This window comes from Musa acuminata, chromosome BXJ3-4, assembly GCF_036884655.1.
Source record: "Musa acuminata AAA Group cultivar baxijiao chromosome BXJ3-4, Cavendish_Baxijiao_AAA, whole genome shotgun sequence".
Taxonomy (NCBI): Eukaryota; Viridiplantae; Streptophyta; class Magnoliopsida; order Zingiberales; family Musaceae; genus Musa; species Musa acuminata.
Window position 1 is genome coordinate 36,784,244 of NC_088352.1, and position 279,552 is coordinate 37,063,795.

The 279,552-nt window shown below is 39.3% G+C and overlaps 34 protein-coding genes and 2 long non-coding RNA genes across 75 annotated transcripts; 15 read left to right on the top strand and 21 right to left on the bottom strand.

The window, feature by feature from the left end:
- Positions 1 to 3,444: 3,444 nt before the first annotated feature.
- LOC103977019 (cytokinin dehydrogenase 3) lies at positions 3,445 to 6,536 on the top strand. The gene is made up of 5 exons (XM_009392407.3): positions 3,445 to 4,754; positions 4,859 to 4,986; positions 5,080 to 5,340; positions 5,412 to 5,674; positions 5,903 to 6,536. The coding sequence occupies exons 1-5, from the start codon at positions 4,175 to 4,177 to the stop codon at positions 6,267 to 6,269; spliced, it is 1,599 nt and encodes a 532-aa protein (XP_009390682.2). The 5' UTR covers positions 3,445 to 4,174; the 3' UTR covers positions 6,270 to 6,536.
- Positions 6,537 to 7,139: 603 nt separating this feature from the next.
- Positions 7,140 to 13,469, top strand: LOC135634882 (heterogeneous nuclear ribonucleoprotein Q-like). Of its 2 annotated transcripts, none has more exons than XM_065145587.1 (13): positions 7,140 to 7,277; positions 7,433 to 7,693; positions 7,781 to 8,463; positions 8,887 to 8,976; positions 9,093 to 9,335; positions 9,437 to 9,658; positions 11,723 to 11,837; positions 11,911 to 12,081; positions 12,520 to 12,710; positions 12,792 to 12,894; positions 12,967 to 13,016; positions 13,087 to 13,152; positions 13,251 to 13,469. In XM_065145587.1, exons 2-12 carry the CDS (start codon positions 7,453 to 7,455, stop codon positions 13,147 to 13,149), a joined length of 2,172 nt encoding a protein of 723 aa, XP_065001659.1. In that variant the 5' UTR covers positions 7,140 to 7,277; positions 7,433 to 7,452; the 3' UTR covers positions 13,150 to 13,152; positions 13,251 to 13,469. The 2 variants fall into 2 exon arrangements, with proteins under 2 accessions (XP_065001659.1, XP_065001660.1); XM_065145588.1 differs by having other exon boundaries at positions 12,792 to 12,882.
- A 6,716-nt stretch (positions 13,470 to 20,185) lies between these two features.
- LOC135581200 (DNA ligase 1-like) lies at positions 20,186 to 42,934 on the bottom strand. 6 transcript variants are annotated; one of them, XR_010496208.1, is made up of 19 exons: positions 42,131 to 42,931; positions 41,872 to 41,988; positions 38,878 to 38,979; positions 38,691 to 38,807; positions 37,755 to 37,985; positions 37,584 to 37,678; positions 33,907 to 33,994; positions 27,610 to 27,741; positions 26,392 to 26,504; positions 24,322 to 24,423; positions 23,789 to 23,850; positions 23,549 to 23,620; positions 23,390 to 23,463; positions 23,234 to 23,290; positions 22,446 to 22,523; positions 22,241 to 22,318; positions 22,036 to 22,144; positions 21,842 to 21,953; positions 20,186 to 20,429 (listed from the first exon to the last, which is right to left on the bottom strand). XR_010496208.1 is itself a non-coding variant. In XM_065149924.1 (18 exons), the coding sequence occupies exons 1-17, from the start codon at positions 42,794 to 42,796 to the stop codon at positions 22,076 to 22,078; spliced, it is 2,253 nt and encodes a 750-aa protein (XP_065005996.1). In that variant the 5' UTR covers positions 42,797 to 42,931; the 3' UTR covers positions 20,186 to 20,429; positions 22,036 to 22,075. The 6 variants fall into 6 exon arrangements, 4 of the variants coding, with proteins under 4 accessions (XP_065005996.1, XP_065005997.1, XP_065005995.1 ...); XR_010496209.1 differs by lacking the exon at positions 20,186 to 20,429 and adding an exon at positions 20,462 to 20,766; XM_065149924.1 differs by lacking the exon at positions 21,842 to 21,953.
- A 974-nt stretch (positions 42,935 to 43,908) lies between these two features.
- LOC135636164 (uncharacterized) lies at positions 43,909 to 48,857 on the bottom strand. Of its 6 annotated transcripts, none has more exons than XM_065147765.1 (6): positions 48,508 to 48,857; positions 48,249 to 48,416; positions 47,574 to 47,730; positions 46,471 to 46,711; positions 44,775 to 44,962; positions 43,909 to 44,334 (listed from the first exon to the last, which is right to left on the bottom strand). In XM_065147765.1, exons 2-6 carry the CDS (start codon positions 48,310 to 48,312, stop codon positions 44,223 to 44,225), a joined length of 762 nt encoding a protein of 253 aa, XP_065003837.1. In that variant the 5' UTR covers positions 48,313 to 48,416; positions 48,508 to 48,857; the 3' UTR covers positions 43,909 to 44,222. The 6 variants fall into 6 exon arrangements, with proteins under 6 accessions (XP_065003837.1, XP_065003836.1, XP_065003835.1 ...); XM_065147764.1 differs by having other exon boundaries at positions 48,489 to 48,857; XM_065147763.1 differs by having other exon boundaries at positions 48,479 to 48,857.
- LOC135636163 (pentatricopeptide repeat-containing protein At2g02980, chloroplastic-like) lies at positions 48,851 to 50,773 on the top strand. Its single transcript, XM_065147762.1, has one exon. It carries the CDS (start codon positions 48,866 to 48,868, stop codon positions 50,660 to 50,662), a length of 1,797 nt encoding a protein of 598 aa, XP_065003834.1. The 5' UTR covers positions 48,851 to 48,865; the 3' UTR covers positions 50,663 to 50,773.
- A 76-nt stretch (positions 50,774 to 50,849) lies between these two features.
- Positions 50,850 to 55,118, bottom strand: LOC135636165 (tetraspanin-19-like). 2 transcript variants are annotated; one of them, XM_065147769.1, is made up of 6 exons: positions 54,827 to 55,118; positions 53,899 to 53,998; positions 52,805 to 52,885; positions 52,614 to 52,718; positions 51,281 to 51,455; positions 50,850 to 51,108 (listed from the first exon to the last, which is right to left on the bottom strand). In XM_065147769.1, the coding sequence occupies exons 1-5, from the start codon at positions 54,976 to 54,978 to the stop codon at positions 51,291 to 51,293; spliced, it is 603 nt and encodes a 200-aa protein (XP_065003841.1). In that variant the 5' UTR covers positions 54,979 to 55,118; the 3' UTR covers positions 50,850 to 51,108; positions 51,281 to 51,290. The 2 variants fall into 2 exon arrangements, with proteins under 2 accessions (XP_065003841.1, XP_065003842.1); XM_065147770.1 differs by having other exon boundaries at positions 51,277 to 51,455.
- On the bottom strand, positions 52,018 to 52,607 carry LOC135636167 (uncharacterized). Its single transcript, XR_010495826.1, has 2 exons — positions 52,422 to 52,607; positions 52,018 to 52,230 (listed from the first exon to the last, which is right to left on the bottom strand). It is a non-coding gene; the product is annotated as an uncharacterized LOC135636167 (long non-coding RNA).
- Positions 55,119 to 55,891: 773 nt separating the features above from the next.
- On the bottom strand, positions 55,892 to 60,490 carry LOC135635898 (pentatricopeptide repeat-containing protein At4g21705, mitochondrial-like). 2 transcript variants are annotated; one of them, XM_065147353.1, is made up of 3 exons: positions 59,390 to 60,490; positions 56,645 to 57,938; positions 55,892 to 56,317 (listed from the first exon to the last, which is right to left on the bottom strand). In XM_065147353.1, the coding sequence occupies exons 1-2, from the start codon at positions 59,675 to 59,677 to the stop codon at positions 56,682 to 56,684; spliced, it is 1,545 nt and encodes a 514-aa protein (XP_065003425.1). In that variant the 5' UTR covers positions 59,678 to 60,490; the 3' UTR covers positions 55,892 to 56,317; positions 56,645 to 56,681. The 2 variants fall into 2 exon arrangements, with proteins under 2 accessions (XP_065003425.1, XP_065003424.1); XM_065147352.1 differs by lacking the exon at positions 55,892 to 56,317 and having other exon boundaries at positions 56,620 to 57,938.
- Positions 60,482 to 64,998, top strand: LOC103976910 (elicitor-responsive protein 3). Of its 3 annotated transcripts, none has more exons than XM_009392275.3 (6): positions 60,482 to 60,603; positions 60,747 to 60,834; positions 61,074 to 61,139; positions 61,579 to 61,705; positions 61,965 to 62,079; positions 64,550 to 64,998. In XM_009392275.3, the coding sequence occupies exons 2-6, from the start codon at positions 60,768 to 60,770 to the stop codon at positions 64,607 to 64,609; spliced, it is 435 nt and encodes a 144-aa protein (XP_009390550.1). In that variant the 5' UTR covers positions 60,482 to 60,603; positions 60,747 to 60,767; the 3' UTR covers positions 64,610 to 64,998. The 3 variants fall into 3 exon arrangements, with proteins under 3 accessions (XP_009390550.1, XP_065003426.1, XP_065003427.1); XM_065147354.1 differs by having other exon boundaries at positions 60,485 to 60,649; XM_065147355.1 differs by lacking the exon at positions 61,965 to 62,079 and having other exon boundaries at positions 60,485 to 60,649.
- A 437-nt stretch (positions 64,999 to 65,435) lies between these two features.
- LOC135635896 (uncharacterized) lies at positions 65,436 to 79,746 on the bottom strand. Of its 5 annotated transcripts, none has more exons than XM_065147348.1 (8): positions 79,539 to 79,746; positions 76,072 to 76,173; positions 75,019 to 75,216; positions 74,852 to 74,947; positions 71,490 to 71,636; positions 67,539 to 67,680; positions 65,797 to 66,839; positions 65,436 to 65,519 (listed from the first exon to the last, which is right to left on the bottom strand). In XM_065147348.1, the coding sequence occupies exons 1-7, from the start codon at positions 79,608 to 79,610 to the stop codon at positions 65,815 to 65,817; spliced, it is 1,782 nt and encodes a 593-aa protein (XP_065003420.1). In that variant the 5' UTR covers positions 79,611 to 79,746; the 3' UTR covers positions 65,436 to 65,519; positions 65,797 to 65,814. The 5 variants fall into 5 exon arrangements, with proteins under 5 accessions (XP_065003420.1, XP_065003422.1, XP_065003419.1 ...); XM_065147350.1 differs by lacking the exon at positions 65,436 to 65,519 and adding an exon at positions 76,500 to 76,588 and having other exon boundaries at positions 65,563 to 66,839; positions 79,539 to 79,679; XM_065147347.1 differs by lacking the exon at positions 65,436 to 65,519 and having other exon boundaries at positions 65,563 to 66,839; positions 79,539 to 79,745.
- Positions 79,747 to 82,987: 3,241 nt separating this feature from the next.
- LOC135636201 (receptor-like protein EIX2) lies at positions 82,988 to 85,280 on the bottom strand. The gene is made up of 2 exons (XM_065147822.1): positions 84,377 to 85,280; positions 82,988 to 84,280 (listed from the first exon to the last, which is right to left on the bottom strand). Exons 1-2 carry the CDS (start codon positions 85,278 to 85,280, stop codon positions 82,998 to 83,000), a joined length of 2,187 nt encoding a protein of 728 aa, XP_065003894.1. The 3' UTR covers positions 82,988 to 82,997.
- A 237-nt stretch (positions 85,281 to 85,517) lies between these two features.
- LOC103976883 (receptor-like protein EIX2) lies at positions 85,518 to 90,009 on the top strand. Of its 3 annotated transcripts, XM_065147821.1 has the most exons (3): positions 85,518 to 86,334; positions 86,498 to 86,563; positions 86,630 to 90,009. In XM_065147821.1, the coding sequence occupies exon 3, from the start codon at positions 86,877 to 86,879 to the stop codon at positions 89,700 to 89,702; it is 2,826 nt and encodes a 941-aa protein (XP_065003893.1). In that variant the 5' UTR covers positions 85,518 to 86,334; positions 86,498 to 86,563; positions 86,630 to 86,876; the 3' UTR covers positions 89,703 to 90,009. The 3 variants fall into 3 exon arrangements, with proteins under 3 accessions (XP_065003893.1, XP_065003892.1, XP_065003891.1); XM_065147820.1 differs by having other exon boundaries at positions 85,518 to 86,362; positions 86,498 to 90,009; XM_065147819.1 differs by having other exon boundaries at positions 86,498 to 90,009.
- A 646-nt stretch (positions 90,010 to 90,655) lies between these two features.
- LOC135636414 (LIM domain-containing protein WLIM2b-like) lies at positions 90,656 to 91,734 on the bottom strand. The gene is made up of 4 exons (XM_065148102.1): positions 91,537 to 91,734; positions 91,212 to 91,373; positions 90,925 to 91,014; positions 90,656 to 90,838 (listed from the first exon to the last, which is right to left on the bottom strand). Exons 1-4 carry the CDS (start codon positions 91,732 to 91,734, stop codon positions 90,656 to 90,658), a joined length of 633 nt encoding a protein of 210 aa, XP_065004174.1.
- An 895-nt stretch (positions 91,735 to 92,629) lies between these two features.
- Positions 92,630 to 95,667, bottom strand: LOC135634535 (remorin-like). The gene is made up of 5 exons (XM_065144896.1): positions 95,427 to 95,667; positions 94,857 to 94,904; positions 94,673 to 94,760; positions 93,831 to 93,912; positions 92,630 to 93,102 (listed from the first exon to the last, which is right to left on the bottom strand). Exons 1-5 carry the CDS (start codon positions 95,584 to 95,586, stop codon positions 92,908 to 92,910), a joined length of 573 nt encoding a protein of 190 aa, XP_065000968.1. The 5' UTR covers positions 95,587 to 95,667; the 3' UTR covers positions 92,630 to 92,907.
- An 8,106-nt stretch (positions 95,668 to 103,773) lies between these two features.
- LOC103976850 (uncharacterized) lies at positions 103,774 to 109,645 on the top strand. Of its 3 annotated transcripts, XM_009392191.3 has the most exons (9): positions 103,774 to 103,906; positions 104,023 to 104,155; positions 104,266 to 104,469; positions 104,558 to 104,680; positions 104,989 to 105,032; positions 105,133 to 105,256; positions 105,724 to 107,865; positions 108,892 to 109,031; positions 109,180 to 109,645. In XM_009392191.3, the coding sequence occupies exons 2-9, from the start codon at positions 104,078 to 104,080 to the stop codon at positions 109,409 to 109,411; spliced, it is 3,087 nt and encodes a 1,028-aa protein (XP_009390466.2). In that variant the 5' UTR covers positions 103,774 to 103,906; positions 104,023 to 104,077; the 3' UTR covers positions 109,412 to 109,645. The 3 variants fall into 3 exon arrangements, with proteins under 3 accessions (XP_009390466.2, XP_009390457.2, XP_018675683.2); XM_009392182.3 differs by having other exon boundaries at positions 103,865 to 104,155; XM_018820138.2 differs by having other exon boundaries at positions 103,865 to 104,155; positions 109,183 to 109,645.
- A 1,486-nt stretch (positions 109,646 to 111,131) lies between these two features.
- On the top strand, positions 111,132 to 114,820 carry LOC103976841 (anaphase-promoting complex subunit 10). Of its 3 annotated transcripts, none has more exons than XR_010495692.1 (7): positions 111,132 to 111,371; positions 111,790 to 111,850; positions 111,970 to 112,062; positions 112,320 to 112,390; positions 113,329 to 113,433; positions 113,517 to 113,778; positions 113,926 to 114,820. XR_010495692.1 is itself a non-coding variant. In XM_009392170.3 (6 exons), exons 1-6 carry the CDS (start codon positions 111,184 to 111,186, stop codon positions 113,584 to 113,586), a joined length of 588 nt encoding a protein of 195 aa, XP_009390445.1. In that variant the 5' UTR covers positions 111,132 to 111,183; the 3' UTR covers positions 113,587 to 113,892. The 3 variants fall into 3 exon arrangements, 1 of the variants encoding a protein (XP_009390445.1); XR_010495691.1 differs by having other exon boundaries at positions 114,004 to 114,820; XM_009392170.3 differs by lacking the exon at positions 113,926 to 114,820 and having other exon boundaries at positions 113,517 to 113,892.
- A 6,186-nt stretch (positions 114,821 to 121,006) lies between these two features.
- On the bottom strand, positions 121,007 to 121,993 carry LOC103977873 (jacalin-related lectin 19-like). The gene is made up of 3 exons (XM_009393523.3): positions 121,855 to 121,993; positions 121,513 to 121,704; positions 121,007 to 121,391 (listed from the first exon to the last, which is right to left on the bottom strand). The coding sequence occupies exons 1-3, from the start codon at positions 121,987 to 121,989 to the stop codon at positions 121,155 to 121,157; spliced, it is 564 nt and encodes a 187-aa protein (XP_009391798.3). The 5' UTR covers positions 121,990 to 121,993; the 3' UTR covers positions 121,007 to 121,154.
- A 3,613-nt stretch (positions 121,994 to 125,606) lies between these two features.
- On the bottom strand, positions 125,607 to 126,731 carry LOC135634871 (jacalin-related lectin 19-like). Of its 2 annotated transcripts, none has more exons than XM_065145553.1 (3): positions 126,374 to 126,731; positions 126,041 to 126,232; positions 125,607 to 125,934 (listed from the first exon to the last, which is right to left on the bottom strand). In XM_065145553.1, exons 1-3 carry the CDS (start codon positions 126,506 to 126,508, stop codon positions 125,698 to 125,700), a joined length of 564 nt encoding a protein of 187 aa, XP_065001625.1. In that variant the 5' UTR covers positions 126,509 to 126,731; the 3' UTR covers positions 125,607 to 125,697. The 2 variants fall into 2 exon arrangements, with proteins under 2 accessions (XP_065001625.1, XP_065001624.1); XM_065145552.1 differs by having other exon boundaries at positions 126,371 to 126,641.
- A 53-nt stretch (positions 126,732 to 126,784) lies between these two features.
- LOC103976823 (AT-hook motif nuclear-localized protein 9-like) lies at positions 126,785 to 131,614 on the bottom strand. Of its 2 annotated transcripts, XM_009392151.3 has the most exons (6): positions 131,218 to 131,614; positions 130,874 to 131,146; positions 129,916 to 129,983; positions 128,723 to 128,854; positions 127,861 to 128,022; positions 126,785 to 127,282 (listed from the first exon to the last, which is right to left on the bottom strand). In XM_009392151.3, exons 2-6 carry the CDS (start codon positions 131,142 to 131,144, stop codon positions 127,130 to 127,132), a joined length of 786 nt encoding a protein of 261 aa, XP_009390426.2. In that variant the 5' UTR covers positions 131,145 to 131,146; positions 131,218 to 131,614; the 3' UTR covers positions 126,785 to 127,129. The 2 variants fall into 2 exon arrangements, with proteins under 2 accessions (XP_009390426.2, XP_065001622.1); XM_065145550.1 differs by having other exon boundaries at positions 130,874 to 131,614.
- A 126-nt stretch (positions 131,615 to 131,740) lies between these two features.
- On the bottom strand, positions 131,741 to 133,441 carry LOC135634870 (cis-zeatin O-glucosyltransferase 2-like). Its single transcript, XM_065145549.1, has one exon. The coding sequence runs from the start codon at positions 133,383 to 133,385 to the stop codon at positions 131,979 to 131,981; it is 1,407 nt and encodes a 468-aa protein (XP_065001621.1). The 5' UTR covers positions 133,386 to 133,441; the 3' UTR covers positions 131,741 to 131,978.
- A 466-nt stretch (positions 133,442 to 133,907) lies between these two features.
- Positions 133,908 to 139,230, bottom strand: LOC135635977 (uncharacterized). Its single transcript, XM_065147463.1, has 3 exons — positions 139,050 to 139,230; positions 136,153 to 138,138; positions 133,908 to 134,649 (listed from the first exon to the last, which is right to left on the bottom strand). The coding sequence occupies exons 2-3, from the start codon at positions 138,121 to 138,123 to the stop codon at positions 134,341 to 134,343; spliced, it is 2,280 nt and encodes a 759-aa protein (XP_065003535.1). The 5' UTR covers positions 138,124 to 138,138; positions 139,050 to 139,230; the 3' UTR covers positions 133,908 to 134,340.
- Positions 139,231 to 141,779: 2,549 nt separating this feature from the next.
- On the top strand, positions 141,780 to 146,372 carry LOC135635736 (gibberellin 20-oxidase-like protein). Its single transcript, XM_065147025.1, has 2 exons — positions 141,780 to 145,357; positions 145,436 to 146,372. Exons 1-2 carry the CDS (start codon positions 144,996 to 144,998, stop codon positions 146,037 to 146,039), a joined length of 966 nt encoding a protein of 321 aa, XP_065003097.1. The 5' UTR covers positions 141,780 to 144,995; the 3' UTR covers positions 146,040 to 146,372.
- An 880-nt stretch (positions 146,373 to 147,252) lies between these two features.
- LOC135635834 (subtilisin-like protease 4) lies at positions 147,253 to 149,803 on the top strand. The gene has a single exon (XM_065147197.1). It carries the CDS (start codon positions 147,290 to 147,292, stop codon positions 149,717 to 149,719), a length of 2,430 nt encoding a protein of 809 aa, XP_065003269.1. The 5' UTR covers positions 147,253 to 147,289; the 3' UTR covers positions 149,720 to 149,803.
- Positions 149,804 to 149,919: 116 nt separating this feature from the next.
- On the bottom strand, positions 149,920 to 157,563 carry LOC135635832 (uncharacterized). The gene is made up of 7 exons (XM_065147196.1): positions 156,551 to 157,563; positions 155,343 to 155,560; positions 154,327 to 154,394; positions 151,357 to 152,950; positions 151,145 to 151,272; positions 150,880 to 151,066; positions 149,920 to 150,779 (listed from the first exon to the last, which is right to left on the bottom strand). Exons 2-7 carry the CDS (start codon positions 155,488 to 155,490, stop codon positions 150,235 to 150,237), a joined length of 2,670 nt encoding a protein of 889 aa, XP_065003268.1. The 5' UTR covers positions 155,491 to 155,560; positions 156,551 to 157,563; the 3' UTR covers positions 149,920 to 150,234.
- On the top strand, positions 157,459 to 157,970 carry LOC135635835 (uncharacterized). The gene is made up of 2 exons (XR_010495746.1): positions 157,459 to 157,598; positions 157,679 to 157,970. It is a non-coding gene; the product is annotated as an uncharacterized LOC135635835 (long non-coding RNA).
- A 5,838-nt stretch (positions 157,971 to 163,808) lies between these two features.
- On the top strand, positions 163,809 to 169,656 carry LOC103976778 (uncharacterized). Of its 6 annotated transcripts, none has more exons than XM_065145112.1 (12): positions 163,826 to 164,014; positions 164,605 to 164,736; positions 164,933 to 165,076; positions 165,158 to 165,294; positions 165,680 to 165,724; positions 165,931 to 165,984; positions 166,588 to 166,692; positions 166,783 to 166,989; positions 167,076 to 167,161; positions 167,897 to 168,639; positions 168,719 to 168,822; positions 169,193 to 169,656. In XM_065145112.1, the coding sequence occupies exons 3-11, from the start codon at positions 164,980 to 164,982 to the stop codon at positions 168,814 to 168,816; spliced, it is 1,572 nt and encodes a 523-aa protein (XP_065001184.1). In that variant the 5' UTR covers positions 163,826 to 164,014; positions 164,605 to 164,736; positions 164,933 to 164,979; the 3' UTR covers positions 168,817 to 168,822; positions 169,193 to 169,656. The 6 variants fall into 6 exon arrangements, with proteins under 6 accessions (XP_065001182.1, XP_065001184.1, XP_065001183.1 ...); XM_065145111.1 differs by having other exon boundaries at positions 168,766 to 168,822; XM_065145110.1 differs by having other exon boundaries at positions 163,809 to 164,014; positions 164,605 to 164,713; positions 165,161 to 165,294; positions 167,897 to 168,822.
- A 362-nt stretch (positions 169,657 to 170,018) lies between these two features.
- Positions 170,019 to 171,361, bottom strand: LOC135634650 (probable xyloglucan endotransglucosylase/hydrolase protein 32). Its single transcript, XM_065145113.1, has 4 exons — positions 171,130 to 171,361; positions 170,949 to 171,049; positions 170,650 to 170,867; positions 170,019 to 170,564 (listed from the first exon to the last, which is right to left on the bottom strand). Exons 1-4 carry the CDS (start codon positions 171,323 to 171,325, stop codon positions 170,207 to 170,209), a joined length of 873 nt encoding a protein of 290 aa, XP_065001185.1. The 5' UTR covers positions 171,326 to 171,361; the 3' UTR covers positions 170,019 to 170,206.
- A 7,445-nt stretch (positions 171,362 to 178,806) lies between these two features.
- Positions 178,807 to 180,660, bottom strand: LOC135634968 (transcription factor MYB4-like). The gene is made up of 3 exons (XM_065145744.1): positions 180,103 to 180,660; positions 179,889 to 180,018; positions 178,807 to 179,740 (listed from the first exon to the last, which is right to left on the bottom strand). Exons 1-3 carry the CDS (start codon positions 180,377 to 180,379, stop codon positions 179,143 to 179,145), a joined length of 1,005 nt encoding a protein of 334 aa, XP_065001816.1. The 5' UTR covers positions 180,380 to 180,660; the 3' UTR covers positions 178,807 to 179,142.
- Positions 180,661 to 181,879: 1,219 nt separating this feature from the next.
- On the top strand, positions 181,880 to 183,574 carry LOC135635181 (heavy metal-associated isoprenylated plant protein 3-like). Its single transcript, XM_065146074.1, has 5 exons — positions 181,880 to 182,056; positions 182,155 to 182,293; positions 182,414 to 182,625; positions 182,713 to 182,800; positions 182,996 to 183,574. Exons 1-5 carry the CDS (start codon positions 181,880 to 181,882, stop codon positions 183,460 to 183,462), a joined length of 1,083 nt encoding a protein of 360 aa, XP_065002146.1. The 3' UTR covers positions 183,463 to 183,574.
- Positions 183,575 to 187,457: 3,883 nt separating this feature from the next.
- Positions 187,458 to 195,200, top strand: LOC135635232 (ras-related protein RABF1-like). Its single transcript, XM_065146183.1, has 8 exons — positions 187,458 to 187,637; positions 189,715 to 189,791; positions 191,027 to 191,110; positions 191,937 to 192,031; positions 192,240 to 192,345; positions 194,246 to 194,335; positions 194,434 to 194,520; positions 194,936 to 195,200. Exons 1-8 carry the CDS (start codon positions 187,613 to 187,615, stop codon positions 194,969 to 194,971), a joined length of 600 nt encoding a protein of 199 aa, XP_065002255.1. The 5' UTR covers positions 187,458 to 187,612; the 3' UTR covers positions 194,972 to 195,200.
- A 7,524-nt stretch (positions 195,201 to 202,724) lies between these two features.
- LOC135634830 (amino acid transporter AVT1C-like) lies at positions 202,725 to 210,554 on the top strand. The gene is made up of 13 exons (XM_065145469.1): positions 202,725 to 202,838; positions 203,056 to 203,289; positions 205,424 to 205,749; positions 206,194 to 206,408; positions 206,515 to 206,538; positions 206,872 to 207,052; positions 207,622 to 207,841; positions 207,928 to 208,063; positions 208,643 to 208,662; positions 208,999 to 209,144; positions 209,366 to 209,409; positions 209,488 to 209,550; positions 210,276 to 210,554. Exons 2-13 carry the CDS (start codon positions 203,072 to 203,074, stop codon positions 210,372 to 210,374), a joined length of 1,692 nt encoding a protein of 563 aa, XP_065001541.1. The 5' UTR covers positions 202,725 to 202,838; positions 203,056 to 203,071; the 3' UTR covers positions 210,375 to 210,554.
- Positions 210,555 to 212,077: 1,523 nt separating this feature from the next.
- Positions 212,078 to 229,797, top strand: LOC103976734 (transcription factor efuD). Of its 8 annotated transcripts, XM_065145474.1 has the most exons (13): positions 212,078 to 212,234; positions 212,385 to 212,507; positions 216,216 to 216,336; positions 218,140 to 218,268; positions 220,890 to 220,999; positions 221,091 to 221,274; positions 221,889 to 222,089; positions 223,829 to 224,044; positions 224,134 to 224,344; positions 227,295 to 228,097; positions 228,190 to 228,307; positions 228,656 to 228,837; positions 229,244 to 229,797. In XM_065145474.1, exons 1-10 carry the CDS (start codon positions 212,212 to 212,214, stop codon positions 227,396 to 227,398), a joined length of 1,422 nt encoding a protein of 473 aa, XP_065001546.1. In that variant the 5' UTR covers positions 212,078 to 212,211; the 3' UTR covers positions 227,399 to 228,097; positions 228,190 to 228,307; positions 228,656 to 228,837; positions 229,244 to 229,797. The 8 variants fall into 8 exon arrangements, with proteins under 8 accessions (XP_065001546.1, XP_065001544.1, XP_065001545.1 ...); XM_065145472.1 differs by having other exon boundaries at positions 227,295 to 228,406; XM_065145473.1 differs by having other exon boundaries at positions 227,295 to 228,307.
- Positions 229,798 to 238,118: 8,321 nt separating this feature from the next.
- LOC135636415 (uncharacterized) lies at positions 238,119 to 239,069 on the bottom strand. The gene has a single exon (XM_065148103.1). It carries the CDS (start codon positions 239,067 to 239,069, stop codon positions 238,119 to 238,121), a length of 951 nt encoding a protein of 316 aa, XP_065004175.1.
- A 727-nt stretch (positions 239,070 to 239,796) lies between these two features.
- On the bottom strand, positions 239,797 to 259,017 carry LOC135636416 (anthocyanin 5-aromatic acyltransferase-like). The gene is made up of 3 exons (XM_065148104.1): positions 258,748 to 259,017; positions 240,375 to 241,016; positions 239,797 to 240,285 (listed from the first exon to the last, which is right to left on the bottom strand). Exons 1-3 carry the CDS (start codon positions 259,015 to 259,017, stop codon positions 239,797 to 239,799), a joined length of 1,401 nt encoding a protein of 466 aa, XP_065004176.1.
- A 769-nt stretch (positions 259,018 to 259,786) lies between these two features.
- On the bottom strand, positions 259,787 to 261,422 carry LOC135636281 (anthocyanin 5-aromatic acyltransferase-like). Its single transcript, XM_065147932.1, has one exon. The coding sequence runs from the start codon at positions 261,285 to 261,287 to the stop codon at positions 259,956 to 259,958; it is 1,332 nt and encodes a 443-aa protein (XP_065004004.1). The 5' UTR covers positions 261,288 to 261,422; the 3' UTR covers positions 259,787 to 259,955.
- Positions 261,423 to 271,154: 9,732 nt separating this feature from the next.
- On the bottom strand, positions 271,155 to 272,486 carry LOC135636417 (anthocyanin 5-aromatic acyltransferase-like). The gene has a single exon (XM_065148106.1). It carries the CDS (start codon positions 272,484 to 272,486, stop codon positions 271,155 to 271,157), a length of 1,332 nt encoding a protein of 443 aa, XP_065004178.1.
- Positions 272,487 to 279,552: the final 7,066 nt, after the last annotated feature.

A 279,552-nucleotide genomic window follows, 5' to 3' on the forward strand; every position in this document is an offset into this window, starting at 1 on the left:
AACGTCGCTGTAGTCACATTCCCGAGAGGCTCCACGGCCAATCCTCATCGGCCAGCGACCAACGTCGCTGTAGTCACATTCCTGAGAGGCTCCACGGCCAATCCTCATCTTCCTTACCGCGGTAGTCTTCGTTGATCTGCTAACAGTCGACGGACTTAAGGAGAACGAAGGACGGATGTAAGGAGAATGAATGGAACGCCTGTGCCCTCACAGCAACAGCAATAGCAATCTGCTCTTGCCCTACTCACGAAGCCTAGTATCATCTTGCGGCAGTTGAGGAAATCTCTAAGCAGTTGAGAAAAATCCTCCATGCTGAATGTGTATAACCTCCCTGCTGAGTGTGTATAAATAGCTATCAAGAACTCACTATCAGAATGAAATAGCTTTAACTTAAATATATTAACATGTTTCCTCTTCTATTTATATTCCCTCAATAGAATAAATAAAACAGAATAGAAAGATTTCCTCGTATAATTGAGAAAATCTTATCTTCTATCAAATTGGGGAAATATTATCTTCTGGACTTAGTGTTCCTCAAGTCTCGTTGCTTAGGAATCCGAAGTTCAAAGATGTAACAAGTTTGAGGATGAAGTGCCCACCCACAGGAGAGAAGAACAGTAACAACTGAGTGCGTAACGAAGTCAGCGAGATGAATTGTTTCTTTGTCCCTTCCGACAGTCAATAATGAAGCAACCTTTTCTCAGCTCAAAAAAAGTATTTCCCTTTAAACCAATTATCAATGTCAGATTGTGATCCAATCAACTAAACTTATGTTATATATAATGGTATTATGTTATCCTTAGTTTATTCCTAATTCTTCTCATGCTAAATTTTCTTCTAATTGTTACCATAATTTAATATTATACATTGCACACAGTGTTCACATGGATCTATTTGAATTAATATGACCAAACACTTGCAGTTCCTGAGAAGGCACACAAATAATGATTCATGACCTACTAAAAAGAATGCATTCAACCTTAGCTCAGACAGACAGACTAAATTATACTGAAAGGTTGGCTTATCAATCAAGGAGGAGAGGAGTATAAAATGATTGGCTTATAGATCGGTCCATGTCTTTGCACAAGGGAGGGCCTGGCCAAACTGGCAAACTAGGAAGACTCCAAAAGAGACCATGAAATAAAGAAAGAAGAAATCTAGACAACCAAGTCTGATACAAAGACACCAGTCAACCACAAGAGTAAAGCAATCCAGCATGAGATGACACCCGTGTCTAATGAAATGTTTGCCTTAGCTTTTTTCCCAAAGCAGGTGGGTCATGGCTGCGTCCTCTCCTCTCCCTTGGCCATGTAATCTTTCCTGAGAACTGTTCCACATGAATGTTATGCTTTTTCTCTGTGTATGTATGTGCAGTGGAATTCTCCATGACAGGAGAAGACAAACAATTAAAGAAGCCTTCATGAGATTCTGCAAGTCATGCTGGGCTCATCTTGTCTGTGGTTCCCTAAGATCAATTCTGATGCAGTTTATTTTTGTAAGATTGAACCCAGTATCTTTGTTACACCGTACTATTTGATCCCTAAAAGTCATTCTCCTTTTAGTCCATGTTGTGTGCTATAAACTAAAGAAACTTCATGAGATGGATATATATGTGTGTATATATATATATATACAGCATAACTCGAGCTAAAGAAGATAGATCAGTAGGAGAATAAACAGTTGGGATATTCTTATCTACTTGCTATATGACTGACATGACTGGCCAAACCTAAAGAGGTTACCTTCCTCCTTTAACCCATACATGTAATCTACTATGCAGCCAAATGATCTCATAAAGGCATAGGATTTGTACCTTTGGTGAGGCTTTTGGTAGTCCTACGAAATCTATATCTCAAAACAAGGATGTGATCGTTGACTAATTTGACACTGTGGGCATGTTCCTTGTGATAAAGTGAGAAGTCACAAAGGGGCAAAAAAGTGTCCTGGAAATGACTGATGAAATCTGCTTGATACAAACTCGTATCTCTCAAAGTCTACTGAGTCAATCTTGGAGCATGATCAGCACATGAGAAAAGTACCCTTTAACCTAAAAGTTGCTAGAATCAGTATCTATGCGATGGATTTGCTATACAACAATTTGACCCATTAGAGACTGTAACGGTGACTATATATCGTAGCTTGAAGGAAGAGGAAGAGGAAGAGGAAGAAGAGGACCACCGTTGGGACTCCTGCAAGTGCAAGTGGAGTGCGTTTTTGACGTGAGACTTTGAACGTCCGAAACTTCTTGGGTCCAACAAAAAGAAAAGTCTCCATCCTCCTCTCTCGAGTAGAACCAAAAGCAAAAAGGTCATGCCTGCTCTTTCTATTTCAGTGATGATTGTATGTGACAAAGAGGATTCCTTCTGGTCTCTCGATGCAGGCTTTGTGTGTGGTGGGGGGGAAAGAACTGATCTACGGTGATCTCCACAAGTTAACCAAGTTCGATTGCCATTAAGATAGATTTTGGGTCAGGCATCGGTGGGACAAGATTGACTGTGGATCCACTGAAGCTGGGTAAAGTGATGGGCAATAATTGTGTATTTGTCATCATTTAGAACAAGAAAAGCTCATGAGATTTGCAGTGTTCTGGCTCGCTAGTGTCGTCCATGCATGCATGGCTTTATCCCAGAACAATGTGTCGAGGACCCCAGGAAGGAAGTGCTCTAAGATCCTAAATCTTGTACTGACAATGACTGAATCAATGAAAATTCTTGTAGGCATAGCTTAGCCACCATAACCTCTGCTCCTTTAATAATCATTCCTCCACAGCACAAACCAGCTTTTTTCCCAGAGTTGGCTAAAAGATTGAATGCACAGTGACATCACCCCCTTCTCCTTCCGGTTCTGGACAAGCTTGAGCACAGAAATGGTGGTAACTGCAGTGCGGTGCAAGCAGGGGTTGGATGACCCCGCTGCAAGCAAAAATGTGGCTGCCAGTTTGCCAGTGACACACCAAGGCTCATGTAAACCAACCAACCACACAATCTGTGGGCAAATCCTCTTGGTAAGGTGGTGGCCGACCATTCACTGGGGCTTGGCGCATTGCCGCAGTAGCACAGTACATTCCAAAAGATTTGGTCCTGGTGTTTCGATGCCACCCTCCCCCTCTCTCTCTCCCTCTCTCTAAGCTACCCAAGCCATCCGAATAAATGGTATCTGGTCAAGGATTACTGAAGCATCACACAGGCCTGGTCCTCCTTAAATATCGTCAGCATCAGATACTAGTGACGACACAATCATGGTTGAAGAAGCCAGCATTCTCAGACACGATGCAGGTGGATGGAAAAAGGAAGAGGATTCATTTATGAGGCCATGTATGAATCCAAGCAGCAAGATTTTCTCTGGTTAGAAGAATGTCCTTATCACTACTACTTGGTTATTTGTGCAAGCCACAGGACGAACGAGTGAGAGGAGTGGAAAGGTGACGAGGGTGGAGGAGTTGGGGATGAAGAGGCTCACATGCATCACTTTTGTGTTCCCACTAGATTCTGGGCCACGAACTGGAATTATTTTGCCCTTCCATAAATGCATTGCCCATTGGAGTGAGATCTGTGCTTTTGCCCTTTTCATTGACAGAGGAATTCTGTTCCTGTCTCCTCCTCTCTCTCTCTCTCTCTTCTTGCGGGCTTGTTCCATCCCCATCTCTTCGTTGTGCTGGTCTCTGGATATGTGGATTTGTTTGGTACTTGTGAGAACATATAAAAGGAGGCCTTGGACATGTGTGTGACTCCACCAACCTTCTTAAGGACACTCAGTGAGTGGTGCTTCTTCTTTTCTACCCTGTTCTTCTTTGGTTCATTTCAAGTGTTCCCAAACACCATCCTTCTCTGTTTTCTGCTATCGCAGTCATGGTATTCTTTCTACACACCAAAAAGCTTAGCATATTCTGATCCTTCTCGAATTTGCCTTAATTTTTTTTTTTGTTGGGAGTCACAATTATTTTCTTGTGAAAAATCACTACACATTTATTTGTATTTGGAAGTAAAGGCTAACACAGGGGTAATCACTGCTTTTTTCTCTGTGGAAATTTCTCTATCTAAAGTTGCATGATAACTTGTTGTTTGTTGAATTCGATATGTAAAGTGGCTTCGAGTTTTCTTGTCCTGTCTCCAACCCTTAAAACGCAACCAGCGACAGTGCAAGAATTGTTTCGAGCTCATTTCTCCTCCCCTCAATGGTGATCTCCCTTTTCTGCGCCAGAGTCAATGTCCTTCTTCTGCTTCTAGCTCTCTGTTCTCCATGCAAGTTCATCCAGAGTCCCATGGACTTTGGTCCCTTGAGCTTCCTCCAGAAAACAAGCACAGCTTCTGTGGACTTCGGAAGAATTCTCTTCAACTCCCCCTCGGCAGTCCTTCGACCCCAGTCCTCTGAAGACATCTCTCTCCTCCTCAGCTTCCTCTCTTCCTCATCCTTCAGCAGAGTCACAGTTGCGGCAAGAGGAGCTGGGCACTCCATCCATGGCCAAGCCCAAGCACTCGATGGCATAGTCATCGAGATGGATGCTCTCCCCTCCAATATAGAAATCCACAAGAAAGGAGAAGGGGTGGCCGGTGTCTCGTATGCTGATGTTAGTGGCGGAGCACTGTGGATTGAGCTGCTACATGAGAGCTTGAAGCATGGGCTGGCTCCAAGGTCCTGGACTGATTACCTCTATCTCAGCGTTGGTGGCACTCTCTCCATTGGTGGCATCAGTGGCCAAACATTCAAATACGGGCCTCAGATCAGCAATGTCCTTCAACTGGATGTGGTGACAGGTAACGTGAAGCAGAAAAACACAGAAGACCCAAATTTCTCCTCCTCGCTCTCTTGTGATGTTAGTATCAGAGCTGACCATCGGTTCCAACTTCACTTGTTGAAGGTAAAGGAAAGCTGGTGACATGCACTCCCACCAAGAGTCCAGAGCTTTTCTTTGCAGTTCTTGGTGGGCTAGGCCAATTTGGCATCATAACGAGAGCAAGGATCCTGCTCCAAGATGCTCCAGAGAAGGTGAAAGTCCAAAATGCTCTTTGTTTTTCTCTACTTTGATCTGAGATCAATTTTGATGCTGGTAAATTTGATGTTGTTTTGAGACAATGTTAGGTCAAGTGGGTCAGAGCCTTTTATGATGATTTCGACACCTTTACCAGTGACCAGGAGCTGCTCATCTCGATGCCGGAGTTGGTGGACTATGTCGAAGGCTTCGTAGTCCTAAATGAGCAATTCCTCCACGGCTCCTCCACTGCCTTCCCCACTCATCTAGACTTCACCCCTGAGTTCCACAGCAATGGCAGCTCCAACGTCTTCTACTGCATTGAGTTTGCTGTCCATGACGACGGATCGAAGAACGCCAGCACAGAAGAGGTCAGCAGCGATTCCTCTCGTAGCTCCAAATGATCATGAACAAGCTGGGCACCAAGTTATTCTCGTTGCAGGTCGTGGAGGAGATTGCGAGGCGGATGAGTCACCTGACATCCCACTTGTACGGTGCGGAGGTCTCCTACTACGACTTCCTCAACAGGGTTAGGATGGAGGAGATGAGCCTGAGGAGTGTTGGCCTGTGGGAAGTCCCCCACCCTTGGCTCAACATGTTCGTGCCCAAGTCTGGAATCAAAGCTTTCAGGGACTTGCTGTTGGAGAACATCTCACCAGATGAGTTCGCGGGCCCTATCCTCCTTTACCCACTTCTAAGAGACAAGTAAGGATCAGCTTTTGACCTCCTCCATCGTTCTGTCTCTTCCTTCCATCAAGCCTGCCTTCACGAAGTGCAGTCACTTTGGCAACCTCATCATACATCCAATCACTTCACAAGATATCAGTATCTGTGCAACAGTTACTGGATCGAAACCATGTACTAAGGACTCCTCTAGGGTATGAGTTCATGTCCTTCACGTTGCATATGCGTTATGTATCATGGATGGTTCAGGTGGGACACAAACACATCGGTGGTGCTGCCGGACGCTGCCGGGGGAGCGGCGGAGGACGAGCGGGTGCTGTACATCGTGGGCGTGCTCCGGTCAGCGAGCCCAGCCAGCTGTTCCGCCGAGTGCCTCCGCGACCTCCTCCGTCTCAACCGCGGCATCGCCGACGCCGCCTCTGCCCCCGGCATCGGCGCCAAGCAGTACATACCGCACCACCCCTCGCCGAGCCACTGGCGGGAGCACTTCGGCCGGCGCTGGGAGCGGCTGGCGGCGCGCAAGGCCCGCTTCGACCCGCTCGGCATCCTCGCCCCCGGCCACGGCATATTCCCCAGGATCTCCTCCGCCTCCTCCTCCTCCTCCTCCTCCCTGTAGCACCATCGCATATGTTCTTCCACCGTCACACAGCAAGTTCAGTGCACGTGACAAGATTACTGGAGAGGAAAAGAAGAAGCATGGAACCTGTTCCCCATTCCTCGATCTTCCTTTTTCCTTCTTTTTGTTCTTTGATCTGATATGCAAGGATTTTGGAAGAGGATACCTTCGCACCCATTAAAATTTTGGTTGGTTTACTTTACTGCAACTTGGTTTTTCGTGTACTTTTTATTGGGAATATATTGGATGCACTCTCTGCCCTTTCTATCGTTAATATACTGCAACTTGGTTTGTGGGTTAGCTTTGTTTTAGATTTTGGTGCGTTCTTTGGGCTTTCCATCTCTGTCGGTGTCAGTGGGTGTGGGTTTCCAAGTAGATTCGGGATCATGCAGTGGGGAGCGGACAGAGAAGAAGACAAGAAACGAACATAACTAAGTCGTTGATAGACCGGACTCTGACTAACTACTACTGCGAAAGGAGGTCTCAATCAAACTGATGTTAAATGTTCGTAAATATTCTTAATTTATTATTTAATTCTAATAATTTTTTTAACTCCTTCCATACAACTTTTTTTCCTTCTAAAGGAAAAAAATATATTGTATAAAATAATAATAATTGAGGGGATATAAAAAATAAAATAATTGAGAGATTATATTTAGTAAACTTATATTTTATTATTTTTAAAAGCAGTTATATTAAGCAAGAGGTTGCCAATAACCATTCTTAATATTTATTTTTGAGAATTTTTAAATGATACATTTATTTTTATTTTTTGTTTAAGTCACGTGCCGCTCAATCGACTCACGTGCCTACTCGTAATAGGCCCATGGGCCTTCTGAAGCCCGAGACCGAAGAGGAGAATAAGCGAGGGCTCCATTCGCGTTCGCTACCGACTCCATCGATCGAATTCTTATAGCCTGCGTCGTTCTCAGAAACCCTAGACATCGCGTGAAGGGTGGCCGAAAGACACCGGAAAATTGAGGCGCTTCGTTTCTATTTTTCTTTAGGGTTCGTTCTCTCCTCCTCCTGTTATGCTCAAAGATTATTCTCTTTGCTTATTTTTTGTGTTCTTTTACTGCTTTCCTTGCACGGAAGATGGGATCTTGTTTCCCCTTTTTGGGTTCCGTGATGGTTATCTTCTCTTTTTGGCTGTTCACCTGTAGGATATTTGCCAGTTTGAAGTATGAGGACAAGAAATGCCGGTGCCGCGAAAGCTGGGGCCACCAAGAAGACGCCTACCCCGAAGAAAGATGCTGCTGCCGCCGCCGACGCCGCCGAGAGGACCCCGGAAGTGGCAACGAAATCTACCCCGAAATCAGGAGCCAAGACCGCGAAGGTGGCCGGAAAACAGTCCGCGAGCAGAGCCGCTGCCGCTGCCTCTGCCCCGGTCACCGTGACCCCTGATCCTAAGCAGGGTTCTGAAGGTGACATCTTGGGTTGGTTCTTTGTGTTCTTTAAACGTTAACTTTCATTTATGGAAAACTCTAAGCCCTGTTGTTTGGTTGGGACAGTTGAGGAGGCGGCTACTCCTGCAGTTGAGAAGAAACCAGCTGCAGCCTATGCAAAGAAGTCTGCCGGTGGAAAGGGGAAAACACCTCTGGCTCAGAAGGCTGCTGCAGCAGATCCTCCCAAGGTGGAGGTTGTGGAAGAGCCGGCCATAAAAGTTGAAGCCAAGGAGAGTGAGGATGAGGTGGAGGAGGAGAATGAGCTGAAGCATGACGTGGAAGTCGCAGATGTGAAGGACACTGGGGGTGACAATTCTGAAAAAATTGAAGAAGATCCTGCTGATGCGGGCCAGCAGATGGAGGAAGAGGTAGAGCCGGTGGAGTTTGAGGAGCCTGTTGAAGAGGAATTTATGGGTACGGAAGAGAACATAGGAGGTGTGGAAGGGGAGGAAGCTAGTGTCGGGATGGAAGAGGAGGAAGATCCTCGGGTTGAGGAGGACGAGCAGATTCTAATATCAGACATGGCTAAGAGGAGGAAGATGAAGAAGGAGCAGGAGATATTTGTCGGGGGACTAGATCGAGATGCTATGGAGGAGGATTTGAAAATGACCTTTGAGAAGGTTGGGGAAGTTGTTGAGGTCCGTCTCCACAAGGATTTTGTAACCAATAAGAACAAGGGATTTGCATTTGTAAAGTTTGCCAACAAGGAGCAGGCTGCTCGAGCACTCATTGAATTGAAAAATCCTATGGTAAGATATTTGGCTTTGATATCTTAGTTTTCTGCAACTTTTTAAATTGGATTGTCTATCACTTATTTGAAAATTTAATCTCACAATTGAAGTAGATAAAATGACCAGACTTCTGATGTTCACGTGTTGCTATTGTTCAACTTTGACAGCGATCTGGTTTCATAATATGTTTGTTTATATGTGTGTGTGTGTCTATATATATATATATATATATATATATATATATATATATATATATATATATATATGATTCTTGAACCACCCTTGTCTTTTGCTTATGCATTTGAGCTTTGGAACAAGATAATTTAGAACATGGCTTTCGTTCACTCGAGACTTTCATATATAGTTCATATAAAAGATACTTTCATAAGAAGTATCTTTTACATCTTCACTAGTTATTCTTTTGATTAATTTTTGTTACAGATTCGTGGAAAACGTTGTGGCATTGCACCAAGCGAGGACAATGACACATTATTCTTGGGGAACATTTGCAACACATGGACAAAAGAAGCTGTGTGCCTTCTTCACTTACTATGATTATGATAATTTAAGCAGAGTGATTGATGGGGCTTGGAAGTAGTAACTTTTTTTTCTCTTTTTCTTTTGCTTAATTGATCTTTGTGTGACAGATTAAGCAGAAGCTAAAGGATTATGACGTAGAGGGAGTTGAACATATTACTCTTGTTCTGGACACCCAGAATGACGGTCTAAGTCGTGGGTTTGCTTTCCTGGAATTCTCTTGCCATCAGGATGCTATGCTAGCTTATAAACGGCTCCAAAAGCCTGATGTTATATTTGGCCACCCCGAGAGGACAGCCAAAGTGGCTTTTGCAGAGCCACTGCGTGAGCCAGATCCCGAAGTCATGGCTCAGGTACTCTTGCAGATGCATCCTTCTGTGCCTGTTGTGTGCTCTTGCTCAGAGCTCACTTGCTCCTTTCCAAATGGTGATCCCTTTGATACTGGCTGATACAGGTTAAATCAGTCTTTGTTGATGGGTTGCCACCATTTTGGGATGAGGATAGGGTCAAAGAACAATTTAAAGGCTATGGAGAGATTGAGCGTGTTGTGCTGGCACGAAACATGTCAACTGCCAAAAGGAAGGATTTTGGATTTGTTAACTTTACAACTCATGAAGCAGCTGTTACTTGTGTTGAAGGTATAAATGACACCGAACTGGGTGATGGGAAGTCCAAGGTACCTTTTGTTCCTTGTTTGTATCTGCAGGCACTTCTTTTGTTTCTTTTTGGATTTACCTTAGGAGCCAAAGTTCTGATGCATCACTTATGCTGCAATGTTATGTATGTCTTTGACATTTTGTTACTTCCATGGATTGGCTGATTTCTGAGCCTTCTGGTTGATTTCAGCTGGAATTTGGCAGCTGACAGATGAATCTGCAGTGGAGAAAGGAAGAAGTGAAAATAAAACAGGAACATAGGAAGAAGATTAGATTATAAGGAACACTGGAGGGGAAGGTGAAGGCGGAGTTTGACTTACCAGAACATAGTAGTATATCTGATTCTGACATCGAAAACACTTATTCATTGTCATGTAGGATGGCTCTTGAGATCCAACTCCTCGCGAGAGGCTCAAGTCATATGCCCTTATCTAGAAATGTGTACCAAGAGATTCTTCCAGAACTCACATGCCTGCATGGCTCTCTAAAAATGAAGAGGACCCACATTATATTTGTTTATGAAAGCACCAAATAGGATGAAAATTTGTTGGGAAGAAATTGTGAGGCATGAAATGTTATCATTTTAGAATGTTTTATATATTAATGTTAATGTTTTAAGGATATTTTATCACAAAGTAATTTAGGATGAGTTATAATTTGCCAAAAATGGTAAAAATATTTTTATGATGATTACTTTAAGATGATTAAAATCCGTTTTAAACTTTTCATATTACTTTAAATAAATTCATAGTTGAATGATAAAAGAAATTATCATTAATGTGAAAAATACTTTTAACTGTTAAGTTTGTTTATAACTTTTGGTGAAATGCAAAATATATTTCATTTTAAAATATTTGTTTTCAATTTTTTGTTTTAATATTTTTTAGTTTTTATTTTCTTTCTCTTTGTTTTAATTGTGTCAATACAAATTGATGATTTGATTGATTCCATTCAAGCAGCTTGTGGCTGATCTTTGTTCTGACTTAATTCTTGCAAACTATACTTACTACAAAGAATTATCTTTGCATTCTTTTAATTGCAACTAACCTACAACCACCGACCTATTTGTTTATCATGAACATTTATGTTCTTAATCTTTTATTTGGAGTTTATGTATTGTGAATGTGGTTGCATGTGAAACACGAACTGAATACTCCAAACTAAGGTTCACTGTGCTGTGGTATACCGCTCGGTATGAGTGGTATGTAACGGTCTGATAGGGGACCGGTATGGGCGGTACATTGGTATGCCCTCATGTATCATTTATCGGTACACTCAATATGGCTCAATATAGCTCGATACGTATCATACCGATAGCTGGTCGGTATACGGGTACGGACCGGTAAGGTGAACCATGCTCTAAACTCTGGTTGAAGGGACACATTTGTTAATGCACATTCATGCTCCTAAGATCACCATGTACCTTTGAGTTCAATTTTTTAACCCCATGGCAAGTGTCTTACTTTTGTGTCCAATGTGTTGTTTGTTTTACAATTTATGTATCAGGAGAGTTGTCTTTGTTTATATCCATGTCCAACTCTCAAGATTTTATGTTGTTTGGGTATGTTATTTTAAGACTAGTAATATGAAGATACAGAATCTAGTGCTTAAGCCTTATAGATATTTGATTATGCTGCCAAATACTTGTATCTGTGTTTGTGCCCTTGGTCTTCCTTGTATCGAGTTCATAACACTGCTATCTATCATATGATAATTACGAGACAAGCCTACTTAATGTTGCAAATGATGCTTTAAGGTTTATTCCTCTGCGTTATAGAAAGCTTCCAAGTAAGCCTGGAGTGATCCATCTAGCTCGTGACACCATAACTTCTGGTTCTGTCACTCTTTTCTGAAAATCTATTGATCAGTTTGGCAGGCGTAGTCATATATTAAAAAAAATAGCACCTTTGTATGTGCTCTTATAAAATATGGGGTATCTTCATGTGCCTAGTTCTTTGTTTGTTGATGGTATTATGAAGAATAAAGGATTAAGCATATATCATCCAAGTAGATCATGGTTCATATTCTTCTTTGTACCAGTATATCTGTATATATTTGCAACTTACCTCTTTTGTTTATTATAGATGAAAGTACGAGCAAGGCTTGCAAATCCACTGCCCAAAACTCAAGCTGTAAAAGGTGGGATGAGCGGTGGTTACCGTATTGGATACACTGGTGTTGGAGTTTACTCTAGGTTTGGTAAGTCATTGCTAAAAAAAAAAACTTTCATCTGGTGCTTTCTAAATATTGATGATTTTTTTTGCTTCAACAGGTAGAGGTTTTGGTAGGGGTAGATTTCCTTCATTCAGAGCAGGGTTTCAGGGTGGAAGGGGTTTCAATTTTCGTGGACGTGGTAGAGGTGGAAGGTTTTCTTTTGCTGCTGATAGTGGCATGGAAGGCTCTTCTACTGAGTTTCAGTTCAGGAGGCCCTTTGGAGGTCGAGGTAGACTGTACATCTGTCACATGATCTCTAAAAGCTGATATGCTGTAGATTAATTAAGCCAAATTAATAATATAAATTTCATAAGGTGACTGTCATGGTGCAGGCTGCGGTCTGCATGAAATAGTTCAAGATCGACCCTTCTGTTTGGAAACATGAACTGCAATATTTATAAGAAGAAATTATTCTTTATCAACTTATTGGAGATAACCTATATTAATGGTGATGGAGAATTACCTACATTTGCTAGTATCTGGGATCAGTTAGTGATGTTTCTTTTATTAAAATTCTTTATTCTAGTGAATAAGTTCTAGGTACTCATAGTCTAATACAAGCTGGTTTGTAGGCGTAGGTGAAACCTTTCTCAATTAGGAGAATAAAGGCAAAATTTGCTGTTTTATTTTTTCTTTAGAATGACCAATGTTTATTTGCTTTCTGCAGGAGGTAGGGGGTTTTTTTTTCCAGGAAGACAAGGTGCTTTCAGAGGGCGAGGGCAACCCTTCTCATCTAGAAGACCACCGTTTCAACCGGAGGAGGAGTTTGGTAGACCTTTCAGTGGTCGGTATGTAGGTGAAGAACCTTATTTCTATGGGGATGCAGGACGTGGTATCAAACGACCATTCTCTATGATGGTAAATTTTTGTATTTATTTTTTGTTATGTCTGTCAGTGCGATTGTCTGTACAATGGTGGTTCTACATGCTTCAATTTCAGGATCATGATTCTGGATACATGGAACCTGGGAGTAGGGTTCGCCCTCGATATGATCATCCTGATCCACTGCCTGGTGCATCTCGTTATAGAGGTTCTTTCAGTGGTATATTTTGTTTCTAACAATTTGAAATTATGCTCTCTTCTAATGAAATGATCATTTGCTTTCACTTTCTAGATTCATTTGGAATGAGTGGCTTGTATTCACGTGATTATTATGGCTCGGATGTAAGTACAAGTCTCATGAGTTTAATTTAGTACAATCTGTTCAGCAGATCACCTGCTTCTCTTTATGCAGTACGGTGGTGGCACTTATTCATCGTACGGAGGTCCACACTCTGGGGGCAGCTATTACTACTAGATGGTAATCTTGTGTATGACCTATGCAGTTCTCTAGGTTCTTAAATTTTGTACCATCTTTCTTACCATAATATCTTATAATATCACTTTTTTTTTCTGCAGTAATTTGAAGATGCTGGTTTGATCATGGAAAGGCACTGTTTCTAAGATGGCAATCTTAGTTTAGTTGCTGCTTATTAACTTCATAAACTGTCTATTTTGGTTGCTGGCTAGAAATTTTACTGTTGTCTTGGCTTTGTTTGTTACCTTGGGAAACTATTAAGTAGATTTTTGGTTCTTATGCTAAGATCATAATGGATAGCCTTCTGATGAATTCGATCAGAGAGTATCATGTTTGCAATTGAATGGTCTAATAAGTAGTTGTGTTGAAGTCAACATCGAGATGGGATCTATGATTTCACAGATATAAGTTTGTCCGATTGGTGATTCATATTTTGATCTGTTATGTTGAATCCTGAAGAGATTTTTTGGGATAAACATCATTTTCAGATATCTTTTTGATTTTTACAAGAAGGCGTGGTTTTGATATTTGCTTCAATTGAGTATGAAGCTGATGTGGATAAGCATGTTTGGTTTATAAAATAACTTGCTACGAACCTGAGTTTAAGCTTTCAGATCCAACACCGCTTTTCTTCAATGAATATGAAATGGAGGGATAAATTGTTGATCTTGTCTTTTTGATTGGCCAAATTAATGAACATGATAGATCTATCAGGGATCCTAAGGTCGTCACCAATGTTGTTTATTTTGCATGGAAGTGGCTGAATTTCTACTCAGTGTTGTAAGGATCCTGTTAGCTTTTGAGGCAGTGAAACGTTTTGCTGATGAGAATCTTACTTGTGCCTTCCATGAAGTGACTTGATGGATATTTTTGGTTAAATTGGAAGATATTCATACTAGTTTGTAATTGGCTTTTCTGATAATCTAACTACCTTGTGGCAGTGAGTCTCAGAAAAATAAGAATGTTGTATGATGGAAATTTTCTTAATCAGGGGCCACTAGGATGCAGACCTTGTGGCAGTGAGTCTCAGAAAAATAAGAATGTTGTATGATGGAAATTTTCTTAATCAGGGGCCACTAGGATGCAGACCTTGTGGTGATTTTGGTATTTTTACCTGGTATTCACCCATTGATTTGGTTTATTTGATGGACATAATTATTGAATGTTGCAGATCTTTTTGACTTTTGTTGGGCTTGATGGCTGTTCATGAAATCGTGATTGCTCTCATGGCATACATTTAAGGGCTTAATTTTGTATATAATAAGATTAGCACATTTTGGCCATCATGACGTATGTTAAGGGCTTAATTTATAAGGGGAGTTGGTCAAATTGATTTGCTTAATGTCTCTGCTGATCTTTTAGCTGATGCCAGCAAAAGGAAAAGGTGGGAGGTTTCAGGGTTCTTGGTGACAGTGGAGATTAATATTACTAATGACCATAGGTTACTGCATAAATATTCTGAATTGTTTTTTTTTGTGTTTCAGTTTCACTTTTGCAGAACTTCTCTTGATTTTCAATATGTCATGTTCATAACAACTATTTTATTTAGGCTGATATTTTAGTTTATTTTGATTGTCAACATTTTGCGGTTTCCTAGAAAGTGCGGTTTCCTAGAAAGTTGATTAGTATGTGATTTACTTTTTTTATTAGAATGGTTGCTTTTTTATTTGCATGTTTAGACTAAAAGTTATAGGAGACTTTTGAATTTAATACACTGATAATCATGATAAGTTTAGGTGTCTTTGGGCTATTTAATGCTTAAAATATAAGAGACAAACTAATTCTCAATTTTCACTACCGGTCTCAATAGAAAATCAGGAAGAATCCTGAATGAAAATACTATAAGCAACTCAAGTTATAAATTGGTGACAATGGTAGTGGTCAAGGGTCATTTTTTCGGGTACTGAGCCTGTTTCAGTGATCTGGTTAGATCAGTATACCAGTCAATATCGGTGTACTGTGTGTTGGTACACTGGTACGCATCGATGTTTCGGAGAGGAAGAAAAAAAAAAAAGAAGAGGAAGGGTTGATGGAGGAAGAGGAAGAAGTGGTGGTGGAGGAGAAGGAAGAAGAGAAGAGGTGGGAGTATACCTAGGAAGAAAAAGGAATGTGGCAGTGTCGGCATTGGTAGTGGCATCGTGAAGTAGTGGCGATGGCAGTGGCATTGCAAAGTTGTGGCAGCAGCAGTGTTGAACGCGACACAAGCCCTAGTTTCTATTTTTAGGGTTTTTTTTTTCTTTTTTTAATACTGAGTTGGATGGACCCCATTGTTATTTTAATTCTTTTTATTTTTTGAGTTGGACCGGGCTGCCCGAAACATTGGTCTGCATACCGGTTCATGCTCGGATCAGTATGTATTGCCCAATTTTGTACCATTTCGGGCAGTACAACAATCCTTGATGGTGGTGCTGGCTACTATTGTCAGGTTGGACATTGTTGTATTTATGGCAATAGTTTAAAGGTATTGTGCTGAGTGTGTAGCTTTTGTGGTTGCAGTGACATGTTGAGATCTTAATGAACATTCGTTCAGATAAGAATGAGATGTTTTTGGGAGGTTATGAACCACTAAAATTTATATATTGTGGGAACTTGCATATAAAAAGGGTCTAGATAATATCTGTCCTACTGCATCGATTGTTCTCTTTTCAAAAGACAAGCCAAAATTGGTGGTTCTGCGAATATAGCTGTCAGCATATGCTGTGATGCATGATTACTTTTTCAACTGCTTAGAATTTTGACAAAGAAACCACAAAGCCATTGTGCAACAAAAATGAAACTTGACATTATCAAATTGTTGGAATCTGCTTCTGGACATTTTTTTTAGATATATAGATCATCATGTGATCAAAATTTGTTCCAAGTGGTTGTTAGTCTTGGAATATGTATATACTTGATAGACTGTTCTTTGAGCTGATCTTATTTTGATATACATACGTATAATGTTGTTATTTATGTTCTTAGAGGCCCTTTTGGTCTTTATTTTAAATCTAAACAAACTAGTCATATATGGTCAATAATAGGAGGTTTTATGCCAAGCATAGCTGAACAATCTATAAAGCCTTGCCTACAGATAAAGTAGGATTTACCTGTAAGAAGTTGAGTCTTAGAGATCAAGTTCGTGAGGTATTCATCTTCAATGAGTTGATAATGTCATGGATATTGCATCTACTAAGCTATTTATGATTGTGAACTTCGTGATGTATGACATTTGTGGTCTATAGTAGATCTAACCAGAAATTCAAGGTAGTTGCAAATGTGAAAGATGTTAGCTTTAATTAATTGAGTTTTCACATTTCCTATATGGAGCTGTTGGTGAACAAACAATAATGTAGGTTGATACTAATCAATTTTGACAGTTGATAGATGTTTTGATTTGTTTGTTGAACTTTTTTTGCTTCCTCTTTTTTCTTCTCTCCTTTGGGGTTGTACCCTGATATCAATCATGTCCCAGTTGTTTTATGCTTGAATAGTGTTAGTAATTCTTTGACACTAGAAATTATCCAAGTGTTCTGTGGTCTGTTAATTGATGCCACTTAAACTTTATATTTGATTTACATTGGGACCCACATAATAGAACACGAATCCAACACTTCAGAAGTTAAGCATATTTTATCTTCAAGTAGTCTGTTTGATCAAGTTTCTTTATAGACTAGTTATATGATGTTATGATGAAACATGTAAACAAAGTTTATGCTATTCGATTCTCATACCAAGACGGGATTCTGCATTATGTATTTTATAGAATTTCAATTTTATCTTTGTTGACATCAGCGAGTTCTTCGATCTTGAAAATTATGGTATAGCTGTCTTTGTTGTGTTCTTTTCTTCATAGGATTAATGGTTCTTTTTTTGGCCGATGAAAACTCCTCCAAGTAAATCATGGAACTTCTTTTACTTTCACTTAATGGCTTATATTCTGAAACCTCAAGCAGGTAGTATTTGAATTTTTCTATCTTGGGCAGAATAGCTTTGATTCTCTTCTTAATCTATTCCCATTCTTGTGTTTGGAGTCTTTGGACATCTATTTTACTTCTTTCTTGCAAGTAGTTATTGTACCAGGAATTCAGTGCCTGTTATTGTTTTACAGAAATTTATTGTTTAGAGAATAGCTCGAGCCTGACCTTTTTTTTGTCAATTTATTATGGAAGCTTTTTATTTAGACCATCGAAGACATGGAGGAAAGAGACATTATATCCTCTGTATCCTTTTTTTCCTTGATGAATATGACTTTCTATGTTCACATATATACATATGTTATACGCTTTTATCAATATATGTTTATATATCTTTGTAGCAGGAACCTTGTATAAGTCTTGTGGCACTCATCAGAAATGTCAACAGTTAATAGTTAAAGGATCTGTGATCCTTAATTCTGGTAGTTATTTTTTTTTATTGTTTGGAATGGAGATCATATCCATCTTGAGTACTATTCTTTATATTGGAAACCTCTTGCAAATAGAATCAGTATGCCTAATTTTATGTTACTGAAGAACACCTATCCTTTTGCTTGGCTGTATTGTTGAAATAGATGGAAGATGTTTTGCAAGTGAGTTTCAGAGATGTTGGATCAAATTTTCAACACAGATGATTTATAGAGCTGAAAGTGATGGTTAAAGTGGAGAAGGGCGTTGGAGTGTTGTGTTTGCCATATGTGCCCTTAGGTTAGGAAAAAAAAGTTCATAGTACATATTCAAGACCAGTTGTGCTGTATAAATAGATACTAATATATAGCCTGTAGGAAACAATATATACAATAAGCTGATAAAACTCAAGGTTTTAAGATGTATATGTTGATTTAGTAGTATGATAAATAGTATATGGATTTTTGAACAATCAGGGTAGTCTCGTGTGAGAAAAAAATGAAGGAAATATTAGAAGGTGGTATGGACTTGTCAAAGGGAATCTATTAGATGCATTGATGTAACAAGGTGAGTTAAATTAGGATTCATGGTCCGAGGAAATAGAGAAAACCTAAGAAAATTTGTTGGAAACAATGAGAAAAGATGTCCTTAACAGAGCTTAATGTCCAGAAAAGATGAACTTAGAAGTAAATATAACAAGCCATAGGGACTGAACTATTTAAGATGGCTAAGTTCATCTTTTCTGGACATTAAGCTCTGTTAAGGACATCTTTTCTCATTGTTTCCAATAAATTTTTTTAGGTTTTCTCATTGTTTCCAATAAATTTTCTTGGACAGTGAATCCTAATTTAACTCACCTTGTCACATCAATGCATGACGAAGAAAATGGTAGTAATTGAAAATATTTTGTACATATATTTTGAAGAAGATGTATGCCTGAGCTTATATGGTTACATTATTGTGCTCATATGTAGTTCTGAAAAATTGCTGGCATCTTTTGATGTCATATAAAAGTTCAATGCTGGGTTTCATTATAACAAGTTTAGTTTTTTACAGCATTTGATTTACAACTTTTGATTTGTTTCACTGACATAAACATCTGGAAGGTTTAGTTTTTCTTGTCATTCTATAGGAGGTCAAGAGTTAGGTGAGTTAAAACTTGATGAGTGAAGTAGACAGGTTGTAACTTCTGTTGCTGCTGAAAGTTGGTCAATATGAACTCTTGAAACAGATTGTTTTGTTTGACTAAATGTGTGTGTGTGTGTGTATATATATATATATATATATATATATATATATATATATTGTGCATGCAGGTTTGTTCATTTTTAGATGCCTTGTATATGTGTATATATATTGTGCATGCTGGTTTGTATTTGTGGATGCCATGTTGCTGTTATAACATGGCTCCCACCTGTGTGCTTCTTGTTTTGCTTCGAGTTTTGAGTTTTAATTTAGTCATTTGCTTCGAGTTTTGAGAAATTCTTGGATGGTCCTTTTCTCATGTCACAAATTGTTGTTCATGGTTCTTACATCATTTAAGGCAATAATGTAACTAATACATTTGCTCTCTGTCCACTATTTTTTTTGTTTTTGTCATGGAGGGCCATTAATGCCAAACATTTATGATTTTGATTGGGTCCACTGAGATTTTCTGCAGCAAACTTAGGTCAACAGCTGGAGGCTTTCATAAATGATGTAACTTCTCAAACATGGCTGTTGTATTATTATTTCCATATCTAGCACAAGAATAGGGATTCTTTCATGCCATGCTGTAGTTATGAAGAGACAATGACATGTATTCCAAATACATTAGCTCCTTGTGAATCACAGGGAGGGTTTGGACAAAAGTGGTAGATTTTACCTTGTAAGAGTTCCTACTTTGGTTCTTTATTTTTCTCTTTGAATATTCAAAAATGGTTGAATTATGTAGGATTTAGTTTGCAGACATCAGCTCTTTAATTTCAAAAGATCATCTAGGTTTTTGTTAGGTTTATAAACCATAACTATGTGAATTTTGCTGTCATATATGATGTAAGAGAGCCCAGCTACTGATGATTAAATTTTCTTTTGGTTTCGAAAGAATTTAGTACAAACACGACTTTTTTACTGGCTCAGACTGTTCTGAAATGACTTTTGACAATGGGAAATAGAAAGTAGAAAAACGATCCAACACGAGAGACTTGGAGAAAGAGAAGCAAGCAACAGGAAGGTCATAATAATTGATATTTATGCACTGTATGTTCGCGGGCGGCCTCTTGTCCCGATGATGCTAATAGTTGAAAGAAAGACTAAAATTTCATTTTATTGAAAAAGTCGAGATTAACACACTGCGCATGTCCGTCTCTCATGAAGGAATTCGTCGAGGGTGAATTCGTGGCTGAAATCCCAAGCCTCTTTTGGCTTAGGATAAAACATCAAGAAAAACAATTATTAGAAAAGTTTATTCACCATTTCTTGTCAAATGAAATGATTTAATTACTTCTAGTCAAGAAGGCATTCGATCACTTATCAAAGCTATTATTCACCATTTCTTGTATGAAAAAGACTGGATTTAATTAATATATTACAAATTACATGATTTAATTACTCTCCTGCCATCTGTTTTTTGTCTTTGGCAAAACTATATATATTATACTGAAAACAAAATTTCTCATTTGGCTTAGGATAAAACATCAAGAAAAACAAATAACAACATTATCATTCTTTATGAATAAAAAACAATATCATTTTATCGTTCATTAGAAAAGTTGCTGTCAACAGACATAGACATCAACAACAACACTATCATCATTCTTTCATGGATGCAGGGAACTGAATTGACAATAACAAAATTGTCAAACAATTTTACAAGCTGAAAGGCGCAGGCACTTGCAATACATGACCAGAGACGTGCATTAAAGGATGGACGTGCTAAATCTGCAAATGAAATATTGGGTGCTCAGAACAGCTAATGAACATCCTACGAATGCCAAATCACGTAACACCAGAAAAAAGGTATGAATGATAATATAATCACAGAAAAGGTACATCTAATAGTGTCAGTCAACAATGGGAGTGTCCTTGGGCTCCCAGCTAGCATCTATTGTGAAGTTCTGTACCGCCACTAATGCCACTACGAAGCTTGCTTTTGTGGCGCCTCAAAATTGAATGGTTTAGACGAATAGAGCACGCTTTTTAGTGGTGCAGAAGTAGTAGAGTACTTGGTTAAGGACTCCCAAGATAGATGCAGAGACTTGTATTCTTTGTGAGAAGACTACAACAGGTAGCATTTTCCATGCAAAGCACCATCAAATAGGAAACTTGAATGCATAAGATATTAGAGATAATGAAGAGGAAGATCATTAAGGAAATGTCAATGCTAGTGAGAAAAGAATATCTGATAGGAAAAGAAAGAAACTCGTAATTGCTAAAAAGGCTAAAACGAGACCGATGGATTTGTATATGTATCAAGAATCACAAAAGCAACATATTGAGACAAACAAATATAAACGATGCTTGAATTTGATGTAAAATTTTATTATTTAAATATTTTTGATATTAGAAGGATAATGTGATTTGATACTTTATATGATTTCAATTTGATATGATGATTTTATTTTTATAATCATATTTATCAATTATAATATTTTTTATATTTTAATATTCTAAAACATCTTGTTTCACTCGAGCAGGTGCTTAACACCTCAAGCGTTTTGAGACCTTAGCACCTAATACTTTAAAAAACATTGGTTAGGACACCCTCTACCCAGTGCTTGTAGGGGGGTGAAGTCCTAATTAAATTAGGACTTTCTTCATAGTACTTTTAATGATCAAGTCTTAACTAGGTTAGGACTCTCTTCCTAATGCTTTTAGGGATGAAGTCCTAATGAGGTAAGTTAGGATTGTCCCTTGCTGATATCAACACCCTCTTCCTCAATTTGGCCACCTACTTTTTTTTCCCAATCCGAGTCTGCTATAGGTTGGAGCTCATTCGATCAAACTTTTGGGCTTAGAATTGAGCTCAAGCAGGGTTCAATAGGATTGAGATTAAATCGGAGTTTCAAATCAAAGTTCAATTAAGTCAAATTGGAGTTCAACACAAACTCCGATAGAATCGAATTGGAGCACGACCCAAAATTCATAAGATCATCACAATCATTCAATGCTCAACCTACTGGCATGGGGAGAAGATCAAAGGTTATACAACACTAAAAATCTCAACTCAATGCGTTTGAAAGAAATTAATTATGCTTGACGTGGGAGCATAATTGATTTATGTCTTAGAATCATAAGCTTCGATTTTATTATGGCCAAGAAACCCAATATTCAAATCTTGGTATTAGTCTTACCATATGTAATTCAGTTTGACTTTTGAAGGATGGGGTACCACATATGCTCCACTCAAGTTAAAAATTGATTTTGACCATAAATTTCTACTTCATTGGCCTTCAAAACCCTTCCCTACAGCAGTGCAATTCGCATCAAGAACATAATAAGCCATGAAAAGAAGAAGCTTGAGTGAGGCACAAAGGGTAATGCTAACCTTCAAAGGTCCCATCAGAATTTGAAGAATTATACATTTCTTAATCGTCATCATCCTCATCTTGATTGTTTGTGTGGTTGATCTTCTGAGCACGATACATTTCAGCAACCTAAAGAATCATGATCAGACATCTTCAAACATACAGCAGCAACAAATGGATACATCAAAAGGCTTCAAGGCCTACAAACTGGAAGCCCCATGTTACCTGCTCGGATGTTGTAGCTTCTTCAGGGCTTTTGTCATCACGGACATGTAGTAAGCGAGGAAATCGAAGTGAAATTCCCTTTTGAAATATGGCACAAAATTTAATGCAACAGAATCCATGAGCCATTAAGACTACATATTTGCAGAAAGAATGACAAGAGATGAAAACACACACATTCTTAATCAGATTTTGTTATTACACTAACCTTGTTTGGATCGACTATACCATTAGCAGCACGGTGAACAGGACTGATGCTCAAATCTGCTGCTTTAACCTCCCAAACCTGTCATAGAATCAAAACCAGAAATGAGTAATTATTAAACGAATTTCATGTGAAATGCGAATAACTACTACCAGTGAACTTGCAGTTGTGTCCAAAGTAAACATTAGCATGCACAAGGATCCTTCAAAACTTATCATGTCGATAATAATAGTGCAGTCCAATTACAGTTGGCAAGCCCACCTTGAAAGACAGGAAAATAATAGGATACTCACTCTTCATTGATTAGTATAATTTATCAATTATTAACAGAATACAAAATTGACTTCCTAGACTAAGTGATTTTTAAGTGGTACAGTGGCCAACCATATATCTGATACATGTAAATCTTGTATGATTTAAAAAAATGTCCTATTATCATATATTTGACATATCTCCCTAAAATAATTTTGTCCATTTACTGAACATCACAAATAAATGATCACTGAAGCTACCTTCCTAACCTTTCTGTCTTTCAGAGCTCTAGCACTGGCCCACCAAAAACTGTCTAATTTATTTGTTTACTTCAATCCGATTATTGTAACCAAGGTTATTTGTTTAAGTAAACATGGTTCTGCTCAATATTTTCTAACAACAAGCCTCTAAGAACAAGAATTTCCTCATTATTGTAACCAAGAGCTAAGCTAGTGCATCAGATTTTAAAATAAAGTATGCAATCTAGCATTAGATAATCTCAGATAAAGAAGCACACAATATCATAGTATTGTAGTTACCTCTGATGGCTCAAACCATACATCTGGATCCATTGAATCTGAAAACCGATAATATGGCTGGAATTGAAAGGTTGAAAAGGTCATACAACAGATGAGGTGTGGGAATACACACCATTACAATTCACATATCAGTTTTATAAAATTCTTTAGAATCACCTTAGGCTTTGGAATTATTTTATTACGAAGACTTGTTGATCGTTCTTCAAGCTGTGATTCAGAGAAACCAGTACCTACAGAACGCCAGTAACAAATTCATACAGCATAATTAAATATTGCAGTTTTATAAGATTTTGCACCAAAATGTTGCTGGCTTACCTATGTTACAGATGCTTTGATATTCTTCATTATGTTCATCGTAGCAAGCAAGAAGAAATGAGCCATAAACACCTAACAAGAAATAAGTATCTTAAGTAACCCCAAATATGGCAAACTCGAGCACAAAATCATCTGTGTTGACAATAAATAAAAAAGGAAATAAACATGATATAGAACATAGCAATACTACAGCATAAGCATTGTTCAGTGTTGAGAGCTTATCACTAAGCAGCCAGTTACCTGTCCGCTTTCCCCGACCATGGAATGCAGCAATAGGAACCAAATCAAGTGAATCACCAATGCTGCATCAATTGCTAGTGTCAAAATCATAAGGGAAGCAAAAATCTCAAATCATGTTAGATGACATCTGCATGAATCGAATTTGACACCCAAGTGTTGCCTACAAACAAGATGGCAAAATGGATTGTCAGTCAGCACGAAAGCTAGTCGGTTAGCTAATGGAGACCTTAGAAATATGCCACTAGCGATCTGTGAAATTTCCTCTTCTTTCGATAGTTTTGTCATTACAAGTACGAGAAAATAAGAGATGGTCAAAACCAAAAATGCTCGAGTTTTATGTAGCATATCAAAGGTTTTCATTAATTACAGATCTCAATGACGGCAAAAGATTCATGTGGCCGATCCCAAATAGTTGGGACTTCCGATTTTGTTGTTGCTGTATCTATTTCCATGCATTACTCAGAGAAATTAACACGATAGACAGCCAAATACTAACAACAATTACATAGAAAAGGGAAAAAAAATGCAATCACCTTTCCATATAATCTTTCTTCAACTTCAACCAATTGTTTGACCGCTTTGAAGGCTCATATGTAGCATCCTTATCCAATGTCTTGATAATCAATCCTTCGCAACTTCATAAGCAAAAGCATTTTAGCTTTAGGAAAGCATGAAGATGGGTTCTTTGCTAAAACAAGAATAATAACACTGAGAACATTAGAAGACAACCAAATTAATACCATAAAGACTCAACAAAAGAATTTTAGATGATGCAAAGTGCAAACTCACATGCCTATTTATAAATAAATGCTGACCACAAACTTAAACAACAGACCATCACCACAGCATTTTGATATCCCCAACCTACAGAGTTATCTTATTTCACATCACCAAAAAGAATGTGAAATGCGCTGTAGCATAAAAATGCAACTGCAACTCCTTTTACTCACCTATGAAAGACATGCACAGACAGGTCAAATGCTGATGACAAACTTAAGAATCATACATTATCACGGAATTTTGCTACTTTCCATCATACTAAAACAAGATCTTTTTTCTACATCATGAAGAAGATGTGAAATGCAATGTAGCATAAAAAAAATGCATTTGTAACCCTTTTCGCTGGCATCTGAAAGGCATGCACATCTACCCATCTCCCTACGCACAGCTATAATACTTCAGAATGCCATCGAGTACATTCTAAAATCATAAAATCTGTCAACATCTTGGAACATGAGATATTAAATTTCACTCTTTGTTGCAATTTATTTGATAATGAAATTTCAGTCAGCACGGCAAGAAATTATTGGTGTTTACTGGTCCTATCTGCTGCTGATACGCGAAACAGGATCGAACCAGTTCAGGCCCAGTATAACATGTGGCGGCAGTACACCTTTGTATCACCAGATGCTGGCTGGTACAGGTTGGTAACAGATCAAAGATCAGTACCAACCCCTAACAACAAATTGACTTCAATTTGATTTGACTGTTGGGACTTCTTTGTTGCTTGTCTAAGCCCCTTTAGCTGTCTCCCTACCTCCTCTCTCACTCTCTGTCTCTTTCTCACTCAATACAGGGCATGGACAGAGGAGCAGTATTTTACATATGCTAAGACTAAAACCACAGGACTCGGGGCTCCACACAGCTCATCTATGGTTGCAAGGATAAAGGAAAGAAAAGGCTGTCGATGAATTTGAGCATATGCGACAGCCTCTATGATGTCAGGACCGATAGGAGTTAATCGTATTTGTAGTCTTCATGTTACAAAGGATTACGATCTCAGAGCCAAAAGATGAATAATAACAACTGGTCTTTTTCTAGACGTTAATTCAGGGTCAATAACTGCAGCTCTACTGTACTCTAACCTCTGTAGCCCTACAAGCTACGGTCATATTTCGATCCAAGGAAGCAAACCTATTCGATATAGGAACATGTGATAGAGTCCTTCGATGGATCCACAAAGATAAGAATTTTTAGTTTTAATGCTTAGCCACTATGCAATTTGGTTTCATATTAGCTTTGATTTACTTTATTGTTATTTAACTTGATCATATAAACCAAGAAAATATGAAAAATCATCTTGAAATATGGTTCTTTTCTAATTTTCTAATTTTAGGCCAAATATAAAAAAACACAACCGAATATCATTGCTGCTTGCAATAGCATCTAATGTGCTTTTCCCACCTAAGGCAGGTATAGACTTAATGCTCCTATTGACATCATGCTGGTGAACTTTCATCTGTTCATAGCTATGAGTCTACTTTCTTCATATCCCTACATTTACTGTCTCATTTCTATAAAACAAATGCTTTTGAAAACATCAGATTTAAACATATTCAGTAGTAAGTCTGTCGAGATTATAAAGTCAACAACGGCAACCTATTATCATTGGCACAACTATATGGAAAATAAGTGTTGGTGTTATCAACAATAAGACCATAAAGAGGCCAAAATTGAATTGAAGTCATAAGTAGCAAGAAAAAAATGTCCAGATGAAAATAAATTTATACTTGAGCAGCAATACCAAACCAAAAAAGACGTCTAAAGCTGAAAAAATGACTTAAAAATTTACAGTATATATTTCTTCCATACAGTCACAATACCTGGTGTTGACAGCAGTGTCAAGGAATTTCTGTATTTCCTCGAGATCATCTGATGTTATTGCAGTTGCAAACTGAAAGACTCCAGGTACTTCTTCAAAGGAACCATAAAGGTGCTGCAAAATGGCACACACATCACAAAGTACATTTAGATGTCAAGCCAAATTTGATTCTTAGTAACGACAATAATATTTTATTAGTAACAACAAATAACTACCTGTTTGCTGTGATGCAGTACAGAACAAAAAAATACAAAAGAACATGCTGCAACAACACGTTGAACAGGAGTACTTGATGCAAAAAGTTATCAAAGTGCAGATTAAGGATATCACTTAACTATCGCGCATATTATATCAACCTGAAAGTTAACATATGTGCATATTGCCAAATTGCATAGATAGGCTATGGAGCTCCAGCCTAAACTAACGCGCCTGCATTCTCCACAGACTCAACCAACCAATCCAACCTCCTCAACAGACTCAACCACTAGATTAACAGGACTGCTCAGTCCTTTTAGTCGAACAAAGATGTTCAACCCTTAAAACTGACTGGACCTTGGCCTAGGCCAAAATAAGCTCTAAAGCCCTTTCCTGTGCAGGACAGGCATTGGAAATAGATCCAGACCACATCTCTAGCTCCTGAAGGCATCCAGGACCATGGATACGTAAAGAGGCAAAAGCAAGAAGGGGGCAGAAGAGATCGTTCACTTTTAGTCTTGTCTGTTTTATTTAGACTATTTAGGACATAGTCATTGGAATACTACAAATACGAGGTCTATGTCCCAAATGACGTAAAACAGTTTTTTTTATTTTTCAGAATTTTATGAGCATTATTAGTTTCTTTAATTATCAATCTAGAACCCTTGAGACCTACTTTCTCAACATAAAAAAAATTCTAGTTAGGAAGGGCTGTTCTTTACCACATAACAGGAATTTTCATTGCTTATATTATAAGTGGTGCCTTTTGTCAGAAACTGTAATCCATGATTCATCTGCATTTATTATCATATAAAACAGCTGTCATACAAGATACTGAATCATAATTTTAAATAAAAAGCAGAAGTGCATCAACTGTAGTATAACACAATTTTTACTTTGTGAATGCAAATATTTCCACTTGAGAGGACTAAATTAACAATTATTTTTGAAGAACATACAGATGGAATATCAGTTAGTAGAAGCAAGAATCACACATGTAAATAAGCTAATTATAAATATCTACCTCTCGACGAACTTTCAGTTGCTCCTGAAGTAGAGGTTGGCCATTTACATACAGAATGTCAAAGGCAAAGGTGCAAACAGCTACTTTTATGTCACTTAAGATCACTCCCTTCCGAGCACGAGTGCTCAATATCTGCAAGGAGTCATGATGTGAATAGCTCATTAGACCTGCAGCTGAAGGTACTATGTTCTTTGAGTATGTTTGGTTGCAAATGGTATATATATGAAAAACAAATTTGTATTATGCATTAGCAAATACAATTTTTTATTGCATAATATGTACATTATAGCAATTATTTCAAAAAGAAGTGAGCACAGCCATTAACCAAAATTATCATATAGCCTGTATATTCTTCATACATGCAATAATACTTTAGATCACTTTAAGAGATTGGGACCGCTTGTTTTTTTAGGACAAACTACATCCAATCTTTGCTAAACGTTGGATCTGTCAAGTAAAGAAAACATTTGAAGCTATCGAATGCAAGGAAAATCAAACGGTGCCTTTTGCTTATTTCATTTTAGAAGGGATGGCAGACACTTGATGAACCTAAAAAAGGAGACGGTTGGAGGCAATGTGGTGGCTTGGGAACAATTTAAGAATGCATTCTATGAGCACTTCTTCCTTGATTCAATTCGCTTTGAGAAGCAACAAGAATTCCCTAACATCCACCAAGTAGGACTTTGATGGAATATGATCATTATTTCACTTAGCTGGTCCAGTTCTCTCCATATATTTAATAAACATAAAAAAGCTCATCACTTTGAGAGAAGACTTTGTCCGTCAATTAAAAAGTCCGTTGCTGTATTGATTTTACCATCATATGCTGAAGTGCTCAATCAAGCTCTGGTGGTGGAAAAATTGGATAATAAGTTACAACAGATAAAAGATCGAAAGCGACATCTTAGTGCTGCACCATCTGCGTATGGGGGATAACATTTAGGACCCTCAAAGAAAGGCAAGAGCAGATAGTTCAAACATCAATAGGCAGGAGCTCCCAATAATCAAGTTGTCAGAAGATGTTATTTCTATGAGAAGACTGATCATGTTTCCATCTCATGCCACGTGGGACTGAATGTATGCCTCTTTGTCAACAACCCGAGCACATGTTAAAGGACTGCCCACGGAAGCAATATCAACGTTGAGCTCCACACCAAACATTTGGACAACTAGAACTTAGAGGGGGAGGTCAGGCGAGGGTATATGTACTCACCCATTAAGATGCTAAAGCATCAGGATTTATCGTTCAAGGTATAATCACACTCTGTGATATGCCTGCTTCTGTGCTTATAGCAACTGCTTCTATAAGGGTGGTTGATTATGTTGAATGCCAATCCATACCCAAAATAGCATCAAAATCTCAAAACTCTAGTAGAATAAGATCTACTAGCAAATCGTGACTTTCAATAGTAATAACCCAATTTCTTAATATCTGATCAGCTATCAAAGAGTTTCCAACTGATGTTGCTATTGTTAACACATTCCTCATTGTCTTAGGATTCTTATGCAGTCACATAGCAAAATAAGATGATATAAAAGAATGCATAGAACAAGTTGCTATAAGCACAAAAATAGACATACCACAGAGTGTGATTATACATTGAATGATAGATCTTGATGCTTCAGAATCTTGATGGGTGACTGTACAGACCCTCGCCTAACCTCCCCCTCTTGGTCCTGGCCGTTATTGTCCAAATGTTTGGTGTGGAGCTCGATGTTGATGTTGCTTCTGTGGATTGTCCTTCGACATGTGCCCCGTATGTTGACAAAAAATACATACACAAAAATAACATCTTATAACGACTTGATTACCGAGAGCTCCTACTTGCTAGTGTCCGGATTATCTGCTCTTACCTTTCTCTGAGGGTCAAGAATATGATCCCCCATACGCAGATGGTGCAACACTAAAAGGCCGTTTTCGATCCTTCACTTGATGCAATTCATTATCCAAAATTTCTACCACCAGAGCTCAATTGAACACTTAAACATATGTCGGTAAAATCAATACAACAACAAACTTTCTAATTGACCGTCAAAGTCTCCCCTTAAAGTGACGAGTCCTTTGACGTTCATTAAAAGCAATATGTGGAGAGAACTAGGTCAGCTCAGTGAAATAATTATCATATTCCATCACAGTCCTTCCTTAGTGGATGCTAAGGAACTCTTGTTGCTTCTCAAAGCAAACTGAATCAAGAAAGAACTGCTCATAAAATGAATTCTTAAATTGCTCCCAAGTCACCACATTACCTCTTGCCTATAACATCCTCCTTTTTTAGGTCCACCAAGTATGTCTTTCCTTCCAAAATGAAAGAAGCGAAAAGCACCTTCTGATTTTCCCTGCATTCGATAGCTTCAATTGTTTTCTCCACTTGATGAATCCAACATTCAATAAAGATTAGATTTGGTTTGCCCTAAAAAACAAGTGGTCTCAATCTCTTAAAGTGATTCAAATTATTATTTCCACCTTGCAGAGCTCCATCTCGCTCCCCCTACTGCTCAAATAAGCCTCTAATAGCATTGAAGACTCTGTGTACATAATCTGGAACATTGATAGGTGATGGAGCATGAGGTGCATTCTACGATGTCGGGTAAGCTGGCACATAATCAATGATAGGTGTATGTGAGGACTGAGTTTGCTCTATGATGTGTAGAACTTCAAAATTATGGTTTGCTTGAACACCTCTCCGAGTGCGTAGGCCATTAACATTGCAACCATGAGCACCCCGAGCGGCAAGACCACTGTTCTCTTGAATTGGCTCCATTACTCTTATAATAGGTCAAAGACAATCATCGGTCAAAATCAATTAAAGGACACGAATACCTATAGGCCCTAGACCATGATATGATATGAATAATCTATGGGCTATGGGCTAGCCCAACTTGGTGTGGTGCATGCATAGTTATGAGCAATGCAAATGACCAATACATGAGCTGGCCCAACCAAACCCAATATTATACAACTTAGCCCATTGCTCTTATTTTATTTTATTTGGGCCCAAACATTGATTGAACCAAACTAGATTTGATCAGTTTAGATCGATCCAAGATGATTCCAAATTGGTTTGTTTAACCAAAATTAAACCCAATCTGATCCAAATTATACTAGTCTAGGATGGTTCCAGACCGATTAAATGAGGATTAAAGATCGACTTAGATAGGTTCTAGTTAAATCAAATTCAATTGGACTTGAGTGCCCATGTCAATTGAGTGCAATTTGATATTATTTGACATTAATGATGTTTAAATGAAATATTTTAATATATTATTTTATCCCAATATAGACATAACCAATATGAGATGATGTTGTTTCCCTACGAAGGGCGGATAGGATGATTCCCTTTGAGGATTAACGTGCCCCTAGACGTGATAATTGGATGGTTCCTCCCTTTGTTGTTAGGAGGAACGTGTTTTCACTTTAGCGAGTGAGGGACATCACTCCATCTTTTGTTGAAAATACGATATGAGTTTGTCTTCATTCGTTGTTGGGAGAACACAAACTAATCCCGTAAAATAAAATCTCTCCATCCGCTGTTAGGAGACTGCTCCTTCGGGTGTTTAATATATGTAAATTAATATATGCAAATGGGATGATTGACTTTTGATCATGTATTCATTTTACAGTTGACTAATAAAGGTTCTTACTTAGCGTTGATGAAATTTCTTTGTTTTTGATATTTAAAGCAGCCTCCCAGCAGCACTAGACCGAATTTCAATGGAGAGAAAACCTTCCTCTACCATTAGGAAGAGCTAGTTGGATTTATTTTCGAGCTAACATTACTATATTTCTCAATAAAGCCTATGACTACTTGTGGAAAGATTTACGAGTTATACATATTAAAAAAGTGACGTTCATTTATTTGGCTCTAGATGTACTTGTGGAAAGATGTTATGATCCTGTAAAAAGAAAATCCATGATGTGATAGCTTTTTATGGTATCGGAGCTTTGAGAGGCAATAAGAGTTCCTTAGCATCCATCAAGGAAGTAGGATTGTAATGGATTTTCCAGATGTTTTTCTTGAAGATATGCTTGGATTGTCACTTGTCAAGCAGATTGAATTTACAATCAATCTTCTAACCGGCACTGCACCTATTTCTAAACCCCTTTATTAGCACCGATTGAATTGTAGGAGTTAAAAAAAAAAAAATCCAAGAGCTTTTGAACAAGGGCTTTATTCGACCGAATGTATCACCTTGGGGTGCCCCTGTCTTGTTTGTGAAGAAGAAAGATGAATCCATGCGGTTATGCATCGATTATAGATAGCTCAATCAAGTGACCATAAAGAATAAGTATCCCCTTCCCCGAATAGATGATATATTTGATCAACTTCAAGGTACTCGAAGATTGATTTGAGGTTCGGGTATCAACAACTGAAGATAAGAGAATGAGATATATAGAAAACTGCTTTTAAAACAAGATATGGTCAATACAAGTTATATTTAGATTAAAAAATATTATATGAAATTCCAAAATATTATTTTATTCCTTTAAATGTCAAAATTGTATTGTTCGATTAAAACACGTTATATGAAGTTTCTAAAATCTTCACTTATCCCCTTAAAGGTTTAGAATTTTATTTTTAGATTAAAACATATTGAAATTATTCATATCATATGCATTTTTAAAATTTTTATCTTGAATGCATGATATTTGATATTTCCTTGTTATGCAATTTATCTTTTTAATCTATTGTTATTTATTATGTTTAGTGACTTATTGCCAATGAATATATGCTTGATTATAATTCAATGATGTTGCAATTCGAAATTGAGAGAATTGGTTAGGATTTGAATTGAAATCAAACAACGAACTAGACCCGACCCATAGGCTAGGCTAACCCACAAGCTAGGCCCAGTTAATAGGCCAAGCCCAACCCGTAGGTCAAGCCCCACCCCGCAGACTAGCTCAGCACAGCCCAACATGAGTAATCATGTTCGGTGCACATGGCCTATCATGACCCGAGCCTAATAAACTAACTGGCCCATCAACTTCAGTACACTCATTAGACCTTTATAAACTAATCTTAGTCTCATTCACTTCCAATGTGAGGCTAATCGAAGGTGTTACAATCTCCCCCACTCAAGGACTTGATATCCTCGTCAAGGTCTAGCATAGCCCAGATCAAACCTTAACATGATGCATGTAAGACATAGACTAGTGGTGGCTCCATACTGTGACAAGTCCTCTGACTCCATCAACGAGTAGCCCTATCCTACTCGAGCCCCCTCACCATACCCAAATACTAGGTCAGCGCTGATACTAAATATCATGATCGAGCCTGATAAGCTAAATGGCTTATCAACTTCGTTTGATTTAAATCACTGGTCAAAATGCTTAGGTTGAAATTGATAGTAGTACACTCATCAGACTCTTATAAGCTAATCTTAATTTTATTCACTTTCGATATGGAACTAATTGGGAGAGTTACATAAATGATCTCCTAACAATGCATAACATTTTTTTGCTTGTTATAGACCTTTTTCTAGTATAAAAGAATGAAGAAACTTCAGTTGTATTAAAAGAGGAATTAGCAAGTTCCATCCCCCATCTTGAGAAAATATTTATTCTTCATTTTATTCTTCACTTCAGTTCGTTTCAAAATACTTCAATTGGTTTGCACAAACTAGTTCTAACCGAACTTATAGTTAGCACTAAAAACTTTGCAATTCACTTCAACTTTTATAAACAATGGTCGAAAGTTGCCCAAAAATAGATTAAAAATTTGAAGAACATATACCTTTGGCCCACTTACAATGAAAGACTAGGCAAACCAAAAATTGACAAAAATTCCTTTGGGCTAGGCCGAAACATGGTCAAAGAAAAATTACAGCTAAAATCTTATGCTTGAGGGACATTAGTGTTAACCATCTAGAACAATTCATATCTTGCTAGACAAAAGACAGTTAACAAAGCAAAATAATAGGCCAATTTACTCACATTCATATGCAACTAGAAAAACACAATCAAATTAACTTCGGACCACTTACAATGAAAGACTTAGTGAACTAACAAATTAAAAAAATTCCTTTGGGTGAGGTAGGCACATGGTCAAAGTAAAATTGCAGCTAAAATATTATGCTTGGGTAACCATAGTGTCAACCACCAAAATTTTAAAGAAAAAAAAGACAAGTTACTAAACCAAAATAATTGGCCTATTTACTTGCAAACAACTAGAAAATCAAAATCAACACAAGACATAATGCTGCAAAAAAAAATCCTAGATACTGGAAGAGCATAGGAGATAAATTAGATGACAACACCGAAATTCAAGTTATAGTTCAATAAGCTAAACAACTAACCTGGAAAGGCAAGATCCTTTGCTTCTCACGGTCATAAGCAACAATTTCACAATCAAGCACAAATGACTTTACAGCAGGTTTTTTGAATCTGCATTTGGAAGCAGTGTTTCTTATCAATCAAAAACATATATTCATGTCAAATTACAACTCCAGAATAATGCCTAGTAAGTTTTCAATGTGCATATCAGAATAATTTCAACCTTCCTATCCACTCTGTCAACCAGCAAAAGGAACAAGGACAGAATTACAATTAATAAAAGACGTGCAGCCTAACTAATAAAGAAAATCACCTTACTGTAACTGTTCAGAACCATTAAAAGCCAACAGAATATGCATGTTTCAGGACACATAGGAGATGCAGAATTAACACTGATTCTTAAGCAAAAACAACGATCCTCATCAACTTTAAAATGTGTTCTTCTCTGGATACTTTCAGACATCTGCTTGAATGTTAAGTTACATATCAAGTCCCATTGCTGAGTGTTAGTTAAAGCTGTATTGACTGACGGTCTATTTTCCCAAAAGAAGAAAGCAACTGGACAGCACATTAATAAAACGAATGGGAAGTGAAATTCAAGTTCACTTCAGTAAGATGATAGCTTGATGAGGATCACTGATCACTATTAGTCATGTAAAAAGAGTGGATTTAGACCTGAATTGTTTGTATCTGGTATGATTAAGCCAGATAAGGATCATACAGTTCGTGAAGAAACCTGATTTCTCCAACCCAGTAGTCTGGTCATTGATCAGATCATCAAGAGATCAACTCCAATCTACAACAAGATCAGGACCATAATTAACTTTGGTGCACCAGCCAAAAAAAGGCTGGTGCACTTCTATCCTGTATTCACCGCTAGATTGAGATCTAACAGTGGCTAACAAAAACATAAAATGATAAATCTTGTCCTCTATGAACCGGCCAAACCCTATCTCACAATGAAAATTCCTTCTCAACTTTTCTAACCACCTCCAAATTCCACCATGTTCTTCACCCAGAAGATAAAATTACCACCACAAAAACACATCATTATTCCAAGCAATGATCTATAACCACCAATTGTTGACAAACTTGTTGGTGCCAACACTATCACCACTGTAGTTCCATTGGCATAACACAACGATGCAGCAAAAGATGAATGATTATACCCTAATAATGCTCACTGCCAGAATGAAACCAACCATGGTTGAGTTCAAGTGTTCACTCTTTCTATACTATCTGTGTCATCACATCCTCTATCCGTAAGCCCTGCTAGGCCTGTAAAACCTTTGCCTTCCCGATGAAGATGGGGAAACTTGTTTGGTCAAATTAGATTCCTGGACAGAGATCCTCTTCCTAGCCAAAGAAGATGATCAGCCTTTGCAAAAGGTTCCCGGATTAATGAAAGGTTTGGTTTCCAGAATCAGATATATCTACCTATAACCTATCCAGACCAGATCAGTTTGCTGTCCTAGTCATTATGAGACAAATCCACTTTTAAAATCCCCCTGTTGACCTATTTTGGCCTTAATCCACCTAAATCAAGTGATTCTGAAGATCAAAGTTGGGTCAGAATAGCAATTAAGTTTGTTCAGGTGATTGCTACTAAAATCATGGCAAGGTGTTGATGTCATCTTCAACCCAGATACCCAGAAGTGGACTCAACAGGGTTAAGCTTGATCTTATCACCATCAACATTAGCACCTAGGTGCTCAGCATCAGTCTTGCCAAGGCCAGCCTTACTAGGGCCTCGTTGAGCCACTCGGGAAAGCCCAGATACCATATCAATGCTTATCTCAGAAATGAACAACTTTCTTTATGCATGGACCAGCTTAGGCAGTGATCTGACAGGGATTGGCGCGACTTTCCTATGTGAAATTGGGGATAAATCTACAGTACAATAGACTGATAGAGTTTCAGCAAGACCACTAACAGAAAGACAAGCTGATTCAGCTTCAGTCCAAATCCACTTAGACTTGTTTGGAAGTCCAAAGAACCCTGGAGAAAGGCCAAGGTGAAAGTCTGGCACCTATCAGAACTGGAGAAGGGGGGATCCACGTCCAGTTTGGCTACAAATCCCTTGGGGTAGTATAATACATCACAAAAAGAAGCCCACTAGGGATCAGCCACAAGCAGAGAAGAGGGAGAAAAGCACCATTCCTAAGCTATAGTCTCCTTTTGAAGTAATAATCAAATAGATTTAGAAATTGGCATGGTAGCCTATAAATAAAGCCCTAGAAACCAACATGACATTGTTTCAAAATTGTTATTTTATTTTTACAGGAATGCAATTTCATCCATTTTGATACGACCAATATTTATCAGTTCGACCGCTGATCGGCTCTCAGCCCAATTTTGGGCCATTCAAGTGTAATAGAGGGCTTACCGCTCGATAAGCTTTGTGAACCGGGCGGTAAGGCCCGTGAACCAGGCTTACCCCTCATTCAGGCCTGATAATGGGCTTAGACTGAGCAATAAGCCCAGCCAGCCAGTTTTGATTTATTTTTTAAATCTTAAAAAATTTTAAAACTTAACTTACCCTCTCGTGCTTTGTCCCCCGTACCATCACTCACATCCCTTGCCTGGTATCACTTGTTGTTTGCACACTAGTCAGCGTCAAGCAGCCAGTATTCTTCTCCTTCTCTATCTCGTTTACTCGTTCACTGCCACTTGCTTCCCTCCTCTCTTGCCCCATTGCCTCTCCTCCTTTCATATCCCCCACCACCTTCCCTCTCCTCTCCTTTTATGTTGTGTCCTGCTCCTCCCCCCTCTACTTATTCCATACTCCTCCGTCTCTGCCGTCGACTCTTCCCTCCTATCCATTTTGTACCACCACCTCTCCTCCTCCTCCTCGGCCTCCTTCCCTCCTGTCCTTCTATGTCGCTGCCTCTCCTCCTCCTTCCCTACTCCGCCACCTACTTCTCTTCTAATTTTTCAATTTTCGGCTGTTTTTTCAGCATTTTCCAGAAACTGGTACCAGTGTACCTAGAGCAGCACACTGCTACCCACATTACATACCAGTCTGGCCAAGGACTGTTATCCCTGTGTGGTATGAGATAACATTCCATGCTATCATCAATGAGAAAACTGCAAACAGCAGTTTCCTGAGATTAAAAATAAACAATCCCATATCATGGTAAAATGTTAATGTTCCCTGCCGGTCACAGTCACACAAAATAAGATCTGTTACCTAAAATAACAATACAAAGCCACAATACACTGGAATCCAATCAAGAACAAAGATTAATTATTGGTTCTTCAAATTTGTTGTTTGACCAAGTATCATTTAAGACTTACACTTCCGTATTGACCAGTGCTTCTCTGTGTTGCAATTGACAGTTCAATGAAAACCCTAGAAGATCTTTTTCAAGCTCTAAGGACTCAAATTTGATTGTATTCTGATACAGGAGCTTTAATATAGTGATAAGTTACAAACGACTGCTCTTTAAAAATCAATTCAGTCAACTAAGCTTTCAGAAGTTCAAAATATAACTCTTGAAGAGTTGTAGTTAGAGAATTTGCCATGAGGTGTTAAAAGTTGCAAATGTAGTTGCTACAATGAATATGCATATAGATCCATGGCTAGCCACAAAAGGTCAAATAGTTTCCACTGCATACAGTGTCACAGACAAATGCGCATGCATCTTTACATCTCCCAGAAATATATAAGAAAGCATGAATAACAATGAGACATGCATACCTTGATACAGAACCGACCACATCTGGGTACTTCCCAGTGTTCCTTTCAGCATTACGACTATATATCTCAACTGATCCATCCTCCATATAATGTATCTGCATTCAAGTGCGAAGTTCAGACAAAAATTAAATGAGACATAAATTTATGTCACAACAAAGATCAGTGTCATACCTGGGCTCGTTCACCATCATATTTGTATTCGCAAGTGAATTCCATTCCCTGAAACTTATCAAGAATTTCAGACACTGCCTTTGTTGGTTTAGCTAACATAGGCCCTACAGGCACACCTAGGGAGAAATTGCATGCCTCTGGAAGTTTCCATACTCCAACGCGGAGAAGTTCAGGAACAATTTTATCATAGATTGGGAGTACCGAATAAACTTGTTTGATAATTTTCGCAGCCTAACTTCATACAAGGAAGATGTATAGGAAAAAGAACAATGAATCTAGATCAGTATAACTGCATGCACAAGCCATTAGCTAGCTGTTGGTAAAGAAATATAACAATAAAGAGAAATACATCCATGGACTTATCAATGATTTAGATCATATTATAAAGGAATAAAGACAGCCGAGTGCATGAGGTCTGACTGCATTATTTTTCTACTTCCTATATGTTATTATTTCTATGCTTCTAATGTGACTCCATTTTATTATTATTTTATTTTATTATCAAACATAAGGTCTGACTGATTGACTGCCTGGTCTAACTAGTAAACCTTTGACCCAAGTCTTGTTCTGGTCACTACCACATCCAGTTTTGACAACTATGAATAAGGCCTACTGTTTTTCCTTTAACATCTCTTCTATGCTTGTGGTTGCTATAAATTATAAAAGAAACTAAAAAATAGAAAATTATTGTGAGTTTCTCATTCGTATTTGTTGCAATTTGCAGGATATTTATCAAGCAGTAAAAAATAAAATAATAATTTACCATGCAAGATTAACATAGTTTATCTCAGAGCATTGACAAAATTTTCCTCATTTAACTTGGACATAGATGTTAATAGAATAAGAAGAAAATGCAACATTAACATTGTTGACCAACAGACAGTGTTCTTTGAATAACTTGTCAGAAGGTTAAAACACATCCAAACACACACTAACCTCTTCAAGATCAGACTGAGTTTGTGACCGTGGATTTTGATTTGTTTCAGAATAAATAGCTGCTTGTCCGAGAGCTACCAGGACAGTTTTCTCTGCCAAACCAATTCGCATCTTCGACTGCGAGGTATTTAAGGGAACTTTAGAGGATCAGGATACCAGTGGCAACAACTATATGCTGAACATTTACCTGAAGAAGACGAACTAAATACTGAGGTTCACATTCAGTTGCTGCAACAAGAAGTCCTTTTATGTGATTTCTTTTCTTGTCTTGACTATCTTTTCCCGACTCCTATTGAGGCAAAAAAAAAAAAAAAAAAAAAAGAAGTCTTTAACGTAAACCTTAAATTTCGATAGCTCTGCCAAATATTTAGTAAGTGCTCATATATGTTATAACCCCTACATAATCAATTAAATGCTATTTCATCAAGTAGGCACCTATGATATAGTAGCACAAACTAACATATTTCATGAATTAATAACCAAACATTTTTTACAAGATAAGAAGAATATCAGATGCTTGCAAGCATTGAGGCACAAACGGTGTTAAAGCATCCACAGATTCGCATATTTAAACATACATAAGAATACATATTATCTATACATACATTCAAATAATATGGTAGGGTCAAAGGGAATCCTAATATTTTTAGGCATACATGCAGGGAGTTCAGAAAACTCAGGATGTCTGAGATCTGAACGGTTTGAATCAACAATTTTGATCTTGTTAAGTACCTTATTGATCTGACTACTCAACCTACCTGAGCTGATCTACACCAATTATCAATTTATCATGCCACGCTGTTCGAGTCAAGCTCATAAAGGTTTTAATAGCAAGAAATTTTCATAAACCTTAACAAGCCCACTTCAAAATCTCCACGATTCTGATCATTATAGTAAATGTGGTTTCCAATACTTAGAATCATGTTTCCTAATATTTGGAAATAACACTTTCCTCTATACTAGTCCACATTCTTCATATTGAGACATTTGGCATCACTCCATAGAGGTTTTCATCAGGGTCTGCAGTACCGAACTGTACCGCTCAGTACAGGTGGTATGTACCGGTCCGACAGGTTGCCGGTACACGGACCGCCTGTTACCGGCCCGAGTGCACTGTAGCACTGTAGCACTGCTACGGTACTCAACACACCTGAGTGTACCGCTCGATACACCTGGATGTACCGCTCGGTATACCGTACTGTACCGGTACCAAGCCCAGATCGAAATACCGGTACGGTACGATATTGCGAACCTTGATTTTCATAAACTTATTTCTCAAATAAACTAAACATAAAAATAAGATAATTTAATTCAATAAAAGGTTGTTCATCATTTTCCAATCATCTTCTCCGAAATAAATAATAATGTTTGTTGAAGAATACACAAAAATGTGTATATACACAAATATTCACATGTAAAAAGGTTTTGCACCCTCATCTTAAACTTAACTGCTTCTTCAGCAGCTCAAGGCTACTTAAGATATAGGTGCAACGATGCCACATGAGGCTGTGATAGCCTACGAAGCAACCTATATTTGAGAACCTACTCAACATAACATCATGGTCAATTGCGTTGTACTGGAATGGCTGACAGAGTAATCCATAATCTATAGCCTCTAAGTTACTCCCGTACCAAAGTCCATGAGACTTGGAAACCATTTGATCATCCATTGACCTTTACATGAAAGAAAATCTAAATCTACCATGTAATTTTTCACTGCTTGATAGATGACAAATGGGTTCATATCTCAGTCTTTGGCACAGGACAATTCAAAGAGCCTGCATCAAGTTAAAAAATATGGATAGCATATTTCCAACCCATACATAGTGTCAGCTGAAACAGTGATCCCGATGCTGAGCACCTAAATGAAAGCACTAAGCAATGCCATATAGCAAAAGGGTCACTGCTGCACAAATTTGTCAATGTTGCCAAATTAAATTCAAGATCTCTAGGGAAATTACACATGGAAGACTGTTACAATATACTAGCTACCTTGGACATATATCTGTCAATATACTCAGTGTAATTGGTTGTGTTCATTGAGGACCCCAGAGTTCAGACTATGGATCCTTATCAAGTACAGTATGCATATTCAAACATTCAGATCATGTTAGTGTGACATAAAACGATACAAAATCATGCGAATGCAACTGCAAAATGAAACATAGAACAACATTATCTTAGAAAAAGTTAATTGACATGAACAAAGGGATAACAGTTAGGTATATCAGCAAAAAACAATGGAATTACAAACCCAAGATACTAAATCAAATTCCATAAGAATTATAACTATGCACATCAAAGCATGGCAGGAGTTATTTGATTTCTGGAAATCCTCACGTTATGGTCTGATTGCAACTTAATCAATTAGGGTAACTTGTATTCGTATTACCACAAAATAGTAGTTACACAAGGATCACAACCCCAACATAACTCGGACTATTAAGAAAACACAGGAATGCTTGCTGAGTTTTATATTTTCATTAGAGTGCCATGACAGAATTATCCATGCATAACTGCTCCTACACAGAAGTTTACATATTAAGATTACAAAAAACAAGCATTTGTCTCAATCACATGAACCAACAAAGTTTCACAACTTAGAGACAATGAATTGGTATAAAATAATTAAACAACTTCAAATATCTCAGAAATTATATGTAAATCATGAAATCATATCACATGAACCATCTTTGCTTCCACGATAACTCTAACCATAAAACTAGGTCATGTCACATAATTCATTCTCATCTCAAACCTGCTTGAAGTGGTATCGACCAATATATGATGCACCATCTAATTTGTGGCATTTAGGAATACAGAATTACAGGTCCTTGTTCACTGTATCACTGACCCTCGTAGCATTTACATTTAACAAGCTCAGAATAGTTACCCTTCTATCATCAATTCCAATCTACCCTCAAACAATGGCTTTCTGCAAGGACTGAACTCTTTTTTTCTCTTTCAATAACTCAACATTAGGATCATATATACTTGATATAAGTTAACATACAAAGTTTTAACAGAAAATGTCCAAATCAGCAGGCATGAGAAAACACTTATCTATTTTAGAAATCTTTAGCAGATCTTGACATTAGCAGACCACAGATAAAACGGGCAAAACATTGCATCATACGCCTGCCAATGTTGGATATACTCAAGCAATAAGGAAATAACAAACCTTTGCAATTGCACGGAATGTATCAAAAACCTTGGCAATCGTCAAGGGTTGAGGCTTGAACATCACTTTCTGAGAGGAACGGCTTGCTTTTGCAACAAGACCCAAGTCACCCAGTTCCTAACACCACAACAATAAACTTTAGTTTCAAACACCAGAACTTCTCAAAGAAACAAGAGAATGCAAAAAGAAATCAAGAACCAGAAAATGATCCGCGTCAAGAAAACAAGATCAAGAAAGTGATCTGCGTCCAACAAAACACCTTTAGCTGCTTCTTGACTTGCTCCTCCTTCCTCCCATAAGCCTCGGCGAGCGCCTTCACAAGGGACGCGTCCCCAATCCCAAGCTCAATACCTTCATGGGGCGCCGCGATCCTATTCGCCGAAAGGTAAACGGTGGCGAGAAGATCCCCGGGCGTGGTAGCGATCACGGTCCTGAACACGTTGCAGATAATCTCCGTGATGGCGATCCTTCCGGACTCGTTCGAGATTAGCTCAAGGGCGCGCGCGAGGAACAAGAAGGGAACGGGTTCCCCGTCCTTCCACGAAGCGGCTTTCTTGGGGTTGAAGTCGGAGCACTTCTTCTTCAGGTCGAGGGTGGGGTTCTTCTCCTCGGGAGGATCTTTAGGGTTTTGGCCACCGCCATCTAGGGTTTTCGGTTTCTTGGAAGGGGAAGGGGAAGGCTGTTCGGGCTGGGCGGAGGATGGGGCGGACTTCTTGGATTTGGCTGCGGCCGCGGCCGCGGCGCGGGCGTTGCCCATGAGAACGTCGGCGACGGTGCGGCGGCCCGACATTGCGGCACGGCCGGTGCTGCAGCAGCGAAGGAAGAGGTTTCTTGACCAAGGGTTTGAGAAGGGGAGAGATGGGAAGCAGGGAGGCAGTGGAGGGAATTTGAGCGACAGGAGAAACGGCGCTCGCAGCAACAACATCAAATGGGGAAGACGGAATGGGGCTATGATTTCAAGATCACTGGGAGCGAAGGGAGGAGGAGGGCGACGCTTTTCTTGGTTTTGGCGGGCAGAGGAAGCGCGACTCCACAGTATGGGCTTAAACGGGCCATGGCTGCATTGAATAGTTGATGCCCATGGCCAATTGGTTCTTTTGTTCTACGTCGGTACTATTGGGAAGGGGTTAAAGAATACATGTCTATTATTTCTTATTATTGCCATGTTTTTTAATAAATAGGATAATTTTTGGATTATAAATCTAATGCAACAGACATAGGCCGGAAAATAATTTATATTCCTACCGTTTAATGTATCCTACGATTTAACTGAAACAAATAAGAAAGATATGCAATTATGTCTCCGTAAAATATCATGCCGTTCCATTAGTATAATTGACTGACTAATTTTTTTCTTGCTTGCTTAATTCTGCCTAAATAAAATGTATCGAAAACTATTTTATCTATTTTCAAAAAATTATTTATACGATTAAAGTCCTATCTTTATAAGGAATTACATGTCTCGTCTCCTGTGCGCTTCATTTCACACTATCAGAATTCCATGAGAAAAGCGTATGTAAAATACATGTCACTTTTTCTTCTTATTTGTTTACGTTGATGTCTGCATCAAACATATCTAAAGATAATTAATCGGAAACTAAAAACACATGAAGACGAAAGAGATAGGAGAATCCCAGCTAACTTCACTCACAGCACAACGAAGCAGGAAGCTACACCATAACTCCGCATTATATGATATTATACCGGAATCAAAATAGGGAACCATATGATCTGATGAAGAGCTAAACAAGAAAGACGAATCAAAATAGGGAACCATATGATCTGATGAAGAGCTAAACAAGAAAGACGAACACCGTACTCGCATCAACATAATCTTCAGCACAAGGTGGCTAAACCTCAACGTGGTCTGAACAGGCTCGCCATCTCCGTCTCCACTGAAGCAGTCGACGATCTATTCAACAACCATAAATGCCGGAGACAACGATAGATGCCATCAGTTAAAACTATCAGCAATAACTGGCATAATTTTACATCAACCAGGTACAGTAAGCAATACCATCATTTCGCAATGTCAAATAGCAAAAACGGGACAATATTCTTGTGATAAAGATCAACCAATAACAAGGTGCAACACATCACTGTATCTAAAATACAGTGTATCGATAACTGTATCTACGGTACTTGGCAAGGCAAAGCACGACGATAAGTACACAGATCAAAATGATGTGATGTCACAGAATAACATGCAACTACTTTGCAGAAACAAAACCCACTGGAGAAATTGCAAGATACCCGTCTCAGCGGCACCAAGATGAGAATTATGCAGCAACAAGGGAAAATCCATCTCAAATCTTGCATATTCCTGTGCGAAATAATGTAACCAAAACCCGCTACAATTTCCTCCAAAAGCTAACAATCCCGTCTGACAAAAGTCTCAAATTTCCCCACAAGTCTGTTGTTCTTGCCGATGAATCGCTCTGCTCAGTGCTTCTCGGGTGATCCCTATATAAAGAAAACAATGCTGCATTCAGCATCTATAATTATCTCGGCATGGCACAATATATATTGGCTACAAAGAACTATCAAAAGAATTTTAGTTTCCTGACCAAAATGTATAGCCATATTATGTATGAAAACAGAAATCAGAAAGAAAAAACATTGCAACAAATATCTCTAGACTCATTATAGCATAAAAATTTAGAACTTGGAGCAAATCTAACAAGTTGCTAGAAGCTTATGTCTGAATGAAAAAAGTTTATTTTCAGGAATAAAAAAAAAAGCATATGGAGGGAGCAGGACAGTGTGATTAGAGAAACAATTGTAGTCGGTACTGGAATTACAAATAAAGGACCTAAACCATTAGATGCTTTATAGTGTAATATCATGAAGTATGTTAAAATAAGCAGACTGCTAAAGTAAAAAAAAAGGTAAAACAAGCTTACCTAAGATGTTCCTCAGTCTCCAAAACTTCATCTTTTCCTCTATTATGTTCAACCACCTTTGAGAAAGAAGCATCATGCGCAATGTCATTAGCACTTTTCTCTGTTCTGGAGCCTATAGTTTCTACTGATGGAGACTGCATGGCATCTACTCCAATATCCAATTTCAGTGAGACTGGTGATTCATCCTGCTACAAGTGAAGTTATCAGCAAGGCACATGCAATTATGCAAAAGCAACTCCTATCAGCTTTAAATAACAGAAAAGAATCTCTATTTTGAAATCTCAAAAAGAACAAAATCTTGGTGCCTTGAAGAATGCCAGAATTTAATCATTATATCAGCATCTCTATTTCCAAATCTTGCAGAACAAGAACTTTTATGTTTATTTGACAATATAAGTCAACCAAGAAAGAGCCAACAAGAGATTCTGCAATTAACAAAAAGCACTTTAACAGCACTCCAAGCTCTAAAAAGCTATGATAACATCAGAAGCAATTCAACATGTCATGAAAAACTGAAATTAAACTCTTTTAGCCAAATAGCTAAAAGATACAAATCCTTGTGCAGGCTAATATTTCCATCAAACAAGCTATCCTACAACTTAAAAAGATTAGTAAAAGATTTTAGATTAAATTTTTAACTATAGATTTAAAAATAAAAGAAGTGGGAAGCGAAACCAGGACATCAAGCCGAAAAGAGGAAGAAAGTTTCAAACACATCCATTTATACGGAAAGAAAGATGTACAGATGGGTAGCTGTTGAACAAAAGGACAAAGAAACTGAAGATTCAATAAGAAAAGGACAAATGAAGTCAGAACAATGTGATCCACAATAAGTGAGAATGAATATAAACATATAAATATATTAGAAAAGAAAATAGAAAATTGAGTCAGAACAGTGCAATCTGCTGCAAGTGAGTATGAGACCAAAGTCACCAAACATTGCCACTTTAAAGGTAAAGTAAAAATGCCTAACCTTTAGACTGCATGTCAAGAACTCCTAAAAATAGCTAGGTAGCAAAGGATGGCAGTAGAAGCTATTAATATAAATAACCGAGAGAGAGAGAGAGAACAATCACTTGTCATCCTTTTATAAGAAAGGGGGTAACATTTTTTATCTTTAAAAAAGAGAATAATAAACAAAGAACTAGAGAGAACAGAAAAAGAAAACTTTAGAGTAGGACAAGTTACAAAATGGATGCTGAATACTTCTCTCATGTGAAATAGGAGATTGTTTAAAATGAGCACATACTTAGCTACCATCTGAACTCACTTGGGATGGATCATGGCACCCTTTTTATAGCACTTGATTTCAGCATGAGGTCACAGATCGTTCTAGCTTTTGACATAATCCATGGCTTCAGATGCCATCATCTTCCTAAGACATCATGTAGTCTCATCTACTCTAAAGAAAACATCTGACTGATGAAACACCTAAAGCACTACAGCGATGCAAAAAAACCAACCGAACTAGAACATTCAGATCATTAAAGAAATAAATTTCAGGAGATACAGATAGATAAGGTCACCTATGTCTACTGAATGGTGATGCTGAACAGACCAAACACATCTAGAATGTCAAATATACTTAGTTGCACAACCGTCACTACTCAAGATCTTTTAGTTCAAAATTGTTCATCAGATTAAAAACTGTTCATACATATTGATTTTTATTTTCAATTATTTTGTTCAAACTTACTTTGTCACCTACATCTGTTTTCAACATATTGTCTACAGCAGATGTAAAGGGCACTTTCTTGGCACTTGAACTTTGATCAACGTCTTCTGCTTTTGTCAAATGATGGGCTCCCCCGTTCAAAGATGACCTTTTATTGTACTTCATTTCTTGAACAAGTTGTTTTATTATGTAATAAGACCCACCAATCTCTTGCCGAACATGGGAAACAGGAGGAAATCTTCCTGCATTTGAGGCTCTGTACCTGTAACAGCTAAATATAAGCTTGAATATTTAACAAAAATGACCTTAGAACATGAAATAAGGAAAAAAAAAAGTGAAATTAAACAACATGATTTTACAGATATGACTTCCAAAATTCACAAATACAATTTTACCTGTTTTAGAGTATTCTGAAAGTACTAATCAAAATTTGTTTGCAACATGTGGTTAGTGACCAATCAGTCAAGAAGAGTCGAGGAGAGAGGAGGAATCAATTTGGGTTCAGTAGCTAAGCCTGGATCTAGTCAATTCAAGTCCTATTTCTTTACTTTTCTATCTAGCTATTTTGATAACCTCTTATCAGTTGGTTACTTCCAGGTCAGAGATTTTGAGCTATTTGATGGCTAGAAAAGTTATTATTCAAGAGAGAATCAACAAGGACAATTATGCTGCTAACCTTTTATCTAAAAGTGAAGATACTCAAATTTTAATAATATGGAGGAGATGATGGAGATCAGAGCAATGGCACTAGTTAACTGCTTCTCTATCTTAAAAGTGTCCTTATCAGACTAATATCTCTTCAAATTTTGACATTCAGCTGAATCAAATGCAGAAAAAGAATTGCATAATGTTTTCTATTTGCATAAAAAAGTGTGCTTGTTTGACAAGTATCAGAGGATCTGAGAGAAGAAGTCTAATAGTATAAAAAATCTGTATGATAAATTATAAAATACCCTTAAAGCCTATCCTAATGTGGTAGGATTAGGATGACCATACTAAAATCTGGAAAGCTGCCAAAGCTTCAGTTACAAAGATGTTTCACCAAACAAAAATTTGCAATCAAACTCATGTTTCACGACTTTTTGGCACAAACATTCAAAACATCATTGGAGTCAATATCTTACTTGTCAACAAAAGATTCCACCAAAGCACGTCTTTCTTGTTCAGATATCTTCTCGCCTTTTTGTGGTTTATATGGACCAGAGGGAACCAATGCAGAAAATGATTTTTCCCATCCTCTGAAACTCGATCGAAGTAGTGCACTAGATAAGCCAATGAACACTGCAATAACGTAAGAAAGTTAAACAATTTTCACAAAATAAACACGGCACAGGATTTTCACAATAATATAAAGATTCTTCTTGTTTCATAGAATGTTCTTATGCAGAATGTTTTAAAAAAGGATCTCGGCCTGGTGCAATATCTCTGTATTCAATAATGAAGAGTTTTTAGCTAGCTAGAGCTGTTTGCATCAGGCATCATCCTCGTTTAGCAGCAACGAATACAATAAATAGCATACAGTAACTTAAAAGAAAAATATTTTCTCTTTAGGAGTTTCTTTACCTGAAAACTTGGCATGATTTATTTTTCTCTAATGTCCACATAACAAAAAACTGCAAACTTTCTAAAAGTGGAGGAGATCTACAAAGGACTAATAGAAGGACGAAGACAGAGAGGCACAAGAAGAGACATCCTATGTAAAATACCGGACTAATTATCATAGCTGGACCATCGAATTCCAAAACCCCAAAGCATGTGATCACCAGTAAAAAGAAGCAAGAAGAGTGATGATCGGTTACCCCTTTTGGTGGAAGAGGAGACTGGGGAAGAAGAGAAGGCGAGTCCTCTCGCAGACGCCTGCATCCGGGATTATTGATGGGCATCACACGGCGACCATATGGAAAGAGGCGAGCGGGAGATGAGAGAGCGCCGGCATTCCCGTGATCCACAGCCCGTCAAACGATTCCCTTCCGAAAGACAAACATTACAAACAAGAAAGCAAAAAAGAGGTACAGAAGACAACGGGCACAGAAGACAACGGCTCGTTGCCGCTCTCACTCCACGACGGATGCCGCTTTCCGCTGCAGCTCGTCGGTGCGAGAGGCGATCGGACGAAGAAAATGCGAGATCAGAGCTTCCGGGAAATAGACTCGGTGATGAGCACACTAGGGTTTAGGTTTTTACGCGACCCACGAGCCTGCGGCGTGTATGTACTTACTGTAATCGATTTAATGACGAGAATCGATTCTACCAATATTAGATATTATTATTTTATTCAAACATGATGTTTAATATCTTTAGTAGTAATCGGGTCGGATACGAATCGACTTGGATCCGATCCATTCAATCTCTTCTATCTTGTTCTTGTGGCCACAGCATTTATCGGAGGCCGTGAGCGTGTCCCCCGACCAGAACAATGAGCACAGCCTTCACAGCCAGTCCCCTCTCTCCGGCCAAATCTAGACCAAATGAGGCCATCGCAAAGGAAACTCCACCACCATTCCCTTTCTCCCTACTCAGCAAGTGCACCTCCCTTCGGCAACTCCAGCAACTCCACGCCCTTGCCATCAAATCCCGCCTCCAACACCATCCTCCCCTGCTCACTAAGCTCATCACCTCGTGCCCTCCCTCCGCCATGGACTACGCCCGCCGCCTGTTCGACCAAATTCCCGACCCGGATGTCGTCCTCTTCAACACCCTGTCGCGTGGCTACTCCCGCTCCGACGATCCCATTCAATCCGTCGCAGTATTCGCCTGGATGCTCGACGCGGGTGTTGGCCCCGACGACTACTCTTTCCCGACCCTTCTCAAGGCGTGCGCGAGCGCGAAGGCCTTGGAGGAGGGGAGGCAAGCCCACGGCGCGGCCGTGAAGCTGGGGTTCGCTGACAACATCTATGTGCTCCCCACGCTTATAAGCATGTACGCCGAGTGCGGCGAGCTTAATGTCGCCCGCGCTCTCTTTGCCAGGACGGACGGTCGATGCGTGGTTTCCTACAACTCCATGATCACGGCCTGCGTCCGGAGTAGCCGCCCCAGCGAGGCACTTGCCTTGTTCCGCGAGTTGCAAGCCAAGGGACTCGAGCCGACCGACGTCACGATGCTCAGTGTTCTCTCCTCCTGTGCCTTGCTGGGTGCGCTGGAACTGGGGAAGTGGATCCACGAGTACGTAAGAAAGAATGGATTTGGCTCGTTTGTGAAGGTCAATACAGCATTGATCGACATGTATGCCAAGTGCGGGAGCCTGGAAGATGCCATCGGCGTGTTCGGTGACATGGGCTCGAAGGACACACAAGCTTGGTCGGCCATGATCGTAGCTTACGCGATTCATGGGCACGGGAGCAAAGCCATATCTCTGTTCGAGGAGATGCTGAAGGAGGGGATAAAGCCCGACGGCATTACATTTCTCGGCGTCCTGTATGCTTGTAGTCATTCAGGTAAGGTGGAGGAAGGGCTTGGCTACTTCCGTAGCATGAGGGGTCGCCACGGCGTGATCCCCGGCATCAAACACTACGGCTGTGTGGTGGATTTGTTGGCTCGAGCTGGGCGACTGGACGAGGCTTACGAGTTCATCGATGGTCTGCCGATGCAGCCCACGCCTATCCTGTGGCGAACGTTGCTGTCCGCCTGCGGAGGCCATGGGGACGTCGACCTCGGCAAGCGGGCGTTCGAGAGGATACTGGAGCTAGACGACACTCATGGCGGCGACTACGTCATTATATCGAACATGTGTGCCTCGGATGGGAGATGGGAGGACGTGAACCGGATAAGGCAGCTGATGAGCGAGAGGGGGGCGGTGAAGGTGCCTGGCTGTAGCTCCATCGAGGTGGCCAACACGGTTCACGAGTTCTTCTCCGGCGACGGGAAGCACCCGCAGTCGGAAGCGGCACACAGGATGGTGGACGAAGTGGTGGAGCGATTGAAGTCGGTCGGCTACGTGCCCGACACTTCGCGAGTGTTTCATGTGGACATGGGGGAGGAGGAGAAGGAAGCGAGCCTCCGGTACCACAGCGAGAAGCTGGCGATCGCCTTCGGGCTCATAAACACTCCTCCCGGGACGACGCTCCGTGTCGTCAAGAACCTCCGCGTCTGCGGCGACTGCCATTCCATGGCTAAGATGGTGTCCATGGCGTTCGACAGGGAGATCGTTCTCCGAGATCTGAATCGTTTCCACCATTTCAAAGATGGATCGTGTTCCTGTGGAGATTTCTGGTGAGCAAAAGGGGAAGCTGTGTTATCATCTGTTTGTGGCTCCAGTAGAGATGGATCTTTCACTCGCACTAAAAAGGCGCGTTTTGAGTATACAGAGGCCGACACTTATTTTATACGGACGCAAGATTGATTATCTATTGATTAGAGTGGGGAGATACTACCAAGTGGCCAAAAAAACACGCATAAGAACATGTAAGAAGACTAAACAACTGGAAAGTCATTACGGGCATAGCTAACAATGTCGTACATGACAAACAGGACCCTAATGGAGCTACGTATTAAGAAAGGAGTATATGGCAATTATGACACAAATAAATAACTTAATCAAGCATCATTGTTGTTCGAATTATTTACAGGCCACACGTCCCCATTTGTCACAACTGGAACTCAACTAAAATGCATGGGATACTAGTTTCTACACTATCCTTCTGAAGACTCGTGACTTCAAGCCTGTAAACAAGACAAAGACAGAGTCCAAGGGAAAAAGTTATTCGAGGAAATCAAGGAAAATTTTGTAAAGCAAATGATTGATTTTGTGTGGTCACACGTGCTAAAGGATCCAAGTATTTTTGCAACTTGACCTTAAAAAAACAAAGCAAAAGAAAAGATGGTAAATACTTGCATTCAGGGAATCACTTTCGGCATTGAACACTAGGATCACCAACATATTGTGTATGTTGAACCTGGTTCCGTAAGAGAGGAAGCCTTGCAGATAAATATTCATCATCGCTATCGTAGCAGTTCCCATGGTATGGACCAAGAGCCCTGAGAATCATGGCCACAAAGAGAGACATTGCCTGGCATCACATGGAAAAAGGCTTTGTAATTAGAACAAATGAAAATAAGAAAATATATGGCTACTCCAAATTCATGGTGGAAAAATATCGACATGCAGTGGAGGTATCATATAAAAAAAAGCTGGCAGTTCAAGTGGGAAGACATGAGGTACCGCAAGTGCCGCAGGAATATTATTGAACACGATTTTGGTAAATGGCAATGGAAAAGAAAAGAAAAAGAACTTCCACAATGAATATCTCAGAAAATAGAACGATATGATACACGTATATATGCATAGCTGAAAAAGACTGGTTATCAAATTTTTAAGTATACCCATAAGGCAATTATTTTGCAGTCTTTGAAATCTTGTATGAGAAGATTGATCGACGTGCTCCTGCTGTCTGTGATCATGTCAAGAGCCTTTTAAGTTTAATCTAAATTGTTGAATCCAACTTAAAAGAAAAAATATTGAATTATCAAGAAAATGGATTATATACATGGTTCCCAGCTACTAAATTGTAGATCTAACCATGGCTTCAAGTTTCAGCTGAAACCATGTATTTCAGCAGCACTGTTGGTCCCTTTTCTATCGGTTCCACCAAAACTAAAGTAGGTAGATTTTCAGTAGGTTATGGTACAGTTTTATTGGTTTCCATGATTTCCCACTTGTTTTTTCTAAAAGTAATGGATTTTAATTGACTTAATGTTCATACAGACCTTTTCTAATTCCAAATCTCAGCTCCTTTTACAAATTCTGCTCCAACTTGCTGTCCAACTGCATATTTGAATGTGTTCCTACACAATCAGGCTTTAAGTTCATTTACACAAAAGAATGAATCACTCAGGTTACAATAATTTTTGGCTCATTTTTTACAGGTTCCGTCCATACATGTCCAAAAATCTATATTTGAGTGAATAGATTAAACTTTAAAGATATAATATTCGTTAATTTTCTGCAGCATGGCCTAATAATAAAAGTGAGTCACCATAGACAATAATTAATTGATCTTCATATGGTGGCCGGTCCATGAGGCACTAGCCAATGCAGGGTCTCGGTAGCCTATGCCAAAATATGCAGAGACAAACTTAAATATAGTTGGGATGCTTAGAAAATATGATTAAATGAGATACCAGCAACAGTGCATTTCAATTTCCTATGAATTGTATGAAAAGCATACCTGTGCAACCACAATAACCAAACCTATCCATTTGCACAACTCAAAGTTTGATCTGATGAAATCCTTTAACCCATTAAATCTCCCAGTTGTATCCTCTGGAAAATCCTGTTCAATGATCATTATCATATAGAAACATTATGTTAACAGTGCTAACCAAAATGGCCATATAAAGGAAAGCTTGACGGTGGCACCTCTTCCCAATCTCTGTTCAGAATTACATCTGCAGTTATTGCAGCCTCCAGTATGACAAGCAAGAAAACTAAAACCATATACTGTAACCATTTAAGGATAACAAAGAACTCACACATTTAAATCATAATCAATTGAAAATTATTCTTGGGGAAATTGCACTATAAATTAATGCTTAATTCATTCCTGTGGAAAAGAATACCCTAACTACAAATAAGAATTATTATTAATAGTGACTGAAGGTATGCTTATGCATTTCGATTTGTTTTTATCTTTGAGGAGATGAGTATTCAAGTAGGGTCGTCAGTTTGGAAGCAACCGGAGACATATGGCCAATTATGGTTTAAAGCAAACCTTGTTACATAGGAGACAATTACATAACAAAGTGCATTTCCTGCTGATAACACTGAAACAAATGTACAAACAAACCCAAAGACATCAAGTTTTTGGTCCAGCAACCCTTTTCTAGATACCAATAGAACTATAAGAATTTCCAGGATCTACCTCCAAATAGATATAAATGTGCAATATCAAGTGAAAAAGAGAGCATTTAAACCAGAATGGACCATTCTAATTTCCGTTCTTTTGAAATATATCATATAAGAAGAATGCAAAACAAGTTCCAGACAGAAGCTACTTAATTAAAGTATCTGTGATTTCAATTCAACAATTTCATATCAAAGGCATACAACAAATGAATTTCTACAAATTATCACCAATTTATGTTCTTTTCAATCACCAAATTAGATTGGAGTTCAAATTGTATATAGATGTTTAAAGTTGCATTCAACACTGTTCAGAAACAAAAAAAACATAGTCTACTAAAGATATTTGCAACCTATAGGTGCTTTATATTGAGGAAGACTGCACCCAAATCTCATTAAGTGCCGAGTATCTAACAGCTACCATATAGTTTGAGGCATTAAAACAACCTTTATTCAGTAAAAGCACATATAACAATCCACTAGTTTCATATTATATATCTACATTTAGAGATACTATGCTATACGCTGCTAGGCAACCAAGAATTACTAGTGACTGTGGCTTCAAGCTTAAAATTGTACCGATATTATTTTTTATTTTAAAAGTAGGATACACAAGAAAGGCAATGACCATTAGCTGTTTCCGCGGCAATATGACCAGAAAATGCTATCAAGCAAAAAGAAACTCCTAGTCCAAGAGAAGTGTATATGAACCTGCACGTGCGTTAGAAACATATTAGATAATCAATATATAAACAATTAAAACAAATTACTGAATCTTAATGACACATGTGATTATCAAGTGAATATTTAAGTATTGGCTGATAAAAAGTCTTCCTCATTTAGAATTTCTAGATAGTGATGTTTGAAATCAGATACTCACTAGTTAGATCACATACGGTGAGGAGCTATTAGATCATTTTGTTTTCTCATCTTCCATAAATCTATCTAACTCAAAGACACACGTAATATATTATAAGTGAACAATCCCACTCATATTTCCAATAAGCATTACGCGTAATAACATCTTCCTATTTCATCTCTCTGATAAACTTTAAAGGGATCACATAGAGCATTGGAAAGAAAGAAAGAAAGAAAGAAAAAATGATCCAATGTTTTAAAGAATTAAAGGACAAAGGTTAATTCTCTTAAACCCAAAAAAATAGTTGTTTTTCATCAGACAAACAACCTTTCGCCGAACAAAAGGACCCCACAAGTGTTTCGTAGGTGATGAAATCGATAAAAGCATAAAGAGTCACAGCGTGGTCCTTATGAAACAAAGGAAGACCCAACTCAAATCCTCAATCGTTCAGTAGATCACAAACCCCAAAAAAAAATTTCTTAAACTAAAAATCAATTTCCAATTGATTATCAGGCATCTAACCAAGAAAGATTAGAGAAAGTTCGACAAAACCTAAGAACCCCCCCCCCCTCAAAGAGATCAAGCATCTTTCTTTTATTCAATCCAAGAGATCTGGATGACAAGAATCGAACCTTTTCCACAGGAAACTAAAAAGAAGTAGATGATGGGGAGGAACAAACCACGAGTCGGCGGTGGGGAAGGCATGGGCTTGCCGGTACCAGACCCTGATCATCCAAAGGGAGTAGAGGATCAACCCTACCCCAACAAATCCCGCCACCGAGTTCACCAGCTTCAGCGCCGACTGCAGGCAGCTCCGGATCATCCTCCCCATCTCCTCAACCGTCAATTCTGTCCGACCCTATCGGGAACGATGCGGAATTGACGAAGACAAAGAACAAAAGATGGAATCGCGTTGGGTGTCGGCTTTGGTTACCTTCGTACCCAAGCCATCAATGATTTGTGCATTGCCGTATTCTCTTAAACATATATCTATAATATAATATATATATACTTCCAAAGCCACTTAATTTTTATATACACATATATATATATATATATATATACTCACATATATATACACACACAACAAATTAATTAAAATCCTTTAAATATTCTAATACAGATAAATATACTTGAATTATAATCTGAATTTATTAACTAAGAAAGGGGCAGTGATCTATGTACAAAATTTTAATATTTAGTATGCATATATATTATTAAAAAATAGTGGTATACGCAATAGTTATCATAAATCTATGAGAAGTGACTTTGTTCCTACCAAACATATTTTGCTATGCCAACCTCTTTGTTAAATTTGTGAAGGAGGCGCATGGATTGGGAAAAATTTTGAAGTTCTTGGTTGCTCATAAAGTTATCCTTTAAGGAATAAATAATGTCGGCGTGATGCTTATTTATAAGAAAACAGAAAAAGATATTTTATAGATAGCTTGGAATACAAATTGATTTTCGATGAATTAAGGTCAGCATAACTCAACAATCTGACTTGTTTTGCAAATCAATTGATGATGAATGAGAATTTTCATTGTCAAATGTTCTTGTGTTCTTTTAGTGGGGAACTTTTGTTTAGTGTTTGAAATTAATGGATGGAGGAGTTAGATAGGAAGGCTACTGATAGTACCATCTAGAAAGTTTTAAATGAAATTATAGCTTGGAATTATGCAAACTAGTGATGCAATGTAGTTACTACATCATAATTATTCTATACAACACTAGGTAGGACCACATTTCCCATATTGTCACTACATTAAAAATGACAATGTACTTCTATCTTTGTTACTTTCCTTTTTTTTTGTTCCCTATAGATATCAACATCAATTGTGAACTGTCCAACTCCTAGAACTGTCATCATGCATTCTTAATCTTCCCTTACAACATTACACATTGAGAGAGTGGGCCATTCAACTTGTACTACAACTAAGTCCATGTAAGTTGGGGCTTTTCAGACATTGTTTAGACACACTATATATGTAGCTTGGTGCCATGCCTATTCCAAATGGTGGCCTTATAATTACTTGGCTTCATAAAAAAATGTGTACATGTAGTCCTCCCCAACTGCACTCTGTTGGAGCCTCATACATTGGGCTGTCTTGTAACCCATAAAATCTTCAATTGTTGCACTTAAGACATTAGGCTGCCCTCGGTTGAAACATCTGTTAAAAAGTTGCATTCATCACCAATCAATTTCTTATGTTAATGGAAATACATCATCCATCATTTGAACACACTTTCACACATTGTGCCACTAATGCTAGGAACATGTCCCCAGAGCTTCATATCCTCTAGGGAATATGGTGGTCAGAGATGCTTCAAAACAACAACATTCTCATGCTCTTCTTTTAACCCCAAAAGTCTGGACCAAATTATGCATGAGAAAGTTTACTGGTGGTGATTATGATAATGCCATAGCTGAAACACAACTATAAAAGGTTTATGAAGAAACAGAATCCAGCAATAGGGATCAAGAAAGATAATCTCACCTTCCATAAAGAGAGGAGACAGCAATACAAGCACTTGTTATGAATGAGACGGAGAATGCTTGCTTGCACTGTCCAGAATCTTCTTTGTCTCTTCATTTTCTTTAATTCCATCAGATTTCATTCTCTGCATAAGTTCACTCACCTCCTTCCCTTCTCTAATATAGGTCTTAATTAAAGTGTGATACATGTCTCTATCTATTGGCATTGCAAATTTTAGTAGTTGGATGAAAGTCTCTACATCCTTGCTTTGACTGTTGTCACCAAGATAATGCAAGATGCTTTTGACAATAGTTGGATTTGGTTCCCACCCTGCACTTGAAATATAAACACAAAGAGCATTTTTCATAAGTTCATATGCCTTATCCATCATGTCCTTTTCTGCATAACCTGTAGCCACAATCCCCCAGCTGCTTGCTGCAGGAGTTTTACCTTTCTTCAAGAAGTCATCGAGTGTGGCCTCAGCCTTTTCTAGCAACCCCATTTTTTTGTAACCAACTAGAAGAACATTTGGGACACGCCAATCTAATGCATTCCCACTTGATTCCCATTCTTTCATCAAAACTTCTGCTTCTTCCACCTCACCAAGCTTTACCAGTCCTCCAAGCATAGTGGTGTAATCTTTGTTGATAAACTTCTTACAGTTCACTTTCTGAAGTTCCCATAACCTCTGCATCTCAGATTTGTTTCCAAGTTGGCTGTAGAGGGAGATAAGATGATTGTAGCCGAGTGCATTCCTTTTATCAAGTTTCTCTTCTGCTTTTTTTAGTGCAGACGAAGCCTTGTCGGTGATACTTGCTTTTATGTAGATGTTTGCAACCACCGAATAGGTGTTCCAATCGACAACAATTTGTGGCTGGTGCTCCATCTCCTCTAGGATCATCTCCATGCCATTAATATCAGACATTGTACCATAAGAATTGATGCAAATCCTGTAGCTGAAATTATCAGGTAGGACACCATTAGTTTTCATATCTTCTAGCACTGAGGGAACCTTTTCATGCTGGCCAGTATTTGTGTACAGGCACATGATGTCATTATATGGCAAAGGAGAGGATACTAATCCAAGTTCCTTCATCTTCTGAATATGCGACAAAGATTTCTCTACCAGCCGTTCTCTCACATAACAGTTCAAGAGTGCCCCATAGGTTTTTTCATTTTTGTCATTTTCACGCATGTTATTAAAGTAGCTTTCAGCAGATGAGAGTCCATGGACTTGACCAATTAGATCCAAATGCACAGCATGGTCACTGGACATGAACTGTATTTTCTGCTTGCCTTTCATCCACTCAGAAACCTGCAAACATGCAGCATTGCTGCAACTTTTGAATACATGGAGAAAATGCCAACATATTTCTGGGCCTACGAAAGAATGATAATCTAGAAAACTAATAAACATGCTTATTTTTCTAATGGCACAATAAATATCATAACAAAAAAAATAACTAGTTTGTCTCTGTGAAATAAAGAATACTCCATAATCAAATGTATATATTATACTATTTTATAGTTGATAAGCAATTTGGTGGCAAATACAATCACTTAGCTAGGATTGCAGCAAACTCTTGATTGAAGGATCACTCACCTATTTGCACAGAACAGAATTCTTACTCCAAGTGCATGTTACCTTTACACTCTTAATCATCTTGCAAACTTGCCATATGTTCCACCATAGGTCTATCTGGTTAGTCTTCTATGCTCAATATTAGGATTCATTCAACAAGGTAACATCTAGCATTTGTATCATCCCAGTTAGTTCTACTGCTGAAAAACACAAAATTGCATGATCTTGTAGTCCTCCACAGTTGTCAAATAACCTAACTTTTTCTTGCATATGTTATCATTCAAATTTGAAAGAAACAATATAATCTCTCTTCGAAACCCTGAACCACCTTTGATGAACAATCAAAATTTGGTGGAGACCCTTGATCATCCAATCTTTCCAGGAGCTGATATTTTATACTTTTTCTTTTTGCTTGTCTGTCAATTAAGGGTTATGCCCTTTCAATTTAACATCTAATGTTCCAGTTTACAATGCACAAACACCTGTTTCTTACTCCTTTGCTCAACTGGCTTTCCATCATCAATTCATTTACCACATTTTCGCTACCTATATAATATCTTATTATCACTATGCAATCATATAATTTAGTTTACACATCAACGCTTGTGCTAATTATCCTTATAGCCGCTTTTGGATACTGTCTGTCAACTATTACAACAAATGTAATAAATCTAGGATAAAATAATACCATATCAAGAGACAACTTTCATGTATTATCAAACAAGTAATTTTTACACCTCCAAGACTAAAGCTTTGTTACCACTACAATACTTGGAAACTGAACAACTAGATGAGAATGCTAAGGCCATTTTCAGTGAATCTTGCGATTATAGCTGCGTCTGTTTGATAGTGAGCAGAATACATCCCATCTCGTTTCTTACAAAACCCTACATAATCGAGTGGCCTTTAAGCATAAATCTTTAAGAAAACGAACTAAAGTTCCATATCAAACTATTTTCAACAGAAAAGGAACCGTCACAATAACTAGACAGCACAACGCAAAAGAAACCATAGAAATCCTCAAAACCTTTTATTTAAAGCTAACATTTGCTTTCATCAGTTTCAAGTTCCAACTTCAGTCAAGTGCACGAACATAAAATATTTTCTGTTCATAAACAATAAGGAAACATCTCTAAGAGGAAAATCCACAAACGGTTACAGGGCAGGAGACGAGAGACACAAACCTCAAGAGCCTGCTTGTACCTACGACGCTTGCGAAGCTCTCGTATCACGTGCTGCAGCTCGACGAGGCGGACGCGGTGGCCCCTCGCGACCCAGCGGTCGAGCTCCGGCTCGAGGCTGACGCTGGGGAGGCCTAGCGGCCATATCATGGACTGCAGCGTCGTTCGAGGAGCTCTCGCGGTGCAGAAATGCCTGCTTGACCCAGCGGCGAGCGGCGATCCTGAGCACCGCAGACGGATTTGGAGGGCTCTTCTCAGGAGACGAGCAACGGAGAAGACAGTCGAACCCATGACAAGCCAAACAAGGGCCGGTCGGGAGTCAGTGTAACCGCTCAAGAAAAGAACCGTCCAAAATACCGGCCGTTATAATGATACATAAATGCTCTGTTACATGGCGTTGTACCCCCTTGTCATCTGTAATAACGATCATGCTGTAACGGGATCATACCCCGTCACTTCCCGCAGCTCTCGTACCAGCATGAGAAGGATGTTGACAGGTGAAGAGCAACATCACTGGACTCCCTACTGCTCTTGATCTCTAATGTTATTGGTCACGGAAAAATCTAGGGCGGATCATTGCTTCAGATGCGCAGTGATGCAGGAGGCAGAGGAGATGTTCTTCGAAGGACTACAGACAGAAGCTGAGAACTGCCTTCATAGGAGTAGTTGTGCATGGTTCTTGTGGCATTCTGGTGGAATGGACACTTGCTATCATCCTCTTGGAGATGATTGTGCTGCAGATGGTGGAGTTGTGACTACAATCTCAGCTTTTATTAACTGCTCTGTAGAGCTCATTGAAGTGATGTAAGTGTAGCGATCCCCTGTTTCTAGTGACGAAGGCGCACAAGAGGAGGAGGGAGGCGCACCGTCGCCACTGGAGTTCAGCATACAAGCTACAGGATACCACTTTGCTCGTGCGGCCGTCCTCGTTCTGATCGCGTCGTTCTTTGACGGATCCGCCCAAGCTTCCATGGTGGCTGAGGATGGGCCTCTAAAACGGGCTCGAGCACGGTGCAGCGTCGTTGCCGGCCCATGAATCTGTGCGCGCAATAGATGTTCACAGTTCACATTGATGAGAGGCTCTTCCAGCTCCATGCGATGCCTCCACCGGTGGACAGCGGCCGACATGAGAGGGACGGCGTGGGAAGAACGAGGGTACATGGCACGATGTTGCTTTTAAATATGCGCAAGAGGAAGGAAGCCGGCCATTTCCACCCGTATGACCAGGAACCATCTCGGATCACGCGCTTGATCTACTCTCGCGTCTCATCATCTCCTTCCTTTCTTGTTTCTTTAATAATCTCTCTCCCCCCGCTATAAATAGGCTGTCCTTCTTCCTTCTCCTTCTCCTTCATCGCAGGTCTCTGCTCAAAGAATAGGGATGGTTCGTGGAAAGCTTGAAGTGCTCCTCGTCGGAGCCAAGGGCCTCGAGAACACCGACTTCCTCTGTACGATCTTTATCTTCGACCAAAGATCCGATCTTTGATCCTCTTTTTCATGATCTTATTAGGAGTGCCAATGAAAATTTCTCCTTTTTTACTAATATCGTTGATTTCTTGGCCTTTCTTCCATTTCTTGATCTTGCATGTGCATCGGTGCTTGATTTCGGAATTCGATGTGAATATTTAAGGCCGTGTTGGTACTTTGAATCCGGATCTTTATGGCTTCTTTTAATGAATTGGAACAGGTAAAATGGATCCTTATGCGGTCCTCACATGCCGGACGCAGGAGCAGAAGAGTAGCGTTGCATCTGGTATGATCTATAGCACATTATAGTCAATAGTATCAAGAATTTTCGTGATGTATTATAGCACATTACCGTCAGATATCTGCATGATGTATAAATTATTGAAGTTGGTAGATCTGAATGGCCCTTTTATATAAATTTTAGCTTCTTTCTTAATGAATGATGCAATAAATAGGCCAACAGAATAGTAATATAATTCTTGTGATTTTATATACAATATTGTAATTGGATTGGAACTATCTAATTTCTATCATTACACAGATCATAGCTGACTTACCCGGTAGCAGATCTCATTCTTCATGTTTTCTGTATGAAATGTGATGGTCATGATAGCCAGCTACCTCTATAACTGGCCCTCCCATAAACCGAAAAATTGAATTAGCATCGCTTTCTTATGTATGTAGCTTTGTTACTATTTGGTGATGCCTAGGATGTATTGATACAGGAAAAGGCAGCGATCCTGAATGGCATGAGAGCTTTGTGTTCACTGTTTCTGACAGTGTTCCAGAACTCACTATTAAGCTCATGGATAGTGATACTGGCTCCAGTGATGATTTTGTGGGAGAAGCAACGTAAGTTTGTTGTTTCATTTATGATACAAATAGTTTGGAGAATACGACTAGTTACTGCTGAATTTACATGTTTCACATAATGAGAAGCTGTCATTCATAGTAATTACTCTGTAGTCTTCTGTTTCTGTTGATGATTCACATTTTCTTATAACATAACAAAGAGACCTATACTTTTCCCGCTAATTTGACCACATTGTTAGTTTATGTTGTTTCTATAGCAGAGCTTTCTTACCATCTGATCCCATCATCTGCTTTCCAGCATTCCTTTAGAAGCAGTATTTTTCGAAGGAAATATTCCTCCTACTGTTTATAATGTGGTCAAGGATCAAAAATATTGTGGAGAAATTAAAATTGGTCTCTCCTTCATTGCTGAGGTATGTATCTACTCAGCTGTTACTACGTTCCTAGTTGTATTTTTTGAGTCTCTAAAGTACCTTATTGCTAAAACTTGAGATGGAAGACTGTTGTTAAATTGTCCTTCATTAAAATTGTCACTTTTATCCTGCCTACATTAGTTTAGTACAGCAGGAAGCTGATCCATGGGAACAACAAAAATTTCAAATAAGGAAAATAACTAAAACAAATTCAGAAATATTTTAATGTGAGAATGATTATGTGAAGTTTGATCTGAAAAGCAACCATACTTTAACAGAGACGACTAAACAAATTGAATGCTATTATTAAACTTCAAGTTATGCGGAGATGTGTTAGAAATTTATTAAAAAAATATCAAGTGTACTATATGAAATTAAGCTACTTGTATTATAAGCTATAATTTGGTGTAAAGCTTAAAGCTATCACGTGGAAATATTTTTTTTGTTTGTGAATCATTGTTTGGTAGAGTAATTGTAAAGACTTGTATGAATTATAATTCTATGTACTACAAAAATTACTTGCATTTAATATATAATTTTATATACTATAGAAATCAAATAATGCAAGTTCCATTTCTTTTCAGATGAATCTTTGTTGCTTTCTAATAAATTTAATTGTTACAACTGTACTATCTAAGTATATTTAAACTTGTATGGTCGACTTGACACCACCTTTCGGATGAAAGTTTTGGTGGAGGAGAGAACTATTACTAGAAGATCAAAGCGTAAAACCGAAAAGAAACAACCTCTATTGCTTGTAAAGCTAAAGTGCTATCTACAAGACTTAAAGCAACGAAATTGAAAGTGCATAAAGAAACTAATAGACACATAGGGCGCACATTGTCTTTGGACAGCACCTGGGTGCTCTCGGCAATTTGCTGAATGCTATCGATTTCAGTCTCCTCCTCTCTTGTTGCTAGAACCTCCACCTAAGGTTTGAACAGCAAGCAGTAGGCTTCGGGGGCTTCTCACAGCAGCTGGACAGAGCTTGATGCAGGGCTTGGGCTGCTGGAACCTGAGGGAAAAGGCTGTGGTTGGAAGGATTGGCTGCACCTTGCAGAATTCCTCCTTTCTCTCTTCTCCTTTCTCTCTTCTCTCTTTTGAGGGTTGGAATAGCTAGAATCGATTGGAGACTTATTGGAGACTTCTTTGATTTCCTTAGATGGGGACACACTCCTTGTTTTATATGGTGAGAGACGTCCCAAGTCCTTAAGGTTTAAGGACTTTTCTTGTAGGGCGTGCACAAGTAGTATTTTATCTCCTTGCTTGATGGCTGCCCCTATTTGGGTGAAGACTATTCTAATCCAAGTCCTATTAGAACTTGGATTGAGATAAGTGGGCTACTGTGATATGGGTTTTGCTTGGCCAAATAGGACTTTGAGGCTTCAAGAGGCCCTTGGGTAAGGATCGTTCAAACTAGTTGAATGAGGTGAAGATCATTCCTAATCAATATAATGATATTTATTTGTTCACATTGTTGAGCCTACAAAATTTAAGTGTAAATACTATAGAACACATGTTGATCAAATATATATATATACACACACACACATGTCCTCGTCGTGTTTGTGTATGTGCTTCACAAATATTTGGGGAAAGATAAGTTAGATTAAAAGTTTGCCGATACTTTGTGAGCATGGAGGATCCAATTAAAGAGATTTACCATAGTTGAAACACAAGAGAAACATCAACAGGAAAATAATACTGCTGTTGATGTGTGAGAAAGCTCCTCTCAAGATTCATTACTGTTGAGGAATCAACAACAAAATTGTCATTCATGCAGTTTGCAATTCTAGTTCCATCGAACAACTAGATAGCAATCAAGTTGATCTTTTGGACATGATTCTCTCCATATGACGGGATAAGACTACTTGTCATCTGCTAGACTCCACAGTGTACAAGTATCTGTCTACTCATTGCTTTTGCAATTTCTGAGACAAATCTGCAACTGATCTTGGTCTTATGATGGGAGAAGGGTGTTTGCTAAAGGAAATTAGAGCCACTCAAGTCATTAAAAGGACTTTTATTGTTTCTGACTTTCTGTAGCATCATTTTCTGGAGTTTGATCATATAAGCGTGAATCATCATACATCTCATGTTCCATATAGAGGCTAGTTTTTCTTATTTTCTCAAATTTTCATCCATTTTCTAACCTTTTTTTTTCAGTGTTGCAAAAAGAAAGAACAATTCCTGAGTAGAAAAGACTCCTTCAGTACTTCAATATTTTGTTTGATGAAAGAATATGAACATCTATTTCTCTCAAAAAAAAAAAACATGTTGATATCATGGAATAAGAGTAGGTCGGACTAATCATGTAAGGGGCGTCCTATCTTTCTTTTGCATTGCCGAAGTTGATAATTGGTTTCCAAGTTGACAGCTTGTTAAATGCTTCATCAAATAATGTTCTCATTGTAGAGCAGCCAAGGTAGGAGCTCAAATAGAGTGTTCTAAGTTACGCTTGTCTTTGCAGGAAACTCGCGGGAGTGATTTCCTTGCCCAGAGATATGGTGGATGGAATGAGTCGTCCTGAAAGATATTTTCATGCTCTAGTAAAATCTTAATATAGCCAGAATGTACACCAGGATATTTGGTTCCAAAAGGCATTGTTCTAAGAGACGTTGTCCAGTCAATAAAGCTACTAGAAAACTTAAAACAGGAATGGGTACTTTCTATGTCCCACTTCATCGATCGATTATTCACACTTTCAACTACTTGGGTCTAGTCTTTGTTTCGTTTAATGTGAAATGGTTATTTCTGTATCTTTTCTTTCTTATCACAAGAACTATATCTACTTGGGTCTAGTCTTTGTTTCGTTTAATGTGAAATGGTTGTTTCTGTATCTTTTCTTTCTTATCACAAGAACTATATCTACTTGGGTCTAGTCTTTGTTTCGTTTAATGTGAAATGGATGTTTCTGTATCTTTTCTTTCTTATCACAAGAACTATATCGATTCACTTCATGTTCTAGCAAGTTTCAATTATACCATTGTAACTGTTACAGATGTACCAAGTCTGACATGGTTGATACAACCAAACCCACACCTGTAACCCAGGTTAATTGAGTGGCGAACTGTTTGCATCATTTCTTGACCTCGTAGTGCTGCCATGTGATGTTGCTAGATCAAGGATCTGTGTTTTGTGACACTACTGGTTTGTCTATTGTTTTAGCTATCATTTCCCATTGCGTGGGAGTAGAAAGAGTCAGTCCTCCACATTCACATAGCAGTTTAGCCAAGAAAGTATGACTCTGATATCTGTGAGCACGACACACAGTTTCAGGGTTGCATCTCGCAGAACTACCACTGTAAATAATCACAACCTGTTCTATTTGAACTTTCAAACATCAAGAAGAAAAGCTTGGCACTCAATTACCAGTAATTATTGTTGCATCTCTGTCACAATGTAGCTGAAAGGTGAAGCACACCGATCTATATATCTGCCTGTTGAAAGACAAAAAAGAACGAAAACGATTAAACAAGGAAATTGCACCAAGCTGATTTCACAGGTCATGGAAAAAGATGGTCATAAAACGCACAACTTGAGCAGCTATGCTGTCATAAGCCATAAGCCAGACCGGAACGGCAAGCTTAAGGTTAAGAGTCGATTCCACCAGTCTGCTAAAATGATACAAAAAATTGCTAGTTTTACAACATGGCCTCAAAATGCACCAGGCTGCAGTATCAAAGTTGGAAGAGTTTTAGTGCTACAGTAATATACCAGTTTAAACAAAACCACTTAGGTTGCCTTCTTGCTGGACTGCTGGCCTTTCTGCAAGGAACATGCACTTCCATCACTCCTGAAGCACACTTGTGTCCCCCATGGCTCCATCTGTACAATATTCTCACTCTGGCTTGAGCTTGTGAACGTAGTCAATGAAGCTGGTCCACCAAGAATTGAGTTCTTTGTCGAGAGCAGTGCCTGATGGAAATATTCCTGAATGTCCCCAGTTTCCTCAAAAACGGGAATGTCACTTGTAAGCATCTTGAAAGCAAATTCAAGGCATGGGTCTGGCCAAGACTCACCGAATGGCGATCTGTACGGTGCCAATGGTTTTTCACTGCTAGATCTTCCCGATTGAACCTGTGTTTTGGCATTTGATTCTTCACTTGCATGCTTGTGGCTCTCAAGATCATCCGATTGTTCAAGGTCTATTATGGGTGTCTCATTTTTCTGGTGGACTCTTTTGTTAACTAGATCAGATTGAGTGCTCTGAGCCAAAACTGAAGCTGATTTGTCCCCATTAGACCTTTGAATGGCTCCAGAGTTTGACATTTGGTTGCCCCTAAGTGCAGCCAATCGTTTAGATGCTCGGAGTGGCATCTTCATTGGCTTTATGGCCTTGGCTCTCATGAAGCCACGCTTGTGTCCTCCTCTGCTCTTCTTAGGTTCAGATTGCTCCTCATTCTCGAGCGTTAAGTTTGTTTCATCCAACGAGTTAGTCTCTGGAGCTAGTAGATTTCCATTCAGCTGTCGGAGAGGCACCAACGGTACATGCTTTACTTGTCTCATATTTGCTTGCTGCGTCTCATCAAACCCGTTGGAGAGGCATTCATCATTAAGAAAAATTTGCTTCAACTGGGAACATTCTTGTGATGCTTTAGGTGCTTCATTCATTGCATCAGACAGCATATCATTAACAGAGTCTGATGGCTTTCCTATTGCTGGTTCTGACAGTTTCTCCTTTCCCAGATCTAATGTTTGGCCTGTAAATGCAACTCCATCAAAGTGCCTGACATGTGATGAATCAGCTACTTTTGTGCCTGGAATAGGAAGACAAAAAAGAGAGGAAAAAATAAGTCAAAACTAGCAATCCAAAGAGTGTCCATTTTTATACCCTGCAGATAAAAATCTTTAACCCTTCAATTTTAGAATTAAGAGTTGGATCCTAATATCCATACATAAAAAAGTTCGAGACCTGTATTCTCTGTAAAGGTCTAGATCTCAGAAAAGGATGGTCATGTTTGTTCAGGGATTTCCCCAGCTTATCACACAAATCAAGTTTGAGCTAATACTATGATCAATCGCCAGAGCTTACAGGTTTCACTATGCACAACAATTGATCGATCAATTGCTCATGAGTATAAACCAATTGCTTCTTAATTCCCCTTGATTTCTAAAACTATGAAATGTACACTTTGAAGAAGCAGCTATATCACATTTTTTGGCCTTTTCTAGTCTCAATAAGTTCATCAAAACTTTAGCCTTTGTTTTTCTAAAAAAAAAATAGAGGGACGAACACCACATAGAGAATTGCCCTGTCATCAGTAGTGCACCACTTTTAGAAAGGTTCAAGCAGGAACCTTTTTCAGATGAAGAGGGTAAGCAACCACTAGTCCCAAGGCCTCACTAAATTTTTCGCAACTTAATTGCACAAAGAAAATTAGAAATTTGAACAAAATTCTTTAAATAACTTCTTTTGATAACAACATTGATTTATTTTATTGTTGCTGATGCATGACCTGAGGGAGACAAATTTGACCACTGAGGTGATTTGTTGATCTCCGTTGCCATCTTCACATCTGAATCAGTACCTTTTTCTGGAAAGAGGCATCTCCTTGCAGCATCTCTTCGCCAGTGTAATCTTTTGGCTGCAGCAGCAGGCTACAGAGAAGAATGCATAAGAACATTGGCAAAAATATCTACAAGAAAACCTACAAGGAAATAGGTAATTTAAATATTGATAAATTATCATATGTATGAAATGGTTATGAATTAAAATGTAACCTAACATGAACACCATGCATATCGAGCAAATTCGTTTTTAATGAATATTGCTAGATAATCCTAGCTAACTAAAACAACAAGTGGAGAATACATGAAGTTGTAACATTTACTGAATGAATCTACAATAAAGGATCGACCCAAGTGGGCATTATGCATACAAGATAGAGCTGTAGCTATAATTGGATGTCTCCATCTTCAGTTAAAAGCAGCTATATTGATCAGAAAAAAGGTATCTCAATTTCTTTTGCAAGTTAGTGTTAGATCATTTACTGCTGTGTCATTTACTGTAGCTGAGTGAATCTACATTTACTGTAGCTATATTGATCAGAGAATGCATGAAGTTGCAACATTTACTGAATGAATCTACAATAAAGGATAGACCCAAGTGGGCATTATGCAAACAAGATAGAGCTGTAGCTATAATTGGATGTCTCCATCTTCAGTAAAAAGCAGCTATATTGATAAGAAAAAAGGTATCTCAATTTCTTTTGCAAGTTAGTGTTAGATCATTTACTGCTGTCGTTTGATAACTTTAACTCATAATTTCTAATCACTTCATGAAAAGAGTACGTTTCTAATTGAGTTGCAATTTAATAAAATTAACAATATAGCAACAACAACAAAAAAACAGTGTAAATGAACATGCCTGAGACATTGCAATTTGTGAACACCATGGATGCCATAAACCCAAAGTGGAATACATGTGAAAAACTATAATTTATACTATTTAACAAGTCAAGTGCTTCAATATAGCAGATATTTAACACTAATTTTTATTTAGTATATAGATGGGTAGAATTAAATGATACACAATCTAACAATAAACTTTATCTCTTTGACTCACTAATATTAATGCGACCATCCACCTAACCTAAGATGAGACTGGAAAAGGAAAGAGCTTTATATTTGTTTGGTTTTGCTTGTTTGAGATGAGGTGCCTCTTCTTCCAAGTTTCACCTCAAGATGATGTGTCTACTTCTAACAAAGCTCGAGGATCAACAGCGAATTAAAGGATCTGAGGCTAAGACAAAAGATGAAAACATGGCTGGTACAAAGACACATCAGCGTTTTGCTTGCTTTTGATGCTTTGCTTCTCTATTCTGACCTGATTTAGGGAATACTAAAGGGATTGAATGGCTAAAGGGGGATAGTAACAATAAATTGGGACCCATTGAAGTTGACTAAACAAACATTTTTCAGTCATTATGTCCTCCCTAGGCAATGGGCATGCTACATAAGAGCTTAAAGGTTGGCTTTTGCAATTATGTTGATTCACCATATAGCATCAATTTACGCATTGTGTGGAACCTGTGATAATTAGTTACTCTCTGGTACAATTTTAGAGAAACGGCAGGTCTCACTTTTTATTTACTGTTCCCATGCAGTAACATGTTTGTCCTACTAGAATTAACATTTCAAATAATTATTTGGATATATTGTTCTACCAATTATTGCCCAAATACTACTTAAGAGCAGCATTTAAAAATCAATCACACGTCCGAACAGATCTGTTTTTACCAATCCGACACCTGAGTGGCCGGTACGCAAACTGGACAATTTTGCCCAATGCACTAGACTTACTGGGTGGTAAGCGGACTGGTACCAAGCTATACTACCAGATGGTAAACCTGCCATCCAGTACAGTACCCTTAGTACTCTTTAGTTTATCTTTTTCTTCACTTCCGCTGCTACAGCTCCTCCCTCCTGTGTTATTGCCTCCTCCTCATCAGCATTCCTCCAATGCTGCTTATCGTGTAGTGGTTTCACCTCCGCCCCATGGAACTATACTGCTCCTCGCCCTCACTCTCTTTGCTTGTAATGGTCCGGCTAGTACCAATCAGTACCAACCCATCCTGATGCTTGGAACCATGAACAAGTACTAAGTGCCGTACCAGTGGCACACTGATGCCACCCGGACCGAATCAAGGTTTTAATTGTTGCTTAAGAGAGTTTCAACAAGAGACCTCCATATTCAACAAGTGATTGGTGATGCAAAAACAAGCTGGTAAAGGTAGCCCTTGGCATCAATAAGGAGGTAGATCATGAAACCTCAGAGATACTAGTAGACTTAATCATGAATCTAGATATTGCAGTTGTAGACAGAGTGGAACAAATATTCCCCACGTTGCAGCAGATTGAGGTCAACATTGTAGTTGAGTCTATGAAGTTCCCTGCAGCTTCCTAGAACTTACAGATAGATCCACTAGGTTTTCCTGGGTTTACATGGTTAGGAAAAAAATATATATATGAAAAAAAAAAAAAAAAAAAAGACGAGAAAGATCAACTGAATCATTCGAATACCTAAGATACCTAGAATTAGTGGTGCCACATTGGCACATTCACAGTCTCAGCATCATACACAACAGAGAGATACATCTCTGAATCTTCATTGTTTGCGACTCGTTTGATCACATATTGAAAAACTCCAAACCAAATGCTCACCTTGCATTTACTAAAAGATGAGCAACTTCTGAGATTGTATCTGTAAGTTGCAATAGGCTGAGAAGAACATGCAATTCTTTTTCTCACTGTTTCCTTGTTTCATCTTGTGAATGTCATGTGAAAAGTAACCTCTCAAGTTTCAACAAATGAGTCACTGAATTTATAATTTGCAGCAGCTTCATTAAAATAGTAGTCATTTGCTCTTCAATCATGCATATAATTCTGAAGTATAAAATGCCAAGACTAACCATCTGATCCAGTCACTCACCTATTTAAACAATCTAAAAGCAGTAAGCTACAGGCTCTCTGACTAATGATGAGACTCCCGGCTTGCTTTCAGTTGATGATCCAGCATTTATAAAAATTTTCCTTTACTATCCCATTCCTAAATGCACAAATCATTGAGTTGCAAAATTAGCTTTAGAAAAAGCCCTCTCAGATTTACCTTCTCTGATGCAGCCATCTTCCTCCTTTGTTGAACTTTTGAGCCACATACATCCTTGTGCTCTTGAGATAAATAATTGCCACAATTTTAATAAGGGTTATAATCAAGAATTCATGTGAACTAGTCACTTAAGTCCTACTAAAATATGGAGTGTTTCTTTTATTATAAATGTAGAAATCGACGGTCAAGGCAACATAAGTCATGTCATCTTTCATCAGCCACTAATTATTTAAAATGGCTGCTGCGGTCAATTCTCCTCCAAATCTGCCCAAACCAGCAACATAATGAAGAGAAAACCCCAGAACGCCCTAAACATTAAAACCACTTTAAAATCATTTGGTCAAACTTGGAACCTACATGCAAGATAAGAAGAGACCTAATAGTGGATCGTCTAGAAATAATCAAATTTAATCTGGTTTCCTTTCTTCCCAACAATGATATGATGAAGACATCTAACTTCCTGCATCAATATATTTCTATTTTCTTAAGCAGATACATATAGCCTAAATACAACTATCAATACAGATGTCAGTAGTGCAAAAAAAAAAGATGTCAGTAATCAATAAGCACCATCATATGAGTTAGCTGCCTTCAATTATGAGCTGCATGCCATAACACTATGAATGACTCTGAGACATTAATTTCATAAAAGATATAGTAAAAAATAAAACTCAACTTATTTGCCGCTATATTTTATCCAACAATGCCATGCAGAAAGCAATATAGATAAAAACAGTTCAATATCAATTAGAACAAGTAATGATTGTATGAGTCTCGAAGAAATATGATATAAACTTACATGTAGTTCCCTTTCTACAGTATGCAACTCACGCATACTCCTTTTCTGTGGTTTGCTCGCACATTTATTGACATCTCCAGTTTCAATATACCGAAATGCATCCTTTAAGGAGCGAAATGCATATTCACCATCTGGATCAATGTATAACTGTTGCAGCAATACCAGCAGACAATAAAAGATATATCTGATAATCTGATATAACTTCTGCAAAGTAGACATCCTCCAGACAACAGACCACAGAAACAGATTGCTTATACTATATGGAAAAGTGAGTTAAGTAATGATCTAAAAACAAAATAAGCCAAGAATGGATAAACAATGGCAATCATACACATGAATACATTTAAGCCATGAATAGTTGAAATCGAAAATTTTTTATCATCATGATCACTTCCGAAGGTGAAATACCTGTGCATTATATTCATTTGGCATTGTGCAGATTCCGACACTACAAAGTTAAATGTAATTTAACTTTTTAAATGAAGTACTTTTTGCATGTTAACTCATGCAAAGTGAATGATAATTGTAGTAAAGAGATGCACTTCTTCTTTCAACCAAGGCTTATCAATCCTATAGTGATCTCCACTTGGAATGGTGCAGTATCAACATGGTGCCATATAGCGAGTTGACATGCTTAGTGCACTGTAGGTCTAAAAGATATATTTACCAATTCATTTTGGATTTTGATGGTTCTGAGTGATCTTCAACGGTTCTGTATTGTCTATGATACATATCATGAACAAGAATATCTTCTAGGACCACAAAAATTTATACTGAGCATAATATCTCGATGAAGGATAACATATATGATAACTTTGTGAGTCAAGAAACCATATTGCATCGCAAGAAATGCCATTTCACCTGGACTGGTATGAAACGAGCGATACATATTGGTCCGGGCATAAGCCGGTACACAGATTGCCCCCATTTCGGCGATCTGGACCCACCAACAAAAAAAAGAAAGAAAAATGACTTTAACATGTTTCAGGTTTAGGGCTCACATTCACAAGCTCTCTTCACTGACACGCAGCTGAACCATTGCCACTTGTCACCGCCCTAATTTTGAGTACATTTCCTCCTCCTCTACCTGCTCTTCTTCCTTCAACCCCTCCTCTCCTTCCTTCTTCTTCCTACTTTCTCCTCTTATTCCTTCCTCTTCCTCCTTTTCCTCCACCACCATTTGTGTGATCAGTATGTATCAGTGTACCAAGTGTCGTTATACTGATACTGATCAATATGTACCAATCTGACCAAGGACCGATATGCCTGGTCGTGCTGAAGTTCACCACCATTTGTGTGATCAGTATGTATCAGTGTACCAAGTGTCGTTATACTGATACTGATCGATATGTACCAATCTGACCAAGGACCGATATGCCTGGTCGTGCCGAAGTTCCTTGTTGCACTGTATCATAATTCAACAATAAACAATCCATGTTTTTAGCCCAATGATTCAATATATTTTAAAAGAAAAATGATGTCATCAAATAAATCTGAAGCCACATCAAATGGCAAGGACTAGAGCATTTACTAGCACCAGAATCTAGTAATAATTCTGTCTAATATATTCCAGATACTAGCCCTATGGCATATGCTGCAAATCCTGTACTGCTGATTATATTGGATTAGGTACTACAGATTGATGTCTATCAAATGGTTCATCTTGCATGTGGATGAAACCAAGAGTTCCACTCGAGCAATGAGTTGGGCCTTGAACTGGCTTAGCCAAAACTAGGCATGGACTTGTAATGGATGAAAAGGACAACACTGATCTCTCTGGGATTTTTACTAACCTGTATGCAGTGGTACCCATAATGATACTTCATAATATCGAGACAGGGACAGCATTTCATTGTTTCAATCTGCAGATGGTTGTCGTTTACATATGCATAAAAACTAATGCAAAATGCTAATGTGGTCAAACTAACTGGATAGAAAGCCTTGTAATTTGCATATAAATGTGTGGTTATGTACATGGTCCTTATTGGCAGAACATTCAAAGCGAGCAGCTGCGTCCATTGCTGTAGCCAGTTACTTGGATACACAAAGCATGGTTTTTTTTTTTCCCCTCAAAAACTATGGGTCAATAGTTATTCTAATCCAAATAGCTTCAAATGAGTATAAACTACCAAATACCATCACATACTTGATAAGTTCTAAATACAGTTATCATTTACTGATATTTTTGTGAACTCCAGTATATGCTGCTCTGTAAGTTATAGTTTTGTAATTTGTACCATGTTTTATATGTTTTGAATGGAATTTTAACATCAAATCATGTGCTGCAAAATGATGCATATTGCATACACACTATATGGTGTCTCAGCCAGCTGCATACTGAAGAGGAATGCAGTATATTCCACAGTATCCATAGAGCATTTTCTTAAAAAAGCATTATATTTATCGAATTTTTATTATGTTGATGTTTCATTACTTTAGGGGCCTATGGGATCATAACAAACACAAGGTGGAAGCAACATTCAAGCTATTCAATAAATTTATAAATAAAAGGATCGATTTTATGTTTCCCTTTTGTAGTTAGCTTATCATAATTAAGACTTTGAGCTTGGGTTGTAATATTGTTATGTTTTCCATGTCATGGTACGATTTTTAAATTGTTGGCACATTTTGAATGTTTCTGTATTGGAAATCCACTTTGGATGTGATAATCTAATTGTCTTGAAAGCCCTTTAGGCCCTCTGCTTCACTGGGAGGCCCTTTAAGGCTTTCATGACCCTTTGTGGCCTCACCTCTGTTCACACAATCCCTTGATCAACCTACAAAATTTCCTGAATCCTTGGAGGTTGTGAACTTGTGATCATGTTTTGCATAATCTGCATGCCCAAGTTAACCTCTGGGACCCTTAGTTTGTCCAAGTAGGGGTTTTAGCTAGTAATAACTGGGTCTAGTAGATGTGTCTCATACCTCAAGGGCCCTTCAAAGCTCTTTAATCACCCAAGGGGACCTACCTTTCCTACTCAAAAAGGATCAAAAGCTAGTGATGTCCCTGACTGGAATTTAGAGAGTTCAATGAGACTTTTGAAGCCAAGTGCACTAGGATGGATCGATATATATGATGATCTAGAGTTTAGCAGCTCTTTCTTAGTCTACAAAAGTTCTATTAGTCTTTTGATTTGGCGGAGAAGTCAACCCTACAAATGTAAAAGAGAAAGAGGCTGGAGAACGAATAAGAAACATGAAATCTAGAAGTAAAAGATTTTGGTATTATATGTCCAAAGAATATGTAGATCAATAAAAATACTCCTCAGCATTTCAATTTAATGTCAATATTTCATCCAAGTAAGGATACAAATAATTGAAATACATTACAGTTGAATTAATTATACACTACGAAATAGTACCGTTTCATTTACAGGTTTTCCTCGTTTGTACTTTCTGAACCTTATCTCCTTAATCCACCCATGAGGTAACTCGTTTGAACCATATCCAGTTGGAGCCTGAACCATCAAAAATATTAAAGTGTCATTGTACTAAAGGAGAACCCATAAATACTAAAGGAGAAGCTTGCATAAGAGCAAACATTGTTGGAGGAGCTCTCTTTGATGCTCTTCTCTTGACTGGTTGAAGTGCAAGGTTTCTTCATGTTACTTGAGGTGATACTCCTTGTCTCTCTGGTTGTAGGACTAAAATCCTTTCTAGCATTAAGATGCCGAAATACCTGTTTCTTTGAGTAGAATCTGGATCCAGTAGATGGATTGTAATAGCACTGGAGGAAAAGAGTAGATGAATGAATCATCAAAGCCATATACTATTAGAGAATATTGTATTTCCTAACACAAAATAGCTGGCACCGTTTTAGTTGTAAATATGTTCTGGATTATCTTGATATTGACACAACTATAACAATTAAACAAGTTAAACAAGAATTAAAGAAAAGCATGAGATACAATCTACAAGTTGCAAGACTAATGCAAGCATATGTAAAGAATATATAGACTGCCAGGGTTGCAGCCTATGTTTGGTGTTTACTGTTATATTCACCCTCACACTTTCACAGATTGGGCACTCATTAATTCTTAAAACATTAGTAGAAAGTGAAATGATGCCATTGAAAATGCACATTTAAGTTTCTGAGTCTTAGCTTCAATGTTACAGATTTTTATGATACTGATAATTAATATATATAACTAATTTAAAAAAAAATATCCTCTATGTAACCTTGTATTTTCTTTTCTCCTTAGCAAGCAGACAATTAATATATGAATCTAGACCTGATTCTCATGTCAATGTATTGCTCGTTAAGAAAACAAAAAATTAAGAAATAAAAAGGACAACCATCTACATGAGGATTCCACCAATACTAGGTCAAAGTAGGGTCAACATAAGAAACTTATTCAGGTCATCCAACTATAACTATTTTTGAAAGATCCAGAATGTACACTCGAACTTGAATAGTTTCTCAGTCAGAAATATGCCATGAACTATATAGAAAGTTAATGAATCATATATTAGTATTCTTTATAAAGAACAGGAGTAATAACAAATTAACTTCATTCACAACTATTGGAAACAAAGCAAAATAATTATATTGAGGTTAACAATGAATGAACAATTTTAGTACCTTTATCTCTCGTCCTGCATATGCCCCATTCTTTTGAGTTCTAGTCTCCAAAACCCAACCAGAAGGCAACCAATCAGGTGAATCTTTTACTTCTCTGACAAGCTACAATATGCAAATAACCAGAGCATGTAAGAGTCCATATTCCAAATAAAAGAACAATTCTGAGCTAAATAAAATATTACATGGAGTGTGTTTGCTCCCACAAAAGATGCCGGCTAGGATGCATTTTACGACAAAGATAGTATGCAAACTCTTCCATATGTATTGTGCAATAGGAGTTGGGATTGTTATAAGGGTGTTAAGGCTCAATAAAATTGGAAATGAGCTGAACAAAATAGGGCTAAAATTAAAGGATGTTCTAATCTTTAAATTTTAAGAAAAATATTAACCAACAAAAAGAGGTAGAGTAGAGTTCAAGGTAGACATACCATAACTTCTAGGAAAAGAGAGTTTCCTAGCTAACCTTCCCAAAGTATTGAAGTTGCTCCACTTGTCTCTAATGAAGCAGAAGATTTTGCTACAAAACACCAGATATCCAACAATTGAAGACTCAAGATTGTTTAAGGTAATTGAAAAGTTCTAGACACAGGGTTGACAAAAGGTAGGGTACTGTTAAATTGGAAGACCAGGAAGCTCAACAGGTAAAGGTCAGGATACCAGGATTAATGATGTTTTGGGGAGATTCAATTCTTAAAATAAAATTAACAAATTATAGGACAGAGGAAGAGAAGGAAAATGATAGATATTTTGGATTCATTATATATCTTATGAGCTCTTTTTTAAAGGGGAGAGACACCACTCACACATAATATTACAGGGAATACTTCATATCATTCAACCATGTAAATGCTTTTAAAATCTCCTCTTCATATAGCCTCGCCAAGTGTATAAAGGAAAGACAAACTAGAATAAATTAATAAGAAAGTATACAAGGAAATTTTAATCAATCAATGTCCTGAATTAATGGCTATAACCAGAACCAATCAACCCCATCTTTTATCTCTTGGAGAAGATTCAGTTTCATATTCGTCTGATCCCTAATCATGAATAACCTTTCTTACTTTACAACATCATTGTTGGAATTGGTTTCATTATTGGACATCTTCAATCAACTCAATCTTCCGCATCATCTGGTGTACCAGCTTAGCTTCTTCTTCCTCTGATTATTATTATTTATTTATTTTTTCTTGAAAATCTTAGCAGGAAGTGACAATGAAGTCCCCACCCATCCACCCCAAGAAAATAGGACGTTACAATGTGGGAAACTAGTAGAACTGTGAAATGACTCAAACTAGCAAAAACTAAAGCAGGTCCACAATTTATCAATATAATAAGTTCAATACATGAAAACTAAGTTAAATACCTAAGTTTATGATCAATCCATAAAGACTTGAGCAGGACTTTCATCTTTCAACTCCTGGGTAGACTTGATAGGTGCACTGGTATTATAGCCTGAATAAAATGAGCTTATAGGCTTGGCCTCCATTTGCCTCAACAAAAGATGGCTTTGGTTTCTACACTTCAAATGTGATCACATATCGTGCTTAACTTCTAAAATTATTGAATTTTGAACTCCTTTTTCATCATAGCATTATCCATAAAGATTCCAGATTAGGATAGTACCTGACCTTCTCATATATACCACGAACATATAGGACAAGATAAACAACAGTCTCTAATGATGCCAACTCATTTGTACAACAAATATTTAGCATATATAAACAAAGGGCCTGCAAAAAGGATAATCAACAATCAGAGAGTTCCTGAAAATTGGATGGTTAAAATTAACATATACAGAGGAGGGGGAAGTGCACAGCTAAGGGAAAGGATTCACTAGATGGAAGTGGCTGGGCATAAAGTTTGGATATTAAGCTACCATAGGGGTATAGGAGCAAGAGGAAGGTTGAGAGGGTGGGGACTGGGGAGAGAGGTGGGTGTAATTCGATGATAATTCTGGCATTTTAAGGCCTAGTTACCAGTCATCTTTAGTTTCTTTTCTTAACCGCAACTCTTTGATCTTAATTAAACGATTCTTATTTGGTACCAAGCCACTCTTAAGAAAGAAAAGAAAAAGTACTCTGGCAAAAAGCATATATCTACATCTCAGTATATAATGGGACCAAGGGCATTCGATCTACACCAACACCAACCAATAGCAAAAAGATCATTTATTTATTTTCTTCTCTTTGACTCAGTGCAACTCCCCTATATCCTATTCTTGCCAATGTGTATATAGGTTGTGCAGAAGGCTATTGTGTGGGAGATCTATTGTGGCTCATATTATCTCATAAGCAAACAAAAACCACCAAGAGTCAGATTGATTGCTATTGGAGACAAGGGCTGCAACTAAGACAGGTTAGTTCTGGCTGGGTATTTCTCCACGTCCAATACATCAAACCCAGCCCTTTGTCCAAAATCCAATCCAGCCCTTTGAACCAAAACAGCCTGCAACTCCTACCCCTTTTGCCCAAGCCCAACCCAACATCAAATTTCTGAACTCATATTGGAAATTGGGTTGACCGGGCCAGGCTTATGTTTGTTTTGGGTTTGGACCAAGACAATAACAAGATATAGAATACACTCCACACAAGTTTAGGTGATGTTGCAACATGTCAAATACTAATAACTCCAAGAAACATATAATAATGCAGTACTGGATTAAAAAGTAGCAATATATGTCATATAAAGCAATATATCTGGTGGATGAAAAGGTAAGTTAGGTCAGTTACTTTGCTACCAGATCCCTTAACCTGATTGCAACCTGGATTTCCTCGGATTGACATTTTCTTGACCCAAGCCTGTCGACGGTATTCCTGTACAGACCCCGCACAAGGTCCATTTGGGGTCAGCTTGATCCTGGATTAACCAGATCAGGTTGTAGCGTACTATACTACAGACATGAGCAACATTTTCTCCCAACTCAAAATATTTTCACGGCACCTTTCACTCATACACTGCCAATCTTACGGAAAAACGGTCAATTCAGTTACTTCATAACACATCACTGAACTTTTCTGCCAATATACAATAGAAAGATAAAGGAGAAACCAAAAAACTAGAAGAATCACAAGCTACCGACACCTTCAACTGTTAAAACTCGAGTAGAACCCTAAAGTTCCCTTGTCTCTGTCCTCCTTTCCCTAAAACGTTCGAGTTCCTTTCCCCTCTCTTCCGTAAATCATTAGCAATCTGACCTTTCTGCCATTTTCCTCGACAAAAATCTAAATCTATACTCTCTACCATTTCCGTCAGACAAACCGTCTCAAATCTCGCAGAAGAGCAAGCACAATCCGCATTCCCAACAGAGAGATAAAAGGCAGAACACCCCAAATGCGTTGCAATCTTTCGCAGCCATCAAGAAACTGATCAAGAAACAATCTTTCCACGGAAATTTAGGTGAAGCACAAGAAAGAAGAACCGAGTAAAGAAAAGAGAACAGAGAAGTAGCGGACACGGGTACGATCTACCAGATGCTTCGCTCCGTCGGCGGTCGTCCCGACCTCCGGCGACGCGCAATCTGGCCGCTCCTCCGACGCCATTCCCAAAGTGAAACCCTCCTCCGGCGATCTCTGGCCGGAATCGACGAGTTACATGGGTCACTCCTTCTCGATCTCCTCGCCCCCTTTCTTTGGTGTCGACTAGAGACAGTGGGCATCCCCGCTAGTCTACGGGAGGTCGCCGAGACCCACGTGTTGGTGCTGCTCAGTGATGGTGATTCGCGTCAAGTAGACGTGGACGCTCGAGATCGGCACAAGAACAGATCGGACGGCTCAAAGAACGTACTTTTTCTTCTTGACAAAGGGAAGTCATCACGGGGAAAAGAATCTGAATTTTTTATTTATTTTTGCTCATTTGGGCACATTTACGGATCTCCAACGAAGATAAATCTGGAAAAGTTCCGTATAAGTGGACAAGAGGATCAAATGACCAGTAAATATATTATTATTATTATTATTATTATTATTATTATATCAGGACGGAAATTTTGTTTTTAGTTTCTTAATCACGTTGTGATGGGTCGAAGATGGAAGGCAATTTTTAATTGATTAAGACGAGAATAATTTGAATAAATCCTTTCCGTCCGTTGTCGTGCTACCTGTGTGATCGGGAAAACTGACGGTCATGATCACTAGGAAATTAGTGGGACCCACAATAGACGAGCGATCACAATTTGTTACATCTTTTCTCGACCCCTTCAGCGCGTCGGTCGCTCGGCTTGCTCGCTCTCTATAAAGACTCCTCACAGGATAATGTGAGCTCATAATTGACCCACTCAGTCGCCAAGAATGTTGCCGATTTGTAGGCATCAAAACCCTAGTTTCGGTTTATCGCTTTCCTTGACCTACGCAATCAGTTTCTGGGATCGTCTCGACCGAGAGCTCGGCCCATCGGGATTTTTCTTCTCTCTGTTAACATGATCGTTTAGCGGAGGTCTTCCTTGTCGTATTCGATGCTCTCAGTGGTGCGCTCTTGATATGTAAAAAGAAAGATAGCGTCTTTGTTCTTAATGCCCTCGTTCAGGCTTAAAGATTGGAGTGAATGAATCCCGGGGAAGAACGAATTCTCCCTTTGCTGTGAGTTCACACTCCAGTGGTGGTATTATTTTCTTGCCGTTCTTTCTTTCTTTCTTTCTTTCTCTGTTTTGTGCCTCCTAGTTTCTTTCGTACTTCGTTTCCCAAGCTTTATACTATGCTCATTTTGCACTGAACGTTAAACTCAATCGATTTACCACGAGAGCACTATTGCCGTCAAACTATTACTTTTAAATATATCAAGATCTTTTTTTTCCTTTTTTTGCCACTTTTTACATTGCAATCCATTATAATTAGTCATTGCAGTCCACAGGGAACTGTTATCTTTACATGATCCTTATAGCTTCTCTTTCCATTGAATACTTGAGTTGTAAATCTTTTTGCACTTCAGTACCACCACTTTAATTTAGTATGCACTTCTCTGTTCCAGAATCTCATTCCGTATATATCTATGTTGTTTATCTATGCTAAAATCAAGGCTTCATCTTGATGTGACTTATCTAACTTCATAATATATTATGTTATACTTATCCTCTTTTGTAAACAAAGCTTCTCTGGGGCTTTGACAATGCTTTAGTTATCTCTTTTATGCAAGCAAATGCTTCTTAAATTATGTATTGGAAATTATAGGGTGGTATGGAAAATTTATAATTCTCTCATGTCCTTTTTTTTTTTCTAATATGAAGGAAGAGGCATCATAGAGCTAATATGAAGAAATTATAATTTTTAAGAGAGATATTTAAATTATAATTTTGTTCAAGTTTAGAAAAAGCACCATAAAGCATATTTCTGAGAATGAGATCATTCATTATGTAGGTAATTTCATATTATAATGATCAAGTTTGTTCAGGTAATTTCATACATACTAGGGCTTGAAAATGAAATCATTATGTAGGTAAATGCCTGAACGTTTGTTGCTGTCAAGGGGCTATCTACACAGAATATTTCTGAGAATCTGTCACTGAGAGATGAAACTGCAAAATCTTCTAGGATGCTGTAATGGTCTTGAGGGGTTGAGTTGTTCAGCTTGGAACTTAGTTTATTAGTCTTCCTTCTTTGTGGATCATGTAGGTTGACCCTCTTTAACACCAAGTAAACCATTGTGATTTGATGCCAAATTTCTGGTCTGTTGATCATTTTTAGTGTAACCTGTACTACATACATGTATTCTCTGCTATTGGAGTGTGAAAATGAAAATGCATGCTATAGCAGTTTGTCACTAACACTACTGACTATGTTGGAGAATAATTTTGATAAATAGTTTCCACTTGATTAATCTGAAAGGAATGGGGTTCCTTTTCAACTAGTGGTGTCATTAGATTGTTGTTCTTTTTTGGCATATTTCAGCATTAGATTTATATCACCTCTTGTGCAATATTTCAATATGTACTGGGTTCCACATAATTTAGGGCTTCTGATATTTGTTCTCCTTATAACTCACAAACTGTACTTATAATGTTGAAAGGAAAATTTTCATGATTTTGTTTGATACGTAAGTCACAGAAGTAGGTGTTCCCACATCAGAATGAAACTACATGTTGGATCAAGGCAAGTATATATGTAATAGTGTCTTTCTTGTGTTTTATTTATCAAAGTTCTAATAGGTTTCTGATGCATGAAACACTTATCACTGTCTTGATATTTTTATTTGCTGCTTCCTTTGTATCAGATATAATCAAACATTCCCTATCTCACAATTGCCACATCTAGGATTGTCGAAGAAGAGAAGTAAATTTACTGGAGATGATGACACTCTTTTGAGTGAAAGAGATTAAAAGACACACCCATGCACATTACAAGGCTTGAAAAGATCCCTATATATAAGTAACAAAAACATGAGTTTGCATATGTAGATATTTAATGCACAAAAATCACAGATGTGGAATTTAAAAGACATTATCTAGACTTACTTTTGCATATGTATTAATATTTAATGCAAGAAAACACATAGGACATTGAATTCTTAATGACACAACCCTCTTCTAAGGATATAATATATATCATCAATAAATAATCTGAAAACACAGTAGAACCAAAAGACATTTTAGTGTTTTCTAAATTGTTTTTAAAAAAATGTGATTTATTTGATCAATATTTGAAGTAGTGTTCTCCTAGTGGCTGGATATCATAACATCAGCATAATATTTCCAATTAGTGATAACTATATCTGTGATTCAGACCCATCATGTCCATTTGCCATAAACCACTCAAGGTTATGATAAGTTCATCTCAAACAAAAAGAGAAAAGATGTTCCATGATCTAGGTACTGATGAAAGAGAAATTTAATAAAATCCAAGTTCGTTATAATTTACAAACTTGCCATATGGTTTCATAAAGAAAATCCATGATGTAATATAAATTTGATAAAGAAATATTACACTTCTCCTTTGGTTTCATGGGTTACAACCATAACCTTGATCTGATCTGAACAACTTAATTTTCATTCTTGCAAAGTTTACTTTTGCAGTAACATAAAGTTTGTCACATATGTTGTCTATGAAGCAAAAATATGCATACCTCCATTTTTGTTTGTAAAGTAGTATACCCCATACTGACCAAAAGCCAACCACAAATCCTGGTCCCAAGCTAAGATAGAAATAGAACATTTCTTCCGCCTCCACATCTGTGTCAATGTTACTTGGATCTTGAGATGGTTTGGTATCTTGGTTCTCCTTATTCAGGGGGTACCCATAAAGATCAGGATTACCCATATAACTAGATGAGCCAAAGGTTTCTAGATGGTTGCCTGATGGAATCTTTCCTGAAAGCTTGTTAAATGATAAATTCAAGAAGCCAAGGAAATCTAAAGTCGTTAAAGTTGAAGGTACTGGTCCAGTTAACTCATTGTGTGATAAATCAAGAGACTCCAGATTTTGTAATCCTCCAATCTTCATTGTTATCTGTCCTGCTAGGTGATTATTAGAAAGATCTAAGCTTTGCAGCCCAGAAAGATTTGTTATTTCTTCAGGGATACTTCCTGACAAGTAATTGTAAGAGAGGTCTATGGCTGTCAAAAGTAAGAGAATCTTTACATACTGTGATTCTCTTCCTTTTGTAACTACTGAGATGCTATCTGTATAATAGTTATCAGACCCAGGTGTGAAGCTCATCGTATTCTGGGCAAACTTCATTGCATTAAGGTCCTCAAAGCTTGTTGGTATTGTGCCCGACAGATTATTATGTGAGAGGTCCATAATTTGTAGAACTTGAAAATATGCAATTGATGGTGGAATATGTCCATGGAACATGTTATTCCTTAAGATTAGAATCTTCAAGCATGGCATTCTTTCTCCTAACCATCTTGGCAGGCAACCTCCCAACCTGTTTAGTCCAAGATCAAGGATGACCAAACTATTCAATGTCACTATGCAAGTAGGGATCTCTCCAGAAAGGTTGTTGTTGCTCAAGTGCAGAGACTCAAGGGAGGTCAGAGAACAGATAGATTTTGGAATTTTTCCCGACAAGTTGTTGTTTGACAGATTTATAACCTGCAAAACCGAAGAGTTCTTCCAACAGCTAGGCAGCTCATGAGACAAATGGTTTTCTGAGAGATCGAGCACAATCAACTGCTCTAACTTACATATGGAGGATGGAATGCTGCCAGCAATATAATTTGCTCTTAGGAAGAAAGTCTGTAGACTCGGAAAAGCTTCACCAATAATGGATGGAAGAGGTCCTGGAAAAAGGAGAAAGAAAAAAGAGAGGTGAGCAGTTATAATGTTCAACATTTATATTTCTACAAGAATAAGAAAAACTTTTAGATGAGAGGAACCTTCAAGGAGATTGTTAGATAGGTCGAGGACTTTGAGGTAGGACATGTTCCCAATTGACAGCGAAGAATGGAGATAGTTTTTGCCAAGAAATAGATACTCCAGCCCAGTTAGCTTGAATAACCAACTTGGTAAGGTGGAACTAATTTGATTATTGGAAAGATCGAGGATAGACAGATATGTGAAATTCAATTGTGGCAAGGTGTAAGGAATGCTTGCAATCTGACATTGAGATAAGTGAATCTCCATTATGTAAGGCAACATGTTCAGTGCTTCTGCCCAATTTGATGCATTGCTAATGTTAGTTCCTGTCATGTCAAGGTGCTGCAACAATGTTAAACGGGAAAGCCACGATGCATCGTCAACATCAAGATTGTTGTATGAGAGATCCAAATAGAGTAAGCTGGAGAGGTTCCCTAGTTGCTGTGGCACTGTTGTCAAGAAACCTGCACCTGAGAGATTCAGGTACCCCAAGTTCTTATATGATCCTAAGAAGTCTGGTATACTAGATCGAAAGTCATTCATGCTCAAATCAAGGTAGTTCAAGTATTCGAGAGTCATCAGTGTTGAACTTATCTCCTCCACTAGGATCAAGGACCAGGAAGCATCAGAAGGTGAATCTGTGTGTGGCTGGGGATTCCGGAGGTCTAGTTTGATGACTCTCCCTAGCTGGTTGTCGCAGCCCACACCGTGCCATGTGCAGCAGTCATCTCCGGACCAAGAGGAGAGCCGGTTGCTTGGATCATACAGTGCTTCTTTGAGTTGTAGAAGTGCTCGCATCTCCACCTCTGGACAGTGGATAGTGGAACCGTCATCTCCGTTGCAGAAGTTTGAATGTTGAATGTGGTATATGGATATGAATGCAAGCAAAACAGCGACAATTGCAGGGAATTGAAGAACCACCATGACTGAGTGATTTGTTCTAAAACCTAAACAGAATCTAATAAGCTAGTCCTTTTTGAATGAACGAAAAGGTATAGCCATTTGGAAGCATTTCCAGCAGTCATTTAGGACATTCAAAGAAGACTCAAGTGCCAGTCTTGTTTCCAAGTCTTTGTGATTCTTGGACCCACACATGTGCTACAAGAGTTATGCTTCATCGTTTCTTAATCATAGAAATTTCGTCGACCAGGTCAATGAGGGACCTTGGTGGAAAAAGTCTGAGGTGGTGATACTTCCACCAGTTGTTTGAACGTTGGAGGTTTGAACATTCAAAGAAGACTCAAGTGCCAGACTTGTTTCCAAGTCTTTGTGATTCTTGAACCCATACAAGTCTTTGTGAATCTAATAAGCTAGTCCTTTTTGAATGAACAAAAAGGACAAGCCATTTGGAAGCTTTTCCAGCAGTCATTTAGGACATTCAAAGAAGACTCAAGTGCCAGTCTTGTTTCCAAGTCTTTGTGATTCTTGGACCCACACATGTGCTACAAGAGTTATGCTTCATCGTTTCTTAATCATAGAAATTTCGTCGACCAGGTCAATGAGGGACCTTGGTGGAAAAAGTCTGAGGTGGTGATACTTCCACCAGTTGTTTGAACGTTGGAGGTTTGAACATTCAAAGAAGACTCAAGTGCCAGACTTGTTTCCAAGTCTTTGTGATTCTTGAACCCATACAAGTCTTTGTGAATCTAATAAGCTAGTCCTTTTTGAATGAACAAAAAGGACAAGCCATTTGGAAGCTTTTCCAGCAGTCGTTTAGAACATTCAAAGAAGACTCGAGTGCCAGGCTTGTTTCCAAGTCATTGTGATTCTTGGACCCACACATGTGCTAGAAGAGTCATGCTTCATCATTTCTTAGTCAAAGCAATTTGTCGATCAAGTCAATGAGGGACCTAGGTAGAAAAGGACAGATGTTGGTTTCTGGCCACTGTGGAATTACCCAAATGAAGGATGCTTGGAACTTGGAAGCTCCAACGAATAGGCCGGGAAGCTCATCCAGAAGTTGTTTAGAATAATCAAGGTTCAGAACAATTTCTTTTTTTATCAAGGTTCAGAACATTTGAAAGCTAGTATTCTTTCCAATATTATCTTATTCAAAGTTCAGAAATTCTGTCTGGAAATTTTCTACCTTGTTTAACTTCAGCAATTACATAATGTGACTCTCTTTGTCTTTTCCTCACAAGGTGATGACTACTAAAACGTACACTAGGGTTTTGACTCGAGGACTTGTTGAATTTTCCATTCCAAAGGTGCCTTTCTTCATATTCTTTTGGCCTACATTAGATTTTAATACTGAGGCAACAAGTTTATGTCAGGATATATGTTAAGTACACACTGGCTTCTGTTCTGACATGATAAATCGACTGTGTCCAACAATTTCTCTCTTCAAGAACTATTTCATTGTGAAAGAAGAAAAACTATATTGGACTGAAGCAATAGAAGATTTTCAAGCCATATCTCTTCCAAGAACTTGGCATTGAGATAGGTGCACTCCATTTGCTACATATCTACATCCATTTCAGGTGAAAAGAAATCTATATTCAACTGTAGTACTTGATCACCATGTGTAATCCTCTGCTATCTTCTCCATATTACGTGATGGTTGCTTCTATTCTGCTTGTTTTTCTCTTTGTCAATTCCCCCATCTGTCCTGCTGGCTTCACTTGTCAAGACAATGAGAGGCAAGCCCTCTTACAATTCAAGATAGGACTCAAGGATCCTGGTAATCGACTGTCTTCTTGGGATGTGACCACCGACTGCTGCTTGTGGAAGGGAGTTTCCTGTGACAATAGGACAGGGCATGTAATTGGATTAGACCTTCACAATGATCACAATGAACACCAGCACCGATACCAGGAGCAGAGTGTTTCAGATGACAGATGGGCCTTGGGAGGTGAACTAAGTCCGTGTTTGCTCGCCATCGAGCATTTGACTACTCTGGACCTCAGTGGCAATTACTTCGGAAATATGCTCATACCTCGTTTCTTGGGCTCCTTCAAGCAGTTGGCCACTCTGAGACTGTCAAGAGCAGACTTTGGTGGAAGAATACCTCACCAGCTTGGCAATCTCTTGAGCCTGCACGAACTTGATCTTTCGAACAACGGGCATTCCCTCCTGCTTGACGATTGCTGGTGGCTCTCTAATCTCACCTCTTTGCAACACCTAGACTTGAGCTTTGTTAACTTTGGAATTGCAACCAACTGGCTGGAGGCACTGAACGCACTCCACTCCATACTCGAGATACGCCTGTCTCAGTGTGGCCTTCTGAATGGCATTCCCAGCTCTTTTCAGCACTTAAATTTAACATCACTAGTCACCCTTGATCTCTCAGATAACTACTCCAATTCTACCCTGCCTACCTGGCTGTTTGATCTAAAAAGTCTTCAAAATCTCTTCCTCAGAGGGAACTACTTTTATGGCTCTATTCCTGCGAGTATCGGTAACATGTCTTCTCTCACTGTACTAGAACTCTCTGATAGGTTTTCTCTTAGAGGTTCAATCCCCGGGGCTCTTGGGAACCTCTGTAAGCTGCAGCAGCTCGATCTGACACGGTCACCTCTCAGACAAAATTTAAGTGACATGAAGGAAATATTTTCTGGATGCGTCAAGAATAGCTTAACAAAATTGAGCTTGCGAGGTGCTTCTCTCAGTGGTTATCTTCCAGAATGGATAGGGGATTTCCAGAATCTCAAAATTTTGGATTTATCTATGAACTCGCTATCCGGTAAGCTGCCTTCCTCACTTGGAAGATTACTATCTCTACGACAGTTGAGTCTGTATGGAAATGAACTGAATGGTGATGTTCCGGAAACCATTGGATGGCTCTCAGAGCTAGTTATCTTGAAGCTTGGCCTGAATTCTTTCAAAGGTGGTCTGTCTGAGAACTTTTTTGCTAATCTGACAAAGTTAAAGAACCTTGGTCTTTCCTCCACGTCCTTGGCTTTGAATGTAAGACCAGACTGGAAACCTCTATTCCGGCTCGAGTACATTAACATGAGTTCATGCATATTAGGACCTCAATTTCCTTCATGGATTAAAACACAAGAGAGCCTGTCCTCGCTGCACATGTATGACGTTAACATTTCAGATTCCATACCTGATTGGATTTGGAACTTCTCATCCAGCTTGGAGTTCATTGATCTCTCTCACAATGGTATCAGAGGTATGCTGCCAGACTTATCAGAGCTAGCTGACAGTAGGCTCACCTTTGTGGATCTGAGTTGCAACTTGTTGGAGGGGACAGTGCCACAATTTCCTAAAAGTATATCCTATCTGTTTCTGTCGAATAACTCATTTTCAGGGCTTATTCCTCCTGGCATCCACAATACAATGCCCAAATTGCAATACTTGTTCTTGTCAAAGAACAATCTTAGTGGCAGCATACCTTTATTTCCGTGTAATTTGGAGGAGCTGATAGCTCTCGATTTATCAGACAATCATCTATCTGGAGAACTCCCTGATTGCTGGAAGGGTTCTTCAAACTTGCAGGATTTGGATTTCTCTCAAAATGAGATATCCGGACAGATTCCCATCTCAATTTCTCATCTGACATCCCTGGAGCATTTGATCTTGAGAGGAAATAGACTGTCTGGTGGTCTTCCGTCTTCCCTTGATAGTTGTCGGGCAATGGTGTTACTTGATCTCAGTTATAACCAGTTATCTGGAGAAATAACATGGATGGACAGAAGCTTCTCAAATTTAAAATTTCTTAACCTTAGGGCCAATATGTTCAGTGGCAACCTACCTCCGTTATCTCAGCTAAATTCTCTAGGAATCTTGGACCTCTCGAGAAACAATTTTTCTGGAAAAATTCCCAAGAGCTATGGTAATTTTCGTGCCATGTCTTATTCCCTCAACCACGTGCCAAGTGAAACTGCTTCCTACTCCCGTGCTGCCATGAACCTAGAAATCAAGGGTCATTATCTCCAGTTCAGCAATGTGCTTAATCTGGTAGTGGCCATAGATCTGTCAAAAAATCACTTATTGGGACCTATCCCTGAAGAACTGACAGATCTTTATGGATTGGAATTTTTGAATTTATCTGGAAATAATCTAACAGGGCACATCCCAGACAAAATAAACTTATTAACGGTTTTGGAAGCTCTTGATTTATCAAGCAACGATCTGTCAGGTGCAATTCCTCCCAGCTTTGGTCAACTAAATTTCTTGAGTAACATGAATTTATCTTACAACAACCTATCAGGAAGAATTCCAATTTCAGGTCAACTTTCAACTTTCGATTCAACAAGTTATGTTGGTAATCAAGGCCTTTGTGGTATTCCTTTGCATGAGTGCCAAGATAATAAAAAAGACGAAGCTCATTTAACCAGTCCTGAGATTTGGTTGCACCTCAGTGCAGAGCTGGTCATGATTATGCTTCTGCTATAGCTGGTTATTGGATCAAAGTTCCTGGAAGTTGGCTGCCCCTTGGAGTCGGCATCCATTTCATCTGTAAAAGCTGTGGAAAAGGTGAAAGGCACTTCTTATTCCCAACTTATATGACTGCCACCCTGTTCTTTGCTTGATCTTGTTGGGATGATGTGCCAGAACATTGACCCTACAAATAAGCCCTCTCTTGTTGGGATGAATTCCCTGATTTCACTGCCTGAGCATGTTTGCAAATCATTACAAATGCTTAATCCTTGTATTTAAGATGTTCATGCATATCATAAACCTTTATCATTAGTCTTGTTCATTCTTTGTATGAGTGGTTTTTTACGAGAGAATTGATGGTAGGAATTGGGAGAATAATCGGGAGGGAACCTCAGGTAGATCAAGTCTCATAAAAAAAAAAAATTGAGGCTGAGCTTACTATTATGCCTAAGAAAATAAGAAAACCTCAAGTTCTCTTATTTTGTGATGCAAAATATGTTAAAAAAACCACAATCAGATGACAGATTGCATATCCCATTTTTTATGTGCTGGTGAGTTCTGCTGGGCTTCTAGTACCACCTGGTGGTAGTTGCCACCTCAATAGTCTTTTTTTCACACAAATAGTTCTTCTTCAATAGCTTGGATTAAGTTCTACTTAAACAAAGACTTTTTGGTCAAATTACAGACCTAACTAAGATGTTTACAACACTATTGTAGATAATATCTACTTTGTACAACATATTCTTGTTCCCAGTAGCTCTCTGAATAGTGTATAATAAAAGAAGGCTAAATCGAGCCAAAAAGCCTCAAATCTACAAAATATTCACTAACAATAAGAAAACTCAAATGTACATTAACAATAACAATAGTATCTAAGTAATGATTCAATGAATCTTTTACCCGTAGAAAGTCATACTTTTAATTCATGTATCTAAGTAAAGAGATTGGTTTGGTGACTCGAATCATGATCATACCAGTGAGGCAACACAGACCAGGTGATTGTAGCTTCCCATCTCCTTGAACAGCTGCGTGAAATGGTGCTTGCAGTAGATGATGCCTTCGAGGGCAGCGTAGGAGGACGGCGTGAGTGTGCAACCCCCATGAGAGCACTTGAAGCAGGTCTTGTGGTACGACTTACCTTCCACGGTCAGCTGCCAGAACAAAGATCGAAAAAGGGTGTGACAAATTCGTCGATCCTTCAAGCTTGCTTCGCTTAGGGTGGTTTTTACGTGCAGACCTTCTCCAAAGGGTATGCTGTTTTCTTGCAGCTGACACACTTGTCTTGGGTTCCGGTGAACATGTAGGAGATCTTGCTTGGGCTTTTAGACTGCAAAGACATGGCATGTGTCGGTAATGAGAAAGAAGATGGCCATGGAAATGCAAGGGGGAGGAGATGCTTGGCACACGTATCAGTTCATTCCTCTCACCAGACTTTGCTCCTTGGATCAAAACCAACCAGGAAGTAGTTAAGGTTAATGTCTGAAACAGTATGATCTAAGTAGGTGCCAACATCTGGTAACTCACTGGAGAAATGGTATGCGATGACGAGGACCTCAGAGAAGCAGGTAGGAAAGGCATCAAATCACCTGTTGGGAACTTTTTGGTGAAGCTGCCTGACTCCTTGAACAGCTGCTCAAAGTGAGGCTTGCAGTAGAGGATGCCATCCATGGAAGAGTAGTTGCACATCTGTGAGAGATGTAGAAACAGCAAATCAGTAGCAATCATCTATTGCAGTGTTCATAGAAGATCACCATTGTATGCCAACAAGCATCTATTGGTGATTGTGCATGGAGAGATGACGTTGTTTCATATGAATTCCAAGGTTGGTGAATTGCCTATCACAACTCACGATCATGTCTAATTGGCTAAAATTGGAGCAGGTTGTATGGAACTGCATGGTTTCTTGCTGGTTGAGCAGAGTTCCTTTGCAGTGGCTGCACTTGAAGCAAGTCTTATGATAAGGGACTCCATCTGCAGTCAAGAGATCAATGAAATGGACAGTCTTGTCACATGCTTTGCACTTGTCCTGGGTGCCAGTGAAAGACATGGTCATGATCCAAACAATCCCAAGTGTTTGGCTCTCTCCAGGAACAGCACAAGAGCAACTTCTAACTCTGCTGCTAAACTCCTCTGCTAAGAAAAACAAGGAATGGAGCTGATGCAGGAGCTCTTGTGGTGCATGTCTTCCCTCCCCCCTGTCTGCAATAAATAAGAGCAAATGCAATGTGAAGAAGGGGAGGGAGGAGAAGAAATCTTTGAGTTCAAGGCATTTAAAAATATGAAATTGGGTACTGATTTGGTGAAGAAAGATGGGAACAGGGGAGAAAAGGTAGGAGATAAAACAGGAGGCATGCATGCCATAAACAAACAAGCCCAGTCAAACAGGTGGGAGAGGGAACAATGTTTGTAATTCAAACTGTCTTATGCTAATATGAGGAAACATGGAGTTCTTAATGGATAATCTAATTTGAGCTTTTCATGATTCATGAACTTTGAATTAGAATGGCACATGAGATGATATCCTCTATGTGATAGTGTGACTCAAATCTTTGCTTTTTGGAAATACTTTTTTTTTTGCATATTTGGATCCATATTTTGCACATTGTTGTACTTTACTAATCAAATCCAAGTAATTCAATTAAAAAAATCTTTTTTACCAGATTTTAACCAATAAAGTTGATTTCATTTTATCATCTGCTTTTATAAATTATGACTAAAATCATCTCAGCAATTGCTTTTTGCAAGATGGGAATTAAAAGCCAAACTGCAGATGAAAGCAGCATGCAGCTGCCTGTTGCTCATACCATCAATGCAATATGGCATTGACATTTAACAGTTGACATGCTGATCAAGAATCCAGAAATTGCAGAACACAAGAATATTGTGTTAAGTTGTGTTTCACTGCAGATGAAAATGACACAGATACACCAAATGATCAAATGTTGGATCAAATACACACAAGAATCTTTACATTGAAAAGTAAGAACAAACAACCTTCTGTTCATGTAAATTACATTATGGACAGATACATCACAGTTAACAAATCATACACACTGGGCTTCCCAGCCAAACCTCTCTCCTGCTGAACAGCCAACACATCACCCCAGAAAAAGCTGCATCTAAAAGATCAACACAACACACTCAGAAAACACAAGAAACACAAAACAGATTAGAGCTGAATAGTATGTTCAATCTGTCACTCGATAGTCAACTTTCAGGCCTAAAAGAACCCAAAAATCTTCTTTGGTGCAAGCCCGGTGGCACGATATTTTGCTGCCTTCTCTTCGGCCTTCAGGGCCTCTTCACCGTGCTTTGCCTCTGCAATTGCCCTCTTCTCTTCTGCTTGCTTGTGGATCAAGGCAAGTTTGTTTTTCACTTGTTCTGCATACTCTGCTTTCTTTTTCTCCAGTTCTTCCTGCATATCGATAAGTTTATATTGGTCATGAGTTTATCAGTTGTTCTGACTCAGAAGGGGCTGTTGAACCTCATACAAATGAAAGCTTTTCTTTTAAATTTTGTGGTTTATTCTTCACTTCTCATCTCTTCAAGAGATGTCATCATTCGATGAACATGTTTGTCACAAATTCAGAAATATTTTGGTTTGATAATGACCAAATCAACCATGTTATGCACGAAAAATGAAAGAGTGGAGAAGAATAGTACAGTATGAAACTTATGTTGGTAAGTGCTGCAATTTGACCAGGAATTGTTATTGCTTGTCCATGATGTTTTGCTGAATTCTTATACAATAAATGTAGGATGTACAATATTTTGAACTTTCTATTTCTTCACCTTCCAACTTCCTAAAATTAATTTTGTCAAAATAAAATTCTTAAAATTGAGGACTTCCACTGTGCATAAATGGTCAATCCATGAACAATGTGTTCAATCCTTCAATTGGAATTAGGCGATAAAGAGATTTATTAGATCTTCCATTACTGCACTTTCGATTTGAGAAAGTAGATAATTGCCCCGTAGTATAAATAAGCACCAAGTTTAAATAAAGCTACAAGCAATGGCATTAGAGTCAGCTACCTTTCTGTTAAAGTATGCCTAGTATTGCTATTTGCTGATATATAAACTGATCTTATAGCTGATAAGATCATATACAACTTGGGTGAAATGTTTTGAGAAGTTGCTTACCTCTTTCTTTTTCAGCTCGGCTTCCACATCTGCCTTCTTTGACTTCTCCCATGCACTAATAGATGATATCTTCTTGATAGCCCTGTTTGGTAAAGCAGGTACATTGGGTTATTAATGTATCATTCGATATAACTTAGATAGATTCTGCCTATTTGACTTAACATGTTCATCCTTCTATTATTTCTGAAAAGAAGCATGTTTGATCTTGTTAGTATCATCTTTATATGTCGGTCCTAAAATCTCAAAAACTTCTACTAGAGCAATCAGCATCCAAAGCTTAAAAGTCACTTATCTTAGAAGAAATAATAGTACCAGAACATAGAACACACTGTTCAAAATGAGCTATATCCAAAATATAAAAGAACTCGTGGTTAGTTGAGCAACCCTTAAAGGAAAAGCTTAATGATTGATCGTCTGAATGATTAGCAGAAATGCAAAATTCAATGAAAATTTTCTGTTCCAAAATTCAATGAAAATTAGAAGTTGTGAATTCTTATCATGTATCAAAATTTCAGGCTGTTAGTAAAAGAACATACAAAAACCCTACATGAAAAGGCATATAAAAGCTAGAATCTAAATTTTCGCTAATTCACTAGACTCTGCCGTGTTCCAGTACACGATCTACAAGAACACAGGCCTAAAACATGAAATTGTTGATGACACAGCCAATGAACTGGCTCCTAAAACTGATGATTTCACGGCCTATAGCCAATTTACTTGCTAAACAATGGCAACTGGTGGAGCTCTTGTAACTTTACTAGCAAAAACAGCAAAGTAGACTCTGCTTGAATAGTCATAAGATGGAACTGTAGAATATCTTCGAAGCCATAAGATAAACTTACTTATTTTCTGCCTTAACCTTTTCGTTTTCCTCCCATGCCTTGATCAGTGACAATCTCTTCTCTGTTGCAACCCTTGCAAGAGCAGCATCTGGAACAACAATACAAAAATGTTCTTCCTCTCACCTTTTGAGTCTTACAGAAGAAAGGAATAAAGGTTCGGATACAACTTTTTGATGAAACCTACCTCTGTCATTCGACCCAGAGCCTTTCTCTGTGGAAGAATCCTCAACCTCTGATAAGAAGATACCAAAATGATCAAGAAAAATTCATCACACGCTATAGATTTTTTTGTAAGATTAAGAAAGGGTATAAGACTGAGATCTGAATCAAGTGGGTTGGAACTTCCATGATTCCTTCCATCTATGAGTCCAGAGTGGTAGTCTATGTGTCTGACAGAGATCCACAAAGGCTTAAGCCTTTGGATCCGTATCTGTCACTCTCATAATAATTATCCATCAAGACAAGAAATTAGAAGCCACAAATTTGCACTTGAGCTACCATAGATGGAGAAAAGATCGATACCAAGAACAGGAAGAAACTTTGCTTACAACTAAGAGGATAATAGCAATAGATTTCATCATCTCCAAGATGAAAATAATAACAATAATATGAAGAAACTCTGCTCAAATCCAAAAAAAAAAATCTTGAAATTTGTTTCTATAGTCCTACAAGCAAATTTAAAAGAATTTATGATTAATATTCAAAACCTTATTTCTAAAATTAGCTCTAAGCAAAAGATATATATATATCTCACTTTCTACGGCGACGAGAGCCTTGGAGTCGTCGGGCTTCTCCTCCGGGGCCGGCACGATCGCCGTCTTCTCCTCCTCCACGTCCTTCACCGCCTCCGGCTGTGGCGGAGCAGCCCCCGAGGGTCCCTCTTCCTCCACCTTGGCCGGCTTCTCTTCCGCCATCTCTTAGACCACACAGCAAACGCTACCGCTCAAACGATACCTCAAAGAATCCCTCACCAACACACACAGGAAACAAGGGAACACCCAATACCGGGTGCGGATTTATAGACGCCGGAGCGTGAATTCAAGCAGTTTTGCTCCGGATTCCACTGGGTCCCTTCCGAGTGGCGAGGGGATCTCATGCGGCCGCCATCATACAAATGCGAGTGATCTGGACCACATGATACGTGGGCCCCCGTTGCTGTCGTCTCCCCCAATCAATAGCGATAGCTTTTACGCGCCGCAATAATGCGTGGACCTTGACAGCGAAGCAGATCTACTGCGTCGAAAGGAATACAATCCAGCTTTGGGGAATCCAACCGTTCTGTTGCGTCAAACTTACAAAGATCTGCTCCGCCCATTTGCTGGATCTCATTGGCAGGGTTTGATGGAGTGCCATGTCAGCGAAACATTGGATCCCAGATGAGTAAAGATCGGTATTCCATGACGCTTTTTTTTCTGTGTGCTTGCTTGAATGACTAACCTTTTGAGTTGCCGACGAGACTAGATTTCTAAGATAAGAAGTTACATTGACAAGTATTCCTAGATATTTCAAACCAAAGCACTCCAAAGATGGATTGCGTCGAGCCGAGCTGTACTCGAAACAGTCATGGTGACACAAGAAAATTTTGGCCTTGGCAATCATTTCCACCCACATGAAACGTACTTCATGGCCTTTTCTCTGTCAAAGCCGCATGATTAGGCTCGTTTGTCGAGACTAACAGTAGATTTACTTCATGCTTTGCTGAATCTGTTTGACGTATGACTCCACCTGAGCTATTGGGATTCGAGATTGTTTCCGCATGCTATTTGTTTGCCTTAATCATCTCTTTGCTTTCACTACAAAGAAAATTCATGGTAAGACAATTTGAGGCCCTTCCGCTACCCTGCAATTTAGCTGGAGGACTTGCTTTCCGATGTTCAATATGTTAGGTTGGTGCCATGATTGATGTGCATGTTTAATTTACTCTCTCAAGAAAAGGATGTATATGTTTTATGTAATGCGGATAGAGGTTTATTCCGATAGTGGTGATGCAATATGGATGAAAACTTCCTTTGGTTAGGTGAACTGCTGAGACATGTGTTCCTGATTTCTGAATCTTAAAGGAATGCAGGTGTAAATATCTGTTCTTGACCTGAAGAACATGTACTGCTCTCCGTTGAATTTTGATCCCGCTAGTTCATTAAAAACCCTGAAACAACAAGGAAAAGACAGATGAAGGTATCTGAAAGTGATCATGATGAATGAACCTTTCTTCTCCACCTTTTCCCATGAAGAGACATTATTTCTTTTTTTGGAGTTCATTCCTTGGCACTTGCCAACCCATCATTTGATTTGTCCCCTCTTTATCTATCGATGGATAGATGATGGCTTTGTATTAGATTTGAAGCATCATGGTTGCAAGCAACTCCTGTCGTGGGTAGCTCAACCTATCCCACTTGTGCTGATTCTCCAGCAAATGATGCACCCCGTGATATTTGTACTCCTTGCTGTCTGCGTCCCTCATGGATGAGTAGTAATATTGGAGTTAAGAGTGATGCGTGAGTTGTCTTCCAGCTGTGACCAGCTTCTCTCTCATGTCACTCCTATACTCCACTGTGTCTACCTGTTGGTTGTTGATCGCCATTACTTTCGTGTTCCCCAGGCTTTGAGTTTGGCCAAAGAAAGCCGATACTGTTGGATTTGTAGCAGATCAGTTGGAGATCTCAGCTGGGGAGTAGGTGGAGAAGAGACCAATTGCTTGCAAAGTCGTCAACTCCCTAATCTAATGTGGCTAACAAACAGATAAGAATAAGATCAATCTGCTCAACGTTGACACGTAAAGGTTGATACTACCGATACGGTAATCAAACAACAACGTCACAGCGACTGTTCATCAGCTCTCTCTATATATACGTGAAGCTACGTCATTGGCACGTAAAGAGGTGGTCTTTGGATCGTTTACGTCGTCGTCCGATGCCACAACTCGTCGCCTTCACTGTCACCTTACCTGCCTCCCTCCATCACCCCGTCCTCTCGTGTCCTCGTTCGACACCTCTCCCTCTTGCTTCGTCGTCGTCGTCCATGGGGCCTTTGGAGTTGAGTGTCGCGAGAAAAACGACAATCCTTTCTCCTCCCCTCCCCTCCCCTCCTTTTCTCGATTGGTGATCGTTTGGAACGTTTGGAGAACTACGAAGGATACAAAACATCCACAAAAAAAAATAATAATAACCTTAGAGGTCAATTTTCTTAAATATTTTAAATTTAAGAAAATAAATATTAAAAATAATTTAATTTCAATATGGTTACAGTGGTTTTTAGCACATTTTCAAAAATATTATAACTCTATTACAAAAGTTATCCATTTACATAAATTATAATTCTATTTTCTTATATGGAGAACATTTGTACAATTGACCTCTAAATTCAAGGTGTTTTTTTTAAATTTAAAGAACTTAAATATTTAGAAAAATTGTAGATGCATCATGAGGGGACAAAATATGTAGGATCTTGTATATTATATTTTGATGTTCACAATGAAAATGATACTTTTATTTATAGGTTCTTGGAGTGATTAGAAATTATTAATAGTAATACCAAATATTTATTTTCTTACTTGCAAAATTGATATTGACCTCCTTTTCTCTTTTAGAGAAATTAATTAGAATTTTGATAAGTGTTGGGTATCCTAAACAAAGAAGAGCTGGAAAATTTATCAAACACATGATATACAAGAGCTCATGAATCATTTGCTTAAGTTTTCCAGATGGTCAATGTCATATGGATCCTTTCCTATTGGATTATTTGGGCCTCTCTCTCTCTCTCTCTCTCTATTAAGAAGTATAAGACAAGTTGAAGATTTCCATGCAGGCCAGTGGATTCTTACAGATATTTCATATTAGAGATGATGAATCTACTTGTACCATTTATTACATCTAACTCAAATACTAAAAAGTATAAGACAAATTGAAGATTTCCATGCAGGTCAGTGGATTCTTATAGATATTCCATATTAGAGATGATGAATCTACTTGTACCCTTTATTACATCTAACTAAAATGACAATTTAAGATAAAAACTAAAAATATGATGCTAATTTAATAATCAAATAAGAAGCTATATGATTGAATTGCTAGTGGAGAGTTTCACTATTGAATCATGGACTAGATTGACATATGATATGCATAGCATGAAGGCACTACTTAGATGTGTGATATGTAGTATATGATTTATAGCACATGATGCGTACCTAACAAATGTTATACTAATATTTTTGTACAAGGGAGTTGTTAGTGATAGAGGTCACACAATAAAATTTTAGAAATTAATTAGTCACTTATTTGTGACATATGAGGGTAAGTATTTTTATGGTTAGGATCCTACCTATGTCAATGGGCCCTTTGATAATATCATATTATCTTTTAAATAATAAACGATGAAGACGAGATTCAAATCCAGAATCTTATGATAAATTGTTAAGGTCTTTATTAGTTGAGTTAGTTAATACTTTCATATCATATTAATTTGAACCTACTCTTTTTTTTAATAAATACTAATATTTTAGCACATTGGTCCAAATTAATTTTGTAGGTTTGTATGCATTTATCATCTGCATATGAGACATAAGCATGATGAAATATCTAAAATTTTCAAGAATATATATATATATGTGTGTGTGTGTGTGTGTGTGTGTGTGTGTGTGTGTGTGTGTGTATTATATAAGTGATAAGTTTCATATTTGGATCATTTGGATCATATGAGCACCATATAAGTTATTTGATATAATATATTTTTTTTCTAAAAACAGCATATGATATAAATTGGTATATAATATGTTATAAAAACTAAAAAAATCAAGATAAAAATTCTTGCTATATAAAATCCTTATTTTATATTTACTAATGCAATATATAAAATACGGTGAGAAAGAGTAAGGGAAATAAAATAATAATAATACCTTTTATCAGTTTATAAACAAAAAGATTGGGGAAAAAAAAAGTAACCATAGCAATCAAGTCAAGCATCCATTGAAGAGTCACTTTAAAATATTAGAAGTGAGGTGTTCAAATTTTTTTCTCTTTTGATTCAAATGCCCTTAAAAAATTTAGGGTTATTGACCACTTAATTAATCAAGCTACAAGGATTTGTTGGAATTATTCCCTAATAAAAACAAGTGCATGTATGCTTGGCATTCATTTCTAACTTTATCTCTTTGGTTGCTGCTTTACTCTTCTTTCCAATTCTGCATTGTATAATCAAATCAGTATCTGAACTGTAAAGGCCTCCACAAGTTCATAATTCAATACAATACAAGTCTATAGAACAAAGAGGTTTCTGATGGCAGCAACAGCATGTTCTTATCAAATTTCACAAACAAGGAAGTTTTCCAACAAAAAAATATACAAATTAATTTTTTGGTATAAATTTTGTCTGTTATATATATATATATATATAAATTTTTTGTTGCACACCTTTTTCCTTGTGTTACAAATCATGCATATTTTGTGGCAAATATATAACATAGAATATGGATGTAATAAAAACCAGCAATTTTTCCTAAGATCTCATGAAGTAGAAGGTTGGAGGAATTAATGCATCCTAACCATTCTTTATTATGAATTAGAGAATGGAAGTGCCAAAAAACTAATGTACTGATAAATTATTCCAATGCTAAAAGAGTCTATCACAATGACCAATATGTATAAAACAAGATTAGGAGTACTAGTTAGTAATTGAAATTATTCAAAAAATTATGACAACTAGTTAGTTGTCGGTGGACAAGAACAATTAAATGATTGACCTCATTAGTCTTCTTATTCAATTAATAACAATCTTCTTCCCAATAAAATAAAATAAATATTGTTGATTGATGATTTCTTGTGTTGTCTCTTTGTGATTGAGGCTCTTCTAATGTCAAAACACTTGACACCTACTTAGAGTGAAATAATGTATGTTGATATTTGGATTTTGCATGGCTTACTTGAGTTTATTTTGAACAACTGATCATGGATTTTTCAAATTTCATGTTGGATTAAATAAACACTTAAAATGCATTCTCATGGCTAGCTAATAGATTAGTACAATATGGTATACTTTGTCATTAATAGAAAATGGCTACAACACAACAAAACCCACTGAGTTAGAACATTATGCAGCTTAATTCAGGTGAACCTTATTCTGATTTCTTTGATTTTTTTTGCTGTAAAATATACCCACAGCCTGCACCACAAAAGATTTCCACTCTAGCTTAGTCACCAGCCTGACACATTTCCTATTCTTCCTTGGCATAAACAAATGTGCTCATGATTCAAGTGTCTTCTTTAACTTATTGGCCAAGTTGGTCATTGCATGTGCAGTCATGAACCATGTTATGACCACAAGGTCAGGTTGCCTTACCAAAGTCCTTAATAATTCCATCAAGATCAGTGCATACTTTCTACTATTTGGATAATAACATGTGGTGTAGTGTAGTGTAGTGTAGTGCATGGGAGGCACAAACAATTATGACCATGTTGTTGTAGTGGCAAACAAATGCAACCATGTTATAATTCAAAGATTGTGTTTGGCATCATGTCTCTCTTGTTCAGAGAAGCAAGCTAGAATAAGGATAGAAATCAGAGATCTTATGCCAAGGAATGACCTAAGAGGAGAATACTGCTTGTCATCACCTACCCAACTTAGAAAACTACTTGGCCTTTATCAACAAAGAAATCTACTTGGTCTACCTTGTGGAGTTATGATGAGTCCTACATATCCATATCAACCAACCTCAACCTCAGTTGAAGTCCTAACATTTGCTTGATTGATTAGCATTCTATTTCTCCTTTACTTATCCTAATAATTTTGTTCTAGAATTCTTAAAGGGAAATGGAGGAAGCACACATCACAATCTTTTTGTACTAGGTTTGGTAGATTGATTTAACTTAACACTACCTTATGTTCTATGGGAGATCCCTCTCTTACCTACCTAATCATGATTTGGAATTAGGCACCCACTTCCAAAAGTTGTCAACTAATCCCAAATCATGTCACATCTTCCTTGCATATGCTTTCATTTTTTTCATAGAAAACCTTTTTTTGATGGGAGAAAACCAGGATAATGTCAACTATGGTTATGATACACATTAATGATCATGGGATGGAAATAGAGACTGTTAAATTTTTATATTATAAAAAATAAATAAGATTTTATAATCTTTCAAGAGTTTTAAGCTCGATATATCGATGATCGAAAATTCATGTAATCAATCTTAAAATAATATATTATTATTAGATTAAGTTATATTAATCATTAAATTCACTTATGATCTTTGGAGCTATGCTCTCTTCTTCAATCCAAAGGTCAATGATCCAAGCAATCAAAAACTGTGGGTGAAATAAAGACCTTGTGGGCAGGTCCTACACACATCACTCAAGGCATAACTGTTCATGCCTTGGTAGTACCATTAATTAGATGTCTGATGTCTGATCACCATAAAAAGTTCACAAGCCTTTGGTTTCCTGTGTCAGATCCAAAGCCACCCACCAGGTGGACTCATAAATGCTGCACAACCAATGTGATGAAAGTAAACTCTCACCACGATTCAAGTGCAGTTCTCACAGTCATCAAGAAGAAGAAGAAGAAGAGGTACTCAAAGATAAGTTTGAAGTCGTTGTTGGGTTGAAGCCATGATGGCATTTGTTCCCTCTTTTCAGTGTTTGTCAAGATAACCACTGAGTACCTTGAGCTCTTGCAGCATGGATGCTGAGGTCATTGAGGATGAACAAGAAAAAAAAGAGATAAAATATCTCAATGATTGAACAACTTTGTGGAGAATATAGGAGATTAAAAAGGGAACTTTTAGGTGCAAAGTCCTTTTCTCACAATAGGCAAAATGATAGTTGGAGAATATATACATGTATGGCGAAGACATGGGACAGCACACTCGAAACACAGAACACAGACCATTAGGCTGCTGAGTTGTAGCCTTAATGAATTCCTCCAACCCCCAAGAAATATTTCATGCTATTTATGGACTTCAATGTAGGTGATCACTCAACCTCCATCCTTGTCCTTCCGCAACCCATTAATGTCAGCCCAAGCTTCTTCAATCCTTCCATCAGGGTAGGGCAAAGTGCAGAGAGCATGAGAACAAGAAGAAGGAGCATTGCGATACAAACAAAGAGAAAGAAATGAAGGGAATCCGAATCAGATCTAGCTACCCCAGCACTCTGATTCCTTGGCCTCAAACTCATGGAACCCAGGTGTGACATCTTCAGGGACCATGGAGTGCAGTAGATTAGGGTGGGTAAAAGAGATGCTTGCCTTCCAGTGACCCTGCATTGTTTTCTGTGAGGTGAAGATGCTGCCATGGGGGTCTGGATTTATTGGTCCAAACATGTGTTATGTCGGGAGAGGACCTTGTTCCAGAGATGCAACATGCAGAGGCCTTTTAGTGGGGAACATGAACAGTCCTACCAAGTCCACTTTGTGCTTCCACAGGCAATATTGGGTGACAGTGGCAGTGGCCTTTTATCTGCTGCAGGGAGGAAGAGACACGTGACTGTGGGAGCATGCAGTGCAATGGAGATGATGCCACTTTGGTGCTGCACGCTTCTCGAGAAGAAGCATGAGATTTGCATCAATCTAATCCAAACATTATATGTTCCTAAAATACTACTACTCTTCATAGATTCTGACTCAGAAACTAACATCAATCTTCTTTTGGGAAATAAGTAGGACACAGAAACCATGAAGTTTTACAGACAACATAAGCTCATGAGCTCAAGAAATGAATCTTTCACACTTAATCTTTGGAATATTTAATGGGTGGCTAATGCATTCTCATCCTTTCTGGTCTGATCGATCTCACATGGAATCCATTTAATCTTCCTCCTACTGCCCTAAAGACTTCCTCCCCAACACATGCCCAAAAGGCCAACATCACGTTGCCCATAAATGTGCACCAATTGTCAAACCAACCTCTCTCTCTCTCTCTCACTAAATCTATCTCCTCCTCTTGCTTGTAGGAGTCCCAACTCTCAAGCAATCCCCCCACATATGTTTTTACTTTTTTCACATCAACAGATCAACTCCACCTTTTTCAAAACCTTCATGTTTTTTTATTGCGCAGAAGCTTCTCATTTGCCTTCAACTTTGTATTATTTTATTCCCGCAAAGACCAACTGTTACAGAGAAGAGAGAGGGAGAGAGAGGGAGAGAGTGCGTGCGTGTGTGGAAACAAATAGCTCAGTTGGTAGATCTGCTCTCTTGTTGTCTTCCTGCTCTCTTCTTCACCTCAACCATCGTATTCCCTAGGGGTGAGCCTCGGCATCTCAAATCCACCAACCCACCCATTTGCAGTACTCTCTTTGCTGCTGTGAGTGCATAGAGAGTGTGTTGACAATAAGTGCTGGTTCCTGTGCGGTTGGTGCAGGTGACCACCCTGCATTCCGCGGCCTAAGGATGAAGAATTGAAGCAGAGGTCGAAGATGTTCAAGGCGGCGCGATGGAGGAGCGAGAAGAACAGGAGCAAGGCCGTCTTCAAGCTGCAGTTCCATGCGACGCAGGTCGGTTTGGTGTCACATCTGTCAGCTCATCTTACTCTCTCACTCCGACCGACAAATGTTACAGAGATCTGTAGATAGATTATGCCTTTGGGGTGGTTGAATTCTGGTAGGTGCCGCTGTTAGCGTCGGAGGCGATGATGGTCAGCCTGGTCCCGGCGGACGTCGCCAAGCCGACGGCGAGATCGGAGAAGGTCGCGGCGGTGGACGGCACCTGCAACTGGGCGAATCCAGTGTACGAGACAGTGAAGCTCGTCCGCAATCCGAAGACCGGCAAGATGGATGACAAAGTCTACAGATTTCTCCTCTCAGCTGCTGTATGAGAGATTCTCGAATCGCTTTCGGATGTGCTTTATAGTGTGCTGTGTGCGAGCAATTATGACTGATTCGTCGAAAGGATCGCAGGGATCGAGCAAAGCTGAGGTTTTGGGGGAGGTCGCTGTTAACCTGGCGGATTATGCTGAGGTCTTCAAGGCATCCTCTGTTTCTCTCCCTCTCAAGGCATCAAATACAGGAGCCATCTTGCATGTGAGCATCACCACCTTCTGAATTGATAACCATTGATCTCATGCATCATCTGACACTGCAGGTTAATAGAAATCACAAGTTTCTCAGTCAAGCTCTGTTCAAGAAATAAAGAATAGACCACACTGACATGCTTGCCAAAATATAATTCTTGCCATTGTTCTTTCTTTGAACCTCTCAGGGTTGCCCAAACAAAGAAAAAACAAGTGGGGTGAATGGATCAGGCACTTCATGTGATCCAAGGGTCACACAAGTACTTGGATTTTGACTGAATATTTCCTTATTATTCTTGTTTTTGTTTGAAATGACAGATTACCATTCAAAAAGTGAAGGGTGATGGTGATGGTGATGGAAGGTAGACTACAAACAGAGACTAGTATGCTTAGGGAAATACATTTTATGGTTTGACTGTGGATTTGCTGATCATTCAGTTCTATCTGTGAATATTTCCTCAGAGAAGGTGATCAAGATGGAGAAACGATAGTTAAGCGGCAAAGAAGAACATTACAAAGTCAGTTAAGCAAGTTCGACAATGAGGAAAGCATCAAAGCTCCCAATGGTGTGAATGGCATCAACATTGTAAGTGTAGGGCAAAATTTACAAAAATAATATAGCCATACATCACCAGGTTAGTAAAAGCTTGCCGATTAAAAGAATCCCTTGATGAAACAACTTTGCCGTATCTCATCATTCAAATATGCAAAACATGATTGTGGAAGGAGTACCCGAAAGCTAAGCTGTCTATTGTCACATGTTTGGACTTTAGTGGAATGCTTAATACCTGTTTCATTTCTTTATCACTATCTATCTGACAGACCGGTGGAACTTCATGCTTTATAAGGAGCCAAAAGAATTAGTTTAATGTGCATGGTATTGAGATGAATTTCTTGTAATCGATATGCTTGTTTTGGAATATATTTCAAGAAATTAGCAGGAAATTTGTTCAAGAGTTCAAGTCAAAGAGAATGCTTTATAAGTGCACATGTTCCATAGTACTTCTGGATTACCTATGATTAACAATGATATTAACTAATACATTTCGACAGGTTGATGGTTCACATATTAACAGTCAGGCGCAAGTCAAATTCTCGTCAAGCAGGGAAATTCTTGTCCATAATGCTGATTCCAATGGAAACCTCCAAAAATGTCACAGCTTTGATGCTATATCAGCATCAGGTTCGGACACCAGTTCAGGAATATATACACCAAGAGAGAACAGCATCAAGCATAACAATACCCGTAATCATCCTACTAGCTTCCTGTCATCGCTTACCAATGGTGATACTCCTAAAAAGCCGATGTCCAGTTCGGGTGACTGGTCTGGCAATTCAGCCCCTGATGGAAGTGCAGATGCTTCAACAGCCAGTCTGGGTGATGCTGGGTTAAATGAAACATCTCATGATTCAGAGGACAGCATTGAGAAATTAAGAAATGATATTGTTATTTTGACCAGAAAGTTGGAATTATCTGATCTGGAGCTGCAGACTCTCCGAAAGCAAATCATCAAAGAGAATAAGCGAGGACAAGAAATTTCAAGGGAATTAAATAGCCTAAAGGACGAGAGAGATGCACTTAAAGAGGAATGTGATGAGCTCAAGTTCTCAGAAAAGAAAACAAAAGTTGATAGAACTCTATCTACTCTCTCACAGCATGATGCAGAAGATCATCTTTCTTTACTTGAAGAAATTAAGCAAGAGCTAGATCATGAGAAAAATCTGAATGTACATCTTCGCTTGCAACTAAAAATGACACAAGAAGCTAATGCTGAGCTGTTACTTGCCGTGAAAGATCTTGATGGACTGTTGGAACAAAGAAATAGGGAGACACTTTGTATGAAATGTAACAAAATGGACATCGAAACAGAAACTGACAAGGAACTAGAGGAACTGAAATTGGGAGATGGAATTCCACATCTACAGAAACCTGAAAGTAAACAGCAGTTACTCGAAACAATTTCTCAAAATGACACCGAAGAGCAATATGCATTGGATGCACTTCTCAATGAACGTGATGATATGAAGATGACTTACCCGCTCGAGAACAAGATAATTGATCTTAACAATGAAGTAGAATTTTACAGGAAAGACCGAGAAGATCTTGAAATGCAAATGGAGCAGCTTGCCTTGGATTATGAAATTTTGAAACAGGAAAACCATGATATCACCACAAAGCTGGAACAAATGCAACTACGAGAACAACTCAGGATGCAGTATGAGTGTTCGGCACATTTATCCATAATCAGTGACCTTGAATCTCATGCTGAATGCTTGGAGAAAGAACTTCAGAAACAGACCGAAGCATTTGAAGAAGATATAGCAACCATCACAAATGCTAAAGTTGAGCAAGAGAAAAGGGCCATAATAGCAGAAGAGGAATTGAGAAAAACAAAATGGAACAATTCTATCACTGTTGAGAGGCTTCAAGAGGAATTTAGAAGTCTTTCTGCACATATGTCATCTACATTTCAAATGAATGAGAATATCGTCAAGAAAACACTAAAAGAAGCTGCTGATTTGCATTCACAAAAAAGCAACCTGGAAGAACTTTTGAAGAAAGCCCATGAAGATTTGGCACTAGTTCAGGATCAATACCGCATGAAATTCAAGCAACTAGTTGGCCTAATAGATTTTAAATCAAAAGAGGCAGATAAGCTACTGTTGGAACTCCAAGACAAGAAGAGAGAGCTTCAGAAATACAAGATGTCCGAGGAAGCAAGGCAAAGAAACTCCTTAGAGGAAATGCAATCACTCAAAACTGAGATGGAGAAGCTCAAATCAGAGAAATCTCTTCTCTTTGAACAAAATGAAGAGAAAGAAAAAGAGATGGAACTATTAAGGACATCTATTAAAGGAAGCGAGATGTCTTTTCAAGATAAAAATTTGGAAATTGATTTGCTTAAGAATGAGATAGCAGTACTGAGGGAAGAAGTAAATAAATCATTGGAGGAAATGAATAAACTGAGACAGATAAAAGATGAAAAAGATACTATGATAGCAATGCTGGAATCTGAGGCAACAACTCTTACAATGCAGCACGGTGACTTGAAGCATGCCTTGGATGAAATTGAGTTGGGAAAACAGAATCTGAGAAAATCAGTTTCCCACTTGAGGGGTGTTCTTTTGGAGGAACAGACGACGACCAGCAGGGAGGAAAAAGTAGATGACTACTACACAAGCACGACTACAAATGTAAGGAAAACAACATGAATGATAGATTTAGTTTTGCACATCATGATACCACTGGAGATGGGAGTAATGTACCATAGAACATAGAAACAAACCCCACCCTCAGTAGCACATGGCACACAGATGCAGGCACACACCCACAATGCAGAGAGAGTCAGTAGTCTTTTGTTTCAGCAAGCACATGTATCCATGCACTTACTCATGCACAGCCATTTAAAAGAACAAAAACACACTAGCTTATAAACAATATTGCATGCACATCCCTGTTTTGTTCAAATCTTTTTTGTTAGCATATGTCATTTGTCTTGAACTTACCATGATGCGTATCATCATCAGTGACAAGTAATGTTAATTGACTCATCCATAGAGTTGGAGAAGGATCTCAGCAATCCAATTAAAGAAATGCAAAGAACTATATCGGAATTTGATAAGAAAATTGAGTTACTGTGAAGGCTTGCAAACTGAGGTCGGGAAATTTTTTATTCTTAATTTGTACTAAATTAATTGATCCATTATTTATAACAGTGTTATTAAATTGACCTGGTTTTGTGTTTCAAAATGTGCAAACTAGCCTAAGAACTTATTTCATATTTTCTTAATTTCTTGACTTCCAATACTATCCTCAGGAAGATAAATTTAGATATTTGGTGATTGCAATAAATTATTTTAGTAAAATTTTCTTTGATTTTGTTTCCTTATACAGAAAACTGTAGCTATGAGCTAAGCATGACGGATTTGGTCTATGTTTATACGAAAAATGTCCAAAACCTTGGGCTCTGTTTTTAATCTTTGCAGAATATTGGACTTTGTTCGTTAACCTACTTTATATTAAAGTTTTATCAAATTTCATTTGATGAAAAAGTAAATGAGATTCTGCTTAATGTCAAAATGCAAGGCTGATTGTAATTTATCATGCCATGCCAATATTCTTAGACACGTATGTATGCATGTGTATTGAACACTTGGATTTTGGCCATCTGTGTACTGTTTGAACAAATGAAGATTAACATCAAGGAGAAACTGTTGCAGGATGAAAAGCATTTCCGTCAGAGTTGGAAATATGCTAGCAAAGATGAAGCTAATTGCAGTATAGATTTTCTGCAGCAGTCAAAGGAAGATAAAGAACACTTATACGATGCAGATGGTACTGATAAAGCATTCCTCATAAGGTGACTATTGATGCAAGACCTGCTGTCATTTTTTTGTCCTCTTCCCTGCTCTAGTTTGAACTTCTATTGTTGGTTAATTATTTCAAGCAACTCTTTATGTGAGAATTAATAAAGATTTCATTCTTCTTACCTGTGGTGTTTGTCTCAGCAGGCGTGCTGGAACTGGTTTAGATGAAGCAAATCAATATGATCAAAAGAGGACTGCAGATGTATTAAGTGAAATGGCAGTGCTAAAAAGACAAAATGAATCGATGGAATCTGAACTGAAAGAAATGCAGGGAAGATACTCTGAGATGAGCCTGAAGTTTGCAGAAGTAGAAGGCGAAAGGCAACAACTCATGATCACAATCCGGACCCTCAAAAATTCTTTCAAGAATTAGTCCTTTTGTTTTTGCCTATTTTTGGTGCCATTGAGATGAGTTCTCTGTATAGGCAAGCACTGTGATGCATCACTTGGCATATCTGGGGCTTGCAAGGCAACTATAACTTGTAGCAAATATAGTGTGTACATCAATAGCATATAATTTGTTCATCGAGTGCAATATGTTTCCTTTGTAGAAATATGGTGCTTCCAGTTATGTTGAATTCACAGAGCAGTCTCTTTCTAAGTCTCACATCAGTAAAAGATTGTTGCCTGTTGTTACTTCTTGTTGATGAGTCCATGGCCATTTTTATTAGATGATATCAAAACTTCCAATTGTGTATTCATCTTCTTAGGGTTTCTGCTTTTCCAGGCAATCTTGTTTTGCTGTTCATTTCCCTTTCTGTGGAGATAGATCCTGTGGTAACTCTTCATCAAATCTGAACAATCTAATAGGAAACATTCATTCACTCTAAGGACAGAATTCCATAGGTTCTTTTGAAGCTGGATTTGTAAAAGGCTTTTGATTCTGTATTTTTGGATTCTATGCATTGCTGCCTGTGTTGCCTCCCTTGCTTGATCAATGATGAACAATCTAATTGGTTCAAGAGTAGATGCAGGATATTTTTTAATCCCTCACTTTCCTAAAAGTCAGACAAGTCTAATATTTATTTCCCTTCCTATTACAATCTTGACACCAAACACTTTTTATCTGTAATAGGCATCAAAGAGGGCAGTTAACTTGTGAAATATGTTGGAACCTACCTCTCTCTCTCTCTCTCTCTCTCTCTAAATGTCTGCTACTAGATAGATATCAAAGTACTTTGATCGACAAAGCACTTGGTAAGGTACAAGGGTGGCATAAGTAAGCACTTGGTAAGATACAAGGGTGGCTTAAGTATTCAGGACCTTCTTGTGGTCAAGAAAATTATCCTTCATAATATTGAACACTTAGATCCCTCCCTCATAATATTAACAAAACTTCTACTATCCTTAACAACACTTGTACTACCTACAAATCAATACATAAGCTTATCAATAATATTAAAGATAATTTTCATATCATTGTGAATAGTTGTTACAACACTAATATTTGGGATGATAACCCACAAAAGACCCACTTTTGTAGGGATGAATGAAATGAACAATTTTTGTCATCTAAGCATCCTTAGTGGAATATTGCTCCCAAAATTAGAATTTTTTTGTGAAAACTTTCTAACATTATTCACTATTAATAGGATCCTTGTTATATCTAACATCTCATCTAGATTTATCTCCCCACATCTAATTGGGTAGCCTTGTAACACTATCTTCATATTAGTTTTTATTTATTTTTTTCTTAGTCACAATATATTTAAATTCAGATGATTTCTTCTTGATATCTTCTCTCATGATTTACTCTTTAACTTCATCTTTATTTTATTTCAATTTTTGTATAACAACTAAAATGATATCGTAATCGTTTTATCAATTTTTGTGTAACACTATCTTCATGTTCGTTGTAATAATTTTTTTGAGTTCGTCCAAGACTCCAAGGACTTTGTAGAGATCAAAAGAGACGAGTCAAAAGATTTATAGGTGAGTTTTAATCATTACTTAACATTTGATTTAAAATCTATAGCAATCAACTAAGATTTAATTAAAAGCGGTTGACTTTTTTTTCGTATAAGAAAAAAAAAAAAAAAAATATATATATATATATATATATATATATATATATATATACGGGAGAGGACGAATTTGAAATAGATTTCCGTAAAGCGTTTGCAGAAAGGGTGGGAATAGGCGGCCATGGCGACGGAATCGGACGGGGAAGAGGAGACAGCGACGGCCGCGGGGAAGCTGACGGGGAGTCCTCAGCTGTCGGTTGACGACGATCTCCGTGAGATGGCGAAGAAGGCCGCGTGGAGCGTCAGCTCTTGCAAGCCCGGGAACGGCGTCCTCTCCCTCCGCGACGAAAACCTCGATACCTACTGGCAGTTAAGATGAATTCTTTCTTTCTCTCCCCATTGTGTCTTTCGATATCTTCCAAAGTTACGATTTTCCTCGTTTTACCCTCTTTGAATTTGTACGAATCGACCAAACCCTAAATGGAAGAACCGCGTTTTCTAGTAAATTGCTACACTGCTGGGGAGCTAAATAATCACTCTTCCCCTGTTCATCTTTCTCAATGCATCATTTTCCCACCTTTCCGTGGAAGAAAGAACTGAAAACATTATTTTCTCGATTAGTTTTGTAAAAGATCGATGAGGAATATGAAAAAGTTAAATATTTTTCGCTTTAAATGTTGATATATGTTCGATGATAAATGGATACCCTCGAGAAAAACTGCTGGTGAAATATTTCTTTTGCTGGTTATAGTGGATAGATTAGTGATCAGTTTGTTTATTGATTCAGATCGGATGGAGCCCAACCCCATCTGGTCAATATCCAGTTTCAGAAGAAGGTTAAGCTGCAGGTTGTGTTCCTATGTCCGTCCCTTTACCTTTTTTTTATTTGGAACCGCTTGAGTTTGAGTCACTGTTTTCTTGTTAATCTTGATTTGTTGTTAAATGTGATATGAATCATCTGGCTCAGCTGGTTGTCCTCTATGTGGATTTCAAGTTGGATGAGAGTTACACACCAAGCAAGATCTCAATCCGTGCTGGTGATGGTTTCCACAACCTAAAGGTGTCTCTTCCTTCCCAATTTAGTTCTTTTCCTTTCTTTCTGTAAGTTATAAGTTCTACATTACCATTACAATGGAAAGTTTGTTATTACAGACCTTGGTAATAATCGAGTGAGTGAAAATGATTGTAGAACCACTAAGCAGTTTTGCTGATCTTGGAATTACTGGGACTAGCTGAATTTTCATATAGGTCAATAATCTGATTATTGAACTTTACTGTTGGACTGAATAATTTGGTTTCTGCACTCCTGTGTAACAGGAGATAAAAACTGTGGAGCTTGTGAAGCCAGTTGGTTGGGTCCATATCTCTTTGTCTGGTAATGATCCCCGGTAAGTCTCACTAATGATATTTCAATCTCCTTGCTTGCTTTTGCATTTATTTGATACTAAAATATTTCTTTTTGCTCTGTTATAATACCATTGTTATTTGTGTCAATTCAGTGCACTTTACATTTTCAAGTTGATCATTCTCATTTTGCTGATAAGTTGAATATTCTTTACATAGTAGGTGAATCAGTTAGAATAACTTCTGCATAGCCCTAGGATACAGAAAAAGATTAAATAAGGAAAAAGAGGTGCAGAAGAATAATGGTGGAAGATAATAGAAAAAAATTATCTCAACTTTTTTAAATAAATTGAAGACAGGTTACGTGTCCCTTTTGATAGGCAACGACCAATACAAAGCCTCTTATTAACTCCTAGCAAAATGTCTTAAGCCTCAATTTTTCTTTAAGTGTACTCGGGTTTTGGGAAAAAAAAAATTTCAAACATCAAGAAATTGTTATATGGAGCAATCTGATAATCAGCACATGTAACCTTGTATGATGTGAAGTTTGTTATTATATATTTTACTTGGTCAATATGGATGAAAAAGGCAGCATATAAGTGTTATTATTTATTATTGTATATATATTTCTTGAAATGTTCCGTATAATTTGATTGTTAAATGAATATATCAGAAAGAAAAAGGAACAGATTCATGTTGTAGAAATTACAAAATTTGAAAATTTCTGATTGAAATAGCGACCTCCAGCACTCAAAGTCTCAAACGATGCATACTGATATCAACAAAAAAAAAAAATCAACATATCATGTTTTTGCCAGATATTTAAGCAGACCCAAAACTTTACCTGCCTACTGGGACAGCTGTGTCAGATTGAAGATACTGCACTTATAATGAGGCTCTTCACTGGAAGCAAGACAGTTCATCTTGCGAGTATCCAAACGTGTGAATTAGAACTGCACTAAATTGTCCTTTCATCTTGCAGGGAAACCTTTATTCATACTTTTATGCTCCAAATTGCTGTTTTATCCAATCATCTAAATGGAAGGGACACACACATACGTCAAGTCAAAATATACGGGCCTCGACCGTGAGTCCACAATTACTGTACACTGTTGCTTTTCGTATTCCATTTTCATGCACTAAGGTTTGCCATGGTATGCTGTATTACAGGAACCCTGTTCCCCTTCAACCATTTCATTTTACTTCGAAAGAATTCATCACTTACTCGATCCTTCGGTAACAATCGTCCTTATAGATATGCAGGAAGTGTGGAAGATCAGCAGTCCTTCCTGGTGTGAGCACACTGAAAAACAAGAATTTGTTTTAACATTTTATCTTGAAATTTCCAGACATAATTTTGTGCAAATTTCCGAGCTTTATCTTGGTGCAAAAGCTCAACAAGATTCTGAACCAATTTACAGAGACCTGTTGGGTATTTAACTCTTTCATTGGATTCAACCACACGATTTTTCAGTACAAGTTCCTGAAAACCTGAATTGTGTAATTCAAATTATACTTATGTAGACATTGCTTGTGGTTTGTCCTATCATAATTAATATTCAAGCAACATGATCTGCAGGCACAAAGGATTTTGATTCAGTCAATGTTCAAGATTCTATGACCATAATGTTCTAACAGTGATCTCCTCTGATTTCAGACATTTTACCTAATAGAGATAATGGCAATTATATTCTGGTCAATCGCTGGGACAGCCGAATGTGAATGACCGCCTTGCACGAGGGAATCAAATGTTTACCTGTCACTAGTTGCATTGATTGAAGGATGTTTTTTTATACACAGTAATGTATTTGTTCTGTGACCTAAGTACAGTATCTTCATCCTGATTTGTTTTTGTCCTCCATATCACTTGTGTAACTAGAGTTGACCCAGTAACAAATGAGAAGATCAAAACAGAAATCAACAAGACGGTGTTATTGGGAGACAAATTTCTTGCTTATAGAAAGTCTGAAACAGATTATGTTGGGATAAGCAAAAGATGTTCTAACATCATTACTCGGTTTATTACTGCGATTATTTTCACTATGTCAATGGGCATCGGCAACAGCATACATGACTTTTTGGCTGCGTCCCCGTATCAACCATGGCCGGGAACTTGAGCAGCACCTTCTTCTTTACAAGCATTAGAGAATGCAATCAAAGAAGCTTCCATGTAGAACAACACTTATTCTATCAAGGAATGCCAGAACATGAGATCTGATGCTTGAATGATACATACTAGTTTCTTCATCTTCATACGCACTGTAGAGTAGAGCATGGCTGTGGCTTTATATAGAGAAGCTATTGAGTTCATGGCGTCTGGTTTTGGGGTTAACACTGCAACTGATCACACCTTTTTGAAGATTCTCTTTCCTCTTGTCCAAGAACAAAAAAAGATCAGAATTTGTGGACATTTCTTTCAATTGTTTCCAGTTTGCCTCCCTGGGTGTTACCAATAATAACACAAGTTTTACGATTATTCTCATTTTTAGAAACCTCAGTTGCTGATGTTCATATTAAATATGCGTAAAGATCATATTAAATATGTGAAAAAGATCCGAATTAGTATATAACATTCCGACTTAGTTCCACATGAAATACATGTAAGCAACTGAGTTAGTATATAGGGCTAATTGGGTATTCTATTATTTTTAGCACAAACAAATGGAGTTAATTGTTTATGCAATGCATTAGCATCAATCAAATGATAAAAGATGCAAAATTTTTACTATACTGATAGAAAGCTTGAGAATGGAGTAGACAAGGAAGATGGTGTAAACTAAAAATACTGAGATAGTTGTGGGAAAGGCAGTTTTGACACACCGGCATGACAAAATCATAATGATTAACAATACCGAATAAGAACTTTGGTTAATTTTGATTGATTTTATCTTTGATTCCTTTATTGGCATCTGTTCGATTTTATGACAATATATCTTTTTGTCCAGTCAAAATTATCAGTGGTCTTTGTATTACTTGTACAATTGTATCTACGTTTGCTTGTGTGTTTGCTCATTGACATTGTTCTTTTACTACTTAGATGAATCAAGTTTCAATAAAAAACAGTTCTCTTTGCTTGCAATAATAACAGAAATGATGATGTTAATCTTGTTCATAATAAATTCAACCGGTATCATTTCGGATCCCCATATCGATAGGAATCTCATGACATGTTCGTCAATTTAGTTCTAGTTTCACTTATTATATTTATAATAAATATTATTGCTAGAAGATAGATAAATTTTAGAACACCAACCATCAAAAAGACATCAATGGAGATAATGGCTGCTTTGTTAGAAGATTGCATCAACATCACCATTTTTGCTGTTCTCGAGAAATCTCCTTTGGCATGGACAGAGCTCCACATATCATCATAGTTGGAAGATACTCAGACTATACAGTTGAATTTTGATACACCATTGTTCCTTTTTTCAATTGATTCATGACTGTGATTGAAAAGATGAGAAAAGAAAAGAACCTTCTTGCATCTCAGAAGTTTCATGCATTTATTGCCTGAAGTTGTACATCTTGTGAGCATTTGGTCATCTAATTCTCATATCATTTGCCTCTTGTTTTTTATATGAATCAAGTCTAATATATATTCCACACAGACAGGCATTTCATCATGTAAAAAGAGTTGATCCAGTAAAATGTCAGAAGAACAAAACAGGAATCAACAAGTTGGATTTATTCCAAGACAATTGCCTTGCTTATTGACAGTCTGAGACTGATCATATTGGGATCAGTAAAACATGTTCTGAAATCAGTACTCAGTTTATTATATCCACATCTGTATCATCGTCGTCGTCATCATCTGTTTCTTCTTTGTCATCTATTTCTTCTTCTTCATCTGTTTCTTCTTTGTCATCTGTTTCTTCTTCTTCATCATATGTTCCTTCTTCTTCGTATGTTCCTTTTTTTTCTTCTTCTTTGACTGGTCCAACTGATCCCAAGTCGTTCATGGAAAAGTTCTTCAGTTTCTTCCCGATTGCAGTAATGTCCATCTTCTGTTCCTTATCATCAGCAACTAAAGGTACAGCTCCTGAACCCAAAAACACATCTCATTGCATCATGTACAAAAGCCTAACTGTTGGAACTGTTACATTCACCTAGCAATATTAAGGTCAAAGCCATAACCCATATATCTTTCTTTCACATAATTTGACAGTAAGGTTCTAGCTAATCTTCATCTGAATCACATTCTACAATTTTCTTTGAATGCAAAATTTTCATTCTCCAACATGGTAGACTCATCACATATTTGTTTCTCATCAATTCCGATTCTTAACAGGCAAACTTTAAAAATTGCAACCTAATGCAATGAATTGATATTTATGAGGCAAAAATAATCACCATTTAAAACCACAAATCGATAAAGTTAAATGATACCTCGGACATCAGCAGCAGCATCCATGGTGGGGATCTTGAGCACCACTACCTGTTTTGCAAGCATTAGAGAATAAAATCAAAGAAGCTGACATATACAACAACACTCTTATTCTACCAAGTAATACTAAAACATGAGATCTTATGCTTGAACGATACGTACTAGTTTGATGTAGCTGGTTTGCAGAATGCTTTCTTCACACGGTTTAGAGCAGAGTGGGGGAATGTGGATGTTTGCTGCAGCAGTGATGTGGATTATATAGAGCAGCAGTTGAGTTCATGGTGTCATGTTTTGGGGTTTCACTGCAACAGGTTACACATTTTTGGAGATTCTATTTCTTCTTGTCCAAGAAAAAAATAATTAGATGAGAATAGCACATGCGGACATTTCTTTCAGTTGTTTCTAGTTTGCCTCTCTGTTCTGTCAATAATAACACAGGTTTTACAATTATCTTCATTTTTAGAAACCTCAGGAGATGCTTATATTTGCACTGCATATCGTAAATACTCCAGTTTAGTTTCGGATCAAATACGCGTGAAGATCTGAATTAGTATATGAGATTCCAGTTTAGTTCGATGTGAAATATGCGTGAAAAACTGAGTTAGTGTATGGGGCTAATTGGGTATACTATTTATTTTTTTGCATAAATATTTTGAGTTCAATGTTCAGGCAATGCCATAGTATCAAAGTGATCAATATACAAATTCTGCTATACTAATAAAAGGCTTGGGAATGGCATAGACAAGAAAGATAGCCTAAAATAAAATACTATGGTAGTTGCGGAGAAGCCAGTTTTGACACACCGATATGATAATATGATATTCTGAAAATATTTTTGGTAAATTGTGATTGTTTTTATCTTTGATTCCTTTATTGGTATCTGTTCAATTTTACGATAATATCTTTTTGTCCAACCAAAATTATCAGTGGTCTTTGTAGTACTTGTCCAATAGTATTTATGTCTATTTTTGTGTTTGTTCATCGACTTGTTTAATCTCGCAAAACTTTAAAAAATAGAGTAGGTGTGTGTAAATTGATAAGTCCATACAAATGGTACAAAATCAACAAGAAAAAAAAAATAATGACACAGTCAAATGATAATTAATTTATTGAAAAATTTATGATACTCAACATTTTCCATCTCTCCAGAGTTTTTGTACAAAAGATGGAGGGGAAGAATGTTAGTATACGAGCCGATTACATGGAAATTGATAGGAAGAGTACAAGGGAGGTGTGTGCAACTATACCAACATCTGCACTTCCTGTTCTACCACATCTATCACTACCAATCTGAAGAACTAATCATCAAGATGCAATCTTATGCTAAATCCACGTTCGATGAGCTCAACCTACCAAGCATATAGATAAGTGTTTTAGGCAGGCATCAAATATGGAGGCTCAAGGAATGTTCTTTTGCTACTTAGATGAATTAAATAGAAACAGTTCAATTTCCTTGCAATAATAATAGAGAAGATGATATTAACCGTGCTCATAATAAATTTGATCTGTATCATTTTGGATCCCTGAATTGATAAGAATCGCATGAATGAGCTAGTTCTAATTTCACTTATTATGTTTGAAATAAATATTACTGCTAGAAAATAAATCTTAGTAATAACTATGCTCTGATTTCATTAGTTGTGAACACCAATCATCAAAGAGACCATCAGATGGTGTCAACAACACCATTATTCCTGCTCTCGCGGATTCTCCTTTGGCATGGACAGAGCTTCTCATATCATTATAGTTGGAAGAGACACATACTGTACAGTTGAAGTTGATACAACATTTTTCCTTGTAAATTTCTTGTTCCTTTTTCAATTAATTCATGACAGTAATCGAATGGAGATTGAACATCTCAGAAGTTTCCTGCATTTATTGCCTGAAGTTGTACATCTTGTGAGCATTTGGTCATCGAGTTCTCATATCATTTGCCTCTGTTTTTTATCTGAATCAAGTAAAATGAGGCAGCTTAAAGGGACTTAACAACATCAACATGTATCAGATTTTTTTTTCCTCTTAATAATATGTGGAGCCCATTAATTTGAAAGTTGTTGCATTACTGAATTGGAGATCAAGAGGACTTTGGTAAATTTTTTATAGACTTGATGTTCTGATTTTTTTTTTTTTTCTTCCCTAGAGTTGAATACTGAATTTTCTCAAGAACAATTGGTTTGCCGGTTTATTGTTCTGCCTGCTACCCTCACGAATGAATTAAAAGCGAGCATAACAACATTATAATTCTTGCTGAATTAGTTCCATATGATAATCATTGATTATTCTAATTACAATTGGATTGGTTAGTCCTATATGATTGTCTTGAATTTTTTTTTGAAAAAATATTTTTAAGTATTCCATGTCAATTTTAATACTGGAGTGAAATATGTACAATTTTAGGTGACATATAATTCTAATGCCTGCAGATCCTCTTCTAGAGTTTCCATGAAACACACAACATATCAGCAAAAGTCTTTGGTGCTGCTGAATACTCTGAAACATATCAGCAAATGTTTCTCTAACATGGTAGATTAACATCATATGTGTTTTTCGGGCAAACTTACATAAATTCAACCTAACGCAACGAATCATTGTCTGTGAAGCAAAAGAATCACCATTTGAAGTCACAGAACGATGAAGCTAATTGATGGTGTCATACAACTCCAAAACTTGTGGCCTTATAACTAAGAAATAGTTAGATAGGCAGATCATAAGTTAGAAAGGGAGTACCATGGACATCATCAACCAGCCATGGCCGGTATCTCGAGCACCAACACCTTCTTTACAAGCATCAGAGAAGACAATCAAAGAAGCTTACATACACATGAAAACTTAGTCTACCGAGGAATACCAAAACATGAAATCTGAAGCTTGAATGACACAACATGCTCGTTCCATGTAGGTGGCCTGCAGAATGCTTTCTTCACACACACACACACACACACACACACACACACACACACTGTAGAGTGGATGCTGTGGCTCATATGGAGGAGCTGTTGAGCTCATGTTTTGGGGTTACACTGCAACAGATTGCAAATTTCTGGAGATTATGTTTCTTCTTGTCCAAGAAAAAGAAATCAAGTGAGAATACTACATGTGAACATTTCTTTCAGTTTAGTTCTACATCATATATATAGGTATGAAGATCCGAATTAGCATATAACATTCCTATTTAGTTCCACATGAAAAATGCATGAACATCTGAGTTAGTATATAGAGTTATTTGGGTATACTATTTTTTTTCTTAGTATATGTCTACTGTAGGTTGCAGGCCAAAAATGGGAAATTTGGCATATATCTACATTTTTTTTTTTTGCCCTCTAGTAGGTGCATAAACTGATTAATCTGTGACACTGAAACTCAATTTACATTTTATTTATTTGTGCTTGTTGTAATGACTTCAAAATGTTTTTGATTCTTTGAATGGTGGGGTTTTGTTTTTTTTATTCTAATAGAAACTGCATGATGATGATGATGATGATGATGATGATGATGATGATGATGATGATGATGATTTCCAAAAATGAGATAGAAACTAGAGGTAATTTAAAGAAAAAAGAGAATCAAATAGTATGAATTAAGATTATAAAATTTACAGATAAGAGCTCTGTATCAACCCTAAACCCTAAATTATAACATGAGTTTCATATTGACATATACTTTTAATGAGTAATAATTTAATAATTTAAAAAAATGAAAAAAGATAATGTCCAGAACTCTTTATTTACAAATTTTATAATCTTAATTCATGATATTTGATTCTCTTTTTTATTTAAATTACCTCTATTTTCTATTTCATTTTTGGAAATCATCATCATCATCATCATCATCATCATCATGTAATTTCTCTTAGAAAAATATATTTTTTAATATATAAAAAAATTATAACCTTGGCTGAGGCTAAGGCTGAGTTTGATGGTGATGAACAAAACCTAACACTTAAGAGAAGAACTTGAGGTGATGAGAATTTTTACCTCTTCTTCTCTCTCTAAACTTTCTCCCTTGGATAGGGTTACTTCTCTTCTGTGCCTCTCTAATATACCATATCCATGGACTCATCTTATAGTTTGAGTTACGGAAGGAATCACTTGTTTCCAAGTAAGAGACTGCTTGACGATAGGAATTTGGATCGAGGCAAAAAAAACCTCTTATCGGATATTAGAATCAATTTCGTACGGAGACTATCTATCTCATGCGTTGACATATTTATTATATGGTTTACTTACAGGTTTTTGGGATCTCCATTTCCTTTCCAAATAAGAGGAACAGTACGGAATTTGGATTGAGGTAAAGACCTTTATTTATTATCAGATATTAGAATTAATTTCGTACAGAGACGATCTTATGAGACGCATTATATCGATCGCTTATGTTCTCAGTTGCATCCAATGGCTTAGGAGAGTAGACGTATGTTTGGTGGATCGCTAAGCTGTATAAACCCCGATGGCGTCGAGGAATTGGCCTGAGCGGGCGAAGAACCCCACGATCCTTTGACTTCCTGCATCCAAATCGAAAGTAAAACCATCTTCCACCCCGTACGGCCCATACGTCTTCTTGTTGTTGCCAAAAGTCAGCGACCTTATCACCATTTCGCCGCGGAAAAAGCCATATCGACCACTTATCCATGTCAAGTATTCATCGCCATCGACATCCAGATTGATCTGCATGCATGCGCAAAAAACATACACGGATGAACGTAACAGCTCTATGCTGCAGCTGCTGTCAGGAAGAGGCTGCCAAGAAACTGGAGGTTGTGGAGAATGATTAGAGTTTTGACTTGACCTCGGAAAGTTGCCCTCCGCTTCCCCCCCACCAGCCGGTCCACCCGTTGCAGCCGTCGTGATGGTACATAATTCTAATGGCGTTCACTGCGAGCCCATGGCGAAGCATCACCTTCAGGATGCGAGTGTCGGGACCTACACCCATGTCCCTCTCGCTCCCGCCGGCGCCACCACAAGGTCCGGAGACGTAGACCTGCACCCAACAGAGCAACCTAATCAGCGTCTTCCGCATCTGTGAGCACAGATGAGACGTCCGTCATCCCATGTTTCTTGGATTGATCTGGAATCGTGTGGTCACAGAATGAACCAAACATCACACGACAACAAAGTGTAGATTTACGACCGAGGGCCTCATGGCGTCCGAAGTTTCATCGCTGTCAGGGTGGTGACTGCCATCTGACTCCGAGTTCTTGCTCGCCCAAGACGTGGTCCACTGGTAGAGGAGCCTCCAACAGCTGCAGACTTTGGAAAATGCCATGACGTTGAAGGAGATCGGAGAGGTTGAGGCGCACTAAAACAAAATTTGAGAGTCTGGGAAAGGAGATACCTTGTACATTCGCTCACGAAATTATCTTCCCTTCGTTCCCCGCTTCTCCCTCTCTTTCCTGTAGAGAAAGCAAGCGAATAAATACTTGGAGGAGTTGATGGAGGATGGAAGGAAGCACAAGTGGAAATAATACAAAGTGCGAATTTTAAAGCTCTGGTCTTCCTTGATAGAGACGACGAATACCGATGGATGGTTTCAGCCCATGACATGGCTATCTTTATAAGCATGTATATATATCCCTCTAAACACCAACTAGAAAATATTCTCAATTAATATTATTGGAAAATATTTACGTATAATATATATATATATATATATATATATATATATGTTAAATGACTAATAATGTGTAATAAATATATGTTAAATAACTAATAATGAGTGATCACATGTTTGTGATTACCGATTCTAACGTCAGATGAGAAGTTTTGCCTAAGGATAGTTAATCACGCAGCAACTAATAAGATCACGTCCGATTTAATAAAAGGAGAAACCCTTTACGTCTCATTTAATAAATTATAATAATACGAGTATAGTATGCCAAAATTCATGATACAGGAAAATTCATCTCGAATTGTAGCTCTGCAAGGAACAAGACATATGACAATAATATTCTTAGAAGGAAATATTCGGCTCATACCATACAATACTTTGTTAGGCATAACTCACTATAATGACCCATCTATTTAATATAACATAGATCAAATTCATCAATGAATCCACTTTTTATTTCGGTTCTAACTCGAGTATAGGAGGAATCGGATCGGACACCCTCACCCGTCCAATCTTCTTGTAGGTCAATCATCGGGCAAGGATATGAATATTCGAACTATCCTACGGGCACCTTCAAACTCTTATACACATACCTTAGGACCGAGTCAGATTAACAGAGATATTATCGATTATCATCATTATTATTTTCGCACTAGAAAGAAAATCTCATATCGCAAGAGCACTACACTACGGACCCACTCAACGAGCACTCAAGTGAGGGTGCACCACTGTCGACACATATCATGTTCAACAAGGAAAGTCAATAATCAATCTTTCCAACCATTGATGCCACTACCTCCGTCTAGACACTCATGAGACTAGTGTCAATCGAATTTTTCATGAATCTTGTTCAATATGTTGATACAGTTGGTCGTGCCTCTACTCTCACAATTAACTTAGTTGGTGCCTGCTATCCCTCAATAGTCAATGGTGTCGCAAACCTCGATAGAATTGCCTCGAGCTATCTCAATGCTAGTAGTAGCCAAGTTGCCTTAATATGTAGATGCCCTGACCAATGGGGTCCCAAGATCTTCGACGATCGAGTTTAGTAGGTCGTGTTGTCCTCATTTAATGGCCCTTGAGTTAGAGGCTTAGTCAACAAATTTAGAATACACCTTGCAGGTACAACTATGATAGATTTTCCAATGCTTAGAAGATATACGCTATAAGTTCTACATGACGAAGATGAGGAGCTTGGTTGGCCTTGCCTTCATCGAATCCCCCCTTGCCTGACATATACAAGAGGAGCTCATCCGCCCAAGCTTTCGACTTCATAACTTGGAAGCATTCAATAATGGAGGAACTAATCTGACGAAACACATGGCAACCTTCCATACTCAAATGGTGCTCTACAGTATATATGATGCTTACTAGTCATAGGTGTTTTGCAAGCCAATCACGTGAGTGATGACACATGTGATATGGCACACACTCTTTTTGCTTATTATTATTATGATATTTACTCATTTTCTATTATTATTATTATTATTATTATTATTAATATATATATATATATATATATATATATATATATATATATATATATATATATATATAATATATATATATATAGTGATGTCCATGGATTTGTGCAATGAGAATCAAATAATGATGAGATCACAATAATGAGACCGATTCGTCTTTAAACACAGACCCTAAATAATCTCGATCATAGGGTACTCGAGAGGGACATCGAGATAACCGGACAGAGTGGTGTACTGTATATCCGTTCATATGATGGATGTGACTGGTCTTATAGCTACTCGTGTGGAGACACTAGGAATACAGTACAGGTGAGAATGAGTTCACTTATTGATTCACTCATAGAATGCTAAATGATTAATGATACATCATTGTCAAACAACAATTTCATCATCCCAGTGGTGTATTTGATCTTTAAACTTGAGATATCAAGGATGTCATATATGAATACTCCACTCTTTGATACCGGACTTATAGGCCTAGAAATTTTAAATCTAGTATAACCGGTCATCGGGAGTAACATCCAACCTTACGAGGGCTATTGAGTGTTGATAGAGGATCATTTGCTCTCGGTGTCATGAGAGGAATATCTCATGTGTTTTTGCTCAAACAAATCCATGGCTAAGGTTATTCAAATTGAGAGAGAAAGAGTTCTCCGGAGAATCCGATTAGAGCGGGACTTGAATAAAAATCATATGAACTTAATAGCATCATGCTCGATATATGGTATATATGGTATTAGATGGATAAGAGACTATATATATATATATATATATATTGAAATCCCCTATATCGTTTGGGGACTACGAGGTAATGAACTAGTACGTTCGTAATAAATGAGTCGAGTGAATTATTATGAAGATAATATTTTTTATTTTTAAATTTCACTTGAGAAAAGAAGTTATGATCAAGGTTAATAAATATCTTTTTATTTTCTGTCATATGATTACTGCAATCATTGTCCAAATACCATACATTTGATGTTTCTTATTAAACATTCATACAAGAGAAGAGTTGTTTGGTTTCATTCTCAATTGAAGTTTGCCTCTTGTTTATCATTCTTCTCTTTGAGAATGATTGGGACACCTTTTACATATGGATCTACAATCTTTTGACTCATGATTGGTATTCTTGCAAATTCTGCAACCTGAATTTGAATCTTTTTGTTGATACTCTTTCTTTTGGTAACTTTGGTCGCTTTGTCCTCTTTCCTTTTTGTTAAATGATCCTCCATTAGGGTTTATATTTTAGATTCTTCTATGAAAAATTCAGTTTCGACTGAAATGCTTATTCGACAGGTTGATTGGAAGATGATGTGTTCATTCTTTCCTCCTGCACTCACTCGAAGGGAACTCATCGATTCAAGAAAAGTAAAGTGGCAAGATTCTTTGATTCTTCTATCGCTACTACAACGTGGCAGGAAGACTTGTAAGAACTTTGCGAACAACCTTTTTTATCTTCAATAATATCTCCAAGACTTATAATCTGATTAACAATTTCAATTACTTTGCCATGTTGTCAAACTCTTCCATGATTTTTCATGCTTATTTTAACTTTTTTTGCATCAAAAATTCATGGATAGATAGATCTATTCACCCCTTATTGAATATATCATACAGCAGTTGCATCCCCCTTTTAATGTTATCCTTGTTTTCCTTTTATTTTGTTACTGTCCTCTTAATTTTGAGGTGGTTCTTCATATGAATCTTAATAATCATAGTGTTCTTCCTCAAAGTTGATAAGGTCAATCCGGAATGGGATTGGCTCTTCTGCCTCGGCCGAGACTGGTAACATTGATGTATTGATGTATTATATAATATGATAGCAGAGTACAAACACAACTTGGATGAGAAGTCTGAGGTAGGAGAAGGCAGCCATGGATCGTCAAGCTGTATAAACCCCGATGGCGTCGAGGAATTGGCCTGCGCGGGCGAAGAACCCCACGATCCTTTGACCTCCTGCGTCCAACTTGAAAGGAGCACCATCTTCCACCCCGAACGGCCCATACGTCCTCTTGTTGGTGGCAAAAGTCAGCGACTTTATCACCAGGTAGCCGCCGCAAATGCCGTATCGACCACTTATGCATGCCAAGTATTCATCGCGTTCATCGTCCAGAACGACCTGCATGCATGACCAAAACATACGCAGATGAACTGAAAGGTTGCTGATAAGTTGGGGGAACAGAACAGGAGGAGGTGGAGAATGATTAGGGTTTTGGGCACTTGACCTCGGAAAGTTGCCCTCCTCTTCCCCCCCACCAGTCGGTCCACTCGTCGCGGCCGTCGCGCCGGTACAGAATTCTAATGGCGTCCACGGCAAGCCCATGGCGAACCATCACCTTTAGGATGTGAGTGCCGGGATCTGCACCCATGTTCCTCTCGCTCCCGCCGGCGCCACCGCAAGGTCCGCAGGTGTAGACCTGCACCCAACACAGCAACCTAATAAGCAACACACAAGATTCTTCCGCATCTGTGAGCACAGATGATACGTCTGTCATCCCATGTTTCTTGGATTAATCTGGAATTGCGTGGTCACACAATGAAAAATGTAGATTTACCACCGAGGGCTTCCTGGCGTGCGAGGTCTCATCAGGGGCCGGGGGCTGACTGCCATCTGACTCCGAGTTCTTCTTCACCCAAGACGAAGTCCACTGGTAGAGCAGCTTCCAACAGCTGCAGACCTTGGAAAATGTCATGATGTCGAAGGAGATTGGAGAGGTCGAAGAGCATCGAAACAATTTAAGAGTCTGAGAAAGGAGATACCTTGTACCTTCACTTACGAAAATACCTTCCCCGCTTCTCCGTCTCTTGGGTTTTCGGTAGAGAATACATTCTTTGGAGTCGATGGAGGATGGAAGCACAAGTGGAAATGGTACCCAGTCTGGTTCTTCCTTGATAGAGACGATGACTACTGCCCATGACAGTTTGGCTCCCAAGCCACAACCTAAATTTACATTTATTCTTCCAAATGAGAAACACACACAAAAAAACACAAACTTGCATTTATCTGCTCACAGAATCTACAGGAATTCATGCTACTTGCACAGGCATGATCCAACTTGAGTGAACAATACGAAATAGGCTGGTTCACTTCAATCCAACATGATCACTAGGGTGGCCACATAACATTGCACCATCACGAGGGCACTACAGAAGAACATATCAAAGAGACGATTAAGCAAGGAAACACTACTAGTCTTGTGACTCCAACAAGGTCCACTATGTATGCTCCTTTTGAAAGATCACCATTTAGCAGCCACATGCAAAATCAAAGAGCTAATCTGGGTCAAGTCATTATGGACCAGGCAATCCTCCCTTCATTTTGGAGTAACGTCTTGATTTGGAGGCACGCTGAATGGTTTGCCTTGTTTATCCCTAATCTGATGTTCAGAAACATCATCCCTTCCATCTTCTGTAATTATTCTGTCCTTTGCACTTGATCCAGCATAAATGAAACTTCCTACAATCACCTAGAAAGCAGAAAGGCATTATTTGATGTTTTAAGGATCAGACGTTCCAAAATGAAATGGGAAGAAAAGAACCATAACACTAAGATTCAAGTAAGTGCATAAATTTAGCCAAGTCAACTGAGAACTATTTTAAGTTCTTCGCCACATAGCTGGTTCTGAATTAGGTTCAGATAAGATGCATATGACAGTGTACTAAATGCCTCGATGCATACAACCAAGTAGCGGAATGAAATAATGAGTTCCAATTATGATAAACAAAGTATAACTGAAATCCTTGGCACGACGAAATGTTTAATCACTATCAGTGCATCTAAAACTAAAAGTGTAAGCCAATAAATGGGTTAGAACTTATTAATTATATCTTAACATTATCTCAGATTTGGGATGACCGATTACTCACTAAACATGTGAAACTTGAATTGAACAAGGAAAATTACACAACAATGGAGCCCAAAAATTAGGACCTCCAGATCTAATACCATGGTTATCTTAGCCACAGTCAATCCATTCTAAAAGCATATGCTGATGGAGAAGACCAAAAAGTTAAACATTCTAATGCTAGGGTCAAAGTAATTTACCTGTACAGGTTTGGCAGCTATGAGTGATCCACCGACAAGTCCACCAATCACTCGACCATAAGGACTAGAAAGAGAGATGCATAGCCCTCTACTTTGGCTACGTAATCCATCATTATTTGTTGGCAAGTACAGTCCAGACAAGCAAAGTATCTCAAAAAGGCCCTATATAATTTGTCAAACCCCATTACATAGTTATAAAAATTGGACCTTGGACCATGACTGAAATGAAAGAGTTTAAGACAGAAAAGTTCTCAAACAGCATTAGACAGCTGAAGCTATCCTATTATTGAGTCGATCCAGGACAACTCAGACAATTACAAATTACTGCAGCATGTAATCACCAAAGTTATCGTAAGAGACAAATAACATGTGATACACAGTGCAAACTCAAATACACTAAAATCCATATTCACTTCCAAACACAGATCAATTTTAGTGGCACTTACCTGCAGTGCAAACTAGCAATGACAACTTCCTGATATGCAAAACTAAAAATTCATATATTTGGCAGATATGGGCAGGCATTAGATATCTCCTGTTAGTAATGAAATGTAATGCAATTTAATCACTAACAAAATGGAAGTTTGCTCTTTGAATTCTAAAAGCATATCGCTGACATTGACAGCTTTTTTTACAATTTAATCACCAATCAATTTCATCCAGATGCTGACGCCTAAGGTGAGTCTACTTTCATCACTTGCATACATTTCAAAGGTTTCTATTCAGTGTATAAAGATTTGTAAATATATCTTCCATTTAATACCAAATATATCAGGCTTTGAAATGCTAAAAAGGAATTACAAAAAATGGAAAAGAAAAAAAATACCTGATGAAGGAATATCTAAAAAAATGAAATTTTGACCTCATAAGTGACCATGATGCCAGAAGTTCCAGGCTTGTGAAGCGTAACTGTGGACACAGCACCATATGCTGAGAGGATAAAAACAGCCCTGGGTCCCTGCTTTGAAAATGACATAATCTTCTCTGAAATGTTCTGCACGAGAATGAAGATGATCATATTAATCACCAATTTTTAATAGCAATTCTTACGACTTCTGCATCTGAAACCCTCAACATAACTATATTTGTATTCCTCTAAACACCAACTAGAAAATATTATTAATTTGTATTATTGGAAAATATTTAATCTGTATCACTAGTAACCCAGGATTCAACCAACCACAAAATTTCCTTTCTTCATGCTATATTTAGCTTAGGTTATTCTCTTGCAGAACTTCCTTATTTTCCCAACCATGCATTTCAGCCATCTACTTCCAAATTCTCTCTCTCAGATGTCAGTTGTCACGCATACACACAAATGAAAATAAAGATTCACTTGACCTCCAAAACTTTGCTATTAGTGTTGTGCATTTCTTTCTCCACATAAAAAGCAAATGGAGTAACTAATTTTCTTTCTGTTTCATCTCTGCTACCATACCACATACCCAGTTTGTATGCATTAGACTTGTTCAAATTCTTTACCTCATCTGATTATTATAGATTTTGTTGCTCTAAACATATTTTTTTAGAAAAATTATTACTTCAGAAATAAATACAACAAAAAATGTTCCATATTCTCTAACCAAGCACGACTTGATTGATATGTAATTTGTTGCAATAAAGTCAAGGACCTTTAAGGGATCACATCCATTTGACAACGTTTGGAAAATCTACAGTGGAAACTAGATCATTTATAAGTATGATGATTGTCATAGCCATATAAAATATTTCTATATCAACAGCATGGGAATTTAGGACTAAACATATACCTGTATGCTTTGTGCAGCAAAAGCATGCATGACAAACAGACAAACAATTTATATATATACATATAAAATAACCAATACCATGTAACAAATAGATCTCACACAAAAACTCTATGAATTCCCAGCCATAAACTTGTTTGACACAAAGTAATGCACCATGTACAGGCTTCTCAGCGGCAGTTTTGGATATGCTGAATAGGAACCACACCGCACATTTATAACAAAAAAAAAAAGATATCCGAGAGGAAAGAGGCAACACATGATAAAAATGAAGCCATAGAATTCATACCTCACCTACTGCAATCATCATGACATGGGGAGTAAAACCAACTCCAGCTGAAGTAACAATCCATTCACCTGTTGCAGGGTGGTAGGCAAAAGTTTTAAGATTCAGTATTATAGATTGCATCCTAGATGTAGAGTACCAAGAGATTTTATGAGTATCTCATTGCCTGCCTAATAAAAAATAAAAGTCAATGCAGAACACATGCCCTTTAATCAATAAAGGTGAGTGCAACAACACAGCATTTAAAGCACATATTGACAGAATTACTTACTAACAGATAATTGAAAAGATGGAGATTGTCAAAGGTTGCATGTGGTATGCAGATCAGTAACAGGTCAGCTTTTACCCAAAACCCTGACTTTCTAAAACATGCAATCTCTACCAGAAACACGATCATTATGAAAAAGGAGAACCTTTTACAACCCATTCAATAAATTATAACTATGTGAGTTTATACTATGCGAAAATTCATGATCCTCCAATTCACCAAAGCATGTTAAGAACAAAGAACTACAGGACATTGAGACTTAACTAAATCACATAGTCTGACAGAGGGTAAATCAAAGAAAGAACTATTATAATAACACCAGAATGTCACTGTGTCTGATGGTATTGACAACTATTTCACGAGAATGCACAAAAAATCGAAAGCCTACTCGTTTTTATGGTGTTACTGGTGTTCCCCTTAGTCTTCTTTAGTTCAGCTTTGCTACGGTGGCAATGGATTCACCAAAATTTCAAAAATGAGGATTTTTGCCACCAGGAATACGAATAACCAATAATCGAGCATTTACTCGAACACCTGATGGTTAAAATTCCAAATGGCCTCACAGTGTTACAAGAGTCGGGAAGAATCACTCCTAAACACTAATGCTTGCAGTGCAACCACTAATCACCATTTCGTTCGATATAGTCACGGAACAATGCAAGATTCCATCGAAGGAGAGATTTCTCTACTCACCAAGCCGCCGACTGCCCGGCGGTCTGCCTCTTCGCCGCTCATGTATGGAAGCTTCGGATCCATCGCACCCATACCCTCGCGGCTTCGCCTCCTCCGGCTCCTCCTGGCCCGCTATCGCGCCGAAACCGCCACCAGGGAGGGACGATTCCACCGAGCATGTCACAGAGCTGGCGCCGTCGGAAGGCGCTGCCGAGCTCGCTGCGGATTTCGGCAACGGCGGGAAGCCCGGGGGAGCGGTGCCCACCAGGTCGAGGCGCGGAGTTCCACCCATGGCTAGAATGCGAAATGAGGAGTTGACAAGGACCTGCAGACCTACAGATGAACAAAAGAAAACCACCTCTTACCCTTCCTTTTCTCTTCCTCCTCCTCCTCCTCCTCGTACGCCCGCGCTCCGTGAAAATAATCCAAGGATGGCAACAGAAAACAGCGGCACGGAATGGGGCCTTTGTCGGCAGCTGCGGTCTCCAGTTCCGCGAACTGCTCCGCCGCGGAACCCTCGAGGAAATGCTGGTGTGGAAGAGGGCGGGAGAGCGCGCGCAGCAAGAGTGCAAATGGCACGCGGCGGTGTCGAGGCCCGACTCTTCTGACCCCTCTCGCTCTCCTCTCTCTGCAAAAAAGGAAAGAAACGGCACACCACGCAGCAACAAAACGCCATCCTCTGCCTTGGCGGAGACATGAACCAGGGTGTTCCTCCCACAAAAACTATGACGTGTACGCCTAGAAACTTGTGTATATGGGTCCCACGCGTAAATCCCTCCTCGCAAACATCGCCCACAAATGCTACATCACACACACACACTCACACACTATATATATATATATATATATATATATATATATATATATATAATCACAATATCGCAATGATTAAGAAAAGGACATGAACGACATGGAATTAAAACAGGACGACTCGAACAACCTTCGACGCACCATAAAAGGAGACGTTGCCATCAGCAACACAATTCTACCCTAAGGTTGTTTCCGACGCCTGAACTCCACCAACAATCACTCGGGTAGGAGGCAGCGACCTTATTCCACACGGTATGCTCAACATGACTCAGAAACTAAGCAACCTCGGATGCCAATCTCACCAGACACAGCTGCATCATCTAGTAATGTGCGCAACGAAGGCATCCAACTCGGCTCGTGAAGCTCCTCCCTCCGCTATCGCCTCCCTCACAGCTTCCCCTATAACCCTGGCTCGTTCTCTTATCCCTCTCCCTTCGTCGTAGACCATCACTCGCTTGATCGCCTCCTCGATCACCGCCCGCGTCGTCACCTTGTCGGCCCGAGGCGTCCACTCTCCGACCGTGACACCCGCCTTCAGGTGCCCCGTCACCAGCGCCGCGATCGTCGGTTGGTCCGAGTGCATGGGCCACGCTATCACGGGCACGCCCATGCACAAGCTCTCCATGCACGAGTTCCACCCGCAGTGGCTCACGAACGCGCCCGTCGCCGGGTGCGACAGGATATCCAGCTGCGGCGCCCACCCCCGCACCACCAGTCCGGTCCCTGCCACCTTCTGTTCGAATTCCGGTGGCAGCTCCATCCGTCGGACGTGTCCGTTGTCCTCGGCGGCGAAGATGTCTCCCCTGTCGGCGTCTCTGACGACCCAGACGAAGCGCTGCCTGCTAAGCAACAGCCCGTTCGCCAGTTCCTCCACCTGCTCGTCCGCCATCGCAGTAGTCGTCCCGAAAGAGACGTAGACGACCGACGCTGGCGGTTGCTTGTCCAACCAATATAGGCATTCGTGTGGCTGTCGACGGCGGCCTCCGTCGATGACTGCCATCGGACTCAGTGGCCCGAGGGTGAAAATCTTCCTGTCTCGATGCTTAGGTTCCCGAGCTAGAAGGTCAATGAACTCGCCCTCGATAGGGCGGCAGGTGTTGAGCAGCCTTCCGGCGCTGGAAGTGTTCTCGTCCATGCGGCGCCTTGCAAAGGCCCCGAACTCTTCGGTGATGATGCCGTCCAAGGGAGGGAGGGCCAAGCCGCGATCTCTCAGCTCGTCGGCGGCCGATGGGCGATCGTAGAAGACTTGGAACAGGGCCGGGAGGCAACTGAAGTTGTATGACTCCGCGTTGTGGAGGGCGGCGGCCTCGACTGCGGCGAAGGAGGCGAGGGAATCGTGGACGACGACGACGCGGCGGGAGGAGGCGGAGAGGGAGCGGAGGAGGACGGAGATCGGTTCGTCCAGGTGCTCGAACGCGTCGAACATGGGCTGGAGGTGGGCAGGGAACCTGGTCGTGGTGGAGTTTCGGTCAGGAGGCGGGCTAGGGAAAGCAGGGATGGGGAGCTCGTGGAAGTGAAGCCGGGAGTCTCCGCCCCAGGCAGGGTTGACCCTGGATTTGGCCTGGCGGATGTGGATGGCGGAGGTGGCGAAGTGAACGGAGAGGCCGGGGCGGCCACAGAGGAGGAGGGCGAAATGGTGGAGCTGGGCCAGGTGGCTCTGCGCCGGTAGGGGGACGACCACCACCACCACATCTTGAGCTTCCTCTTGTCTTGCTGCTTCCATCGCCTCCTCCGGTCGCAAGTCAATGGTGGAATAGTCTCTCTCTCTCTCTCTCTCTCCTCCCTTACAGATAACAGTTTCACTACGGCTTCTCTGATATTAATAGAAATGACAGGTCCATCAAGCATCCATCACCCGGTACGTCAGTACCAACTGCAATGACTATTCCATCAGCAATGAGATTATGAATAAGATCATAATGGTGTGGGTGACAGTGCTTTGGTTTGTAAGCTTTTACCTGAAGAATGAATGCAATTCTCATGAGAAAAGACAAACCTGAAACGTGAAGAACAGGGCATTGATTGTTGGGAGGCTTGTAACCACAAATTTTTAGAACAAAAAAATGATTTTGAAAGTGTTTTTACTTTGAAAACAAAGTAAAGATCATTGATGATATTGATTGCCACTTGTTAGATGATTTGAACCCCATAAAAAGAAAAAAGGGGGTTATACAGGGTCACTTTACCTGAGAAAGCATTATAAAGATCAGAAAATGGTGGCAATGACCAAATCTATTCAGGTCCATGACAATATCAATGTCCACGTATAAATGGTTATTATGATCTATAAGGTAATGCATCCAAGACCTGTACTTTGTTACACCACAGAAATCTCTATAAATCTCCTTTTATCTGCCTAAAAGAATTAGAACATATGTAACATTGTTCCAGAACTCATGATTTCCATCATTCCTTCACACTCTGATAACAAATAGAAAGAAAGCCGGCTTTTGGCACCAGGTTGAGACAGCCCTTTGAATTTAGCTCATAAGAACTTGGTAGCTGCCCCCGATGACCAAGAATGATTGCCAGTGTATCCCTTAAGCTAGAATATTTATTCGATATCCTCGATCGCCGATCAGATTCTGGCATCGCAGTTCTGCGAAGCAATGCGGTGCAGCTGGTGCAGGATCAAAGTTTTAACCATCGCTGTTTGACCGATACAAAGTGCTCTAACTTCAAACTCTTCCCATTGGAGAAAAGGGTGCATCCAGCAAAAAAGATGTTGGTTTCACTTTTCTTTCTTCACTTGCAGCGGCTTCAATCAGTCGCCAGACTTCTTCCTCGAGGAGTAATTTCAATGAATTAGAATGTGACTTTTGCCTGTTCTTCTCCTGAATAACAGCTGAAGCAACATCGAAACCATGCAATACGGCAATGCAGATCGAGAATGCCTGTAAAGTTGATAATCGTGCATGGAAATCAACAAGATATTGTCCTTTCCCATCAGCCATTATTGATAGTGCAGGCACCTTTTCTTTGCTTCCCTGTTTGCATGCACGAATCAAGGGTCACAGTATTAACAACACAATTCTGCCCCAAATTAACAATATTCACAGAATGAAATCAACCAATAATGTAATAGCAGTCAATAAGCTAAAAGATAATGTTAGAAGAACACTACAATCAATGGTCTTTCAGAAAAATTGCTGAGTTCACACAATATATATTGTAATTCAGGAGTTATAAGCAACTAGAATATTTAGACCATTGATTCCTAAGCAAAAAGTTGCCCAAAAGTTCTGTATGACAAGACTTGCTTGTTTCAATTGGCAATATACTAACCTGAGCAGATTAAAAGGAACAATGGCAGGCATTCCGTAGATGGCCTTCACAGTACCAAATTTGCTTCATTTAATGAATATCTTTCCACCTGATGCTGGAAAGTTCACTGCACTCCAGAATAAAGATGGCAAATTTCCACTAACCAACCAAAAGTTCCTAGATAAGATATCTTGTGATGCCAGCAGTCTGTAGGCTTATAGGCAGCATCAGCGGGACAATTCAATTTTAAGTCATTTTCTGTCCTAGAGAATTGACTCTCAGATGCTTTGAAATATCCCTTGACATTTCATTTGAATTTATCATTATGACATTATCTTTATGGCTAAAACTCCCAGCATATCATGTCTTTATGCCTACAACCCCATAATAGCGGGCAAAACTTGCCACCATGTTGAGGTTGCTCCTTTGAGACCTAAGCGTCCAGAGGGTCATAGAAAAGTCTTCTATGGGTTTTCAACTAAAGGATTTTGCTCATGATGGTTTACAGTCGAACTTCAATGACAATAAATATACACTGCAAGAACATTCACATCCAAGGCAGATGAAAATTGTATCCATTATTTGTAGTTGATCTAGTATCAAATTTCAGTAGAGAAGCATCATGTTTGGATTAAGGGAAGAGATAGAGAGATAGGGGCTCTCATGAGCTATTTATGTTCTTAGCAGACAGAAATAATAATATAAAAGAAAGTAAGACGGAATATAAAATATCTAGAGGGTACACATAAAGATAACGGGGACAAGCAGGGCCAACGAACCAAGAATTTAGCATATAGCAATGTACCAATTAAAAATGATCCCATCAACATGTTTCATACTCATCCAACGCCAGATAGAAGTGGAGATAACTGGACATTTCCACCAGTGAAGTAGGATCCTTAAAATATCGAAAAGAAAACGAAGCCAGCAAGCCTAATTTTACCAAAAATAAAGCAGCCTGACTCTACTTGAACTACAGATTTCAAGTCTCATTTGTAATCATATAATCTAGCAACACCTTTCACACATTCCTGTAACAGACTATAATGCCATAGCAATGTGAATAAAAGCCCATTCTTAACTAGAACTAATTCTCACACCAATTGAACCCCTCAGCCCGAGACAAAGATTTGCAATAAATGAATATTCCATCAAGAAACAACAGATATTAATCATGTCATACCAAACAGATGGCAATGCAGTTCGAAATCTTGAGATTACCGTACCTGAAGAAAAAGAAACATTGACTTCCGACTCTCAAATGTTTGGGAATCCACCCAATCATCAGCATGAGAATTATTGAACACGACAATTGGGCAGCCCATGTCCCAGCCACCACAATCACATCCTCCACCAGACCTCCATCTATCTTGTAAGGTGGACGGACCACCTTCATCGGTATTTGGCAACCCATGTGTGCCACTAGGGGTTATCACCTTGACAGTTGCAGGATTTAGGCAGCTGCAGATCTCCATTTCCTGATCAACAGCAGGATAACTTGATAAATTTTGATTTTCTTTTGAGGTGACTTCTTTTAAACCTTTTGAGCCCTTCCTTCTATCGAAAGGAATTTGAACAATAGTAGTTGCAATCTCAAGTTGCGGATGCAAATCTGCTGGTGACCATGGGCAAGAAGTTGATGCATCTGACCGAAAACTACTGCATGTATTCCGAGTAGGATTTTGGTGCTCCTTTGAATTATCTATGCCTATATGTTTCTCTTTGACTGAGGTTGTGCTGACACTACTGGTCAGAGGATGAGTAGAATCTAAAGAGCACTGAGATCTTTCATCAATCATGATGCTCCTTCTTGCTTGGGCAATGTCATATAGAACAAACTCCATAGCAATCGAGTTATGCAATGATCCTTTTTCTCTTACTTCTGAGCACAAAAAACAAGAAACTTGCATCTGCCCAACCATTGGAGGTGCTTGCCCATCCTGATCTTTTGTCCTGCTGTTGTTGTTTATCTTCTTGTTAGAGCTATGGAAGGTATAAATCCAGTTAAATGCATTATCAGTTTTCCATGTCTTAGCAATAAGAACATCTTCAGGAGCTTTTACAGAGAACTCAAAAATTGGGTTTCCATTCACAGTTTCCAGTTTAAGGATTCCATTAAGGTGAGCAGGTGAAGAAGCTGTGATAAAAGCCTGTTGTCTCTGTAAATTTTCATCCATCTCCATCTGCTGTGCCATAATAGAGAGGTCATTTAGTAAAGATTCGCAAAGCACTTCACTCCTGATTTTTGCAGCTTCACTAGCACTACTTCCAAAATTTTCTTTTTCTAAATGCGATGAATTTTGGAGAGATTTGGTTTTCCTAATGGGACCAGAAGTGTTACTGGGTGGGGTAAGTTGAATTTTTGGGCTGGCATTAAGTAAAGCAATTTCTAACTTAGCTATATTTGACATCCCTACCTTTGATGAAAAGGACTTCGGTAGAATATTTACTGAATCTAGTTGAGAAATGATTTCCTCAGAAATTCTAGGATCAGTTCTTTGATCATGATGAAACTTTTGATCCTTGTGAGATCTTGCTCTTAGAAATTCATTTGCTGCATATGTAGAATGAGATTCTGTTTCAATGCTTTGCAGGGAGATCTCAAAAAGGTCATCTATAGAACTATTCTTTCTGGAGGCAGAAGATGAGCATGATTTATTCAGACTTTGATTCTTGTCAGGAAGATCATGAGATGAAAGATCTAAAAAACCCATAGATCTTGTTGTGTTTGAGTCGGTTGGGTCAACGGATAAAGGATCCAATGTGACATCCATAGAACCAAGAGGTGAATGTTCTTCATGTGAAAACAAAACAGGTTCTTTCAAGCCATGATGATGGAATGAATCAATGATATCAAATGAAAAAAAAGCATCATCACTGCAACATGATTCAACTTTCCTCATATCTCTTAGTTTTCTCATTCTTGATACCTCTTTAGAGCTCCGATACATAGAACCTCTTTTTGGCACTTTATCACTCATTTTTAGAGGCATGATTTTGTAACCGGGGCTGGAAGAATAACTGCGGCCCAGTACTCTCAGATCACTATCCAATCTGTTCAAGTCGTAATATCTAGGAAGTCCTTTTCTATCACATTCTTGTACCTTTTTACTGCTAGAAATGCAAGAACTAACAACTTTGGGCCTCAATCTTACTTGAAAATTGTCTTCAGATTTTAAGCCTCTTTCTTGCCCCATCAATATGATAAGTTGCTGAAACATAAGGGAGTCAAGTTAGGTACCATAAATGATCATGAGATCCAAAACTATTATCATGTACTAATGTATTATAACCATTATGGATGGGCATAATTCTGATCTTGGACTCATATCATAAAATGCATAAAATGGTGGGAGAGCAATATTTGAATGCATGCAACTTGTCCTCCATCTATGTTTCTTTCTAGCACGACATGGAGGTCTAAGTATGTTTAAAACCATTCTGAAACCATGTTAGAAATATCTTCCTTCTGCAGAACAGGCATAATGTAGCTGAACTGTGATGATGGTTAACCTAAGTTGCCAAATAAAAGAAACAATCTTGAGGCTGAAATTTGCAAATTTAGATACTAAGAAAACATAATAAATACCCATTTGCACCGAGAAAAGAGCCATGTAGCAACAGCAGCATTTCAGAAAGCAGAAAAAAATGAAGACAACCCGCTGTCGCTTACAATGCCGAGCCACAGTGCGGGGGCAAAAGGTGGACACAGCTGAAGAAACGTGATTTGGAATCGAATCAAAGCACTAAACCCCACAAAACAAGTAGATTTTCCCCCAAAAAAAACCTTCCTTAATCATAGAAAAAAAAAACAAAAAAAGGAAAAATGTGAGCAAATCTTCATCATCAATAGGAATCTCATCCCAATGCAAAAATAGCATAAGATCTCAAAACTTTACCATACAAGGTAGAAATCACAAAAAGGAGCTATTTTTCTCCCTAAAAATCTCATCTTGTGTCAGAAAACGAGATCAAAGGAACCGGAACCCTCGAATTCTTAGTGCCATTAGTAAAGGCGCCCATCAACAAACATCCTTCACTTCAGAAAAGAATCCCTAAAAGATCCTTAAACACGGAAATAAAGAAAAAGAAATAGGAAAGGAAACAGAGAAATGCGGGCTACCTGTCCTCAGGCGGAGATCTTTTCCCTCGCTTGTTTCGTCTGGTAGAAAGCAAGGATGCGGAATTCTATTGCGGCCTATAGATTGGCTATCAAACAATGGCTGGGATCAAAGAGAATAATATGCATGTCAAGCAAGCCCTTTTTCCCCTTGCTGCGACACACTTCTCGAGGTTTGGTCAAGGCCTTTTACTGTCCGGTTCCGGTTCAGCTTCCCCCTCTGGGGATGCTAATTAAAGCTGAGCTGCTACTAAAATACTCGTTTCCGACGCCCGAATCGTCCTGCTTCACACTGCACTTTTCTGCTGCATGCAATTACTGATTTCTCCTTTCCTAACTTTCTTCCGGTCTTTCATCTTGACCAGAAAATTTGCTTCCAAACGTTCCAAGTAGCAACGGCAACAACAACCGTAGCCTCGATTGGTCATCCATGGCCTGATTTGTCTTCCTTCTCAGTTCATCATTAGGGTATTATAGATCGACACAGAGCCTATTACATTGAAAGGTTCAAATGACTCTTTAGTAAAACCCTAATCGAGGCCAATTCGGTTTAATTTGTTATATATCCATTAATTTATTGGGCCTAACTCGTGGCCCAAAATATTTGGATTGATTTTGTTATATATATATATATATCAAAAGATACTGTTTCCAAGTAATTATGGAACTTTATATGGTTACTATATATTATTATATTATGCTTTCTAAAATAATTAATTATTTCTAATAAGATCTATTATTCTATATCGAATATACTTATATATTTTGATTATTTGTGCTTGAATTAGTTCTTATTTTTCCTATATTTTCTTCTATATTATTTTTGATTAATTGATATTGAATGTTTCCTTCTCATATTCAAGAAAGCTATGTTGGTTTTCTTGACATTGGTTGCAAACCCCTTTCCTCTCTCGCTCAATTCAACGAACACGTCCCCGGCAACTCGGTTCTCGAAGAGTGGAGGAACTGAAACCTCCTTGTGTGGCCCAAGCCGCCGTGATTCCAAACATGGAGGCTTTGGTGGAGGCGCCCGATGCCAGGAACAAGAAGAGGAAGCTGGAAACCGATGGGTTCTAGGACTCCGATTTCTGCAAGCTGCGCCACGCCTCATGGCCTAGAATGTTGTGACCAAGGGCTTGGTTATGGATGCGCGCAATGCCAGGAACAAGAAGAGGATGCTGGAGACCGATGGGTTCCAGGACTCCGATTTCTTCAAGCTGCGCCTCATGGCCAAGAATCTTTGTGATCAAGGGCTTGGATACGGAGGCGATGTTAAATTTCTTCTTCCGGAACTTTCTCCTGGCTCTTTGTCATGTTTCTCTATCAGGTTACTTCTTTTTTTGCTTCCGAGCTGTGGGATTCGGTAGTCCTTTATTTTAATTTCTAAAGCGAAAAAAAAAAAGAGATGTTACTCGACCTTTGGCAATTCTAAACCCCAGAAAACCTTACTAGCATAATAATAACAGGACAAGATTATCTGAACACATCAGGACAAGGTGTTAGTTTCCTTATTGGAGTTGGTATATGAATTTTCATTTCGACAAAAAACAACAATTAGGTTCTTCACATGGAGTCATGCTTTTCTTGTGAATTTATTGAATCTTAGATGTTTGGTTCTTCTTTTTCTTTTTACATCATTGACTTCTAGTCTACAACAGACACTGACAAACTTTTGCACCTCTTGAAATGTATATGAAATTTGATGTAATTGTATAGAGTGAAGAGATCTTTAGAGTCTAAATAAATACATCAAATACAAAAGAGATGACAGTGGAGAATTAATGATAAACCTATCTCCACTTGTTCTTGTTTGGGGTTCACTCTTTTTTGCAATTGTTTCTTGTTAAATCATCTTAACTGGTCTGCTGACTTTGTCCTTGGGAATATTAGAAACTCCTCAGGAGCTTATTTTTCATTGTGATTCTTAATTTTAGAATCGACTCAAGCAATAATTGATGCATGTACCTCAATAAATGGCGAAAGCAACACCTGCTGAAAACAAGACCACGCCCTATCATGCTAATTCATAATCATCAGCCTTGGATCATGACTACCAAGCTAATTAAGCAATTACATTGCTTTAAGCATCTGAAGTTGGTTCTCTCTTTTATCCTTTTGTAGGTGTGTTGTTTCATTCCTTGCTATAAAATGATAGGCTGTCAGCAACAAGAAGCCGTAATGTCCCATCTATTTCGAGCAAGAAATATAACATGATAGGAGGTCTGTCTAGAAATATGACATCGTTTGCTTAACTGATATCTTACATATTCTTGTCAAAACAAGGTGGTTGAACTTGTTTCTTATGCACAACTAGCAAGCTTATAATGATATTGCTTGTATTTAACTGTTGCCCTGTTGACTTCCAAATCAATATGTATAAGATTACAGTTCATTGTCATTTATGTATTCTGTTTTGTTGTTGGTGCTGGTATTGTCATTTTTCTTAGAGGTTGAAGATGATGCAGAATTTTACCCAGGAACTGAGAGGTGATGTGGCCTCTTCTGAGGTGCAAAAATCCATCTGAAATAGAATCTTGTTATGGATTCAATAGTGATGAATTATTGGACAAGCTTCAAGATGATGAAAAACTGAAGGCACAACTTCAATCTGGTGATGCTTCAACTGTTCCAGAAAAATTATGACAAGCTACAAAGATCACAAACATCTCAGACAATTTTTGGAGATAGCACATTTAAAAATAATGCTCAAGTGATGGAAAATGCGAGGTAACTTGTTGAAGCATTTCTTGGAATTATCTTTTAAGTTCAACTTCACTGACCACAAGCTAAGTCTTGTACATTTGAGGTCAAGATATGCATTATTAGAAATAATCTGGAATAATTGCTAACTTGACTCCACTGAAATCCTAGATGTACTTTTCTTTCATTAGTGAAATCTCCTTTCTTAGAAATCAACCGATATATTTGCTAGCTCAACCCAATTGAGCTCCTAGATAGTGAACCTCTTTTGAAGACAAAAATATCAAAGTTTGAGGACAAATACCTCAACTTCAGAAAATTCCCAATTGAGGTCCTAGATAGTGAACCTCTTTTGAAGACAAAAATATCAAAGTTTGAGGACAAATACCTCAACTTCAGAAAATTCAGCTGGAACAATCACCGACTAAACCCCCTTGCAAATTTAGTTTGTGGTCCTTCCAACAAAAGAATATCATGGGCTTGGGCACAAATTCCGCATTCTAAAGTTTGGGGTCAAATTTTCCATCTTTAAAGAAACTTCCAAGTTCATGGTTAAATTGCCATTCTTCAAAACCTTTTAACTTTGTGATCAAATTTTCTACTTTTAAAATTCTTCCAAGTGTGGAACCAAATTCCTCACTCTGAGAAATCTTAAATGTAACCCGTGAAGAATGTACCAAGGCGTCACATATGACTAAATCTTTCGCATTCTGGTACATGATTGATGCCAATTTTGAACAAAAATCCTATTTTTATGCTACAAATTCTTCATATGATTGATGTACCTTAGAGGTATAGATTTGATTTAGTCTTGCGAGATAAGAAGCAAGTGATAAAGGTTTGGTTTCATGTGTGTCATGCATATTTTATCTTTTAGCACTTCAATATGAGTTCTCTCAATCAGAAAATTCTTGGCATCTCATGGGGAATTAATGATAAATGTAGGCGATCATTTAACGTAAGGTTTATCATTTCGGGTACCGAACTTGTCTTCATGATCTGTCAGACCAGTATATAACAGTCAAGATGAAAATGAGGGAGAAGAGGAAGGAGCGGTGGAGGAATAGAGGAGGAAGGAGGAAAGAACGAAGAAGGAAGAAGAGGAAGCGGTGGAGAAGGAAGAAGAAGAAAGAAGAGGAGGAGAAGCAGCAGCGGCATCATACATGAGAAGAGGGCTTGCATTCACGAGCCCTAATTTGTTTTTTTTTTTCTTTTTTTAACACTGAGTTAGACAGGGCCCCACCACTTTTTTGTTTTTTATTATTTTAACCAGATCGTCCAAAGCAGGGTGGTCTGTGTATCAGCCCATGCTCGGACTGATACATACCATCTGTACCATACCATTTTGGGCAGTACAGCAGTCCTTGATTGAACGTCTCCAGCCATTATTAAATAAAAACCTTCACTGGTGAAGTCACTGAGGTTGTTTACAGACATATATATGTAAACCTTAAGTCTCTTTTAAGGATAGATTTATAATCCCACAATTAACTAGTTCAAGAAAAAAAAGAATGCATCCTGTCTCAAGTGAAAATAGTCGATGAAGTTTCCATTTTGGTACCAGCATGGGTAGACCTCGTGTATTTAAGGGTTCAATGTCCTCCAGGTCTCTCTCCTTAAGCTAGCAACTAGGCACATAGATGAAGCTTATTTCTATCTCAAGAGTTATATTTGGGCATGTTTCTTGTGATATTACAGCAGCAGCAAACTACCAATGATCAAGGATTAATATGACATTTTCTCTCTTTGGTGATGTTCTTTGCTTTTTCTCTGCTTAGATCCTGTTAAACATTTAATTGACATATGGTTGATTGCTTGCTAGTATTACATGTTATTATTGGTCAAGTTGATTTCCTGTTGATAAATATTTCTGGTTTCTATAATGTTGGAAGCAATATATATATATATATATATATATATATATATAGTACACTTGCAATATACAGTCTGATGATGCAATAAAATAACGGTTGTATCCCATATTAAATATGCAAGTTTCTTTGGCTTAAATGTTATTTAGCAATTAATTGATATATTGTTGATCATTTACTAATATTGCATGTGTGATTAATTATTGAATTGTTTTCTGGTTGCAATGTGAAAAGATCTCTTTAAATGCTTCCAGTGCCCATAATATGGGAATATAAGTATGAGCTACTAGTACACTTGCAGAATGCATGCTGGCAATGTGATAGCATTACAACTGAATCCCATATAAATATGCAAGTTGAATTCAAAAACATACAAGTGTTATACGTCTTGATGATATAATAGCATGACAGCTGAATCCCATATGAAGTTGAATTATGCAAGTTTGGTCTAGCTTTTTTTTTAATTTCAGCCCTCAGGTTTGATCTGAAACTTTTGTAACTATGTTTGAATTTCTTAATATGTTAGTCAATTACATTAGATCATACTAGGTTGCAATGTAATCTAGGTTCTGTTTTGAATTTTATGTATGTTGCATGTCTGAAATTTGAATTCTCAGAGCGTATTTTATCACAAGCATCCATCTCATCGAATTCAATTTATCTCAGCTATTATTTGAAATATAATTAATAAACCTTTTCTGTATCTATCAATGTAAGATTTTAGATGGGTTGACAACAGCACAAACTTTAGCAATTTTAGGTGAAAGCTTGCAATTGTTGTTTCTTTCCTACGTTATCTTTCCTTTTTTTTCATTTATTCAATCTTCTTTCCTCCTAGTGAATGATTGAGTCATTCTAATCCATGTGACTTTGGAAGTTTGGACTGAAGACTGTTCAAAAGGTTCAGCACAACACAATAGCACAGTGCCCCTCTTGTTGTATTGGGTTTGCTGCATTTGATTCTCTTCGAGAACATACTGGTGGATCACGTAACAGGATTTACCTAACAAAGTCCCCTTCAGAAGACGAAACGTTTGCCCGTAATTGTTGCCTCATGTTGGCCATTAACTAGGATTAATTATTGCAAAACCCTTGTTGACTTTTTTCATCTACTTTCTCCAAACTTAGACTGAATTAATGGATGGGCAGATGCAGGTTAACTTGGAGCATCATGCTCCCCTACTATATGTTTCTATAAGACCCAGATAAGCATATGCATGAACTGGCAGAAAGTTATTAAATATGAAAAATAAAACTTAACTTTGGCAACCAGAGTGAGATATAAATTGTTCACATACATGGTTGTCAAACCAAGGTTTCCCTCCTGTTTGTTCTGTATCTCTCTTTCTTTCCCTGCTTTGGCTCCCTTCTTTACAGGATGGTGTCTATGTCTGAGCAAACTTCTCTGCAGCTCCCTGTGCTGGACATCTCTCAACCAGTGCTGACCACCTCCCTCTCTTCGCTGTACCAAGCATGCAAGGGCTGGGGCTTCTTCTACATCACCAATCATGGCATCAACAAAGACCTCTACGACCATCTTCGTGCTCTCGCTCATCAAGCCTTCAACCTCCCATTGGATGCCAAGCTCAAGATAGGGCCGTTGACTGCGGTGGGCACTTACACTCCTCACTTCATAGCATCGCCATTCTTTGAGAGCCTCCGAGTCTCAGGTCCAAACTACCTTGCATCAGCAAAGGGATCGAGCGATGCCATCTTTGAGCAACCTAACGTCGAGTTCTGGTGAGTATAGTGTTAGTTTCTCTGTTCCATAGTTGTCATGTTCTTGTGTTGAATGCAGTCTTGCTTCTTATTTGGCAGCCACATATTGCAACAGTATGGGGAGGCCATGGTAGACCTATCTAGGAGGATCTTGGCAATCCTTTTGATCTGTTTGGGTGATGGAATTGAGACCAAGTACTATGATTCTGAGTTCAGTGCGTGCCATGGATATCTAAGGATAAACAACTACTCGAGACCTGAGGAAAGTAGCATGGACGAGGTGGAAGGGCTCGGAATGCACACTGACATGAGCTGCATAACGATACTGTATCCCGACGAGATGGGTGGGCTTCAAGTGCGATCAAAGGAAGGTAAATGGGTGGACATAATGCCGGTCAAGGGGGCACTGGTTGTTAACATTGGAGACTTGCTGCAGGCTTGGAGTAATGGACGTTTACGTTCGTCTGAGCACCGGGTGGTTCTGAAGCAAACGGCCAACCGGTTTTCACTTGCCTTCTTCTGGTGTTTCGAGGATGAGAAGGTTGTGGCAGCACCGGAGGAAGTGGTGGGGGATGGGGGGAAGAGGCTCTACAGGCCATTTGTCTGCCGAGACTACATCAAATTCCGAGAGAACAGCGAGCGAGGAAGGTTCGACAAGGTCGGCTACACGGTCGGCGACTTTGCTGCAACACAGGATGCATGATCCAGAGAGACTACATCAAAGCCGTTTGTGTGTCTGTGTATGTGTGCGCACCAAGTTGTTACTGCTTGTTCAGTACATTCTTTAATCGATGGATTAGTAGTTAGATTTTCTTAGGATATGAGCATTCTCTCATCTTTCCATTCCTTAGGAGTTTGTGGTCAAGATTGATGCCACCTCCCACAGATAGATCTGTCAAGTGTTGACTTTTGTGTGGGTGTCTAAGTCCACCTGAGTACTTCCTCTCCTTCCCGGAAACAGCAGGAGATGAGATTGTTAAGGTGGCTGAGACATTATTTACTTGCAAATTGTGGTGCTCAACGTGCATTCAGTGCTTCTCTTACAATGCTGACAGAGTCCATCGACAACAACTCATTAAACTACACAATGCACGACATGTAACTTGTGCAAGTAAACATGCAAAAGATAAACTGAGTGTGTTCATTTCTTGGCTTCTTTCATGGGCCAAAAAGCATCTCTCATATTGAAATGTCAACGTGATTGCTTGAAGCACTACAAAAGTGATTTGTCCAATGCACAAGGAACAAAGTTGGAAGCTCTCCCATCCCATCCCATGTGAGGTTGTGAAAAAGTAGCTTTCTTCAAGATTGTTTGTGATGTATACGAGTGTCTTTGATTGAAATGGTCGGTCCACTAACTTTAGGATCGAAATAGATGATGATCGCAGTAATGATAATGATAATGATGTTTATTTGTGCTAATAATAAGTATTGATGGGTGACAATAACTTGAATATTTTTGAATTTACATGAAATATTCTTTATTTTGATAAAAAAAAAAACTATTTTTATTTTTATTTGATAGTGACGTGACAATTAAATTGTTGGAATTATATAAATCTTAATTTCATATATCAATTTTCTTTTAATTAGATGTCCATGTATTTTCTCAAAATACTTAATATATATACTAATATTTTTTTATTTAAAAACCATTAAAAATTGATAAATTAGATTCGAACTATATATAATCTAACTTTTAAAAACATAAGAATATTTCAATGTTTACTCTAATATTTTCTAACAAGGAACACTGTAACTTAAGATTCTTACGTCACAGTCAAATACTTTTGGTCATTCATCTCACCGAGCAGTCACCTCTCCATGAAAGGTAAGGAGAAGAAGTAGTGCTTTACCGGGTCAAGTAGAGGAAGAGAACCAACGGTTCACATCGAGGATGTTTGACCACCACACAGCCACACCGTCCACTCTCTTTACCTCGTATAAAGCTGCATGCCTTCCCCCTGTTCTCTCCTCCTCCTCTTTCTCATGGCTCTTCGCCACTCCTCCATCCTCTTCCTCTTCGCTTCCTTCCTCCTCTCCGCCGAGTTCATAGCCGTCGACGCTCAACTCTTCATCCGAGGTCCGTTTCGTCTCATCGACGGCCCCTTTAGCCACTTCGCCGAACCCTCGGACGGACCCGACGACCGAGGGCTGCAGAGGTACATCATTCACGTCCGACGCCCGGAGGGCCCCCTCTTCACCATCGCCACGGAATGGAGGAACTTTTACGTGTCCCTCTTGACCAAAGCCAACGCCCAGTTCTCGTTGCAGGGTGATGACTCCCCCGTCTCCCGCATCCTCCATGCCTACCGCAATGTGATGACCGGCTTCGCCGCCATGTTCACCGCGCTTGAGGTGGAAGCCATGTCCAAGCTGGACTGGTTCGTGCACGCGTACCCCGACCGCACCTACGACCTCCTCACCACCCACACGCCCGAGTTCATGGGCCTGCGAGACCCCACCTCCGGCGGCGGCGGCCGCGGCGGCGTGTGGAAAGAGTCCAACATGGGCGAGGGGGTCATCATCGGCGTGCTCGATAGTGGCGTCACGCCCGGCCACCCTTCCTTCGATGACAAGGGCATGCCCCCCCCGCCCTCCAGGTGGAAGGGCCAGTGCGACTTCAAAACGTCCGCCTGCAACAACAAGCTCATCGGTGCGCAGTCCTTCATCCGCTCCTACGGCCTCCCGGCGGTCTCGGCCGTTCCCCCTGTGGACAACGAGGGCCACGGCACCCACACGGCGAGCACTGCGGCCGGGGCGCCCGTCGACCATGCCGACGCGCTTGGACACGCTGCGGGCGTGGCAGCCGGGATGGCTCCGCGCGCCCACGTCGCCGTGTATCAGGTGTGCGACCGCGGGCGCTGCGCTGGCGCGGACATACTCTCCGCCATGGATGCTGCAATAGAAGATGGGGTCGACGTGATCTCCCTCTCCGTCGGAAGCGCGCCCGCGCCCTTCCACGCGGACCCGGTGGCCATCGGCGCCTTCGGCGCCATCAAGAAGGGGATCTTCGTCAGCTGCTCCGCCGGGAACTCAGGGCCGGGGGAGTCCACCCTATCCAACGAGGCGCCGTGGGTCCTGACGGTGGCAGCAACTTCCACGAACCGCACCATCAGGGCCACCGTCAAGCTCGGCGATGGCCAGGAATTCGACGGGGAGTCGCTGTACCAGCAGCCGCCCGATTTCGGCTCCAAGAACCTACCTCTCGTGTGGGCCGGCGACGGCAGCAAGATGAACGCCTCGAAGTGCCGAAACGGCTCCTTGGACGGGTTGGACGTGCGGGGGAAGGTAGTGCTCTGCGAGCGCGGCGGTAACTCCAGGATCGACAAAGGCAAGGTAGTCCAAGGGGCCGGCGGCGCGGGCATGATCCTTATGAACGAGCAGGTGGACGGATACAGCACCCTCGCCGACGCGCACGTCCTCCCGGCGTCGCACGTTGCCTACGCCTACGGCTCCAAGATCAAGGACTACATCAAGTCCTCCTCGAACCCGACCGCCGCCATCGTCTTCAAGGGCACGACCATGAATACTTCCCGCGCGCCGGCGGTCCCCTCCTTCTCCTCCAGAGGCCCCAGCAAGGAGTCCCCGGGGATCCTGAAGCCGGACATCGCCGCCCCCGGGGTGAGCATCCTCGCGGCATGGCCCTCCACGCTCGGGCAGGGGTCGCAGCCGCATCCAACGTCGACTACGAAGCTCACCGGGGCCGTCTTCAACATGATGTCAGGTACGTCCATGTCCTGCCCCCACGTTAGCGGAGTGGCCGCGCTGCTGAAGAAGGCGCACCCGGGCTGGTCGCCTGCCGCCATGAAGTCGGCAATGATGACCACTGCTTACGCATCCGACAACACCGGGCAGCCGATCGTCGACGAGAGGCTCCTCCCGGCAGGACTCTTCTCTTTTGGCGCCGGTCAAGTGGACCCTGCTAAGGCCCTCGATCCGGGGCTAGTTTACGACATCGACCCCGACGACTACGTCCCTTACCTCTGTGGCCTGGGTTACACCGACGCCCATGTGCGATCGGTGATTCACAGTTCGGTGAGTTGCTCGTTGGCGAAGCGCATCACCGAGGGAGAGCTGAACTACCCGTCCATCTTGGTGCCTCTCGGTGGGAATCACCCTACTGCAGTCGTATTCTCCCGGACGGTAACCAACGTCGGCGAGGCGCACGAGACGTACTCGTCAGAGATCGATGCGCCGGAAGGGGTGTCAGTGCGAGTGGAGCCGACAAGCCTCTCGTTCACTTCTGTAAACGAGAAGAAGACCTTCAAGATCACATTCGAAAGCAAAGGCGGTGGTGGCTCAGGCAATGCCGAGGGACAGCTGAAGTGGGTTTCAGGGAAGCATGTCGTCAGGAGCCCCATCGCCATTAGCTTCAAGTAGTATTCATGCAGAGTGCAATTTGCACGTATGTAGAGCATTCTTTTGAGTCGGAGATCACAGAAGAATGGCATACAGAGTTAGATAGATGAACAATATGAATCATTCAGCATATGAATGATATATCAGATGTTATCAGATTCTTCAGTGACATGAATCTTACAGGAACATGCCAAATATAAATAAGATATAGAACTCAGATGTGATGAACACCTCAGTGATTAACACCATTTCCAGGGTATTATTAACAGTACATCTTAAGACCCAAATGCATACATCTCAAGCTTCTTTAGGTCTCCTCCACAGCATTACACATGAGGAAAGACAATAGAATTAGTAGAAACTATTGCAGTAATTAGGTGTAATGCTGTGACTGATAACAGTAAAAAAACCACACCAGGAACATTAATAACAAGGCAGAGGACAAGGTCCATTCCCCCCTTTTCATATTGCATAGAAATGGATTTGGTTGACTGAAATGTTGCTCAACATATATATCAAACTATGAACAAGGAATGTCACCAGTCAGCTGAGAGTTCAAGCCACAGGTCAAATATAGTTTCTTCCACCAAGTCATCTAGGGCAGTATCCCATATCTCGACAACGATGTTCTCGGTCTCGAACTGAAGGTCCATCCAACTTCCACACTCCCAGTCCTTTGTTACTATTTGATCTGATGTGTTCGGTAAGCACATGGGAATATGCATTTCGATTCTCTTGCTAACTTCTTTGATTAACCTTTGTCCTACTGGAGCCTGCTTGAGGTTGGATGTGATCAAGGATACCCAAGGAGTACATTTGAAGAACTTCGCCTGTATCTCTTCAAGGGCTTCATTGATGCAGTCAAATAGAAGCTCTGGATCATCTATGTGTGGAGAACATGACATTCCTACTTCATCGAGTAAGGATGACTCGAGTAGTTTTTCTGCCAAATGCCATCTCTCTGAGACGATAGAGCCTAACCCTGAGGCTTGCAACACGGTTTCGACATATTTAAACCTAGCTTGTCTGCCTTCAGAGTAAGTCCTTAAATTGACTCTTGCATCTTGTGTTGGAATCATAGCTGCAAATTAAGCATAACATCAATCAGTTCCCGTAAAAATGAGAAACTAGGGATGAGTAAATGACGACATAAAAGATATTCATATTGTGTCAGATCATACAGTGCTCTACAGCTCTGAACTTAGGACTGGTGAATTCTGCTGGGATGAATTTTTCAAGAACAGATACTGGACTTGATCGCCCTGGCTTCCCGATAGTGCCTTCGGGAGACTCTAATTTTTCTCTGAGAGAAGATCTCGGTGAGAATCCAGATTGCGTCACAGTATGTGATTCTACCTCTGACATACCCTAGTAGAACAAATGGCATAAATACATTTGAGGAAGCACAAATTGTTCAGACAAAAAGAAACAAATAATACAACTTACTAAAGCTCCGTTGCATCGTTCACATGCAACATTAGATTCATAGCTATTTGGCTGCAAGGACACGTCTAACATGTCAGTCAATAACTTGCTTGTTACATCGACTGTGTCCATATTTTTTTGTGCACTTCCTGAAAAGTTTTGACAGAGTTCATTCTAAAAGAAAGCACAGGAAATTATCTAAAAGGAAGCTCAGTTACATATTTAAGTATTACCTTCATGGTTCAAGTCTGATCCAATACACAATCCATCCTGCATGTGGTTATCAGTGAGCTTGGCTTTCAAGTCAAGCAATGTTATTTCATCAATTTGATTGCTGGAAGAGCAAGATGAGATCTCCAAGATTTGTTTCAGTGGGCTTAAAGAATTGGTTGCATCTTCTTGATTGAACTGCTGTAATGGGAGAGATCCTGTCAATTCAGATGGAAAGACAAGCTCCTTGTCACTTCCGGGAATCACTCTCGGAGATAATACACTGTACCCTGGGATAGAAAGCAGCCTCCCCAAAGATCTTGAGACATGGGCTGTTCGCAAACTAGCTGTTTGATCTCCAATATCTAGCAGGTCAACAAGGTGTTTCTTGCCTTCTTTATAGATAGGAGAACCAGGTTTTATGGCAGAATTACCACTCCTGATGTTAAGTTCATGTACTTCTGGATTAACCTTACTGTCCTTTCCCTTGGAAACGGGCAAAACTTCAGAAGACTTTTCCATGCTTGATATTACACCCTCATTGTTAAGCAGCTTATCTCTGCCACCTGAAACTTTGTATCCAATTGGAATTCTGTGTAAAACACCATCCCTGGAGATCATTCTTCCTTCTTTCCTGCTCCCACCAATTATATGTTTGAGCCTTCTTTTAATTTCTCTTAGAGAAAAATGGGATACAGCTCTATCACCCTCTTCCTCATGCCTTATTTTATGACGTGATTCAGGTGAAAAGCTCAGAGTATTCATGATATCTTCTCGTGTCCTCATTGGATTGGTCTTTGAGACAACCACTCTATTCGTAGTTTCCAAATTCTGACTGTTCTTTAATGATTTGGCCTCCTTTGGCTTGTCCTTTTTCCAGAAAAAGCTGTATCTACTTTGCTTGTGAAAGAGTTCATTATTGTCAAAGTCATGAAATTTCCTTCGTCTGACATCTTGCTGAACTTCTGAATAATTTTCAGATACCATCTTGGCCACTTTTACAACTTGAGTTTTCTGACGATCTTCAATTTGTTTATAAAAATGTGAATTAGGATCTTCTAGGAGCTTCAGCACTACTTCCTTATTTGAATCAAGGATTTCCAATGCATCCATAAACTCTCTCGACCGAACAGCCTTATTTACAATATGTTTCTCATCAAGAGATTCCTGATTTGCAATAGCCTCAAAAAAATCAGCTAGTGCTTTGTAAAGAAAATACTCTTTTTTATCAAGCTGGGAATCAAACTCATCAGGATGGTCACTCATCTTCTGAACAACAGCTTTCATAGCAAGACATAAGTCAATCTTATTATCATAATCAACCTGCATTTCTTCACATCCTTTGAAGTGAGTGTATAACTTAACCAAAAATGCAACCAGATCAAAGCTACGGGAAGATCTCTCAGTTAGAGTAAAATTATCAGACAGCTGATCGTTCAAGCTTGCAGAGCCAGTTTTTGTCTTACTTCTTTCTCGAGGAATGTTCTTGGAGTGGGTCCCATCTCCTGAGATCAGAATATTCTTTTCTTGATGATCTCGTAGCATCTCTTCCTCCATAAGTACTTTGACACTAGCAAGACAAAGATCCACTCCCTTTGCTTTGGTCTCCATAACATTCTGCGAAGTAGGTTTAATAAATCATTTTCTAACTTGGTTTTCAATGCTAAGGCTTTTCAGAAACCCAAAGAGATTCACAACATGCATGAACTACAATGAACCTAACTTTGATAATATGAGAATGGCCTTCATATGGAACTATTATTGGAATGGATACTATACACAAAGTCATAACGAGTTCGTTTGATCCGCAAAGTCATAATGAGTTCATTTGATCCGCAAAGTCATAATGAGTTCATCGAATACCATATCCAAAAAGTTAAAAATCTTAGATGTATTTCCAACTGTCTGATGTTTTGCATTATATTGATATTAATTTCAGCTTGATAGTATGATAATCCTTCAGCATTTCAAATAACCTGACAGTTTCTTTACCATCGAATATCCATGTACATTAATATTGAAAAAGAATAAAAAGAAATCCCCTCTAAGAAATTATGCATCAAGTTACTCCCATTGCCCCATGAGTAATATTAACCCTTCGTACTATAACGGATGAAATAAAGTTTTGCTCATTAGCACATGGTAACACCAAAATAGGTCAAGTGTATCTACAGTAATATCACATAAAAACTTTAAGAGGTTTTATATGCTTATGTGAAACTTACCTTGCAATAGCATTCTATATGGTGTTAAAATCAACAAAAAATTTAAGAATAATAAAAACAATTATGATTGAGTTCAACATAGAGCATTACTTGAGATGAACATCAAAGAACTGCTAAAAGAGAAATTACTTTTGAATAGGTGAATCATTCATTTAGAAAAGAATTTTATTCTTCATGTACAGGTTAATTTTGCTTTCAGTTAATAGAATAAGAATAAAAGAAGTAACATGTGCATACATACCAAACCTGAGAGTAGTGGGGTGTGTCTCAGTCTAAAAAACCACATAATCCATTTTCAAGGTTCAACCAAGCATAATTTTGAAGACAAACAAAGAGAAAATAAAAATCTAAGAGAGTACTAGCAGAGTGTGTCCCCTGACAAATAACAATAAGAATAATCTGTATAAGAGATTAGACAATCAACGAAAAGCATATCAAGAAAAAAGTATGCCGACAAGCAGTGAACAACGAAAAGGGGTAATACAGTAGAAATAAAAGCCTTGCAGCTAAAAAAGTAAAAGGTACCCCAATCCACATTCTGATTCAACCTGGCATATTCAATGATTTGCAATACAATACAATCTACATTGACTAGAACATAAAAGACTTAATCTCCTAGACCATTTTGATAATCACCTATGAGATATGCATGATATCATAGACACTAATGACTATTGTGTCAAGCAACCAAATACAGAATTTTACTAGTCAACAGAAGCAATTAATGTGTTCAACATGTATTAGAATTCTGGAATAGACTGTACTTACATTAGCATCTTTATATTTGCCTTCATAACTGCTGTGCATGCCAACTTTAATTTTTGAATAACCATTACCTGCGTTAAATAATACAGAAACTTCAAACACCAAAGCTAAATAAAAGAAACATGTTTATCACTAACAAACTAAAAAAATTGTCCAAGGAATTGACATATTTAGTGCTCATCATGGAGCAACTTGAAGATTATGTTCTCCGACAATAGGGTACTTGGAGCAACTTCAAAGTAACCATACGATAAAAGTGCAGTGGTTCTTCAGGGAAATGCATTTTGTGATATTACATCTCATCCAGGAAACTGCAGTGGTTTGATGATGATATTTCAGTCAAAACAATTCCTTTCATATTCATGATCTTTTAATGATATATATAGTTATATTTAGCGAATATTAGATAGACAAGAAAAAAAAAAGAGATAGACTAATTTCCTTCAAGCATATGTGAATATTTGAACCTTGAGATATATACCATGAGGAGAACTTTTGTAAGATATGCCTAATAATTCATTAAATTACAAGTATTATTTGTAAACCTTACAATAATTGGTGGTTATTACCACAAAAATGAGTCATATGAATCCTGTGCATCACAGCCAGTCGTATCTCTCAACAATATACTGTTTTATGTGCCTTGACAAGAAGAAGTTAATGTTGTGAAAACCTGTAGAAATCATAAACGTACATGCTTGTTCACTATCAAAAGTGCAACTAAAAGTGTGCACAAGAATTCCATTTATACGGGTTTTTAGGTTTCACAAAATGTAAGAGACAGGCATAAAGAACATTTGACAATGTGAAATAAAAGAATTCTTTTACAGAATATAACAAGAAAAAAGCGAAGCATCAATCACAGAGTACTCAAATAGCAAACAAAGTGAATGAAAAACAAATGAATACGGAATATCATTTCCTCCAAACATCATTTTGAAAAACCATTATCAATCTCATGTAACTAAAATAGGAAAGTTAAGCACTTAGCGAACAAAACAATGAATATGCTATACCACCTTGTTTAGGACTTCCATGCTTCCTATCTGAAAGTAACTTTGGAGTGGGTGGCCCTTGGCGAAAATCAAACAAGCTAATCAAGGCCCACATACAGCCTGCATTATGCTTTTCAGATTGTGCAGACCTTTTGTAGAATCTTTTCGCCATTAAGGGTGTTTAAACTTCAAATTATGCTCACAGGTGGTGACGAAAACTGAAGAACTTTATGAATAAAATTCTGTAAGAATTATTAAGAATGAAGATAAATCAGATTTTTTTGACATGAAAAAAGGATTAGAAGTACAATAGGAAACAGATGAGGGGATGGGATAAGATATTAGCAGGCCCAATGCTCATATTATCATAGGAAGCAATATATTGCAGTAATGTCAAAATTTGCAACAGACCAAGTAAATTTATTATTAAAATCATCAGCATATTAGACTTTAATTGCCATATTCTGAAAGGAATAGTCAACGCACATATTGTGCTTACAACTGTAATTCTGAAAGATTGTATTTGAAAAGTAATTATGTGCAAGCTCTAATGGTTTCTCATACAAGCTTCTGAAATATATATCTGGATATTATAGTCTGTGATAATTGGTTGGCATATTGTGCTTCTCAGTAAAACATATTCATGGATCTCGGTAGAAAATTATAAGTGCTAGCATAAACTGCATATAAACAAATTTAAATTATTTGCAATTGCTGGATGTTATCCTCAGGGAATTATAGCTTACAATTGTAATAGATTAACAGTCTGGTTATAAACAAATGGTGTAGCTCAGAATGCAAAAGACACGTAAGATGAACTAATTTGATGTCATGAGCAGAAGAGAGTTGGAAATCATAAGATTGCTTATTTGAAGTTACTAAATTAACAAACATCTGAGTAAATTTAACGAGTTAATATTCAATCAAAGCACATGTCTGTACATCTAGCTCTTGAAATGAAACAGCACCCAGTGATCCGGTACTGAACAAAACCTGGAGCTTTCACATAAACAGAAGTGACCAATAATTATCAAAGCATGCATTAGTTATTTTGGTTATTTATATGTTGAAATTAACAGACTTAAATGCCACACATGCTGTTTCTTCTCCCCCACAAATTTGCAGCCTGTTCCTAGTTATGAGTTGTTCTATGATCAGTTCCAAAGATCATCAAAACACCAACGAAAAAACAGAAGTAAAACAAATTTCAAGAGTAGAGAAGAACAAAGTACCTGAAATCATAATCTGATTCAAAAGGTAAGAAAGTATAGAATCACTGGCAAATCTAGAAGAAGAAAGCTCATAAATTCCAGTTTCATGGTAATCTCTCTCCACAACCGATAAAGTCGCAGAACTTGGGGTGTTAATGTTTCTTCCCGAGGAAAGCCATCAGATTTAGTTCTGTCAACCTAATTCCAGACCTTCCCTCAACTATAATCAGATCAAGGTCATAAAAAACCCACCAAATCCTCAAAGAAGACGCAGTGGCAACGAACAAATCTTCTGCATCAAAGTCACCAACTATCGAATCTGAAACCAAATTAAAACCAGATCCAATCTGGAGCTACTAATCAAAATCCAAATCCCACACTCTACTATATACAGTATCCGAGAACTCAGAATTGTCAAGTCTTTATGAAGGATCTTATGCAGTCATATCAGAAACCATAAAGGAGAGTCTTTTCTTCTCCTAATCAACTTCAAGCTGTAGATGCATCAAAGCAGAACAAAACAACAGAAAACAAAATAAAATATCACTCGGCACCAAATTGTCCATAGACCTCAATTAAGGAAAAAAACCATATTTTTCCCTTCATCGCTATAACTTTCCAAAACCAACCAGTCTCCGGATTCCTCCTCACCAAGAGAAAGAGACACACGAACAGAAAAAATCCAATCTTTTGATCCGTCCGTCAACCTCGCTTGCAAAAGACTCCTCAAGACGAAATCTTCATACCTTCCATCCACTCTTCGCTAATCAAGACGCTGGGAAAAAAATAAGCAAAACTCCTGAAAGGCGCATGACCGACCCGCAAAATACAACGCCTTTCTCACTAGCGGCACGCAGCCGCCACTAAAGGAGGGTGACAGACGACGACGACGAAGATGACGAAGAACAAGAAGAAGAAGAAGATTCGGAGGGATCGTGCTTCACGCCGCTGTGACGAAGCTCTCCCGGAAAGATCTCCGGATCGACACGGAGCACCTCCACCATCCTCTCTGCTCTCTCCTTTCCTCCCTCCGTTGGAGAGAAAAATGGCTGCTTTTGGACTCTGCTTTGTCGGTTTTGTCTCTGCTTTTGTTTCGCTGTTTCGTGTTCATCCCCCTTTACATCTTCTTACGTGTCGCAGATCTGACAGGAGAGAGAATAATTTTGGAGCTTCCTCCGCTGGATAATCTCGTTTTCATTCCCGTAATGGCCTCCTCACATACTGCTGATTCCCGCACTACTCCAGAAACGTTTCTGCCATTTGTTACACTGAAGCATGTCACCAGAAGCTTTCAATTCCCAAAACATATCTAATTTAATCTTAAAAATTGTTTTTTGATCTATGAAACAGGTTGTTTATTAAATCCGTGATGCCATCATATTGTCAAAAAACGATTTTTATCTCTCTATATATTATATATTTCCGTGTGCCTATCATTCTATGTTCTAATTGTCAAAAATCATTGTCTTCTTCAAGGGGAAAACAAAAATATTTAAGCTAAATATATAATTTAACATTCATTTCCTGTTATTATAAGTATTTATACCATTCTATGTTTCATTGTCGAATTCTTTGAGAGCAACTTGTGTTTCTCCTGTCTTCTTCATGAACGTTGGAGCAATGAAATGCTAGCTTGCAGGTTGCAGTGGGACTTCTTCTTCCTCCTTTGAAGCCCACCAGTAGATCGAGGGAGAGTCTATAGGTATTATTGGAGCCATGGCCGACAGATTCCATGAACACCGCTGGCTTTTGTTAGGGGTTGTGATGGTGGTATTGCAGGAAGAAAACAAAAGACCAAATCCAGAAGAATACATACGCGTAAGATTGGTATCTATCTGTACACTGTCTGCATCAGAAAACTACTCTACGTTTGGTGGTATCGAAGTTGTATGGAACAAAAGAACAGATTCTTCAAGCCAAACTGTGCAGGTTTCATTATCAGAATCACAGCTACCATCATTATCTTCCATTCATGATTCAGAATCACAAATTGCTATCAGTATCAGGGTTTTTCTTGCTATGAAATGTTGGTTGTCACAAAAATGAAACACCACCAACCAGTTCTGTGTCAGATAGTTGCAAGGATTGCAAGAAACAAAAGAAGGGTTGTCCAGCCAAATTGTGTAGGTTTCAGAATCACTATAGCTATCAGTCTCAGGATTCTATTTGTTATGAAATGTTGGTGGTCACCAAGTGAAACATCACTAACCAGCACTGTGCCAGATGGCTGCAAAGATTGCATGGAGTTTTTAAGAGAACAGTTCTTTCTAGCCAAAGTGTGCAGTTTTGGTGCATAGATCAGAATCACAACTGCTATCAGTCTCTTCTAGTTTTACACTGTCATATGTCAAAAGATGTTAGTTTGTAAGGAGACATGACCACCCATTAGAATTAGATAGGAACTCAAGTGATGCTTCATCTTCTAACCTATAGATACAGATGAAGAGAAAAATGTTGTATCTTCTCTCTCTCTATATATATCATGAACCATTAAGGGGTGCAAGTAATTAATTCCCAGAGGTCTAAGAATCCATCACCTGCAAACAAGTAGCAGTGAATTTAATGGCATTGTGAACAGAAATCACTTATAGCTGATCATTGAACAAACTGCTAGTTTTAGTCTCTTTCATTCCATTGGAATTAAGGTTAGCATTTTAGGAATTGGAATAGCCATCAATCAACTAAACAATGAAAACAATCTTCTCATGTGATCATGTATGGAAACTGATACTGCAGTGACTGGAATTCTCTACAATTTGAATACAGGAAAACAATTATCCTCTGTGAGCATCTAATTCTTTACAAAAGGTTGTATGGTCTCCATCTCCTTGATTTTGTATTTAAGAATAAAATTAAAGAGATGTGAGAGAGAGAGAGACAGACAGAGAGAGAGAGAGAGAGAGAGAGATTCTTTTGAAGTGCTGTTGTCTTGCTTGCAAGGAAAACAAAGCCAAGCATAAAGCATTGAGTGCATCATTTCCATTGTTGGGGCTGGTCAACATTACTTTTGTTAGGTGGATTTGGATCAAAAAAATTATGCCTTAAGTATTGCACACTGCATCAATTAATCCAACCAAAGACCATCATATTAGAATACTTTATGGAACATCCTTTTTTCAAATGATGATATGTGGTCTAAGTGGACAGCATGTTGTGGTATACATGCAATGAAACAGAACCAATGTATATATTATGTGATTTGTTGTCTCTTTCATAAGCCTCAAATTAGGTGAAAATTTATCTCCAATTTTCAAATAAAATCATGCAATTTTGAAGATATAGTGGCCTACCTTTTTTTTGGTAGAGAAGACACTATTGAAGAACAATAAAAATAACCCAACAACACTCTATCATATTAATTTATTTACTTTTTTTAGAAAAAATAGTTTAATGATGGATGAGAGAAAAGAGAAGAGAAATCATGTCAAACACTCAAACAGATTTAGACCAACAAGAAGAGAAAAATGGAGGTAAATTGTGTCAGTCACTGAAAGGTGGATGTGATGTCTTTTCAACACTTACTTTTGTGGGGTCAAAGTTTGCTGCTTAACCAAATGAACAGCCATCCACTGAAAGCTTAATAAAGCTGTATGGATTTGATCAAATTAACTTAAAATAAGAAGGCAAAGAAACCCAATTTTTTGTGCCTGTCATATGATCTGGATGTGCCTGTGAATGCCTGCCACCTTTGGAATCCAAGATGGCCACCATGACCTCACACCAGTGCAATTAGTTGTTTTAAAGCTGCCTCTGCCTCCACATATTGGACCTCCATAAAGTCAAAAAAAGATGGTGTTCTAACTTGGGAAGGTGACCAATACTTTTAGAAAAGTTAATAGTGTTGGAATCTTGCATCATTTCCCCACTTTTATCCACCACAAAACCTCACAAAACATTTCACATTTTTGGGATATTTTAAGCATGCATTCATCAGATCACTGTGATGTATTTTTCTTTCTGATTAAGAAAACACTATGTAACTTTTCTCTCTTACTGGATTATCTCCTTTTTTTTCCTTTAAACATCTATATTTGCCATGGTTGTAAAAAATGAATTATTCAGCAATTATGGCTCATATAATGCTGGTTTTCTTTCATGTCAAATGTACAATATATATGTATGTTTATGTGTGTATATATATAAATATATATGCATATATATGTATATGTATATGTATATGTATATGTATATGTGTGTGTGTATATATATATATATATATATATTTTATATTTATATTTTATATATTTATATATGTATACATATACATATATATACATACATATACATATATATACACACACACAGAAATTTTTATGAAAAAATAAAATAAAACAAAATTTTAGAATGTGACAAACAGAAACAACACAAAAAAAACTTTTTAGCCTCTCTAAATATATGAAGAAACCCATTCATCAGCTCAACATAATCACTCAAATACCAAAGTCAGTTGACCCTTTAATTAAGCAAAATAATAAGAAATTTTGATTTGATTCCATCAAATCCAAAGAGTATTTCTTGTTCAGCAGCCCAAGCAAACCCATCATGAATAGTGATTCTCTCCGCATCAAATATGTCAAAAAAAAAATTCAAAGGTTTTGACAAAGAAGTAAGCAAATTTGTTTTCAACATTAATTAATTAATGGCATGCACCATCTTGATCAATTCAGTCATGCAAGGAGTAACTTGTAATGGAAGACATCAAACCTACCATGCTATGTTTGCAGAGGAAATCATTGATTTCCACAGCAAACCTGTGTGGCCAACTATCATGGAGGAGATGGGGATACCCTCAGAAGCCATCATTTTTGGATCCCAAGCTTTGCCCAAAAGGAAGCACACCATTGATAATAGGACATGAGGAGAGAACATTTCCCAATGCCAAAAAGCTTTTGAGAATTTTATTAGGCTCTCACTTCTCAGGCCCTATCAAAAGAGGTTAATGATCTCATTTATTATTATGAGATCTATATACTTGAGATCATACACAACTCAACTTGATAGTTTAGATAACTTTATGTCCCAATGATATTTGATAGTTTAGATACCTCTAATTATTATTCTTAAGCCAATGCAGGAGACTTAAGCCAATAGAAGATCAAAATATCAACGTACGAGTGATGGAAAGAAATGTACCCAGGAAATCTGACGAAGACCACCTAACAGTAGCTGCACTTTGGAAACAGTGTCAGGTGTGGGCGTTCCTTTTCTGATGCAGCTTTTGAGAGCAGTAAAAGCTTTGATCTATCAACTGTAATACCAGTGGAGTCTCTGCAGGCTCACTTGCTCTCGAACCTTCAAGTGGGAAAGTAGCTTTGATCCAGTATTCCTGCAAATGAGTGAACAAAGAGAGGCCCACCAGCAGACTGATGAAATGCGTGTGAGAATTGACAGGACGATGTCATCTCACCAATTCGAGTCACTGCAATGCAACAATACCAAAGCTGTGCCATCGTGTGGAGATTATGATCCCTAGGAACACCGACGTGTGACATGATCTCCTGCTGCCCCACGCATGAAACTCTCGTACGATTGGATGCTGCACTGCGAGTGGTTGATGGAATGCTGCGGAGAGAAGGCAGGGTTGGCCAATTGTAATCGTATAAGAGCAAAAAGTGAATCAGAGGATTAGATAGGCGGAGTCACCAGTGGAAGTGGCAGGGGTCGACCAACTAAAGTGACCAGGGCGAATCGAATCAGCTCATGAGTCCTCAGATTTGGTTCGTTAATCTTAGCAGACGAGTTGGGAAGACGATTTCGCATTTCCGAACGGGCAACGCAGGGCCGCACGGGTTTGATGGGCCGGTGGCCCGATGAGGACGGCTCAGTTGTGGGGCCCACTTTGAGGTCCTGTGGACCCACTTCGTAGGCCCCGTAGGTACGGTTTTGGGGAAGGATCTTTCCTGATGACGTCTTCGACTAGGAAAAGTCACTTAAACGGTGCCCAACGCTTCCCCCCGGAGGCCTCGGCTAACTCGTGGGGCCCATTCTGAGGTCCTGCGAACCTGTTTCGTGGGCCCCTCAGGTACGGTCTGCGAACCGATCTTTCGTGCTGACATCTTCCACTGGCAAAAGCCATTATTCGGTACCGTCTCGCTTCCCCTCGCGCTCACTTATGGAGGCCCACCTTGAGGTCCCATGAACCCACTTTGTGGACCCCTTAGGGACAGTTTGGGAACAAATCTTTTGTGCTCAACGTCGTCCACTAACAAAAGCCATTGATGGTGTACCCGCTCCCTTGCCCTCGAGCTTACTTGTGGGGCCCACCTTAAGGTCCCTAAACCCACTTCGCGGGCCCCACAGGTGCGAGTTTGGGGAACGATCGATCGAGTGCTTGTATCTTCCGCTAGCAAAAGCATCGATTCGGCACGCCTCCCCTCGATAGTCACTGTTCATTCGCGCGGCCCACTTTGTCCTATGGACCCGCACTATGTGGGCCCCGTATGTAGGTCTTGGGGTGCGACCTTTCGTGCTGACATCTTCCACGAGAGACAGCCATCGACTCGGTGCCCGCTCGGCGTACCTTCGAAAGTCTCAGTATCAAACTGCGGGTCCCATGTATTCCTCGTCTACTCGCCTATGATCACGCGAGTAATCTCACCGGGTAAGACGTACCGTGGAGCTAAGACAATTTCTATCCGACGAGACCAAACCTACGGCACTCAAAAGGACATGACTTATATCGGATCTGTACAAAGACACGAAGTAAATCTGCTATTTAGACATTCGTGACTCACATAAACTAAATCGGACACAAATTGTTACATACGTTTATATCGGAATCACATTGCAACATAAAGGATTAATAGCAAGATAAGTACTTGTTTCACAATGTCAATTGAAGTACTGAAACCTTAAATTCACCGTTTCTATAAGCTAAATTAGCACTCAATGTTGAAATACATTTTTAAATCGAAAAGAATAAATACGAAATTAATTATTTTTAATATATGCAATATTTTCTAAAAGGTATATATATATATAACTCAAATATATAATTAAAAATATTAAATTATAAAAGGGTGTATATGTATATATACCTAGTGTTTAACATAGAATAAAAAATAAATCGGATTAGTATTCACATCCGTGTCAATATGGTGGAATTGTTTACCCGGATCCGACTTGCCAGATACAAATTCGGATCTTTGGATACAATCCGACCCGTTATCAGCTGTAAAGATGCGGCCGTATCGTACCCAACATTCTCGCACCCGGGCCCACTTGTCTCGCTTACTGGTCGGTGGAAACTGAACCTTCTTCTTTTGTGTTCTCTCTCTCTCTCTCTCGATCGATTAATATAAATTCGTTCTCGAATCCGTCACCGTTGCCCTCCTCGTTTCTCCTAGGGTTCGGCGCCTCCTCCCCTTCGCCCCATCCTCTATGTCGCCGCCTCCGGGATCCCTCCGATCCCCGACGCCGTCTCGCGATTGCTGATGCCGCCTTCCCGGATCGTCTCTGCTTCTTGCTTTCGGTCCGCTCCGATCCGTAAGTGCCCGAACCCCCCCACCTCCAGGTTGTTTTTTATCGTCTCTTGAGCACCACCTGTTCGATCTCACGATCACCATTTTCAGTAATGCCGCATCTGATATGGACGTGAGCACCATTAACTTTTTGAATCCTGCTATCTTCAATAAGCGTTGGCACCTCTCTAGCGATAGTTGTTGAGTTAATCTGGCGTTTCTCAACATTACTAAGCGACGATCATTACGTAGATTCTCCAATATTTCTAGTTTAGGATTAGGATATATGTACTCTTTAGGTTTCATCATAGTCAGTACCCGTCGATGTCCATGATTCTCTCGATCTATCTTTATTGTAGCATATTACCATCTTGTACTACCAAAATCTCTCCATGGATGGTGAAGATATGGGCATGTAATTGAACCCGCTGTCAACAATTTATAATAGCATTTGCGAAAATATGGATAGGGAAATGAAGAAGCATTTTCTAACGTAGACTGCTCTGCCCTACATATCTTTTACTTGTGCCAGTGTTCATCTTGAATACTTTGAATGGCCTTTCGATATTCTTGTGTTGTTGCTTATGTTCTCTTCATTTTTGTCTCTTAAAACAGAAAATATACCTGTTAGTCAAGGAGTAGCAAAATCCAAATATTGCAACAAGCACCTCAATACGTGGAGCCAAAGCAGAATGTCATGAAGCCATATGGATCCCTCAACAATGTAATGCACTAAGCCGGGAAGGGGTATATTTTTTACAGTTTTAATGCCCAATGAAAGTCCTGTCCAATTCAGTGTATGCAGCTGTCACATGCTTTAGATTTTCTGGAAAACTTACATCTTTCTAAAGTTCCTGAAGTTGAAAATGGCAAAAAAGAAATTGAAGGCTTATTCACTGTAGAAGTGTGACTTCAGTTCTATTTTTCATGAATATGATTACAGAACCTGTTCAGTATTTGGAGAATAATAAAGCCCCACAAACCTTGATAATGAGTACATCTCAGCAAATACAAGCTCTTAAAATTCCTGAAGCTGTTGTTGCCCTTGCTCAGGCAGCTGGAAAAGTTAGTGGTGAGACCGAAAAATGTATGTATATTGTATTTGATTTGTTTTGTTTCTTGCTGAAGGGTTGAATATATGATTCATTGAATATTTGTTCTCCTTTAGCAGATCTTCCAGGATGGTCTTTATTCCCATGTACGGTTCAGATGCTAAAATGTGAGAAATGTTCACGTGAGTTTTGCTCCACAATTAACTATAGACGGCATATTCGAGTGCATCGCAGATCTTTGAACATTGATAAGGTTCTTTCTGTGCTCTTCTGTTTTAATATATTTGTTTCCATTGGTGTCTTATTTTCTTTCAGAGCTTTACTGTTATAACCTTAGGCGGGAAATTGGATTTTTCTACTTTGTTGCCCATTTTTTTCACAGAATCAAAATATTCTGTTCTGGGGAGTGCTTATTATTGCTTGATAGTTAATGTATCAAGTGCTAGTGATTACTGGTCTCATATTCCTGAGCATGTTAAGTAAAAGCCAGCAATCTTCTTTGTATTTTTTCATAGTTTCATGATTTAGTGAAAAAGTATGTATTCTAGTTTAATATTTAATCTTACTAAGAGTTCTTGAACAGCTACTATTATCTTCGAATTTGTGTATGGTTTACTGATCCTTTCTTGAAAACTTAGGACTCTACGAAGAATAGGATGCTTTTGGGAGTATTTTGGGATAAGGTAAGTTTCTTTAAGTACATATAACACTTCTTAGGTGTACTTCCCCTCTAACAGAAATCAATAATGTATTCTGTGTGTTTATCTTGATTGGTATTTGTCAAGCCTGAAATTGTAACTGAATAATTGATGGTCCATTTGAAGTTTGCATTTTTTTCCTGTAGAAAACTATGTTCTCTTTAATGATGAAAACCTCTGTGCGTTTGTAGCTACCTCTGGAGGAGGCAAAAGAAATTTCATCATTCAAAAATGTGGATATAGAGGTAATGGTTTAAGTAGCATAGTTATTTTACTCATTATTCCATTATCCAGTTTCTTAGTGACCACAATTCAAAGTTCTTATTTTTGGTCTAACTGATAGAGCCATTCAAAGTATGGAAGTTTGTATGTATTTATGTGAAATATTGGTGTGCAAACTTTTCTTTGTTCTCTGATATGCCTCTTCAGTAATCAAGAACCTATTATGGTTTACTTATGTATTTCTGTAATCAGAAATAATAAGGAACAAGAACAACAATCTTATGAGTATACTGTATCATTGATCTTAAAAAGATCATTGTTTTTTTTTTTTCACCCCTGGTGGTGAAATATCATGATGATTACTTGGAGAATGCTGTTTCTTGATAATGAGAAAGGGCTATTTAAGGTGGTCATCGATTTTTTAACCATCGGTCTTCACTAGGCTTATTTAACAAACTCTGACAGTGGAGTTGATACTCCATTGTTATGACAAAGTCACAAATTGCTAATTGCCTTTTATCTAATTTTAGTTTACCAATAAACCAAGTTATTTAAAAAAAGGAATGTGAGGGAAAATAATATTGCATTGTTATTTAGAGAAAGTTCTAATAATTATCCCATTACAGGATGTTACTGGTTCTTCAATTATAAGGGCGTTGAAAACTTCTGTTCAAAATCTTGGGCTGCCTTTACTGCCACATATATATGTGAAGGCTGGCACAACTCTTTTGGTAAGAGAAATTGGATAGTACATCAGTTTGAAATGTATCAGTCACTGTTGCATGTACCACATTCTTGAGGTTCACATTTGCATTTTGTAGAATGTTATAGAAGGAAGTCCTTCTAGGTTTCCTATATCATCTCAAGAATTGTTTGGAGTGCTTGATGATGCAAGCGAGGAGACATTTTTATGTGCTGGCAGTACCTTGTCAATGCAAAAGTACATCTTCAGTGGAGATGCTGGGAAGATTGCTCTCGAGACAAAAAACTCAGTTGCTTTTGCTAGTTTTATGCTTGAACAGAAATTGGTATATACCTAGTTTTTCTCTCATTGTTAAGTGTTGACATTTTCTTTAGAAGCTTGCTTCTTACCTTAAGAAGAATTGGTTGCTAGGTGAAATCGTGGTATGCTGATAAAGATATTGAAGCTTTAAAATGCCAACGTGTGCTTATGGAGGAAGAAGAAGTTGCTAAGAAAAGGTATCTTCAGATTATGTGCTTATGTTAGTAAAGGAACCGTATCTCCCCATGTATCCAACTTATCTCTACAATTGGATTTTATTCTCTTTAGCTATCATGATTTCTACATGTTCAACGTGGTATTATCTTATAAGAGGATATAAACCATTTACTTTTAAAAGCTCAACTTAAGGATTGTTTCATTTCTTAGTTAAGGATCTGAATTATTCAATCCCCAGAATAGACAAATTTTTATCTGAAATTATGATTAAGTTTGAACTTTATGACAACAGAATAATAAATATGGAGTACAAGTATGATAAATGCTACTGCATATTTTGAACTTAACAAAGAGCCAATGAACCTTCATTAGACATGGTTGTAAATGGTCACATAGGAACCACACATCTTTGTCTGGATCCAATCATCTTACTGATATAGTTGTAAAATTATGTTTCAGTAAGGAGTGGATCCTCAGTGAAAAAATGTAACTCATAGATTGTGAAATGGGACTGATTTCTCAGTAATTTAGTATACAAGTTCATGTTTAACAACTTTTACTTGGTCAGCTTGGTTGGATTATGCAAGTCCATTATTTTTGGGTAACCTCTGACATATAGAGTATTGTTGGTTTTGTATACCATGCTGATAAAAATATCCTTTTGTTATCTTTTACAAATGTGAAAACACCAGTTTTATTTGCTAGCATATTCATTATAATTAATGCTCAACTAACTCTGATGGAGTAATGTTTAGGCAAGCTGAGCTCCAGGAAAGAAAAAGGTTGAAGAAATTGAGGAAAAAAGAAAAAAGGGTGAATATATCGACTGGTGTTGCCAATGCCAAAAACGAGAAATGTTTGTTTGATACTGTTGAGGCAACATGTAGTTCCATAGAAACACTAAATGAAATGCCTGCATGTGAGTTTTGCCAGAACACTTCTAAAGAACCAGTTTGTCAGGAGACACAATGTGGAGAGGCAACCAGACTGGTTGAACCACATTTGGATTGGAACCGGAGACAGCATTCTCACCCTGACAATGCTGATCAGACTGTAGACCAGAAAATAAAAGCCAAGGCTAGTGAATGTCAAATAACTACCACTAGTGGGCAAGTCCCCATGTCAGCACAAAATTCTCCAAATGGTCATGATCTGGGAGAAGTTCCATCTGCAAAATCTTCAGTAACATCAACTAATGACCTTATGATTTTGACAAGTAAAACAGTGCCAGATAGAGAAGATGCAAATGAAAGAAACACTGATCCAAAAGCTCGATATTCATACAACGAACATGAAGTGATGATAGGCTCTATCAGTGTCACACTTAGAAAGGGTTATGATGATAGCAGGGAAGCTTCAGCTTTGGTACAGAAACATTTCAAAAAGCTAGCGAAGAATGATTTACATCCCAGTAGTGCCATTCGGACGACAATTGAACTGCACAGACCAGTGTGCCATGACATTGCAGATTCTACCACGGAAAAGATTGCAACCGAAGGCAATCAATTTCATTCTGATGCTTTCAATCAAATTTCTGTTGAAGATATTTATTTGTCCTCTGTTGCAATGGATGACAGTGGCACTGACAAATGCTGGAATTCTTTCACTGACCTGGGTGATGCAGGATTGTCCTTGCCGAGAATGTTTTCAAGCCAGATCGCAAGGGCCTTCCTAGCAGAGAGTAAGTCCTTCGCTTCTGTATATCAATTTAATTAATATTTGATCCCTCACATCCCAGTTTGCAGTTTTTCCACCATGTTAAGGACTCATCAACCTGAAAGCCTTTGGGTTATCTTAAAAAAAGCTTTGCCTAACTTGCATTATACCAAATATTCATAGAAAACACAAAGTTTGCATTTTATAAGCCTGATTTTAACCTGTTCCTAGGAAGTTTCAAATTGGTAAAAATCATTGGACATATACAGGAATGAGGTTTTGACTTTGGTCAGTTGAACTGGCCCATTCTTGTAAGTTCTTTAAGAATTGATACATACACATATACACATACATATATGTAATCCCTAAGACCTGATAACAAGTAAATCATGCAGGATGGAAGGAGTCTATGATAGCTGATCACGTGACACTAACTTTACCCAGTGATTTGGAGGCCACTAGGCAGTCATCAGAGTTTGAGGTACAAGATCGGCGACTTTGATTTCCGAGGTCAGGTCATCCTCGATGCTTCAGCACATAAAAACAAAATTAGCTGCAGACATAACAAGAAGTCTAGGCCTGGTTTATCTCAGTGCTTCAGTGGGGAAGCAAGGGGTTAGATAAATAGACTTTTGCGATGATTTATACTTTTAGCATCCCCAAATTTTAGAAGGCTTCCCAATTTTAAGAGAGATCTGTGTTTAAACAGTTACTTTTTTTTCTTCTCCTAAATATTATTGTCAATGTGTCTCTATAGGTGTTGTACTGGTTCATTTTTAGTACCATCGTTTTGGTTTTACTTGGACCTTTTGTCTGTACAAAAGCATAGAATCAAACGTCTATCTCTGATTTAGTCCTTTGTCCTGGCTTTTCCTTCAAGACTTAATTGTCTAGGAACTCTCATGAATTGAGGTAAATCTTCGTTAAATTACTGATCAGAAACATCATTAAATTACTACTTAACTATGTGAATGTTACTGATTCTTCTTTTTATAGCCAGTGAATGAAGAGAACAACCACCGTGACTCTTCCACAGCAACAGGCGACTTGGACAGTGTTGTCTCTCTCTCTCTCTCTCTCTCTCTGACCACAGGATATGAAGAACACGTCTCAGAGAACACAAGTGTCTACGATATGAACTAGGAAGAACCAGGGAGAAACAAAAGAGGAATGAAGGTACAATTGTGCTTGGCCACCTTCGTATTGCCATTTGCAGACCTCTTCAATCCAAAAGCAATAGTATTACAGTTACCCAAAGACCATACACCCTTAATCATGTAAACAAGCCAAAAAGACCACAAACGCCTCAACCACTTACATACAGATGCAAGTAGCAGGGCAGCTCTTCCTCCTTCGAGGAAGAAACCATCGAGACACCAAGGCAAACTGGAACAAGTAATCGATACCCCTCAGCACTCCGGAGTGAGGGAATGATCCCTGCTGTAGTCATGGCAGTAGTCGTAGACCATGTGGTTCCTCTGCGCCCACTGCATCGCCGCGTACTGCCGGGCGCTGAGCCCGTAGCCTGACGGCGACGCCGGCACCGGGCGGCAGGACGACGGCGCATTGGCCGAGCATCCTGTTATCTTGAAGTCGGTGAACCTCGCAACGAAGGGTTGGAACCTGTAATCCGCCTTGTACTTGCCGTTCTCTGTCGCCCAGGATGATGCGTCCCAAATGGAGCCGTACACCCACATCGGCCGATCCGGGAACGTCGCCTCGATCTTCCTCGCGTACCTCCTTATCGGCACATCGTCCACGAAGAATCTGCGCATGGATGGATGAACCGAGTTCAGCGTCTGAGCTGGAAGAGCAGAGCACGTGCACGTCCTCTCAGAGTAGACCCACTCACATGATCTCGTCGGGGTTCCAGAGGATGGCGTAGTGGTGGAAGGCGGCGGTGGGGTCGAACCAGAGGTGGAACCTCATCTCCCTGCCGATGACCCGGCCGTCGCCGCTTCCCCTGACGTACACGTTGGTCTGCAGCGTGTACGGCTTCCCGGGCGTCGTGCCCAGGAACTCGATGTCCACCTCGTCGTGGAACCCCGGGTGAGCTTCGTTGTTGGAGAGCTGCAAGCACGACGACCGACGCATGCATGAGTACCCATCAACATCGACTCGAACAAAACCAGTGAGGGATCACCGACGCACATAGAAGGCTGTATTCACGCCGGCGGTGTAGCCACTCTGGAGCTTGATGGAAGTACCGAAGTAGCCATTCCGGTACGGCCGAATCGACTTGAATCCACTCCCTACACCATTACTAGCTTCATAATTCGGCGACATAGAAACAGAGAAAGGTCAACTGCGGGGAGTAGCAAGAATGGCAGACCTGAGCTCCTGTCAAGCCAGACTGTGACAGAGGCTTGATCCCGGGAGACTGATTGGTGCTGAGGACCCCAGAGGTTCCTGTATTCCTGGTAGAACCTGGATGACCTGATCTTGGAACTGAGGGGATAGCCCGGGGAGGGCTGCGCATTGGCATAGTGGAGGATGAGGAAAACAAGGAGTGGGATGACAAGAGCCATGCAAGCTGATGGATGAAGGTGAAGGTGCGGAGGTTCATGGTGGTAATGCATGGTTTAAATAGGAGCGGTGAGGGTGTCCCACCTCCATGAAGATGCATGTAATTAATGAAGAAACCAAGAAAAGTGGTGAAGAGTAAACGGAAAGAGCTTTTCTTGGTGTGAGATTGATAGAAGTCTCAGTCCCAAGAATCACCAGTCTTTGATCTACACTTGTTTGTTCATGTCTGATCTCAGGTCTGAATCCAACATTCAAACCTACCAAGAAGCACATCTCTCTCTCTCTCTCTCTCTCTCTCTCTCTCTCTCTACTGTTTACCTGATTGAATGCATGGGTATATTTCCTTGCATGCTTTTCCCATTGCCATAAGGAAAAGGATGGAGAAAAGAATGCAAATTGTTTGACCAAAAGCAAGCATATGTTTGATGTTTGGTGGTGATGAATCACTTGTTACAGCAGAATCTCCTGTTCAACTACTCTTATCAGTACATGGTTTAACTTGGATTAACACAGCTCATTTCTGTCAACTGGGAGCTTTACATTCGTTCACACTTGTTTTGATGGGACATTGTGGACTATATTCTTAGCATTAGTCTGATCAAAACAGCCATCACAAGCTGATAATTAGCAGATGTTCTTTCAATAGCAGACGTTGTTATTCTTTAATTCCATCAAGAGGTTAATGGCTATTTATGCTGTAGCAAGTGAACAGACATGCAGATAGAGACAAAAGAAAAAGCTTCTTCACTGTGGGGAACGAACTGATAAAGAAGGTCGGATCACTGAGCCGAAATCCTTAGATCATCAATCCTAATCACTCACCATGACAACCAGTAGTAGCCATGTTGAGTAAATGCTGAACGGATTCGTCCTCTCATGCCAACTCCAGCAAAATCTGGCAGCAGATGTAGAAGATGAGCTGACTCAGTTTGGTCACAAGAAGAAGACCATGCAATGCTACATCAGACAAAGTGCCAAAAGAATTGTTGATGAAAATGATACCTACTACAACAATAAGAAACAAAATAATAATTAAAATCAGGTAGGTTGAAGCTTTAAATGATTATACCAATAGTTTATTCGACCAGACACTGTTTCCTTCACGTCAATCAACAATCCTTGAGACGTGTGCAAAACGACGGTGGGTCAGACGAGTGTGTGGCTCGGAGGACATCTGCGTTCCAGAAATCAGGACCGGTAGTGCTTCAGTGAGGAGCAGATGATGAAGAAAGTAGCCACCGGAATACTGCCAAACGTGTTTGACAGAATGCTTCTGCAATTGCTTGGAATGCTCTACAGCTGAAGACATGGTATGAGATGCAATCAGGAACAAGCTGAAGCGCCGTGAATGGTGGGTGGCTCGATCATGCACACGCCGAAGAGTCAAGAGCAGAAAGAAAGAGGAAGAAGAATTCAAAGTTTGGTCACAGAATCCACCCAGACTGATCGTGTTCCACTTGTCCATGGACTCTCTGAAGATTTCAGATGGAGGAGTCAAAGAAGCATTGTTAATAGCCGCAACTCATGGCTTCTTTGAGCAAATCAAATACATCTGTTGGAGATGCACACATTGCTCCTAACTTTGTTTCATCACATCTTAATCTATTTGATCTGACAAGATCCAAGATTTTGTTCTCTAAACCATGTCACTAAGTTCACCAACACCAACAAATAAATTATATATATATATATATAGTATTTATATTTAATTTTTATAAACTCGATAATGTCGACAAATATATATATATATATATATATATATATATATATATATCAACAATTAAAATCATCTAAATATAATTTTTTTAAATAAAAATTGGATACATCAAATAATATTTAAAAATCACCAAACTCATACTTTATATCTTTGCGACGATCTCTAAATTTCTTTTGTTACAACGTTGATGATTGATCTTCACATGATTACGAAGTAAATGACCACTCACGCGAGAGCCATGCGGCAAAGTACACCGGAGCGATGCCGTATCTCAAAATAAAAATAAATAAATAAAAAATATAACTGGACATAATTAGACCATACAATTAGCTGGCACAAAAGAACATCATCTCTCAACAGGGGAATGGGGAGGGAAACTCTTGTCTTCCCCTTAACTTAAATTGGCTTGCCACACTGAGCAAGTCAAGGAAAAGCTTCAACTGCTCACTTTCCTCAAAGAATTGAATTGTGGCTGCTGCTGCTGCTGCCTGCCAAATACCCGATGATGACACAGAAATGGAGGATTGGGCCACATTGCCGACAAGCTTCTGTGACTTCAATGGTGGAGTGGCTGAACCACACCAAACTGTTCTTGTTTGAATGCATGTGGTTGCAGAAGAAGGGCCACAGATGCATTTGCGTGAAGGGTGGAAACATGTGTCATCTGAGAGATTGGGAAGCCTGTGTTGTTCGTGCTCGAGCTTTTAATCCTCTGTTTAGACTGATGAAGATGAGAATGAGTGTGTCTTAGAACAAGAACATGTTTTCTCATGCAATTTGGCCCAATTTAAGATGTTAGATGGATGAGAGGCATTATAATTATTAATTAATTATATGAGACAACTTAATTTCAAATGGGGAAGATTACAACTTTTGCATGTAATTTCGGCTGAATTCACGCAATCTTCTCATAGTTCCAAGTTCAGTGTTTGACCATCTTAGGTTCTCAAAATAATCATACAAATGTGGCCACTTTAGCCTCATTAGTCAAATTTGTCATATGCCATGGATGGATATGGCTTATAAAAAAAGTCCAAGTAGAAGGACAAGTCAACAAAGTCTTTTTTTTTTATTAAAGAAAAAATGATATATATATTTCAAATTCTAAAATATCATATCGGTTAAGTAGATCTCTACCATCCGATATCAATCGATGATACCAAATAATTAGTATGATCCGATATCGACGATCGACGAGGAATGTTTGAGTCATTTGTTTGATCAATCTCGTATGGTAATTAATAGAATCAGATGGCATAATGTTTTCTCCTTTTAAATATGCTGTCTTTCAGGCTTTTCTCAGTTCATTTGCCATCACTTTGTGATTGATCACATTTGACTCCTGTGCTCCTTTTCTCCTTGCTGTTGAATCAGAAAACCCACCTAATCCTTCTCCACAACAATCTCTCCATAGCTACTGAGACTAAGTACATCTAATTAAGATTTTGAATGACAATTGTAGAGAAAGAAACTAATGAAAATTTAGCAAGAATTACTCACCATCAAGACATGAATATGACATTTAGATTTGTCTTGGATACACTGATCATAGTTTGGTTGGGCATATGTTCTCACAGTAGGAAAAGGGCTCACCCTATACCTTAAACCTTTGATGCTCTGTGTTTATGTGCTAATGATTCACAATACTTTGATGTGCAAAGGCAAAATTCATGTCTTTAGACAAAGTAATTTTTTTCCAAATCGATCTTGCTAAGTAAATTAATCAAGCAGTGTATAAGTAAGGCAAGGAAATCGATCAAAATAAATATAAGAAAGCGATTGTATGATCAATCATGCAACAAACCGAAAAAATAAATGATCATGCAGTCGACGAGGAGATTACGTAATTCTTGGAAGATGATCATGCAATCGATAATCGTGTAATCGGAAGATCAACGTAATGAGGATGATCATATAAGAAAGACTATGATCATAAAATAGAAGAAAGATGAACATGTAGATCATGAATACAAGAAATAAGATCCATGTGAGCATGTAATTGAATGTAAGTTTTTTATATTAACTAAAAATAGAATGTAAGTTTTTTTTTTAAATACATCATATCTCAACAAATTTTCTCACCCTCATCTATTTATCTTAATATAAATTTTTATCTTTTATTTCATCTAATCATAATTATTTGAATTAATATAATCATACCCTTTTAATTCAAAATAGTTATAACTAGAAGTTGTCCTAAAAAAATATTTTTTTTCTTTCAAAAAAGCTTTTGTAAAAATATCGGCATGTTGATCTTTGTTGCAGTAGTCATTTAATTTTTTTCTTTATTAACTAGTTACAAATGAAATGATATCAAACATGTCTTTGGTATGCTTGTGGAAGATACGATTATTTATTATTGTAATAGTAAATTTATTGTCCTAGTAGATTTAAGTTGGCCCATTTTCCCTTTCTTTAAAATCTGATATAATTATTTGAAACCATATTGTTTGACGTGCTATGCTTATAGCTACAACATACTCTGCGTAAGAGTAACAAATTCTTACTTTTTTTATTATCCATAAAATCACACTTCAGCTTGAGCATAAATCTTGAAGTATTTTTATTAACATCTACACAACCAACCCAATCATATTAGTAGAAAAATATAACTTAAAATCTTTTACTTATTCATAATGGTTGTGTCTAAGAGTTCTTATAGCTGCTCGAAAGGTTATGCTTGTATATGAATCTCAATAACAAACTAACTACAAATATAATATCCGATCTTAAATTTGTGAGATAAATTAATCATCCAATTAAACTTCTGTAATATTTCTCATTTATTTTTTTTAACTCCATCATCTAATATAAGTTTATCATTTATATTCATTAGAGGAATCACTTTTTACTGCCATTGTTAATACTGTTTTAATTATATTAATTTTGATAATTGGAGAAAAAGTTTCTAATAGATAGATGCTTGGAATTTGAGCATACTCTTTGGCAACTAGATAGACTTTATATTTTTATAGTGAGTCATTAGCCTTAAATTTTGACTTGTATACTCAATTGAATCTAATTGTTTTTTTTCCTATGGGTAAATCAACTAAATTCCAAGACCTTTTTTTTTTTCAATAGCTTTCAGTTTGTTATTCATTGCATTGCATGCACCCATTCTTCTTTCTAAGTTATAATTTTAAAGCAAGTAAGTTCCAAAGCAAAACATACAAAATCTAGACTAATATATACGTAAAAACCTATAAAATTTTTTAAAAGGTGTTTCGGTATCATTAAAATTACTTGAATTAGAATCATTAAGTTCATTAACAAAACCTATTTTATTTTGTTGGGAGGTATAGCTTGTAATCAGTTCCTTATAAATACTTATATTATTATAATAAAAAATAAAAAAAATCTTTCGAAATGAATTCACCCCCTCTATCCAGAGTTATAATAAAACAGTCATTTTATTTTTTTTACACATGCTTCAAAAATTTTGAAAACAAAGGATGCCTCAACATTTTCTTTTAGAAAGTATACTCAATCATCCTTATATAATCACTAATAAATAATAAAAAATATTTACTTCCACCATATAATATAGTTTGCATAAGCTCATAAATATTTACATACATAAGTTTCAATCATTATTTGGCTATCTGAAAATGACCTATTTGAAAGTTTGAAAGGTAAATCATACTCTCCGCAAAGAGTATCTTTATTCTTAATATTAGGTAAACTACCTATCATATTCTTTTAATTTAATAGTTTTCGTCCATCATAATTCACAAACTATATATTTTATGTCATAATATCGATTTATCAATAATAGTAACAATAAATGTATGAAATGAGAAATCCAAAAATAATAACGAAAATATTTTATTTTTTTATTATCCATATAGTTGCCATTAATTTTTAAATTTTCTTATCATAAATCAAATATTTCTTATCATAAAAAATAATATAATATCTTTTTCTCATCAATTGTCGTATATTGATAAGATTTTATTCTAAATCAAGAATAAATATCACTTCATCAATAATTTTTTTATTAGATTTGGTGTTCAAATAATTATCCTTTTTCCTTCCACTTAAATCTTGCTATTATTTTTTATCTACACTATTAATCTAAATGAATCATCAAATCTGTGAAATAAACTTTTGTCCAAAAACTAAACGAATTCTTCATTAGATGTCATAAAGAAAATAATTTCTTTATCTTTATTATTATTTTTTTAATTATTATTTATTTATTTTTATTCTAACAATCTTTTTCAAGATGGTCATATTTTTTACAATGAAAGCAGAGAAAAATATTTGGATTTTTATTTTTCTACTAATATTTTTTAAAATATTTAATTTTTTTATAACAAAAACTTTGATAGATTTCTTTATTATCTTAATTGGAGTTCCTTTGATCCTTATTTAATCGGCCTCGTCCCTTGTCTCGAGCGTAATATCATCCATGGCCTCTACCATTTTGATATCTTCTTTAAGATATAGTTTTTAAAATTTTCTTTTGGTCATTCTTTTTATCTATCTTCATTTAAAGAAAATATTTTAAAGATTCATATGAAGATCTATTCGCTTTTTGTTCATGAACTAAAAATGAGCCCATTAATTCATCAATAAATAACATACTTGTATCTTTAGTTTCTTTATAGTCTTAAAAATCATATTAAATTTTGGAGATAAATTTCGTAATTTTTTTTACAACTATTTGATATTTTAGGTTTTAACCTTAAAATCTCATTTGATTCATAATAGAAAATTATTTTTGAGAAAAAATCAATGATAGATTCAGAATCTTTTATTATAAGAGTTTTGAATTCACATCAAAGAATTTGAAGCTTTAAAGTTTTTGACTTATTTGCATCTCCAAACACACTATTTAATATTTTTAGGCTTTTATTGATGTTGATACAAAGATGATTAAGTAAAATAGAAACTCATATATTACTTGTTATAGCATGTAGAGAGATCTTGCATCTTTCTGCATATTTTTATTTATTTTATCTTTTTAATCTTCAGTAATATTATGATCCTATAGATCATACTTAATAAAATTATTTCTATAAAATTGCATAATCTTTGTGAAATAAATAGAATTCTCATTTTAATGACCCAAAACCAATAATTTTCACCTTTAAAGATAAAAAGAAATTGATTAGAAACACTTACTCTAATGTTTGTCATATTCCTTTTTTTTTTAGATTTAATGATCTTTCCTTCTTTTTTTGATCGACATACTCCTATTGGTATTCTTTAAACCAATATCATAATTTTCTACGAAACTTCACGGAGAAAGGGAAGAAGATAGTAGAACGAATGGTGAGTGCTTCTAATTTACAATGCTTTAGGTTCATCGAACAATATCTATTTATATTAGTCAAAAGATAAATTATGATTTTAAAAAATAAAAAAATATATCATAAATCTTTTTATCCTCATTTATTTATCTTAATCTAAATTATTATCTTTTATTTCATCTAATCTTAACTATTTGAATTAATCTTATCAATAATCTGTATATAACATCTACTATATATATATATATATATATATATATATATATATATATATATATATATATATATATATATATATATAATGCATTCTTGTTTCATCTTTTAAAATTAATGTAATTTTTTTTCTACTAAAACTTATAATAGGTAGATTTGAATTAGCTTTTTTAACATCCGCTGGTATTATGATGTTTTCATCTGCTTTCGTTCTTAGGTTTCATTTAGGGTTTTCATTGGGATGTGCTTTATGTCCTAAGTCAGTGAGATTTGAGTCAATGGCATCTGTCTTTGCTTGCAACACATTGATTGAGGACGAAAGAAAAAGAAGGAAAACATCAAAAGCTCTACAACTGAGTAACTCAATATAGTACAAAGTCCAACAAGAATCTAATCTTAGTTGCACTCTGTCAAGCTCTTAATTACTGATTCTGACTTATATGTCCATGTGACCCTTAAACTAATCCTCAGCAGCCCTTTGTCTCAAGCAACTGCAGATTTGGATCAGCAGACATCGACCTTTCTTTATATCAGGAAGTTGCACTGAGTTTAATGCCATGCCCACATACAAAATCCAGTTGTCTTGATTCCTGATGCTTTGAGACATTGGTTGTATTGTGAATGATGCATGGATTCACAGGGAAACATATTCATCATCAAGATCTGACCTTTTCATGTTTGCAGTCAGAAACGTATTGGCTATAGGGTTGTTGTTCATGCTGCCATTGTTGCAGTGCCCAAAGGTAGAGATCAGAAGCTGCTTGATCTCCTCATGGTTGTATTCCGGTCCATTGTTATCTACCTGACACCCTCCTTCAATAAACAGTTTGTTGCCTTCCATAGCACCATAGATATCTTCTAGTCCATCTTTGACATCGCTGAACCGAGTGCAGCTGCCATCAGATGAGCTGAAGGTGATCGTATGATGCTGATGATATGGAACCTGCAAGAGATCACTAGAGATCGCGGCGGTGGGGAAGGACTTCCACATGTCATGGGAGGTTGCAGGAAAGCCTTCTTCTTCTTCAGTGAGGAAGGGTTTTGGAGCGGTGTAACAGCCAGCTTGTGGTGGCGAGGATTGTAAAGGGAAGAAAGGCTGGTGTTGTTTCTGTTGATGTGGTTTCCTTTGGGAAGGAGCGATTCCGAGGAGTTTCTTCTTGAGCTTGGTGTTCCAGTGGTTCTTGATGTCATTGTCCGTCCTGCCTGGGAGCTGGGAAGCGATGACAGACCACCTGCACTACGTTGGCTTCGCCATTAAGATCATGGGCATAGGCGGACAGTACGGATGAGATACTTCTCTTCGTGCAAGCACACAAATGGGGGTTTCTCTCTTCCTTATCGAGGAGAATCAACAGAGAAGTGAAGAAGGATGCTTCAAACCTGCTTCCAATGGTGGCGAAGAGGCTGCAGATGATTCTGTCTTCTTCTTCTGAGAACTCCCCATGTTTTATGTTGGGCCTCAGGTAGTTGAGCCATCGAAGTCTGCAACTCTTCCCACATCTCTTCAGCCCTGCCAAAATCACCAAAACAACAATCGAACAACCACAACTTCGAGGGAAAGAAAAAGGGCACAAATCCAATCTATGTATCTTACCTGCTTTATGAGGGAGAGCGATCCAATTCCCACCGGTGCCATGCTTCTCTATGAACTCCTTCAGCTTGGAGTCCTCCTCAGGTGACCAAGGACCCTTCTTCACGTTAGCCTTGTCACAGCATGGAGCCCTCCCCATCTCCCCAAACCCAAGGAGGAACTTCTCGCTTGTATTACACCAGTATGAGGTTGCAAGTTGCAGCTGGTGATGCTCGAGATACAGCCTCTGAGGAGAGAGACAACAACACAGAAAGCAAGAGACTGAACTGAAATAATACATGGAAGCTGTAAGAAAGTCAAAGGTTAGCCTGTCTGGTTTCCATCATTTCGAACCTCTCTACAGTAACTTACCATCTTTCATATTAAGGCCATACCTGTACTTACCAGGGCTTCCCTCTCTCTCTCTCTCTCTCTCTAAAAATTCAGATCCTGTTTCGTTTTCCGGGATGAAAAAGTCTATCTGGAAGAGTGAGGAGCGAGTGAAAGAGATGGCTGGATGGTGGGGATTTTGCTTGAGAACTAATTTTCTAGTGACGTCTTCCCATGGCCAAACAGTAGGTCAAGAGCATAGGTGATGGAGAAGAAGAAGTAGGCTGGGTGACGAGACCCAACCTGATACAGCTGCATGTGGGCTTGTGAACTGTGTACAACCCTGAACTGGATCGATTAGGTTATGACATTTCGTACAACAATGGCCTCCTTGGTTTGATTCTGCTACTGTTTGGCTTTGAAGCTTGAAACTTGCATATGCGTGCTTGCATCTGCCGCAGTGGTAAATGCTTAAGAGTCAAGTGAAGTACTGTGCATGAAGCAGCTGTTGATCGTTTTGTATGTGAACTTTACAAGTGACTTTAGTTTATGCTGCAATGATAGCTTAAACAATCCGCAGGTCACTGTCGTCTTCCAGCATCTCTCCTTGGAATCGCAGTGCAATTCTACTCCCTCTGAGAACTTGTGAAAAGGTTAAAGGTTCCATGAAAGGAGAATCTAACTGATGTCATATCTTGCGCCATAATACATGTAATAAATATAATTGGGGAAGAGAGTCTTATCAAGTCCACGTGGAACAAATCTTATAGAACTCCTTAGAACACATCAATGATTAGTTTCAACAGCAAATGCTCATGAATTCATGATTGATCTGGTTTTGCCACCACAGCTTCAACACTGCATGTTCACAGATAGGTGGTGGAAGACTTTTACTTGATCCTTCTTTTCGTGGAGGTACTAGTCTTTGATGAGGCAGAAGACGTCCCAACCCAAGTCAAGTCTGCAGTTGTTGCACGGTGAGACTTCACCGAAGACGTATGATTGAGGATACAAAACAAATAGATTAATCTTCGTTGCTATCAACTAAATAGAGCAACATTGTATATATATATATATATATAAAGCCAAATGTTTGCTTTAAAAATGGGGAAGATGTCCGGAAACTTCTTTTCACGTGGGAGTCACGTGGCGGTCACTTTCTCCACCCACCGACAACCGCAACCGGTCTCTTACACGTCCACACCCTACCCGCCATCGTGTCACGAAGGCCCACAGGGGCCCGCATGGCCACGTTTCCTTTTGTCATGGTGGGCCAATACGGGCACGTAGCAGGTGGGTAAGGGCACGTCTTCCGTTGTCGCAACCCGTTACAGCCATGAGGGGCGTTTCCGTCATTTCGTGAATTCCTTGTTCACTTGTGCCACGTGCACCGCACTTGGGAAAACCCGATGGTCATCCCATGACATGGTTGTTTGTTGATGATGATCATGATGATGAGGATGATGCATACATGACCGAAGAGAGGAAAATGTTAGGTATAAGAAGTTCGGATCCGGCTCCGGATCCGATTTCAAGTGACGTTTCTTTATATAGTGTGCTGCCGATCGCTGCCCTCCACATTCTGAATCGGATAGAGATCGGAAAGGGAGAAGGGAGACTTCGAGCAGAGGCGAAGGCCATGGGTGAGGTGAGGCGGGGCTTTTCTTCTTCTGCCGTTTCTGCTCTCAGCTGCTTCTCTGTTTTCATGGTTTTGTTTGCTCAATTGATTTGTTGTGACAATGGCAGGAGACGGAGAAGAAGGGGGATGTGGAGAAGAAGGGAGGAGGGGAGAAGAAGGAGGAGGAGGAAGCCGTGGAGGTGAAGCTCGACATGCACTGCGAGGGCTGTGCTCTCAAGGTCCGCAAGGCCGTCAAGGGGTTCGAAGGTAATGCTCGTCTTTCCACCCTCGATTTCGTCCTTGAAATTGAAATCGAGTTGAATTGAGCCGATTCTCTCTGTGAGCGACGAGGACTAATCATCCACTACAACGATCGCGTGTTTACAGGGGTGAAAGCGGTGGTCGTGGATGCCTCGAACAACAAGTTGAAGGCGATCGGGAAGGTGGACCCGTGGAAGCTCAAGGAGTTCCTGGAAGCCAAGACCCACAAGATGGTCGACATCATCTCCCCCAAAGACCCTCCCAAGAAGTCCAAGGACGACGACAAGAAGAAGGACGAAGGCCAGAAGAAATCATCGGACGACAAGAAGCCCAAACCGGTCAGCAATCCATCCACAGATCGACTTCGATCACCGTTTCGTCATACTAATTCGTTTCTTCTAATCTGTCTGTGGAACGACCGATAGAGTGCCGTCTCGACGGCGGTGCTCAAGATTCGCCTACACTGCGATGGCTGCATCCGAAGAATCAAAAGAAACATCTACAAAATTAAAGGTAAAATAAATCAATTAATTCTCCCCAATTATCTGATTTTTCTTGTGTCAGTTTGATGTGGATGCCGTTTTCCAACCGTCGGATGGGAGCGTCGGTTCTCATCCGACGGTTGGAAATCGTCGCGGCATTCATCGACTTGCGCGCGTTGGAGGTTTGTGTTATTTTTGCGGTGTGGATTGACAAAATTACCCTCAGGCGTGGAGGAGGTGACCGTGGACGCGGCGAAGGATCTGGTCACCGTAAAGGGCACCATGGACGTGAAGTCCCTCGTCACCGTCCTCAAGGAACGCCTGAAGCGCGGCGTCGAGATCCTCCCGGCGAAGAAGGACGAGGGCGGAGGCGGCGAGGTCAAGAAGGAGAAGGCGGCCGGCGGTGGAGGGGAGAAGAAGGAGAAGGCCAGCGACGGTGGCGAGGAGAAGAAGGAGAAGGGAGGCGATAGCAAAGGGGAGAAGAAGGAGAAGGGAGGCGATGGCAGCGGTGATAAGGAGGAGAAAAAGGAAGTGGGAAAGAAAGAGACGACGACGACGGTGGTGGAGGCGAACAAGATGGATTACTACGGGCCGCCGTTCGGGGGCTACGGGGGTTATGGTTACCGTGTGGAGATGATTCACCCGCCACAGTTCTTTAGCGACGAGAACCCCAACGCCTGCTCTATCATGTGACCGACACGTGTTCGTCGTACATTTTCGCAGCAGCTTATGTAAACAAGAAATGTAAATTGCGAAGAGTAAAAAAAGCGAACAAATCCTTTTTGTTTGGTTTTTTTTTACTTAATTACTAATTCTTGTGTGTGTGTGTATATATATATATATATTGGAATCCAGTGATCGAGGAAGTGAAGTGGTGATGTGATATATGTCCAACTTTAGGAATGAAGTCTCCAATTAGGATGGTTTGATGTTACCGGACGACTTATGATGCAGCGAAACTTCAGGAGATACAGCAAATGCTGAATCAGCTCTTGTTACGTGTCAACTTCTTTTAATATTATTGTTGTTTTATGTGATGAGAGATGAGTAGGGAAGGATCTTAGGCAGGTTTTCTAGTGCTCTTTGGAAGTTTGCTTGTCATGAAGAGGATAAAGAATCTTTTAATGATAAATCTTAATTATTACTATCTTCCCTGTCATTGTTTATACATCATCCATCAAAGCATGAGAAAGATGGGCACGCATTGGAAATGTGTGTGCACCAACCATTGATGGGATCAGTACAGTGCACACTACCTACCAGCCTCCACTGGGACCATAGTAATCAATAAAAATCGTATGATTTGATATCTTTAAAATGTTGTTTGGTTTGTACATGAGACAAGGAAGTGGGGTGGGAGTGATCACAGTGGGTGATTTAGATGATGCAGTTGATATGAGAATAATTTATATACATATATATATATCGTAAATTATTTTTTATTAATTTCTTCCCTTTTTTTACCTTGAAAAATACTTTACAGAGGTCAATTTTACGAGAATTGCATGTCGAGCAATTAGTGGACCGACAGAGTTCAATTTCTTTGAGCAACCAATCGTTGAAGTTTGTAGAATAGCCGACACAAGATGAACAAAATATTAGGACATGTCAAGTGATAGAAAAAGATATGAAACCTGTCGAGATTGTTATTGGCGTGGCTTTTTGTGATGGAGCATCAAATTAACCAAAACAATTTATTGTCTTTATTGAATGATACATCAAATTAGTTGAACTCCAACATCATCAGTAATAGCTCTCTTAATCCTTAATGAATATTATTGGATGAAAAAGAAAAAACTTCTCGAGTATTGTTTTCATCAAAATTTTGAGAAAATCTTCAATTATTTACTCGATGATTCTTCGTTTGGATGATGATTTTTTGCAATTTATTTTCTTGTTCATGAATATTTTTCGAATTAAATAAAATTATTCTCGACATTAATTGACTTATTCACTTGTTGTATAGGAAAAAAAAATAAAGCATTGTATAAGATGTAACGTTAGTTTCTACAAAGTTAAACACTTGTCACAAAAAGAAAATTTATAATTTTAGTAAAAAACTAAAATCAAGAATTACATGTGCAAGAATAGTTATGATTAGTTAAATTTGTGGGTGTGGAATTTTCATTTGCATTACAAGTTCCTCTACTTGTAAGGGTTTTAATCCCAATCCAATGATCAACAAGAGTTCCACCAGCATTATAAACCCATTTTATTCTCTATATCCATTAATACAAACCCATTTTAAACAAGGGGATTTCTTAAAAAATGCTGCTCGTTTTTTTTTTTTTTTTTTTCTAAATGAGGCCTATCATATTTATCGGTTGTTGTCTTTGTTTTCCTTTGATGTCCTATATGCTCCTCCTCATTGTCGGCAATACCTCATTCTCTCTTAAGTTGCGGAGGTGATATTCTACCATTTTCTACCAACTATAATTATTTTATTTCTCTTAGCACAATAGATGTGGACATAATTCAAGGGCTAATCAAGGGAATGATGGATAGAGAATAATGGTAAGGTTGAAATAATAGATGTAAAGAGATGACCACCATAGGATGAAAGCAACATAATCGAAATGACAAGACCTTCCGATGGAGCGAAGGTAATCACGACGAGGTGGAAACGGTAAGATCTCACGGAAACGAGACAACTTCGAGGTACTTGATAACTCATACCTGAAATAGGATGTGACGATAATAAAAAACATCACTATGTGATGAATGAAGAAAGAGGCATTGGCGATTGGCGATGGGTATTTTAGATATTTAAAAAAATAAAGACATCAAATATAAATTTTAAAATTAATAAATATTATTTTAAAAATTTTAAAAATAAAAAACGTTTTTTTGTTACAAAAATCACATGTTCATATTGTATTCATCTAAATCTGCCTCTTAAAAATATGCGATGATTAATTTTGATGACATATGTTTCTTCCTACCATCGAATCGAATCCCTCCCCACCCTCACATTCTAGTCAGCGGAAGTCCACCACAGGATCATGTGATGGTCCCTGACCTTACAGAATATTTGTAGGGATGTCAAGGTAGAAAGTGGAAGGAGGAGATCATTCTTTCCTTCTTTATGTGGAGGATGCTTCATGGAAGTTAGCATCAGGCAATCATGTGGAAAGAGAAAGAAGAAAGAAAGAAAGAAAAGCTTATCCTCCTCCCCCTCACTCCTGCAAAGCTGCTGTAGCATTGCTGTTCCTTCACACCTCAAATCTCCAAAGGTCTTCTTTAGCCTTTCTGTCATGCCATGAGATTGGATGAACATGATGTGTGTTCATCATCTTTACCTCCTCTTCACCACCACCACTTCCTCTAACTTGTATGGTTTGGAGTTCATAACCATCTCCTTCCCTGGAGGTGTCTTTTCTGTATATGTTTTCTTCAGAAAATGTTACCGTGGAAGGCAGCCAACTTGAAAGAACATATATACATATATATTTCTTCATCCACTCATGATCGAAGAATGAAGTTTGAGGGCGATAAGTTTTCAGTGAACTGGTAATTGATTGGAAGAACATTTCAATTATCTCATTGGTGCTATTTTTATTGTTGTTGGCTTTCTAAAACCCATTTCGTGGCTTATCTCATCTCTCTACTCATTCAAAATGCAAACAAGAATGGTAGCAACAACAAGTGTTATATGGCACTTAGTGCCCCTAAGATAAGCTTAAAGATAATGTTGCTAATGCTAACGGTGCAATTAAAAGACATTAGTGCCTTCTTATCAGGCCATTATTGCACTGTCATAAGAGTAGGACGTTCGAGATTCGAAAAGAAACTTCGAAACCACACCAATTACTTTTTGGTGTTGACTTCTGACATGTGATGTCAAATTATCGGTCCCATGTCACCACCACCATATAAGGTCAACGATGAAGAGCCACACAAACATGCCACATGCTTTGAGCCAAATGTATACATTTCCCGAAAATAATATTAACGATTTGATCTTGTTATTGTTGTCCTTAGCTTCGATTTGAAACCAAATCACACATGATTGACACATATAATAATATTCAGATATAAATATATTTAAATATAAATGTAACCGAACAGAACAATAATTAAATAAATATAGATACATCTAAATAAATTTATACATTAATAATTTCTATATTTATATTTATATATATATATATATTCATGTTCACGAATATAATTGATACATCTAAAAATAATAAAAAAATAATAAAAATAATAAAATTATTAATTATTATTAGTGTCGAATTTCCTGATAGTTTCTTTACTAGATTTGAACCAGTCAAACTGCTGAGTCGAAACCGGGCCACGTCTTGTGTAACTCATAGTGGTGGCGGCCCCACCAAAAGTGGGTGGTGGAAATGGCAGCACCACCGGGCCCCCTCTTGGCAATTGACGACATGCATCCATCACCGCCCCAGTTTCCCCTGCATATTAACGGGTTTCGGATGTAGATTTTAACGGGCGAGTTCATTTGTTCGACCCGGAAGCCGACATTGGATGGCATGTGGGTCGTCATGCATCCTCATCTTCATCGTCATGTGATGGGTTTACCATGCTTGGCTGTTGGGCCCATGAAGTCAATGTTTCCAGAATGTGGTATGGATGGTATGTCGACGGCCTCGTGAAGCCATGTTGGGATTTTTAAACGTGGAGAGGATAGTAGCACGCATGGAACGTTCACGAATCTCAAAGCATGCACATCCCGTTCCACCCGCTCCGACTTCTTCTCACCGCCCTCGATCTCGCACATACTGCTCTCTGTCGACCCGGCCGAGCCAAACCCAGTGGTCTAGTCGTTTGGGATTCCTGTTCCGTCGAACACGGGCGCCCGGCATCGTCTCTCCCACAGATGGGGTGCTCCTCCTCTCTTGCAGGTCCCGAATCCCTTCTTCCTTTCCCTTCCTCCTTTCTTAGGGTTTGATCTATCGTTCTCCGTCTTTACCCTTTGTTGATTGCTCCATGTCTTCAATTCTCAGGTAGGATCGTCTTTGTACCATAATTTCTTGTCGATCCTTGTTGTGTGAAAGATAGGAGTGCCATTCTTTCAATAATTGATTATCCGAATCCCTTTCTTGGTATTTTGTTTTCTTTTCGCCATCTTGATACGGCTGTAGGTATGTTCGTGATCTTTGTTACATATAAGGTTAGCTATCCGATCTATAATCGATTCAATGCCAGAAGGATCCAAACTGTTTCCTTCAATGCCGTTGTGTTGCTTGATTCGTGAGAGAAGCTGCCTAGTGGGATAGTCATATTGATGGTGGTATGCATCTCATGTTGCTGGGCTGCGATGGAGCTCAAAATGCAAAGTCCTGGTGGCGAGATGTATTAATGTGTTTCCAGGCATAAGAAAAACACTTTTGTGTAACCAGAGTTTGATGGCAATTAAGGATCCATTTGATGATCATTTCGATAAGATTATGCAGGCCTCGTGCATGTGGTTCTTGCACGAAGTGCTAGTCATACAACTTTCTGTTTGTATAATTCCTGGGCTGCGATGGAGCTCAAAATGCATAATTCCTGGTAGCGAGATGTATTAATGTGTTTCCAGGCATAAGAAAAAACACTTTTGTGTAGCCAGAGTTTGGTGGCAATTAAGGATCCATTTGATGATCATTTAGATAAGATTTTGCAGGCCTCGTGCATGTGGTTCTTATGAAGTGCTAGTGATATAGCTTTCTGATTGTAATGGGCTTACAGTTTTAATCTATATAATCTATTAAATTATCAGAACTTTTTTATCATATTTGGAAATTTGAGAGTTTCTATAGGTATTATTAGTTAGATGCAGAATTTTGGTAGAGGGCCGATGAAGGGTCTAGTTGCTAAGGTATTAAGGAATCATATGGCTCTGAGGCATGCCAACCAGAGAGTGAGGAGAAAGTGAGAGAAGGAAAGAAGGGTAGGTGATGAGGCACCAGGAATTCATTTAGTTAGCAGGCATGTCTATTTCAGGTCATAGTAAGGTTGCTGGATTTGGTAAAAGTTGCCAAAAATGTTGTGGTGGTGGTTGGGGAGAACGAGAAAATTATGCTTGATAGCACTTTGATCATGAGATCTGTGTTCTTAGTAAGGATAAACTAACATAGTCTACATCTGAAGATTGGTTTAATAGTATTCTATGCTATGTAGTTATTGTCCATTGATTAATTTTCTTTTGGGACACTTATCATAGAAGGCATATTTAACTAATTGGTTTTACGAACTCATCTGCCAAGTCCTTACTATGAGGTGAGAAAATTTGGTGGACTTCACTTTTTTCAAATACTCTTTAAATGCAACATCTATAACTTTGTGAAAAATAACTTTTTTGAATTCAGAATGAGAAAGATGAGTTTCAACTTCACACCATGGTAGAGGCGCTTTTAGAGTTTCTTGTACGAAGTGATGTGTATTCCTTTTTTCTCTGTTTCTTCAACAAGAGCTGAATGAACGTTTTTATATTATCAAAGTTTGTGAATTCATCCTTTCAAAACCATATGAATTATGATGCTTACTATATCATTTGGCAGTTTTAGATGGCAACATATTGCTGTAGCATAAGGGTTTTTCCCATTAAATAAAGAAAATTGTAGTCAAAACAATAGATATCACAATATCCAGTTTAATGCTTATGTCTCGAACGATGGTCTTACAAAATGCAGAGTGCTTAGTTTGAGCCATCTTTCACAACGTTATGTTTATGATTCTTATATATAATCCATTAGTATGCTAGCACTTATGGCACTGTCATTATATGATTACTATATCCTATTCGGTTTTTGTCAACCCAACATGGAAGGAGGTTCTTCAACTTCTTCATGTGAGTAGATTTTTGTGTTTCAATGTAAAGCATATCTTCAGAATTAAATTTTTTTTTGTTGCCATATTTAAGATAGAGAATTAAATGATGGATTTTGTACTTTCGAGATAGTGTACGTAATTAGAATGTCATCTTTTGGTGATAATCAGATAGAAATGCTGGAAGGTTGGATGGTTTGAATAGTGAAAACTCAATGGCCACTGATTCAAAGAACATTCGTGTTAAGGTATGCTATATGTGGTTCCTATCCTGTTATACTAACATTATTCCATGTATCCTGTTATTTGTTTTGATATTACTGGTCTGTTCCTACTGATCATATCTTGAGAATATTGTTACATGAAATTTTTTGACTTGTCTGTACTGATCAATATCAGCACACATGTATTATGACAAGTAAATCCTTGTTTTTAACTTGGAGAATCTGAACAGTTAATTGCTGTTTTGGTGTATTTCTTATTTCTTTGTTGTTGTAGCTTATCATATTTCATTGTGACATAAAAGAGCACCATTGTTTGTCTAAAATTTAGATATTTTAAGGAAATATTCAACACACATTCAAGAACATCTTACAATTGTTATATGTGGCATGTATCCAATACGGATAGAGTAAGCAAATTCAAAGTCTCTGTGTTTACATATAGATGACCTTATCAGAGGTAAAATGATTCTAATTGAACCAACTCAAGATTTACTTTCATGACAACAGAAACTTGATTTGCTGCCGGAGTTCCTTGAAACTTGAGTTTCGATCTGACATTTTTATTTTAAACAAACAAAACAACATTTTGAAGTTTTTTATCCTAATTTTCTTTTGTCAATTTTATTCCTGGGAAAAATAGCTGCTTCCTAAAATGGAGTTATCATAGTTCAGTGTGTAATTAATGTAAATTGGCCTCAATTTATCGGTCAGAGATATTCAATAAGCCAAACTGCATTATCTTCTTGTTTGGCTCCCTTATCTCCCTTGTGTGCTCTGAGATTCAATTTTAAGTTTTCCTACTCAGATAACAAGGGTATAGTGCTTCTGTAAGATCAGTAATTTCTATATGTATACAGATTTAGTGTGTTTCTTAACACAGTTGAATGATGGAGCTATGACACTGCCTATGTTGATTGTATTGCTTATATACACATGAGTTTTCATGCGTTCATGAGTCTACCATTTTCTGCAATATGAATTTGCTTATTTGTGTGTAACCTTTATTGATTTATTTGCATAATTCTGAGGGAATAAGCAAATACTGGAAGCAAAGAAATTTTTAGATTATGCAGCCTGTTGACCTTGCTAGTTGAGAGTTTACCATTTCCATTTTTGAATTATTGTTTTATAGTTTACCATTTCCATTTTTGAATTATTGGTTTATAGTTTTCAAAAAAAAAAGTTAGGCAAACCTTTGTCTGAAATGTGCTTGCGCCAGCTAACTGATTTTGATACTAGTGTTGTCTCTGTCTTTGCAGTTGGTATTGTTGGGTGATTCTGGTGTTGGTAAAAGCTGCATAGTCCTTCGGTTTGTTCGTGGCCAATTTGATCCTACTTCAAAGGTAATGCTTTATCTAAATAGATATCTAACAATTCTGGGTCTGTTGATGTACTTTTCTGCCTGTATTGACAGTTCCATCACATATTGAATACATTTGTAACATTAGGCTTTGAATTTTATTTTTCAACCTAATAGTAGTAACTATTGTATCCTTAGGCGTATTATTCAATAAGGCAGGTTGAAGAAAATAATTCATCATATAAGATAACAAGACAGTTAAAAATAGAGAGGTTGCATCTCCTGTAAAGTGCATTCTCATTGTTCAAGAATCTCTCTAATTTAACAAATTTTGTAGGTTGCTTATGAGATCATTATGTTTTATGAGTTAGAATGTTGAACAATTAGGAAGCACTAGATAAGAAAATTCCATGTATTTGAAAAGATGTTCCTGAGATGGATCATCGGTGTTACAAGGAAAGATGGTACAAGAAGTTATTACAGTCACTTAAGAACTAAGAATAAATATCAATAGAGGCTGAAGGAATACCAATTAAGGCAGTTCAATCATATTGTTGATGAGCTACCAGAAATAATTCAAGATAGAGATTCCTATAGAGTGAAAGGCCAAAGAAGACATGGACAAAATGTTTGGATTACTTGAGGATTTTAATCTTAGCAAAATAGAAGTGCAACAATAGATTTATTAGCTAACCACAAGCCGTTGGAAACATAAATTCTTTCTTTTTTCCAAGTTATTGCACCATCAATGTGACTTAATATATATATTTTTTAGTGCCCCTGTTTTCTCGTTTTAATTTCTTTCATCCTACAGCATGTGCCCAAGTGGTTCCTTTTGATATATGTTGATTCTCATAAGGTTCATTCAGGTAACTGTTGGTGCTTCCTTCTTATCACAAACATTGGCATTGGAGGACTCCACAATAGTGAAGTTTGAAATATGGGATACAGCAGGACAGGAGAGGTGCACAATTTAATTGTCAAAAATGTCATTTGCTGCTCCTAGTGTTCCAAAATCCTTTGTGGATCAAACATGTTATAGTGTGGTTAGGTGAAATATATGCATGAAATATATGGATGATATTACTGTTTCTATTTCTGATGTCTAATGACCACAATTAAATGATATATAATAACTTATAATTATTTTTTGAATGTTTTTTCTTTTCAAGGTATGCTTCACTGGCCCCTCTTTACTATCGAGGAGCAGCTGTTGCAGTTGTGGTATATGACATAACAAGTCAAGAAACATTCAAAAAAGCACAGTACTGGGTCAAGGTATCGTGCATCTTTTAAATCTAACTAGGTTTTACTGGATGGGAATTTTGCTTCTTTCTGTGGTTTTGTGGGTTCTGCTTGTTAATCCTCAAGTTTAAGTGGATGTCATGAGTATTGGGAATGATTTAAATGCAACAGATGTAGTGAGATATTAACTTGCAGCCTACGGAAACCTGATAAAATGGCATATAATGTTACCTACATTTTTCCTTTTGTGCAAATTTAACTTGCATACGGGAAGACCTGTGCTGCACAAGGCTCCTTCCAATGCAAATTATTTAACCTTACAGAGCTTTTACATAATGTAGAAATAACAATCAGTCACTATTAAACATTGATCTGGTGATAGTGGTGTACTAGATTCTTTGAGGAGGGATCAAAAACTCATTTGATATATTTCAAAGATAACAGCTAACTAAGCGACGTTGACTAACAAGGTCTTATTGGATCAAATCTCATTTTCACCACTTATCCTTTGCAATAAGAAAAATAAAAACAATCAGTGCACTACTGCAATTAACATAGTAAGAGAGTTGACATGGGTAGGACCTGGCTGTGCCGCAAATGCATAACAGCTGAGAGTGTCATCCTTGGGTAGAGTAGTTTCGTATTGTTACTAAGATTTATTACAGAGGGAAATGACTTTTCTTTTGTTGTTCCTACTTCATCTGAGCCTTGGGAACAAGAGAAAACTCTAAATGAATCATTGAAAAAAAAAATACACAAGATATTCCTAGCATTTGTGTTTGTTTGTATGTTTTTTTTTTTTTTTTTTTTTTTTTTTTTTTTTGCGTATAATGTTGTTTGCTTTTATTGTCTAACATCTTTTATGAGGATTCATTATAATTATAAATTAGATATTTCATTTGAAGGTCAGTGGCCTCTTACAGTTGAGACTTCCTCAAATGCTAGAACTAGGTTGTTATCTATCAACATTTGCTCTATAAAACTAAAAGTTCTATCATTAACTATAAGATGAACTTTCAAGTCTTGGAAGCAATTCTTCAGCATGTTCATGGATAAAATAGTTTTTTAAATAATTGGAGTCTGTAATCTTTCATGTGTTTTGGGTAAGTCTCCACTGAGGTCTCAACTTGCCAACCTTTTTTTAGCTAACCATTCTTGGCTTCCGTATCTTTTGACTTCTCTCCCAATTTTTGTAACGACATCTCCACTTGAAAACTAAACTTATTTTTTGCATCTATGTATGCCTTCCTCATTTAAATTTTCAACACCCTTGTAGTGGTCAATGTCAATTTTGTTAATACTACATATTTGCAATTCTGAGCAATAGTGAGTGCAAAGTTCCATTCTAGAATGTCAGGTCCATATATAATGATAATGTGGTCTCACAAGAGAGGTTTCAAACATTGTGGTGTATTATGTGTAATATGAACACTTCTTCATTCACCAACAGGTTATTGCTGATGTCAGGTTGATAGAACATTTAGGAGAATTACTCTCAGTGATTAGGAATAGCTGCTTTCTCCCTTCTCTTGTAAGGAAGCCTATTTATTGTACTGAATTATGATACCATGTAGTAGAAAAACCACTATAAATGTTTGGAGAATCTCCAGGTTGAATCCTGTTTTCCATTAATATCCAATGATAAAATATGTTTTTGAGTTTTCAGTAGTTATTTTGTAAGAGAAACAAAATAGATGGCAAGGTAGTACACAACCTTACCTAGGCAAACATAGTCTTTTGTTTGTGTGTGCGCGTGTTAAATAGGGACATTGATATGCAAAATAGCATCTCCTGAAGTGGAGTTACGCTGCTTATATCTGGTCCTTGTAAGACTTCCGAGCCTCTTGCACTGGGTAGCCTTTGCCGTATCTTACCTCTATGTATAAAATTAATATTAGGTGATCAGATTGATCAGTTCAAATATGTCTGACAGGAACTTCAAAAGCATGCAAGTCCTGGCATCATCATGGCCTTGGTGGGTAATAAGGCTGATTTGCATGAAAAAAGGGCTGTATCATCCCAGGTAGGCAGTGGTTTCTAATTGGCAACCTGTGAATCTGCTTAGCTTTGACCAATATATATTTGGCTGTGCTAGGAGATGACATTTCATTCATTTTGAAGGATGCTATGGAATATGCAGAGAAAAATGGTATGTTCTTCATCGAGACATCAGCAAAGACAGCTAACAACATCAATCAACTCTTTCAGGTATTCATGTAGTAATATGATTAGGTGCACTAATGTCCAGTTTATTGGCTTTTAATTATGACAAAACAGAGAAGCTGCTTGATGATTGTGAGAGATTATCCTTTTAATTATTGGCTTTTAATTACTATGATCACAGTTCATGAAATTCTTAGGTACTTGGTTTTTTTAGCTCCTGATGCTTTGAGAGCCTTTTTGTACATTTTTTCTAATCTAATCTTGTTTTCTTTTTTTTTCTAAGAAGTTTCAAAAACTAAGGTGACTTTGATTCTGGATTAACTTACCTGTAATTTGTTGTTCTATTTGCATGATATTTTGATCTCACATATATGTAATTCTTTCATGATGGATGCAATGTTTCAGCAAAATGCATTTGTACATTTATTTTCTCTGAGCAAACATTTTTTTCTTATTTCAGGAGATTGCAAAGAGGCTTCCTCGGACATCTTCCTAACTATCGTGTCTGGAGATTGATTCTTCCTTGTTCTGACTCACCTGACATTCCTAATTACTGTGTAAAATCATAGTATATGATTATACCTGTGTAGTAGTACTCGTGTCTTTTGTTCTTCTGCTGCCTGACACATCGTTTACAACTAATGGCACACCAAATTGGGTTACAGTATCCCCATCCATTAGTGACATTTGCGTCAATAAAAAAAATTAGCTATTAATTTAGTTTATCAATGTATCATGCGAGGGATGTTTACAGGCAATGATAAAGTGTGATAATAGTGGGGATGGGGAATCTGATTATTATGATGGTGGTGGTAGTGATGATGGATGATATCATGGCAAAGGAAGGTATAGTAATGCTGACGTGATCATAATAACGGTGTTGCGCTAATAGAGGCTTAATCGTGGTTAATTCACTGTTGCATAGTTGATAGGTTTCATATCAACTATGAAAGCGTTTTGTACGTTATTTAATATAATAAATAAAAAATTATTATTTAAAGAAAATAATTATGATGATGATTGATATAATTATAACTTTAATATCTTTTCATAGAACAAAAATTAGAATACAAATCACATGCTACTCCTTCCACGTAGATATCACATAGAAGAAAAATATATATCTATAAATATATAGATATATCAAATAATCTTAATGTTTATAAGATTTTAGGAAGTCTAATGTACAGACAGTCAAACCATAGTGACATATGTATGGATGGACACGTGCTAAACTTAGCTTTAAAAAGATAAATATGAAAACATTTTATTTTAGTGGGATATATACACCTTCCATTTTTTTGGAAAATATAAATAAATATTCTTTTTTATTACTGTAATTGAGAAGGGAGGGGCAGACTCTCCATTCATAAAAGCAGTACCTGTAACTCTTGTTTTTGTTTGTAGGAATGGAAGACTTACATCAACCATCATCTCCCAGTCATCCACGGAAACAGCACATATACTTTTTTAACTATGAAGAACCCATATACAGCAGGCGGCTACCTCTGGCGTGCGTGCTTCATGGCCTGCGGTGCCCCCTCGTATCGCACATTGCTGACCCCAGCGTGTTGTAGTTGACGTACCGGCTCGGGGCGGACGGCGGCGGCCGGAATCCCCTGGGCTTGCAGCCCCTCACCTCCGCCCCACCACCCTTGAAGGAACGCCGATCCCTGTGGCGAGGTCTGAACGTGACGTAGTGGCGATGCTCGAACCGCCCGACGCTGGCCGTCACGACCGGAACCGCGAGGAAGAGGAGGAGCAGCAGCAGCAGCAGCAAGGCGAGCGAGGTAGGCATTGGGGTGGAGGGCGAGGTGGGGTGTGGGCACTGCCTTGGCGTTTGCAGAGGGTGGGAGAGGGGGAGGAGTATAAGAAGAGGTGGTGGAGATGGTGGCGTGGAGAGAGTGATGGGAAGAGGGGCGTCTTAAAGAGACTCGTGAGGACAGGTCAGGAGTGAGATCTCACAGCTCAACGCTAGCCGGCAAAGTGCGGGACTTTGTCGTGAATCCCCTCCCCCTCGGTGGTGAGCGTAGGATGCCGCTTCCTCTATCCCCCCCCCCTCCCCCCCCTCCTTTTTCTCGCTCTTCCATCAGCTTCCGGACCACGCAGGTGATGATGCTCGTGCACTGCATTTAATTGCTCCCATCGCCCTTCTTTCTCAGCGTCAAACCCACCACGTAGACATCGCCTCAACATAACAATAACATCATCCCATACGCACACCACGTAAACGCATGTATACCGGCAGAGCAGTTCGTCTACAAGCTACGTAGGTGTGTTGTCGACTCCTTCGGATGGTCAACTGGCGAAAAGTCAACCGACGTGGCAACGTTGACTTTTTCGAAAACGGAACCGATGGGCAGTTTGTGATCTCGCCAGGTCGACTCGGAACGAGAATACGTGGATGAATCTGGACGGTCCAACGATCTATGGTAGGTGGAAAGTGAGATCGGATCAGATGCGTTGACAGAGAGTTTGGTTGCATTTGGTGGGCATTCAATGAGGGGCAGATGAGAGGAGTAGTATCCGATCGATGCCGGCGGTGTCATCGACGGCGACACGCCCCGATTGTTCATACGCTCCTTTTGTCGGGCATTCCACAAATATCTCACACCAATCAATTCATATAATGGATAAATAATTTATTATTATAATTATTATTTTCAATTAATCCACACTCGTGAAGCTCAACCAATGCCTATCTAACATATCACATCGATATGATTATTCAAAAAAAAATATTTTTTAATTAATATGAATATGTCAAGTCAATTTTGTAATATGTCGAGACATGACTCTATCATTTATCAATGGCTACAAATATATTATTCATATTGAAAAAGATATTTGATATGATTTTGGATATAATACATGACTATGATATTTTATGTCATGAATACATTCCTTAATGAGACCAAAAAAATTATCTCCTGTTGTTGGCACGTGTGACACGAATCACGTCGTGTCTTGTCTGCTCCACGTATGACATTTCGTGTCTGGTTACGAAGTTAGCAAATTGTCTCTCATGGATGCTTGCGTTGGAAACTCATGTCAAGCATAATAAATTAATACTTAAGATAAGAAGCTAATTAATTATACGAACTAAAATATATGGATTAACACAAGGAAATATAAATTAAGGCTATTAGTTGGGAAACATAAACATGGAAGGAAGGAGAATGTGAAACATATTATGAGAATTACAAGTACAATGGCTATTTTAGCTATAGTGGTACACTCTAACCACATATGTACTATCTACGATTTGATGTACGCCACAACCACATGTTTGCATTTATTGTATCGTCTTCCTAAGTCATGATCCGATAAGCTTTTCATTTATGTCTATTTTCCTTCTACAAATACTACTGCTTTTTCCTCATTTATTATGTACAATTATTTATTGGTGTAAAGGATAACCAATTAAAGAGTGGACAATTAAATAATCAATCATCTTAATTAATTAACTTAAATTAATATTTATCTCAATTACGTATTAAATTTTATATCAACCAACACTAACATTATAAATATTCAGACCAAATACAATCAAAACTCGATGGGAGACCAGAGAAAACTGAATGATATGATCAATATTTTGGGTCTGAAAAGAGAATATTCTTCGTTCCGATATAACAATTTTTCTTAACTCTCATTTCAAAATTATTATCGGAATAAGTGTGGTAATTGCTATCGTTAGCTTTGTATATGAAACTTACAATTCAAGAAGGATTCATCCTAAAATATAATAAAATATTAAAAAAAATAAATCAAGTCGACGCAACTCTATGACATGAATCGACAATCAATTTTAAGAATAATAAATCGAAATTTTCTTTTCCAAATTCAGAATTATATAGAGCTCAGCTTCACGTTTCTCCAACTTATGGATAACCGCGATCACCACCACCACCATGCAAGAGAAGCTCCTTCGGCTGTCATTACAAGACACAGCAGCACATGAGAACAAACCCTAAAATAATTGTGTGTGTGAGAGAGAGAGAGAGACCTGCCATGGGAGGAAGACCACATGGCTGTCAGTGACTACGTCCAAAATGAGAGCTCCTCGAGCTCACTTCCAAGCTCCAACATCACTCTCCTCTTCCAACCCCTTTGCTGGCCCTTCTTTGCGGTCCATGATTGAGATCGGCAGTGAGATGATGGAGGCAGTACATCATACACATATGCACCTCCCTGCTGCATTCTCACAGTAACTTATAATATTGCATAGAATTATGCCCTCCATCTTCTTCTCTCTCTCTCTCTCTGAATGGCCTCAGCTGGTTGACATAAACAACCTTAAACGACAACATGCAGCGAGGTATAGAAATGAATATTATTGCGGTACTCCTTTTATTGTATTCTCATTCTTTTGCAGAGTATATATGACTTGTCCTTGTATCGACTATGCATGATATATGGTTGGCGAGGAGAAAGCAGAATGGATGCTTTAAGATACGCGTTCTCCATAGGCAATCGAATGAGCGGTCCACGTGTTGGGGTGGACCAGCGAGTCAAATCTTGTCCGGTCTAAATCGATTTGGTCAAACCTTCTCAATGTGGCTTCCCATGAAATCGAGGCATAGGCCACACAAAATAAACGTCATCTCGATCATGATATCAATATTATCTCTCTTGAACTTTAGCATCGATTTGATTTAGTTTACCCAGAGATCTTCTTTCAAGTTAGGTTAGATCGTACGCGTGTAATCATCAGAACATGACTAAAATCTTTTTCTTTAATATTTTAATTTTATGGATTATTTTGTCGGTAAAACAAGAAATATAAAGATAAGAAGAGACATGAGACCTACTAATTCGCTCGGCAATAATGTCCATTTCAGACATGAAACAAAATTATCTAATGAAAATTCTTCGCATCTTACCTATCGATCGATCGGTAAGATATTATACAATTTAGACTAATTCAATTAAGTCTATGGTAATATAGTCGACGGATGTAATGTTTGATGATTCATTTTGTTAATTTGTAGGTCACTCGAAGTAGTCCCGAGATCTCTCGTTGGATGAGCACAAATCAAATGATCAATGGATGGGTCGATTTCTGAATCATGATAAAATGGCACCTTCCAAAAGAGTTTTCTCGTTGGAAGTGTTGGCCTTCTTTGATGCGCTTGAACACACATAAATCAATTCCATATCATGGCTCGAATAAGTTTGTTTGTACCCATCCTTAATAATGCAGTAGGACATGTCACACAAAGATGTTGAATTGGACATCGACGTTGGACTCATCTTGTCTAAACACCAATAATTTCGGAAAACAATAACTTCTTCTTTGGCACTCTTCTTATTATTTGGATCTACAATAACTTAGGTTGTAACTTTATTTCCTTCCTAACTAAACTAGTATCATTCTTATGAGTAGATCCATCTACCAAATCAACAATGTAGACTAAGCAAATTAGAGGTCAACCTAAACCCTAATTCAGGTGTTATATGAGAATAATGACATAAGAAGGAGTGCTAAAACATTCCTGAATGATACTTTGATATCATATGATCGATGCATCATTATCATATGATCGATAGGAAGAAGATATGATCGATGCATCATTATCATATGATCGATATGACTTCTTCTTCTACTACATTCGACTTTTACAAACTTAACATTCAATCGAGACCTTGAAAGTTGAATTAAGCTTTAGAGGTGTTTTGTTCTAAAATCTCTTGCTCCAACACCGTCTCACGATGCAAAGAAGGATTTGATTGGTTCCAAATTGATATTCTAATCGAATAATTTTATGTAGATCATTTTTTTTAAAAATAATTACCATTGTAATTAGTGGATTCAATTACACGGATTATTTTTATCATTAATAAAATTACTAATAAAGTTAAGAGGATTTGGATATTTATATATAGTTGCTATTGTAAAGTTACTAAGTCTGTTTTTTCTCTCCTTAGATAATTAATACTAATAATTATTTCATTTCTTTTAACTATAATATTTACGGATCTTCTAGAATATAACATCTTAAATTGTTCTTTCCATTTTATCCTCTACTAAATAAACTACACTTAGCTTGTTCATGAGTATTTTTTTTTTAATTTGTAAATATTCTCATACATCCAAATTAATATTCTTATTTTGATTCAACATTTTAAGATTTAGATGCTCTTAACAACATTTTGTTCATTGATTTATTCTCTGAGTACATTACTTTAAGAGAACTGGTTGAGTCTTGTACTCATATATATGGTCATCATTAGCTTTTAAATAGCCCATTGTTAATTGAGAAAAAACACACACACATATAGAGTTGTTGAACTAAGAATGCATCTAAATTATTGGATAGAGCACTGAGTTATATATACTCATTTCCTTCTAATTATAATGTTGGGATGCTTCTAGTCATTGCTAGTGGATATTATTGAAGAAATAGTATGATCTTATCAAAAAGATCAGATGATGTAAGAATAATATTTAATCCATCAAGAGGATGAGTATGATGATGTGGCAAAAATTGGGTCATTCATGGAATAAAAATAAGAATATTCACAATTGCCTCTCTCTCTCTCTCTCTCTCTCTCTCAATGGCCATACTCTAATTAATTAAGGTGGACAAGACTAATTCAAAGGTAAAGGTATATTGTAACTTGAGCATCATGCCATAAACATGGAGGATTAGAATTTAATAATAGAAAGTTAATTATCACTACATAACATGCACATCCATCATCAATAATAATATTGAGATGGTAGGCAGGAATGGAAAGTGAAATGATGTAACATATGGCCCTTCTATCCTTCCACTGTTCAAATCAATACAAGATTAACTATTCACATTATTGAGTTCTTGACCTTTTCTTAAACTGCAGGATAATTTTCCAATAAATTAATAAAAATAAATAAGATAATTAGTTCTTTTCATATACATAAACTTTAAAAAGATAATTTGATCACTCTGCTTCAAAATTAATATTTTTTTTAAGATTCATTTAGAAATAAAAATGATTATATATGCTAATTGTCAATATACATATATGTTACATGTCACAGTGTGACAAAGGAATACATATGCTAAGAAAGTGACTTGTCATGTTGAAGTGCAGCAATTTTTGTCAGGCAATGTTCAGAGATTCTCTTTGCATATGATTTGACATATATAAGTAAATGATGATATAGTTTAACACAAGTAAATTGTAACAATTTTTCACAGGAAGAAAAAGGAATGTGTTTATATTGTAATCAAATAAAATATATATTATTATAAACATATTTTTTAAAAAATTATATGATAAAATGAACTCAGGAGGAAGAAGGTTGAAGACTCAACATTAGATTGTTTGAAGGATTAATAGAAGATAAACCCAAGTCAATCTCAATGAAAAATGATCCAATAATTTAAGTTCCTTAAATCACAAATATAGGTTATCTTAGATTGAATTGGTGAATCTTTAATTTTTGAGTTAAAATTACATAACATTAATGAAATTTAAAGAATTTTTTTTACAAAGGATAAGTACTAAAATTGTTTTTTTTTTTTTTCCATTTATCTATACATCCATTGGGGCCTACCACTTTGTCCTATGATGTTTGGAATCAAAGGTGTATTAAACTAAGTTGGAATCATTGTCCCAAATGCTGTGATGGAATGAGATGTCACATAAAAAATTATCACTAAAATAATAATATTAATAAAGAAAAGAACCATGAGACCATTCAAGATATTGGACATAAATAACCAATGATGATAATAGTTAAATATTTCTTTTTTTTTATTTTGTTGGGGTGGCTTATGGGTCATGCAATAGCACACAGAATTTATGTCTGACAATTTTCCAGAACATTATTCCCTACATTTTAATATGACAAAAGAATCCTCTATCATTTATTAAGAAAGATAAAAAAATGATTGAGAGCATGGGAACTTCTGTTATATTAAAAAAATATAAATATTATGTGGGAAAAAAAATCAATAAACGAACATTCTAAAAAAAAAAGTCAAAAACATAATATTATTTAAAATTTTATTATTTATAATAAAAATTAATTATTAATTCCAAAACAGCACAAAGCAAGTAGAACAAAAATAACTTTACAAACATTATGAGAGGTCAGCAGAATTATTATTATTATTATTATTATTATTATTATTATTATTAAAGCGAGGGTAAAATTATTATTATTATATTACTAAAGGGTATTTGTGACATTTCACGGTCTCTAATGACCCTAAGCTTCGTGTTTAAATAGGGCGTCTATGAACGCCATCCGCCGGTAATATCGCCTTGTCTATCTATTCCCTCGTCTTCCTCTCTCTCTCTTCTCTCTCTCTCTCTCTCTCCTCCTTTGTCACAGCTCACTGCGACTGCCATCTCTGCAGAGTTCCACTGTAAGTTTTCTTCCTTCCCTCTCTCTCTCTCTCTCTCTCGTTAGATTTATGTACCTTAAGAAGCTCTGGTTGCTAAAGACGAAGAGAGCAACCTTGTTTATCGATGTATTCCTTTTCGTTTCTCTCGATTTCCTTCCTCTTTTGACTTAGACTCTTTAGATCCGTTGTTGGACTGATTCGGAGCGCCTGTTTGTGTTGTTGTTTTCTGTTGAGGCAGAGGCGGTAGCGAGGAGATGAAGAACTCGGTGTCAGATCGCAATCTCTTCATCGAGAGCGAGGAGGACGATGACGTCGACGAGGAGGAAGAGCACAAGGCGCAGCCGTCGAGGGCGGCCGACGACGATGACTCCGACGGCTCCGATTCGTCCTCCTCCCCCGACGACGACGACGACGACGGCCCCCCGCGGAGCAGGCCCAACTCCTACTCCACCAATTGGCCCCAAAGCTACAGGTACCCCCCGTTTGCATGGATAGATCGCCTCATGCGTGCCTTACGATCGCGATCCGACGGCGGAAAACGTTTCCCGGGTTACCGCCGTTGGATCCCGATCTCGATCCGTTGGGCCGCGGCGGTGGGAATCGGCTGGTATCTCGCGCGGCGAGTCGTGATCGTAGGGGGTGTCGTTCGAAGGATGGTGGGGTAATAATTTGGTGACAATACTTTTAAATTTAGCGCCGCGACAGATTATTAGGTTGGATGGAATATTTTTGATGGCGTTAGGACGAGGCTGTCGCGGTATCGTCTCCTTCCTCATCAATGCGACTTGGATCCATCTCTTCAGAGACCAATATTATTATTAGCTGTAAGTGTACTGCAAACACTCCCTCGTACATACATTATATGTACGAATTGTAGTAGAAGAGTTTGAGTCAATATTGGTTTGTAAGGGGCCGTTAAATACCGTACGATTTCGTGCAGACTTTTGATCCCTCCTATCGTCACATCCCAACCGTTGGTTCTTACGGATCATGTTGGGATGGTGGGGGTGAAGGAAGAATTAGTAAGTCCGTAAGTACCGCATAGGTTCGTAGCTCTTATATAAATGATTAGTTCCGTATAAACTCAAGCTCGGACAGCACATATATTTTTGGGATCAATTAAGATTGATCAATGGAGATGAAGCGTGAGGAATCCGACCTAATTAATCTATTAACGGGGGAGAGGATGGAGGTGGCAGTGGCCTACTCTGACTTGTTCTACGTATTTTAATGTCCAGGGGATGCTGGTTCATGTTTTGGATAGGATTGTGTCGAAGGGTCTCGGAAATGGGTGAGGGCTGCTGCTGTGGCAGACTGATCTGTCGCGGACTTGTTTGCTATAGGTTGTCCAGGAAAAGCCGAAACGGTGCCTGTGGCCCGCGACAGCTTAGACGGAGGTGGCAGGGTGTAGCTCTGTAGTCTGTCCCAGGACAGGGAACAGGGTTTTCTCTCTCATCCACTGCCTGACTATCGTAAGGGCCCATACTATTTGGGATCATTAGAATTATCGAGAAATATATTTATTTAAGCAGCCTTATAACGAAGAAAATCCACTGTATGACATTTTGCAGTTTATGATTTCTGGAATCTTATGAAATCTTACATTTATAAATAACTTATGGAAACGTTAACCAACATGTCATACAGCGGAGGTGCAATTTGACAGTATTTTGTTTGGAAAGAAAAAATCCATTGGAAGATCTTTTCCATAAACAACAAAGATAAATTATTTAGTTTGGAGAATGGAAATAAAACCTGTTTCCTCTTTGGTTTGGTTTGTTTAGCATACGGGAATATTGTTCCATTTTAGAACTTGAACGATGAAATTTTCCTTCACTTTTTGAAAAAAAAAAAGGAAATTGAACGGTTAATTTTGTTTGTAAATTTAGATTTTTTTATTTTTTGTTTTCTGAAATAAACATAAATATTCAAGGTATGCCTTTTTTACCACGAAAGGCATCATCAACATTATTAGGTTAATAGACTTTTAATTGGCAAAATCCCAAGAAGCCATCATGAAATTTAATTTAGATTGGTCGTGATTGTAGATGAGTGTTTTGTTAAAATGGATTTATTAATTTTTAATTCATATTTTTAAATATAATGCAATTGTTTTATAAATATAAACTAAGATTTAATTTATTTCATCTAAACATAAATTAAATTAATAAAGTAATTTGAAAAGTTAGAATAATGGGGAAACAGAACAGAAATAGCATCGATTTGATTTGTTCCTTGTAGGTGTAGCATATCCTGGTAAGTAATACTATTCATTTAAAAATTCGATTGCGTTCCAGTTTCTATTATTGCAGAAGGTGGTCTAAAATTTGTAGAACATTTGTAAGCTTATTGAAAATTATTATAAATAGTTCATGGAATCCTGTTTTAAGAATCTACTTTACATAAAGTAATTATTATCCGTTTAACTGTAGGGCTAAGTGAGTGGATTATATCAGAGTATAAAGATCGTTTAATGCTTGAAAGTTCTATTTATGGTTCTGGTGATAAATTATTCAGATAGTTTTACTGATTTGTATGCAATGCTTTTGATATTGAGCCTAAACGATGAACTAAACACAATATTTCTTCTTCTTCTTTTTTCTCAGGCAATCCATCGACATGTACAGTAGTGTGACTCCACCAACGATAGGGTTCCTGGGGACTCCAACACTCAGCAGATTGTCAAGTTCCTTCCTTTCTTCCTCGTTTCGAGGCAAGCACACCCCAGAAATCATTGCGTCACTTATTAAGCCTTTACTGCCCACAACTGCTGCTGATCTTCAACTACAAGACGAAGAAAGACAAAGCTCGCATTCGCTATTGATCCCTCCACTGCCATCGAGGAAGCCATCGTTAGAGAAGATACAAGAGAAGGTCTCTCATGAGTTACCCGTATCCCGGAGCTGTTCCTATGGACAGGCGGTGCTCAATGGTGTGCATATCTCGATCTCATCCTTGTTATCAAATTTATTTTAGTTTATTTCTGAATGTCAAAATCTATTTTATGTATTGTTTGCATCTCTTATACATGTTTGCCTTTATGTCACGTATTGATAGTTGTTAGAGGAGTTACATAATGTTAAGAGCTATGTTGAATTCAAAGGCCCAAATCTACAGGCCTTTATGACCACTCGCAGTCAAATATAGGACTTGTTCACTATGCAAGTTTAACTCATAGCTTGAGAACCACAAAGAGAAAAAAAAGAAAAAAAAAAGGGGTTCTTATCAACCATCCGTAGGCTTTCGTGATCCTGATATCAACATAAGGAATAATTTGATTGTAGAAATAATCTGTGTAAGAAATTAATTCACCGTTCTCATTTGACATTTTTATTTTTATTTTTCTTGACGGTATCATGTGAAACTTCTTTGTTAGGGATGAATGTTTTATGTGGGGTTGGGATCCTTTCAACACCTTATGCTGTCAAAGAAGGAGGATGGCTTGGGCTCTCCATACTCTTGACATTTGCCGTGCTTGCGTGGTACACCGGCATTCTGCTGCGCTATTGCTTGGATAGTGAAGAAGGCCTGGAGACGTACCCCGACATAGGTCAGGCTGCCTTTGGTACCACTGGTCGTTTTGCCTTCTCTGTAAGCCCTTCATAGCCATGTCCACTTCCTGTATTCTCTTGAATCTTAACCGCTATTAAGAACTGATGAACTAACGCTTTCGTTTCATGTTCTCATGAACACGCAGATAATCCTCTACATGGAATTGTATGTAAGTATAAATACCTGAATCCACGTCGTCATCATCATATCAGTCTTTTATCTGATGACATTATGGCTTAGGATGTGGGATAATTATTGGTATAAGAGCTTGTTGCTATATGATCTCATACGTCACGTAGACCTGTGTGGTCTTGAGGTTAGCTGTTATTGGGGAGAATCCACTTGAATGATTTTTTTGGTTGGGCTTAAACATGAATTTTTTATTCTGTCAATTGTGATACCAATCATATGAGTCATAAGGAATCAAAATTAGTGAATTAACATTATTTTATTTACTAATTATGATAGTATTTGTGATTTCTAATGTGCATTCATTTTGCAGGCTTGTTGTGTTGAGTATATAATATTAGAGAGGGATAACTTATCATCACTATTTCCAAATGCGCAACTGAATATAGGCGGCATACATTTAGACTCTCGTCTACTCTTTGCCATCTTGACGACTATTTTGGTTCTCCCCACTACGTGGCTTCGAGATTTAAGTGTTCTTAGTTACATATCAGGTCAGTATAACCCCTTCAATAATTTCTTGTTGCAGTTGTCATTAACACTAGCTAATTTGGCAAGATGCATGAGGTCAACATTTTAATGGATCATTTGTTTCATCTGCAAGTCAAAAACACAAAAGAGCATTTTGAGAAATATTTTATTATTGTTTAGAATTTTTTCCAGATATTGTTTAGAATTAGTAATTTGGGAAACACAGGGTCAACAAAATCATATTTTAGTACTGGTTATATGCATCATTTCATTCTTTATACACAACTAAGTGATGATTGTGGCATGAAATCTATATACGTGTATATATAAATATTAATCATGTACTAGCAAATGGATTTTGTGAGGTCTAAATTAATATATGATCAATTAGTTATCCTTAAATTGCACTTTCTTTTATTCAAAGCAGATGCAGATGGGTCTGCAATCATCAAATGAACCCTTATCACCAGAATCAGATAAATTTAGAATTCATCAAATATTTTAAGAAAACGCATGCTTACTAGATTCTCATTTAATAAAAACATCCACTTATAGATTTATTAATTTTCCTTTCTTTCTCAATATTTGGCAGTTGGAGGAGTTATTGCATCGGTAATGGTTGTCTTAAGCTTATTTTGGGTTGGTACAGTCGACAAAGTTGGATTTCAAAATAAGGGCACTTCACTAAATCTTTCAGGTATACCAATTGCCATTGGTATATATGGATACTGCTATTCAGGTCATGCAGTTTTCCCGAACATATATTCCTCATTGAAGAAACCCAATCAATATCCTTCTGTTCTCTTTACCAGGTCAGTAGATCTAAGACATGTTAGTATTCCTTACCTTTCACTAATACACAGAAATCTAACTACATTTTGGCCAATCATATTTGTAGCTTTGCAATTTGTACTGTGATGTTCGCTGGGGTTGCTGTCATGGGTTACACTATGTTTGGGGAGTCAACGCAATCGCAATTTACTCTCAACATGCCACATAATCTAGTGGCTTCGAGGGTTACTGTGTGGACTACGGTAACTACTATATTCTTTTCTTTATTATTATTTCTCAATGATTGCGAACTTTAACTAGTTGGTCTATAAAATGCATGAAATATTGATCTTTATTTCATTTTCTTATAAATCATTGAAGGTTTTTCTGCTTGCATACATGAAGGTACATCTTAAAATTTAAAAAAGAAAATCATAAAACTCTGTTTCTCTTTAATTGAGAAAAGGGAAGAAAAGGAAAAAAAATAAAATTCATTGGAAAATTACATTATCAGAAACTTTGATTATAATTCATAAACAAGAGATTGTACTAAAAACACTGTTGTTGCTGTTTTTTTGTGTTGCATATATTAGACTAATTTGATCAATAATATGAACGTAAATAAAACTGTGAGACATGCATATTTGATAATTTATCTAAGTAAAAAGGGAAAAAATGTATTCTCACAACAATAAAATCAACAATATCTTTTAAGTTTATTTATTAGATGTTCAAATTAAGATGTTGACTGTTTAATTGAAGTATTTGTCTTAAAAAAATTTACATCCTGAGATAATGGTCGAGTTGGTTACTAATGTTATTTCATAGACTTTTGGTTGCAGGTGGTGAACCCGATTACTAAATATCCTTTAAATGACATTTTCTATTTTGATCATATTGTACTCCATTGAAGAACTTTGTTTAATGGTGATACTCTTTGTTCCTGTAAGTTTGATTCAAAGATTTATTATATTATCAAAAAAATGCTTCAGCTTCTTCAATTAGTTGAACTTTGATTGGAAGTCAAATGAATTTTGTGGTAATTCCAAATTTTCTACTAAAACTATCTTAAAAAACATTTTTAATTCTAAATTTTAAATAGATGGTAATGGTTATGGTCTCTTCATAGTAGCGTGATATTTGGAAGTTTGCACACAAATTCTTATGGAAATTTTTGTTATCCTTAACTTATGAAAACATATGCATTAACTCTGACTCCTTTGGCACTGAGTTTGGAGGAGTTGATACCATCAAACCAATCAAAGTCGCACTTGTATGCAATCATGATAAGAACAACGCTGGTTCTTTCTACTCTGTTAGTGGCTCTTTCCGTCCCTTTCTTTGGTAAGCTTATTTCATGTTGCTTCCTTTTCAGTTTTACAATGTCTTACCAATTATTTCCTAAGTGTTAATTCCCTAAAAATTTACATTTCAAATCATGACTTAGCAACGCAATAGTTTACTTGTAACCTAGGATGAAATAACCCCTCTTTTCCCATTTACATTTTCTATAAAGTTTTTCAGCTTTAAGCACTTGTATAATTTGGTTATTATTTTCTTAACAGGTTTGGTGATGGCTTTTATTGGATCTTTGCTCACAATGCTCGTTGTAAGTTCTAGATTTGCTTCAATTTTTTTAAAAGTTTGACATCACTGTTCTATCTATAATAATTTTATTTTGTTGCAGACTTTGATTTTTCCATGTGCTTGTTTCTTGAGCATACTTCGTCATAAAGTTACAAGAATTCAGGTAATAACATTTAATCAATACCTACAGCCATATATGCTCCTATCATTTCATTTGCAGAAGGTTTTTGATATGTCATGAATCTGCTGAAAAAATGGTAATATAACAACCAAGCTGAATGTAAAAGTTCACAAGATATTTCAGAAATATGTTCTTTACAAAACCATTATATTAAGTTTGTTTAACATCTTATTAAATCATTGATTGGCATCAGTTCATCAAAGGAGAAAGGGTCAAAGTCTAACATCCTACTAACATAAAAAATTAATGCACACTTGCGAAAAAATGTTTAGTGTTTGATTTGATTCTATCATTGTCTATACATCCTTTTTACAAAAATCTCCAAAAGAACTCTTTATATTTATAAGCTTCTCTTTGTTTATCTAATCTACAAAAATTCAGAAACATTCATTTTATTCCAAATATTGGTTTGCTCATCATAAATAAAAAAAGCATTCACAATTTTAGACCACTAAAACACTGAACAAATGCTTATTGATGATACAATATCATGCACATATTAAGAGGTTCAAAGATAAATCATAGTAGTATCTAAGTATGGATCCATGTTCTACTTTATCCACGAGATAAAATAATTTAAAGTCTTAGTTTCGATGCATAGAAATTTAGAAGGTTGAATCATTACATAACTAATAATAATTTGCTAGCTAGCATCTTATGCGATGTACATGCTGTGTAATATATTGTCTAATTAATTTCAATTGTAGGGACTATTTTGCATCATCATTATCACAATTGGAGTTGTTTCTTCCATTGTCGGCACCGTCTCATCAATCTCCAAAATAGTAGATAAATTGAGTCAATGATCACGGCACCAAGCAAATCTAGTTGGTTGTTCCTCATTTTTGCTTTTATTATTCCTACTACTTTTTATTTATTGCCTCTTGTAAATTTTGTTTATCGGACACTGAACAAGTGTTGGTCTTTGTCTTTTCTTCCTCTTTTAATTTATACAAGTACAATAAGTGATATGATCTTATGCATAACATGATCTAATGTGGTACACATTTTAAATGATTATTTCTTGCTTTTATGTTAAACATTATTTGCTACGTAACTCTTGTTTTGTTTCTTGATTTGCAAGTGAAATCGTCATATTTTGACCTCCTTTTGTTGTATTCATTTGTGCATATGCAGTTGCATGCTAGAAATGAAACAATCATTCCATGTAGAGTGAGTGATTGAAGCAATGCACTTATCACCAGCCTTGTTGTCTAATGAGGCTTTGTGTTTTTCTAAATTAAATAACACCACATGCACAATTAGAACAGTTAAATTCGTGATTAAGGAAAGCCATGGCATCAAATCTCGATTACTTGTGCAAGATTAAGGAAATCATCATCAAATCATCATCAGTCAATCGAGAGATTAACACGAGTTCGGGTCAGGTTTCAGTATATAGAAACATCTGAGTCTCCAAAGTCAATTATTTTCCTACTTATCCGTTAGTTATCTTTATACATCCCTATAAATTTTCAAAATTACTATAAATGCCTTTACATTTATCAATCTTCGTCGTTCACTAAGCTAGAGAAATTATAGTTGACAATAATATTGTCTAAAAATATTAAGTATATATATATATATATATATATGTTAATTTATTTTTATACTTTGTAAGGATTAATATACAAGAATCTTACTAGGAAAATATATATACTTAATCTAAAAACATATAAAACCCAACCACATTATTATTAGGCCAAATTACATATATATCCCTTCAAAGTAAATTATTTTGGACAATTTCCCTAAAGAAACACTGTATTTTAGATTTTTCTCGGGTGATAACTCATGTTTCCATATTTTCCATAAAGAGTCCTTACATTTTTTTCAAATACCCCAAATTTCATTCATTTATTTATTTCTCATTGAGTGCCTCTACAATTTTCTATATTTTTCATAGAGAGTCTTTTTCATTTATTTTAAAATATATCAAAACCTTCTTAATTTTCCTCTATAATTACATAAATTCCGAGAAATAATTTTATAAAATATCAAGATTCAATTGATAATCAAGTAAAAATACTATAAATGTTATTGAAAAGCATTGATATAATATCGTGCGTTGTCATTATTATCATTACGATATCATATTTTTACGCTTATAGTTAGTTTGATTGAGGTCAGAAATCTATTTAAATTATTTTATAATATTTTTAAATAGATTTTATAATATTTTTATTATGATAATTAAAATATTATAATAAACCAAAAATACTATAATAGATGAAAAATATTTTGCATGATAGTTTTGGAAATCTTAAAATTAGATATACTATTTAGGTAATTTTAAAATTAGATATGCTATTTAAGAAAAATAAGACGGGATATATCAATTAAAAATGTTCAAAATATGATGATTTTTCAGAAAAATCATCCCATATATATATATATATATATATATATATATATATACGTAATGATTAATTTTTGAGCGAAGTATCTATGTTTTGTTAGAGGAATACATGGAAATATATTGTTTGTAGAAGGATATATACGTAAAAACACCATGTTATCATCACCCGGTCTCCCCGTGGCAGAGCAAGTCTACTGTTTGCTTCTTGTCGAAGCCTCAAATCCCAGGCGGCATCCCGACCATGCTCTGAGCCCGCCGCTGCAGTACTTAGTCTTCATCCCACCATGAGCTTGGAGCCCTTCGCCAGGTCGCTCCTTCCCCCTCCCTCCAGAATTAGGGTTTCTTTTCTTTCTTCCTTCCCGCTCTCTTTCCCTCCCTCTCCCCTAGTCCCATTCGGCTCTTTGCTTCTCGGATTTGCTGCTTCCGTTGCTCCTGCTGATGCTGGTGATGGGTCTAGGTTGGTGCGGCTCGCGGGGAGGGCTTTCTACGACGACGTCTCTCTCAAGGGGGACAACCAGCCCAAGAACGGCAGGGGCGACAACAGGGGCATGGCCGTCATCGTCCTCGACGCCCTCACCAGGTATCGGGAGCTCGTCTTGGTCGGATGGTTCCGTCTCCCCTCTTTTCGTTTCTTCGTCTGTTTCTTACTCTTGGAGTCTTCCGTTGTTGGACTTGCCGTGTGAATTCTTTTAGTTTAGGAACCCTAAGTGCACCTATGTTGGCTGAGAAATGTCCGATTCGTTTTCTTTCTTGTTCTGTTTCAGTTGAAGGGTTCTTCCAAACTGCCTTTCGGCTAAAACTGTTGCATGATTGGACGCTTATTTAGTTCTTGTGTTGCTCATAATTTCCTTTTTCTTGATTTCGTTGATATTCTCCTTGTTCACTTTACCAACTTGAGATTATGAGCAGCTTGATGTGGACTTTTATAGGTCAATTATTTGAGTGTTTTTTTTTTATGAAATATTTATTAAGTTTGGTTGCGTTTGTTCTGCCAACAGAAGATGGGAGATAAATACAATCTTGGTTATGCTTAAATGAATGAAGCATGTGTTATTGTTGGAATTTTTTGGTACAATCAAACTGTTACATTATCCAGGAATATGGAAAAAAGACCCCAGTGAGTGATTTGAAAAACAAATAAGGTGAAAGTTATTTTTATGGTTTATGTTGGTTTATTTAGAAAAAAATTTCCTTATATGATTGATATCAATTCAAATTTAGTCATATTTGATTTTCTGATGATTCTAGATTCGAGCGGGGCTTGTGGTTGGAACAAATCGTGTGTCAGCATACCTAGAAATTATTTCTATTAGAAATTAAGGTTTGAATCCACTTAAAAAAAGAAAGGGCAGCCTCGCACACAAGGCTCCCATCAGTGCTAGCCACATCCTGGTAGAGAGATTCAGGTTCCAGTCCTTGGATGGATGTAGTTTAACATTGCCATAATGAATTTACCTGATCTGTAGCCAATCTGTTTAAATTAAATTGTTGTATTAAGTTGCTGGTTGGGTCAAGTTGTAAACTCTAGTCATATCCAATATTAATTGGATCTAGTGTCAGATCGAATTTGGTCAGATCCAATCCAATCTTTATAATACTACATCTATATTCTCTTGATAAATCCATTAGATTTTATCAAGAATACTTAATTAATTATAATTCTTTTAATTATTCATGTAGCCGACCCCAAATAACTGGGACTTATGATTTTGTTGTTGTTGGTGTTGTTAATTTTATTAATTAATTAGTTTTCGTTTATTGGAAGTTCATTTGCAACTCATTTATATGTTAAAAATTAAAGCTCATTGTACTTGAGTTTCGAGCAGACTTCCAGATGAACAAGCAGTTGTGTGCAACTTAATAGTTTACCAGGAACTTGACTTTCATGAACTCAAAATTGGGACCTATTCTTACTTTTGTCAATCCACATTCCTCACTATTAAAAGTTGACTGCTGCAGTTACCCTCAAAAGTCTAAAAGATTTCCACTTTTTTTTCCCTTTTTTTTGTTGGAAAATAAAATTTCAGTTTTGTAGTGGTTTCATCGGAAGGAAATGTAAAGAAGTGACCCATTTCTTAGGAACTACATTTGAGTCGCATGTTCATGGCCAAACATGCTCATGCTTCGCGTTGTGTAAATGTGTCATACATATAAAGTGAATAATTCTATTTAAAACATTGGAATGTGGTCCAGTGATTGAAAGAGGCGCTCGGGCGAGGCGAGGCGAGGCCCGAGCGCCTCGCTAATGTCCCAGGCGGCGCGCTTCAAACAGGCGCCGCTTGGGCGCTTCGGGCGAGCGCCTGGGTAAACCAAGTGACCGAACCAGGATTTTAGGTCTGGTTCGGTCCTGGTTCGGTTATTAGTTGGTTCAATTGAACCAACTAAACCGATATAACCCTTACCCAATCCTAACCTGCTGCCGCTGCCGCTCCCGATCTCGCTGCTCGTCGCTCCTGCTCCCGTTGCCGCTGCTCGTCGCTGTCGCTGCTCGCGCCTCCCGTGAGCCCTCCAGCTGCTCGCGCCTCCCGCGAGCCTTCCCGTTGCTCGCGACTCCCGCGAGCCTTCCCGCCTCCCGCAAGCCCTCCCGCTGCTCGCGCCTCCCGCAAGCCCTCCCGCTGCTCGCGCCTCTCGCTCCCTTTCCCTTTCCCGCTGCTGTTGCCGCCGCTCGCCATTGCTTCCTCGTTTCTCCGTCAGGCTCAGTATACAGTATACTCTTAATATTAAGTTTATTTGAATTTTGAAATGATTAATTTTCAATACTGTTAATAGATTAATAATATATTATTTTGATTTTAATGTTGTTAATTTTTATTTTGATGTAAAATTTTATTGTTTTGAATTTTGAAACTTTTTGTTAATGTGACATTGTGATTTTGTATCTTAGATTTTCTTAATTTAATAACATATTTTTATTTAAAATTTTAAATAATTATATTTATTAATTATATTATATATTTTTATATTTTAGCGTCTCGTTTCGCTCGGGCGAGCGCCTAGCGCCTCGGGCGTTTTTGGACCTTGGCGCCTTTTGGCGCCTAGTGCTTTTTAAATCACTGATGTGGTCTTGGTCTATAAATATGACACATGAAAATGAGAGCCTTCTAATTGTAGAAACGTGTGTATCAATTGAATGGCAATAGTTCTTGTTTTATGATGGGTTTTCAATAGGTTCCAGATTGACCGTGCTTAACTTTTTCTAAGGTTTGAGCTTTGCCTTGAGTGGTGCATCTTAAGTTTATAAGAAAATCTGCTCAAGCTATTGGAATGTGGAGTGGTCTACCGATATAATAACAACACAAACAGATTTTTCAGAAAAAAAAAGTTTTGATTTATTCAAAAAATCCTTCTGGAGCTTTTTAGTTAATGCTAGACTTAGGCAGATTTTGTTTTTGGGCGTGGCAATAGCAAGTATGTTCATGGATTGGTTTGTTTTATTCTTATGACATCAAGTGAAAAATCTTCACTATGACCTAACCATCCACCAGGTTTGGGGAGGCCTAATCACCCGCGGAAAGTTTGGGGATGATTGTTTCACCTCGGTAGTAGTACTTTACTCTTCAACACCTAGTCTTGTTGCCTTTCAAGAGAAAATTTAGCTTCTAAGAATTCTTAGTAACTAAGTTAAGGTGGTAAGAGATAGTTAAGAAGCACGGACACGGCGATACACCATTTTTTAAAAAATTAGGACATGGATACGACGAGCACATATGTATTTTTTTAATATATATATATATATACATATAATATTCTATTAACATGAGTTTTATAATATTTATACTTAAATTTTATAAACTCAGCAATGTGAACAAATAAATATCATCATACAAGTTAAAACAATTAAAATCATCTAAATTTAAGTATCCAAAATAAAAGTTGAGTACATCAGATAATATTTAACAATCTCCAAATATAATTGATATATGTTTCCTTGTGACGATCTCCAGATTTCTTTTCTTACGAAGCATATGACTCTCATGTGAGGGCCACGCGAGCACAGTGCCGCACACGAGTGTTTGACATGTGTATCGTGTGTCCTTCATGTGTTGGACATGGACACGTACACCAAAAGCATGTGTCCGTGCTTCTTAGAGTAACAGAAAACAAGTGAAGCATACCAGACAGGCCATTTAAGTTAATAAGCCTCTTCTTTCTGAAATTTGAGCTTTTCTTTTGCAGATCGATATATCTTAGTTCTTCAAAGTGACTTCCTCTAAAGATTATCAATATAGGAATGATATTCGTATCTGTTGGTGCTTGAACTATTTCTTCATTCTCAACAATTTTCCAGGCGCCAATGGGTGAGAGAAGAAGATTTGGCTAAGACCTTAAAGCTGCATGCAAAACAACTTCGTCGTATTTTACGATTTTTTGAAGAGGAGAAGCTAGTCATGAGAGACCATCGGAAAGAGGTTACAATCTTTTCCATATGTAAAGCATAATTGACTGTTAATGACTTTGTTCATGAGTTATAAAATTTTGCTTGATCCATGCTTTGCTTTGTAGGATTAGGAGTCCTTTGCAGATTATATGCTTAGCTTAGCCAAAAATATTAATTAGCTGTTTTTTTCTGGGTTTATTCTTTGGTGAAGATCATGAATTCTTATTTACTCAATAATGGCCAGGTTGTAGGAACATGTTCAAATTGGTAGCACATGCTATCTTGTTGGTCCTTTTATCCTTTATTTTTCTACTACAAGCTGATGCTAATTACTAAAAGAAAATGAACCCAATGGATGAGGCACTTGCCAATGTGGTGTTTGGTTGATATCCATAGTCCTATGCCTACAAATAGAGAGATTGTTTCCATGACTTTGTACTTTGGTCATCCAAGTTGCTAAGGAGCAACCTCACCATTGTATCAAGGCTAGCCATCAGCATCCTACTTTCTCAAAGTTCAATATTTGGGATGCTATGACTATTTCTTTGGTGACATAGGTAAAGAATGACTTATTCTGTTATTATATGCAGCATAATTGTAATTGACGTCATTTCGTTGTACAGTGGAAGTGTCTACATCTCAAAGTTGTGTTGTTATTGATACTCGCATGTGTTTTTGTTGGTAACTTAACAAGGTATATTCTTACGCATTTAATGGTTATTAATATCCAATTTAAACATGGATTTCCTGCTGTGAAGAGTTGACTTAACCTTTGTCGCACTCCTCTCTGTCTTATTTTCTGAAACCTTTTTTTCCACTTCTTTTCTATGCAAGTCCAAATTAGAAGACACTTCAACTTTTATGGTCTTAGACAAAACCCTTGGGCATACCAAGTTATACTTTTATAGTGTCACTTCACCACATCACCTCAGAACAAGTGTAGGCTGATAATTATACAGTATGTTTTTGGTCCATTCTTCAGTTTATAATTAAATTTAAAATCAACCATTAGAACGTGGATTGTGTTTGGATATGTGAATGATGGTTTGAAGTTCATTTTCCATTGACGACGTAAAACTTGTAGCCATTTTATCCAGAAAGTGATCAGAAATGACAACCAAGATATGCTAGTTAATGCCTGAAAGAGGTGATGAATTTGATTTGGTTGTTAAAATGATTATCAAAATTGACAATGGAGGATGCCTAGGAGAAGTGTCAAATGGTGCATCCTAATCAATTCAGGGTATAGTATTTTAGTTAAATAAAGGTATAAGGCTCATGTTACACATGAAACTAAGCCAAGGTCAATGTAACATTGATGCTGGAAACTACCAACAAAAAACGTGTTGTGTGTTTCCTTTGCATGCATGGACTTATGGAATCCTAGATAATAGAAGTTCGATGTCAATAGGAGCTTCTTCTCTGCAAACGAGAGCTGACAGTCTTGTAACATGAGTTTTCTGGTAAACCTGCTTGTATTCTTAAAGCAAATTGTTTAAAGCCCCTACCTATCTTATGGTAGATGTCTATGTCTAGATGGAAGCTTAAGAATAACATCTATGTTTCACTGTTGGTGAAGGAACAATCTTTTAACTCTTTGCACCTTTAGCAGGATGAAGTGAGAGATATTTTGCAGCTTTAGCAACAACAAATAGAGACCCTTCTCCAGCAAACTTTGTGTTTTAGGAGAACATTTTGCTCTTCCTTTGGCTATGTCTTGACTTTTGATTTCATTTTTCATGAGAAAGTTAACTTTCAGTACCAGGCTACCAGAGGCTACTATCTGGCATTCTCCTGAGTTTCTGACTTGCTTATGTCATTCAAAATCTTGCAGTCAGCTAAAGGGGCAAAAATATTCAGTACAGCAGTAGCTGCCACTGGTGATGGTCAACAAGTAGTAAAGGATGGAGAAGAGAAGACAAAGATGCATACTCATTCTTATTGCTGCCTGGACTATGCACAGGTTGCTTGTAATATCTATGCTGTTTCTGGTACTCTTTAAAGGTCCTTTTACACAACATAGTTTGATGATTTATGTGATGTCTCTAGCAGTACTTTTATCGGTTCTTATCAGTTTCTGATTGTGAAACTTCCAAATTATAAATGCAATGGCTCTTTATTTATCTAGACGAATTTGTGGCCTATGATTGTACCGTTTAGGAAATTGAATGAGTTTATCCTCGATAAAAATGGAGCAGTTCACTTTTGCCCTTATGTTTTCTTCATTTCAGTGGTTTTCCTTCTGTTTCTATAGCAAGCAGTGCTTTGCTTGAGCAGTTGGTTGGTGATTGGAAGTCCCTAGCCAACTCTTCTTATGTTTGCACACTTTTACCTAACACAGTTATTTTCTACATGTAATCATTTAATTGACTAGCATCTACATGGTTAACCAAGGGCGTGTCAGAAGTCTGACATAAGAGTATAGTTCATGATATTGATTGATATAGGTAAGGATTATAATTTCGTTCCGTACCGTTATACTGAGCCATGCTCGGTATCGTATCCACGATACGTCAGGGCATATCGACAGTACGCCCAAAATTATTAAAAAAACCTCCAAAAATACCTAAAAATAGAAAAAGAAATAGATTAGGGTTTTTAAATTAGAAATAAATATAAATTTAATATAATTTTAGTAAAAATAATGTAAATCATTAGAACCACTAATCACAACATTAAAAAACTTAATTAAAACCTAATTAAACTTATTAAATTTTAATTAAATCATTAGAACCACTAATCACAACATTAAAAAACTTAATTAAAACCTAATTAAACTTATTATACGATCACAAACATATGATCTAATACTTAATATGTATGAAATATAAATATTTGACCTATTAAGTGTCTAATTTCAAAAAAATCAATATTTAACACACTAATCACAGTATTAAAGACCTTAGTGACTCCCTAATTAACACTATTTTACCATAAAAAACATATCAAACAACATATTGGACATTAAATCATATACCACATAGAATAGGCTTTATCATCTCATAAGTCAATAAAAATCTAGAAAGAGAATACATACATCTTGATTAGAGTATTCTTCCTCTTAATTCTCCTAAATTAGCTTCCTAAATTTGATCCAATTCACAAATTACAGCTTTGTTGAGTTTAGGAGAGTGAAAATATGAGAATAAGAGAGAGATGAGAGTGAAAAAGAGTTTGAGAGAGTTTAAGAGATTGAAAGAGTGAAATAAGTTGAAAAAGGCGGGAGAAACGGGTTTAAAAACCCTTTTCGAAGTCTCAAATGATTAAATTGATTGTTTGAAATAAGGCAATCTCAGTTATTGATTGGTAACGGTCGAAATCCAATCGTTATCGATCGGTATAGGTCGATAACGGTCGGATTTTGATCATTACAATCTGGTACAAGTCGGTAATGGTCGAAATCCGAGCATACCGACTAGTATAGGTCGGTAACGGATGGATTTTGATCATTACTACCCAATAGAGACCCCAAATCGCCTGATACGGGATCAAGTGATTGGTACCACTCGGTAAAGGGTGGTCTGTGTACCGGCATCTTGTCGAACGAATACATACCGCCCTTATTGGGCGGTACGCATCAGTACAACAAACTCTAGATATAGGTAACATTCAAGGTCGATACGAATTTGACTGATTTCTTATGGTTATAAGTTCATACGAAATGGCTAGAGATATTGATGAAGTATAAATTAATTTTACAGCCTTAGGAAAGAGTTGTTGGAAGGAGAAGAGGAAACTTGAGGTAGAGGACAAACTTCTACTATTTGCTATATTTATCAAGTTCATTATTAAATATAGGAGTTGAATACTCTTTAAGTCATTGGAAGCAAGGAGGAACACAATCGTGTTGTTGTTGGGCATGTACAGGAGATTGTGCAGCAGTGTGCATGCAACTGGATACAAACAAGGTCTTTTGCTTGCTGCCATTGGAAGGAACTAGAGTGGTTGCAAGTGCAAGCTGCATCATACATGGAAAAAAGATATTTTCTTCCTTTCATGTGATGCAGAGTGGGAGAGTGACCTTGGCTGGCATGTGTGCATAACTAATCAACAAGAGAAAGTTAATATCGAGGATTTAAATATTGGTCTGATATTGTTTCAGTAACCTACTGGGTTGTTACAATACCAGTATACAAGATGGTATACTGACTTTTACAGCTTGGTATCATTGAATTAAATAATGAAAACACAAAATAAATGGTACCATACTAGTATTGAGCTATACATTTTAATACTAATATTGGTCAAATTGGTAAATATCGGTAGGAACATACTACTCCGACCAGTATATAGATATTTTGTTGTTTTTGTGTGTATTAAGTTTTCTATCTTTTTTATGATAACTTCTTTGGGCTTTTTTTAACATTTGGTATTTGTTGCACAATCTCCCGTACTTCCAATGTTATTAAGAATTGTACACTTGGATAGTGTTGCTCTTTGTTGGCCTTTGACTTTTTAAATGCTTGATAATATTGACAGTTTGTTTTCTTATGACTGTTCTATAACTTTCAATTTCTGCATGTCAAGCTGATGTTTGTCTATGTTTCTTCTTTATCATATTTGTGGTGCCACCACGGAGTATAGATCTATGACGTCATAAGGTATCGAATGCATCGAATGAAGAAAAAAATAAAGGATGAATTGGACAGCAGGAATACCATTCAAGAATACATATGCCCAAATTGTGGGAGAAGGTAATTAGTAATATCAACAATCATATTGGTACAGAACACTCTGAAGTCTCTGTTTGACAGCCATCAACTTCTGGGATTGACTTATACTCAGGTATTCAGCTTTTGATGCACTTCAGCTTGTGAGTTTCACCGACGAGTATTTTCACTGTGAAAACTGCAATGGTGAACTTGTTGCCGAGAGTGATAAACTTGCTTCTGAAGAAATGGGAGACGGTGATGACAATGCTAGAAGGCGGAGACGTGAAAAGCTGAAAGACATGCTTCAAAAGATGGAGGTTAGATTAAACACCACTAGGTTCCATCTTCTCTGGATTTGTGTGACTCATCTTTTTTTTCTGTACGAAGCACATCTATGTGTGGAATTCGAGTATTGAGGTTACTGTTTGAGTTAAAATTAATGTGTCATTTTTAGCATATTTAATCAATATACACAGAATTGTAATTTTTTTTTTCCAAAATAATGAGCGTTACCACTGGAACTACCTTTTTTAGAATACTTATAAGAATAAGGTGTACATTATGTTTATTATATGTGCACACTATGTTGTATTTGATTCACATTTATGGCGGCAAACCGTGTTCCTGCTATGCCATTTTGTTTGTTCAGTTAGAAGTTGTGTATGCGTGTAAAGGCTTGAACATACACATACGTAAAATATTTATACATGAACATAATATGAGTGACAACTCTCCCATGCATGTCCTTCGTTACCTCAATATTTGCAAGGAGGTTGTGGGCCTTGTTGCCCTCCTTGATATATCTGAATGTGCATCAAGAGATCCATTAATATTGCACAATAATTTCTGAAGCGTCAAATTGATGAAATTCTATCAAGCTCCCAGCCATCTGTTGTGATTTGTTATTTTGCTGAAACTGGCATGAATGCAGGAACAGCTGAAACCATTGGCTTTGCAACTTGCGAGAGTAAAGGATTTACCTGCTCCTGAATTTGGAAGTCTGCAGGCATGGGAAGCTAGGGCGAATGCAGCTGCTCGTGCAAATGGTGATTTAAATGCACTGGATCCAGCCAAATCTTCTCAAGGACAAGGATACAGTGGAACACCTATGCCATTCCTTGGGGAAACAAGAGTATACATCTTATTTTATTTCTTTGAATTTTATGATAACTTTTGGTTAGTTATATGATGATCATTGCCATTTATGTCAAGGTTTTGGTGGCATTGGTATTTAAATGTTGTTCTGTTTCATGTTCAGGATTCATCTTTGAAATAGAGAGGTGTGACTAAAGTTGTGCCTGTCATTACCATTCCTGATTTTTAAATCTTGTAATTTTTCTATTTTTAATAAAAATAACTGCATATTAACCACTAATTATTGATCAGAAATCTGGAGATGATAAGTTTGTCAGTCTGTTTATTTTGCTTTCTTAAAGTTTTTGTGTGCATGAATTAGCAATACTTACTAGGGTAGTCAATTTACTTGATTACAATTATGCCAGCCATTTACAGGCTTATGTTATTGTGGCTGATAACCTATATGATAGTATGTATTATACACAAACACATTGTGTAGGGTAATCATGTTTAGAATGATGAACTCAAGTCGTGAATTCTCTATGACAGGAGAAAAAAAGTGCAATTGAACAGATCAAAGTGCTTTGACAAATGATCTTCTTGGCTTGTTTATTTTAGTCTTTATCATTGATAAATTGATGAAATTATAGCTCTTCACTAGTCATTCGCATTATCCTCTTTGTTTTCCTTCATCTGTTTCTTTCTTGTTCTCCTACTAGATTTTTTGCATCATTTAGTCATCTGATATCATCTGCTTATCAAACCTGAGCACCATTGTGGTTTCTTCCAGTTTGCTAGATCCTGCACATCATATGTTTGGTAGTTTTTATTAAAATAAGATCAATATTTTCATTATGTTTTTTCTGGTGTGGTTGCAGAGTATTCAATGTTCATACTCAGTTTTCTCTTTTAGGAGTCTTAAAAGAGTTATGACAGGTGTCAGTATCCTCTTTATCGCCGATCTCTGGTTGCACACAGTCCTAAAAAGGTTGCCAAGAGCTTAGATAGTTTTAATCAATAATGGGTTTGATTGGTTGTTGTAGAGTTATGTCCAAAAGCTATTTGGGTAGCCAAATAATATAATTCTAGGAAACTCTATGATACTCTATTAGCTTATCCAAAAATCTTAACTTGGGCTTAGTAATACTGTCCAAGGCATCCCTGCTGACCGGCTTCTTGCACACTCATATAGTTCACACTGATCCTATGACCATATAATTTTGTCTATCTATAAATCTCTAGGCACATGTGTGGATATGTAAATGAGATGTGGTGCGTTCTGTGATGGCCTGTTGTCAGGCACTCATGCTTTGATGCCATGGCAAGGCAAATCCTTTGTCCTATTTGATTTAGGATAGTGATAACAGGTCTATTTGTAAAGGAAGTCCGTTGAGATGCAATTCAAGATTCTTGAGATAGAAAGTGGTTTTGTTGGTGGCCCTTCTCTTTTCTATCCCTTTTTATTGTATTCGCTTTTTCCTGCCTTTAGTATACTATTTTATTGTTGTTATCATAAAATCAGCAGTATGCTCTTGTTCCAGCCAAAGCAACCCTGACTAATTGGATTTGATCCAATCCTATTGGTGCAGCTTCCTGACTGCAAGGTTATAGTAGGAATGCCTAGGGCTCTTTCTTCTGAATTTTCCATCCTTTTTGTTCTTGGTCCTGCAAATATCAATTAAGTACTCATTTTGTGTAGAATCTTCTACCAAAGTTTTCTTTTGGGTAGTCAATGTGTCATTCTAGTAAGAATATATTTCTTCATATTTTGGTGACTGTTATAGTCTACTGCAGGTTGAAGTTGCTTTATCTGGTATGGAAGTGAAGGGAGAAGACAATGAGTCTGATACAAAGACTTCAGCCTTGAAGGTTATACCTCCTTGGATGATTAAAGAAGGAATGAGTCTAACAAAAGAACAAAGGGGAGATGCGGTAAAAGTAGATGACGTTTCAACTTATGGTGATGACAAGAAATCAAAAGATGTAAAAGAAGACGAAAAGAGCATACAGGCTAGTAAAAAAAACAACTTGAGTAATTCATTCCAAATTTTATGTTGACGAATTGTTTCTCATAAAATGGTTACCTTTATGCTTTTTAGGATGAGTATCTCAAGGCCTATTATGCAGCTTTGTTGAAAAGGCAGAAAGAGCAGGAAGAAGCTTCAAGAATGCAACGAGAGGCAGAAAGAAGTCAGTCTGACCTTGTGGATGGTGTTCTTGAAGCATATTCTGAACGCCAAGTTGGCAAAAAGGCAAAACGTGAAGATTATGAAAATGATGATGTTGAATGGGAAGAGGTTCCATCTGCAGGTTTAGTTGTCTTTTCTACTACTTTTTGTTATTATACTTATATGTGTCCTTCAATCTACAATATCTATAACAATGCATGTTTTAAATGTCAATTTGGAAAGAAAGCAAAATGAGAAGATTATGAAAATAATGATGTTTAATGGTCCTGTATATAACAACACATTTATGTGTACTGTTTTATGTACAGCATATATTTACTATAATTTGGGTATGCCTTAATATCTACATTTGTAACTTGGTTGATACTTAAAATATATCACTGTTGTGTCACACTTTTATAGAATTATTAACATCTCACTGAACTCTTAATTAGTTAATCAAGAGCTACTCTTGAATTCCGTCTTGTAAAACTGAATGTTCCTTCTTTTACTTAGGCAAACTTTATTATGTAAAATTTATTTAACCCTTAAATTTAATGAATCATCAGATGTTCTAAAACCCATTAGAAGTTTGACATGTTGAATGCTTCGGCACCAACATGATGTAGGATAATAGCACCACAAAGAGCGGTCATAGGGATGTGCCTCTCACCACTCTCGTATAATGTGGTAAAAAAGAAAATTAATTCATTTAATCAGTCTGCAATGATCGATATTACAATCCTTTTCACCTTTTAATAAACTCTCTAGATTCAAGAAGAAAAGTTAAAAGAATAAACAAAATTATAATCGAGAGAATTACAACCCTTGGATTAAGATTCATCAACCTACCCTTTTTTGGGGAAGGTGCTTTCAAATTTATGTTGGTAGATAATCTTTATTTTTACAATTTGTTTAATTGAGTAGACTTATTTGAAGATTCTCTAATCAGGCTTCAACTTTGTTGTAGGGATGAAATCCTTATTGAAGTTCAAATTTGGAAATTTCCTATTTTTCTGTTTGGCTTCCTTTTTCTTCTACCTAAGGATTGTGAGAATGCAAAATAGAAATGTAGAAGATGTTTCAATGTGACAACTTACTATATTTGCAAAAATCCCCTTGAACAGTAACCTTTATTGAAAAGAAAAATAAATCAAAATCGTGGACATCAGCTTGCCTACTTGGTATCTCCACATTGCAGATGTGCATAATCTCAAACTTCTAAAGCATCCATGAGAAAGTGCCTTCTTATCAACTCCGGTTCTTGTTCTTTTACTTCCTCATGCTTCAAGGAATTTTGATTCTGATTTTTTTGCCTCTGCCCTTATTTATGAGGTATCCTGTTGTCTACATGAATTTCATGATAGAGGTGAATGGGGAGGTAAACTTTTAGGAAGCTAGTCACATACTGCTTTGAGGTGAATGGTGAGTTCATAAGATATGATTGCTCCTCTCTCAATTATCAAACTCTTGATATGGATCCTGGAGGCATGTGGTGAGTGCTTAGCAAGAAATGAATGCTCCTCTCTCTAAACTATCAAATCCTTCATATGGAATCTTGACTATCCATCACAAATAGTTACTTACACTTGTTGATTGTTGGTGCTAATTTGAGCAAATAAATTTAAAAGTTGAACTTCATTATTTATGCTTACATGCAAGCTCATGTAGTAACATCCTTCCATTGTGCAATTGCTATGCAATCCTTTTCACTGCTTAATCCATCTCTCCCTTTTTCTAAGCTATTTTGTGTTGGTTTTTGTAAGGTTTACATCAGACATCTCCACATTGTCTCAGACATTTCTGTCTTATCCTTCTTTGGAGCTGATGTTCCTCATCCTAAATGCTAACTATTTTCGTATGTATAAATATATATGTAACACCAGCCATCAATCTCAACATTCTACCTCAACATTTTTTATCCACATTACACTAATATTTGGATATAGTTTTCTTAGTCGTCAAGTTTCTGATCTAAGAATTACACAGTAAAATTTTCTTTCTGAGAGAAGGGTATGAAAATCACACAGTAAAAGTATGTTTCCCAAACTTACATTTCTATGAGCATTATTGTTTATGATCCCTCTATCATGCTGAACTTCAAGAAAGGGAACTCATACTTGTTGCTTTTTTCCTACTATTATCTCCATTCGGTGATTAAAGTTTTACAAGTGTTACGCTTTGTACACTATTTTTTTTTGTCCTACTTATTCTGAAACCCTCGAGAGTTCACTTCCGTAGTTCTATTTAAAATTTATTGTTTCTGTATTCTCATTTAGTATAGTAATGTCACAGACCCTGTGCAGATAGGTAAGGACTCAAGGATGGCCCTTCCTATGTACCTTGAATAAATTATTTGTCTTGCCAGTTACTTTTCGCACTTGCAATTACTCAATTACCTTGTTGTTCTTGGATTCTAGTTCCACTAACGTGGCATTTTTCAACTTCAAAGTTGTATCCATCATACTGCACTTCACCAATCACCTACTCGTTATAAAAATCCACAACAAATGGTTCAGACTTCAACTTAATGTAAGACTATTGTACTCGGCAGGATCAGCTTCTTGCAGTCATGCATGGTTAATACCAAACATGAAGTTTGGTCCTTTTTAATTCTACTGATTTCGACCTAAAGGGAAGATCTAAATTGAGTCTTTTTTTTTTTTTGTATTTTGGTGTAAGAATTATGAATGTGGATATAGAAATTCAAGCAAAATCTTTTTCTGACTAATTAAGCTAACGGTATGAACATTCCACATGTTCCATTAACCTCTCTCTGCAAAGTTGCCATGGGCCTTTTGTGAGCCGACAGCATACCATATGATGATAAGAAAGTATTAGCTGCATTGCTAAGTAGGATGAAGAAGATTATCTGACCTTACCATGATGTTAAGTTTCTCTTTAATTCCTATGATTTATTTTCAGATAAGCCTGAGAATACTGTGTTTTTTGTTTTTGTATTCTTTGTATCAATATGTTATTCTTCAACTTTCTTGACAAAGCTTACGTTCTTAATCCACATTATCGTTTTGTATCATCATTCATTGATGTCAAGTGTGATGATGGTTGAAATTTAACTGTATATGTAACAGTTGTGACAGGTTCAGGTGAAAAATATAGACTTGCTGATCTAAACATGGAGGCCACTGCATCAGGCGATGATGAAGATGATGACATTGACTGGGAGGAAGGATAAACCTAGACTAATTCAAGAAGTTTCTTGCTGATTGGCCAAGGAGCAAGAGCCTTCCAGTTGCTTGGTCTTCTCACTGTTACTCATAGCTAGGTGGTAGGATGACTAAGGTGCTGCTGCAGTATAATATCTGATGCATCGTAGCTGAAACTTTACAAGTTAGTTTAGTAAGGCTAAAGTTCTCAAGGGGAAAAGACATAGGTTTCTTGGTTAATCTTCTAAGCACATTTAGTGTAGATTGTTTCTGTATAGTAACACCATGGCCGCTGCAGTACCGGTAACCAAACATTTAGCTTGCATTTGTTGCATATTCTTCGAGCGTGTAGGGTTATGTATGTTTTCATATCCTTGTGTCCAATTGCTAGTGACTGTGATTGTGATTCGAAACGTATGTTGCTGTTAACAATGTAATTTGGTTTTTGCCCCAACTGCAGCAACAAAGTTGATAGCAAGGTTAGATGGACATTTTGCCTGCAGGTGCTGGAGATGCAGCCTCCAAGGGATCTCTGTTTGTCTTTGCGGCCAGTTCTTTTTTATTGGTTTCATTAAATGGTTGCTAACACTATTTACGGGTCTTCATGCAACACCTTATTGTTCTTCATGCTTTTGCCCTCGTTATGTTTTACAGTTGGTGTATTGGAAAACTCCACCAGGAATCCGCATGATGTCCAGCTGAGTCCAGGAGACTTGGCTACGTTACAAGTATGCTTCTGGCTGTGTTTTCATTTTCTTATTAGTTAATGTTGTTGGAATCGCGTCACAACTGCCTTGTAATTCTTGTGATTCTAAAATAGGACATCATCATCATGCTTTATGGCTGACATTTTTTGCCCATGGGAGGTTTTTTTGGCATCTTAGAAGGAACAGCAGTTACTGGCAATCCATGTTGCTTGGGGATTAGAAGAATCAGATGTATACACTATATGGCTAAGTTTTCTTTAAAACTTTTAGATTGTGGCATTCCAGATTCTGTTTGCAAATGCATCCAAACAGGGAGATGACCCCATGGAGGTGAGGTGACATGCAACATCTTAAATTCTTTGGTGTGGGGAATCCACCCACCAAGTAAACATCAGCTTATAGTGGGTGGTCTCATATGTCCCAATTTATTTATTCTGCTACTGCTGATTATTATTATAGTGATCAAATGGTGCTGTTTATGTGAAGTAATCTTACCACTACTATTTGTCATCCATGGTGGTGTTTATTATGCGTTGTAGACATGGATCCACTTTATCTAATGCTTCCTTTTCAATCCAGCATTCTTCACCACCACCACCATTGCCGTGTAAAGTGTATCGGAATTGCCCCGTGAAATATGCACCACTAGATTTAAAGGTTTGCCACCGTGGGACCTCCACCCTCTCTCTCTCTTCACAGATCTCCTACTGCTCTTTCATCGCTTCAGTGTTCAACTACATCATACATACAACTGCCTCAAGGTATGTTTTACCATTCTTACATTTAAAAGGTTATTTCTTCTCCAAAACTATACAATCATATATTGACAGTTACTATAGCATGGAGTTTCCGTTGACAGACGACAAACCATTTTTCTCTATATTCATTTATGATTCTCGATACATTTTTTGTCTAAGAAACAACGACAGCCAGCCAGGAAGTGTCTCTATAATGCACCTAAACACAACCCACAATAGCCTTTCCAAAGTGGGGGGGACAAAGACCCTCTTTTGTTGTAGTCCACAACTCAATCCAAATATTTGCAACTTTTACACAAGCAATTCTTCTTTTTTTACTTTCACCTAAACCTTATCATGAACATGTCGTCAAATGCTCATCCACTTACTTCCCTACCTTCTTATATATACTCATGCTGGTTTGCACAAGATTGTTACGAGTCCAAGCCAAAGGTGACACACAGCATGAAGCTCCTCAGCCTACTTGTTATGATGGTTTCTGCGATGCTTGCAGTATCCATCACGGGGTCATCCTCCGCCGCAGACCTCCGCCATCGCAAGACACCAAAGCTCGACACCAAAGAAGAAGGTCTCCTGCATCATCAGCTCAAGGGTGTGACTTCTTCCACAGGCAGTAATGGTGAAGGAGTCACCAGCCTTCACGAGTTCGCCAACGCTGTTGGCCAACAAGGAAGCACCTTTGGAGCAAGCAAGAGTGAGTACCCTGGAAATGACATCGACGGCCATCATAGTATCGATCCCACGTCTTGGGTTCAGAGGAATGCATCTCCCCCGGATCACGAGTGAAATGCGACCCTTTAAAGGACGCTCCATGAAGCGACAACAGCAGTCGTGTAAGCTCAACATAAATGAGGTAGATCGGTCTCTCTTTGAAGTATCCAGAAGAACCATCTCTCATGTTCATGTACTATGAAATCTATGCTTACTAATCTCATGATAAGTAGTTGAATCTCCCTCCTCCAATTTTGATCAAATTCTTTGATGAAGATACCTGAGATATTAACCTTCGGAAACAAACAAGAGATCAACAGATGATTGCGCCCACGGAATACATCGATCTCAGCATTACAAGTCTTTTCACAAGCATGGAAAAGAGCTCTTGCATGCATATCAAGGCCTATGATAACTAATGTCAACAATCTATATCAATTCATATAAATATAATAACAAAATATACTTTAGGCTGCAGTTTATACTTATGCTAACGGTTTTAACGACGGTCGGAACTATACTTACGGGTAAAAACTGTGGCAATAGGTGCCGTCGAGATAACAACCTATAGCTGTGGTTTTTGTAACCGCAAGAAAGAGTTTATATTTTTTACTGCAGTCTGAATTACCGCATCTTTAAGTGTGTTTTCACAATGCAGTAAAAAGTTTTGGTGTTATTCACAAGGTGATATTTATCGTAGTATTATTACATCTATTAATAAGCTTAACAAGATTCATAAAAATCCCATGATATTTATCCTTTTATTTTATTATTATACCCTACAAATATGTATTTAATATTTTTATCATCAAATTTATCTTTTTTTTTCCGTAGAAACATTAAAGTAAGCAATACAACCACATACCTTTTAAGTGACTCACTCATATCTAACTTTCTGCGCAACCTTAAACATAAGTATCGGAAACCATCAGCTCGGGAAACCAGTAGATCTATCTATTGGTTAGATCTACTTCCACAAATAAAGATTCGATCTACTTCCGGGAGATATGACGGTGGAGGCAACACAGTTCCCACAAGCATCCTCTTCTTCGTGTTCTCCATCTCTATGCATAACATCTATAGCCCGTTTCATTTTATTTGAACATATGATTCAGCTTGTTATGGTAAATAATTTCTTTAGCCGTGACCTTGGGGTCGACGCGGTTGGTTTAGGGGTCCGAACGGCTGGGATCAGGCGTGACTCCTCTAGGGGTCTTGTGGCGGCCGATTGCGGGGGGTCTGGCGGGAAGGCTCCGCGACGCCGGGTTGGGTCGGCTCCGGTCGAGTACCTGCACATAGGTCGGGTCGGTGGTTCGGCCCGACCCCTCCGACGATCAAGTCAGTGATTGAGAGAGGAGTTTTTGGGTGAAGTTGTGCTGCTGTGTCCTTTTTTTCGTTTGCTTGGGGCCTGGGAGTATTTGTAGGTGAGTTTGATGTTACATTATGTGCCACCCTGCCGAGGCAGGGTCATACCTCCGATGGTGCCTGTCGTCGTCGTGGGTGTTGCGTGGAAGGTCGAGCTGCCGCAGGGTATGGCGAGCCTCGGTCGGTGCCTTCCCCTGCCTCGGACGGTCGTGCAGGGTCAGACGATGAGGTCGTCTGGGTACGGTGAGTGAGGGTGCACATTATGTTGATGTTTAATGCTCGCCCCCTAGAGCAGTGTGCCATCCAGGGGGGCTGACGTCGTGATGTGTTACGTCAAACCCGATGTGTTATGTCAAATCTGCTTTTACCCCTATCATATTCCCCCCCCCCCCGAAAGGAGCTATGTGTCGATTTTTGCATGCGGGGGGTCCGATGCATGGCTTCTGGCCTCTGGTGGGCTGGCCACACGGATCCGAGGGGCACGGTGCATGTGGGCAGGCCGATCGGAGTTGGACTCGGGGGTCATGGAGTCGATGAGGGCCGAGGAGCACAACACAGGCGGGCTGGCCGCGTAGGTGTGGTCTCGGGCGACGTGCGACCGAGGGCCGAGGAGCACAACGCAGGCGAGCTGGCCGCGCAGGTGCAGTCTCGGGTGGCGTGTAGCCGAGGGCCGAGGAGCACAACGCAGGCGGGCTGGCCGCGCAGGTGTGGTCTCGGGTGGCGCGCAGCCGAGGGCCGAGGAGCACAACGCAGGTGGGATGGCCGCGCAGGTGTGGTCTCGGGTGGCGTGCAGCCGAGGGCCGAGGAGCACAATGCAGGCGGGCTGGCCGCGCAGGTGTGGTCTCGGGTGACGTGCAGCCGAGGGTCGAGGAGCACAATGCAGGCAGGCTAGCCGCTCAGGTGTGGTCTCGTGCGGTGTGTAGCCGAGGGCTGAGGAGCACAACGTAGGCGGGCTGCCGCGCAGGTGTGGTCTCGGGTGGCGCTCCCTTCAGTTCAATGGCGGCGGGGATCAAAGAGCTGCCGCATTTAATTTCTTCCCTGAGGGGGAGTTGATTGCTTCCGCCGCACGTCTTTGGGCGTCAGGATCGAGGCGTCCGGATGCTGCCTTTTTGGTGTGGTCGCCACGTCAGGTCTTCTTTAAGGCGGAGCGCCTTTGGGTACTTTCCGATGCGACGCGACGGTTACGCGCGCACGCGAGTGGGCTGCCGCCCACTCTCGGGAGGCGAAGGGGCGCTGGTTCTGGCGGGACATCCTTTTTAAGTAGCGGGCGTCTGACTTCACCTCCATCTTTCGCTGCTGAGTTTTTTCCCTTCTGGTCTCGCCGTCTTCCTTCCGGTCGTCCTCCTCGCCTCCAGCGTCGCAATCCTCTCCCGTAGCACCCCCCCCCCCCCCCCCCCCCCCCCCCCCCCCCAAGTTGAGGTCAGTATGGTGTCCTCTCCCTCCTCCTCTTCTATCCATTCCCCCGGAATTAGGGAGGGAAGTCCTCCTCCGCCCCTTGTTGAGTCATCTGATGGGGAGGTGGCACGGGCTCTTGAGGCCTTGATGTGGCCGCATGATCAGGACTCCTATGTGAGTGAGTCATCACTGGTCGGACTCCGGGAGCGCTATGGTATCCTGAGGGACTACGTTCTTGGCGCGCCTGAACCGGGACAACGGGCGTACGACCCGGTCCCGATGGGTTTCGCCTTAACCCTAGACGCCCTAGAGGCGGGTTTGCGCCTCCCCCTGCACCCCCTCATTGTGTCCTGCTTGTCTTTCTGGCGGATTTCGCCATCTCAAGTGGCGCCGAACTCTTGGCGTTACTTGGTGGTGTTCTTAGGGGAATGCCACTACGCCAATATCGCCCCCACCCTCAACCTTTTTCTTTCCTGTTATCGCCTTACCAAGGGTTCGGGGGGTTACTTTTTATCTGCCCGGAGGGCCCCTTCTAATAATAAAGGGTGGAAGGGGAGGTTTTTTTACGTCAGCAGCGCACAGGACTGGGGTTTCGGAGTTCGTTGGTCTGCGAGGGCGATCGACAACACCACCCCATGTTTGGGCGAAGTGGAGCGCCTCGACCTGGGGAGGCTCAGGGAGATTCTCCCCAGGTCCCAGGCCCTCCGGAACATGACCGAGGAGTGGCTGGTCGAGGCGGGTCTCAGCCCGATGCCTCTGGGTACGTTAGTTGACGTTTGGCTCGGGTATCTGCGTGGTTCATCCTTGGTGTTGACGCTTTTCTCATCTTTTGCAGAAATGGTGAACCTTTGGTCACTCCTTCGAAACAACGCGCCGCAAGCCCCTCCTCCAGCACCACCGACTGATTCGCAAGCCCCTCCTCCAGCGCTGCTGACCGACTCGCAGCCCGGCACGAAGGATGCCCCACTGGAGGTCGAGGCGGGGCGCCCTCGGAAGAAGGCGAAGGCGGCGCCTTCAAAGGGGGCTGAGGAGGGCCCCCGTCGGGGCGAGGCTGGGCCTAGCCGGCGTGCGGCTGGGAAGGATCCGCGGCCGACCTCCGTACGCGACTTGTGCTGACTACCAGCCGGGGACGGGGAGTCGTTCCTGACGCGACTGGTAGGGGAGGTTCCACTCGGGAGGCCCAGCGACCCCCTGGTCGCCCGTTGGGGTGGTTTGTCCCGGGGGGACAGGGTGTGGGCCGGAGGGGACCCCACCGCAACGTTCCTTCGAGGCGCGCTTCATCCCGACATGGCTCGGGATTTATACGTCCTGCCCTCGGAGGCGTTGCTTAACAAGTCCGCCCAATCTTTGATCTGGGTGGGTGCTTCCCTTCTTGCTTTAGTTAGTTTTGTTCGTCTGACGCTGCCCCTTTTTAACCCGTCCTTTCCTTTCGCAGATCCTTCATTATGCAACGGCCCTGATGGACAGGGTGCGTGATGCCGGGCGGATCATCGGGGGCCTTATCAACCGTAATGCTGAGCTCCAGCGCCAGGTCTAGGAGGTCCGTGCCGGGGCCGGTCCGGAGGTCGTGGCAGTCGCCGAGAGGCGCGTGGCGGAGTCTGAGGCGGAGGCAGCTCGCCTCTCGTCGGAGCTCGAGGCCTCGAAAAAAGTGAACGAGGAGCTCCAAAAAATGATAAGGTTGGAGCGGGTCGAGCTCCGCCTGTTGAAGTCGGAGGCGAGCGCCCTCAGCAAGAAGCTGGAGGGGGTGAAGGCCGAAGCAAGAGCGGCCTCGGAAGCATTGGCGGAGGAGGCCTGCCTTCGACCTGTCAAGGACAAGGAGCTCCTCGAGGCGTATAAGAAGTCCGAGGGATTCGAGCTTGGGCTCACACGGACGGAGCAGGTATCCTTTGAGTATGGATACCAGATTGCCATGTCCCGCTTCCGCGCTCGTCATCCCGGCCTCGAGGTAGAGGAGAATCCCTTCACTTCTTACCCCGAGGATCAAAGAGAAGATATGCTCGAGGAGGTCCCCTTCGACGACCGACTAGACGCCCCGTGAAAAGGGGGTTTTGTATTTTTGTTTCCTAAGACGTTCAGCCTGATTTTGTAAGTCGGGGTCAAGTCTTGTAAGCTTGTTTTTTGAAATGAATGAAAAAAGGCTGTTTTCCACGCATTTGGCTCCTTACTTCGCTGGTCGGCAAGCTCCCTAAACAAATTCCTTATGGTTGTAAGACTTCCTTTGCTTTAAACAAAGAATTTCTTAAGGTTCTGGACGTTCCAGGTTCTTGACAGGGAAGAACCGTCCAATCTTGCGAGTCGGTATGTGCCCGATCGGATTATCTCGACGACCCGATAAGGTCCTTCCTATTTGGGGGCTAGCTTCCCCCTTGCTCGGGTCGGGTCGCTGACCTCGGTCTTTCGCAGGACCAAGTCGCCTGACTTAATCGGCCGGGGTCGTACCTTTCTGTTGTAGACCCTTGCGACGGCTCTCTTGTAAGAGAGGCCTTCAAGTGTGCGTCGGCGCGTCGTTCCTTGAGCATGTCGAGGCTGGCGCGAAGTCCCTCGTTCGAGACTTCCTCATCATAGCTCCTTGTCCGAAGGGTGGTAATAGCCACCTCGGGTGGCAAGACAGCTTCAGTTCCGAACGTCAGGCTGTACGGGAGTTCGTCGGTCCAGGCCGATTGGTTACCTCTGCCAGCCCGTTCGTCTGAGGGTGGGCACCGAGCTGAACCTTAGCTAGATGCCATGATTGGAACAGAACTCCCGGAACCTTCTACCGACGAACTGAGGTCCGTTATCCGTAATAATGGTTTTGGGCAACCCGAACCGAGTCACTAGGTTTCTCCACACGAACTTCTCCATTTGATGTTCCGTGATTGTCACCAACGGCTCGGCCTCGACCCACTTTATGAAATAATCCACTCCCACGGTGATGTCCTTCCGCTGCCCTGAAGCCGGTGGGAAAGGACCGAGCAGGTCCAACCCCCACTGTGCGAACGGCCACGCGTACGCGATGGGGCTGAGTGGGATCGCGGGCTGTCGGGGTGCGCGGGCATGTTCCTGGCATGGACCGCACCGCTGCGCGTAAGCTTTCGCGTCCCGACACATGGTCGGCCAGTAGTAACCTTGGCGGAGTATTTTGTGTGCCAAGGTTCGCCCGCTGATGTGTTCTCCGCAAACTCCCTCGTGGGTCTCGGCCAGGACCGTCTGGGCTTCGTCGGGTTCGAAGCACCGTAGAAGGGGATAGGTGAAGGACCGCTTATAAAGTCGCCCACTCTCCTCGGTGTACTAGGCGTGTGTGCGACGTAGGCGCTGAGCTGCAACCTCGTCATGGGGAAGGGTCCCATCCCGCTTGAAGCGTAGCATCTCTTGGACCCATGTGATCAGCGTGCTACCCGGGACCACAACCGCTACTTCGATGGCGCGGGCAGGAAGCTCCTCCATCTCCGGGCATGCTTCGGGGGTTGGTTTTGACGCCAGCTTAGCTAGCGCGTCGGCTCGTTCGTTTTCCTCCCTCGGAACATTAGATAACGTAAAATAAGGGAACTTGGCAGTTAGGTCCCTTACCCGTGCCAGGTATTTCGCCATGGTTGGGTCCCGAGCTTCGTATCCATCACTGAGCTGTTCGGCCACAAGTTACGAGTCAGTGAGGACGTGTATAGCAGCCACTTACATCTCGAGGGCCAGCCTGAGTCCTGCTAGGAGTGCCTCGTACTCCGATTCGTTGTTGGTGGCTTTAAACCCGAAGCGGAGGGAACGCTCGAACGCGCGTCCATCGGGGGCGAGCAGAACCAGCCCTGCGCCGGCACCTTTCGAGCTGGCCGAGCCATCCACGTGTAGGATCCAAGCTTCGGGAGGTTGCTCGGGATCCCTGTCTTCCATCTGAGTTAGCTCCGCGATGAAGTCGGCTACCGCCTGGGCCTTGATGGCGATCCTGGGCACATATCTTATATCATGTTCGCCGAGCTCCACTGCCCATTTGAGGAGCCGTCCTGCAACATCAAATTTAGATAGGACCTATCGAAGAGGCTGGTCGGTGATGACCTCCACCGGGTGGGCCTGGAAGTAGGGGCGCAACTTCCGAGCCGACAGTACTAGGGCGAGAGCGAGTTTCTCTATCGGCGGGTAACGCTCCTCGGGTCCACTTAGGACGTGGCTGATGTAGTAGATCGGAAGTTGTTCGCCGGAGCTTCCTTTGATCAGGACGGAGCTGACTGCATGTGGGGAGGCCGCTAGGTAAAGGCCCAGCTTCTCCCCGGGAGAAACAGAGGCGAGTCGGGGGAGGCTGGCCAGGTGCTGCTTTGTTTGCTTGAAGGCTTCCTCGCACTCCGTCGTCCACTAGAAGTTTTTTGGGTTTTTGAGCGCCCTGAAGAAGAGGAGGCAGCGATCACCCGACCGGGCGAGGAAGCGGGACAAGGCGACAATCCTTCCGTTAAGTCGTTGCAGGTCTTTGATCGTCCGGGGAGACTGCATGTCGATGATTGCCTGAACCTTTTCCGGATTGGCGTCAATTCCTCTTTCGTGTATGATGAACCCGAGGAATTTCCCGGAGGTGACGCCGAAGGTGCATTTTGTGGGGTTAAGTCGCATACCGAACTTGCGTAGCGTGGCGAACGCCTCGGACAGGTCGGCAAGGTGCGCTCCGGCCTCTTGGCTCTTTACAATCATGTCGTCCACGTAAACCTCCATGTTCCTTCTGATCTGATGGGCGAACATCTTATTCACCGTTCTCTGATATGTGGACCCGACGTTTTTTAACCCGAACGACATGACCTTATAGAAGTACACCCCTTGATCGTTGAGGAAGGCCGTATGCTCCCTGTCTTCGGGCACCATCCTGATCTGGTTGTATCCTGAATAGGCGTCCATGAAAGAGACGCGTGCGTGTCCGGTGGTTGCGTCGACCAGTTGGTCGATCCTTGGGAGGGGGTAGCAGTCTTTTGGGCATGCATTGTTGAGACTGGTGTAGTCAACGCACATCCTCCAGCTTCCGTTGTGTTTTTTCACGAGGACTACATTGGACAGCCATTGAGGATATCTGGCTTCCTCTATGAAGTCTGTCGCTAAGAGTCGGCCTACCTCCTCTCGTATGGCGCGTTGCCGGTCAGGAGCCTGCGCCTGGGTTTTTGCTTCACCGGGCGAGCGTTAGGTGGGATGTTGAGATGGTGTTGTGCGACTCCTAGGTCGACGCCCATCATGTCAGATGGGGACCAGGCGAAGATGTCGGCGTTTTCCCGCAGGAGGCCGACGAGTTGCTCCTGTTCCCGCTCGGGCAGTTCTGAACCGACCTTGACCGTCTGGTCTGGCCGAGCTTCTTGCAGTGGTATGTCAATGGTGGATCCCCTCGGCTCGGGGTGGGGCCGATTTTTTTGTTTCCCGCGGGTCTTCCAGTGGCGGCTCGATCCTGGCCCTCTTGTGCAATGAAACGACGGTCAGGTAGCACCGCTTGGACTCTCGGGGGCTTCCCGTAACCTCCCCGACCCTAGCGTGAGTCGGGAACTTGATGGTTTGGTAGTAGGTCGAGACGACGGCTCTGACCTTGTTGAGGGTTGGCCGGCCGAGTATGGCGTTGTAAGCAGTGGGAAGGTCGACCACCAGAAAAGTGGTCATTACCGTCTTCGACCTCGGCGGGACCCCTAAGGTTAAGGGGAGGGTGATAGCACCCAATGGTGATATTGAGTCTCCCGTGAATCCGGTGAGCGCTGAGCACATCAGCTTGATATTCTCTCTAGCCAGGCCGAGCTTCTGGAAGGCATCGAAATAAAGTATGTCGCCCGAGCTCCCAGTGTCGACCATGATCCTTCTCACCTGCGCGTTGGCTACCCTGGCCGATATCACGAGAGCGTCGTCGTGCTCGGGTTGCTCGGATACTCCGGTCGGGAATGTAATCTCGGGCTCGGGCCCGTGTCCGGGGGCTTCGTCCGAGGCGGCTCGGGCGTATGCCTTTCTTCCCGACATGGAGCCCCCCCTGATGCGGGACCGCCAGCTATCACGTCGATGTGTCGCTCGATGGGGCCTTCCGAGCGTGGTGATAGCTGTCTGTCCGGCCGGAGGTACTGGCCGAGATGCCCTTTGTGAATGAGCTCCTCAATTTGCCCTTTTAATTCACGGCACTGTTCAGTGTCATGTCCATGCTGCCGATGGAAGCGGAAATATTTTGAACGGTTCGCGAGCTCTCGCGGGTTCTTCATCGTGTGAGGATCCTTGAGTAGCCCCTTCCCCTTCTCATGGAGAAATATTTCTGTTCGGGACGAATTCGAGGCGGGGAGGGGAGGCCTTGGGTCGGATTTGTCCAGCTTACGCCGGGACGCGACGGGTTGCTGCTGTCGGGGCGGCTCCGACTTGACCTTTTTGTGGTCCTCCCGCTTCCCAGCCATCCATGTCTCCGCGGCGATGAACTGGCTAGCGCGCTGAAGCATCTCGGGGGCCGCGGCGGGGGGCCGCTCCATGAGAGACCAAAAGAACCTGGAAGGCCGCAGGCCTGTCATGAACGCCTGCATCAACAGAGAGGGGTGAGCGTTCGATAGTCCCCGAATTTGGGTTGTAAAATGGTTCACAAAATGGGAGAGGGGCTCGTCCTCCCTCTGGTTGAGCCCGAGGAGCAACGCCATGGACGGCTTTGGCCGAGCGTAAGCCAAGAAGTTAAGCTCGAAGTCTTTGGTAAGTTGGTCGAAGGAGGCGACGGTCCCGGGTTTCAGGCTGCTGTACCACGCGCGGACCGGCCCCCGTAGGGTCGTTGGGAACGTCCTACACATCAAGGCGTCGGAAGTCCCGTATAGCGCCATCTGGGCGCGAAAGGTGGCCACGTGGTCCGCTAGGTCAGCGGCGCCGTCATACGCGTCCAGCGAGGGGAGGCGGAAGTGTGGCGGGATCGCTTGATCTTGTATCTCGGGGGTGAATGGGAAGGCCCTTCCTTCTAGCGCCAATCTGTTATGGTAAATAACTTTTTTAGTCGTGACCTTGGGGTCGACGCGGCTGGTTCAGGGGTCCGAACGACTGGGATCAGGCGTGACTCCTCTAGGGGTCTTGTGGCGGCCGATTGCGGGGGGTCTGGCAGGAAGGCTCCGCGACGCCGGGTTGGGTCGGCTCCGGTTGAGTACCTGCACACAGGTCGGGTCGGAGGTTTGGCCCGACCCCTCCGACGATCAAGTCAGTGATTGGGGAAGGAGCCGACCGAGGCTCGCCATACCCTGCCTTGGATGGTCGTGCAGGGTCAGACGATGAGGTCGTCTGGGTACGGTGAGTGAGGGTGCACATTATGTTGATGTTTAATGCTCGCCCCCTGGAGCAGTGTGCCGTCCAGGGGGGCTGACGTCGTGATGTGTTACGTCAAACCCGGTGTGTTATGTCAAATCTGCTTTTACCCCTATCACAGCTGAAACAGGAATTTGACTTCAGTCGATGATTGCACTATAATTAGTAGGATTCACGTACTGGAAACAACGTCAAGATCAAGCACGAGCACAAACATTTCAGCTCCATCAGCAAACCTCACTCGATCTCCACGCAGATCTATTCAGGAAGAAGTTTCAGGCCACCGAGGAAGTGCCTCTCGAACGCATCCATCTGATGCTGCTCGAATGATAAGCCAATTTCCACGCCATCTCCTCTTCTGCTATCCTGCAGATACATGGCTCGGGTCTTCTGCAACACAGTCTCAACCTTCACCGGTCTTCCCCACCCGAAATCAGTATCGTAAGCTTTGAACTTGGGTGATCCCGTCAGGGTCATGGGAAGTTTCTGCGTGACGTGATACCATCTCTCGCACATGCCATGCACACCCTTCAGGGCGCCATGTTTCAGGTCTTCTATGGCCTTCCCGATGGCCTCCGAGGCGGCGAAGATGCCGTCCTCCCCGACCAGATCGCTCACCTTCACCTCCACAAAGCACGGGACGATGCAGTTGCCAAAGTATGTCTCGGGCACTGGCGACCGCAGCCGATCCCTGGCATCCGCCGTGAATGTGAAGTGCGCGGTCTCGTCGCCTGCGTCGCCCAACGTCTTCAGGAGGCAGACCCACACGTGCGCGCAGGTCACACCACTGTCGAGCAATGGAAGGTGGTGTTGCGCTCCCCGGCCTTGGCCATCACCCAGCACTTGAGACGCCGGATGTGATCTTGTCCGAGGGCGAACGTGGCGGTAACCAAGTTGGAGGCGAGGGTCGACGCTTCACGGGTCCAGGAGCTCTCGTAACCTGGAATGATGTTGACGGAACGCAGCTGAAGAGGATAAGGTATCGCCGTCCTGTCGAATAACGGTGGCACCGGCTCCACGATCTCCCCGGCTCGGCAAACGGATGCCCACGATTTCACGAAGCGCATGAAGCTCGAGCCGTCGCACGCTACGTTATGCACCCATACCCCGACGGTGAAGCTTTGGTCGGGGAACACGGTGACCTGCACAGCCGACAAGGGCTTCGCGGCACCCGACCAGATCGGCCGGGGCGCCAACCGCTGCAGCTTGTACACGTCGCGCGCGTAGTCACCGGAGAACTCGTGGAACCCACTGTCGCACTCGGCCAAGACGAAGGACAGTGATTCGCCGCCGGTCCAACCGACCTCGGAGACGTCGTCATGGCTGACGGAGCATCTGAGGTTGCCCGCCAGGGGGTAGAACTGGGCAAGTGCGAGGGACAGGGACGACTTCAACTTCGGCAGTACCAAGTTGGCGAAGACTGCAGCGGGGTGGGGGAAGTCGTAGAAGAAGAGGCGGCGGACGGGACCGGAGGTCGACTAGAGGACGTCGAAGAAGGTGAGCGGAAGAGAGGGCGGCGCCGCCGCCGATCCCATCGTTGGGAAGATCCGGGATTGCTCCAACACTCTCACTTCTCCGGCCGACTCCATCGTAATAGCTACGCTTCGCTCGATTCCCTCTTGAGACAACACGAGATTCACAATGGCAATAGGCTCGTTGGAAGTTCGAGCTTGCTTTATGCGCGCCTTCGATCCGTGATACGAAACCTCAGAGCTCGTCCACTGGACCACGGGCTTACCGTGTGATAAACGCGGGATTCTTTCTCGACTGCGTTCCTCGACAGAATGTATAGTTTACTGCGTAATTAATATCCTATAATTAATTATGATTAGTACGTCGGTACTAATAATTTAAAAATAATATTGAGATTCTTACGCTTTTCAAAATGAAGCATATATATATATATATATATATATATATATATATATATATATATATATATATATATATAATTTTTTAAATTATTAATTTTATATCAACTTTTCCTTCCTATCTGTTCCCTTCCCTTCGGTTATGTTACTAACGACGGACAAGCGTCAATGTTAGTGGCGCGCGAGGTCGGTGGCGTTCCAAAGAAAATCCCAATGTCACCTTCGATCGTGATCTCTTTCCTCCTTCCCTCTCCTTCGACTATGCTGCGGACGATAAACCAGTGGAGGAGGCTACCTCTTGAAGGGCAACAACCAGCCTCCCCTCCGGTTCCCTCCCCTCTAGGAGAAGTATTTCGAAGGCCACCTTGAACTCTACTCCATCTACGTCCATTCTAGCTCGACTACCCATCGAGTTTGGTGTTTTGCTAGTGGTAGATCCCAAGCCCGGTACATACGACGAGTCCTCTGTTTCGTAAATGCTTCGACTCTTAATCATTGTCTTCCTCGTCAAGATCTCAGCTTTTGTAGGTGTTAGCATGAGGTGGTTTGTCCATAGTAGACACTGAAAGAAGACTCTTGGTAAACTCATTGCTCGGCATCTCCAACCAATTCTTCGTTCTGCTATCGAAGACATACATCCCTCTATTCGACTTCAACTTCACCTATCGCTATCTAATGTGATCCAAGTAAAGCTTCACGGAGACCTTTGATGATCTAAACCCTAACGCGAAGGGGAGATACTATTGGGAAACCTTAGGCAACATCACATGCGTAGTAGAAGAATAGAAAATAAAAATAGGTTCCAAAAAATTTAATATCGGATCGTTGTGCAAAAATTGATGCACAAAAAATGCAAAACCAAAAAATTTATAACACGTGTGAGATGATTTACCTAGGAGAGATAGTGTATCCTCAAAATCTCAGATCCAAATATCTAAATGAAGGAGGTCAGATATTTTCCTCTCTAGCGGTGATCCACACGGTAGATAGCGTGATGATGCTCATTCTTTCACTGTGCGATCTTCCTCTGTTTTGCGCACCACAAAATTATGCCAAGATCAAGAAGGGGTCAACCCTTCTAGCTGTTTACATGCCCCAAATAGAGCTGTTGGCTGGGGAGAAGGGAGAGGGAGGAGAATATGAGATGACATCTAAAAAGTGTCTAACATATGTTCCTTTGGTTCCCTTCTATTTATAAAGTTTCATGTCAACTTAACCCTAATAGATCCTGCCATATTGGATACTGGATCTTTATGCAACTACATAGGCCTCTTATATTAATGAATCTCTATATAATAATTACTATTTGCTCTTATTGAGTCTCACCTAAAGGATCCAATAATATTGGGGCTTATTGGATATCCAATAAGATAGGGTTTCAATAGATATCTCATATTCATATTTCTATTCATCGCAACACCTACCATATGTGGGTGATCCTCTAGGCTCAATATCGAGCTAGCCATAAGTTATACCTGTTGAAAAATTTGGAGGCAGCATCACATGCGTATTAGAAGAACAAAAAGAAAAATCCCAGATTTTCATAAAAAGGTTACAACGTTATACGAAGATTTATGCCTAAAACTATGCGTATAAAGGAGATTGTGTTACCTAGAAAAATCGTATATTTCTAAATTCCTTTAGATCTGTGGGAGAGAATGAAGGAGGTCAATTGTCATCTAGTTGTGCTCCACACGGTAAGGGCTGTAAAGACGCTCCTTGAATCGCTACATAAATCTCCACATACCCAAATAGAGGCCGTTGGCTAAGGAGAATAGGAGGTGGTAGCCAAAAGTCTTAGCCTATGACCCTTTAGTTCCCTCCTATTTATAAAGACCATTGTCAACTTAATTATAACGGATCATGCCCTATTGGTTAATGGATCTCCAACCAATTACTTAAGCCTCTTATATTACTGGATCTTTATCTAATAATATCATATTAGCTCTTATTTGATCTCATTCATAGGATCCAATAATTCAAGGGCTTATTAGATATTCAATAAGATAGGGGCTCCAACGGATATCTCATATCTGAACATTTACTCGTGACAACACCTACCATATGTATGTGACCCTTTAGACCCAACATCAAGTTGGTCGTGAGTCATACTTGTTAGAACTTCTTTTAGCTTAGTAAATTATTATCTATATAATAATTCACTCGACTCATCAACTACAAATGTATTATGCCACTACGTCGTAGTCCGTAGATGATTCAAAAGAATCCAATCAATTGGACCTATTTATCCTCAGTTATTATGTATCTATAGTGCCTTATCCATTTAATACCCCAGAGATAATATACCGGGCATGGTGCTATCAAGCTCATACAGTTTCTACTTGAGTCTTGCTCTAATCGGATTCTCCCGAAGTACTCTTTATCTCTTAATCCAAATAACACTAGCGAGGGATTTGTTTGAGCAAAAACACATGAGATATTCTTCTCATGACACCGAGAGTGGATGTTTCTCTATCGATACTCAATAGCCCTCGTAAGATTGGTTGCTACTCTTGATGACCGGTTATGCTAGATTTGAAACTTTTAGGCTTATAAGTTCGGTATCAAAAAGTATAGTTCTAATATAGGATATCCTTGGTGTTTAAAGTCTAAGGATCAGATACACTACTACAATGACGGAATAGTTATTTGAGAATGATGTATAATCAATCATCCAGCATCCCATAAGTAGATCAATTAGTGACCTCATTCTCTAATGAGTACTTTATCCCTAGTGTCCTTGCATAAGCAACTATGAGACTAGCTGCATGCATTATACGAACTGGTATGTAGTACACCGGTTTGTCCAGTTATCTCGATATTCATCTCGAGTAACCTATGACCGAGATTATTTATGGTCTATGTTTAAAGGTGAATTAGTCTCATTATTATTATCTCATCATTATATGATTCTCATTGCATAGATCTATAGACATCACAATATATGCACAATGTAAGATAAAGTGATAAAATACTAAATAATATAATAAGAAAAAAAATACGTATTATGTCACATGTGTTATCACTCACGTGATTGACTTATAGGGCACCTATAACAAATAATCTCTCACTTGACCTAAAACGAATCACCTGCGTGTTTAATCCCTATTAGAATCTTGTGACGCTCAAAGATAATTTGAGATAACAATTTTGTTAGTAGATTTACGATGTTATCTTTGAATTAAACTCTTTCCACTACTATATCTTCTTAAGTCATGATCTCTCTAATAAGCAAGAACATCCTCATAACACTTTTGATGAGACTCGAGTTCCCTCATTTGAACAATCGCCTCGTAATTGTTGTAATATAAGGGAATCGGCTCCTCATTGCTTGTCACGACTCCCAGATTCATGATAAACTTTTTCATCCAGACTCCCTCCTTTGCTGCCTTTGACATAGCAATATACTCTGCCTTTATGGTTGAGTTAATAGTAATATTTGCTAGTCATAGGTGCCCAGCAAGCTAATCACGTGAGTGATGGCACGTGTGACTTGATACAGAATCTTTTTTGCTTATTATATTTTGGCGTATATCACTTTATAACTATTGCATAAATGCATATATATATTGTGATGTCCTTGGATTTGTGCAATGGGAATCAGATCGTGATGAGATCACGATAATGAGATCGATTCACCTTTAAACACATATCCTAAATAATCTCGGTCATAGGTTACTCGAGAGGGACATCGTGATAACCGGATAGACTGGTATGCCGTATACCCGTCCATATGATGGATGCAGCTGGTCTCATAGTTGCTCGTGTAGGGACACTAGGGATACAGTACAGGTGCTCATTGGAGAATGAGTTCACTAATTGATCCGCTTATGGAATGCTGGATGGTTGATGATACCTTATTGTCAGACAGCGATTCCGTAGTCCTAGTGGTGTATCTGGTCCTTAGACTTGAGACACCAAGGATGTCCTGTATGAGTGCTCCACTCTTTGATACCAGACTTATAGGTTTGGCTGTCCCAGATCTAGTACAGTTGGTCATTGGGAGTGGTAGTCGACCTTACGAGGGCTATTGAGTGTTGATAGAGGATCATCCACTCTCGGCGTCATGAGAGGAATATCCCATGTGTTCTTGCTCAGACAAATCCCTGGCCAGGGTCATTCGGGTTGAGAGAGAAAGAGTTCTCCGGGAGAATCCGATTAGAGCGAGACTCGAGTAGAAACCGTATGGGTCTGACAACACCATGCTCGATATACGGTCTCTGGGATATTGGATGGATGAGGGACTATAGGTACATGGTAACTGAGGATAGACAGGTCCAATGGATTGGATTCCCCTGTATCGTTTGGGGACTACGGCGTAGTGGCCTAGTACGTCCGTAGTTGATGAGTCGAGTGAATTATTACAGAGATAATAATTCACTGAGTTAGAAGGAGTTCTAACAGGTATGACTCACGACCAGCTCGATATTGGGCCTAGAGGGTCACACACATATGGTAGGCATTGCGATGAGTAGAGGTTCGGATATGAGATATCCGACGGAGCCCTTGTCTTATTGGATGCAGATCTAATACCCACTAGGGAAGGATCTATTAGGGTTTGACACGAGATCTCTATAAATAGGAGGGATTCACAGCCTCATAGGCTAGAGTCTTTGCTTGCCTTTCCTATTCTCCTCTCCCTCTCCACCTTAGAGTAGGCTTGGAGTTTTGAGGAACGTCGTCGCAACCCTGCTGTGTGGATCACTGCTAGAGAGGAGGACACTTGACCTCCTTCACCCTCTCCTAAGGATCTACAAGGAAACAAGGATATACGATCTCCCTAGGTAACACAATCTCTATACGCAGTTTTGTGTTTTGCGGATTTTTGCGCACCAATCTTCGCACGACGACGAACATCTTTTTGGGAATCGGGGATTTTTGTTTTCTTGTTCTTCCGCTGCGCATATGATGTCGCCCCCCATGATTTCCCAACAATATTTTCCTTGAAAATCTTCCAGCATACTACTCATCCATTCAGAGTGAATACATACCTTAAATTAGACTTGTTGTCATCGACATTAGAATAGAAACTCGAGTCTGTGTTACCCTTAATCCTGAGGCTACTACCTCCATAGGCTAGTAAAAGATCTTTAGTTCTTCTTAAGTATTTAATGATATACTTTATTGCTTTTCAATACTCAAAGCTTGGATCCGCTTAATACATGCTCGTGATACTCAGAACATGTGCTATATCAGGCCTGATACATAGTATAACATACATGATAGACCCTATCGTTGAGGCATAGAGTATCCTATCTATGTTTATCTTTTTTTTAGGAGTCTTTGGGGACATACTCCTAAAAAGCGATATCACATGTCTCATCGGTATGAGACATCTCTTGGAATTTTTCATGTCAAATCTTTTGATAATAAAGTCTATGTACTTGGATTGGGATAAGTCAAATATCCTCATAGATCTATCTCTATAGATCTGAATCCTAAGATATATGATATTTCCCCTAAGTCCTTCATAGAAAAATGTCTAGATAACCAAGCCTTTACTATAGAGAGCATTCCTACATTATTCGTCATAATTATGATGTCATGCACATACATTATCAAAAAGGTGATAGCGCTCCCACTTACCTTCCTGTACACACAAGACTCATCTTCTTTCTTAACAAAGTCATAAGATTTGATTGTTTTATTAAATCTTATGTTTCAACTTCCAAAAGTTTGCTATAGTCCATAGATAGACCTAAGCTATTTACATATTTTATCTGACTTTCTTTGGATACAAATCACTCATGCTGTATCATATACACCTCCTCCTCAAGTTGCCATTGAGGAATGTAATTTTCACGTCCATTTGCTAGATTTCATAATCACAGTGTACTACAATAACCAACAAAATTCAGATAGATTTTAATATGGCTATGGATGAGAAGGTTTCATCATAGTCAATATCTTACGTTTAATAATACCCCTTAGCCATTAGTCTTGCTTTATAAGTCTCTACCTTTCTATCTACTTCAATCTTCTTTTTAAAGTTTCACTTACAACCAATAGATACAATACCCTCGGGTGTATCAACTATATTCTAAATCTTGTTGAAGTACATATAATCCATCTTAGAATTCTTCGTTTTTTGCCACTTTCTAAAGTCTATACTCGTAATAGCCTCCTCATAGGTCTAATGATTAATATCCTCAGCATCATCTCCTCCGATATGTCATATATATCTCTTTGGAGGAGGAGGTACTCTACCGGACCTATATAAAATTGAAACTTGTATGCTAGGTACCTGAATAAACTTAGGCTATGGAATGGTGCTCGAGCTAGGTTTTTAAATCTCGCTCAACTCTATCATGCTCTCATTGTCTCCACCAAGAATATGTTCCTTCTCAATGAACAGTGCTAACTTGGCCACAAAGACTTTTTGATCCTCGGGTTACGGTATCCTGTAAACTTGGCAAGGCAACCCCAAATCTCAACAACATTACAATCAGGCTTTTTTCTTTTGTATATCTCATATATTATAGATACTACCGATTTATTTGGAACTTTGTTCAGAAGGTAAGCTGTAGTCTCTATGGCTTATCCCGAGAATAAGACGGGCAATTTGGCGAAACTTATCATGAACCGCACCATATCTAACAATGTGCGATTACTCTTTTTAGATACATTATTAAGCTGAGGTGTATAATGAGGTATCCATTGTGATAGAATCTCATTGTCCTTGAGGAATTGGGTGAATTCTATACTCAAGTACTCATCAACTCGATCTAATCGAAGAGTCTTGATACTCTTTCGAATATGGTTCTCCACTTCATTCTTATACTCCCTAAATTTCTCAAAGGTTTCAGACTTGTACTTCATAAGTACACATGTCCGTACCTAGAGAAATTATTAGTAAAAGTAATGAAATATGAGTAACCACTTATGACATGAGTTGAGATGAAACCACATATATCATTATGTATGAATTTCAACAAGTGAGTAGCACTCTCCTCAGTTTCACAAAATGAAGAGTTAGACTGTTTTTCACAAAGGCAAGGCTCACAAGTTGCATATGATTCATAGTCGAATGGATCTATATATCCATCATTTGACAACTTTTGAATCCTTTACTAATGGATATAACATACCTTACAATGCCATAAGTATACACTATTTACTTCATCTTGTTTCCTCTTAGACATACTTATATTCATGATATGTGGAGCAATGTTTAGCATAAACAAACCATTATGCGATGTCCCTCTAGTGATGATCTTATCATTATTAATTATTGAACAACTATTGTTCTAAAAAACTACTTTATAACAATTCAATGTCAAATATGAAATGAAAATAACGATTTTGATAATAGAGGAAACAAAATAACATGCATATGATGCGATAGTAGCTCCACTAAGCAGATGTAAAGTGACATCGCCGATAGCAACAGTAACAACTCTTGCTCCATTACCTATCCTGAGGTTCATCTCGCCTCTCGCTAATCTTCTAGGCTTTGCTAGAATCTGTAATGAATTACAGATGTGATAAACACTACCGATATTTAATACCCATGCACCATCACGAAAATCTAACAATTGAAGAGTGATCATGAATATACCTAAAGCTTCTTTAAACTTTTGTTTCATCTTTTCTACAAGGTACTCCTTGTAGTTACTCTTTCAATGCCCGTCTTTGCCATAGTGGAAGAATTGATCTTTGTCCTTTATCGGGTCCTTCTTAGTAACCTTTGCTTTACCCGATTTGCTCTTGTCCTTGCCCTTCTTAAGGGATTTTCTGTCTTCCTTTTCATTATAGTCTCACTAGCACAAAGAACTAGCTTCTCATTCTTAATAGTGCTCTCAACCTCACTTAACATATTGAGGAGCTCAAGGAGAGTCATCTCAAGCTTGGTAATATTAAAATTCATGATGTACTGCCCATAAGTTATCTTCTAGTACCATTTCTAGACTCATGAATTTTTCTATCTACTCAAGCATCTTAAGGACATGATTCTAAACTCGTATCCCCTCAATCATTCTAGTGTAGAAGAGACTCTTAGATATCTCATATCGTTGAGTCATTCCTTTTTCCTCAAACAATTTATGGATATACAGAAGAATAAATCTAGAATTTGTTTTTTCATGTTGTCTCTGTGACTCACGAGTCATAGAGCTCAACATATAACACTGAGTAAGACTTGAGTCATTTATATACTTCCTGTAGCGAGCGATCTCATACTCGCTTGCCTCTTCTTCGGGTGTAGGCATCACTTTATCAAGGATATATACGATTTTCTTAATCGTGAGAACGATTCTCAAGTTGCGGAGCTAATCCATATAATTTGGACTAATGAGGCAGTTGACATTAAGTATGCCACATAAAGGATTTGAAAGCGACATGTTTCTACCAAACATGAGATGTAATATAAATAAATAACATGTATATTTTACAGAAAAATAAACAATTAAGATATAAACTTCTATTTTGATGTGCTCCCATTATTTTTTTAGCGAGTTATGCGACACTCTAAACACATGAAATGAAAGTCTGCGACAGACTTTTAGTGGGGATCGAGTTCCAATTGGCATCTTAGTGTAACCTCGAGGACTCGACCAATCACACTAAACCCAAAAAGATATGCAACTCTTGTCGATCACAACTCCTTGTGATTCTCATCCTGTTTGGCCTTCGACCCACTATGGTCTCAACAGACTCAACTAATCATGATATTTGGTTAAGTAATCACCATCGTTACAAGATGAGTTTGATTCGATGATATACCCTCGAGGGGCTTGACCAAGCATATTACATCCTCAGGTCATTGGTGACATCTTTATATCATAAGCAAGATATTGAATTGTAATATATGTGAGCCTTGAGAGCCTCGACTAACTCAACCTACGTCGAGAATCGATTTCTTCTTTTAACGATGGAAGGCAATGTGGGCACTCTAATTGCATCACATTTACCAACTTAATATTATCGAGAGAAGAAATTTTAATTTGGTCTCCTATGACGTGTCACATACATGCATATTTAATATATATTTAAATCATATGTAAATATATATACATATCTAGTATATGTACAAGCAATCACATATTACATGAACAATCACACGTAATGATCATGAACCATAACCTAATTTGATCAAACTTGAGCCAATGGGCTCAATCACTCACATCACGATCTATATATGCATTGAACATCTCCATGTCTAGTAATCGTCCATATTTTTTTGTCGGTTCTGTCGGTATCTCGGCGCTTCTCCATGTGTTACGATCGTTTGTCTCGGCTTCATGGGTTCCTTTATCGCCTCCACGCTTCCGCTGCGCCTCGTCGTGTAATTACAACATAATCACATGTACCTAGGCCCGATAATAAATGAGAAAAATAAAGACTCGCGAACCTTATTTCTCCTCAACCAACATATATAGAGATTTGGACAGCGATTCGAGGAGCGTTTTTGCAGCCCCAATGGTGTGGATCGTTGCAAAAGAGGATGATACTTGATCTTCTTCATCCTCGCCCACAGGTATATAGGATTTCAGAGATATATGATCTCCATAGATAATACAACTATCTAACACATGACTTTCAGTTTTACAGGTTTTTACGTACCAATGAACGCACGACGACGAACACCTTTTTGAAAAATCTGAGATTTTTGTTTTCTATTCTTCCACCGCGCGCATGTAATGTCGCATCTAGATTTCTACCATTATAAATTCTTTTTAAATATACTTTTAAAAAAATATTTTTATATAAATTCAGATATCATAAAATAATAAATACTTATAACTGGCCAACAGCCACCTTCCTATTTTCGAGACAGCATTAAATATAATTATCAGAAAGCATCAGCTCTGGAAACCAGCACGTTACTTTGAAAGCAGCACCAGAAATAAAGAAATAAAGATTACATCTCATTCAGGAGATGTGACGGTGGAGGCAACACAGTTGCCACAAGCACCCTCTTCATGTTCTCGATCTCTATGCATAACATCTACAGCCCGTTTCATTTTCCTCGAACATTTGATTCTGCTGAAACAGCAATTTTATTTCAGTCGATGATTGCAGCTGACACTGGGCAATACGTGATTATAATTAGTAGGGTTCACGTACTGGAAACAACGACAAGATCAAGCACGAGCACAAACATTTCAGCTTCATCAGCAAACCTCACTCGATCTCCAGGCAGATCTATTCAGGAAGAAGTTTCAGGCCACCGAGGAAGTGCCTCTCGAACACATCCATTTGATGCTGCTCGAATGATAAGCCAATTTTCACCCCAACTCCTCTTCTGCTTTCCTGCAGCCATACGGCTCGGCTCCTATGCATCACAATCTCAACCTTCACCGGTCTTCCCCATCCAAAATTAGTATCGTAAACTTTGAACTTGGGTGATCCCGCCAAGGTCATGGGAAGTTTTTGTGTGGCGTAAATTATTATCTATATAATAATTCACTCGACTCATCAACTACAAATGTATTATGCCACTACGTGGGATCTATTGAGAGCTATTAGACATGCAAAATCATTGAGCCGTGGCCTCGGGGCCGACGCGGCTCGATTCGGGTCCGGACGACGGGGGATCTTCCCGAGGCGGCCTTTGGGTCCGCCGAGGTGGTCTAAGGTGGTGGTCTGATCAGGACAGGTTCGCCGTTTCCTCCAGGAGGCGGCTCCTCGCCTGAGTGCCTAGCGGGAAGGCGTCGTCTTCGCACCGGCACAAAGGTCGGGTTGGGATGCTTGGCCCGACCCCTCCGACGATCAAGTTAGTTGATGTGAAGGGGATTTCAGATGAAGAAGTCTTTTTTGGTGTCTCCCCCCCTTTTTGGTGTTCAGAATACGGGGGTATTTATAGGGAACATTACTGTTTCCTGATGTGCCTGCTTGCAGGGTGGTAGCGTCTTACATTGGTGTTGGCGTGGTGTGAATAACCGAGCTTGAGCAGGCGTTAATGCGCCTCGGCCGGCGTTCTGATCCGTTTGACTAGGTACTGTCATGTCGATAGAGGCGTGAGGCGTCATCTGACGTCAGCTGAGTCTTATCATAATTACTATCCTCGTCATATAGAAATTAATTTATGTTAAGGGAGAAATTATCGGTGATTACATTTAAACACAAAGGATGTTCTATTGTTATTGATGCTATTATAGGCCGCTGCCCTCCCTTCCTTTACTACGTGGGGTGACAAAGGTACAAGCAGCAGCATACTATCGGCGATGGCACAACAATCATTTGAGTGTCGCAAAAGAGGAAGCATCGCAGAAAGGGCACATGCAAAGTTGAGGGGCACAATGGGGAAGGATGCATGCGGAGGTGAGGAGTGCAATAGAGAAAAGCGGGCCTCATGATGATAGGCAGGGGAGCAGCAATAGAGGCGACCAGTGGGAAAGGGCAAGCGGCACCGAAGGGGTGAAAGCGATTGTGGAAAAGGGTAGAAAAGAAAATTTTTAGGATCGAAAAAATAGGAGCACTATCATAAAAATATGAAATTAGGAGATATACTATCTAAAAAAATAGATTGTTTTTAAATCATCCTTTTTTTATTTTATCAATCACGAATTTGATTTTTCTGAGTTATTAATTTTATTTTTTCGATTATTGAATAAAATTAATTTGATGCTTAAGTTATTTTTTATTGTGAGCTATTGGACAAATGCAAAATCATTGAGTCGTGGCCTTGGGGCCGACGTGGCTCGGTTTGGGTCCGGACGACGGGGGATCTTCCTGAGGTGGCCTTCGGGTCCGCCGAGTTGGTCCAATCGGTACGGGGTCATCATTTCCTCCAGGAGGAGGCTCCTCGCCTGGGTGCCTAGCGGGAAGCCGTCGTCTTCACACCTGCACAAAGGTTGGGTCGGGGTGCTCGGCCCGACCCCTCCGACAATCAAGTTAGTTAATGTGAGGGGGATTTTAGATTAAGAAGTCTTTTTTGGGGTCTCCCCCCTTTTTGGTGTTCAGAATGCAGGGGTATTTATAGGGAAGCTTACTGTTTCCTGATCTGCCCGTTTGTAGGGTGCAGGCTGGTAGCGTCTGACATTGGTGTTGACATGGCATGAAGAACCGAGCCTGAGCAGGCGTTAATGCGCCTCGGTTGGCATTCTGGTTTGTTTGACCAGGTTGTCACGAACTTAGCTGGTTTTGCCTAAGTCGTGCGGCACCCTTGCGTGTCCGTCCGCAAAGGTCAGCGTCCCCAAAGCCTCCTATGTCCCTTAGGACCCACAAAAGAGAAAATGGGTTAGAAAAAATACCTCATTTGGGGTCCACAAGCAAACATTTCTGAAAACACTTCATAGACAATGCAAATTACAAACAGACTTTACATGCTCTGAACAATTGCACAACAAAGGGTAAAATTATCCATTACAGACCGAAAATATCTCACACGTGTCCACATGACACAACCTTTATTTACATGCCTAAAGCGACCACCAACCTAACTAAAATGGGACTATTAGGCCTTCGGTCGTCCCTCTATATGTTGTACAAAGCATGAACATACCAAAAGACACGGACATATATAAGCATTACATCAAACATCTTGTTTAGAAGTTTGTCCGTGACATTCACCCCCACTTATTCATTCGACGTCCTCGTTGAAGCCTTTGCCGACACTGTAACTCCTCGCCTTTGCTAAGTCTTCAATCTTCTGCTCCAGCTACAATGCGCCTCTGGCTCCCAGCTGCTTTTGCTGCTATTTTTGAGTTGTCGAACCTTTGATCTGCCATGCTGCTTGAACTCGCCAATGACTCTGACTCTAGTGTGGGGTTGGCTGAGTTGTGTTGATCCCTGTTGATTCCTGTGGATCCTCCAAATGAAGGAAAAAATCATCCTTACTACACTAGTCTCTCAAATGCCTCATGCTATTCGAACAGGGTGGATGCTTGTTGGAGCTTTAACGAGCATCGTCTCGCAATCTTCTGAAATTTTGGGTCCTTCCTCCACAAAATTTTGCCAATTGACTCTTCTTTCACTTAGTTGTCACATCCAAGTAGGTTCACATTACTTCTGCTTTTGATTGGTATTTCATTGGGAAATGAAGCGGACAATCTACTCTTAGTAACACTGATCACCGTTGGTGAGGATTTGACAACTATTGTCTTCCATTATCTTCGAAGGGTCTTTGAACATATGCAGAGCTCCTCTGCTGGGTAGATAAGAGAATTGAGGTACTCAGTTTCGCCCATTCTCTTAAGAGTTGAGAAGGAAAAGGTTACTTGACTTCGCCCACCTCCTCGAGGTTGTACTCCATGTATCGAGCTGGTTACTAGCCTTCGCCTGCTCTTTGCTCACAATTCTGAAACACTTGAAGTGTTTGCACTCCTTGCGTTGAGTTAGCTACTGTGATTCACCTTCTCAATGCCATCGAACTTCTAGAATGTAGGAAGTTTTCACCCCAACTTGGAGTAATTCTCTAATAGATTTGGTCGCCTTTGGGATTGTACCATCTTCTCCATCAACCTTGCCGCCTACTCCCCTGAGTAGCAAAGGTAAAGCACCATGTACTGCCTACTTCGTTCCTTGGTCGTGCACTCTTGCATGACCCGAAGTCCTTCACTTTCGGCTATCTTGATGAGAAACTCATTGACACCGGTCTTACGAAGTTCCTTGGCCTCTGCCCTTCAACCTTGTCTCGGTACTTGGAGTTTGCCTCTGCATGCTCCAACTCCTCGGCCCCTTTCACGACCAAGCGCTCTCCCTCTATGAGAGCAAGGGATCAATGACTTTCACGGAAGTCCCGCCTTTGTGGTACCATGGCGCTGCCATGCCCATGGCACTACTATCCGTCGCCTCGCATCTGCATCCCTTTTCTTCACGATCAGTAGATATGTCTCCGTGGCACTCCTTTGAGTCCACCTCCATTCTAACTGATACTTGATTTTGGGTAGCTAAGTCCCTCAGGACTCATCATCGCTTCCTCGCCCCTTTCGACCCCCTGCTTCAACACCTCTATGTTCTCTAAGTAGCTCCCTTTGGTCGATGGAAAGATAGACTGCAACTCCCATGCATGGCCTCTGCCATCACATTATAGGGTTTGTACTGATTCTGTTCTCCTTAGCTTCCTTGGTAGCAACGTTCGCTTACTCGACCTTGTCCTTTGACTTGCCGGGCTCCCTTAAGCGAATATGAGCTCTGGAGTAGTCCAACTCTCCAACTGCTTCGATCATACCTCTGTATGATCAAGTCCCTCCCATGGGACTCACTAGTACTTGCATTCAAACTTTTCCCTTGGTGGAACACAGTCCCTATATGCTGATGACCAATGTTTTCATCCGATGCAAAATTCGTTGCATGCACGGAAGACCCGCCTCTGCGGTACCATGGCCTTCACTCCTTGAATCCATAGCCCTTCTTGCCATCATGTTGTTCACCGAAGTGGAGCTTCCAGTAGCTCCCGATCATACCTCCATATGATCTAGTCCCTCACGGGACTAGGTTATGTGTATCGCATTGCCACGAACTGTTCCACCATGATCCGCTGCACCATGTCGCCTCCTTGTGACATCTCTATTGCATTCTGATCCTTGTGGGATGAAATCGAATTGTGAACCCTTCATGTGTGGCCTTTGCCAATACATCGCAGGGTCTCTTCCACCTTCGATTTTGTTCGCTCCTTTGGTAATCGACCTTCATCCACCCACTCTTGGGTCACACAAAGATGAAGCATCGCTCTAGGACAGTTCGTCGCCTAGTAGCTCCCAAAGTCCCCTGACTTCGCTGCAATTAGTGCACCATTGTCTGGATCCTGAGCCTCTAACCCTACCAGCACAATCTTCGCTGCACACCGCCTCCTTTATAGCAACTTGAATGATAACACTGTGGCATATTCTTCAAGAGTACCCGCCTCTGCGTCATCTTGCCCCATGCTAAGGCCTTCTGAACCCAAATTCGCCTCCGCAAATTGAGTCGCCTTAGTTCCTCCATCAAATGCTTTTCCGAGATAAGGTGCATGTGCCCAAAAGCTCCCTTCGTCTTTGGCACCATGCAAGATGAGTCTGCTCCGTCAGAATGAATGACCCATGGAACAACATGATCCTGTTCTTACCTCTGCAAGAGTTCATGTCCTTGATCTTTGTCCAAGGAAAGCACTATGCCTCCGCTCCATGTACCATCTTCTATGCTGGCTCCCTTCATGCGGCTTGGGTACTTCGCCAAGTTACACCCAAGTTGCTCCGCTCCTCGTTTTTTCATTGAGTTGATGGTGGCCCTCGCGCCCACCATTCCACGGGTCATCCCTCCCTTGAGTCTGATCTCCATATCGACTTCAAGTGTGCCTTCATTTGTGTTGCTTTGGGTCGCTCCCCCACTTGATCTCGTAATGCATCCACCAATGCATTCTCTCAAGCGAGATCATGCGATGACTCCTCGCCGATTTCTAAGTCCATTGAGCTTCGTGGAGTTGTTGTTTGTTGAGGTACTCCTCCTCAACATGTGAGGTCCGTCCCACATGATTCTCCCTCTGGAGAGCTGAGACTTATCCCTCCTGGATAACTGTCCCATTGGAGCAACATCTCTCTTCATTTCAGAGACCACCATCCCCTTGGACTACTCCGATCTGCTGAACAAACTGTGCATTGTTCTACCTCCTACAATCACACTTGCTAGATTGTGACTCCATGTCAATACAGCCCCCGCTGCACCACTCAAGGCCTAGCAACATGATGAACTCGTTGCACACTTCAGCCTCCTACGGACGTATCCTTTACATGCCGAAGAGAAAGTTTCAATGCTCCATGGCGCCGAGTTTCGGTTGCCTTGGGATGGCCGCGAACATTCCATCGTCCGCATACAAGCCCATGCATGAGTACCGAATTCTTTGAGTTAGCAATTCCCCTCGCCTTTGTGAGCTATGCATAACTCCTTCGGTCGCTGAGTAACTCATTCCACCTTGGATGGTCTCATCCTTTACCAAGCGCCTCGCTTGCCTTGAGCACCATCAAGTATAGTTGTCAACGTTAAGTCATAGCTCAAACTCAGTCATCCCAACCTTTGTGTGCTTCGCATTCTTCCAAGCTTGCCTGTTCTCGTGGTGCCTCTTACGCAAAGGGTTGGCCATTCCTCTGAATGCCTATGTCAGGTGCCCGCTCCTCCGAGCGACTCCTTTTCCCTACATCTCCATGCCCGTCTTCCCCCAAACGGTCGTCCATGTGCTGACTGCCCTCAACGCAGCCCCACTAGGTCCCCCACGTTTGCATGCTAAGTGTTTCTATGAGTGCTTGTCCCGCTCTGATACCATCTATCATGAACTTAGCTAGTTTTGCCTAAGTCGTGCAGCACCCTTGCGTGTCCGTCTGCAAAGGTTAGCCTCCCCGAAGCCTCCCATGTCCCTTAGGACCCACAAAAGAGAAAATGAGTTAGAGAAAATGCCTCATTTGGGATCCACAAGCAAACATTTCTGAAAACACTTCATAGACAATGCAAATTACAAACAGACTTTACAAGCTTTGAACAGTTGCACAACAAAGGGTAAAATGGTCTATTATAGATCAAAAATCTCTCACATGTGTCCACATGACACAACCTTTATTTACAAGCCTAAAGCGTCCACCAACCTAACTAAAATGGGACTATTAAGCTTTTAGCCGTCCCTCTACATGCTATACAAAGCATGAACATACCAAAAGACACGGACATACATAAGCATTACATCAAACATCTTGTTTAGAAGTTTGTCTGTGATAAGGTATTGTCATGTCGATTGAGGCGTGAGGCGTCATCTAACGTCAGCCGAGTCTTATCATAATTTCTATCCTCATCATATTGCCCCCCGGAAAGAAGTTATACGTCGGTCGTTGTAACGGGAGTCCGAGGTATGGCTTCAGCTTTCAGGCGGGCTGGCTGCGTAGGCGCGGTCTCGGGGAGCATGGGGCCGAGGAGCACGACGTAGGCGAGCTGGCCACGCAGTTGTGTCTCAGGTGGCATGGAGCCGAGAAGCACGATGCAGGCAGGCTGGCCGCACAGGTGTGTCTCGGGGGGCATGGAGCCGAGGAGCACGACGTAGGCGGGTTGGCCGCGCAGGTGTGTCTCGGGGGACATGGAGCCGAGAAGCACGACGCAGGCAGGCAAGCCGCGTAGGTGTGTCTCGGGGAGCATGAAGCCGAGGAGCACGATGCAGGCGGGCTAGCCATGCAGGTGTGTCTCGGGGGGCATGGAGCCGAGGAGCACGACGCAGGCGGGCAAGCCGCACAGGTGTGTCTCGGGAAGCATGGAGTCGAGGAGCACGACGCAAGCGGGCTGGCCGCGCAGGTGTGTCTCGGGAAGCATGGAGCCGAGGAGCACGACGCAGGCGGGCTGGCAGCGCAGGTGTGGTCTTAGGCAGCATGGGGCCGAGGAGCACGACGCAGGTGGGCAGGCCGCACACGTGTGTCTCGGGGGGCATGGAGCCAAGGAGTACGACACAGGCGAGCTGGCCACGCAGGTGTGTCTTGAGGGGCATGGAGCCGAGGAGCATGACGCATGCAAGCTGGCCGTGCAGGTGTGTCTCAGGGGGCATGGAGGCGAGGAGCACGACGCAGGCGGGCTGGCCGCACAGGTGTGTCTCAGGGGGCATGGAGCCGAGGAGCACGACGCACGCGAGCAAGTCGTGCAGGTGTGTCTCGGGGAGTACGGAGCCGAGGAGCATAACGCAGGCGGGCAAGTCGCGCAGGTGTGTCTCGAGAAGCATGGAGCTGAGGAGCACGACGCAGGTGGGCTGGCCGCACAGGTGTGGTCTCGGGGCAGCATGGGGCCGAGGAGCACGACGCAAGCGGGCAGGCCGCGCAAGTGTGTCTCGGGGGGCATAGAGCCGAGGAGCACGACGCAGGCGAGCTGGCCGCGCAGATGCGTCTCCTCAACCAACGTATATAGATATTTGGACAACGATTCGAGGAGCATTTTTGTAGCCCCTATGGTGTAGATCGCCGCAAAAGAGGATAAATACTTATCTTCTTCATCCTCGCCCACAGGTATATAGGATTTCAGAGATATATGATCTCCATAGATAATACAACTATCTCACATATGACTTTCAGTTTCACAGGTTTTTACGTACCAATGAACGCACGACGAACACTGAAAAATCTGGGATTTTTGTTTTCTATTCTTCTACTGCACATGTAATGTTGCCTCTAGATTTCTACCATTATAAATTCTTTTTAAATATACTTTTAAAAAAATATTTTTATATAAATTCAGATATCATAAAATAATAAAAACTTATAACTGGCCAACAGCCACCTTCCTATTTTCGAGACAGCATTAAATATAATTATCAGAAAGCATCAGCTCTGGAAACCAGCACGTTACTTTGAAAGCAGCACCAGAAATAAAGAAATAAAGATTACATCTCATTCAGGAGATGTGACGGTGGAGGCAACACAGTTGCCACAAGCACCCTCTTCATGTTCTCGATCTCTATGCATAACATCTACAGCCCGTTTCATTTTCCTCGAACATTTGATTCTGCTGAAACAGCAATTTTATTTCAGTCGATGATTGCAGCTGACACTGGGCAATACGTGATTATAATTAGTAGGGTTCACGTACTGGAAACAACGACAAGATCAAGCACGAGCACAAACATTTCAGCTTCATCAGCAAACCTCACTCGATCTCCAGGCAGATCTATTCAGGAAGAAGTTTCAGGCCACTGAGGAAGTGCCTCTCAAACACATCCATCTGATGCTGCTCGAATGATAAGCCAATTTCCACGCCATCTCCACTTCTGCTTTCCTGCAGCCATACGGCTCGGCTCCTATGCATCACAATCTCAACCTTCACCGGTCTTCCCCATCCGAAATCAGTATCGTAAACTTTGAACTTGGGTGATCCCGCCAGGGTCATGGGAAGTTTTTGCGTGGCGTGATGCCATCTCTCGCACATGCCGTGCACACCCTTAAGGGCGCCGTGTTTCAGGTCTTCTATGGCCTTCCCGATGGCCTCGGAGGCGGCGAAGATGCCGTCCTCCCCGACCAGATCGCTCACCTTCACCTCCACAAAGCACGGGACGATGCAGTTGCCGAAGTATGTCTCGGGCACTGGCGACGGCAGACGACCCCGGGCATCCGCCGTGAATGTGAAGTGCGCGGTCTCGTCGCCTGCGTCGCCCAACGTCTTCATGAGGCAGACCCACACGTACGCGTAGGTCACCACCACCGTCGAGCAATGGAAGGTGGTGTTGCGCTCCCCGGCCTTGGCCATCACCCAGCACTTGAGACGCCGGAGGTGATCTTGTCCGAGGGCGAACGTGGCGGTAACCAAGTTGGAGGCTAGGGTCGACGCTTCACGGGTCCCGGAGCTCTCGTAACCTGGAATGAAGTTGACGGAACGCAGCTGAAGAGGATTAGGGATCGCCGTCCTGTCGAATAACGGTGCCGCCGGCTCCACGATCTCCCCTGCTCGGCAAGCGGATGCCCACGATTTCACGAAGCGCGTGAAGCTCGAGCCGTCGCACGCGACGTGATGCACCCATACCCCGACGGTGAAGCCTTGGTCGGGGAACACGGTGACCTGCACAGCCGACAAGGGCTTCGCGGCACCCGACCAGATCGGCCGGGGCGCCAACCGCTGCAGCTTGTACACGTCGCGCGCGTAGTCGCCGGAGAGCTCGTGGAACCCACTGTCGCACTCGGCCAAGACGAAGGACAGTGATTCGCCGCCGGTCCAACCGACCTCGGAGACGTCGTCATGGCTGACGGAGCATCTGAGGTTGCCCGCCAGGGGGTAGAACCGGGCAAGCGCGAGGGACAGGGACGACTTCAACTTCGGCAGTACCGAGTCGGCGAAGACTGCAGCGGGGTGGGGGAACTCGAAGAAGAAGAGGCGGCGGACGGGACCGGAGGTCGACCAGAGGACGTCGAAGAAGGTGAGCGGAAGAGAGGGCGGCGCCGCCGCCGATCCCATCGTTGGGAAGATCCGGGATTGCTCCAACACTCTCACTTCTCCGGCCGACTCCATCGTAATAGCTACGCTTCGCTCGATTCCCTCTTGAGACAACACGAGATTCACAATGGCAATAGGCTCGTTGGAAGTTCGAGCTTGCTTTATGCGCGCCTTCGATCCGTGATACGAAACCTCAGAGCTCGTCCACTGGACCACGGGCTTACCATGTGATAAACGCGGGATTCTTTCTCGACTGCGTTCCTCGACATAATGTACAGTTTACTGCGCTAATTAATATCCCATAATTAATTATGATTAGTACGTCGGTACTAATAATTTAAAAATAATATTGAGATTCTTACGCTTTTCAAAATGAAGCATATATATATAATTTTTTAAATTATTAATTTTATATCAACTTTTCCTTCCTATCTGCTCCCTTCCCTTCGGTTATGTTACTAACGACGGACAAGCGTCAATGTTAGTGGCGCGCGAGGTCGGTGGCGTTCCAAAGAAAATCCCAATGTTACCTCCGATCGTGATCTCTTTCCTCCTTCCCTCCCCTCTGGCTATGCTGCAGACGATAGACCAGTGGAGGAGGCTACCTCTTGAAGGGCAACAACCAGCCTCCCCTCCGGTTCCCTCCCCTCTAGGAGAAGTATTTCGAAGGCCACCTTGAACTCTACTCCATCTACGTCCATTCTAGCTCGACTACCCATCGAGTTTGGTGTTTTGCAAGTGGTAGATGCCAAGCCCGGTACATACGATGAGTCCTCTGTTTCGTAAATGCTTCGACTCTTAATCATTGTCTTCCTCGTCAAGATCTCAGCTTTTGTAGGTGTTAGCATGAGGTGGTTTGTCCATAGTAGACACTGAAAGAAGACTCTTGGTAAACTCATTGCTCGGCATCTCCAACCAATTCTTCGTTCTGCTATCGAAGACATACATCCCTCTATTCGACTTCAACTTCACCTATCGCTATCTAATGTGATCCAAGTAAAGCTTCACGGAGACCTTTGATGATCTAAACCCTAACGCGAAGGGGAGATACTATTGGGAAACCTTAGGCAACATCACATGCGTAGTAGAAGAATATAAAATAAAAATAGGTTCCAAAAAATTTAATATCGGATCGTTGTGCAAAAATTGATGCACAAAAAATGCAAAACCAAAAATTTTATAACACGTGTGAGATGATTTACCTAGGAGAGATAGTGTATCCTCAAAATCTCAGATCCAAATATCTAAATGAAGGAGGTCAGATATTCTCCTCTCTAGCGGTGATCCACACGGTAGATAGCGTGATGATGCTCATTCTTTCACTGTGCGATCTTCCTCTGTTTTGCGCACCACAAAATTATGCCAAGATTAAGAAGGGGTCGACCCTTCTAGCTGTTTACATGCCCCAAATAGAGCTGTTGGCTGGGGAGAAGAGAGTGGGAGGAGAATATGAGATGACATCTAAAAAGTGTTTAACATATGTTCCTTTGGTTTCCTTCTATTTATAAAGTTCCATGTCAACTTAACCCTAATAGATCCTGCCATATTGGATACTGGATCTTTATGCAACTACATAGGCCTCTTATATTAATGAATCTCTATATAATAATCACTATTTGCTCTTATTGAGTCTCACCTAAAGGATCCAATAATATTGGGGCTTATTGGATATCCAATAAGATAGGGTTTCAATAGATATCTCATATTCATATCTCTATTCATCGCAACACCTACCATATGTGGGTGATCCTCTAGGCTCAATATCGAGCTAGCCATAAGTTATACCTGTTGAAAAATTTGGAGGCAGCATCACATGCGCATTAGAAGAACAAAAAGAAAAATCCCAGATTTTCATAAAAAGGTTACATTGTTATACGAAGATTTATGCCCAAAACTATACGTATAAGGGAGATTGTGTTACCTAGAAAGATCGTATATTTCTAAATTCCTTTAGATCTGTGGGAGAGAATGAAGGAGGTCAATTGTCATCTCTAGTTGTGCTCCACACGGTAAGGGCTGTAAAGACGCTCCTTGAATCGCTACATAAATCTCCACATACCCAAATAGAGGCCGTTGGCTAAGGAGAATAGGAGGTGGTAGCCAAAAGTCTTAGCCTATGACCCTTTAGTTCCCTCCTATTTATAAAGACCATTGTCAACTTAATTATAACGGATCATGCCCTATTGGTTAATGGATCTCCAACCAATTACTTAAGCCTCTTATATTACTGGATCTTTATCTAATAATATCATATTAGCTCTTATTTGATCTCATTCATAGGATCCAATAATTCAAGGGCTTATTAGATATTCGATAAGATAGGGGCTCCAACGGATATCTCATATCTGAACATTTACTCGTGACAACACCTACCATATGTATGTGACCCTTTAGACCCAACATCAAGTTGGTCGTGAGTCATACTTGTTAGAACTTCTTTTAGCTTAGTAAATTATTATCTATATAATTCACTCGACTCATCAACTACAAACGTATTATGCCACTACGTCGTAGTCCGTAGATGATTCAAAAGAATCCAATCAATTGGACCTATTTATCCTCAGTTATTATGTATCTATAGTGCCTTATTCATTTAATACCCTAGAGACAATATACCGGGCATGGTGCTATCAAGCTCATACAGTTTCTACTTGAGTCTTGCTCTAATCGGATTCTCCCGAAGTACTCTTTATCTCTTAATCCAAATAACACTAGCGAGGGATTTGTTTGAGCAAAAACACATGAGATATTCTTCTCATGACACCGAGAGTGGATGTTTCTCTATCGATACTCAATAGCCCTCGTAAGATTGGTTGCTACTCTTGATGACCGGTTATGCTAGATCTGAAACTTTTAGGCTTATAAGTTCGGTATCAAAAAGTAGAGTTCTAATATAGGATATCCTTGGTGTTTAAAGTCTAAGGATCAGATACACTACTATAATGACGGAATAGTTATTTGAGAATGATGTATAATCAATCATCCAGCATCCCATAAGTAGATCAATTAGTGACCTCATTCTCTAATGAGTACTTTATCCCTAGTGTCCTTGCATAAGCAACTATGAGACTAGCTGCATGCATTATACGAACTGGTATGTAGTATACTGGTTTGTTCGGTTATCTCGATATTCATCTCGAGTAACCTATGACCGAGATTATTTATGGTCTATGTTTAAAGGTGAATTAGTCTCATTATTATTATCTCATCATAATATGATTCTCATTGCATAGATCTATAGACATCACAATATATGCACAATGTAAGATAAAGTGATAAAATACTAAATAATATAATAAGAAAAAAAATACGTATTATGTCACATGTGTTATCACTCACGTGATTGACTTATAGGGCACCTATAACAAATAATCTCTCACTTGACCTAAAACGAATCACCTGCGTGTTTAATCCCTATTAGAATCTTATGACGCTCAAAGATAATTTGAGATAACAATTTTGTTAGTAGATTTACGATGTTATCTTTGAATTAAACTCTTTCCACTACTATATCTTCTTAAGTCATGATCTCTCTAATAAGCAAGAACATCCTCATAACACTTTTGATGAGACTCGAGTTCCCTCATTTGAACAATCGCCTCGTAATTGTTGTAATATAAGGGAATCGGCTCCTCGTTGCTTGTCACGACTCCCAGATTCGTAATAAACTTTTTCATCTAGACTCCCTCCTTTGCTACCTTTGACGTAGCAATATACTCCGCCTTTGTGGTTGAGTTAATAGTAATATTTTCCTCGAAAATCATCCAGCATACTACTCATCCATTCAGAGTGAATACATACCCTAAATTAGACTTGTTGTCATCGACATTAGAATAGAAACTCGAGTCTGTGTTACCCTTAATCCTGAGGCTACTACCTCCATAGGCTAGTAAAAGATCTTTAGTCCTTCTTAAGTATTTAATGATATACTTTATTGCTTTTCAATACTCAAAGCTTGGATCCGCCTAATACCTGCTCGTGATACTCAGAACATGTGCTATATCAGGCCTGATACATAGTATAACATACATGATAGACCCTATCGTTGAGGCATAGAGTATCCTATCTATGTTTATCTTTTTTTTAGGAGTCTTTGGGGACATACTCCTAAAAAGCGATATCACATGTCTCATCGGTATGAGACATCTCTTGGAATTTTTCATGTCAAATCTTTTGATAATAAAGTCTATGTACTTGGATTGGGATAAGTCAAATATCCTCATAGATCTATCTCTATAGATCTGAATCCTAAGATATATGATATTTCCCCTAAGTCCTTCATAGAGAAATGTCTAGATAACCAAGCCTTTACTATAGAGAGCATTCCTACATTATTCGTCATAATTATGATGTCATGCACATACATCATCAAAAAGGTGATAGCGCTCCCACTTACCTTCCTGTACACATAAGACTCATCTTCTTTCTTAACAAAGTCATAAGATTTGATTGTTTTATTAAATCTTATGTTTCAACTTCCAAAAGTTTGCTATAGTCCATAGATACACCTAAGCTATTTACATATTTTATCTGACTTTCTTTGGATACGAATCACTCATGCTGTATCACATACACCTCCTCCTCAAGTTGCCATTGAGGAATGTAATTTTCACGTCCATTTGCTAGATTTCATAATCACAGTGTACTACAATAACCAATAAAATTCGGATAGATTTTAATATGGCTATGGATGAGAAGGTTTCATCATAGTCAATATCTTACATTTAATAATACCCCTTAGCCATTAGTCTTGCTTTATAAGTCTCTACCTTTCTATCTACTTCAATCTTCTTTTTAAAGTTTCACTTACAACCAATAGATACAATACCCTCGGGTGTATCAACTATATTCTAAATCTTGTTGAAGTACATAGAATCCATCTTAGAATTCTTCGTTTTTTGCCACTTTCTAAAGTCTATACTCGTAATAGCCTCCTCATAGGTCTAATGATCAATATCCTCAGCATCATCTCCTCCGATATGTCATATATATCTCTTTGGAGGAGGAGGTACTCTACCGGACCTATATAAAATTGAAACTTGTATGCTAGGTACCTGAATAAACTTAGGCTATGGAATGGTGCTCGAGCTAGGTTTTTAAATCTCGCTCAACTCTATCATGCTCTCATTGTCTCCACCAAGAATATATTCCTTCTCAAGGAACAGTGCTAACTTGGCCACAAAGACTTTTTGATCCTTGGGTTACAGTATCCTGTAAACTTGGCAAGGCAACCCCAAATCTCAACAACATTACAATCAGGCTTTTTTCTTTTGTATATCTCATATATTATAGATACTACCGATTTATTTGGAACTTTGTTCAGAAGGTAAGCTGTAGTCTCTATGGCTTATCCCGAGAATAAGACGGGCAATTTGGCGAAACTTATCATGAACCGCACCATATCTAACAATGTGCGATTACTCTTTTTAGATACATTATTAAGCTGAGGTGTATAATGAGGTATCCATTGTGATAGAATCTCATTGTCCTTGAGGAATTGGGTGAATTCTATACTCAAGTACTCATCAACTCGATCTAATCGAAGAGTCTTGATACTCTTTCGAATATGGTTCTCCACTTCATTCTTATACTCCCTAAATTTCTCAAAGGCTTCAGACTTGTACTTCATAAGTACACATGTCCGTACCTAGAGAAATTATTAGTAAAAGTAATGAAATATGAGTAACCACTTATGACATGAGTTGAGATGAAACCACATATATCATTATGTATGAATTTCAACAAGTGAGTAGCACTCTCTTCAGTTTCACAAAATGAAAAGTTAGACTGTTTTTCACAAAGGCAAGGCTCACAAGTTGCATATGATTCATAGTCGAATGGATCTAGATATCCATCATTTGGCAACTTTTGAATCCTTTACTAATGGATATAACATACCTTACAATGCCATAAGTATACACTATTTACTTCATCTTGTTTCCTCTTAGACATACTTATATTCATGATATGTGGAGCAATGTTTAGCATAAACAAACCATTATGCGATGTCTCTCTAGTGATGATCTTATCATTATTAATTATTGAACAACTATTGTTCTCAAAAACTACTTTATAACAATTCAATGTCAAATATGAAATGAAAATAACGATTTTGATAATAGAGGAAACAAAATAACATGCATATGATGCGATAGTAGCTCCACTAAGCATATGTAAAGTGACATCGCCGATAGCAACAGTAACAACTCTTGCTCCATTACCTATCCTGAGGTTCATCTCGCCTCTCGCTAATCTTCTAGGCTTTGCTAGAATCTGTAATGAATTACAGATGTGATAAACACTACCGATATCTAATACCCATGCACCATCACGAAAATCTAACAATTGAAGAGTGATCATGAATATACCTAAAGCTTCTCTAAACTTTTGTTTCATCTTTTCTACAAGGTACTCCTTGTAGTTACTCTTTCAATGCCCGTCTTTGCCATAGTGGAAGAATTGATCTTTGTCCTTTGTCGGGTCCTTCTTAGTAACCTTTGCTTTACCCGATTTGCTCTTGTCCTTGCCCTTCTTAAGGGATTTTCTGTCTTCCTTTTCATTATAGTCTCACTAGCACAAAGAACTAGCTTCTCATTCTTAATAGTGCTCTCAACCTCACTCAACATATTGAGGAGCTCAAGGAGAGTCATCTCAAGCTTGGTAATATTAAAATTCATGATGTACTGCCCATAAGTTATCTTCTAGTACCATTTCTAGACTCATGAATTTTTCTATCTACTCAAGCATCTGAAGGACATGATTCTAAACTCGTATCCCCTCAATCATTCTAGTGTAGAAGAGACTCTTAGATATCTCATATCGTTGAGTCATTCCTTTTTCCTCAAACAATTTATGGATATACAGAAGAATAAATCTAGAATTTATTTTTTCATATTGTCTTTGTGACTCACGAGTCATAGAGCTCAACATATAACACTGAGTAAGACTTGAGTCATTTATATACTTCCTGTAGCGAGCGATCTCATACTCGCTTGCCCCTTCTTCGGGTGTAGGCATCACTTTATCAAGGGTATATACGATTTTCTTAATCGTGAGAACGATTCTCAAGTTGCGGAGCTAATCCATATAATTTGGACTAATGAGGCAGTTGACATTAAGTATGCCACATAAAGGATTTGAAAGTGACATGTTTCTACCAAACATGAGATGTAATATAAATAAATAACATGTATATTTTATAGAAAAATAAACAATTAAGATATAAACTTCTATTTTGATGTGCTCCCATTATTTTTTTAGCGAGTTATGCAACACTCTAAACACATGAAATGAAAGTCTGCGACAGACTTTTAGTAGGGATCGAGTTCCAATTGGCATCTTAGTGTAACCTCGAGGACTCGACCAATCACACTAAACCCAAAAAGATATGCAACTCTTGTCGATCACAACTCCTTGTGATTCTCATCCTGTTTGGCCTTCGACCCACTATGGTCTCAACAGACTCAACTAATCATGATATTTGGTTAAGTAATCACCATCGTTACAAGATGAGTTTGATTCGATGATATACCCTCGAGGGGCTTGACCAAGCATATTACATCCTCAGGTCATTGGTGACATCTTTATATCATAAGCAAGATATTGAATTGTAATATATGTGAGCCTTGAGAGCCTCGACTAACTCAACCTACGTCGAGAATCGATTTCTTCTTTTAACGATGGAAGGCAATGTGGGCACTCTAATTGCATCACATTTACCAACTTAATATTATCGAGAGAAGAAATTTTAATTTGGTCTCCTATGACGTGTCACATACATGCATATTTAATATATATTTAAATCATATGTAAATATATATACATATCTAGTATATGTACAAGCAATCACATATTACATGAACAATCACACATAATGATCATGAACCATAACCTAATTTGATCAAACTTGAGCCAATGGGCTCAATCACTCACATCACGATCTATATATGCATTGAACATCTCCATGTCTAGTAATCGTCCATATTTTTTTGTCGGTTCTGTCGGTATCTCGGCGCTTCTCCATGTGTTACGATCGTTTGTCTCGGCTTCGTGGGTTCCTTTATCGCCTCCACGCTTCCGCTGTGTCTCGTCGTGTAATTACAACATAATCACATGTACCTAGGCCCGATAATAAATGAGAAAAATAAAGACTCGCGAACCTTATTTCTCCTCAACCAACATATATAGAGATTTGGACAGCGATTCGAGGAGCGTTTTTTGCAGCCCCAATGGTGTGGATCGTTGCAAAAGAGGATGATACTTGATCTTCTTCATCCTCGCCCATAGGTATATAGGATTTCAGAGATATATGATCTCCATAGATAATACAACTATCTAACACATGACTTTCAGTTTTACAGGTTTTTACGTACCAATGAACGCACGATGACGAACACCTTTTTGAAAAATCTGAGATTTTTGTTTTCTATTCTTCCACCGCGCACATGTAATGTCGCAAATAGGAGCACTATCATAAAAATATGAAATTAGGAGATATACTATCTAAAAAAATAGATTGTTTTTAAATCATCCTTTTTTTATTTTATCAATCACGAATTTGATTTTTCTGAGTTATTAATTTTATTTTATCGTTTATTGAATAAAATTAATTTGATGCTTAAGTTATTTTTTATTGTGAACTATTGGACAAATGCAAAATCATTGAGTCGTGGCCTCGGGGCCGACGCAGCGGGCTGACAGCGCAGGTGTGGTCTCAGGCAGCATGGGGCCGAGGAGCACGACGCAGGCGGGCAGGCCGCACACGTGTGTCTGAGGGGGCATGGAGCCGAGGAGTACGACACAGGCGGGCTGGCCGCGCAGGTGTGTCTTGAGGGGCATGGAGCCGAGGAGCATGACGCAGGCAAGCTGGCCGTGCAGGTGTGTCTCAGGGGGCATGGAGCCGAGGAGCACGACGCACGCGAGCAAGTCGTGCAGGTGTGTCTCGGGGAGAGCCGAAGAGCATAACGCAGGCGGGCAAGTCGCGCAGGTGTGTCTCGAGAAGCATGGAGCTGAGGAGCACGACGCAGGTGGGCTGGCCGCACAGGTGTGGTCTCGGGGCAGCATGGGGCCGAGGAGCACGACGCAAGCGGGCAGGCCGCGCAAGTGTGTCTCGGGGGGCATGGAGCCGAGGAGCACGACGTAGGCGAGCTGGCCGCACAGATGTGTCTCCTCAACCAACATATATAGATATTTGGACAACGATTCGAGGAGCATTTTTGTAGCCCCTATGGTGTAGATCGCCGCAAAAGAGGATAAATACTTATCTTCTTCATCCTCGCCCACAGGTATATAGGATTTCAGAGATATATGATCTCCATAGATAATACAACTATCTCACACATGACTTTCAGTTTCACAGGTTTTTACGTACCAATGAACGCACGACGAACACTGAAAAATCTGGGATTTTTGTTTTCTATTCTTCTACTGCGCATGTAATGTCGCCTCTAGATTTCTACCATTATAAATTCTTTTTAAATATACTATTAAAAAAATATTTTTATATAAATTCAGATATCATAAAATAATAAATACTTATAAATGACCAACAGCCACCTTCCTATTTTGGAGACAGCATTAAATATAATTGTCAGAAAGCATCAGCTCTGGAAACCAGCACGTTACTTTGAAAGCAGCACCAGAAATAAAGAAATAAAGATTACATCTCCTTCAGGAGATATGACGGTGGAGGCAACACAGTTGCCACAAGCACCCTCTTCATGTTCTCGATCTCTATGCATGACATCTACAGCCCGTTTCATTTTCCTCGAACATTTGATTCTGCTGAAACAGCAATTTTATTTCAGTCGATGATTGCAGCTGACACTGGGCAATACGTGATTATAATTAGTAGGGTTCACGTACTGGAAACAACGACAAGATCAAGCACGAGCACAAACATTTCAGCTTCATCAGCAAACCTCACTCGATCTCCAGGCAGATCTATTCAGGAAGAAGTTTCAGGCCACTGAGGAAGTGCCTCTCGAACACATCCATCTGATGCTGCTCGAATGATAAGCCAATTTCCACGCCAACTCCTCTTCTGCTTTCCTGCAGCCATACGGCTCGGCTCCTATGCATCACAATCTCAACCTTCACCGGTCTTCCCCACCCGAAATCAGTATCGTAAACTTTGAACTTGGGTGATCCCGCCAGGGTCATGGGAAGTTTTTGCGTGGCGTGATGCCATCTTTCGCACATGCCGTGCACACCCTTAAGGGCGCCGTGTTTCAGGTCTTCTATAGCCTTCCCGATGGCCTCGGAGGCGGCGAAGATGCCGTCCTCCCCGACCAGATCGCTCACCTTCACCTCCACAAAGCACGGGACGATGCAGTTGCCGAAGTATGTCTCGGGCACTGGCGACGGCAGACGACCCCGGGCATCCGCCGTGAATGTGAAGTGCGCGGTCTCGTCGCCTGCGTCGCCCAACGTCTTCATGAGGCAGACCCACACGTACGCGTAGGTCACCACCACCGTCGAGCAATGGAAGGTGGTGTTGCGCTCCCCGGCCTTGGCCATCACCCAGCACTTGAGACGCCGGATGTGATCTTGTCCGAGGGCGAACGTGGCGGTAACCAAGTTGGAGGCTAGGGTCGACGCTTCACGGGTCCCGGAGCTCTCGTAACCTGGAATGAAGTTGACGGAACGCAGCTGAAGAGGATTAGGGATCGCCGTCCTGTCGAATAACGGTGCCGCCGGCTCCACGATCTCCCCTGCTCGGCAAGCGGATGCCCACGATTTCACGAAGCGCATGAAGCTCGAGCCGTCGCACGCGACGTGATGCACCCATACCCCGACGGTGAAGCCTTGGTCGGGGAACACGGTGACCTGCACAGCCGACAAGGGCTTCGCGGCACCCGACCAGATCGGCCGGGGCGCCAACCGCTGCAGCTTGTACACGTCGCGCGCGTAGTCGCCGGAGAGCTCGTGGAACCCACTGTCGCACTCGGCCAAGACGAAGGACAGTGATTCGCCGCCGGTCCAACCGACCTCGGAGATGTCGTCATGGCTGACGGAGCATCTGAGGTTGCCCGCCAGGGGGTAGAACCGGGCAAGCGCGAGGGACAGGGACGACTTCAACTTCGGCAGTACCGAGTCGGCGAAGACTGCAGCGGGGTGGGGGAACTCGTAGAAGAAGAGGCGGCGGACGGGACCGGAGGTCGACCAGAGGACGTCGAAGAAGGTGAGCGGAAGAGAGGGCGGCGCCGCCGCCGATCCCATCGTTGGGAAGATCCGGGATTGCTCCAACACTCTCACTTCTCCGGCCGACTCCATCGTAATAGCTACGCTTCGCTCGATTCCCTCTTGAGACAACACGAGATTCACAATGACAAAAGGCTCATTGGAAGTTCGAGCTTGCTTTATGCGCGCCTTCGATCCGTGATACGATACCTCATAGCTCGTCCACCGGAGTATGGGCTTACCATGTGACGAGGATAGTTATTATGATAAGACTCGGCTGACGTCAGATAACGCCTCACGTCTCGATCGACGCCACAGCACTTGGTTAAACGAACCAGAACGTCGGTCGAGACGCATTAATGCCTGCTCAGGCTCAGTTCTTCACGTCACGCCAACACCAATGTCAGACGCTACCAGCTTGTCCCCTGCAAGCAGGCTGGCAAATCAAGAAACAGTAAGCTTCCCTATAAAAACTCTCGTATTCTGAACGGAGAAGGGGGAGGGAGACCAAAAAAGCCTCCTGACCCGATCTGTGTGCAGGGAAAAAGACGGGGCACCTCCCATCGCGAGCCTAAGCGAGGAGTCCCCTCCCGGAGGAAGCGACGACCCCGTCCCGATCGGACGACCATGATCAACCACCTCGACGGACTCAAAGGCCGTCTCGGAAAGATCCCTCGTCATCCGGACCCGAACCGAGCCGCGTCGACCCCAAGGCCACGGCTCAAGGTTGTTCACCGCAACACCATGTGATAAACGTGGGATTCTTTCTCGACTGCGTTCCTCAATCACTGCAAGATAATGTGTCGTTTATATGATCGACATGGACGAATGAAATCCACATGCATAAACCAAGCTTTCGCGGGTTGGTTGGTGTTGTCAATCTTTTGTATGTCCAATGATATTTCTTTATAATCTTTTAGACGATTTCTCGAAAACACATCTTTCCATCTTATCATAATCTCCGAAATACTCTCACCTTTTCTGTTCATATATCCTATTCAAAAATATTATTATTTTTAATAAATTTATAGTATTTTTAATTATTTCATCAAGATATTATAAATCTATTTAAAAATATTGTAACTAAAAAAAAAACTCAAAATCCAGTAGAAACTAACTTATATATAAAAATAAAATTTCTAATAATTATTTTTACTGATTTAAAAATAAGAATAATTAAATATTGAGACTTATTTTTGACACCTTCTGCGAAACATTATAAGTTTAATTAAAAATATTATAATTGAAGTAAATAAACCCAAAACCAAATAAAAAACTGCTCATAAAAATAAGATTTTAAATATATATCCTACTGGATTAGGAATAATAAATAAATAAATAAATAAATATTTATGATTTTGAATAGATTAACATTACTTTGGAAAAATATTATAAATATATTTAAAAAACTAAAAACTTAGATCGGTCCAAAATTGATTGACCAATTTACTCTACACATCGATCCATTAAAAAAAACAGAAAACTGTTGAAAATATGAAAAGTACCTCTAAAAAAAAAAGAACTTTTGCATCTTCCATATATCTTAAATATTTATGGATGTTTAACATATGGCGAGTAGCACGAGATGGGACACCTCACTGCAGTGATATGACTACGACGATTATGCGCTCGTGACTGGATCACGTGAATAGCCCACAAGTTTTCTGAGTTGACGCGATTGATTTTTGTACGATTTCTCTGAAATAAAACTCTTTTTTTTTGTGGAGAGTATCTCTTATTTTCATTTTTTTCAAATAATATTCTTAATTTTTTTTAAATTTCGAAAATACTTTTCTCTCTCCCTTCCTTGCTTCGCCCTCTGTTGATGTTGCATGCCCGTCTCTTCCCGCCCCATAAGGGGAAGTGGGTATACAAAGGAGTGTGGGTTTCTTAACGACGTATTATCAACAAAGTGGTGAGGATGGAAGAGTTAGAAAATGATAAAACTAAAATATTATAATATAATTAAAAAAAATGTTACAAGATATTAGAAAGTGCATACTACATTGTTCCATAAACTAGATTCTAACGGTAACTATCTCATCCCATCATATCATCTATGATTAAATTATGTATAGAACTATCCTCTTAACTTTTAGATCAGGGGCCACTTAGGTAGAACATGACTATAAACATAACAACTATCTTTATAATTATCTATGAATCAATTCTTAATGTCATATCCCGGGTTTATAAAAAAAATAAAAAAAAATAGTATTTTATTATCCATAATTTACATAATAAACTCTCTCATTTTCTTTTCATTCGTCTTTGAATTCAAATCCTTATCTTTACAATAGTAAATATTCTATTAACTAAAAGAATGACAAGTCTCTTCCACCCAAGCTTCGGATATATTACACAGTAGTAGATTACTCTGAAAATAAATATAAAATAAAAACATATCAACAACCACATATGTTGGTAGGAACCTTAGAAAAATCATAAAAATAATCTTCAATATTCATGAAATATAAACAAGTATTAATAATTCAATAAGAAAATATATTTATTCATCATAAAACTTATGTATCAGAAAAATGATAATAATTTTTTACATAATAAATAAATTCATGCATTAGCCACATGTAGCACATACATAATAACAAAGGCATACATCACCCGATGGTGCACTCTCCTTACATCAGATAGAGAGACATATTCTACGGGATGGATTCCTCCCAACAACAGATGAAGATAATCTATATCGCACTCCCAATAGCGGATGGAGTGGTATCCCTCACTCGCCCAAGTGGAGACACATTCCTCCCAACAGCGGATGGAGGAACCGTCTAACTATCATGTTTGACGACCCGCTAATCCCTGAAGGGAATCGCCATACCTGCCCTTGGCAGGGATACATAAACATCCATGGTCATTTATTTACACTCATCCAATCACTCATGAGTATAACAAGAAATCAATATGATTAAATATTATGATATATCATACTTGATGTAAATCTACTGGACTATGTTCATTTGTGGCTCCGCACTATGATGGACTTGTAGCTCTTTTCACAAATTACACTCCCAATGTGAACTACTAGTCTAATCACATCTACTACATAATACTCATCATATCAATATCATAAACATAAGAAAAATAGAAAACCAATAATCATTTTCAAATACCATCTTCGGATAAAACCTTTAAATTCATCAAATCATAAAAGCATGAAACATCAATATCTCAATAGTCCTCGATCAACCAAAACCCTAATTAGAATAACTCAATTGACTTAAATCAAACTCAATTCGATTATGATCTAATGGAACCAACATTAAATCCTTATAGAACTGGTCTGGAATCATTCTAGACTAGTCTAATTTAGATTTGATCGATCTCGATTAGGTCAAATAGGTTTGAACTAGTCAAGTTAGTTTAGAATCACCATAAACTGGCTTTAACTGAACAAACCTGTTAATAGAGAGGGAGAAAATTGTGTAACGGTTATTATTAAATATCTTATTTAATAATAACGTAACCGTTTTCATTAAGATTCATAATTCATTATCATGAATTTCTTCATTTATTATGGTTTAAATGATTTCAGTTTCTTATTCTTAATGCATGAAACCGGTATTAATAAATTAAATATTTAATATCATTAAGTTCTTCATTATGGTCCAAACGTTACAAATTTGAATTAATTCTTGAACGTTATGAGTTGGTGATGATAAATGTTCTTGATGGGAGAACATCTATATATACATGAGGATTTTGGTCCCTTGGCTCAATCATCTCTTTGAAGCGAAAGGCTTTCCTACACCATCTAAAGCGAGAGTTCTGAGCCGAGAAGAACCAAAGTTCAAGAAGAAACCTCTGCAGAAATTCTTGGCGACAATGGCTGGAGGTACGTTATTTCGTTTCCGCATTAGTTTTATTGTGTTTCTATTACAATGATTTAGAAACACAAGTTGGCTTCATTAAAATTTCTTACATTTGGTATCAGAGCCGAATGACCTCTGCCTTGATATGAAAAAGTTTTCATTTTTATGCCATGAAAATGATTTGATTTTGGTTTCTTCTTGGAAACTTCTTGATATATTTTATTAAAAATCATGAGGAAATATCATTTTCAACATTTTTAGTCGGTAAAATGCTCATATTATGTATGCATATTTAGTTATATTAAATTATGCTTATGAGCAAATTTTTTATGTATAAAATGTCTAGTGATCCATATAATCTTAATTAATTAAGAATTAGCCACAGCATCCTTAATTAATTAAAATTATATATAAAGTTAAAATAAGGATCACATAAGTAATTAGACATCATATTGTGATTGATTATATTTCGTATAATAATTGTTATCCCACAGGATCTTTTATTATATTTAATATAATTAATCAGGATAAAATATTAGATTATTTTCATAATTTACCCACAGGGATTATGAATTGGAATATAATTTGATAGTTTTATCATAAAGACCATATGAATCTATTTGAATTAAGAATTTAGCCCACAGGCAATTTTTATGTCATGAGATTCATATTTTTGGCATGTTTCACATTGGTAAAACATGTAATTTAGTCTATTAAGCTTCAAATTTTGACATAAGCATGTTTGATTTTATGCAGTTTCTCAAACTGTTAATTTCTCTGATATTCGATGTGATATTCCCGAACTTAATGGTGATAACTATAAGATATGGAAGGAGAGGGTTCTCCTCCATTTAGGGTGGATGGATATTGATTATGCTATTAGAAAAGACGAACCACCTATAGTCACTTATACCAGCACTCTAACTGAGATCACGTTATATGAGCGATGGGAGCGATTCAATCGGCTCAGCGTGATGTTTATCAAAACTAAGATAACTGCTGGCATACGTGGTTCTGTTGACCAGCATGAAAATGTCTGAAACTTGCTAAAAGCTATCGATGAACAATTCATCACTTCGGATAAGGCACTAGCAAGCACCCTTATAATGAAATTTTCATCCCTTAGACTCACCAACATAAAGGGTGTGCGTGAGCACATAATGCAAATGCGAGATATTGCGGCTCAACTTAAGAAACTTGAGGTTAATATGTCAGAATCCTTCCTGGTGCACTATATTCTGAACACCCTTCCACCTCAATATAGCCCTTTTAAAATTTCATACAATACACATAAGGACAAATGGTCAATTAATGAATTAATGACCATGTGTGATCAAGAAGAAGAGAGGCTAGTAATGGAATTTGGTGAGAGTGCATTGATGGTAACCACTCGCGGGAAGAACAAAACAGACAAACATCAAGCCAATCAAAAAGCTTATCAGCAGGGAAAAGGTAAATTACCACCCCAAGCTGATATCAAGAAAGAAGCAAGGTGTTTCTTTTGTAAAAGAAAGGGACACATGAAGAAGGAATGTACGAAATTCCAACAATGGCTTGAAAAGAAAGGTAAACCAACCTCATACGTATGTTATGAATCTAATATGGTCAATGTTAATATTAACACCTGGTGGATTGACTCTGGATCAATAATCCATATTGCAAACTCTTTGCAGGGTATGCAAAATCTAAGGAAGCCAGTGGGAAGTGAGCAAAGCATCTTATCAGGAAATAAGATGGGCTCACATGTGGAAGCAATTGGAACATGCATTTTAACTTTAAGTTGTGGTTTTGTTTTAAAATTGGAAAGAACCTTTTATGTACCAAGTTTCTCACGAAACTTAATTTTTGTTTCCAGACTCGTACCATTTGAATATTCCTTTAATTTTAAAGACACATCATTTCATTTATTATATAAATCTGATTGTGTTGGGAATGATATTTTGTCTGACGGTCTTTACCGTATTTTATTACAAAATGATAATACTCAAGGTTCAATGCATGTTCACGCTGGCATTAAGAGGTGTAATATTAATGAGGACTCCTCTATATTATGGCATCGAAGATTAGGACATATCTCCATAGAGAGAATTAAAAGATTAGTTAAAGATGGGGTACTTAGTACTCTTGATTTTACTAATTTTAAGACTTGTGTGGACTGTATTAAAGGAAAACAAACCAATAAGTCCAAAAGGGGTGCTAATAGGAGTTCAGACTTATTAGAAATAATTCATACTGATATATGTTGTCCAGACATGGACATACATGGTCAGAAATACTTCATCTCCTTTATAGATGATTACTCACGATATATGTATATATATTTGCTTCATAATAAAAATGAAGCATTGGATGCCTTCAAAGTCTTTAAGGCTGAAGTTGAGAACCAATGTGGTAAGCAAATTAAAATTGTGAGATCAGATAGGGGTGGAGAATATTATGGTAGATATACTGAAAATGGACAAGCACCTGGTCCTTTTGCTAAGTTTCTTCAAGAACATGGGATTATTGCCCAATACACTATGCCTGGTTCTCCAGACCAGAATGGTGTTGCAGAAAGAAGAAACCGAACATTATTGGACATGGTGCGGAGTATGCTTAGCAACTCCAATCTTCCTAAGTTTTTGTGGACTGAAGCACTAAAGACGGCTGTGTATATATTAAACCGAGTTCCAACCAAGGTCATCCAAAAGACACCATTTGAACTATGGAAAGGTTGGAAACCGAGTTTGCGACATATGCGCATTTGGGGATGTCCGTCTGAAGTCAGGATATATAATCCACAAGAGAAGAAACTGGACCCGAGGACTGTTAGTGGGTATTTCATTGGATATGCCGAAAAGTCCAAAGGTTACAGGTTCTATTGTCCATGTCACACAACTAGGATTGTGGAATCAAGAAACGCTAAATTTCTTGAGGATAATGTGATTAGTGGGAGCGATCATTTCAGGAACATAGTTTCCGTACATGATCATATAGAATCTCAACCTTCCACATCAAATGATAGATTGGTTATAGTTCATAGTACTCCTTAAGTACAAACTAGTGCTGAACAACCAATCATTGAAATTCCACAAGTTGTTGATAGTATTCTAATAGATCAAGCAGTTCAGGAATTACAACAAGCTCCTGAACAACTAGTTGAACCACAAGTTCCTCAAGGAACCATTGGTACAACATTAAGAAGATCTACTAGAAATAAAAGATCAGCAATTCCTAGTGATTATGTTGTATATCTACAAGAATCTGACAATAATATTGGAGCAAAAAATGATCCTGAAACATTTTCACAAGCCATGAGTTGCAAAAAGTCAAATTTGTGGCATGAT

Coding starts and splice junctions, on each gene's coding strand:
- LOC135635232 (XM_065146183.1), top strand. CDS start 187,613: ATGGGGTGCTCCTCCTCTCTTGCAG. Junction 187,638..189,714: donor GTGCTCCTCCTCTCTTGCAG/GTCCCGAATCCC, acceptor GGTGATAATCAG/ATAGAAATGCTGGAAGGTTG. Junction 192,346..194,245: donor AAGCACAGTACTGGGTCAAG/GTATCGTGCATC, acceptor TATGTCTGACAG/GAACTTCAAAAGCATGCAAG.
- LOC135635832 (XM_065147196.1), bottom strand. CDS start 155,490: ATGGCGAAAAGATTCTACAAAAGGTCTGCACAATCTGAAAAGCATAAT. Junction 154,395..155,342: donor GCATGGAAGTCCTAAACAAG/GTGGTATAGCAT, acceptor TATTTAACGCAG/GTAATGGTTATTCAAAAATT. Junction 150,780..150,879: donor GTTCAGAGCTGTAGAGCACT/GTATGATCTGAC, acceptor CTTAATTTGCAG/CTATGATTCCAACACAAGAT.
- LOC135636414 (XM_065148102.1), bottom strand. CDS start 91,734: ATGTCTTTCACTGGCACCCAGGACAAGTGCAAAGCATGTGACAAGACT. Junction 91,374..91,536: donor TTAGCCAATTAGACATGATC/GTGAGTTGTGAT, acceptor CATCTCTCACAG/ATGTGCAACTACTCTTCCAT. Junction 91,015..91,211: donor CATCGCATACCATTTCTCCA/GTGAGTTACCAG, acceptor ATGTCTTTGCAG/TCTAAAAGCCCAAGCAAGAT.
- LOC135634830 (XM_065145469.1), top strand. CDS start 203,072: ATGAAGAACTCGGTGTCAGATCGCAATCTCTTCATCGAGAGCGAGGAG. Junction 208,064..208,642: donor GGGTTACTGTGTGGACTACG/GTAACTACTATA, acceptor TTTTGGTTGCAG/GTGGTGAACCCGATTACTAA. Junction 209,551..210,275: donor ATAAAGTTACAAGAATTCAG/GTAATAACATTT, acceptor TTTCAATTGTAG/GGACTATTTTGCATCATCAT.
- LOC103976841 (XM_009392170.3), top strand. CDS start 111,184: ATGGCGACGGAATCGGACGGGGAAGAGGAGACAGCGACGGCCGCGGGG. Junction 111,851..111,969: donor AGAAGAAGGTTAAGCTGCAG/GTTGTGTTCCTA, acceptor CATCTGGCTCAG/CTGGTTGTCCTCTATGTGGA. Junction 113,434..113,516: donor AAAATATACGGGCCTCGACC/GTGAGTCCACAA, acceptor GCTGTATTACAG/GAACCCTGTTCCCCTTCAAC.
- LOC135635834 (XM_065147197.1), top strand. CDS start 147,290: ATGCCTTCCCCCTGTTCTCTCCTCCTCCTCTTTCTCATGGCTCTTCGC.
- LOC103977019 (XM_009392407.3), top strand. CDS start 4,175: ATGGTGATCTCCCTTTTCTGCGCCAGAGTCAATGTCCTTCTTCTGCTT. Junction 4,755..4,858: donor TCAACTGGATGTGGTGACAG/GTAACGTGAAGC, acceptor CACTTGTTGAAG/GTAAAGGAAAGCTGGTGACA. Junction 4,987..5,079: donor TCCAAGATGCTCCAGAGAAG/GTGAAAGTCCAA, acceptor AGACAATGTTAG/GTCAAGTGGGTCAGAGCCTT.
- LOC135636281 (XM_065147932.1), bottom strand. CDS start 261,287: ATGGAGTCGGCCGGAGAAGTGAGAGTGTTGGAGCAATCCCGGATCTTC.
- LOC135635736 (XM_065147025.1), top strand. CDS start 144,996: ATGGTGTCTATGTCTGAGCAAACTTCTCTGCAGCTCCCTGTGCTGGAC. Junction 145,358..145,435: donor CAACCTAACGTCGAGTTCTG/GTGAGTATAGTG, acceptor CTTATTTGGCAG/CCACATATTGCAACAGTATG.
- LOC135636416 (XM_065148104.1), bottom strand. CDS start 259,017: ATGCTTCTCGAGACACACCTGCGCGACTTGCCCGCCTGCGTTATGCTC. Junction 241,017..258,747: donor GTGGCCAGCTCGCCTGTGTC/GTACTCCTTGGC, acceptor GACGTCCTCTAG/TCGACCTCCGGTCCCGTCCG. Junction 240,286..240,374: donor TCCGGCGTCTCAAGTGCTGG/GTGATGGCCAAG, acceptor TGCCTCCTGAAG/ACGTTGGGCGACGCAGGCGA.
- LOC135635896 (XM_065147348.1), bottom strand. CDS start 79,610: ATGGCGTCGGAGGAGCGGCCAGATTGCGCGTCGCCGGAGGTCGGGACG. Junction 76,174..79,538: donor CCGACGGAGCGAAGCATCTG/GTAGATCGTACC, acceptor TGCATATTGTAG/CTTGTCAGAGAAGTAAAAGA. Junction 74,948..75,018: donor CCAACAATGTTTGCTCTTAT/GCAAGCTTCTCC, acceptor TTGATGGTTCAG/GCTCCAACTGGATATGGTTC.
- LOC103976734 (XM_065145470.1), top strand. CDS start 212,212: ATGAGCTTGGAGCCCTTCGCCAG. Junction 222,090..223,828: donor CATTCCTTGGGGAAACAAGA/GTATACATCTTA, acceptor AGTCTACTGCAG/GTTGAAGTTGCTTTATCTGG. Junction 224,345..227,294: donor GGAAGAGGTTCCATCTGCAG/GTTTAGTTGTCT, acceptor TATATGTAACAG/TTGTGACAGGTTCAGGTGAA.
- LOC103977873 (XM_009393523.3), bottom strand. CDS start 121,989: ATGGCATTTTCCAAAGTCTGCAGCTGTTGGAGGCTCCTCTACCAGTGG. Junction 121,705..121,854: donor CGGACGCCATGAGGCCCTCG/GTCGTAAATCTA, acceptor TGTTGGGTGCAG/GTCTACGTCTCCGGACCTTG. Junction 121,392..121,512: donor GCGGAGGGCAACTTTCCGAG/GTCAAGTCAAAA, acceptor GCATGCATGCAG/ATCAATCTGGATGTCGATGG.
- LOC135636417 (XM_065148106.1), bottom strand. CDS start 272,486: ATGGAGTCGGCCGGAGAAGTGAGAGTGTTGGAGCAATCCCGGATCTTC.
- LOC103976850 (XM_009392191.3), top strand. CDS start 104,078: ATGTTCAAGGCGGCGCGATGGAGGAGCGAGAAGAACAGGAGCAAGGCC. Junction 107,866..108,891: donor ACACAAGCACGACTACAAAT/GTAAGGAAAACA, acceptor AAACTGTTGCAG/GATGAAAAGCATTTCCGTCA. Junction 109,032..109,179: donor GATAAAGCATTCCTCATAAG/GTGACTATTGAT, acceptor TGTTTGTCTCAG/CAGGCGTGCTGGAACTGGTT.
- LOC103976910 (XM_065147354.1), top strand. CDS start 60,485: ATGCCTCCACCGGTGGACAGCGGCCGACATGAGAGGGACGGCGTGGGA. Junction 60,835..61,073: donor CGAGAACACCGACTTCCTCT/GTACGATCTTTA, acceptor GAATTGGAACAG/GTAAAATGGATCCTTATGCG. Junction 61,706..61,964: donor GATTTTGTGGGAGAAGCAAC/GTAAGTTTGTTG, acceptor TCTGCTTTCCAG/CATTCCTTTAGAAGCAGTAT.
- LOC135634535 (XM_065144896.1), bottom strand. CDS start 95,586: ATGGCGGAAGAGAAGCCGGCCAAGGTGGAGGAAGAGGGACCCTCGGGG. Junction 94,761..94,856: donor CTCTGGGTCGAATGACAGAG/GTAGGTTTCATC, acceptor TTGTTGTTCCAG/ATGCTGCTCTTGCAAGGGTT. Junction 93,913..94,672: donor AAGGTTAAGGCAGAAAATAA/GTAAGTTTATCT, acceptor TTTACCAAACAG/GGCTATCAAGAAGATATCAT.
- LOC103976823 (XM_009392151.3), bottom strand. CDS start 131,144: ATGGGTGGAACTCCGCGCCTCGACCTGGTGGGCACCGCTCCCCCGGGC. Junction 129,984..130,873: donor GCCGGGCAGTCGGCGGCTTG/GTGAGTAGAGAA, acceptor ACCCTGCAACAG/GTGAATGGATTGTTACTTCA. Junction 127,283..127,860: donor TAGCTGCCAAACCTGTACAG/GTAAATTACTTT, acceptor TCTGCTTTCTAG/GTGATTGTAGGAAGTTTCAT.
- LOC135634870 (XM_065145549.1), bottom strand. CDS start 133,385: ATGGAAGCAGCAAGACAAGAGGAAGCTCAAGATGTGGTGGTGGTGGTC.
- LOC103976778 (XM_009392104.3), top strand. CDS start 164,980: ATGAGTACATCTCAGCAAATACAAGCTCTTAAAATTCCTGAAGCTGTT. Junction 166,990..167,075: donor TTATGCTTGAACAGAAATTG/GTATATACCTAG, acceptor ATTGGTTGCTAG/GTGAAATCGTGGTATGCTGA. Junction 167,162..167,896: donor GAAGAAGTTGCTAAGAAAAG/GTATCTTCAGAT, acceptor AGTAATGTTTAG/GCAAGCTGAGCTCCAGGAAA.
- LOC135636164 (XM_065147765.1), bottom strand. CDS start 48,312: ATGCAGGCGTCTGCGAGAGGACTCGCCTTCTCTTCTTCCCCAGTCTCC. Junction 47,731..48,248: donor CTCCTCTTCCACCAAAAGGG/GTAACCGATCAT, acceptor ACGTTATTGCAG/TGTTCATTGGCTTATCTAGT. Junction 44,335..44,774: donor GAGACTGAGGAACATCTTAG/GTAAGCTTGTTT, acceptor TTCTTTATATAG/GGATCACCCGAGAAGCACTG.
- LOC135634871 (XM_065145552.1), bottom strand. CDS start 126,508: ATGACATTTTCCAAGGTCTGCAGCTGTTGGAAGCTGCTCTACCAGTGG. Junction 126,233..126,370: donor ACGCCAGGAAGCCCTCGGTG/GTAAATCTACAT, acceptor TGTTGGGTGCAG/GTCTACACCTGCGGACCTTG. Junction 125,935..126,040: donor GAGGAGGGCAACTTTCCGAG/GTCAAGTGCCCA, acceptor TCATGCATGCAG/GTCGTTCTGGACGATGAACG.
- LOC135635898 (XM_065147353.1), bottom strand. CDS start 59,677: ATGGGTTCGACTGTCTTCTCCGTTGCTCGTCTCCTGAGAAGAGCCCTC. Junction 57,939..59,389: donor GGTACAAGCAGGCTCTTGAG/GTTTGTGTCTCT, acceptor GCATGTTTGCAG/GTTTCTGAGTGGATGAAAGG.
- LOC135581200 (XM_065149924.1), bottom strand. CDS start 42,796: ATGTTGTTGCTGCGAGCGCCGTTTCTCCTGTCGCTCAAATTCCCTCCA. Junction 23,464..23,548: donor TCAAAGCATCTGTAACATAG/GTAAGCCAGCAA, acceptor GGCGTTCTGTAG/GTACTGGTTTCTCTGAATCA. Junction 23,291..23,389: donor AAATAATTCCAAAGCCTAAG/GTGATTCTAAAG, acceptor TTTCAATTCCAG/CCATATTATCGGTTTTCAGA.
- LOC135634650 (XM_065145113.1), bottom strand. CDS start 171,325: ATGGCTCTTGTCATCCCACTCCTTGTTTTCCTCATCCTCCACTATGCC. Junction 171,050..171,129: donor CTGGCTTGACAGGAGCTCAG/GTCTGCCATTCT, acceptor GTAATGGTGTAG/GGAGTGGATTCAAGTCGATT. Junction 170,565..170,649: donor TGGAACCCCGACGAGATCAT/GTGAGTGGGTCT, acceptor ATCCATGCGCAG/ATTCTTCGTGGACGATGTGC.
- LOC135636163 (XM_065147762.1), top strand. CDS start 48,866: ATGAGCACAGCCTTCACAGCCAGTCCCCTCTCTCCGGCCAAATCTAGA.
- LOC135636201 (XM_065147822.1), bottom strand. CDS start 85,280: ATGGTGGTTCTTCAATTCCCTGCAATTGTCGCTGTTTTGCTTGCATTC. Junction 84,281..84,376: donor ATCTAACAATCTCCTTGAAG/GTTCCTCTCATC, acceptor TCCTTTTTCCAG/GACCTCTTCCATCCATTATT.
- LOC135636415 (XM_065148103.1), bottom strand. CDS start 239,069: ATGGCGCTATACGGGACTTCCGACGCCTTGATGTGTAGGACGTTCCCA.
- LOC135635181 (XM_065146074.1), top strand. CDS start 181,880: ATGACCGAAGAGAGGAAAATGTTAGGTATAAGAAGTTCGGATCCGGCT. Junction 182,057..182,154: donor AGGCGAAGGCCATGGGTGAG/GTGAGGCGGGGC, acceptor TGACAATGGCAG/GAGACGGAGAAGAAGGGGGA. Junction 182,294..182,413: donor GGCCGTCAAGGGGTTCGAAG/GTAATGCTCGTC, acceptor GCGTGTTTACAG/GGGTGAAAGCGGTGGTCGTG.
- LOC103976883 (XM_065147820.1), top strand. CDS start 86,877: ATGTGTAATCCTCTGCTATCTTCTCCATATTACGTGATGGTTGCTTCT.
- LOC135634968 (XM_065145744.1), bottom strand. CDS start 180,379: ATGTATTATTTCAGTTCAGTCTCTTGCTTTCTGTGTTGTTGTCTCTCT. Junction 180,019..180,102: donor CGCTCTCCCTCATAAAGCAG/GTAAGATACATA, acceptor TGATTTTGGCAG/GGCTGAAGAGATGTGGGAAG. Junction 179,741..179,888: donor TTCGCCACCATTGGAAGCAG/GTTTGAAGCATC, acceptor AACGTAGTGCAG/GTGGTCTGTCATCGCTTCCC.
- LOC135635977 (XM_065147463.1), bottom strand. CDS start 138,123: ATGGGGCAAGAAAGAGGCTTAAAATCTGAAGACAATTTTCAAGTAAGA. Junction 134,650..136,152: donor CAATGTTTCTTTTTCTTCAG/GTACGGTAATCT, acceptor GCATGCAAACAG/GGAAGCAAAGAAAAGGTGCC.
- LOC135634882 (XM_065145587.1), top strand. CDS start 7,453: ATGAGGACAAGAAATGCCGGTGCCGCGAAAGCTGGGGCCACCAAGAAG. Junction 8,977..9,092: donor ACACATGGACAAAAGAAGCT/GTGTGCCTTCTT, acceptor TTTGTGTGACAG/ATTAAGCAGAAGCTAAAGGA. Junction 9,336..9,436: donor ATCCCGAAGTCATGGCTCAG/GTACTCTTGCAG, acceptor TGGCTGATACAG/GTTAAATCAGTCTTTGTTGA.
- LOC135636165 (XM_065147769.1), bottom strand. CDS start 54,978: ATGGGGAGGATGATCCGGAGCTGCCTGCAGTCGGCGCTGAAGCTGGTG. Junction 53,999..54,826: donor TTCCCCACCGCCGACTCGTG/GTTTGTTCCTCC, acceptor ACGCACGTGCAG/GTTCATATACACTTCTCTTG. Junction 52,886..53,898: donor ATGGTCATTGCCTTTCTTGT/GTATCCTACTTT, acceptor AAATGGTTACAG/TATATGGTTTTAGTTTTCTT.